The 288358-nt window shown below is 40.4% G+C and overlaps 2 protein-coding genes across 8 annotated transcripts; one reads left to right on the top strand and one right to left on the bottom strand.

The window, feature by feature from the left end:
- Window positions 1-142773: 142773 nt before the first annotated feature.
- Window positions 142774-259629, bottom strand: PCED1B (PC-esterase domain containing 1B). 7 transcript variants are annotated; one of them, XM_082636762.1, is made up of 8 exons: window positions 259549-259629; window positions 168543-168711; window positions 159763-159966; window positions 158882-158953; window positions 156134-156335; window positions 151708-152035; window positions 149944-150161; window positions 142774-144444 (listed from the first exon to the last, which is right to left on the bottom strand). In XM_082636762.1, exon 8 carries the CDS (start codon window positions 144386-144388, stop codon window positions 143069-143071), a length of 1320 nt encoding a protein of 439 aa, XP_082492888.1. In that variant the 5' UTR covers window positions 144389-144444; window positions 149944-150161; window positions 151708-152035; window positions 156134-156335; window positions 158882-158953; window positions 159763-159966; window positions 168543-168711; window positions 259549-259629; the 3' UTR covers window positions 142774-143068. The 7 variants fall into 7 exon arrangements, with proteins under 7 accessions (XP_082492888.1, XP_082492887.1, XP_082492891.1 ...); XM_082636761.1 differs by lacking the exon at window positions 151708-152035; XM_082636763.1 differs by lacking the exon at window positions 149944-150161 and having other exon boundaries at window positions 142775-144444.
- Window positions 259630-283080: 23451 nt separating this feature from the next.
- Window positions 283081-286123, top strand: AMIGO2 (adhesion molecule with Ig like domain 2). The gene is made up of 2 exons (XM_082635897.1): window positions 283081-283201; window positions 283574-286123. The coding sequence occupies exon 2, from the start codon at window positions 283637-283639 to the stop codon at window positions 285200-285202; it is 1566 nt and encodes a 521-aa protein (XP_082492023.1). The 5' UTR covers window positions 283081-283201; window positions 283574-283636; the 3' UTR covers window positions 285203-286123.
- Window positions 286124-288358: the final 2235 nt, after the last annotated feature.

The raw sequence follows: 288358 nt of genomic DNA, 5'->3' as shown, positions 1-288358 counted from the left end.
TCACCATTACGTCTACAATACTCTATTGGTCACATAAACTGACTCTTTTACAAGTGGCAAGAGACTACACAAGGACATGAATACCAGGAGGCAGGGACCACTGGGGCCAGTCTTGGAGGCTGGATACCACAGATATGAACAGGTAATTCATAAAAGTAGAAGTCAGTGGCCAGCCAGTGTAAAAGGGACCTGCTTGGTGGGGTAGCCCACAGCACTTGTGTTGCTGAGTCTGGGCCTCTCCCAAGTAGTAGGCTCTGAGGCCCAGAGCTGACAGGCTATTCTTGTGGGTCAGGAATTGGGGGCATTAGGAGGGAAATTAGAATCAGACTGGGGTGTCCTCTGAAACCTGACATGGCACCCCATTCTCTTAAGCAAAGGCAGAAGAACAACACCCAGGAGGTGTCTTTGGGTTAATGGTTTTAGGCCATAGGCCAAAATGTGGTAGACCGTAGGTCATGGCCAAGAGGCTTCCAGTCTAAATAGTCAGCCAGGCAGGCGTTGAGGTCTCTGTGCTGCCACGAAAGAGCAGAATGATAAACAGCACACGGAAGCCCCTTTGAGCCCAGCCTTAAAGGCCAACTCCTTGTCAGTTGGTTCCCTTTGAAGACATTTCCCAGTAAAGAATTGTGTTGGAAAAAGTAAGCATTGAATCCAAATAGCAAATTCTGCCTTTAGGACATATGTCAAGGTCCAAGTGATCAAGAAAATCACAGCTTTGACCCAGCAATGGATGCTTAAACCTAATTGAAATGATGTCATTCTGATGCTGGATCTGGTCATGAATATCTTGTTGTTGGTGACATTTCATATTTCTCTTCTGGCCTTGTACAAAGGGAACAAAGAAAGACCAAGATCTTAAGTTTTAAACAAAATAATAAAAATATGGTAGTATTGCATTTTCATGAAACCAGTAAACAAAATGCACCCAAAAAATTCTGTTTTGTCTCATACATAGATAAGAAAACAAATCTTTTATCTTGGCATTCTAATTTCTTCACTGTAGACTCTAACCTCATTTTTCCTCTTAACTCCAAGTTTTTACTGTCTTCCATCCTTCTCTTCAGCCATGTCAGTCTATTCCACATTTCTTACTCGTGTCAACATTTCTGATCATGCTTATCCTGTTGCCGCCTCATCTGTCTTGTCTTTGCTTCTTTCATCCTCCCACATAATTCTTAGACTATCTTTTAAGGCTCGTTCAAATACCTTCTCTTCTATAAAAATTTTACAGACTACTCCAGCTTTTTCCATTCTCTGAACTCCAAAGGCATCTTTGGTCTAATTTCTCATGTCACTTAGGCATTCACTAAGCTCTATTTATTTTTGGCATGATTACTTATCATTTGACATGTATACACACTGCTTTTTCAAATAGATTGTGAACATTTTGAGAACAGGGTCTATGTTCTATCCTTCTTTGTCTTCCTTGCCTCATTCTACCCCCTGGTGGCTACCACCTTGTAAGTGGTATAGCACCTTGTAACAAGTAACTAATCAATAAGTACCTGATAGATTGATACATTGATTAAAGTAACATTGCAGGAGATCAGATTATAGTCTGACCCTCTTGCAGCAATGCTTTACCATAAGTGAAGGAGGGCTGTGTCCAAGCCATTGTAAACCTGGTGATGGGGTGGTGGTTCATTTATGCTTTGCACTAGATATGAAATCAGTAGGAGTTATACCAGCCCAAGAAATTCTGAAAGAACAGAGATGATATATATGTGACCACATGAGATGCTCAGAGTGATCCATTTCTAGTGACATCTCTACACAGTTGGGCAATTTTTCACTATTTCAGGCTTTAAAGGCCTATTCTTAAGATTAAATGTGATTTATTAAACATATTTAATGAGTGCCAATCAAGGGTAAAAGCATCTAGGACTGATACTGGTACAGAGTAGGTGCTCGAAAAATCTTTCCTTCTTCCCTAGTTTTGGGTGGCAAACATTCTGGTTGTTTCCCAAGATGGCCCCTTCTTCCTCACTTCCCCATTCCTGCCGCAGTGCTTTCACGGGGTGAGGTTTTGATTGTTGATGAGAGTTCCTTATATTTATATAGTGCTTTATGGTATATAAAGCCACTTCAGGCACATAATTTAATTTGGGTGTCATGTGACTCTAGCCAGATATATATTATTAATCCCTAATTTTCAAGTGGAAAAATTGAGCCTCAGAGAACTTAAGTTCCTTGCTTTTGGTGAATGACTTGACCCTGGATTTTCTGATTAATAAAGGAGAAGGAATGAAAAGATGGAGAGGAAGTACTTTGTTTTTGTTTTGCTTTGTTTGAACAGTATTACCCTGAGAATACCACTCTGGCAGAGACTGCTGTTTGTCTCCCGAACAGAGGTAGATTTACCATGAGGTGAACGAGTTGAGTGTGTTTGGAAATAAAAGGAGCCAAGAGAGACCAGCTTTTGGTGAGCATGGACAACTGGGCTGCATCCTGCTGGGCCTCTGAGCCTTGTTACATGTGCACATCTTCACCTTTGGAATAATGGAAAACCATGAAATGTCTGAGGATGAGGTGAGATATAATCAGATAGGCCTTTAAAAAAGGAAAAAAAATTCTTATTTCTAGTTAGTGTTCCATGGTATAGAGGTATCATTGTTTATTTAACCATTTACTTACAGAAGGACTTTTTGGTTGTTTCCAGTTTTTAGCTATTATAAATAAAACTGCTAGAAGCAAGTATAGGTTTCTGGATGGATACAGGTTTTCATTTCTTTGAGATTAATGCCCAGGAGTGCAATTGCTGGGTCATATGCATGTTTAGATTTTTTAAGAACCTGCCGAATTATTTTACAGATTAACTGTAACATTTTACAATCCCACCAGCAATGTATGAGAGATACAGTTTTCCTCCATTCTCACCAGCATTTGATTTTGTCACTACATTTGATATTACCTGTTCCAATATCTCATCATGTTCTTAATTTGCATTTCCCTAATGGCTAGTGGTGTTGAACATCTTTTCATGTACTTATTTGCCATCTGCATATGCTGTACAGTGAAATGTCTCTTCATGTCTTTTGCCCATTTTCTAATTGGATTGTTTGGTTTTTTAATGATGAGTTTTGAGAGTTCTTTATATGTTCTAGATGTGAGTGTTTTCTTAGGTATGTGGTTTGCAAATTTTTTTCTCTGACTCTGTAGCTTGTCTTTTCATCAAGGTCTTTTGCAGTACAAAAGTTGTAAATTTTGATGAAGTCCAATGCATTAATATTTTCTTTTATGGTGTCATGTCAAAGAACTCTTTACTGACCCCTAAGTCCCCCAATTCTCTCCTGTATTATGTTCTAAAATTTTTATAGTTTTACATTTACACTTATACCTATGATACATTTTGAGTTAATTTTTTTATATGATATGAGGTTCAGGTTAACATTCTTTTTTATTTTTATTTATTTATTTATTTTTTGCCTATGGTTACCAAATTGCTTTAGCACATTTCTTGATACATCTTTGTTAAAAATCAGGTAGCCATACCTATATGGAGTGATTTCTTGGTTCTCTCTTTATTCCATTGATCAATGTGTCTATCCTTTTGCTAATATCACACAGTCTTGATTACCATAGTTATATAGAAAGCCTTAAAATCAGGTAGACTAATTCTTCTCAATTTATTCTTCTTTTTCAGAATCATTTTAGCTTTTCAAGTTCCTTTCCCTCTCCATGTAAACTTTAGAATAATCTTGCTAAATCTACAAAAAATCTTGCCTGGGTTTTGATAGGAATAGTGTTAAACTGCATATCAACTTGGAAAATTGGTTGGACATCTTTGCTATGCTGAGTTTTCCAATCAAGAAACATAGAATATGTCACTATTTATTTTTATCTTCTTTCTTTCATCAGTGTTGTGTAGTTTTTGGCACACAAGTCCTGTAGGTATATTGTTAGATTTACACCTAAGTATTTCACTTTTTTTGAGCAATTGTAAATGGTTCTGTTATTTTTAATTTAAGTTTCCAGATGTTCATTACTGGTATATAGAAATGCAATTGATTTTTGCATGTTGCTCTTGTACATGTGATCTTGCTGAATTTATAAGTTCTTGGAGATTTTTGTAAATTCCTTGGGATTTTCTATGTAGAATATCATGTCATCTACAAATTGGGGCAGTTTTTTTTTTTTTTTTTTTCGGTACGCAGGCCTCTCACTGTTGTGGCCTCTCCTGCTGCGTAGCACAGGCTCCGGCCATGGCTCACGGGCCATGGCTCACAGGCCTAGCCGCTCCGCAGCATGTGGGATCTTCCCGGACCGGGATTACAAACCCGTGTCCCCTGCATCAGCAGGCGGACTCTAAACCACTGCGCCACCAGGGAAGCCCTAAATTGGGGCAGTTTTATTTCTTCCTTTCTAATCTGTATGTACTTCATTTCCTTTTCTTGCCTTATTGCTCTGGCCAGAACTTTCAACACTATGTTGAATAGTGGTGGTAAGAATGGACATTTCTTGCCTTATTCTTTTTTTTTTTTTTTTTTTTTTTTTTTGCGGTACGCGGGCCTCTCACTGTTGTGGCCTCCCCCGTTGCGGAGCACAGGCTCCGGACGCGCAGGCCCAGCGGCCATGGCTCACGGGCCCAGCCGCTCCGCGGCATATGGGATCCTCCCAGACTGGGGCACGAACCCGTATCCCCTGCATCAGCAGGCGGACTCTCAACCACTGCGCCACCAGGGAGGCCCCTTGCCTTATTCTTGATTGTAGAAAGAAAGCATTCATTCTTTTATCATTAAGTATGATGTTAGTTATAGATTTTTTTGGTAAATGTTCTTTATTAAGTTTAGAAAGTTCCCCTCTTTTCCTAGTTTTCTGAAAGTTTTTAACATGAAAGGCTATTGAAAATTTTCAGTGATTGATTTCTGAATATTTAACTAGTGCTGCATCTCTGAAATAAACCCCACTTGGGCATGGTATAAATTCTTTTCATATATTGCTGAATTCAACTTGCTAATATTTTGTTAAGAAGTTTTGCATTTATATTCCTGAGGGATATAGGTCTGTGGTTTTCTCTCTCTTTTTTTATACTGTCTTTGCTGGTTTTGGTATCAGGTTAATATTAGCTTCATAAAGTGAATTGAGAGGTATTCCAGTCTCTTTCATTTTCTACCAAAGATTGTATAGAATTCACATTAATTCTTCTTTAAATACGTCATAGAATTCTCCAATGAAGCCTTCTTAGCCCAGAGCTTTCTTTTATAGGAAGTTTTAAAATTACTGATTCAATTTCCTTAGTAGTTATAGGGCTATTCAAATTATCTGCTTCATACAGTGTGAGTTGTGGTAGTTGGCATTTTTGAGGAATTGATCCACTCACCTAAGTTTTTAGATTTATGCATGTAGATTTATTCACAGTATTCTTGTATTATCCTTTTGATGTTTGCAGGGTCTACAGCAGTATCCTGTTTCAATTCTGATATTGGTACTTTGTATCTTTTCCCTTTTTTTTTTCCTGTCAGTCTTGCTAGAGGTTTGCCAATTTTATTGATCTTTTCAAAGAGCCAGCTTTTTGTTTCACTGACTCTACTGCTTTTTGTTTTCAACTTCAGTGATTTCTGCTCTTATCTTTATTATTTCATTGCTTCTTCTTTCTTTGGGTTTATTTTGTTCTTGATGGTGTGACATCACTCTAAGTCAGCCTCTCAAAGGACAGGGACCATCTGACTTGTGACTGGGTAACTAGAAGACCAGGAAAACTGAAAAATACAGAAATTGAGGAGAACAGAGCCCTTTAGGTAAGAAGAAAAAAATGTGTCCTTCTAAGCAATAAACTCAAAGCATCAACAAATCTCTATGGAAAGGGAGTTGCCTTTGAGTCATGTGTTTTGGCCCTGAGCCCATGTTTTATTTTCTCAGATCCCCAAAGAGCACAATATGAAAACAGAGAATGAAGGAAAGAAACCAATACAGTTCCATGTAATAATGTGACATACTCATTCCATGTGACATACTTACTGTGAGAGGCACTTTGCAAGCTGTGAGTATATTCTCTTTGAGTGTCAGAAGGATGGTACAGGCAGAGGAAGGGGAGCTTCAACTCAATCAACCAACTATCCTGAGTCCATAATTATGTACAGGACACTGAGATAATGCCTGTGCAGGATACAAAATAATTCTAAAGGTTGTGGAGAGGTGCTTACCCTTAGTGAGCTTTTGGTCTTAAGGCATAACAATCTGGGCTCTAAAATGGTGAGTGCAGCTCCCAAAACCACAGCTCCAAGCTCTCTAATCCACCGCTGTGTAAAATACCCAAATCTTGGTGGATAAATGAAGCAGTTAGAACATATCAGCACTCCTGGATCCTACAGGGAGTGGACTAGTGGAACACCTTATCAGGACTGGGAGAAACTGTTAGTGAATACCTGTCACTTTCTTGGGAAACGGCTGGGGATGAAGTGTGGCTGTCATTGCATTTCCCTTACTGTTATTGTTCAGACTGCTCTGACAGAGCTAGCAAGGGGGAGGAGTGGCATCACATCACTGCAAGAGCTATTAGCACTTGGAGAGCCAGACACGGCTCTCCAGGGGACTTTCCAGGGCTTCGCCACGCTCTTCTCCCACACTATGACCCGGCTGCTTCCTGCAGCCCCTCCTCTCCTTGAAATATCACCTCTGATGTGTCTGGGTCTCCAGCCAGCTTACAAGCCCTTGCAACACCCAGGGGACAAATTTTGTGGCATTGCCCTTGGAAATGTTACACTAGAGATCGGCCCTTCATTTCACATTTAATGCTGTCCTTACCACACAAAATAGAGACCTGACAATGTCAACAATTGAATACAGAATGAGGATTTTAAAAGTAGATTCCAAAATTGACAATGGTAAATTTAAGTTCAATATTAAGGAAGAGCCAGTGTTTTGTATTCATTAGCAATTAGATCTTTCAGATTCTTTATTTCAAAATACATTATCCTGTGAGGAGTGTAAGAAAGATACCCTTTGTCTGAACCAGGAGCATGAAGATGTACACCTGTAGGGAATTTGCAGAAACATTGCGGAAGATGTTTGCCTAGAGTCAGTGGGAAAGATAAGGTTTTGTATACTTCAGTAATATCCTAGAGCAAACTAACAACTACCACTCTGTACTTGCCATGTGTCAGGCACTGACACATATAATATCCCAGGGAAATAGGTATTATCATCCCCATTCTCAAGATTATGAAGTTGAGTGCTAGAAGGCTTAGGTGACCTGTCCACAGTCAAGCAGTGAGTACATGTTTAAGCCTGAATGAAACCCAAATATATTGGACTCCCAAGTCTATAATCAGCCACTACCCCTTCTTGCTAGTGTTTTATAGCTAAATGAATAAGAGCAAGGAATCCAATTACCGATCTATTCTGTAAATTATTACTTGTAGTCCTATATTGGTGCCACAGCCTTACCTGAGAACATTAACTAAATGTGGACTGCTCTTTCAGGCCAATAGTGGTACAAATCTACAATAAAGTTGATTTCTAAATACTCTACCTAATACATTGAAATTTTTCCAAAGCACAAAAACATGATTGAAAATATTCCTCAAATTAAGCTGGTTTTCTCTTCCTAATGTCAACTGAAAAAAAAATAATGCACAACCGAAAATTTGAGAATTATGCTTATTTGGTGGACAAAACTGAGGATGTAAGCCGGGATGCAGCCTCTCAGATAGCTCTGAGGGACTGCTCCAAAGAGGTAAGCAAGGAGCCAGGGTATATAGGAGTTTTTGCAACAAAGACCAGGTAGTTGGAACATCAAAAGATTACTGTTAATTAAAGAAAACTAGACAACTCAAGTTAATGAATTTAGCACTTTTCTATGTACAGGAAGATGCAAAAGTCTGGGCTCATTGAAATCATTCCTTTGATATGCACCTCAGCTCTCTGAGCACAGAGTATCCTGTGCTTTCTCATCCTGAGCCTCCTCAGGGTACATCGTTGGGGGGGTGGCTAGAGTGGCTGATGGCATGATGGCAGGCATCCTGTTTCTATCCTGAGTTCCCTTAGGGCTCACCATGGGGCAGCTGTAATGTGATGGCTTGATGGCTGCAACATCCTTTGTTTACTGATATGACAGGCAACATTTTTTCATTGACACGAAAGATCATCTACTAAGAACTGAAATATTCATGTCTATTGGGGAGTACAACCTCAGTTCTCAACTGAATGAGATCCAAAGAGACACTGGAACCCAGTAGAATGTTCTGTGTTTTTCTAGATGAGTGAGCTGCCAGCCTCCCAGGTCCACGTGTCATAGGGTGATATTCTCCCCCTGCCTCATGAGCTTGTTTTACTTCATCCACGAGGATCTTAGGGACTCTACTTGCACCGGCCAAGGTTCTTCCATCACTGGCACGAATATTGACAGAAAAATGTGTAAATAGAACAAGACATACTCTGATTTAGAAGGTAGAACAGAGTGAAACAAAATGAGTGTAAAGATCCCTACAATAATTAGTATCATAGTCTTTGAAATGGATTGGGGGCATCTCTGGGGAGAGTGAATTAATAAAAATTCCTCTTTATGGTGGTGCATAATAAGGATAATTAAGAAAATGTGCTGCACAGAGTTCTTTTTTGCCAGTGGACACACAACATTGGGTGATTCATTGGCTGCTGGAATAGGATTCTGTACTCTGGATCAATCGTGTGCCTTCCTGATGACACTTTAATAGAACAAGTGAGCACAGAGTGACAGCTGATGATGGGAGGCTCAGATACAAAGTAGAACTACCATTGCCTGGAGCTAAACAAAAATTATACCTTTGAAAAACTCAGAGTCCAAGAGCTAATATGTTGTCCACAAAAGGCAGAAAGTTTCCAATAAAATGGGTAAGTTATAAATGTGAGGAGCTCATAAAATGTGTATTTCCGATTGAGGCTAAAAGAGCCAATATATAGAGAGAAACAGACAGAGGACAGATAACTTCATAAAAATCTCAAATGCTGTGCCATGGAGGCAAATGTGGCCAGGGGACTCATACCTGTGGACCCAGAGGCCTTTCAGGAACTGACTTTGTCTCTCCAGATCCTAGCCTCCTTGCTTCAAAAATGACTTTCATATCCATGTGGCTGATAAAGAGGCTCCTTGGAGAAGCTTCTCTCTACAAAATCAACTGCACAAAGGTGAACATTCTTGGGAAAAATGGGACTGACTTACATGGTTAATTCTATCAAATGGCTTTAAAATTAATCCATAGAAGGATGGAAAGGGGCAATGCCACAGTGGCAATAACAGGTCTTCATGATGTTCTTTTCCTCATAATTTACGTTAAGGGAAGGTAGAAACCAGGACACAGAACTTATGTCACAGATGGAAGGAGAAAAAGAGATGTTAGTCATTTTGCTCTAATTCATGTGCAAAAAAAAAGATGAAATATTCTTCCTCATGGTTTCCATAGCTACTCCACTCCATTGGTTTTTATTTGCAGCCAGTCTATGGGAGAGGTCAGGGACTTGTGGCATTGCAGCCTTCTCACTGCCCCATGGAATCACACACCCTGCATGCCATTAATCAGTACCCCCAGATGTCACCCAGGAGGGCAAAGCAAATCCAAACAGAATCCTCCAAACTAAACAATTCCCCTTTCCCTTTCCCTTTGAAATTCTTATCGTAAGTTAGCTCAAGAATGTCCTTCAAGTTAAATACAAATTAGAGCATTCAGGTAAATGTGATTATGTAATAAATTAAAAACATAGATTTTAAATATTTCCAACAAATATGTTTCATATCACCAGTTTGAGGCACAAAATAAGATCATATTTATTTTAATGTTGAAACATAACCATGAAAAAATACTCCCAGATTGACAAGACCTTTCTCCTAGGGTCCTCCTCCCCAGGTGATTTTTAGGATATAATGTCCCTCGACTCCACCCATGAATACATTTTCTGGTATTCTCCTAGTTTTCTCACACCTTCTCTGAAATTGCCCTTCAAGTCTGTTTTCTGACCCATAATCATTATTCCAAGTGTCAATACAGTCCCCTCTTTTTTTTGTTGTTTTCTTTTTTTTAGCTGTGTTGGGTCTTCATTGCTGCACGTGGGGTCTCTACTTGTGGCAAGCAGGGGCTACTCTTCATTACAGTGCACGGGCTTCTCATTGTGGTGGCTTCTCTTGTTGCAGAACACGGGCTCTAGGCTTGCAGGCTTCAGTAGTTGCGACCCATGGGCTCAGTAGTTGTGGCTTGCGGGCTCTAGAGCACAGGCTCAGTAGTTGTAGTGCACGGGCTTAGTTGCTCTGTGGCATGTGGGATCTTCCCAGACCAGGGATGGAACCTGTGTCCCCTGCATTGGCAGGTGGATTCTTAACCACTGCGCCACCAGGGAAGTCCCAGTCCCCTCTCTTAAGGTCCCCAAGTTGAAATAGGTCTAGTCAATGATATTAACAACCCTTTACTGAATGTTGGAGAAGTTCATTCTTGGGCTGTCTGGCCGTGAGTAAAACCTCAGGGTCTGTGCCTCGATCCTGACAGGCTCCACCTGGCTCATCCTCCAACAGTGAGAAATCTCTGGAATCAGGGCCCCCCACCCGTTTGCTCCTTGCCTCCAGTCCAAGGTGAACATCCACTTTAGCATGCTAATAGTTCCTTAAGGAGAAACTCCTCCTCTGACCCCTCCCCTTGAAACACACAGGAGCAGATGATCGTCCATGACCCCCACAAATCTAAATGCATAGTTGGAGGTCTTCTGATTAAAGATGAAAAACATATGGTGGATTGAATACATGTGCTTATTTCCCCTCTGAGACTCCACTGAAGAGAGATAAAGAAGACAACACATCTCCAGCAACAAAGAGAATGAGTGGCAGCCTCAGTAGAAGAGCTATTTGAACAAAATTCTGAAAGATGTAAATGGAGGATGTGAAATGGATTGAGGAAGCCATCATGTGGCTTGTTTGTAAAGAGGCATCTAGACAATGTGCTCTACAGAACCTCAGAGGATGGTTGGATGCGAGTTGCTGGATGTAGTAGAGGGCAGGAATGAAGCTTGGGGCCAAAAACAGGGGATCAGTTGACAGTCTGGATAGAGAAGGGTCAAACCTTGCTTTCTCCCCACCTCACTCCTGACATTTACACAACCAGTGTTGGCAGCTAGGGATCTCACCCTGGCTGGAGAATGGAGTTTCTTCTGGGGGAAATTGAATGGGTCTTGGGGGAAGACTTACACATTCTAGCACTGCAGAGAAGATGATTTCTCACTTGATAACTAAAGCAGGCTTCAGCAATTTGTAAGCCCATTTCCACATATACACAGCTCCAAACCAGCTTTTCATTGCATCACTCTAAAATATGGACAGCCAAACAAGGACCCACCACACATTTAAAGGAGCCCTCCAATGGGGATGAGGTGGGGTGTGTGAGCCCAAAGGAAAGAGTGAAGATGCAGGGAGAAGAAGAGAAGTTTTAAAAAAGAAACTACAGTTAATACCCCTGGTCTAGGAAGGTAAACTGGAAGAGGTTTGGAGCAGGTGTTGAGTGAACCAGTCTGAGGTCTCTCCCCTTTACAGGCACTCAGAATAACTCAATGTGACATGTAGCCAATTAACAAGAATTGGTTGCCTATCATTTATGTATCCAGCTCATCCTAGGTATCAATAGTAGCCAATTTAATTTTTAATGGCATATGATCAATTTTATTCATCATAGTAATCAATTTCACCTGCCCATTGCCTCTTTTACTGAGTACAGTCTGCACAATGGAAAATAAGAATTATGGGAATAGAAAATCTCCTTCTCTCACAGACACTGGAAATGGTTGCCAGAGATGAAATTATGGAAAACAGTAGAAATAAATTCCACCTGGCATACTCCAGTGCTTTATAGCCTGCAAAGCACTTATCTATCTCACATTATCCTATAACCCTATAAAGTAGAACATTTTTCCAGCTGTCCTTTCACTCCAAGCCAACACTGAACCTACTAGGAAATGTAAAGACGTAATGAGATAACACATGCAAAGATCTTCCCAAGCCTGCTATATTAGTGCTCAGTAAGAGATAGCTGCTACAGTGAAGATTAAGACCCAGAAGAGGGCTTCCCTGGTGGTGCAGTGGTTGAGAATCTGCCTGCCGATGCAGCGGACACGGGTTCGAGCCCTGGTCTGGGAGGATCCCACATGGCACAGAGCAACTGGGCCCATGAGCCACAGCTACTGAGCCTGCGCATCTGGAGCCTGTGCTCCGCAACAAGAGAGGCCACGACAGTGAGAGGCCTGCGCACCGCGATGAAGAGTGGCCCCCGCTCGCCACAACTAGAGAAAGCCCTCGCACAGAAACGAAGATGCAACACAGCAAAAATAAATAAATTAATTAATAAACTCCTACCCACAACATCTTCTTAAAAAAAAAAAAAAAAGAGCCAGAAGAAAGTGAAAAGTGGGGCAAAGTTTGCCTTTTGTTGTCATAACTCCTCCTTTTCATGCCTGCCTGCCTTTCTCCATCCTCTGCACCCCGATGCATCTAAATATCAAGCCCCTCTGTGCCTAGAGTCCCCTAGGTACTGCCCCACCAACTTTCAAGCTCTGCGCCCACTTCCGCTATCAAAACACATCAAGCCCATGGCCTTTCCTTAGGTCTTTAATATAATGTGACAGTGGTTGATACTGGAGCCCCGAAGGATTATTTCAGAATCACATAAGAGTCTTCAAAATGGGAAATTTCTGTCTTTTGGCAAGCTGAATGGTATAAATGTAAATTACAGTTATTAAAGTCTTCAGAGAAGGTTGGGGCCTCTCTTGGCATTTCTGATTGTATACATAGGCTGGTGGTTGTCTGCACTTTTGCCTCAGGATCAGGTAAATGGAAACAGAATCATACTCTCCCAAGTTGCAAAAAGATGTGTTGAGGGTCAGGGGAAGAAAAGGGCTTTCCCTAGAGATGTAACCACTGACCTGTGGAATAACCCTTAACTTCCTTAAATAGAGGAAACAGCTTTTAACACTGTCCACAGAAAACTCCACCTCTTAGTCTGCCACCACAGCAAATTTCCTAGGATGAACAGATAAGTTTTAGAGCTAGGCGGTAGATCCCTTGGTGAACGTTTGCATAATATAAACCTGATTCCCATACAGAGACCACACGGTGTGTAGTGTCGGGTGAGTGATGCTGCAGTGGTGATGGTAATGGTGGTACGTGTGCGTGTGTGTGTCTATGTGCACACGCACCAGAGACAGCGGGCAGAGTGAGCTGGTGGAATATTTACCTCTAAAACTTGGCTCTAAAATTTTTTTAAAATCCTCTATTTTCTTGGATATTATTAAAACCATTTTTAGCCAAACAGTGCTTGTTTCACTTTAATTTTACAGGAAATAAACTCAGCATCCTGTACAGCTGGGTGATTGTGGAGTGCTATGTGTTAAGAATTAACCATCTGCTGAATATCGAAGCAAGAATTGCTACTGCCCAGATTCTAAGATAGAACTTCCTGTGGAGTCAGATGGTTTCAGAAGAATTTCTGTGGTGAGAATTAACTCTACATGGCCCATCTGCTGTTTGCTCCCTGGCAAATTAGGGCTGCCTCAGCCATAGTGATCATATACTTGGGAGTAGAAGGGATCTGAGTAAGGTCTCAGCACCCACTGGACGGACGTGTGATCTGAGTACTGCATAGTTTGCATTTTTATTCTGCATGAGATGCGGTTTGTCAGTGGTTAATGAAAGGGAAAATGTACATTGTGTGCAGATAATCTAATTTTATGCTGAGAAAATCTAAAAGAATTAATTAAAAGATTAGAATAAAGTGGCTAAGTACACTAAAATCAACATGTAAAACTGTGATGAGGAAAATGGTGCAGACCTGTCTTAGTCATGATGCAGGTCTAATGTCAGCCATTGCCCGGGGACAGCCTGACCTGTGAGCTCCCTGATAAACTCTCAAGGTCTGGGGGGAGAATCCATAAGCAGTTCAATTCTTTCCTTTGATAACCCCTCATCCACCTACTGAAGAACAGACTGTCCAGACCGACTTTTTTGTTAGAAACAGGCTAATCAGTTTACTTAGAAAATGTGCAAACAAAATTCACTCTCCCAGACAGCCTTCAGTTCTTCTCTTCCCTTTCTCCTAAAAATTCCCTTTTTTTACCTTCTTCCTTTGACAGTAGCCTACTGAGTCTTCTTCCTCATGTGAATAAATTTGCATGCATGCAACAAACTGAACATTATTCCATAACAATAATCGCTTGGAAAACACGATTTTGAAAAAGAGATCACATTGGGAAAAAGAATCAATCAAAATTAAAACCTGCAACCTGGTATCAATTTTAACAAAAGAGGATATCTTTTTTAAAAAATGTACATGTTTATGTTTCTATTGCTATGTAACAAACCACCCCAAAACTTGGTGACTTAACCATCATTTTATTTGGTCATGATTTTGTGGGTTGGTTGGGACCTGAGGGTGGTCCTTCTGCTGTCTCCCTTGGGGTCCCTCATGCTGTTGCAGTCAGCTGTGGATGGGGCCAGAACCATTTAAAATGGCTACACTCACAGGTCTGGAAAGTTAGTGAGGACAGTTGGAAAGCTGGAAATTCTCTCAGTCGCTCTCTTTATGTGTCTTTCTCTGTATGACTAGCTTGGGCTTTTTTTCATGACAAAAAAGCCTTCACGGGCAAGCATTTTCCAATCCCCAGCTAGCAGCATGCTTGCTGCTCTCTGACTGGACAAAACCAGTGTGGGCAGGGCCTGTGCAACGGTGCGAATAAGAGGCGCATGAATTTGGAGGAGACAGCACAAAAGTAAAAGTCTACCACAGTGACTCTCTCTGCTCATTCTTCAGCAGCGTCTATTCTGTAATCGCTAATTTTTTTTACCAAACTGTAAATGCCTTGGGTTACAGTCTCGTTTAAGTATTCTCAGAGCTTGGCATAGCGCCTGGTTAATGCATAAATATACATTGGATAGACCAGTGATGGGGTGAACGGGTCGAGTGACGTACTCCAATCCTTGCTGGAAGAGCTAAAGATGAAGTCATGAGATATAAACTCCTACCCTGATTTCCCCAATTCCTACACTGCATCCTTCCCATGCCAGCTGTGAGGTGTGGAAGAATCACAGGAAGAAGTGCTTTCCGCTAAGCTCTGTCTGCTTTTGTCACAGCTTCACAAGTCTCTGGGTCATACCTCTCCTCGCTGGTTTTAGGGAACAAGAGAATCCTGCAAACTATTTGGTCCAGAGTGGTTCTGTATAGCAGTGTTTAATGAGACCAGTTAAGAAAAGAATTCTAAGGTTAGCCCCGAATTCATGGATATATGTGAGTGGTTAGAAAAGGAAAGCACAGGGAAGGTGGTACAGGCTAGGCTGAGGCTGGCTGAGAGAACCAAGCATGCTGTAGAGGATGCAACATGATCACTGGCAGATGGAATGTTTCTTACAAGATGTGATTGTGCTTAGAGGAAGCCTGGTGAGCCCAGCCAAGGGAACTTAAAGCGTTAAGTATGTTATTCAATCCTTTTGAAAGGCTGCTATGGTTTAGTTGAAAGGCATCAGGATACCAGGTTTGAGTGTCAGTTCTGAAATTTCCTTATTTGCCCTTGTGATGTGGGCTGGCATTTTCCTTCATGGCCAATGAAATATGCGGGTCTGGCTGTGTCAGTAGATTTCACCCTGTGCTCTTGTGCTTAGGTACCAGGGAGATGTCTGGAGGGAATGGGGGTAGGTGGCTGCCCTGACTGCAACCAGACCACCTCTGCTTTTATCTCTTTTATGTGTACTTACATGTTCTGCATAATACCTTGTTTGAACAAAAGGTTCTGTTACTGAAAAACATTACTTAAAAAAAATTCCTTTATCTCTGAAATTCTGTGATTCTTCTCAAAATCTACAGACTACTTCAAATGATCAGTTCATAGTTTTATGGTACTTTTCTTTCTGGGAGTAGAAAAAAATATGTAAAGAAATCATGTTAGAAAAGCAATCACATGTTTATTTTGATATCTATACCAATAGTTAGCTGGGTGCTAACCCAGCTTCTGGTCTCAAAAATGAAAAATCAGTTTGCAAACATCCCTTTGTAAACCTGTGATAGTTTCTTTCCAAATTGTCCCTAATTTCAGAGCCAGTGGAGTCTGAAGACTAAACATACTATTTGGTATTTTGTATTCTCACATATTCTCCATTTCCCAACATTCTGGTTTCCTGGACTTACTAAATAGAAGATTTGTGGTGTTTGGAGGGCAATCTTCAGAAGCATATCTCATTTGCTAACTGTCAGGGTTCTCTCTTGGCTTTTGTTGTGGACGTGCTTTCATTCATTAAATCAACATTGAGCGAGAACCTACTATGTACATTCTAGGCACTGGGGGTACAGTGGTGCAGGAGACAGAGTCCCTGCCCTCACATGAGCAGGAGAGGGAGACAATAAACAGGTAAGTGAATAACTCAGGTACTTTCAGATAATGGTAAGTGCTATAAAGAAAACCCAACAAAACAAAAGCAAGGAGATTTAGAATCGTATGGTTGTAGAGTCATCAGGGATGGCTCTCTGAAGAGGCATTATTTTTTCAGCAGAAAGATGAGAATGAGAAATTAAAGAGCTGGGGACATGGAAAGGGCCTGCTGGTGGGGATGAGGTGGGAGGAGAGTGTTCCAGAAAATGGAAGCAACATGTGCAAAGCCTGGAGAGAGAACAGAGCTTTATATTTTTGAAGGACAGAAAGAAGGCCAGGATGACTGGAGATGATTGAAGGAGGGACAGAATGGTGGGAGAGGAAGTCAGAGGGAGGCCAGTTCATGTAGGGCCTTGAAGGACATGGAAGGAAATCTAGATTTTATTCCAAGTACAATGAAACGGACAGGATTGAAGCCAGGGTGTGAAAGGACCTGATATCCATTTTTAAAAGCTTGCTTTGGCTGCTGAGTGATGAATGATTCTCTTTATATCATTGACCTATTTCATCTTTTTAATAGCACCCATCATGATCTGAAATTTGTCCATTTATGTATATACTTGTTTATTATCTGTCTTCTCCTCCCACACACCAATAAATGTAAACTCTTAATGTGATGATTTTGCCCATTTAGTTCACTGCTGTTCACCCAAGGGTCTAAAATAGTGCCTGGCATGTAGTAAGTGCTAAAAATTGTTTGTTGAATGAATAAGTGAATGTAGTTGTTCATTTAGATGATTAAGCCTGAGAGAGTACTTGTGGTACATGAGTGAGTGAGTGGCAAAGTAGAAAAAAATAAAATAACATTTGGTGGCCTTTTCTAGTTGTTCCTGGGGGCAATGATTCCCTGCACACCCCTTGCCACTCCCACAGTATATGCAGGTGCAAGCGATCACAGTGAACTTGAAGTTTATTCCTGGAGTGCAGGAACATATGTGATGTGTGTGTGTGTTCCCGTACCACTTGAAGTATGGTGAAGCAGGGGGAGGGCAGGCATTTGAAGCTGGATAGGTCTGGGTCCAAATTCCTCTTCTGGCTCTTGAAAACTGTGAGGTTTTGAGTAAATTGTTTTAAAACCACCATCACCTTGATCTCACGACTTTTTCATGAGTGTTTTCTATGAGGCAGTTACCCTGTTCTGTGCTTAGTAAATAAATGAATCAGAAACTCAGATAAACGCTGCTTCCTTTCCCAGAGTGAGAGGGAAAGGGCTTGCGGTGGGGACCAGGAAGTTACAAGTCAATTACAGATATGGCGGAAGCTGTGAGATGGTGCACCAGCTAATATTCCCAGCTCCATGCTCCCTGCTGCACCTTGAGCCACTGCACAACATCCACCAGGGCACCTAGAAAGGGTGACCCAGAGCCACAGAACCAAGAAGTTCTGCTTCCTCAAAAACCAAAACCAGGGATCATCATGATGACAAACACTTATTGAGAGCTTACTGTGTGCCAGGCACTGTACTGAGCATTACTGCTTTCAATTAATTCAGTCATTCCTTGTAAGAATCCTACTTACTGTACAGGTGAGGCAACTGAGTTACAGGGGTCGAATAACTCTCCCATGGCACATGGGTAGTGAATGGCCAAGCTGGGATTTGAACCTGAGCAGTTTGGCTCCCAAGCCTGACTTGTCACCACTGTGCCCTCCTCCCTCCCCAGGGCATGAGAGGTGGCCTGTAAAGCCGGGAACATGAAAAGTCTGTAACCCATGTCTGTGGTCTCAAACAGCGAAGTAGCACCCCCATATCCCCACCGAACCCACTGCCGGGCCAAGCTTCTAGTCAAGCACACCGGAGAAGCTTCTTTCTAGATTATTCTCTGTGTCCTGTGGCCCAGTGGCTGCAGAATGGCCGCAATATGTGACACACTGCTTCTACATTCCGCTTCTAAGTAACAGGAAGAGCACCCGGTTTTTATGACTGGTATCCAGGTCTTCTTTCCTCCTCTGCCTGCGACTTCTTTCACTACAGTGCGGGCAGCGTCCTCTGAACACCTGTGCTGCAGTCATAAACTGGCTTCTGGTTAGTTACTGTCTATTTCACCTCCCCTCTGACCTGTATTCCCCTCTGATCTGTATTCCCGCGGCACACACAGAGTGCCTGGCACACAGTAAGTGTTCAATGCCTGCTCAATGACTAGGAAATAAAAGAAGATAATTTCAGACAATGACGAAAAGCCGTTATAGAAATGGAGCCCCTGCCTTCTGCAAGCCCGGGAGCTGCGCCAGGCAAAGCGCTGACATTGCGCCATTGGCACAAACAGAGAGCCGTTTTAAAGTGCAACGGCAAATTTAAACATTAAAGCATGAGGAATATTTTTATGACTGCACCTTGCCAAATGGAACTGAAGCAGATTTTGATATAAAAATTGACAGGAAGCAAAAGTGGAATGAATAAAAATAGAAAAGAAATTACCAAGCTCTGAAAGGAAGTACACAAGATGAAAATGGAATGAAATCTACCTTGACTGGAGGAGATTATATAAAAATGAATAAATTGACAGTAAATTAACATGTAGCATGTCTACAATCTGTCTTTAGGGGATGACAAAAGATATTTTTATTATCTCAATGCAGAATTTTGGTTGATTTTTTTTCCATTGGCTCCTGAAATGAGAGGTTTAGATTTATATAGAAATAAGTGTTATGCTTTGCCCAACTGCTTGGGGCCCACAGGAGTCTGGAGTCTGCTAAGTGTTTCTTTCTAAATCTTCCTGGATGCAACTATTTTCTTGGATGGAGTTTTCTGTGAAGTTGAGGGTAATTACCTAGGGATTTTGTGTGTGTGTGTGTGTGTGTTTTGTTTGGGGTTGTGAGAAATGGAACATTCCAGAGTTGAAATCCTCAGAAGTCTGATATGGCAAATGCAGAACCCAGTTAGGAAACTGAAGACCCAACCCTTTCCCTGAAGCTTGTAGTAGCTTCTCTTGGGCAAATCACACAATCTCTGGGTCCCAGTTTCACTAATTATAAAGTGGATATGCTAATTCCTACTTTTCCTATCTCGTTTATAAGGATCAAATGAAATAATGGACATGAAAGTACTTTGAAAAGTCCAAATATGATGCTAATCCAAGGAATTATTGTTATAAGTTTTCTAAGTAATAAAATTATTGTGTGTGTGTAATTTTAAGATTCAAAAGGCTTATTTTGAAGAGTAGAACAATTGCAGTACACAGTAATTCCTTCTCTTTATGTAGTATCTTGTAATTTTAAAAGTCCATAATGTACATTCACTTACCGGATTCACCAATAATACATCAAGATGAGCAGCTCTTTGGACAGATGGAGAAAGGCCGAATTAATTGCACAAGGTCTCTCAGCTCACGAATGTGGAACCAGCACAAGAGCCCACATAATCCCACAGCTGGTCCAAACAGCCTCCATGCTGAGGTTGCTGCCGTTCTTCACAGCTCTGCGTGTATGTGTGTGTAAATAACATTTTCCACTTAATAAAGACTTAATAAAGTGGAATTCTTGTTCCATGCTTTCCTCCTCAACTCTGCATCTTATGGACATAATATGTCCTTATTTTGACACTTGGCGGCATTTAGTCAATAACTATTTACTATACTAGACCCCATGCTGGATGCTGGGGAGACCTGGCAAAGAGATCATTGCTTTGGTCTTCAGGAGACTTCTGGTTCAGAGAGGAAGACAGACACATAAACAGGCAAGTCCATCATGTGATAAATGTTATGACTGAGGTAAGGTGACTTCTGTGGGAGCACCCGTGAGGCAAGAGGAGACCTCCAGAAAGAAGTGATATCTCAGGTGAGACCTGAGGAACCAGGAGTTAGCCAGGTCAAAGAGAAAGAAGCTCAGGCAGAGGCAGTGGCAGTTTCCAAATCCTGGAAGAAAAAGCAGAATATTTGGGAGACAAAGTATTTCATAAAGGCTGAAGCACAGAGTGTGAAATTAAGGAGTGGGGAGTAGGAAAGGGGGAACTGCTGGTGAGGAATGAAGCTGAGACAGGAGTTTTTGTGTTGGTATCTTGATCAGTTTCATCAGGAGAGTGACAGGTTATTCTGAAAGTGTGTGGTGAATGGTATAGACAAGATTCAGTGAGCAAACAAGGAGACCAGCCGTCCAGGCAAGAAAAGATGATGGCCTGGACCAGGATCTAGGCCACCTGCAGAGTGCTTCAAGGAGCAAAGTTAGTTTACAAGGATGTGGAAGGTTCTGGTCCTATAACTAGAGGACCATGGGGACAGATGGCTCGTCCTAACACGGACAACTGTCAGTGGATATGTGTGAAATGCAGGCGGGCAGGCAGGGGGACGGGCTGTGGATCTCAAGGTGCCTCATTCTGGACTGGACTCAGGAGAGTTTTTTAGACTTTGGGGACAGGTATTGATGAGGACAAGGCATGGCCCTGGCCCCAGGTTTCCTTTAAATAGGGAACCAGAACAGGAGCAAAAGAAGAGGGACCAAGGCAGAAACCCAGCTGTTGAGAATTAGAGCATCAGCAGCAGGGCGGGGGGGGGGGCGGGGGGGGCGGGGACTAGACTCAGATGGGTGATCAGAACAGGTGTTCAGAGCCAGGGCATTTGAAGATCCTCATCAGTCACGGAGCCTGTGGGGTGTGGTCTGGGCACAGGAAGACAGTAGGCACCCATGACCAGAACTGGGATATGCAAGGGCTGAGTAGGACATCGGTGACCCTGCTGAGCCTAGACTGAGGCTGGAGCCTCAGGTCTGGGACGGATTAGGAATTCTAAATGCTCACCTCTTCCACACCTACATGTAATTCAAAATACAACAATACTAAGCCTTATAATAAGTGTTCGAAGGTCTGACAAAATTCTTATTTTTCCCATGATGACTATATCAGAGCTTAAAAAAAATATATCAGCAAGGTTGCTTCTGATCACTCTAAAGATTCTAGCACCCCACCCCGCTTTCCTTATCTTCTTTCTCATCACACTTCATCACTTTCTAATAATACTATCTAATGCGTTTATTTATTTTGATTATTGTCTGTCTCACATCATTCGAATCTAATGCTATAAATTCACTGCTATGTTCCCAGTGCCTAGAACAGTGCCTGGCAAATAATCCTCCATAAATATTTACTGAGTGAATAAGTCAAACATAAAACTATCTCCCCATATTTTTCTAAGCTTTGCTGAGGCTCTAAGGATTGTTTGGGTTACAAGCTGGGTAACTCAGCATGACCTCAGGTCCCAGTGAGTCTTGAGAACTGGTGGCGGGGCCCATCTGAGCCAGGAGGAAGAGGTCTAAAGGTGCTGGCTTGGGGGGATTGATGGGTGCTGCAGAGACAAGGGTCATGGCCGGGTCTGACAAACAGGAAGTAGTACTAATTGTGGGATCTCAGTACCTGAGCAGGCTGGTGGGGGGCTACTTATGTGGAGACCCTCCTGCCCTTTGCAAATTCCACCACGAAGGCAGCTGTTTGGAGTACCTTCTGGCATTGGAACCAGAAAGCCCGGTCTCGTTTTGTCCTTGGCAGCCCAGCTAGCCTTTGGCAGACCAGCCTGGCGACATCAGTAGGAGCTGTCCATGGCTATTAGGGTATCTCTCTGGTTCTACGCTTCCCATTTCAGACAATCAGAAAACAAGAGGACATACGGTGAGACACAGTGGCTCTGCTCGGGTCTTTTAGGAAAGAAGAACGCCTGATTCGGTGGAAGTCTCAGGATAATTTTGACAGGCTTAGCTGAGGGCTGGCTTCTCTTACATGAGTTGTGACATCTACCCCAGACAGTCTCTATCCAATGGTTGGTAACATTCCTCATATTTCAGATGTTCTTACAATTCTCCAAAGTGTAGCAGTGATTGATTCCTATTTTGCTTTTTGTTGAATTAAAAACGTGAGTGATTTTGTACTATGGGAGGAAAGATTCATTCACTGTTGAAAGAGGATGCATTTTGCATCTCGCTGGACACCAAGGATTCAATCACATACTTTCAACATACAGACACTTTCATGTTTCTAATGATTTACAAACATCCCCAGTCCAGGAGTAATTGCTTAGTCTTTTCCAAATGTCTAGATAACACTTCTATTTAAACTTTTTATTGAATTACAGCATGCCTTCAGAAATGAGCACCAATGCTAAGCATACAGCTTGATGAATTTTCATGAAGTGAACGCATTTGTGTTCGGATCAAGAAACAAAATGAGCAGCTCAACAGAAACCCCCTGGAAATCTCTTCCAGTCACTGCCTGGCCCCCAACACCCATCACCACCGTGATGGTAGCAGTTTTGTCTATTTTTGAACTTCACATGAAAGGAGGCATATAGTATGTACACTTCGGTGTTTGGATTCTTTTGCTCAACAACGTATTTGTGAAGATAAAAACGTGGACCTGACAGCAGGAGGTGGAGAAGAAGGAGGGGTAGCATTCCGTTCTGAAGGCTGGTAGACCAGGGGGCCAGGCAGCCAGTGGTCACCACGGCAGAAAGAAATTCTAGAAGGAGAACTCCCATATTTGCATCTATGTGAAGTTCCACATTCTGCTCCTCCTGAAGTAGATTTCCCACCCCACCCAACTCCCCAAGTCCCATTTTTATTATATTTGGAGGTACACCCGACAGGACTTCTTGAAGGAGTGGTTGCAGGTGTGGAGAGAAAGAGAGAGGAATCAAGGCTGACCCGTTAGGTCTTTGCTTGCAAACTGGGTTGCTGCTATTTCCTGAGTTGGAGAAAAATGGGGAGAAACAAGCATTGGGGGAGCGCGAATCAACGGTTTGTTTTGGAAAAGTCTTGAGATGTGTCTTTCTTTCTTTATTTTTTTTTGCAGTACGCGGGCCTCTCACTGTTGTGGCCTCTCCCGTTGCGGAGCCCAGGCTCTGGATGCGCAGGCTCAGCAGCCATGGCTCACGGGCCCAGCCGCTCCACGGCATGTGGGACCTTCCCGGACCAGGGCACGAACCCATGTCCTTTGCATCGGCAGGCGGACTCCCAACCACTGAGCCACCAGGGAAGCCCTTGAGATGTTGCTTAAACAAAACCCAAGTGGGTTTGGAGCTCTGGGAAGCAGTCAGAGCTTGAGTTACAGATTTTGGGATCTTTAGTGTGTGGATGATTTAGCTCTGTCGGGGGACAGGGTGAGATACTGAAGGTGAAGTGAACGGCCAAGTGGCGGCTCAGATAAAATCCCCTTTCTGTTCTTCCCCATCCACCTCCTCTGCAACCTGCGCTTGCCTTGTGCTGTGCATCCACGCAGCTCTGGGCCCTGATCTTCCCCTTTTCTCTTCAGTGCCCCTTCTTCCCACCCCTCCCCTTGTTTGGTATCACAAAAACCCAAATAATTGGGGAAGAGGACATTTCCCTGGGAAAGGGGGGAGGTGGAGAGTAGGGAGGAGGGCAGCAGGGCTGGTTGTTAGAAAGAAAGACTTAGTGACATACCAGTTAGCACTGGTACTGGTGCACGTCCTGATACTTTTTGGCCCATCACACGTTTATTTTGGTTACTCACATAAATGAGTTGCCCCTGGAATTTTCTTGAAAACAGGAAATTCCCCTCTGTGTTCCAAGAGAGGTTCACTATAGTGTAAACCAAATGCTTTAACAAAGTATACTTATCGGGGCTTCCCTGGTGGTGCAGTGGTTGAGAGTCCGCCTGCCGATGCAGGGGACACGGGTTCGTGCCCTGGTCCGGGAAGATCCCACATGCCGCGGAGAGGCTGGGCCCGTGAGCCATGGCCGCTGAGCCTGCGCGTCCGGAGCCTGTGCTCCACAACGGGAGAGGCCACAACAGTGAGAGCCCTGTGTACCGCAAAAAAAAAAAAAAAAAAAAAAGTATACTTATTGGACAAATTTCCTCCTCACCTAAATTGCTTATCTATATATTTATTCCAATAGCTAACAATTCAGCTGTGGTAGGGCAAACGTTTTCTGTGCCTCTGTGTGTGTGTGTGTGTGTGTGTAACTTAAGGAGTCAGAAGTAGGCTCCTACATTGTGTGAGCGATGGTATTTGAGAGTAGAAGAAGAATCATTTCAGATTAAACTCCCTCTTCATTGTTCAAGTGTTGGCACCCTGGCTGGTGAGTACTTGTTTTTCAACCAGGGCTAGGATGCTGGAATGAGGCCCTGGCAATTCCTGGTGACTAAAGTGAAGAACAAACATTTGCCTTCCCCCTCAGATATTTTGGCAATTAATTCACTTATATCCAACCTCTAACAGATGTAGAACTTGGGGAAAAAAATAACTCTTCCTTCATGCTTAGATTCCTCCTCTTCTCCTACTTAAACCATAAAGAAAATAAAGGATGAAATGAAATATGCATCATTGCCTTAAGAAGAAACAGAAATGCAAATGAAATGGTACAGTCTGCGGATTGACAGACTCCCTGGGGGCCCGCATCTTGGCCGGCTTCCAAATTATTGGTCGGCTCCCTTCCTCACCCCTTCCTCCCTTCTTTTTCAATCTCTTTGTGTTCCCCTGACTTGAGTCCCTCAGCTCTTTCCATCTCTACTCGGTTGGCTATTTCTCGTTCTCTTGTACAATTAGGATTTTCACATTTCCTCGGGACAGTAGTGCGAAATAAGGTCACGTTAAAAGAAAGAAACTGCATATTCTGCTAGCAGAATAACTGGTTGACAAGTTGAAGAGGGCCTAAGCAAGTTGATTCCTGAAAGATAAGACAGGGACAATAGAGCTGCCTTTCTTTTAGAAATCACACACACGTTTCTAACCTCTGGGACTCTATAGAGACCCAAAGACATAGGATAGATTGAAAGAGGATAGGTTTTACCCATTGATGGGACCCAAGTGCTGCTCCATAGAATGACTGATCTAATGTGCCCTAAAATATGTCTCCCATTTGCTCTGTCACCGTGACTAATGTTTCTACTTGAGGACGATGTTAGTAATGCCTTGTATTTTATTGGTGTGGTGGATCTTACTGTTGTAAATATATTATTCAGCTACATTTGCCTGGCTCATTGCTGTCTATGAAGTACCTGTCTTATGTGCCAGGGTCTGAGCTACAGCAATGTGTACACTGTCTCTCCTGGTTCTTGTGACAACTCTGTGAGTGGACATTGTTATGCCCATTTAACAGATGAGGCCACTGAGGCTCAGAGGGGAGTTAAGCCAGACCTCTTATACATGGTGGGACTAAGAGTTCTAACTCCACATTCAGACCCTCCTCCCATTCCAACCTAGTCAGGGGCTGACTGCTTTAGCGATGTTGACAGCACCTGCTAAAACACAGATATGTGATTGCTAGGAGACCCCTGGCTTTTTCATCAGACTAGCTTTATTAGAGAACCAGATCCTAAGAATTTATAGCATCTTATGGTGGGAATTTTCTGGCATATTTTCCACAATCATCACATATATAAGATTTCTTTTCCAAATTTTGATATTCTTTTCCAAATCCCACTTTTCCCAATTATGATATTTCTAATAGTTGGAGATTCACATTTAAAAGTCTTATAGTTGTATAGCCATGCTCAGAGCAGCATTGTTCACAATAACCAAATGTCCACTGATGGATGAATGGATAAGCAAAATATGACATATACATACAATGGACTATTATTCAGCCTTAAAAAGGAAGGAAATTCTGACATATGCTACAACATGCATGAACCTTGAAAACACTATGCTAAGTGAAATAAGTCAGACACAAAAGGACAAGTACTATAAGATTCCATTATATGAGGTGCCTAGAATAGTACAATTCATTCAGACAGAAAGTAGAATGGTGGTTGCTAGGAGCTGGGTGGGGGGAGGGGAATTATTGTTTAATGGGCACAGAGTTTCAGTTTGAAAAATTGAAAAACCTCTGGCGATGGATGGTGGTGATGGTTGCACAACAACGTGAAAGTACTTAATGCCACTGAACTGTACACTTAAAGATGGTTAAAATGGTAAATTTTGGGCCTTCCCTGGTGACGCAGTGGTTGAGAGTCTGCCTGCCGATGCAGGGGACACGGGTTCGTGCCCTGGTCTGGGAAGATCCCACATGCCGTGGAGTGCCTGGGCCCATGAGCCATAGCCTCTGGGCCTGCGCGTCCGGAGCCTGTGCTCCGCAATGGGAGAGGCGACAACAGTGAGAGGCCTGCGTACCGCAAAAAAAAAAAAAAAAAAAAAAAGGTAAATTTTGTTATACGTATTTTGCCAGAATTAAAAAAAACACATTAAAAAATTTAGAGTCCTTCTTTAGGAATGCTGGCAATTTCCTCCAATTTCTTGTTTTATTCACTCTTTCTCTGGTGGTATTTTCTTTGCTTGGTCTCCACTTTGCTGGATGCAATGCTGGGGAAGGGGCTTTTCCCTCTCTTTCCCCTCTGTTGTCTTTGTAAGTAACTCCTCTCTTCAGGGGACCCTGGGGAGGTCTGGTACACAGCTGCTGCAGCATAGACACACATTCTGAAGCAGATGGCTCCTTCCTGGTCTCTGTGTTGTCATCTGACACAGTAGACAGAAAATGCTAATGACCTCACAGATCCCTTGGTTAGTATCAGGAACTCTCTCTTCTTAGCCCTTTGGGAAAGCAGGAGCCAGGGATCTTGCAACTAAGAAATCACAGCTTCTTTGCAAGTTGGAAATGCCAGTGATACCCAGGTTTTTCCGTTCTCCAGCATCTCATCTACAGGGCAGGATTCAGACACAATTTCTCCTCTCACATTCTAACTTGAAGGAATCCCCAAACAAGTCATGCCCAGTGCACAGGGACCAGTTCCCAGACAAAGAACCTGCTGGGAGGACTGCTGCCGTTTTGGGAATCCCAAACTTGCCCAGGAGCCTGGGAGGATCAGATGCAGCAATTCACCTGAGTCCTGAAGTAAGGCCGGGGGCCTTGGGCCTGGAGTGAGGCAGGTGCTCTGGAATGCTTCTCTCCAGGGCATTTGCAATTTAAGAAGGGATCAAGTTCTTCTTTTTTTTTTTTACATCTTTATTGAAGTATAATTGCTTTACAATGGTGTGTTAGTTTCTGCTTTATAGCAAAGTGAATCAGTTATACATATACATATGTTCCTATATCTCTTCCCTCTTCCGTCTCCCTCCCTCCCACCTTCCCTATCCCACCTGTCTAGGTGGTCACAAAGCACCGAGCTGATCTCCCTGTGCTATGCGGCTGCTTCCCACTAGCTATCTATTTTACGTTTGGTAGTGTATATATGTCCATGCCGCTCTCTTGCTTTGTCACAGGATCAAGTTCTTACCAGGGCTTTTTTTTTTTTCAGACTAGAACCAGCAGGTGGGGTTGTATTGCTTCTGGTAGCAGTGCCGCTGAACTTGCCTATTCCACCGGTGTGCTCCCGTGCTCAGGTACAGGTGCAAAGTTGAAGCTAGTTACGGGACCCTAGTGAGTTTGAACCCTTGGCCTGTCTCTGTCAGTGAGGCTTTGGGGATGTCAGTTAATCTCACAGATCTTCTGGGGCTAGACAAAGTGTGCCTGCCTCATGGGATTGCAGGGAAGGTAACAGGAACTATTATAGGAAAAGAGGGGAAATCTGTAGAGCTAAATTTCACAAGGGTGTGTGTGCAAATTGGGTGCTTTTTGTAATGCTAACCATATTCTATCTGAATCATTTAGCACCATTATCTGGTGCATATTCTGGCTGATGAGATTTATGGGAAAATGTAGCTAGGCATGGCTGGAGATGGAAAATAGGATGGAGAGGCTAGTGTACAGTGGCTCTTAATTGAGATAATTTTGTAGTATATTTTGGTGACTTCGTAAGACAACATTAACACAACCTAAGAGGCTCTGTACAAGTGTCTGTCTCATGGGTTCCAGGTGGATATACAGGAGCTGGGAAAAGGACTGGGAGGGGGGAGGAGGGGAATGGTCTCACAAAAGTCCAGGCAGGCTTTTCTGGTCTTCTCCCTTGAGAAGATGAACATCATCCTGGGTGGTCCACAGGCTGCCTGTAAAAATCTGGGCATCAATGGGACCAAGGACCCTGTGAGGGGGGAGTCAGTAATACCCTGTATTAGTTTCCTATTGCTGCTCTAAAAAATACAACAAATTTAGTGGCTTAAAGCAACACACACTTATTCTCTTACAATTCTGGAGGTCAGAAGTCCTAGGATGGTTTCACTGGGGTAAAGTCAAGGTCTCAACAGGACTGGTTCCTTCTAGAGGCTCTGAGGGGAGATTCTATTTCCTAGCCTTTTCTAGCTTTTAGTAGCTGCCTTTATTCCTTACCTTGTGGCTCCTTTCTCCATCTTCAGAGGGCATCCCTCCAATCTGTGCTCATTACAGATGAGCTTCTCCTTTGACTCCAACTCTCTTGCCTTCATTACATCAGCTTCTCCTTTGACTCCAACTCTACTGCCTTCCTCTTATAAAGATCTTTGTGATGACATTGCCCATTCACTAATCTGGGATAATCTTCCCTTCTCAAGGTCCTTAATTAAATCCTCTCTGTAAAGTTCTTTTGGCCATGTTAGGAAACATTCAGAGGTTCTGGAGAATAGGACTTGGACACATTTGGAATTATGTTTCACTATTCAGCCTACCACATACATACCATTTAATGGCTACCAGAAGAACAAGTGAAAGAGCTGAATGTGGATTAAGAACAGAATGGGGTATCTGAGACATTTTACACTAAATTGGCTTGAGATCAATTCACTACATTTTAGTTTCCTAATGACCAATTTATCTAACTTTAAACTTGTACTGATAATTAAAAAGTTGTCTCTTTTAATGGTTTGAATGTCAATTGTCTATTTTTCAGTGCTTACTATTTTCTGCCAATTCTTCAAATGGTATGTCAACTTTAATTTTGAACTTCAGCAATTAAAACTTGATCATATTACATTAAGTCAAATTAGATTAAAATTTTAAAGGCTTAAGATAAAGGGATGAAGTTTTAACCAGTGATTTTTAGGAAGAAACAGACGAGGTTGTACTTATTTATTTATTGAAAATTTGAATTTTATTTAATTTATTTTTTTATGCAGCAGGTTCTTATTAGTTATCCATTTTATACATAATAGTGTACATATGTCACTAAGGAGGTTGTATTTAAATTAAAAATTTAAATTTAAAAGCATCTGAGAAAAAATTGATAGTAGTCCAAATTATCCCATAAGAAATGATGACATTTTAAATTTCAAACAACAGCCAACTGAGATGAAACAAACCAAGGCAGCAGAAAGAAAGTGAGGATGTCCAGAAGATTGGGTTATGATTTCTGTGACTAATGCCTCAACTTTGATACTCACTGACTGTAAAAACAAAATTGTTGTGGAAGCATTTTGTTTTTAATGGCTTTTTAAGAAAAATCCTGAAATGCTAAAGAGATTGGTAAAGTGAGAAATGAAGTGGAAGCCACAGGAAAAAACATATCACACAGTAACCTCAAGTTATTAAATTGTTAGAAAAGTTGGCTTGGATAGGGCAGACAGCAGAAGCAAGAAGAACTACAATCCTGCAGCCTGTGGAACAAAAACTACATTCACAGAAAGATAGACAAGATGAAAAGGCAGAGGGCTATGTACCAGATGAAGGAATAAGATAAAACCCCAGAAAAACAACTAAATGAAGTGGAGAGAGACAACCTTCTAGAAAAAGAATTCAGAATAATGATAATGAAGATGATCCAAGACCTCAGAAAAAGAATGGAGGCAAATATCGAGAAGATGCAAGAAATGTTTAACAAAGACCTAGAAGAATTAAAGAACAAACAAACAGAGATGAACAATATAATAACTGAAATGAAAAATACACTAGAAGGAATCAATAGCAGAAGAACTGAGGCAGAAGAACGGATAAGTGACCTGGAAGACAGAATAGTGGAATTCACTGCTGAGGAACAGAATAAAGAAAAAAGAATCAAAAGAAATGAAGACAGCCTAAGAGACTTCTGGGACAACATTAAACGCAACAACATTCGAATTATAGGGGTCCCAGAAGGAGACGAGATAGAGAAAGGACCCAAGATAATACTTGAAGAGATTATAGTCAAAAACTTCCCTAACATGGGAAAGGAAATAGCCACCCAAGTCCAGGAAGTTCAGAGTCCCATGCAGGATAAACCCAAGGAGAAACTCACCGAGACACATAGTAATCAAATTGGCAAAAATTAAAGCCAAAGAAAAATTATTGAAAGCAGCAAGGAAAAAATGACAAATAACATACAAATAGCATAAGGTTAACAGCTGACTTCTCAGCAGAAACTCTACAAGCCAGAAGGGAGTGGCATGACATATTTAAAGTGATGAAAGGGAAGAACCTACAACAAAGATTACTCTACCTGGCAAGGATCTCATTCAGATTCGATGGAGAAATCAAAAGCTTTACAAACAAGCAAAAGCTAAGAGAATTCAGCATCACCAAACCAGCTCTACAACAAATGCTAAAGGAACTTCTCTAAGTGGGAAACATGAAAGAAGAAAAGGACCTACAAAACCAAACCCAAAACAATTAAGAAAATGGTCATAAGAACATACATATAGATAATTACCTTAAACGTGAATGGATTAAATGCTCCAAACAAAAGACACAAGCTGGGCTTCCCTGGTGGCGCAGTGGTTGAGAGTCCGCCTGCCGATGCAGGGGACACGGGTTCGTGCCCCAGTCTGGGAAGATCCCGCATGCCACGGAGCGGCTGGGCCCGTGAGCCATGGTCGCTGAGCCTGTGCGTCTGGAGCCTGTGATCCGCAATGGGAGAGGCCACAACAGTGAGAGGCCCGCGTACCACACACACACACAAAAAGACACAAGCTTCTTGAATGGATACAAAACCAAGACCCATATATATACTGTCTACAAGAGACCCACTTCAGACCTAGGGGCACATAGAGAATGAAAGTGAGGGGATGGAAAAATATATTGCATGCAAATGGAAATCAAAAGAAAGCTCTAGTAGTAATACTCATATCATGTAAAATAGACTTTAAACTAAAGAATGTTACAAGAGACAAGGAAGGACACTACATAATGATCAAGGGATCAATCCAAGAAGAAGATATAACAATTATAAATATATATACACCCAACATAGGAGCACCTCAATACATAAGGCAACTGCTAACAGCTATAAAATAGGAAATCAACAGTAACACAATAATAGTGGGGAACTTTAACACCTTACTTACACCAATGGACAGATCATCCAAACAGAAAATTAATAAGGACACAAGCTTTAAATGACACAATAGACCAGATAGATTTAACTGATATTTATAGGACATTCCAACCAAAAACAGCAGATTACATTTTCTTCTCAAGTGCGCATGGATCATTCTCCAGGAGAGATCACATCTTGGGTCACAAATCAAGCCTCAGTAAAGTTAAGAAAAATGAAATCATATCAAGCATCTTTTCTGACCACAACACTATGAGATTAAAAATCAATTACAGGGAAAAAATGTAAAAAACAAACACATGGAGGCTAAACAGTATGTTAGTAAATAACCAAGAGATCACTGAAGAAATCGAAGAGGAAATAAAAAAATACCTAGAGACAATTGACAATGAAAATGTGATGATCCAAAAACTATGGGCTGCAGCTAAAGCAGTTCCAAGAGGGAAGTTTATAGCAATACATTCCTACCTCAAGAAAATGAAAAATCTCAAATAAACAGTCTAACCTTACACCTAAAGTAACTAGAGAAAGAAGAACAAAAAAAACCCAAAGTTAGCAGAAGGAAAGAAATCATAAAAATCAGAGCAGAAATAAATGAAATAGAAACAAAGAAAACAATAGCAAAGATCAATAAAACTAAAAGCTGTTTCTTTGAGAAGATAAACAAAATTGATAAACCATTAGACAGACTCATCAAGGAAAAGAAGGAGAGGACTCAAATCAATAAAATTAGAAATGAAAAAGGAGAGGTTACAACAGACACTGGAGAAATACAAAGCATCCTAAGAGACTACTACAAGCAACTCTATGCTAATAAAATGGACAACCTGGAAGAAATGGGCAAATTCTTAGAAAGGTATAACCTTCCACGACTGAACCAGGAAGAAATAGAAAATATGAACAAACAGATCACAAGCACTGAAATTGAAACTGTGATTAAAAATCTTCCTACAGACAAAAGTCCATAACCAGATGGTTTCACAGGTGAATTCTATCAAACATTTAGAGAAGAGCTAACACCCATCCTTCTCAAACTCTTCCAAAAATTGCAGAGGAAGGAATACTCCCAAACTCATTCTATGAGACCACCATCACCCCGACACCAAAATGAGACAAAGATACTACAAAAAAAAGAAAATTACAGACCAATATCACTGACAAGTATAGATGCAAAAATCCTCAACAAAATACTAGCAAACAGAATCCAACAACACATTAAAAAGATCATACACCATGATCAAGTGGGATTTATCCCAGGGATGCAAGGATTCTTCAATATATGCAAATCAATCAATGTGATAAACCATATTAACAAACTGAAGGAGAAAAAACATATGATCATCTCAATAGTTGCAGAAAAAGCTTTTGACAAAATTCAACACCCATTTATGATAAAAAATCTCCAGAAAGTGGGCATAGAGGGAACCTACCTCAACATAATAAAGGCCTTATATGACAAACCTGCAGCAAACATCATTCTCAATGGTGAAAAACTGAAAGCATTTCCTCTAACATCAGGAACAAGACAAAGATGTCCACTCTCACCACTATTACTCAACATAGTTTTGGAAGTCCTAGCCACGGCAATCAGAGAAGAAAATGAAATACAAATTGGAAAAGAAGAAGTAAAACTGTCACTGATTTGCAGATTACATGATACTATACATAGAGAATCCTAAAGACGCCACCAGAAAACTACTAGAGCTAATCAAGGAATTTGGTAAAGTTGTAGGATACAAAATTAATGCACAGAAATCTCGTTCATTCCTATACACTAATGATGAAAAATCTGAGAGAGAAATTAAGGAAACACTCCCATTTACCATTGCAGCAAAAAGAAGAAAATACCTACAAATAAACCTACCTATGGAGACAAAACACCTGTATGCAGATAACGATAAGACACTGATGAAAGAAATTAAAGATGATACAAATAGATGGAGAGATATACCAGGTTCTTGGATTGGAAGAATCAATATTGTGAAAATGACTATACTACCCAAAGCAATCTACAGATTCAATGCAATCTCTATCAAATTAGCAATGGCATTTTTTACAGAACTAGAACAAAAAATCTTAAACTTTGTATGGAGACACAAAAGAATCTGAATAGCCAAAGCAGTCTTGAGGGAAAAAAACAGAGCTGAAGGTATCAAGTTCCCTGACTTCAGACTATACTACAGAGCTACAGTAATCAAGACAATATGGTACTGGCAAAAAACCAGAAATATAGATCAATGGAACATGCTAGAAAGCCCAGAGATAAACCCACGCACCTATGGTCAACTAATCTATGACAAAGGAGGCAAGGATGTACAATGGAGAGAAGACAATCTCTTCAATATGTGGTGCTGGGGAAAGTGAACAGCTACATATAAAAGAGTGAAATTAGAACACTCCCTAACACCATACAAAAAAATAAACTCAAAATTGATTAGCGACCTAGATGTTTGACTGGACACTGTAAAAGTCTTAGAGGAAAACATAGGAAGAATACTCTATGACATACATCACAGTAAGATCTTTTTTGACCCAACTCCTAGAGTAGTGAAAATAAAAACAAAAATAAACAAATGACACCTAATGAAACTTCAAAGCTTTTGCACAGCAAAGGAAAGTATAAAGAAGACATAAAGACAACCCTCAGAATGGGAGAAAATATTTGCAAACGAACAACAGACAAAGGATTAACCTCCAAAATTAACCTCATGAAGCTCAATATTAAAAAAACAAACAAACAAATCCAAAAATGGGCAGAAGACCTAAATAGACATTTCTCTAAAGAAGACATACAGATGGCCAAGAAGCACATGAAAAGCTGTTCAACATCACTAATTATTAGAGAAATGCAAATCAAAACTACAATGAGTTATCACCTCACACCAGTTAGAATGGGCATCGTCAGAAAATCTACAAACAACAAATGCTGGAGAGAGTGTGGAGAAAAGGGAACCCTCTTGCACTGTTGATGGGAATGTAAATTGATACAGCCACTATGGAAAAGAATATAGAGGTTCCTTAAAAAACTAAAAATAGAATTACCATATGACCCAGCAATCCCACTACTGGGCATATACCCAGAGAAAACCATAATTCAAAAAGACACATGCACCCCAATGTTCATTGCAGCACTATTTACAATAGCCAGGTTATGGAAGCAGCCTAAATGCCCATTGACAGACGAATGGGTAAAGAAGATGTGGTACATATATACAATGGAATATTACTCAGCCATAAAAGCAATGAAATTGGGTCATTTGTAGAGATGTGGATGAACCTAGAGACTGTCATACAGAGTGAAGTAAGTCAGAAAGAGAAAAACAAATATCGTATATGAACGCATATATGTGGAACCTAGAAAAATGGTACAGATGAACTGGTTTGCAGGGCAGAAGTTGAGACACAGATGTAGAGAACAAACATATGGACACCAATGGGGAAAGCATGGTGTGATGAATTGGGAGATTGGGATTGACATATATACACTAATATGTATAAAATGGATAACTAATAAGAACCTGCTGTATAAAAAAATAAATAAAATAAAATTAAAAAAAAAAAGAAAATTTGTCTTGACAAAGTACTTGAAAAATTGGCAGAATGATCACAAACATGCTGAAATGTTGGCAAAACCAAAACAGGATGAAAGGAATCAGTATAAACTAAACAATTCTTGGGGGAGGCAAGCACTGGCATGCTGGTTATGGAATGATTTCTGAATTTTTATACAGTCTAAGAACATTTAAGGGTTTCTTTAAATGCTGCTATGAAGACAAAGTGAAATCTTGTTCATGAAACTATCGAAATCCTCCCAAACTACTAAAAGTGGTTCCATTGGAGACAAATGACTATAAGTTTATAAATAATTAAGAGAAGAAAGTTTTTTTGTAAAATGGTAAATTTGGTGAATTGATGATCTGACAAATTGTTTTTTGGCAAACTGAGCTTTTAGTTATTTAAGCTTCCATAAGCTGCCCTGCTTCCCTTGGTGACAGGGGTTTCTACTGGGGGTACCAAGTCGCTCAGTGGAACTGTAGGGAAGACCAGGACTGCCCTGGTTTCTCCGCACTTCCTGGGTCCTGCTGCCCATGAATGTGAGTGTTCCGGCAGCTTTCTCACTGTGGAGGTTTGGTCCTGTCCTACTAGGAAACCTCTCCCTCTGGTACCCAGCCCATCCAAACAATGCTTCTAGCGCATTCCTAACCCTTCATTGCACTTGTGATTTACATGTTTATGTCCTTAAACTAAACCTTAAAGCTCTCGGACAACGGTGATGCCTTAGCCAACGTTTTCTCTCCAGCCCCAAACCTGGTGTCTGGCACATTGTAAGTGCTTAAAGAGTGATTATTGAATGAATGGATAGATGTGGGAAAGATTTTTTATTTTAATAAATGTGTTATTTCTCCAACGCCTTTCTGCTAGATTCCACGTCCCTGTGCTTTCCTCTATTGTGGCAAGTATCACAGAGGTGTCTGTGCCCCTGTCCACCACCTCCTCACAGAAGCAGGGAAGCTTTCTCCTCATCTGTGCATTCCCAGGCCCAGCAGTAGTGGGCCCTTAACACATATTAGTCTAACTAATTATTTAATGATACCAAGTGAGCCCCCAAGTCTAGAAGGAAATTCCCTGGGTAAGGTGTTTCCAGCGTGACATTCCAGACTCCTTCGCAATGTCAAGATCTTCAAGTGAGTTCATTCTATTCATCTTAGCTTATTATTCATTATCTTTTGGCTGAGAAACAACCAATTTATTCAACAGCTTCTTCAGAACCTACTTCGTGCCGTAATTCTAAGCAATGGGCTACAGTTGTGAACAAAGGAGAAAAACTATTTCATAAGTGTTATAGTTCAGTAATTCCTTTTCTGTTTTCCTTCTAAGAGTAACATTATTGGAAACAACTGTTCCTATATTTTTCACTCCTACCATCTTTGTAACATGAGTGGGATTTCCCAGACTATCTTTCATATTTATCACTGCAATAAACACATTTAAAAAAATTCTAATTGCTTAGATCATCCATGAATATCTAGAATAATTCATCATCATTTCACATGTTTTCTCATTTCTCTTTTCACAGAAACAAATTATTCATATTAAAAACGTTGTTCTTCTCACTCTTCCCTTTTGCATTTTTCATTTAATATTTGAATATCCTGTATTGGTTCTTATAGTGATAAAGGGGACATGATTTTGTCATAATACAATCTAAAAAAAAAGCTGTTGATGTAAAACCCAAATTACATTTGGATAAATCAAGATGATGACTTCAGGTTTCTATAAATATTTCCTGAGTATTTTCCCAAAGGTCTTTTCTATAAATCCTTCTTCATGTTCCTGTAGAGGGTTATGTATAGTTTGATTATGGCACTTCATGCACAGCTGTTATTATTTACTTGTTTTCCTTCCTCACTAGACTGCAAGGATCTTACCTACATTTACACCCCTCGTGTGTAGTGCACTGAAAGTGCTCACTCAATGTTACTGCTGTGAAGGGATGAGTTCAAGGCTGCATTTTCACCTTCTTTAAAAATAATAATACCAGAAGCTAATGTTTACTGGCTGCATTCTGTGAGCCAAACATTAAGCTAGCTTCACTTCATGCATTATTTCATTGAATCCTCACTGCAGCTCTCTCTATAGTGCAGATATTATTATCCCCCACCCCATTCTACCAGAGAGGAAGCTATCAGAGACTCAGAGAGGTTAATTAACTTTCCCAAGGTTACAGAGCAATAAGGACAGAGTGGGATATGAGCCCATGTCTGATGAACCCAGAAGCTCATATTTCCACTTCTGCTACACCTCTAAGGTGGGTCAGTTCACCATAAGTTGAAACTGTTTAAAAAGACTCCCTCTACTAGTACTCTTTGTACGTAGGACACAGATGGCTACATCCATGGGCATAATATCTGGCAAGTGGCCTCAAAAACAAAAGCCAGTCCAAGGGGAGGAATGTGTATAGGAAACCAGAGATAGAGGAAAGTGGATGGCAAAATAAAGAGTCTGTCTATTTTGGTGCTAGATGGGGCATGAAAGTGAATTTTTAATCTAATCATTGTGATGTTTCTGGGTATTCATCCCTAAATGCCTAGTGATAATATCCTGATGATAAATGAGAATTTCCATCCTTTTTCTGTGTGAATGCTGTTCCAAAGATTCAGCCAAAACAAGGACAGAAAGATGAAAAGAAAGCAGAGACGTAAAGCAACCATTTAGACTAGGGTGTCTCAACCTTAGCATTAATGACATTTTGGGCTGTGTCATGGGTTGAGTTGTGTCCCCCCAAATTCATATGTTAAAGTCCTAACTCTTAGGACCTCAGAATGTGACCTTATGTGGAGATAAGGTCTTTACAGAGGTAGTCAAGTTAAATGAAGTCATTAGGGTGCCTTAATCCAATAAGACTGGTGACTCCAAAATTGGGGAAATTTGGACATGGAGACACACATGGAGGGAAGATGATTGAAGAGAAAGAAAGATGGCCATCTGCAAGCTGAAGACAGATGCTTCCCTCAGCCTCAGACAGAAGGAATATTGCCGTGTTTTCAGACTTCTAACCTACAGAACTGAGAGACAATAAGTGTCTGTTATTTAAGGCACCCAATCTGTGTTACTTTTTTAAAATTTAATTTTTATTTTATATTGGAGTATAGTTGATTTACAATATTTTGTTAGTTTCAGGTGTACAGCAAGGTGATTCAGTTATATATATAAATATATCCATGCTTTTCCAGATTCTTTTCCCATAAAGGTTATTACAGAATACTGAGTAGAGTTCCCTGTGTTATATAGTAAGTCCTTGTTGACTATCTACTTCATTTATAGTAGCATGTATATATTAACCCCAAACTTCTAATTTATCCCTTCCCCCTCCATCTTTTCCCTTTGGTAGCCATTGTATGTGGAATCTTGAGGAAACTTGCACAAGCTTTTAGATAGCTTCATCCACCAGAGGGCAGACAGCAGAAGCAAGAAGAACTGCAATCCTGCAGCCTGTGGAATGAAAACCACAATCACAGAAAGTTAGACAAAATGAAAAGGCAGAGGACTATGTTGCAGCTGAAGGAACAAGATAAAACCCCAGAAAAACAACTAAATGAAGCACCTTCCAGAAAAAGAATTCAGAATAATGACAATGAAGATGATCCAGGGTCTTGGAAAAAGAATGGAGGCAAAGATTGAGAAGATGCAAGAAATGTTTAACAAGGACCTAGAAGAACTAAAGAACAAACAGAGATGAACAATACAATAACTGAAATGAAAAATACACTAGAAGGAATCAATAGCAGAATAACTGAGAGAGAAGAACGGATAAGTGACCTGGAAGACAGAATGGTGGAAATCACTGCTGCGGAACAGAATAAAGAAAAAAGAATGAAAAGAAATGAAGACAGCCTAAGAGACCACTGGGACAACATTACATGCACCAACATTCACATTATAGGGGTCCCAGAAGGAGAAGAGAGAGAGAAAGGACCCGAGAAAATATTTGAAGGAATAATAGCTGAAAACTTCCCTAACATGGGAAAGGAAATAGTCACCCAAGTCCAGGAAGCACAGAGAGTCCCAGGCAGGATAAACCCAAGGAGGAACTTGCCAAGACACATAATAATCAAACTGACAAAAATTAAAGACAAAGAAAAAAATATTAAAAGCAACAAGGGGAAAATGACAAATAACATACAAGGGAACTCCCATACAGTTATCAGCTGATTTCTCAGCAGAAACTCTGCAAGGCAGAAAGGTGTGGCACAATATATTTAAAGTGATGAAAGGGAAGAACCTACAACCAAGAATACTCTACCCAGCAAGGCTCTTATTAAGATTTGATGGAGAAATCAAAAGCTTTACAGACAAGCAAAAACTAAGAGAATTTAGCACCAACAGACCAGCTTTGCAGCAAATGCTAAAGGAGTTCCTTTAGGTAGGAAAGAGGTTAGTAACTTAAAAAACAACAAAACAAAACAAAACAAAAAAAAACCTTTTACATATATAGACTACTATATCAAAGCCTCAGACCCCAAAACTACAATAGATACACACACACACACAAAAAGCAATCAAAACACAACACTAAAGATGGTCATCAAACCACAAGAGAAGAGAACAAAAGAGGAAGGCAAGAAAAAAGACATAAAAACAAACCCAAAACAATTTAAAAAATGGCAATAGGAATACACATATCAATAATTACCTTAAATGTAAATGGATTAAATGCACCAAGAAAAAGACATAGACTGGCTTAGTGGTTATAAAAACAAGACACATATATAAGCTGTCTACAAGAGACCCACCTCAGACCTAGGGACAACATACAGACTGAAAGTGAGGGGATGGAAGAAGGTATTCCACACAAATGCAAATCAAAAGAAAGCTGGAGTAGCAATTCTCGTATCAGACAAAATAGACTTTAAAATAAAGACTCTTATAAGAGACAAAGAAGGACACTACATAATGATCAAGTGATCAATCCAAGAAGAAAATATAACAATTGTAAATATATATGCACACAACATAGGAGCACCTCAATATATAAGGCAAATACTAACAGCCATAAAGAGAGAAATCAACAGTAACACAATGATAGTGGGGGACTTTAACACCCCACTTTCATCAAGGGATAGATCATCCAGACAGAAAATCAATAAGGAAACACAGGCCTGAAATGACACATTAGACCAGATGGAGTCAATTGATATTTATGGAGCATTCCATCCAAAAACAGCAGAATACACATTCTTCTCAAGTGCACATGGAACGTTCTCCAGGACTGACCACATGCTGGGCCACAAGGTGAACCTCGGTAAATTGAAGAAAATTTAAATTTAAATCATATCAAGCGTGATCTTTTCTGATCACGATGCTATGAGATTAGAAATAAACTACAAGAAAAAACTATAAAAAACACAAATATGTGGAAGCTAAACAATATGCTACTAAACAACCAATGGGTCACTGAAGAAATCAAAGAGGAAATAAAAAAATACCTAGAGACAAATGAAAATGAAAGCACAATGATCCAAAACCTACGGCATGCAAAAAAGCAGTTCTAAGAGGGAAGTTTATAAGAATACAATCTTACCTTAAGAAACAAGAAAAATCTCAAATAAACAACCTCACCTTACACCTAAAGCAACTAGAGAAAGAAGAACAAACAAAACCTAAAGTTACTAGAAGGAAAGAAATCATACAGATCAGAGCAGAAATAAATGAAATAGAGACAAAGAAAACAATAGCCAAAATCAACAAAATTAAAAGCTGGTTCTTTGGAAAGATAAACAAAATTGATAAACCTTTAGCCAGACTCATCAAGAAAAAAAGGGAGAGGACTCAAATCAATAAAATTAGAAATGAAAAAGAAGTTACAACAGACACCACAGAAATACAAAAGATCATAAGAGACTACTCCAAGTAACTGTATGCCAATAAAATGGACAACCTAGGAGAAATGAACAAATTCTTAGAAAAGTACCACTTTCCAAGACTAAACCAGAAATAGAAAATATGAACAGACCAATCACAAGCACTGAAATTGAAACTGTGATTTAAAAACTCCCAAAAAACAGAAGTCCAGGAACTGATGGCTTCACAGGTTATTTCTGTCAAACATTTAGAGAAGAGCTAACACCTATCCTGAAACAGTTCCAAAAAATTACAGAGGAAGGAAAACTCCCAAACTCATTCTGAGGCCACCATCACCCTGATATCAAAACCAGACAAAGATACCACAAAAGAAGAAAATTACAGGCCAATATCACTGATGAACATAGACACAAAAATCCTCAACAAAATACTAGCAAACAGAATCCAACAATACATTAAAAAGATCATACACCATGATCAAGTGGGATTTATCCCAGGGATGCAAGGGTGTTTCAATATCCACAAATCAATCAGTGTGATACACCACATCAAGAAACTGAAGAGTAAAAACCATAGGATCATCTCAATAGTTGCAGAAAAAGCTTTTGACAAAATTCAGCACCCATTTATGATAAAAACTCTCCAGAAAGTGGGTATAAAGGGAACATAACTCAACATAATAAAGTCCATATATGACAAACCTGCAGCTAACATCATACTCAATGGTGAAAAGCTGAAAGCATTTCCTTTAAGATCAGGAACAAGACAAGGATGTCCGCACCCACCACTCATATTCAACATAGGTTTGGAAGTCCTAGCTACAGCAATTACAGAAGAAAAAGAAATAAAAGGAATCCAAACTGGAAAAGAAGAAGTTAAACTATTACTCTTTGCAGATGACATGATACTATACATAGAAAATGCTAAGGATGCTACCAGAAAACTACTAGAGCTCATCAATAAATTTGGTAAAGTTGCAGGTTACAAAATTAATCCACAGAAATCTGTTACATTCCTATACATTAACAACAAAAGATCCAAAAGAGAAATTCAAGAAACAATCGCATTTACCATCGTATCAAAAAGAATAAAATACCTAGGAATAAACCTACCTAAGGAGACAAAAGATCTGTACTCTGAAAACTATAAGATGCAGATGAAATAAATCAAAGATACACAAACAGATGGAAAGATATACCGTGTTCTTGGACTGGAAGAATCAATATTGTCAAAATGACTATACTACCCAAGGCAATCTACAGATTCAATGCAATCCCTATCAAATTCCCAGTGGCGTTTTTTCACAGAACTAGAACAAAAAAATCTTAAAATTTGTATGGAGACACAAAAGACCCCAAATAGCCAAAGCAATCTTGAAAAAGAAAAACAGAGCCGGAGGAATCAGGTTCCGTGACTTCAGACTATACTACAAAGCTATAGTCATCAAAACTGTATGGTACTGGCACAAAAATAGAAATATATAGATCAATGGAACAGGATAGAAAGCCCAGAAACAAACCCATGCACCTATGGTCTATTAATCTATGACAAAGGAGGGAAGACTACACAACAATGGAAAGACAGTCTCTTCAACAAATGGTGCTGGGAAAACTGGACAGCTACATGTAAAAAAAAATGAAATTAGATCATTCTTTGACACCATACACAAAAATAAACTCAAAATGGATTAAAGACCTAAAGGTGAGACCGGACATTATCGAACTCCTAGAGGAAAACATTGGCAGAACACTCTCTGACATAAATCACAGCAAGATCTTTTACAATCTGTCTCCCAGAATAATGGAAATAAAAACAAAAATAAACAAATGAGATCTAATTAAAATCAAAAGCTTTTTCACAGCAAAGGAAACCATAAACAAAACAAAAAGACAACCCACAGATTGGGCGAAAATATTTGCAACTGATGTGACCAACAAGAGATTAGTCTCCAAAATTTGCAAACAATTCATGAAGCTTAATATCATCAAAACAAACAACCCAATCAAAAAGTGGCCAAAAGACCTAAATAGACATTTCTCCAAAGAAGACATACAGATGGCCAAGACACACAGGAAAAGATGCTCAACATCGCTAATTATTAGAGAAATGCAAATCAAAGCTACAACGAGATATCACCTCACACCAGTCAAAATGGCTATCATCAAAAAATCCACAAACAATAAATGCTGGAGAGGGTGTGGGGAGAAGGGAACCCTCCTACACTGGTGGTGGAAATGTAAATTGGTACAGCCACTATGGAAAACAGAATGGCGGTTTCTTAAAAAACTAAAAATAGAGCTACCATATGATCCTGCAATCCCACTCCTGGGCATATATCTGGAAAAAAAACGTGGTCTGAAAGGATACATGCACTCTAGTGTTCATTGCAGCACTGTTTACAATAACCAAGACATGGAAGCAACTTTTTTTTTTTTCGGTACACGGGCCTCTCACTGTTGTGGCCTCTCCTGTTGCGGAGCACAGGCTCTGGACGCACAGGCTCAGTGGCCATGGCTCATGGGCCCAGCTGCTCCGCGGCATGTGGGACCTTCCTGGACCGGGGCACGAATCCATGTCCCCTGCATCGGCAGGTGGACTCTCAACCACTGCACCACCAGGGATGCCCATGGAAACACCTTAATGTCCATTGACAGAGGAATGGCTAAAGACATGGTACATATATACAATAGAATATTACTAAGCCACTAAAAAGAATGAAATAATGTCATTTGCAGCAACATGGATGGACCTAGAGACTGTTATACTGAGTGAAGTAAGTTAGAGAGAGAGCAATATCATATGATATCCCTTATATGTAGAATTTTAAAAGAAATGATTGTATCATTTAAATAAATAAAACTACCCAAGGTAGTTTAAATAAATAAAACAACCCATTCAAATAAATACACTTATTTACAAAACAGAAACTGACTCACAGACTTAGAGAACGAACTTATGGTCAGCAGGGGGGGACATGTGGCTAATTTTTAACTAAAATTAATTAAAGCTCGAAACATACAAAAATAAATAAATAAGCACAATATATGGAATCTTAAAAAATGAACTTATTTACAAACCAGAAACAGACTCACCAACTTCAAAAACAATCTGTGGTACTTTGTTACTGCAGCCCTAGCAAACCAACAGGTTTCATAACTCTTTGTTGTGAGGGGCTGGCCTGTGTATTGCAGAATGTTTGGCAACACCCCAGGCCTCTACCCACTAGATGCCACTAGTACCTCCTTCCCTCAGTTGTGACAACCCACAAAATCTCCCACCACGGCCAAATATCTCCTTGGGGCAAACAGACTAGACTCTCTGTGGCCTTGAGGCAGTTGTTGGTCTCACACATCAAAGGCACATCCACTGCCAATTTCCCAGCTCTCTGCAGGCCCTGGTGATTTCCCAAACAGAGCAAAATACTTCATTTAGAACATTTAACTTCATCTGAATAGGGACCACTCACAAAGTATGCTATATAATGGGGAAAAAATTCTAATTAGTTGGAGATCTAGAAAAGATTCTTTAAATCCCTCAATCATCCTCAAGGAAAACATGGGATTTCCTTTTTCTTAAATGTGGACAGTGCTTCCTCTGAAGACAAGGAATTTGTCGATGTCCCCCTTTTGTACAAGTGCAAGCCTTACCATTCTACAGGAGCAATCAAAGAAGGAAAATGATGCTTCTGTGCTATTAAAGGGCAAACACGTCCCTGCCTCAGTATGAAAGGTGTAGGAGAGGGGTGTAAAGAGGTAGTGGAGGGCTATGTAAGTATTTTAATAACCTAGCACAACTGCTTAGATTATGTCACTATTTATTCACATGTGAGTAGTTAGTTGTAATGAATGGAGCAGGACAGAAACAAACAGCAGTAGGCATATGGGTGATGTGGCTAAATCCTTTTTACATCCTTTAATTCTGGAGGGATTCTAAAAGGGCACATCTTCAGAGCTGCTGTAATTATATTTTTCTCACTGCATGAACTCTTCCTGATGGCAATGCTGCCAGTTATATTCAGGTGATGAATTTTTTCCAGCAGGTCAATACATCATATTAAACAACAGAAAACTCTTTCTCTTTTGCTAATAGTTCAAGCATTTTGACAAGGTCTCGATGATAAACCTGTAAGAGATCGTTTCAAGTAGGGCCACCTACAAATTTAATTAATTGCAATCTTTACTTGACAGTACTAGTTCATAATTGATCAGGCATTATTTGGTTTTCCTTTTTTCTCATATTTTAAATGTCTTTGCTTCTTTCTGTCCTTGTGCACACATATGTATACACTATATTTCTCTTCTTCTGTGTCATTGTTTTATCATGACTTAAAACTGGAAGTAAATACTTCTTTACCTCTGAAACAGATGCACTGATCCCTGTCTGCCCATCTCATAGGATTGTGAGAATCAGGATAAAATATGCAAAAATGGTTTATAAACCATCAAGTGCTTCAGCATGGAAGATACTATTGTCATTGCTACATCCCAGTGAATAGAGGGGTCAAAGACCTATGAAAGTTTAGAGTTGGGGGGATTAGTGACCCAAGTCTCTTAGGAGTCAATTAAGTTCTGGAAGGAAACTTAGAGACATGTGTCTTCAGCCCACCAGGATTGGATTTAGCCTCCTCAAGTAGAAGTGTATAAGCCTATACTTCTGAAAGAGTTGTTTTCCAAAGATTTGTAATTTACAGCATAGGAATTGTTAAACACTGACATAATCTGATTTTTCTTACTCAGGCTTTACCTTACAGTGTGAAACAAAACATATGAGGTCTTATATAGGGGCTTTGTAGGCAGGACACTTGCTTTTTAGGGGGTCTTGAAGAGTGATAGACATTTTCCAGGCAGAGGAAGGGAAAAAGAGCTTTTACAAAGAAACCAGGGCACCAAACCAAAGACAAGGAGGAAAGCTACAACAGTAGGAGGGCCAGGCTGGGGGACTGGGTGGTGATGGGTGGGGATGGGCGCTCATGCAGGAACAGCACAGGCCTCTGTCTTTCTCATCTTCCTAGGCCTTGTCAATCCTACCCAACATCTCCAATGAGGGCTGGTTCCCCCTATCCAATCCCCACTGCTGCTCTGGTGGCAACATTACTGCCGTTGGCCATTCACTGCTTCTCTAGCACTCTCTTTGTAAGGTGTTCAAGGCAAGTATGCTTCTTTTCCCCATTGTACAAAAAAAGAAAACTCAAAAGATTAAAACATGGATAACAGGGTCTCAAAGAGATATTTGTCCACTCATATTCAGAGCAGCATTATTCATAATAGCTAAAAGGTGGAAGCAACCCAAGTGCCCATTGACAGATGAATGGACAAACAAAATGTGCTCTAAACATACAATGGAATATTATTTGGCCATAAAAAAGGAAGGAAGCTCTGACACATGCTGCAACATGGATGAACCTTGAAGACATAGGCTAAGTGAAATAAACCAGTCACAAAAGCACAGATGCTCTGTGATTCCACTTATATGAGGTGTCTAGAGTAGTCAAATTCATAAAACAGAAAGTAGATGGTGGTTGCCAAGGACTGGGAGGAGGGGGATATGGGGAGTTGCATTTAATGGGCATTGAGTTTCAGTTCTCCAATATGGAGAACAGAATGGCAGTTTCTTAAAAAACTAAAAATAGAGCTACCATATGATCCTTCAATCCCACTCCTGGACATATATCCAGAGAAAACCATAATTCGAAAAGATACATGCACCCCAATGTTCATTGCAGCACTTTTTACAATAGCCAGGACATGGAAGCAACCTAAATGTCCATCGACATAGAGATGGATAAAGAAGATGTGGCACATATATACAATGGAATATTACTCAGCCATAAAAAGAAACGAAATTGAGTTATTTGTAGTGAGGTGGATGGACCTAGAGTCTGTCATACAGAGTGAAGTAAGTCAGAAAGAGAAAAACAAATACCGTATGCCAACACATATACATGGAATAAAAAAAAAAGTCATGAAGAACCTAGGGAAAAGATGGGAATAAAGACACAGACCTACTAGAGAATGGACTTGAGGACATGGGGAGGGGGAAGGGTAAGCTGGGAAAAAGTGAGAGAGTGGTAGTGTATATATGGACATATATACACTACCAAATGTAAAATAGATAGCTAGTGGGAAGCAGTTGCATAGCACAGGGAGATCAGCTCGGTGCTTTGTGACCAGCTAGAAGGGTGAGATAGGGAGGGTGGGAGGGAGGGAGATGCAAGAGAGAAGAGATATGGAGATATATGTATATGTACAACTGATTCACTTTGTTATAAAGCAGAAACTAACACAATATTGTAAAGCAATTATACTCCAATGAAAACGTTCAAAAAAAAAAACTGAATTACTGTGATGTAAAGCAGAAATTAACACAACCTTGTAAATCAACTATACTTCAATTAAAAAAAAAGTCCTGCTCAAAATCTCTGGCCTGTTCCTTGACCCTTGTGCAACTCAACCTTACTCATACTGTGTTGCTGCTATTGACAAAAATTCAATTAACGATCAAGTTGAGAAGAAAAAAAGGGAGTATTATTCAAGCCAAACTGAGGATTATAACCTGGGAGACAGAAAGCTCTGAAATTGTTTTGCCTGTTAGAAGTCCAGGAAGTCCAATACAGTCATGTACATTTTTGAGACAAAGGATCGTACATCAAAATGAGATCCTGATGTTTTACATAAAGTTCACTAAGAATACATAGTCTAGGTAAGCATGTACAAAGCCAGCAGCAAGTCACCATGACCCCCTACAGAGCTGGGGAAAAGAACCCTATTCTTTTTTTTTTTTTTTTAATGAATTTGATGAGAGAGCACAATCACTACCTTGATCTTTTTTTCTAAAAATTAATTAATTTATTTATTTTTGGCTGCGTTGGGTGTTTGTTGCTGCTCACGGGCTTTCTCTAGTTGCATCGAGTGGGGGCTACTCTTTGTTGCAGTGCGCGGGCTTCTCATTGCAGTGGCTTATCTTGCTGTGGAGCACGGGCTGTAGGCCCGTGGGCTCAGTAGCTGTGGCTCGCATGCTCTAGAGGGCAGGCTCAGTAGTTGTGGCCCTCAGGCTTAGTTGCTCCACGGCATGTGGGATCTCCCCGGACCAGGGCTTGAAACTGTGTCCTCTGCATTGGCAGGTGGATTCTTAACCACTGTGCCATCAGGGAAGTCCAAGAATGCTATTCTTTTAAGAAGTTACATTGCTAACTTCAGAAGAATGGGGGGAAAATATCTTTAAGGGGAGAAAAAAAGATCTTTAAGGGGAAAATAAAAAGATCTTTATGGTTAAACAGACACTCCTGTCTTTGAGGAGCTCAGGTTAATGAATAATGCAGATGCACACTGTACATTAAGGAGGGAGGGTGGAGCCCCAAACAGACACAGAGAGAGAATTTTATGTTTAATTTTTCTTGTCCTGCCTTAAAATATAAATATTATTTCATCACTGCTAAGAGGACTCCTGGGTCGTTGGAGTGAGCAGCTGCAGTGTTGGTTTTGCCCGTTTTACTGGTACCCGTCTCCAAGCATCATCTTAGCCAAGCTTTCCTGCGACTCACCCACTTTCCCAGTGCTGTGCCTTGTCCGGATTCCTTCCTGCTCTGCAGCAGGCCTTGCCCCTTTCTCTCTCCCCAGTTCGGAGCATGTCCGTCCCCCATCTGGATGCCCTGATGTCAGGGGTGGAGAGGGCCCCCCTGGGGGGAGCATGCTGGGGATCAGAGCCTGCACTGCTCTTGCATCAAAAAACCTGGGTTTGACTCCTACCCTCTCTGTTTCCTGTTCTGCTGAGTCCTACCTTGTAAGATTGTTCTGAGAACAAGATGAGATGATATAAGTAAAGTGCTTAGTGCCATAGCAGATCAAGTCCCTCTTGTCATCAGTGTCACTGTGATTTTGAACAAGCCACTTAACCTTTCAACATCCTCATCTAAAAAAAGGAACGGGTGGGGTTTGGCTAACTTTGAAGGTTTTCTTCAGGGTCAGCTTTCAAGGACTATTTGGTTTTAATAAGTACAAAATGGAATAGTAACAACTCCTTACAAGGTCGCGGTGCAAATGATGTATTTTGGGAAATGCTTGCAAACTATAAATCACGTCCACCTGTGGTGGGTTTGGCCATTTGGTTAGAAGGATGGGAGCAGGTCGGGTGGGGAGCAGCCACAGACAGGCTGTGGGTGCTGCTGTGTCTGATGGCTCACACTAGGGCTGCTCAGGCCACCTGTGAATGAGACCCCTGTCTTCAGTTTTCTCTGTAGGGAAATATATAGGGTAGCAGCCTCCTGGAACCCTCTATGTCAGTGGGGTATCAAGATCAACTACCAGAACGGAAAGAACTGAGGAAGCATGCCATTCCTCCACAAACAGACTAGTTTTTCCTTCTCATTGGGCTTAGGGGGCTAAATTGGAGGAGATAACTGTTGGAGGTGATAAAGAGGTTGCTCTGTATCACCTCCTTAGAGTTTGGGTTGCTCCCCAAACTCTGAGAGGCCAAATTCTCAGCGTGCGAATTAAAAGATGAATCCTTAGAGAGTGCCGTTCTGATTCATCATCATCTGGCTCTAATGCCCATCAACCAAGGTGGCACACAGCAAGCTCTTTACCTTCTATGAAAATAGTGGTAGTGAGATTACTTTTTTTTTTTTTTTTTTTTTGCGGTACGCGGGCCTCTCACTGTTGTGGCCTCTCCCATTGCGGAGCACAGGCTCCGGACGCGCAGGCCCAGCGGCCACGGCTCACGGGCCCAGCCGCTCCGCGGCATGTGGGATCTTCCCGGACTGGGGCGCGAACCCGCGTCCCCCGCATCCGCAGGCGGACTCTCAACCACTGCGCCACCAGGGAAGCCCCGAGATTACTTTTAACAGCATTACTAGTGAGGATGATGATGATGATGGCAAACGATAGACTCTACTAGCTACCGTTTTAAGGGCTTTACATACATTACCATTGAAACCCTAAAAGAGTATTCAGATATTTAGGTGTTATCACTCTCAATTCCTAGGACATAGTGCCAAAGCCTAAAGCGGTTAAACAAAGGGCCTCAATTTTCCAGGAAAGCTGATCTTGAAGTCTTAAGTGGGAGTCAGACAAGAAAGTTTGTTGCCATCTCCCAAATGACACTGACCTTGTATGGGAGTTGTCAGCTCTGCTGGGAAGGCCTTCCTCCCCATCCAGTGTCCTTTTTGGACTTCTGCTTCTATCATTTAAAACTGCACATATTTACATTGCTAAAATATAGTAACATACTTCTCTATTCTGGTAGAGGTAGTACATTTAGATTTGATCAGTCTATTTTCATTAAATTTTTAGTAATTTAGAGGAATGCAAAAACGATTTGAAGCAGGCATCAGGAACCCATACATCTGAACAGGTTCTATTTCTTTTCTTTCTTTTTTTAGAAAGTATTTATTGGAGTATAGTTGATTTACAATGTTGTGTTACTTTCTGCTGTGCAGAAAAGTGAATTAGCCATACATATACATATATCAACTCTTTTTTAGATTCTTTTCCCATATAGGTCATTACAAAGCATTGAGAACAGTTCCCTGTGCTATATACAGTAAGTAGGCCCTTATTAGTTATCTATTTTATATATAGTAGTGTGTATATGTCGATCCCAATCTCCCAATTTATCTTTCCCTCCACTTCCCCCGTGGTGTCCATAAATTTGTTTTCTACATCTGTGAGTCTATTTCTGTTTTGAAAATAGTGTTCATTTGTACCATTTTTTTAGATTCCACATATAATTAATATCATATGTTTGTCTTTGTCTGACTTACTTCACTCAGTATGACAATCTCTAGGTCCATCCATGTTGTTGCAAATGACATTATTTTGTTCTTTTTTATGGTTGAGTAATAGTTCATCGTATATATGTATCACATCTTCTTTATCCACCTCTATGTCGATGGACATTTAGGTTGCTTCCATGTCCTAGCTATTGTAAAAAGTGCTGCAATGAACATTGGGGTGCATGTATCTTTTCAAATTATGGTTTTCTCTGGATATATGTCCAGGAGTGGGATTGAAGGATCATATGGTAGCTTTATTTTTAGTTTTTTAAGAAACTGCCATTCTGTTCTCCATATTGGTTGTTCTAATTTACATTCTCACCAACAGTGTAGGAAGGTTCCCTTTTCTCCACACCCTCTCCAGCATTTATTGTTTGTAGATTTTTTGATGATGGCTATTCTGACTGGTGTGAGGTGATACCTCACTGTAGCTTTGATTTGCATTTCTCTAATAATTAGTGATGTTGAGCATCTTTTCATGTGCTTTTTTGGCCATCTGTATGTCTTCTTTGAAGAAATGTCTATTTAAATCTTCTGCCCATTTTTTGATTGGGTTGTTTGCTTTTTTGATATTGATCTTCATGAGCTGTTTGTATGTTTTGGAGATTAATTCCTTGTTGTTTGCTTCATTTGCAAATATTTTCTCCCATTCTGTGGGTTGTCTTTTTGTCTTGTTTATGGTTTCCTTCACTGTGCAAAAGCTTTGAAGTTTAATTAGATCCCATTTGTTTATTTTTGTTTTTACTTTCATTACTCTAGAAGGTGGATCAAAAAAGATCTTGCTGTGATTTATGTTAAAGAGTGTTCTACCTATGTTTTCTTCTAAGAGTTTTATAGTGTCCAGCCTTACATTTAGGTCTTTAATCCATTTTGAGTTTATTTTTGTGTATGGTATTAGGGAGTGTTCTGATTTCATTCTTTTATGTGTAGCTGTCCAGTTTTCCCAGCACCACTTATTGAAGAGACTGACTTTTCTCCGTTGTATATTCTTGCCTCCTTTGTCATAGATAGGGGACCATAGGTGGGTGGGTTTATCTCTGGACTTTCTATCCTAAACAGGCTCTATTTCTTACTAGTTTTGTCATCTGAGGCCAAACTGTTCCCTTCTCTCCACCTTGATTTCCTCATCTGTAAGTGGAAATAAATTATTTCTTCATAGGGTGATGATGAAGCACCATTGAAACAATGGGCCTAAAAGTTCTTTGTAAAGAGTAAATTCTCATAAAAAGACATGTTATTCTTAGTTCTTGGAGGAAAAACTTTTATTCTTATTTTCTTATCACCAAATCAATACTAGTTCACATCATTATTATTCACATCCATGATAATAAGAAAAAAAAGCTGTAATCTTTTCATGCAGAAATAGCAGTTAACACTTTAATATAGATCCTTTGAGACCTTTTATTAAAATGAAAGGTGCTCTTGTTATTGTGATTATAATTTTGTAAAAACAGATGCTGAAGAGGTGGGGAAAGGGGAGAATTTGAGGGCAGTAGGTTGACCATGTGGGAGAGGGTGCTGAGAGTGGACAGTGGACACATCCTTTCAGAAGCCTCCACTCTGGCAGTGAGTTGAATAATCAGATAAAGCAGTTAGTTAAAACAGGGAAACAGTGAAAATGGAAATCATTTTGAATATTTTACTAAAGTAAAACACATTTTTTAAAAAAAGTAAAATGTAAAATATAACTTCATTTGACAATACTTTGAAGGGACGAGACCTCTTCTTTTTTTTTTTTTTTTTTTTTTGCTGTACATGGGCCTCTCACTGTTGTGGCCTCTCCCGCTGCGGAGCACAGGCTCCGGACACGCAGGCTCAGCAGCCATGGCTCACGGGCCCAGCCGCTCCGCAGCATGTGGGATCTTCCCAGACCGGGGCACGAACCTGTGTCCCCTGCATCGGCAGGCGGACTCTCAACCACTGCACCACCAGGGAAGCCCGAGACCTCTTCTTTAAGTATGTGACAGCTGATGGGAGTCCTGTGTGGATTTTTTAAAAGGTAAAAGTTGACACAAGGTCACTGTTTTCTAGTTCCAACATCTTTAAAGTAGGGAGAGAACTCAGAAAGAGTTGGGAATCAATCTGAGTTCAGAATTCTTCTAGATTAAACAAAATTTCCCAAATTTTTACATTTGTCTGGCCTGTGTCAAACTCTCAGATTTTGCTTTTGATTTGTTTTTTAAGGTATTGATACTTTCTTGTTACTGTTTATTAGAAGAATTCAGTTTGGATTTTACACAATAACAATTCTTTTCCTCAGTCATATTTCCTTGCTTTACATAGTTACAAAAACAAGTACAACTGGCCAAACCAGTTTGTGGGCAACAATATCTGACTCTTGGTGAACCTAAATCGTGGCGGCAGAAGTGGCCCAGGGACCCTGAGTCCTGCCCGTGGACACAAGCATTCGCTCTGCCATCAGACAGAATGTTTAACTGAGAGCAAGGCACACATCGGTCAACCCAGCTTTGAAGGTTTCTGATATACTGTAAATACAGAAAAATGATTGTGTCCAGGAGGATGCTTTTGCTACAAGTAACATAAACCTGGACTCAAGCTGTTTTTTTAAAAATAAGGAGATTAATTTTCTCAAATAACAGGCAGGTTAGAAGTAAGATGGTTTTCCATGCTGATGGATTCAGGGATTTCACAGTGACATGGAGGTCCCACATTATTTCCACCTCCCCACACCACTATTCACAACATCAGCTTCATCTTGAAACTGTGGCCAGCAGCTGGGGCCTCAGGTTTCCTCTCTTTTATTAAGTGGGAGTGAGGAACAACAGGTATCCACCCAGGAATCAGGTCATTCCACTCCACCTGACTGGCCCAACTTGGGCCCCATGACCACCCCGGACTTCCTTTTTTTTTTTTTTTTTTTTTTTTGTGCGGTACACGGGCCTCTCACTGTTGTGGCCTCTCTCGTTGAGGAGCACAGACTCTGGATGCGCAGGCTCAGTGGCCATGGCTCATGGGCCCAGCCGCTCCGCGGCATGTGGGATCTTCCCGGACCGGGGCACGAACCCGTGTCCCCTGCATCGGCAGGAAGACTCAACCACTGCGCCACCAGGGAAGCCCCCGGACTTCTTAATAACCATCTTCAGAGGAGTGGCATGTGCTGGTTGGTTTGAACGTCAGCATCCATTCCTGGAGCTGCAGATAAATTCAGTTTCCCATTTCCGTGAATCCCAGGAGCTGTGTGAACACCTGAACAAAACTGGATTCTATTCAATGTCATATGTGTAGATTTACCTTTTTTCATTTAATAGTTGCACAATATTCTATTGTATGAACAGTTTATTTAATCATAGTATATTTCAACAACAGTGCCTGAAACATAAAAAGCTCTCCACAAGTACTTGTTATTATTATTTATAAACATACAAATATTTCCATATTTCCTAATTTATACTTTCTGTTTCCTAAAACTGTTTGTGTTTTCTCTTCTTATTTTAATGTAAAAATTTCTAGAACTATGTGTATTTGAAAGAATAAACTTTAGCTTTCACTTATCAAGTCAAACCCCCCCAAAACCCCCCCAAAAACCCCTGGATTCTACTACAGAAGAGGAAAGAGAAAAGGACGCTGGCAGAGATGTAGTCACTCCTACAGGAAGCTTTCCTACGTCACAGTGTGGCCTCAGGCCAGCTCTGTTCCCTCAGACACCAGGAATGTACATCCCTAAAGCATCTGTGCTCCTGGTCAAAGTCCTCCCATGGTATCATCCACCATTAGCTATTCCGATCAGCTAAAAGTGATAAGAAGAAAGCGTAGAAACTGGTCTCACTGTAACTCATGACCACAAATCAGGATGGCTCTCCCAGTGCTGGCCACCTGCCTTCATGCCCCTTGGTGGTTCACCATCCCCTTGACAGGAAGCTGTTCACAGCTTCTCCCCGCTTAAACCCCAACACCTGCCTCCTGTTCTCCTCATACCCTTCTGACACCAGTTTCTCAGACTTCACTGTGCAAATAGCAGCTGCTAGACTGTTCCTGTGATCAACTGTCCCATCCGGCCTCTGGCCGGTGCTCTGCCTGCCCTGTGGTCACAGTAGGAGACCCGGCCCCTCTCCCTCCATCTGTGCTCCAGTCCCCTCCCCATCCCCCCTTCTCCGGCCATCAGCCCCTCTCTCCAGCTCTCCGAGCTCACAAAGGTGACAGAAGCTCGCCTGTTAAAAACAAAGCCCAAAACCTCTTGCTCGACCTTCTCCTTCCTGCTCACTCCTTGCTTCTTTTTCCCACAAAGAAACCTCTTTAAAGTGTTGTCTAGAATCGCTCTCTGTGCCCTCTCAGTCCTCATCCCCTCAACTCGCCGACCTTGAGCTTTTCACCCCATCATCAGGCCCCTGAAATGGCTCTAATCCAAGTAATCAAAGGCCTCCCTTTTGCCAAATCCAGGCGCCTGCTGCTTTTGTCTGACTTGACCCCTCAGCACTTTCTTCAACCCCTCATGTTCTTCTCTTGGCTTCTAGAGCACACTCTCTCCCGGGTGGAGTTTCGGGTGGATTTCCCTGCTATATCACTCGTGTCTCCCACTCTCCTCTCTGGGCACGTCTGAGCTTGATTTGGACTCTTCTTTTCTCCTTCCTTCCTCTCCTCTCCTCTTCCTTTCCTTCCTCCCCCTCTATCTCCTTCCATGTGCATGGGCCCCAGCGTACCTTTCTACCCCCTGTTTAAACATTTGTTGGCCGGTGAGGTGATGGTCAGGCCTGGAGCTCTGGCCTGGTGGCGCCCACTGGCTGCTTGCGTCCTTTACTTGGACGTCTCATGGTATCTCCAACTCAACACGCACCAAACAGAACGTTTGTTTCCTCCCCATCCTCTATCCCTCAGACCTGTTTCTCCTCTAATGATCACCCCCTTAGTGAGTGACACGACCACCTACACGGCTGTTACGGTCTAACTTAGGTGTCCTTCTTGGTTCCTCTTCTCCCACGCGAGGCCCTTCACATACTCCCTCAGGAATTCCTGTCATCTCTGCCCCAAGACAGCCTCAGTCCATCTGCTTTTCCCCAGCTCCAACTCCAATCATCTCATTGAACTACAGTGATCATCTGATGCTGCTTCTATTCTTGCTCTCTGCACAGAGGCCAGAGTAATCTTCTAAAAATATTAAATCAGATCATCTCACTGCCGTGTATAAAACCCTTCAGTGGCTTCCAGTTGTGGACAGAACAAAATCTAGATACCTTATCATGGCCTGGGAGGCCTTACCCAATCCTGTTTTGACCTCTCTCTGTCTGATCTCATCTGGTGAAACTCAGCTCTAGGCACCCAGACCCTTTTCTTGCCCATGAAAATGCAGACTCGCTCCCACCCAGGGCCTTTCAACTTGCTCTGCTTCCTGACTTTTGCATGATTGGCTCTTTCCTGTCACTCAGGTCTCAGCTTAAAGGTCCTCTTCACAGAGGCCTTCCCTGATCAGGCAGTCTAAATTAGCCCTTTGTCCCCCATCACTCTCTACCCTTCACCTTGTTCTGTTTTTGTTCTTGAATGCATTGCTATTGAAATTATCTGTTCACTTATTTGTTTGGTTTTCTGTGTCTTTCCCATTCATACTAGACTATCACCACCAGAAAGCAGGACACTTTGTCTTATTTATTATGGTGGCCTCCACACCTAGAACAATAGTAGGAGCAAATAATAATAGGAATTTAATGAATGAATAACTCTGTTTGCCTGACTTACATCCTACTTTCCAAAAGGAATAACCTCCTGGGAATGGTCAACAGAGGTCACAGGACAAGTAGCCCATTCTTCTTTCAGTTACCTTAATTGATTTAGCAAGTAGTTATTGCCAGGTTGTGTGCCAAGCACTGGAGGAAAGCAGATAAAGAAAAACTAAAACCTAACTTCAGGAGCTCACAGGTTAGGGGGTGGGGGCAGAAGGTTGCAGTTTGACAAATACAATGAGAGAAGGAAGCAAAGGTTGGTATTGGAACTCAAGGGGAGCACCTAACCCAGAAAATTGAGGTCAAGGAAGGCTTCCTGGAAGAGGTGATATCTCAGGTGAGTCTTAAGGACAGAGTCAGCCAGTTGAAGAAGGGATGGAAGGTGGGAACGAACACTCTAGCAGAGGGGGTAATAGAGAAACAGAAACCTTGGGAGGCCATGGGGGAAGGGCAAGGAGTTTAGAAGGAATGGAAAATGAGTTCAAGGAGGGTAGGAGGAGGGCCTGCAAAGGTACCAGATTGGACAGGTAAAGAGTCCATATCATAAGAGACCTTGCCACAACAACCACAATGGTGGACATTTATTGAGAGCTTGCTCTGTGTTAGGCAATGAGTGAAGTACATCACATGTGTTATCTCATCTAATCCCCATGACAACCCTGTGAGGTAGGTGCTATCACTCTCCTCATTTTACTGATGGGGAATGTTAAGTCACTTTCCTGAGGACACAGAGAGTAAGTGGACTCAACATGGAAGCCCGTGGAACCGTATTACAAATGCTTTCAAACACAAGCCCTGGATCTCTTGTGATATCTCTTAATTTCTCTCTGGTTCTTAGTTTCCTCATCGGTAGAATGGAGCTGATGGCAGTGCCCCACCGTACAGAGTCTATGAGGATTCAGTGAGATAATTCATGTACCGAATCCAACTTAGTCTCTGCTCAGTAAATATGAGCTACTACAATTATTTTTGATTTTCTTTTTGGAAAGACTACAATTTAAACCTGGGGATATTTTCCTGGCAGTGGAAGAGGACTTGACTGTCCCTGAACATTGTGGCTCTCTTCTTTCTGTATGATTGGTGACTAGTTTACTCATTTGTAACATATTTTGATTATCTAACTTTATTCCTTTTTCTTTTTTTTGGCATTTGCTAATATCTTTTTAGATCCAGATTGACAGGTGAAAATATAGAATTGATATTTGTATGAAAGAAATAATGGTTTAAATTTTTGTTTTTTTATAATAAAGTAATGAATGTACAAGTTAAAAAAGTTGTAACAATACAGTGGGGTATAACATGAAATGTAAAAGCTCACCTCTATACCTACACCCTCACATGTAATATAATTATAGCTATTATTTCTCTTTCCCCAGAAATTTGTATGTATATATGTACATGTATGTAAATATATGTGTAAAAATATAATCCTTGGAATTTTCATTTATAATACTGTATTCTACCTTATTTTTTCACTTAAAATAACTTAGTTTTGATGTTTTTTATTATCAATTCAGATAAGTGTACTGATTCTTCTGAACAGCTATGTAGTATTCCATTTTATGGGGCTACTGTAGTTTATTTAATCTTCTCTTGATGGGCATTTAAATTTCATCTAGTTTTTTACTATTACAAGCAATGTTATTATGCTGTCTCTGTACTGTATATATTTGCTTCCTTGTGCAAGTGTTTCTGTGGGAAAAATTCCTAGAAGGGAAATTGCTAAGTTAAAGAGAATGTACTTTAAAAATTTTAATAGTTATTGCCAAATTGCTTTCCAAAGAAGTTGTAGCGATTTACATTCCATTAACAATTGTGAGAGTTCATGTTTCCCATACTTTTGAGTATGAGCAAAGTTTTATTTTTGCCAACTGAGTAAGTGGAAAATGGTATCTTATTTCAACTTACATTTCTTTGATTATTTAAAAAGCTGGAAAAACTTTTTAATATGTTTACTGTCTATTTGTTTTCTCTGCTGCACACTGTCTACGTTTAGACTATTTTTCCATTGAATTGTTCATTTTTTTCTTGCTAATTCTTAGATTACTTTGTATATTAAAGAAATTAACCCCCTTCCTGTTATAGACATTGAAACATTTTTTTTCTATCCTGTGGTTTATCACTTGACTTTGTGTATGGTATTGTTTGTCTTGCAGAAGTTTTAACTTCCGTGTAAATTTGTCAATCTTTTCTTATATGACTCTTGACCTTCCCCAGTTCAAAGTTATGAAAAAAAAATTACCAATGATTTTTCTAGTGTTGATATTATTTGTTTTACATCAAGTGATTGATCTACCGAGATATTATTTGGGTGTAAGAAGTGAGGTACTTCCGTACTTTTTTCCTAATGTCTTGTTTGTCACAACAACATTTCTGAATTATTCATATTCTCCCACTGACCTAAAATACCAGCATATTTATATTATAAATCCTCAAGTGTATTTGAGTCTATCTGTGGGATCTCTCTTCTCCACTAACATCTTTGTTATTTCCTGTACTTTCTCTGTAATGTCTTTCTCAATTTCCCATAATTTCTCTACCTATAAAATGTCTTAATGTTGGGTAAAATTAGTTCTCTCTCATTTTTCTGTTTACAGTTTTACTGGCTATTCTCACTCCTTCATTATTCCACATTAGCTTTGTATCATTTTGTCAGATTCTCCAAAAAATCCTACTAATATTTGGATAGGAATTACAGTTGCTTCAGGGAAAGTAAGCTATGTTGTTTCATTTACTCCATCTTCTTTTATGTTCCTGTATTAATCAGGATAGGATTGACCATGCCACAAGAATAGTGGAATCTCTAAATCTCAGTGGATTAATTCTACAAAATTTTGTTTCTCACTCATACAAACCACAATGCACTGCTCTCCAGGATAGGATCCTCCACTGTCTGTCCAAGCTATTTTGATCTTATAGCTTTGCTCTCTCAACACGAGGCCTCCGTGGACTGTGGAAGAGATTTAATGCTCAAAAATTAACCACGTTCTGGGCTTCCCTGGTGGCGCAGTGTTTGAGAGTCCGCCTGCCAATGCAGGGGACACGGGTTCGTGCCCGGGTCTGGGAAGATTCCCACATGCCACAGAGCGGATAGGCCCGTGAGCCATGGCCGTTGAGCCTGCACGTCCGGAGCCCGTGCTCCACAATGGGAAAGGCCACAACAGTGAGAGGCCCACATACTGAAAAAAAAAATTATCCATGTTCTCCCTCGAATTTCCAGCCCTCTTGTAGTCAGGTGGGGCTATAAGAGTGCTTCTGGCCAATGGGAAAAGCTGATGTGAATTTTCTGTGTGACCTCTTCCCTTGACGGTCAATTGCTGAGGCCGGTCAATTGCTGAGGCCATGAATTGAGGTGACAGAGCCCAAGACAGACACCTTCTCAATAACTGAGTCACTTCATGGGAGGCAGCTGCTCTGGAGACTCACCTGGCTCACATCAGACCTGGTGTGCATATGAAATAACCTTTATTGTATTAAGGTCACTGAGACTCTTGGGGTAAATTGCTACTGCAATCAAACAAACAAACAAAACACCCCTACCCTGACCAATACAAAAATTGGTACCAAAAGTGATATGCTGCTGAAAAAAGAAACCTTAAAATATTGGCTTAGCAAACAGTGGTAATAATGAGGAAACAATGGGAAGAAGGCAAAACATTTGGTAAAGGTGTTACTTGTGATTACCTTGAAGGCAGATCATTTACCTATTGAACTTGTAATTCAGGGGGAAGATGTCAGAAAACAGAACCTTAGTTCTATATGTGGTTGCTACTGGTTGTGTTTGGCAAAGTATTGAAAGAGAAAAAGAGACAGGCAAAGAGACAGAGAGAGACAGAAAGAGTTGGGATAGGTTAGCGACAAAAAAGTAAAGGCATAAAGCTCATATCAAAGTCCCTCAAAGAGAATACTGAATATGGTTCCTTGCTCATGGAAATGTCTGGAAGCAGATGGACTGGGTCTACTGTATGTTTGAGAGAGTTGTGAAGTAGTGACAAAGAAGCCATGAGCCTGGTCTAAAAAGCCTGAGGCCCCAACCTCCATTCTGGGGCAGGAAGTAGGCTATGAAAGCTCTACAGCTCTGTGGCAAGGCAACACCCACAATACCCACTTCAGGTGTGACTGAGAATGTAATAGAACAGAAGGACTTCTCAGAGGAAGTCAAGTTGCCAAGAAGCTCTGGGACTTCCCCGCACCCTGGAAATGGGCCCCAGAAGTCAAGTCTGTACCCATGGCCCTGTCACCTGTCAGAGTTGCTTGAAGCAGTGTAAGGCAGTTGTCTTAAATTTGACTCATCAGGTTCAATTGGATGTTTGAGGCTGGGACTGCCCTGTGCCTATTAGTCTGAGATGTTTTCTTGTTCTGTGGTAATAAGAACTAAGGGTATTATGGGGGTGGTCACCTCTCATGCATCAAGTTGCCGAGAATTCTGTAGAGATATTTTTTTTAAAGAAAAGAAAAAAAATGCTTCTTGTGCAGAAGCAGAGATAAGAAACCATATTTGTAGGGGGAGAAGGGAAAGAGAGAGAGAGAGAAATATGCTTCTGCTTGAGTCCCTGGGAGCTTTCTAGTCCCCCTGGCTACCCCTGGTTCAAGTCCCTTTGAGGACCAGCTGCATTCCTGAGGGTTCCAGAAGACACCCCTGTATCATAGCTCATCTCCTTTTCTCCTCTAAGTTTGATTGAATTGGTTTTTATTTCTTAAAATCAAAACAAACTTGCCTGAGGAAGTTCCCAAACCTTATCACAGTGAAACATCTCCAGGAAGGGACCTCCTCTTCCTTCCTGCTGTATAGGTTATGGTTGTGGTCACAGCCATGGCAATGAGATTTCTCAGCATGGTCAGACTTCAAAGTCATTATGAGGGAAGAAGAGTAGCTGGGAAATTGGCTCATGCTTCCATCTGCATCAACACTGGCCAGTTTTCAGGATTACCTCTTTAGTAACGACATTGAAGAACAATAATATTAAAATGAAATATAATGACTCGTTTTTCTTGGAAGAAGCTACTCTTTATTTCTGTTATCAATTTACTCTCCTGCTCTCTGGAAATGTTCTTTCCTACCATCTGCTTTCTTCTCACACCAACAACATCCCCTCTCCTTTCTCACTCTCAGTTGATGACCTCACTTCCTTTTCCACTGAGACAAAAAATAGCCAGAAGACAATGGTCTTATTCAGCCAGCACCAAATCTGCCAAATAACCAGCAACTGTATGCATTTACTCTGTACCCTCTGCCCCACTCCAGTACTATCCTATAGAGATTTCTGCGATGACAGAAATGTCCTGTCTCTGTCTCTGTTCAGTGCAGTAGCCACTAGCCACATGTGGCTATTAAGCACTTGAAATGCAGCATGCAACAAGGAACTGAATTTTACATTTTATTGAATTTTAATTGATTTAAGTTTAAATAGCAAGATGTGGCTAGTGACTGCTGTGTAAGACAGTGCAGGTATGGAGAACTCCTTAGAAGTGTTTTGCTATAAAGGGAAAAAAAGAAGTGGGATGGATAGTCACGAGGGATGGGGGTCAAAGTAGCATTTTTAAAAAAGGTAGATAAGTGATATTTTGGCATGGCTGGTGGGGATGATCCAGAAGAGACAGAAAAAAGGATGAAGCAGGAGAAGGAAGGGTCAACGAAATAAAGTTGTTCCTAGTTAGGAGCAGGCCATTGTGTATGGCTGCAGTGTCTCATATGGCAGCCACTAGGCATAATTAATTAGAACTTAATAAAATGTAAAATTTAGCTCTCAGTCACACTAGTCACATTTCAAGTAACTTCCATATTGATGTACTTTCCATCACTGAAGAAAGTTCTATTCGACAGTGCTATTCTATACTTCATCTTCACTTCATACTATCATTCTTTTTAATTAAAAATTTTAATATCAAATTTATACGTGTGCATAGTTTAGAGAGCCCAAAGGCTCTGCAACTGCTTTTTCATTCCTATCCACATTTTCTACTCTCCAAGCAATCATGTTCAGTTCTTTCAGTTTTTTAAAGAATATATGTGTCACTTGTGAGAGTACCAGAATCACAACTAACTGCTGAACAGTCATCGACAGGAAGACACTGAAACTCACCAAAAAGATACCCTACATCCAAAGACAAAAGAGAACCCACAATGAGATGGTAGGAGGGGTGCAATCACAATAAAATCACACCCCGTAACCACTGGGTGGGTGACTCAAACTAGAGAACAATTATGTCACAGAAGTCCACCCTCTGGAGTGAAGGTTCTGAGCCCCATGTCAGGCTTCCCAACCTGGGGGTCCAGTAACGGGAGGGGGAATTCCTAGAGAATCAGACTTTGAAGTCTAGATGGATTTGATTGGAGGACTTTGACAGGACTGGGGGAAACAGAGACTCCACTGTTGGAGGGCACACACAAAGTAGTGTAGTGTGCACATCAGGGCCCAGGGGGAAGGAGCAGTGACCCCATAGGAGACTGAACCAGACATACCTGCTAGTGTTGGAGGTTCTCCTGCAGAGGTGGGGGGTGGCTGTGGCTCACCACGGGGACAAGGACACTGGCAGCAGAAGTTCTGGGAAGTACTCCTTGGTGTGAGCTCTCCTGGAGTCTGCCATTAGCCCCACCAAAGAGCCTTTAGCCTCCAGTGATGGGTCACCTCAGGACAACCAACAGGGAGGGAACGGAGCCCCATCCATCAGCAGACAAGTGCGTTACAGTTTTACTGAGCTCTGCCCACCAGAGCAACACCCGGCTCTACCCACCACCAGGCCCTTCCATCAGGAAGCTTCCACTAGCCTCTTAGATAGCCTCACCCACCAGAGGGAAGACAGCAGAAGCAAGAAGAACTACAATTCTGCAGCCTGTGGAATGAAAACCACATTCACAGAAAGACAGAAAAAATGAAAAGGCAGAGGACTATGTCCCACATGAAGGAACAGAAAAACAACTAAATGAAGTGCAGAGAGGCAACCTTCCAGAAAAAGAATTCAGAATAATGATAATGATAGTGAAGATGATGTAAGACCTCAGAAAAAGAATAGAGGCAGGTCTGCCCTGGTGGCACAGTGGTTGAGAGTCCACCTGCCGATGCAGGGGACACAGGTTCGTGCCCCGGTCCGGGAAGATCCCACATGCTGCGGAGCGGCTGGGCCCATGAACCATGGCTGCTGAGCCTGCACATCCAGAGCCTGTGCTCCGCAATGGGAGAGGCCAGAACAGTGAGAGGCCCGCGTACCGAAAAAAAAAAACAACAACAAAGAATGGAGGCAAAGATCAAGAAGATGCAAGAAATGTTTAACAAAGACCTAGAAGAATTAAAGAACAAAAAAACAGAGATGAACAGTACAATAACTGAAATGAAAGCTACACTAGAGGGAATCAAAAGGAGAATAACTGAGGCAGAAGAATGGGTAAGTGACCTGGAAGACAGAACAGTGGAAATCACTGTTGCAGAACAGAATAAAGAAAAAAGAATGAAAAGAAATAAAGACAGAGTAAGAGACCACTGGGACAACATTAAATGCACCAACATTCGCATTATAAGGGTCCCAGAAGGAGAAGAGAGAAAGGACCCAAGAAAATATTTGAAGAGATTATAGTAGAAAACTTTCCTAACATGGGAAAGGAAATAGCCACCTGAGTTCAGGAAGTGCAGAGTCCCAGGCAGGAAAAACCCAAGAAGAAACACACTGAGACACATAGTAATCAAACTGGCAAAAATTAAAGACAAAGAAAAATTATTAAAAGCAACAAGGGAAAAATGACAAATAACATACAAGGGAACTCCCATAAGGTTAACAGCTGATTTCTCAGCAGAAACTCTACATGTCAGAAGGGAGTGGCATGATATATTTAAAGTGATGGAAGAACTTACAACCAATATTACTCTACCTGGCAATGATCTTATTTAGATTTGATGGAAAAGTCAAAAGCTTTACAGACAAGCAAAAGCTAAGAGAATTCAGCACGACCAAACCAGCTCTACAACAAATGCTAAAGGAACTTCTCTAAGTGGGAAACACAAGAGAAGAAAAGGACCTACAAAAACAAACACAAAACAATTAAGAAAATGGTAATAGGAACATACATATTGATAATTACCTTAAATGTGAATGGATTAAATGCTCCAACCAAAAGACACAGGTTCGCTGATTGGATACAAAAACAAGACCCATATATATGCTATCTATAAGAGACCCACATCAGACCTAGGGACACAAAAAGACTGAAAGTGAGGGGATGGAGAAAGATATTCCATGCAAATGGAAATCAAAAGAAAGCTGGAGTAACAATATTCATATCAGATAAAATAGACTTTGAAATAAAGACTGTTACAAGAGATAAGGAAGGACACTACATAATGATCAAGGGATCAATCCAAGAAGAAGATATAACAATTATAAATATATATGTACCCAACATAGGAGCACCTCAAAACATAAGGCAAATGCTAACAGCTATAAAAGAGGAAATCAACGGTAACACAATAATAGTGGGGCACTTTAACACCTCACTTACACCAATGAACAGATCATCCAGACAGAAAATTAATAAGGAAACACAAGCTTTAAATGACACAATAGACCAGATAGATTTAATTGATATTTATAGAATATTCCATCCCAAAACAGCAGATTACACTTTCTTCTCAAATACACATGGAACATTCTCCAGGGTAGATCACATCTTGGGTCACAATTCAAGTCTCAGTAAATTTAAGAAAATTGAAGTCATATCAAGCATCTTTTCTGACCACAACTATATGAGATTAGAAATCAATTACAGGGAAAACAATGTAAAAAACACAAACACATGGAGGCTAAACAATACATTACTAAATAACCAAGAGATCGCTGAAGAAATCAAAGAGGAAATCAAAAATTACCTAGAAACAAGTGACAATGAAAACACAATGATCCAAAGCCTATGGGACACAGCAAAAGCAGTTCTTAGAGGGAAGTTCATAGGAATTCAAGCTCACCTCAAGAAACAAGAAAAAATCTCAAATAAACAATCTAACCTTACACCTAAAGCAACTAGAAAAAGAAGAATAAAGAAAACCTAGGGGCTTCCCTGGTGGCGCAGTGGTTTAGAGTCCACCTGCCGATGCAGGGGACACGGGTTCGTGCTCCAGTCCGGGAGGATCCCACATGCCGCGGAGCAGCTGGGCCCGTGAGCCATGGCCCCTGAGCCTGCACGTCTGGAGCCTGTGCTCCGCAACGGGAGAGGCCACAACAGTGAGAGGCCCACGTACCGCAGAAAAAAAAAAAAAAGAAAAGAAAAGAAAACCCAAAGTTAGTAGAAGAAAGAAATCATAAAGATCAAAGCAGAAATAAATGAAATAGAAACAAAGAAAACAATAGCAAAGATAAATAAATCTAAAAGCTGGTTCTTTGAGAAAATAAACAATATTGATAAACTTTTAGCCAGATTCATCAAGAAAAAAGGAAGAGGACACAAATCAATAAAATTAGAAATAAAAAAGGAGAGATTACAACTGACACCACAGAAATACAAAAGATCATAAGGAACTACTACAAGCAATTATATGCCAATAAAATGGAAAACGTAGAAGAAATGGACCAATTCTTGGAAAAGTACAACCTTCCAAGATTGAACTAGGAAGATTAGAAAATATAAACAGACCAATCACAGGTAATGAAAATTGAAACTGTAATTAAAAATCTTCCAACGAACAAAAGTCCAGGACCAGATGGCTTCACAGGCGAATTCTATGAAACATTTAGAGAAGAGCTAACAACCATCCTTCTCAAAGTATTCCAAAAAAACTCAGAGGAAGAAACACTCCCAAACTCGTTCTATAAGGCCACCATCACCCTGATACCAAAACCAAACAAAGATATCACAAAAAAAGAAAATTTTAGACCAATATCACTGATGAACATGGATGCAAAAATCCTCAACAAAATACTAGCAAGTGGAATTCAACACACATTAAAAGGATCATACACCATGATCAAGTGGGATTTATCCCAGGGATGCAAGGATTCTTAAATATATGCAAATCAATCGATGTGATACACCTTATTAACAAATTGAAGAATAAAAACTACATGATCATCTCAATAGATGCAGAAAAAGATTTTGACAAAATGCAACACCCATTAATGATAAAAACTCCCCAGAAAGTGGGCATAAAGGGAACTTACCTCAACATAATAAAGGCCATATACGACAAACCAACAGCAAACATTATTCTCAATGATGAAAAACTGAAAGCATTTCCTCTAAGAACAGGAACAAGACAAGGATGTCCACTCTTGCCACTCTTATTCAACATAATTTTGGAAGTCCTAGCCACAGCAGTCAGAGAAGAAAAAGAAATAAAATGAATACAAATTGGAAAAGAATTAAAACTGTCACTGTTTGCAGATGACATGGTACTATATATAGAGAATCCTAAAGATGCCACAGAAAACTACTAGAGCTAATCAATGAATTTGGTAAAGTTACAGGATACAAAATTAATGCACAGAAATCTCTTGCATTCCTATACACTGACAACAAGAGATCAGAAAGAGAAATTAAGGAAACAATCTCATTCACCATTGCAACTAAAAGAATAAAATACCGAGGAATAAACCTACCTAAGGAGGTAAAAGACCTGTACTCAGAAAACTATAAGACACTGATGAAAGAAATCAAAGATGACACAAACAGATGGAGAGATGTACCATGTTCTTGGGTTGGAAGAATCAAAATTGTGAAAATGACTATACTACCCAAAGCAATCTACAGATTCAATGCAATCCCTATCAAATTATCAATGGCATTTTTTACAGAACTAGAACAAAAAATCTTAAAATTTGTATGGAGACACAAAAGACCCCAAATAGCCAAAGCAATCTTGAGGGAAAAAAACAGAGATGGAGGAATCAGACTCCCTGACTTCAGACTATACTACAAAGCTACAGTAATCAAGACACTATGGTACTGGCACAAAAACAGAAATGAAGATCAGTGGAACAGGATAGAAAGCCCAGAGACAAATCCATGTACCTATGGTCAATTAATCTATGACACAGGAGACAAGGGTATACAATGGAGAAAAGTCAGTCTCTTCAATAAGTGGTGCTGGGAAAACTGGACAGCTACATGTAAAAGAATGAAATTAGAACACTCCCTAACAGCATACACAAAAATAAACTCAAAGTGGATTAGAAACCTAAATGTAAGACTGGACCTTATAAAACTCTTAGAGGAAAACTTCAGAACACTCTGACATAAATCACAGCAAGATCTTTCTTTGATCCACCTCCTAGAGTAATGGAAATAAAAACAAAAATAAACAAATGGGACCTAATGAAACTTAAAAGCTTTTGTAAAGCAAAGGAAACTATAAACAAGACAAAAAGACAACACTCAGAATGGGAGAAAATATTTTCAAACTAATGAACTGACAAAGGATTAATCTACAAAATATATAAATAGCTCATGCAGCTCAAAATTAAAAAAACAAACAACCCAATCAAAAAATGGGCAGAAGACCTAAATAGACATTTCTCCAAAGAAGACATACAGGTGGCCAAGAGGCACATGAAAGGATGCTCAACATCAGAAATTATTAGATTAATGCAAATCAAAGCTACAATGAGGTATCACCTCACATCAGTCAGAATGGCCATCATCGGATAATCTACAAACAACAAATGCTCGAGAGGGTGTGGAGAAAAGGACACTCTTTTGCACTGTTGATGAGAATGTAAATTGATACAGCCCCTATGGAGAACAATATGGAGGTTCTTTAGAAAACTAAAAATAGAATTACCATATGACTCAGCAATCCCACTCCTGGGTGTATACCCAGAGAAAACCATAATTCAAAAAGATACATGCCCCCCATGTTCATTGCAGCACTATTTATAATAACCAGGTCATGAAAGCAACCTAAATGCCCATCAACAGACGAATGGATAAAGAAGATGTGGTACATACATACAATGGAATATTACTCAACCATGAAAAGGGACAAAATTGGGTCATTTGTAAAGACATGGATAGACCTATAGACTTTCACACAGAGTGAAGTAAGTCAGAAAGAGAAAAACAAATATCGTATATTAACACATATACTTGGAATCTAGAAAAATAGTACAGATGAACCAGTGTGCAAGGCGGAAATAAAGATACAGATGTAGAGAATGAAAGTATGAGCACCAAGCAGGGAAAGTGGGATCTGGTGGGGTGGAGGTGGGGGTGGGATGAATTGGGAGTTTGGGATTGACATACATACACTAATATGTATAAAATAGATAACTAATAAGAACCTGCTGTATTAAGAATTAAAAGAAAAGAAAGAATATATGTGTCTGTAATTCTAAATTTTCTCATACGGTTTCTTCTTGAGCCTTTTCCAAGGTTTGGGCATTATCATGATTCCTTTATGGAATATATGGATTTAGCATTTCCCATACTCCTCCTCCATCACGTTGCACACATGTGTACACTTCCTGTTTCCCTGTCTCCCAAAAGAATAAATTATTTTATGGTTAGATCAGTATTCAGTGTTTTCATTATTAAGAAATGCCACTATTCACAAGTGGTCCATGTGACATATCATAATTACTTTTTCTTTCAGATCTTTTTGCTTTCCCTAGAGTTAATAGTCTTTTTCTAAAATTTGCTTAGTTATGTCCACATTTATCATGAGTTTGACCCCAGTCTCTTTCCCAGAAATGTAAATGTTCTTTCCATATGGTCAGACACATCAATTTCCACTTCTTGGAGTCCCTTCTCCCCAAGTCTTCTGTCCTACACCATCTGTTCAGGTTACTCTCTGAGCCTGCTGCTCAGTCAGCATCCTGGGTCTCCCATCACCATCCTGGGGATTCCCTTCTCCTCTTTCTTGACTTGGCTCCCCTGTTTCCTGGATATGCTGTCCCCTTTCTTCACATACTCCCTCATTTTGCTATTGTTCCAGCAGTAACCATGAAAAGGAAATGTTTGAGGACTTGTGTGTCTGAAAATGTCCTTAGCTTACCTTCACACTTAAGAGTTTTACTGTGTATGGAATTCTAGTCAGAAATAATTTTCTCTCAGGGACTTCCCTGGTGGCGCAGTGGTTAAGAATCCAGCTGCCAATGCAGGGGACACGGGTTCGAGCCCTGGTCCAGGAAGATCCCACATACCGTGGAGCACATAAGCCCATGAGCCACAACTAGAGAAACCACAACTAGAGAAGCCACAACTAGAGAAGCCACAACTACTGAAGCCCACACGCCTAGAGCCCATGCTCCGCAGGAAGAGAATCCACCACAATGAGAAGCCCACACACCGTAACAAAGAGTAGCCCCCACTCGCCGCAACTAGAGAAAGACTGTGCGTAGCAACAAAGGCCCAACGCAGCTAAAAATTAATTAATTAATTTTAAAAAGAGAAATAATTTTCTCTCAAATTATGAAAACATTGTTTCATTAACTTCCAATTTCCACAGTTGTTGAAAAGTCCAAAGCTATTCTTACTCTTATTCTTTTGTATACAACCTGTTTTCCCATCTCTTTGTGACTGGTATAAAATTTCTTCATGAGATGCTTTACTTTGGGTCTATTTTCATCCATTATGCTGGACTTTCAGTGGGCCTTTTTAATACAGAAATTCATGTAGTTCAGCTTTGGGCAATTTTCTTCAGTTGTTCCTTTGATGTCTTCACTTCTATTTTTTCTGTTCCCTCGTTCCGGAGCTCCTGAGGCTCCTAACATTCGGATGTTAGACCTCTTGGACTGATCCTCTGATTTTTCTGTTTTTTTGTTTTTTCTTGCCTATTTTCCCTCTCTTTAATTTTTTGCTCTGCTTTCCTCAATTCATCTTCCAATCCTTGTATACAGCTATCATATTTTTAATTTCCAAGAACTCCTTTCGTTTAATTAATGTTTTCCTCCCTTTTTTCACACCATCTTGCTTTTGTTTTGTAGATCCAATATCACCTCTTATCAATGATGGTTTGTCTTCAAGTTGTTTTTTTTTTCTTTCTGTATAATCTGAAACTTCAAATAACTTCTGTTTGATGATTTTATTTCTATCTTTCATGTTAGAAGCTTTCTTCAAATGTTTAGTAGTCCTTGGCTATCTACTCACATTTAAGAATAGGGCACTAAAATGATGGCTGGAATCTTGGTGTGTGTACCAGGCCAGAGCATGGGAGGAGCTTGTTGACTGAGGTCATAATTTACTTTTACATCTTTTCTCTTGGCCTGATCAGAGCCACCTGAGAACATCATCCCCTCTCAAGCCTGATTTTCAGCATTCTGGGGAGAAATGTTGGTGATAGAAAAAGAAGCAGCAGGTATCTCACTATTCAGTGTGTTGATGTCATGTAATCCCAGCATCTCCAGTATCTTTCCTCTCACTATAAATCCAGTGGATATCTGGTTCATCCTCCTGCAATTTCATGCCTGGTTGGGGAGGTCAGTTTCCCAGCTGTGAGAGATGGTGGGGGGATCTGGGTGTGGAAGTCCTTTTTTTTAAGTATTTATTTATTTGGTTGCGCCGGGTCTTTGTTGTGACTTGAGGACTCCTTAGTCACAGCTCACGGCTCCTTAGTTGCTGCATGTGAACTCTTAGTTGTGGCATGCATGTGGGATCTAGTTCCCTGACCAGGGATCAAACCCGGGCCCCCTGTATTGGGAGCGTGGAGTCTTAACCACTGCACCACCAGGGAAGTCCCTGGAACTCCTTTTTATTTTTATTTTTATTTTTTTTTGCTGTACGCGGGCCTCTCACTGTCGTGGCCTCTCCCGTTGCGGAGCGCAGGCTCCGGACGCACAGGCCCAGCGGCCATGGCTCACGGGCCCAGCCGCTCCGCGGCATATGGGATCCTCCCAGACCGGGGCACGAACCCGTATCCCCTGCATCGGCAGGCGGACTCTCAACCACTGCGCCACCAGGGAGGCCCTGGAACTCCTTTTTAAACAACTCTCAGGCCCACCTTTAGTCCTCACTCCCAGTTGAACCTGTGTCACAAATTTCTGAGACTTTTAGGTGTTCTATGACACCATTCAGATTGCTCCTTGGTTTTCCCCAGAGCTAGCTAGGCATTCAGCTTTCACAGACCTTCTCACTTAGTTACATGTGTCTCCATGTTTTCCAGCTTCTAAATTGTATTTGGGGAGGGGTAAGTGATTAAAAATTTCCCTTACTGTCATTTAGTGAGATTTTGGAGGAAGCAGAGGTAAATGCATATATTAAGTCAGCTATCTGTAACCAGAAGAGTCCTTATTCCATGCCCCAAAGAGAATTCATCAACCCCCATAACCTAAACTTACCATTCCTCTTACCATGCTTTCTTTTGTGAATGGCTTCACCATCTACCCAGTTGCCCAAACCAGAAACCTAAAATCATGGTCCTCTCGTTCCTCTCTCTTACCCTCCACATCCAATCCTGTCGATTCTATCCCTTTGACTGTGTAGCTCCACTGACACCATATCATCCACAGATTTATCCTTTCTTTCCTGAATTATTGCCTGACTACTTGCCCTACCACCAATCTTGTCTCCCATGAATTCATGTTCCACCCACCACCAGTGAAATCTTTCTACAATCATACTTAATATTCTCCAGTGGATCCTCTTTGTTGTAGGATAACACTCAAGCTTTTAGGCATGGCGTACAAAGCCATTTAAAATTAAGTCCATATCTAATTCCTAAAAATTACTTCTTGCCATTTCTCTTTCTTTCATCTCCATCTTGCTCTGATGCCACCATTCACACTAGCAACATCACACTTGCACAAAGATGTGCAAGACGTATTTTGAATAAATATCTCTGAGTCACATTCTCAAAGAAGTATATTTTTCTTGGTTATGCAGGGTCCTCATGTTTCTGGGTAAAGGGAGGGTCCTTAGAGATAGAATATCTGATGGTGACCTCGCTTCTGGCTGAGACCTCTTCTGGAAGGCGTAGAGCTGTGCCTTTGAAGGAACTTGTACAGACGTTTAACGAAAACCTGTTTTGTTTTCAAGCTCATTGTTTCCAGAGAAGAGGTAAGCCTTCAGTTTGTAGTCATAGGATACTCCTGACACTGAGAACTTGCCCAGGTCACTGGGCCTGCCTCTGAGATGCTGAAAGTGTTTCCATAAAGACACATCGTGTCTATTTTTACATTGGTTAAAAGAGCTTTTAAGGGCTTCCCTGGTGGCGCAGTGGTTGAGAGTCCGCCTGCCGATGCAGGGGACATGGGTTCGTGCCACGGTCCAGGAAGACCCCACATGTTGCAGAGCGCTGGGCCCGTGAGCCATGGCCACTGAGCCTGCGTGTCCAGAGCCTGTGCTCCGCAACGGGAGAGGCCACAACAGTGAGAGGCCTGCGTACCGCAAAAAAAAAAAAAAAAAAAAAAAAAAAAAGAGCTTTTAAGTAGAATAGGGAATCTAGTTATTCTTTATAAACCTCAGTGGAATAACTAGCACCCATGAGTAGAAGCTACTGTCATGCCTGCTCTTAGGCTCAATAAAAGGCACACATTTCTGGAAATCCAAGCTCTCCAGGAAATGAATGGGTTGCCTGGAAAGGTAATGACTTACCCATCATTGAGGGTATTCAAATATAGCGTAAATATCCACTCTATGGTTATTAGATATTTCAAAGGAATCATACATTGGACCAGGTGTTAAATCAAATGAGCACAGATGTTCCTTCCCTACTCTGATATTCTTATTTGTCTCTGAGTCAAAGGATAATTACACAATCTTCCATTTTGCTTTGGTTGTGCAGACCTAGACTTTGGGTAACAGATGGGAAAGCAGATTTTGAAACTAAAAGCCCAGGAATTATAGTGCCTATTTTTATCAGGTAGTTCTGTATAATCCTAAGATTAAAAAAAAAAAAAGACTCTAAAGAAAGTTGTTTGTAGAACAAATTTCATCACAATGAGTATTGTCATGGTAAAATATTTTCATAACCAGTACATTGTCAAACAACAGATGATGAGCCTCTATTATGAACATTTTTCAATACTTTAACTAATTTAGATCCTTTCTTGAAGTTTATTGGAGTTTTATAAGAACACTTTTCTCCCCCTTACATTCTGTTGGTTTGATGCTATGAAATGAGCAGCGGGTTGCCTCCAGATTTTTAAAGCTCCAGTTTTCAAAATAAAGATGATAGAGCAACTTTAAATTAGTGTAAGGATTCAAGCTCCGAAAATTTGTATATAGTATTAGTTAGGGTTCATTTAGGAAAAGAGAAATCATTTAGATATTTCAAATAGAGGAAACTTAACACAAAAATTGGTTACGAGGATATTGGTAAGGCTGGAGGAGCAAGAAAAAAGAATTCGTTTACTGAAAGATTAGTAACCACAGGAAATCAGTTTCTCTCTGAACCAATGCCACTGTGACTGGGGCGCCAGGAGCAGAAATTCCAGAGCTGGCCTGCTGAGCCGTGCAAGGCCACTGCCACAGCTGAGGTCACCACCCCATCACCCATGCTGTTGACACTGCTGCTGTAGCTGCTGCCACTTGGCATCCCAAAGTGACACCCAAGAAGGGAAGAGAGTCACTTCTCCCTTCTTCTTACCTGCCAGGTTCCCCTCACTGCCCCCCTTTGCTTGAATCCAATGGGAAGCCAGAGAACAAGGGGGCCTGGAAAGCACAGTTGGCAGGACGCAAGCCCTTTACAATCCAGAGCAGTACACAGCTGAGAGCACATAAGCAAATGACCCAAATGACCAGAGATTGGTCAATATTGTCCTAGTTTTCAAAGAGGGGATAAAAGTGATTTCTGTAAAGAGCAAACCAATTAGACTGACACCAACGTCTAACAAGGTTCTAGAATGGGTGACTGAGTGACTGTTTATGAGTCTTTACATAGGGAGGAGATGGCCAGTGCAAGCCAGCTGGGGACTACTAATTTATTGTGTTTACTATGTCTGAAAACGAGATAATTGCAAGGGCCCAATTTTAGCTTCTCAGAAAATAGCAAATGTGGGATTCCTTAGGCTATAAATGTCTGAGAAACTTGTCCCAAATCAGAGGGAGCAAGTATTTTAGGTTAGCACAGTCAGTCACCTGTTCCAGTAAAGTCCATGCATATGGGACTTCCCTGGTGGCTCAGTGGTTAAGAATCTGACTGCCAATGCAGGGGACACGGGTTCGAGCCCTGGTCCAGGAAGATTCCACGTGCTGCAAAGCAACTAAGCCTGTGGGTCACAACTACTGAGCCTGTGCTCAAGGGCCAGCGAGCCACGACTACCGAGCCCACACGCCACAACTGCTGAAGACCGCACGTCTAGAGCCCATGCTCTGCAACAAGAGAAGCCACCGCAATGAGAAGCCTGCACACCACAACGAAGAGTAGCCCCCGCTCGCTGCAACTAGAGAAAGCCCGTGCGCAACAACGAGGACCCAAAGCAGCCAAAAATAAATAAATAAATTTATTAAAAAAAGAAAAAAGTCCATGCATATGCTACATTTCACTGATGGAGAAGACTTTATCGCTCTGAAAGGACCACAGAGATCTCCTTTACCTCGGTAAAGGTGGCTGGGATTCAGAACCACTGAGTGCCTTGTCTGAAGTCACACAGTTGCTAAATTGCAGAAATGGATCTGCAGTTCAGACCTCTGAGCTTGTGACCTGTGCTTTACTGGCACCACTCCCCACAAAGGACTGAATGCAGTACACAGCTGTGTATCATATTTGCAAGGATGGCTATTGTCTTTCCTGTTGGGATGGAAGATTTGCAAGGAATCATCCAAATGCTCATTCCCTGGATGCTAAGTTTCCAATGGCAAGCATCTGTGAAGCACTGCAGAAATGAGGAAGAGGGCCGAGGAACATCCTTGACACCAGGGTTGTGCCTGGGCACCCTCGAAACCAAAGGGTTCCCTTATCGGCATATCTTCTTTCTAGTTTAAGCTAGAAGCTGTGTTTTGAAACTACTGTTTACAGTAAAGGTATAGCTTCCTAGATTTGTTAAAGTTTACCTGAATAAATATAAGTGTCACTGCTTTTAAGCATCTCATTCACCTCTAGGAAAATCTAATTAAGTCAAAAAGAAATTTGAAAAGAAAAATGACTATGTCCACTGTATTAGTTCATTTGAGATGCTATAACAAAATACCACAGACTGGGTGGCTTATAAACAACAGAATTTTACTTCTCACAGTTCTGGAGGCTGGAAGTCTGAGATCAAGTGCCAGCACGGTTGGGTGAGGCCTCTTCCAGATCGCAGTCTTCTCCCTGACGTGGGCGAAGGGGCCACAGACCTCTGAGGCGTCTCTTTTATAAGTACATTAGCTCCATTCATGAGCGCTGCCCCTTCATGACCAAAGCACTTCCCAGTACAGTCACATAGGACGTTAGGATTTCAACATATGAATTTGGAGGGTGAGGGGACACAAACATTCAGACCATAGCACCCACTTAACTCCCATTCACCAAATTATCACTTGTAAACCTGCTGTGTGCCTGGCTCTGACTGTGCATTTTACATGCATTATTTAAAATCCTTACTACAATCCTATGTATGTATGATGTAGGGATTATCTCTACACTAAGGATAGGAAACTGAGGTTTGGAGGGTTGTCACACACTAGTAGGAGGAGGAAAGCCTGATAGTTGAACTCAGTCCCTCTGACCCCAAAGGACATGCTCTTCCCACTCTGATACTTACGCTTTGTTTATGCAACATTCACCTAGCTAATGTGTGTCAAGTTTTTTTCTGGAAAAATCATAGAAATTGTACTTCAAGTACTTGTAAAGACACTGGTTAAGGAAATAGAAATCTATTTTAAAACACAGGCCAGTGCCATGTTCTAGTACAATAAAATAGGCTTATAGGTGCGTTAAGTGAAGTACTACTTCTGAAATAACTGTGTGGCTCCCAGACAGAAGTTATTTCTTTAGTCATTGATGAGGTTCTGGGATTTCCTTAACCTTAATAAAATTAGGTCTGGCTCTTTAAATGAAGCAAGAATAATGCAAAACTGAGGACAACCTCTGGCCCGGAGTAAGATGTTGCCCATGGCTGGTGGAGGTGTCACTCTGATGGCGTTAAGTATTTGGAAGAGCTAGTGAATGGCCTGAGGTTAAGGGGAAACCAACTGTAAGGCTAATTGATGGTTACTGTAGTAGGAAACTATGTTATGGAAGACAAATGATCTCTCTGGGCAGATATTTTAAGGATGGAGATTACATTTTTTTCTTGCTACATTTTTCTCCAAAGTCTCCCAACTAACTGTCTGCAGCAGAGATGGGCAACCTTTCTATAAAGGACTAAAGAGTAACTATGTTGGGTGTTGCAGGTCTCATGGTCTCTGTTGCAGCCATTGTAGCCTGAAAGCAGCCTTAGACAATAGGTAAGAGAATGAGCATGGTTGTGTTGCAATAAAACTTTATTTGTGAAACAGGGTAGAGGGCTATAGTTTGCTCAGCCTTGGGCTACAGGGTCAAAGGCACCAGATGATAAATGTTGCTTCTACTTATATGCCCAAGAGACTTTCAAACCAAAGAAGCCAAGTGACATTTATTAATTTTTTACATCACTATTAATATTAGATCATTCAAAGCCAACATTGAATGTGACATTTCTGTAATGTGAATGTTTACCATACTTGTTTTAAATGATTTGGATGAAATCTTTGGTGTTTGCTTATCTGTTGTACTTCTTAGTAGCTCTGCATTCAAATAGAGAAGAATCTGGATGCGGATGATGGAAAGATTCCGGGATGAGCCTCCGGGTATCCAGAGTCTCACAACCGATGGCAGTGCTAGGGTGGTATTTGACAAATAGATGACTAATATCTTTCCAGCTTATATACTCTGCCATCTCTGGGACTCTAATATTGTGCAGACTAGTAGCAGGGTAATTTCACTTGAATAAGTTACTGGAATTTTCTATGGTCTAAGTACATGCTATGTCTTCTCAAGTATTATTTAAGATTAAGCAATTTTTTGTGAAGGTTCTTGATATTTTTGTTTGTTTTGGGGTGTGTGTGTGTGTGTGTGTGTGTGTGTGTGTTTAACCACTGAATGGAAGTATCCTTTTTTTTAGATAGCCAATAATAACATATTCAATAAAGTTTATGAAGCTAATAAATTAACTCAATTACAGCTCTTTTCCCTAGAGATTTTTTTCAGGGTTATGTTCCTTATTAAAGAAAACACTCATTTTACATATTTTTCTTAGTTACAATGATACTATGAAATTTTATCTCTAATGATAGAGATAGTACCTCCACGATAATATGAAACATCCATTAATATATCATGCCTTACAGTCTTGGTTATCGATCACAGTACCATGTCATAGCACATTAGCTGTTGGAGACCATCTTCCCTTTAGAGAAGGGGTAGCATTGACAACTTAACACTTATTTTGAAATCAGTCATCTTCTCACGTTAGTGATGACAGTAGTATCGTAGTAACTGCTACAATGGTAACAGCTAACACTTACTGAGCTCTAACTCATACAAGACACCATGCTACACACTACAGCTATATTGTCTCACTTAATCCCTCGAATAGTCTAATGATGAAGGTATGATTTTACAGATGAGGAAACTGTGCCAAAAGAGGTTGTATAACTTACTCAAGTTAAAGGACTCGGGAATTCCCTGGCAGTCCAGTTGTTAGGGCTCTGTGCTTTCACTGCCCAGGGCTGGGGTTCTATCCCTGGTCAGGGAACTAAGATCCCACAAGCCACGCTGTGCAGCCAAAAAAAAAAAAAAAGTTAAAGGACTCAAATCCAGGTCGGTGTGATAACAAAGTCACTGTTTTTAACTACTCTGCCAGGGATTCTCAAAGTGTGGTCCCTAGACCAGCAGCACCAGCATTACCTGGGAATTTGTTAGAAATGCAAATTCTCAGCCTTCACTCCCCGCCTGTTCAATCAGAAACTCTGGGAGTGGGTCCAGTTGTCTGTGTCTTAACACATCCTCTCCTGGTGATACAAGTGTCCACTGACATTTGAGACCCACTGCATTTAAAAGAAACACCAAACAGTGGATAAACATTAGTTGCTCAATTGATTAAATGCAATAACAGGAGAGAATCACCCAGCAGAGCAGGGGGCTCACAGTAAACATTAGTTTAGAAGAGTTTATTTCTATTATATAAATACCAGTCCTGTCTGTATATTGTGAGGTTAAGTGTTAGAAACTGTGCCTGAACTGCCATAAGAGTTGGAAATCTCTTTTCTAAATGGGGGAAGCCCCAGCACAGTCTATTTAGAAAGGAAAACAAAGGCAAATATGAGTAAAGGCTAGTTACTGGTCAACCAAGGCCTTCAAAGATTGTCTTAAGCTGAAAACGAATACTTTGTTCTGTATTTACCAGCATGCCCATTGCTTTATCCGATTTCAGGGTAACCAGAAATTTGCATATTGACAACATTCTTTTGAGTGAAACTAAGAAGTACTGGTGGTTGTAGTCTAAGCAGTGAAGGTGATGGTGACAGAGAGACAACCAACTAGTGACCAATGAGATTTAATAACAAATCATGGATCCTATCAGTGATATTTTTGAAGGGATATTTTAATGGATACTACCAATGATATAATTTAGTGAGATATTTTTAGTGATTTTTAAAAATTTATATTTTCGTGATGCATAAAATGTCTCTCCCCCCCTCACTCTCTAGCCTCTACCTCTCAGTTTTTGCAGAATCCAGCACGTGTATGTGGCTCAAAATGCCAGGTATAATGGGAAGTGCCCACACAAGGAAAAAAAGAAAAACTCATTGCTGTTTAACACTTATTAACATGGAAAAAAAAAGGAACGCCTTTTTTTTTTTTGGTAGGTTGTCCTGTGAACTAGTTCACAATAATTGTTCTTTTCAAAGAACTAAACAAGGTGAGATTTGATATTTATCTCAGAGGAAGTGCTCAGTGCTGTGAGCCCCCGAATAGAAAAAAGGGGACCAGCACTTTGTGCCAAAACAGGTCCAGATCACAAGGTCCTGCAGATGCTCAGTGTCCATGTCTGGCCGCCCAGCACACTGACCATCCCCCTCGTCACACAGGCTGCTGGTCTTGGGATTGACAGAAGCACAGAAAGGTTCATCTTCAGGAAGACCTGTAGACCTGGGGAAGTAGGCTGCTGCCCTGGGCCCATCTCAGGAGTGCAGTGCTTTCCTTAATTTTTAAAAGGTTTCTTGGGGTGCCTGGGACCCACCAGGGCTGGCAGTGCCACCTGGGTGGGACACCCCCAACCTGGACAAAGCCCTGTGAGTCTTGGTTCCTATTTCCATCCTCCGAGGCACTCTTTGACCCTTGACCCTGCAGGTGAAGTCTCTACTACTCCCAAGAAGCTCCAGGACTAATGCTCTTGGGGTCATAGTCCCGGCCTGTGACCTGGACTGCTTCCAGGAGGGCGGGCTTGTGAACTGTACAGCACAGTATTTTTTTCTGTAAAAATTTCTACTGGCCAGTATTTTTTAAATGAGATTGTGACCCCCAAAAGGGTCTGACACTCTGATTTGAGGTGACTCACTCACACTGGACACAGCTACTCAGAATTCTGGGATGACAGGACAGAACACCCCCCATCCCCAGCTTTGGACTTGAGCTCATGCAGCATCAGCACTTGCCTGTCCCCATTCTGTGGCGTCCTCTGATCAACACCCAAGGACAGTGGAAGGCTGCGGGCATCCCTTACCCTGTAAACCCTTCACTGCTGGCACCCAGGGGTTACCCCACGCCTCTGTAAGTTCCTTGCCCAGTTGGGCAGTCCGCAGAGGTGGTCAAGCCTATCTCCTCCAAGGGCTTTCAGACCATTGCTTTAGAACGCTGATGGGCACTTCTGATCCAGATTCTCCTTTGCCCCCAGTGAATATGATGACTTCATGCTCCCCTCGTGTAATGGAAAAATATTTCTTGCAGAATGTGATGGTTTTACTAATTCTGTCCACAGACTCCTCTCCTACAGTCCTGGCTGGTGGGGATGGGTGGAAGTAGGGGTGTGGTCAGCAAGGAAAGAGATCACGTTCTGGGAATGCGGTGAAAGAGAAGACAGAGTTGGAGGACGAGTTGCTCTACCTCTATCCTATAAAATTCCAAACTCTACTGCACAATTCAACATTAGTTAAAAAAAAAAGTCCAAACTGTAAACTTTATATGACCCCCAGACGGATTATTGTTCACATTCTCTGGCATCCTCTGGGTGAGACTTGCGTTTGGGGTTATCATCAATGAAGCACAGTCATTACCTTTGAGAGAGTCCTTGGAAACTGATACTCACAGGCCACACGATGGATGATCTAGTGTCATACACAAATGATACAACCAGCATTAAATAAATGCAGAGATGAGGAGATCTGCAAGGCTTCAATATAAACTTGTTTCACAGAGTCATGACATTGTGAGTAATAATAGCACGCTACTCCTTTGTGGGGGGTGGAAAATATGAAATTATCCAAGAATGGCACATTCAATGATAAAGAACATGAAGAGATGAATCCTGGACCTAAACAGAAAAAGATGGCCCTTGGACATTTGCCACGACTGGACAGTTAATACATATCAAAGTATCGCTTCCACCTCTTTCTACCCACCATTCTGAATCTTCATCAATAAATCACTATACTTTCCAGGGGCCCACACATTTTATAAAATATTTTTTAATCACAGTATTTAGTTAGGGTCTTGTGAAAAAAAAAGCCTGGGACCCCCAAATATCGACATAGGGGCAGCTCTGCTTGTCTGTGACCTTTTCTTTCAAAGTTAGTGAGTATTAATTGACTCACTACAGAGTACCATGTTCTATGTCAAATGCCGAGAGTCATACCACAAAACCTCTGTGATGCAACCACTGCCCTCAAGAATCACAGTCTTGCTGGTTACACAAAACTCAGACATATGAAAAGCATCAGGAAAAATATAAGACTAGATAGTATGTGGTGCTTAATTAGACACATCCCAAAACATGTGGCAGAAATAGTTACTGCTCAGGGTTTCGGAAGGAGAAAGCTCAGTCTTGGGTGGTGTCTCCAGAAAGGCTTGGTGTTTCCTGATACAAGCACAGAGGTTCCAGCTGAACTTGGACAGGCTCAGAAGTATAAAGACAGAGGGCTGGGCAGGGGTGACTGTGAGAATCCTTAAGGAGGGAGACCTGAGGACACTGAACTGAAGAAGGCACAGCCTCCATTTTCTTGGAATTAGACTCTCCCTGAAGAGTGTTTGACTGCCCTGGAGTGGGAGTGGTGAGCTATTAGGGAACACTGCCCTTCCCTGCCCTGCCAACAGGTGATGTTGATGGAATACTCTCTGGGGTCGAAGTCTCTCACTGGAAATTGTCTTGGTGGTTTCTTCAACACCAGTTTCTTGACATAGACTTAGCCCAACAACCATAGTCTTTCCTGTCCCTCTCGCCATCCTGTTCCCATCCTCCTGCCACCTTCCAGCTCTGGTGTGGTTTCTGTACTTGCCTGCCTGTCCTGGTGTCCGAGCACAAATGCTGGTCTTCCCCTTACACTCCTAACCCAGCCTCGACTCAGTGCTGACATGATGGCAGGAGCCTTGGACTTGGTGTCAGAAGACTTGGGGCTGAGGCTGGCTCTGTGACCTTGGGCAGGTCACTGCATGCCTCAGAACTTCTGTTTCTTTATTTATAAATGGAGATAACGATGCTTTGCTACTTATGTCATGAGGTGTTTTGAGGAGAAAAATGAAGTACTTTAGCTTAAAAGCGTAATATCTAATACTTAAATAGAGCTTATTTTGTGCCGGGTAATTGTCGAAGTGTTTTAGATATAGTAACTATTTTAATTCTCACAGTAACCCTGTGAAGAAGAAGCTGTTATTATTGGCATTTACAGTGGGGAAGTTTAGGCACAGAGAGATTAAGTAATTTCCCAAAGTGTAACACATGTATTAAGTGTAAGAGCTGGGATTTAAACCCTGGCAGTCTGGTTCCAGAATCTGTTCCTTGAACATCCACGTTATAGTGTTTATCTAATAACAATAAGAGTAACACTTATATAAGGCTTAATATGTTCCAGAGACTGTTCTAAATGTCCAGTTAACTCATTTAATCCTTACAGCAGCCCTTAGAGGGATCTATGGGGCAGGTGTGGTTGTCATCTGTATTTAAATGATCTGTAAAGACTTCCACAAGTGGGAAGGTGGAATAGGTAGGTGTACCTTTCCCTGTTCCTCCAGCTGAGTATAACTGAAAACCCTGTACAGTATATAAACCAAACACAGAAAGGCCCTGAGAGGTGGAGAGAGGAAGGCAGACTGACCAGGGACCTTGGAATCCAAGGAACAGTATGGTGGTGATTTGCCTGCATTTTGCTTTTTGCCTCACGTATCCCAGACTTGCAGCTGAAGAAGCTGGTAACTTGGAAATGCCAGTGAATGTGGACAAAAGAAGCCCCAGCAGATGCCTGCTCTCTCCAGTCAGAGGAGCAGCCTAGCAAGACAGAAACCTCTTCGACAGTAACTGCTCTTCTCCAGCCAAACACTACAGCAGATCTGTGGTCCCACTTCCACCCCTGACAGTGGGGAGCCTAGATTTCCACCCTTGTGAGGCTTTCACCAGAAGCCCCAGTCTCTCTGCCGGGATGGTGTCAGAAAAGGCAAAACAGAGAGCCAGGACGTTCATCTCTTCATCCCGGAGAGGTGGTCAGCCCTCCTCCTGTGCTATCAGCGGAGATCAGCAGAGAGCCATCTGGCAAGGATGGGGCACCCCTCCCCATGCCCCCTGGGAGAGTGTCAAAGGAGGCCTAATGGGGTGTCAGGATTTTCCCCACGGCCCGGCAGTAGTGAGGTCCTCTCACATCTCCACCATCAAGTCAGTGAGGCTGTGAGAGGAGCAATAATGAAGACCCCTGTTCTGCCCACCCAGAGAGGAACCATCACTACTGGCCTAGCACAGAGCCAAACTCCCACCCACACCCAACAGTAAAAAGGAGCCCCACCTTGGGCGTCAACAAAGGCCAAATGGGAAACCAGCGCTTCTACCCCGACCTGGCAGTGATGAGGTGGTCCCTGCTTCTTCCCCTGCCAAAGTAGTGTCAGAGGAAGCCAGAGACAACGAAGTTTTAATAAGATCAGAGCCTCCTAACAGAATGCCCCAAATGTCCTGGATTCAATTATTTTTTCTTTTTCTTTTTCGGTATGCGGGCCTCTCACTGTTGTGGCCTCTCCCGTTGCGGAGCACAGGCTCTGGACACGCAGGCTCAGCGGCCATGTCTCACGGGACCAGCCGCTCTGTGGCATGTGGGATCTTCCTGGACCGGGGCACGAACCCGTGTCCCCTGAATCGGCAGGCGGACTCTCAACCACTGTGCCACCAGGGAAGCCCCTGGGTTCAATTTTAAAAACCGCTCATCACACCAAGAACAAGGAAGAGCTCAAACTAAATGAAAAAAGGACACAATATATACCAACACCAAGCTAACGGAGATGTTGAATTGTCTGAGAAAGATTTAAAGCAGTCACCACAAAAATACTTCTGTGGCTTATTTCACTTAACAAAATGCCCTCCAGGGAGGCCTTTCTTAGGAAGGAGAGTGAAAAGAAGAAAATTAGGTCCACGTGTGCTCAGTTTTTCTTATTTTTCCCTCTAATATCTTAAAGAACTGTTCTTACTTTGACAGCTTTCTGAAATACTGCCTCCAAAGTGATCCCTAATGTAATGATTAGAATTTCTCTAAATCTGTTAATTAATTCTCTTAACAACTTAGAATGTGCATTATAGAGACAGTGGTTGAAAGATATTACACTGTTTCTCATATACTGGCTTTTATTTTATCAACAACTCATTTCACACAATTTTCCTTGCTTATTTCCCCAAATCTCTTTTTCTGATTTTTTTTTAAGCCAAAGTCAGAATTTAACTACAATGTTGTATCCCTGAGATTTCTGATCAAAGTGTCAACAAGTTTTCATCCCTTGGTTTTTTGTTTGTTTGTTTTGTGTGTTACCTCTACTTATGTAGATGAATTACTATCTTTTATCTTTTAAGAATCTTGGTTATCACTAACAATCACCTGTTTTCCTTTCTGGTTTTGTATCTCTGCCCCCCCAACCCCCCACCCTCCCACTCCGCATCTTTCTCAAACAGTAATCTTGCTTTGTCTTCTCTTTTCTTCTTTATTTCCACCATGGGATTTTACCGATACTTTCATTCTATCACCATACTGGAAACCTATTATTATTTATTATTATTTTTGTTTCTTGCCCTTGAGAATCAAAAAAGACAAATAGATTTCAACACCACAGTCAACTTTTTTCTTTTTCTGAATTGCCTCAGAACTAGAGGTTTCACGTTAAGTGCCTTATAGAACAGAGATCTCAAAATCAAATATTATTATTATTTTTTTTTTGCTGAAATGAAGGATGCCAGAGCGATTATACAAAATCTTCTTTCCTATTCTCAAGTACTTAGAGAGAGGATCCTTCTGAACAGGAAAAAAATTCAGAAATATTTGGGACTAAGATGAGGTCTCTACAGAGTTGTGTATCATGGAGTTGGGTGTGTCCTGAGACTCTTGTAATAGATGATTTCAATTCCCCAACTGGTGCCCATCATCAGCACTGAAGCATGCTGAAGCATATTGGGCAATTCTGGTTCCAGCGAAAGTGTTCTTGTCCTTCATTTTCCTGATGAGGCAGCCTCAGCCATGAGGCGTCGTGGGTAATCACCGTATCTAGGCTGTGAGGGCTCTGAGGTTTTTATTCATGAGATCTGAATTTATTCCCCCAAACTCCAGTCAAATCAGCCTATGTATAAAGAACTCATTTTAAGATCCAGAGAGCTTCTGGAATTCTAGAGAAGGATTAGGTTTCCTCTGGGATCTAGGGTTTCTCACTCACCTGTGGCAGGGGCCGTGAGCAAGACAAGATTAGCTGAAAAAAGATGGAGCAATTCTTTAAAATACTAGCATACTCTCTAAGGATATTTGTTTATTTGCTTATTATATCCTGGCAACACTTTTCAATAAAGCTTTGGAGGGAAAAGTTGCTCCCTCACAATTCAGCCTAGGCCAGATGGGGACCCTTTATTGCCCCTGGCAATAGAGTCTGTGCAAGCTGTTATGAAATTGTGAGAATTGTGGTATTTGGGGAGTTGGGGTACTTGAAAGAACAATGGGTTGATAGGTGGGCGTCCAACATGATCCTAACTCACTCTGTGACATTGGGCAAATCAAAGCATTTTCTGGGCATCTTGTTTTTGTTTTCCTTTTCATTTGTAAATGGTGTAAATCAGTGGTTTTCAGATTTTTACAGTATGAAAACTCTTCTTAATTTCAAAAAGTTATGGATAGCACATGACGATAGTGTCAATTTTGTTGCTCAGTGAAAGAAAAAAAAAACCTGTAAGTGTATATTGGTTCCAAGACTTGCAGTAACTCCAGTCTCTGTGAGTTCAAATGCCACAGGCTGGAACCAATGATCTAGTTGACTTTGAGGTCCCTTCTGGCTCTGATATTCTGGGATTCAAGTCAGAAGAATTTGGACTCCTTAGAAAACATTCATTTATTCAAGAGGAAAGCTGACATTAAATATTACCAGACTCAAGAGCAGCGCTAGAAGTTTTTGAGAGAGATGAATTAAGGCAGATTTCAGGGTCTAAGAATCTGAGCTGAGGGAGAAGCTGGATGGAAGGACCAATACTAAGAGCAGTGGGAGGAACTGGGAGACAGGATGGGGAGCAGGGCTGCAAAACGTGGCTCTGTTTTGTGCCCATCTCAGCCTACCAAAAACCAGTGTTGTTGTTGGACCAGGCTTGTGGTTCTTATTCTGATTGCAAGATGCCCTTCAGCAATAATTATCAGGAAACTTTGAAAGAATAAAGGTTTATTACTTCCAAGACCTGGAAATTACCCAGCACACCTGGGGTCATACGGTGAGGTTGTGGGTAGGGAGAGAACGCATGCGGGCCTGGGGTTCTGCTTTAATTGGGGTTGAGGATGTGGGCCTAGGGTTTTGCAAACTCACTCTTTATTGGTGAATTTAAAACATTAAGTGCGGGATTTAAAGCACAGGAAGAGAAAACAAGTAGCCTAAAAGGTCACTTATTGAAATCAACCAAGATCTCTAAAACAAAGGAACCTCCGAGTGGGAGGCTGCCTGGCTCTTTATCTAGCCAGTGGCTGGCGATGTGTTTATTTGAGATAGCCGGCTTTGAAGTGATGCCTTTCACAAAACTTTAATTCAGGCACTTGCATTACAAAAAAAGGAAAAAAAAAAACCAACAACTGTCAGGGCTTACACTATAGGCTCATACCAGGAAGAGGGTCAGATGCCAGGATCGCTAAAAAATGGAAGCTGAGGAGAGGGCAATCTTAACTCCCAGGCAAGGTGGACCAACTCTGCTGGCCTTAAACAAATATATTTTGTAATAATATTTAAAATATAAAATAATATAATAATATAATATAAATAATTGTATGTGATAACATATGTTCTATTAAACAGTATTTGCATACAGAGGCATCAGGACAATACATAATGTATAGTAGGCTAGTTTCCCCTTTCCTCCTTAATCACGATAGCAGTTGATGTGTTACTTAAATCCTTCTAGTTAAACTTCTCTAAAGATTAGTACCGATTGAGTTGACATCAAGAAGTTACTGGTGGGACTTCCCTGGTGGTCCAGTGGTTGAGAATCCACCTTCCAATGCAGGGGACGCGGGTTCTATCCCTGGTTCAGGAACTAAGATCCCACATGCCACAGGGCAACTAAACCTGCACACTGCAGCTAGAGAGAAGCCTGCAACGAAAAGCCAGCACTCCACAACAGAGACCCAGTGCAGCCAAAATATATACATTAAAAAACAAAAAGATACCAGCAATGTTTGGGGATAATTTCTGCCATGTATGTACAACAGGTATGCTCACAGAAAAATACATCCTTGTAGCTTGTCCCAACACTGTCCCCTTTTTTATGTTTTCAATATTTTGTATGCTTCATATAAAAAAAGAGATTGATTCTCAAAGACATTCTGCCTTACAGCACTCCTCCTGAAGTTTTAAGGACATCTGAACTTGACAGTTTATATTTCCTAGAGTTAAACACAGATTTGGGTATTATCAGGTCACATTTCTACCCAAATAATCATCTAACTGCAATGAGCAACATGACAGGCAAATAGGGAAAATTGTCAATAATTGTTCTAAGGTTATTAATTCTCAAGATTTTTAAAGGTTATTAATATTTTAATTCCCATTTTCTAGCAAACATACCCTTAGAAGAATAGAAACTCCCTCTATTCCTCCAGCAAACTCAAGTAGAAGCTCTAAGAAAAACATAAAGCTTAGAAGAAAATGTTAGTCCATATATGAATCAAATTAAATATGGTAGTGTTTTGAGCAGGTCATGCAACATAAGAAAAATAGACCCTTTACATTCTCCTTGAAGTTGCAGAAGTGTACTGACAGAGGAATTTTATTTCCTTTTATTTTTTTTAATGAATCAAATCACACTACTTGATTCTTCAGTGAATAATGATCATATACTCATGTATTGTGAGTGATGTGTTCTGTTTTCAGTTTTCAGAACCAACCCATAGACAAAATATGTTTAGAAAACAAAGTGTAAATGTTTTGATCTAAACCTTGAAAACTGTAAATTGATGATATTGCTGATAGAAATTGAATGTGAATGTAGGAGGAAGAGGAAATGGGAGTTCCAAAGAGAGAAAAGAGAAAATAGTGGGGAGAAATCTATCAAAGAAACAATAGAAGAAAAATTTCCAAACTAAAGCACGTGTCTCCAGATTGAAAAGTTGATCTGATTGCTCAGCTCAATGAATGAAAAATATGTCCACCATGAAGCCACAACATTGTGAAATTTCAAAAGCCCAGGGTTAGAGAGAATATCCCGAAAGCTTCCAGTAAAGAGAAAACCACTTTACATACAAAGGACTGGTTTTAAGAATGGCATTATTTGTAGCCTTGTAAATCTTGCCACTCACAGAGATTTTTTTTCTTCCACTGGAGGCAATATTGTGGTCAAACCCTTTCTTCTGAAGGCCTATCTTCTGAGTATAGAATGTGGATTTCCTTACCCCAGGCCAGCTGGCCTCAGTTACCGGGTGTCTGCAGAGACTGGCTCTAATCTGCTCTTGTCACACCAAAATGTTGACAACCCCGTTTGTTCTCCTGCTTGGAGCCGAGTCAATCTATAAACACCATCACTAGAATTCTCTCTGCTGATTCCCAAACCATAGACCGATCCACACAGCATTTCTATCAAGTGGAGAAGGCGAGGAAGCAAGAATCTGCTTAAACTGACAGCAAACACATGGGTGGGTAGGCACTGTGCCTGAGGAGTACTTAAGGATGCATGCTTGAATTTACATATTTGTACAAGATCAAAACCCCTTCCTTACTTTGTTCTGTCTCTGCTCTCCCCATTTCCCCTGTATTTCCCTCATGACAGTTGTACAATACTACCTACCCCAGCGTCCTACTGGGCTCCCACTTCTCCTTCCTTCCATTACCACTTCATTATTCCATGGGTTTTTAGGTGTTCCTGTGTCCTTATAGCCTGCAGATGTTAGACATTATTACTTCTTGTACCATGTAGCTTTAGCTGCATAAAAAGTTACCGCAAAATGTAGTTACTTAAAATAACAACTGTTTTTTAGCTCATGACTCTGCAGTTTGGCAATTTAGACTGGGTTTATCTAGGTAGTTCTGGTCAGGTTAGCTGGGATTTGGCTGGTTGGGGGTCCTCAGTTGAGATGGCCCTTCTCTACTGTACGTGGGTTCTCATCTTCCAGCATGTTCTCGCAGGTATGGTCATCTGGTGACTGCATGGTTCCAAGAGAAAAATATAGGAAGCTGCAAGGCATCTTTCCCTCCCCTGCCCCAATTTTATTGAGAAATAACTGGCATATGTCACTGTGTAAGTTTAAGATGTACAGCATGAGGGATTGATTTACATATATTGTAAAATGATTGTCACAATAGGTTTAATTAACATCTATCATTTCATATAGGTACAATAAAAAGCAAAGCAAAAAAATTTCTCCTTGTGATGAGAGTTCTTAGGGTCTACTGTCAACAATTTTCCTATATACCATACAGCAGTGTTAACCATAGCCATCATGTTGTACATTACATCCCTAGGACTTATTTAAATTATAATTGGAAGTTTGTACCTTTTGACCAGTTTCCTCCAACTCCCCACCCCTGACCTCTGACTCTGGTAACCACAAATCTGTTTTCTTTTTCTAAGTTTGGCTTTTATTTAAAAATTAGATTCCACATATATCATACAGTATTTGTCTTTCTCTCACTTATTTCACGTACCATAATGCCTTCAAGGTCCATCCATGTCGCTGCAAATGGTAGAATTTCCTTGTTTTTTTAATGGCTGAGTAATGTTCCATTATATATATGGGGATATAGGAAATACACACACGCACACACACATAAATATCTATATCTATATCTATATCTATATCTATATATATATATCTCCCAACTTCTTTTTCCATTTATGCATGATGGACACTTAGATTGTTTCCATGTCTTGGCTATTGTAAATAATGCTGCTATGAACACACATATATCTTTTCAAGTTAGTGTTCTCATTCCCTTTGGATATATTCCCAGAAGTGGAATTGCTGGATCATATAGTATTTCTATTTTTAATTTTTAAAGGAACTTCCACACTGTTTTCCATAGTGGCTGTACCAATTTACAATTCCACCAACAGTCTTCCCTTTTCTCCACATCCACACCAGGATCTGTTATCTCTTATCTTTTTGATAACTGCCATTCTAACAGACACGAGGTGATATCTCATGTGGTTTTAATTGTATTTCCCTAATGACTGATGACGTTACGTATCTTTTCATGTACTTGTTGGTCTTTTGTATTTCTTCTTTGGAAAAATGTCTATTTGGTTTCTTTGTCAATTTTTTAAAATTAATTAATTCATTTAATTTATTTATTTGGCTGCGTTGGGTCTTCGTTGCTGCGTGCGGGCTTTCTCTAGTTGCAGCGAGCAGGGGCTACTCTTGGTTGTGGTGCATGGGCTTCTCATTGCAGTGGCTTCTCTTGTTGCAGAGCATGGGCTCTAGACACACAGGCTTCAGTAGTTGTGGCTTGCAGGCTCTAGAGCACAGGCTCAGTAGTTGTGGTGCACAGGCTTAGTTGCACCTCAGCATGTGGGATCTTCCCAGACCAGGGCTCAAACCCGTATACCCTGCATTGGTAGATGGATTCTTAACCACTGTGCCACCAGGGAAGTCCTCTTTGTCAATTTTTAAATTGGATTTTGTTTTTTGCTATTGAGTTGTATAAATTCTTTATATATTTTGGATATTAATCCCTTATCAGACATGTAATTTGCAAATAATTTTTCCCATTCTGTAGGTTGTCTTTTCACTTTGTTGTTGGTTTCTTTTGCTGTGCAGAAATTTTTTAGGTGTATGTAGTCCCACTTGTTTATTTTCTATTTTGTTGCTTGTGCTTTAGGTGTGATTTCCAATAAATCATTACCGAGACCAACATCAAGGAGTTTTTTTCCTATGTTTTCCTCATGTTTCAGGCCTTGCATTTAAAGCTTCAATCCATTCCTAGTTAATTTTTGTGAGTTGTGTAAGAAAGGGGTCAAGTTTCATTTTTTTACATGTGAATATCCAGTTTTCCCAGCACTGTTTATTGAAGAGACTGTCTTTTTCTCCATTGAGTATTCTTTGCTCCTTTGTCAAATATTAGTTGACTGTGTGTACTGGGCTCTCAATTCTGTTTCACTGATCCATTTGTCTGTTTTTATGCTGGTACCATACTGTTTTAATTACTATAGCTTTATAGTATAGCTTGAAATCAGAAACGTGATGCCTCCTGATTTGTTCTCCTTTCTTAGGATTTCTTTGGCTATTCACGGTCTTTAGTGGTTCCACATAAATGTTAGGAGTGTTTTTTTCTATTTCTGTAAAAAATGTCATTGGAATCTTGATAGAGATTATGTTGAACCTATAGATGGCTTTTGGTAGTATTGACATTTTAACAATATTAATTCTTCCAATACATGAACATTAACATTTCCTTTTATTTGTGTCTTTTTTGATTTCTTTCATCAGTGTCTTGTAGTTTTCAGAGTAGAAAGCTCCAAATCCTCTTGAAGCCTAGGTTTGGAACTCATACATTGCCGCTTCCACAATGTTCTATTAAAGTAAGTTTCAAGGCCATCCCACATTGAAAGGAATCCTATCTCTTGGCAGGAGGAACTGCATAGTATTATAGTCATTTTTACAAAGTACTATATTTCAGTGGAAAAAAACTGGGAGTAGGGGAAGAGAAGGATGGACAACTTTTACTTTTCATTTATACCATTCTGTTTTGTTTGAATTTTTAAAATCATGTACACATACACATTATTTCTATAATAATAACAATCATGATAATAATTCTAAAATATAACTTCAAATATTTCTTGTATTACTTAAGTTACATCCCAGGATAATAATCCACTGACACTTAGAAGGACCCATGATTTTGAGTCACAACACCTAATTCAGGGTATGTCTTCAGCTTTCCTCTAACTGTAAGGCCATGTAAGGATTTCATGAAATCCCCAGCATGGAACTCAGCACATGATAAATGCTTAATAAATGTTTGCTGAGTCTGAATCTGAATGAGAGGATGGGAGCAAAAAAGATGTATGTATCAGGGAGAAATAGCTTTAAAATCTGTCCTATTAATTCATTGTTTATATCAGTTTTTATCATGGCAACTTGGAATTTAATGGGTAAGAAAAGAGATTTCATTTAACTTCCATACACTTGCAAGCATGGGCTGTTGGATGAAATAGCAGTGTGTCCATTGCTATAAGTAGCAGTAGTTGGGAATTATAACCTAGGGCAGAATCAAGGGGTCCCTTAAACTCTAGTCCTATAAGTCACCAGTCTAATTAAAGAAATCATGTACCTTTACAAATGCCAAGGATACTCTCAACTATTTCAAGAGGGACTTTGGAGAAGCACCCAGAAGAGCTATTTTTTAAAAATCTTTCTTTAGCAGTTACACGACACATTAGTAAGAAGCAGAAAGTGACCTCTTAATTTTGTTAATAGACTCCATATTCAGTTTGGTCTGATGCTCTTACCAGTCCTTCTTTCTCCAAATTAAAAATTGATAAATAATAAGAATACATTTGAGAAATTCTTGCAGATTCCTTCTTGGCTGATTTTCAGTGTAGAGTGTATTTCCCTAAATCCTATGTTTTAAGCAATTGCAAGAGTAGGCTGGTTATACATTTAATGACCTTTTTTTTTAACTTTTTTTTTATTAGATCTCTATTGGAGTATAATTGCTTCACAATACTGTGTTAGTTTCTGTTGCACAACAAAGCGAATCAGCCATATGTCTACACATGTCCCCATATCCCCTCCCTCTCAAGCCTCCCTCCCATCCTCCCTATCCCACCCTTCTTAATGACCACTTTGAAATCATCCTTACCTTTCCTAGGAAGGTCAAAGAGTAGTCTGTTATTTGGATGCCTAATATAACTGGACAAAGGAAATTGCTTTCATCATTTTTACTTTTTCCTTCCTAATTAGATCAAATGTCAGCTTTCCATGCGATATTCCCCGGCACGCACTCGTGTTTCTAACACAACCAGATTAGATCAATATGCATCTGTCTCCATGTACCCTGGGACTGCATACACTTTGGCTACATATTTATTTTGTGGATTTCATTTCCATGTTAATTACAATGTAGGTTCATGGAATTTCCATTCTGAGTATGATAATCTTCTTACAGTCAGCATGATGGAAACAGTTGCATGCTGTTTACTTTGTGAAAGATGGTGTTCCTTGCTCAGATGATGACTGGATATTTACTTTCTAGACCAAAGATTGTGCTTCCATTTCTTCCTACAGATTTATCAGAATATGTTAATCTATTGAGAACTTTCAAACTCAATTTTATTAGGCCATTGTGTTTTTCAGAAGGCATAACGAACTAAAATTATTGGGAAATCAAATTTACTAATATGCATCTCATTCCTTTTTCTTCTACTGTAAACTCTGCTCTTTCTCCAAGCAGATGGTTTTTTTAAGATTACTATTTTTCTAATTACAAATGTTATACATGTCAAGTGAAGAAAATCTGGAAGATAGACAATCTCACTACTATTAAAATTTGATGGCTTTCTTTTCACATATATATAGTAGATTTTTGTAAGATATTATTACTCTGTGTAGATAAATATTATCAGTCCCAAAATGCTTTTTTTCCCAGCCATCCTTTTGACTGAATCAAGAATTTATTAGATAATAAAATAAAGCAAATTATTCAATCCAACATTAAACATGTACTAAAGATTTACTATGTGCTGCTCACTTTCCTCTCTCTGGGATGGGCGGGAAAAAGCTTATAAACTATAGGGATTAAAAGCACAGTAAAAATAATTATAAGGTAGACTGTGATAATAATATTAACCATTACTGAGCACTAATTATGTACCTGGTACCTTTTATTCTTCATACAGCTCTATGATGTGGGGACTCTTACTCTCCCCATTTTATAGATGAGGACACTCAGGCTGAGAGATGTTAAATATTGTGCCCCAAATCACACAGCTAGTTAGTGGTAGAACTGGGATTTGAATCCAGCAATATGGTTTCAGCCAGGTTCTTCATCACTGTACTCTACCATAGGAGAGGACTTCAGTTATAACATTTCTTCAATTTATAGAAATATATAAAGCTCTCTCAGAGTTTTCTTGACATGAGCTACAGTATTCCACAAGGTTTGTCCAGTGTTCCTCATTCTAACCTTAAGTGAAAGGACCAACAGTGGAAAATTCATTTTTGAGCTTGTAGGTCTATGAAAGCGGTCCTATTGTTACAGCAATGGAAAGGATAAGAAAGTCAAATAGTTTGATATTTTGCCACACTCATGGTCTGGGGTAATTTTCTCTGAGATTACTGAGAGTGAGTGCAGCTCACGAGGTAACTCCTTTGGCATCTGAAGACTTGACAAAATCCAAAAAGTAGTGGGTGCTTTTCAGTTAGGGGTTAAATTTGGCTGTATATAAGAGAAAAACAGACAATAGTGGCTTTTAAAATATGAATGCTTATTTATTTATTTTTGTTAAATAACAAGGAGATTAAGGTTGGCCTCCAGGGATGGTCTGATGGCTCTATGATATTATCAGGGTCCTTGCTTCTTCTATCCTTTCTCCTAGTCATGATGTGCTTGTGGTCACAGGTGAGCTGCTGGAGCTCCAGCCATCACATTCACATTCCAGGCAGAAAGAAGGAGAAGGGCAAAGGAGAACAAAGGGCCTATGACAAGTGATTCAGTTCCCTTTAAAGGTCTTTTCCAGAAGCCTTAAGTTTAGAATATCGATGTTTATTTGCATGAATGAATGAATGTTCTAGTGCTAGTCCCTTATTTTAAGAAGGTTAAAGTGAGGTACCAAGGACATTCCTTGTGGAGTACTTGGATCTGCAATAGGAGCAGACTCTTTCTTTTTCAAATGAATGAGTATATTCATACTGCTCTTCCTAGAACTAAGAACTCTGGAGACTTTGGAAAAGAATGGTACTAAATAGTGAGAGTTCTATTTATAAGGAACACAGTTCCAAATGTTCTATGAGGTCAAGACAGGTATTTCCTTGCAAAGAAAATCCAAAGTTGGCACAAGAGATCTTTTTGTTTTCTTTTGGATGTTTTAATAATAATACACAATGCCTCCTGCAGAAAGGAGCCCTGGCTAATGGCAGCCATGACGTATGTAAGCATGAAAGGCACATAAATTTATGCTGAAGGCTTTGATTTAAAAAAAATAAGGCTATTATTAAGTTTTAGAGAACACAATTCATATACTATGAAAGTATTAAAATGCTTTGGAGATGTCCATTGATATAGGGGCTTTGGGAGCCCTGTGAGTAATGAACGACTCCATAATTTGTGGGTCTATAGTCAACTTGAATACACAGTAATATTTGGCAAAGCCACCAAGTTCTTGCTGCAGCCTCATCCTACCCAACCCCTTCTCCCTGACACACATATAAAGTTGATAGAATTCCGGCAAGTTCTGCACTACCACTAATATATACCTCTGATTTTCTCTCATTTGACCAAGGTCACAGAACATCTCTCTTTCAGGTCTCATAAAATTTAAGTCCTTCTCTCTTGCCATAGTCAGATCCCTAACCCGTGAGGCCAACCAGAGTTTTGTGGGATAGTTATTTATCTATTTATTTATTTAGTCTGGGATTATGGTCAAAGCAGCATCATTCTCTAAGGACAGCAGTCCTTTGCTCTAAACTCTGTTTTCCTGCAGAGTTTTCTATCTTTGTATCTGAAGGAGTCATACACCACTAAGATTATCACTCCTGGTCAGCCTCTGGGGTTGTTCTTTAACCCTATTTTTACCCAAAAGAAATGTGCAGAAAGTCAACTTCACTTTCTCTCCCTGAGAGGTGTAAGATTCTTGCCACAAAGGACAAAGTTCAGAAAGTAGAACAGTTAGAAGATGGACCCATTACAAGGAACTGTCATTTGGTATTACTGAAACAAAGAATCTTGGGCCATTGTCCAAAACCTTATTTTTTATCCAGCTATTTTAGTATCACATTGATGAGGTACAGGGCTTAGAAATACAAACAAATTATTTAGAAATGAGGAGGTAGAAGAAAGGGGCAAGGACTGAAAGTCTTGATGAGTTGCTTTGGGGAGAAGGTGGGGCGCAGGGAAGACTGCTCTTCTTCATCTGAGCCTTATGCTGTTACTCTTTTTTCTAAGCCAGGTACATATCAATGACAGCAGTGAAAATTAATTGAAAAATCTGAGACTGAAAAACTCTTGAGAAAATTATTAACTATTTTCATCGAAATTAATGCTTCTGAACATTACACATATTTCAGATTTCATTACATCAAATCTGTATTGAGTGCCTACTATGTACCAGCCAGTGCTCTAGATGCTGAATGGTAAACAAAACAGAAAAAATTCTGTTCTCAAGAAGGTTATAAATGGGAGTGGACAATGAACAAATAAATATATAATATATGAAATACAAATAACATAACATAATATTATATAAAATATATACTTAAATATAAAATTTGTTATTACATATTAATAAAATATATAAATAATATTAAATGTTGTATAAAACAATGAAAATATGCAATAAATCAAGTAAATGCTATGAAGAAAATCAAGTAGGGTACAGGGTACTGGTGTACCTAGTGCGCTTGACATCCTGAGCACATCATTTTTTAATATACTCCTTCTTTATATGGCAAAATTATTATGGGAAAAGTTATATTTAATAATCATGAAATGAAACATGTGGCAGACACACTCTAAGAGGACATGCCTGCTGCCCACCTTCTGGTGTTCATCGCTGTGTTCTCCTCTCTCCTTGAGTTGGGTGGGTCTTGTGACATGCTGCTAACCAATAGAATAAGGCAAAGGTGATGAGATGGGATTACAGATTACATAAAATGGTAACCCATCCTGCTCCAAGTCTCCCTCACTTGTTGGCTTTGAGGAAGTAAGGGTTAGGTTGGGAGGGCCCACGTGGCAAGGAGTTGAAAGCAGCCTCTGGCCTGGCCAACATCCAGCAAGAGACTGAGGCCCTCTGTCCAACATCTCATGAGGAACTGAACCTTGCCAACAACCACGTGAGCATGGGTCCTTCCCCAGCCTAACCTCAGCTGACACCTAGATTGCAGCCATGGGGGACCCTGAATTGAAGAGCCTGGCCTAGCTATGCCCTCATTCCTGACCCACAGACATGATGAGATAATAAATGTGTGTTCTTAAAGGCTGCTAATTTTGTGGTAATATTGTTATATGGCAATAGATAACTAATACAAAACACATGTTAATAATGGCCAGAAAACAAGGGCAGACAGTGAAATTTTTGTTTTATCAAACTTCACATTTATCATCATGCCAGTAAAAAGGAAAAATTAATAAAAAGTAAAATAAAGATAAGTAACTAAAAGATAAAAAGAGAAAATGGATTAAAAATTATTAAATTATTAATTATTTTTTTTGAAAAATAGGGAATATTGGCCTGTCACAGGAGTGAATAAACAAATTTATGGTTTTTGTTTTTTAAGCCTTGACATCTGCAAATTTGTCAATGACCTCCTCAAAATAGATCTCTTTTGCATATTCATGTTCAACAGAGTATAGCTAGATTTGTTAATTTATCATTGCCCATAGTTGATCCTTACATAGGAATTTGTCTATACCACACAGCAGTTGGGATGGCCAGCTGCACCCAAAGCAAGCTCAGTGACTCTGAACTATTACAAATTTACTTACAAACAACATGTATCATCCTGTCTACTTGTGTCAGGGGCCGACTGTATAGCTCAGAGTTCTCTGAAGTAACTTTCAAGTAGAATACCACCTCCAAGCACTTTCAAGTAGAACACATTGTTTCTGGAAACAACCTAAATGTCCATTGACAGATGAGTGGGTAAAGAAGATGTGGTACATATATACAATGGAATACTACTCAACCATTAAAAAAAATGAAATAATGCCATTTGCAATAACATGGATGGGCATAGAGATTATCATACTAAGTCAAGTAAGTCAGAAAGAGAAAGACAAATACCGTATGATATCACTTATATGTGGAATCTAAAATATGACACAAATGAACTTATCTACAAAATAGAAACAGACTCACATACGTAGAGAACAGACTTGTGGTTGCCAAGGGGGAGGGGGGTAGGGGAGGGATGGAGTGAGAGTTTGGGATTAGCGGATGCAAACTAGTATATGTAGAATGGATAAACAATAAGTTCCTACTGTAGAGCACAGGGAACTATATTCAATATCTTGTGATAAACCACAATGGAAAAGAATATGAAAAAGAATGTATATATATGTATAACTGAGTCACTTTCCTGTACAGCAGAAATTAACACACTGTAAATCAACTATACTTCAATTTTTAAAAAAGTAGAACACCATGTTTGTTAAAGAATAAGTGATTAAAATGTGCTAATTTCAAGTGTGCATTATAGATTTTTATAAAAGTAATTGCAGCAATTGTCTAGAACTTCGACCAAGGAAAGTTTTGCTTTTTATTTTCTCAAGAGTATTCCATCACTGATGTTGTTTGTAATTCCTGGTGCATGGTGATAATAAAAAGCAGACTGGGGACTTCGCTGGTGGCGCAGTGGTTAAGAATCCACCTGCCAATGCAGGGGACACGGGTTCGAGCCCTGGTCTGGGAAGATCCCACATGCCGTGGAGCAACTAAGCCAGTGTGCCACAACTACTGAGCCCATGTGCTACAACCACTGAAGCCCGTGTGCCTAGAGCCCATGCTCTGCAACAAGTGGAGCCACTGCAGTGAGAAGCCCATGCACCGCAACAAAGAGTAGACCCGGCTCACCGCAACTAGAGAAAGCCAGCGCGCAGCAACGAAGACCCAGTGCAACCAAAAATTTAAAAAAAAAAAAAAAAAAAAAAAAAAAGCAGACTGAGTTTGAATCAGCTGTATTATTGCTGGTCCGTGCCTGGGGCACACTCCGCCCCAACCTCCAGTCACTGTGGTAAAGGAGACAGAGAGTAATGAGGGTGCTATTATGTGTAGGGTTTCCAGGGAGGGGCTCTCTGATGAGGTAATATTTAAGCAGAGATCCAGGGAAGTGAAGGAATGAGCTATGCTACTATCTGCAGGAGGATTCCTGCAAGAACGAAAGTTCTGAGGCCAGAATGCAGCTGGTGCGTTCAAGGAACCAGGGGACTGAAGCTAGAGTGAGGGGGTTGTAAGAGCTGAAGAAGTTAGAGAAGCAGCCTGTCAGGGGAAGGGAAGGAGGGCAGGACTGCCTGGGGCCAGTAGTACCTGTTTCCATCACAATCCTTCACGCAGGGTGGCGTTTGCTTGGGTCTGGATTTCCAGTTGCAAAACCCCATTTGAATCAAATATTTTCCACTTAATAGAACAGTTTCCCAGTGTAGAAAATGAGGATAATAAAACCTATCTTGCAGGGCTACTGTGCTTATTAAATGAATTAAGATGATAATTGGTGCAAGTGCTTTGTAATCTGTAAAGCACCATGATAAGGACCACTCTTTGGTGTTTAAACGCTCGGGAGCCAGGGATGTGGAGACATTCCAAGCTGAGTGCTCTGGACCCTGCTTTCCTCTTCCTTAATGGCCCCATCCATGGATTTCCAGCACCTTTTCCACACCGTCTTCCCCTTCAAGCAGGAGGCCTTGGTGAACATAGCCAGGGAGGCACGCTTCTCATCAGCATGACAGGAGGCCTATAACCACCCACGGTGATAATGTTTAAACCAAGCTAAACAGTAATAAGATAACCTTCATTTGCAAGTCTGACAAGCAAAATTACAGGGTTCGGCTCTAACAGAGGGGAAATGAAGCTCGAGATCATCATTTCCACATCTAAGATTAGCAGCTGGAAAGTACAGTGCATCTGTAAAATGACAGTATAAAAGATACCTCAGTTTGCATGACACCAGCCCCACATACAAGAGGAATCACTTCAGAGATTAGAAATGGAGACATTGTTCTCCCAGAGGTCATGTCAGATGGACATATCTGAGTGCTTGCCACATACCAGGCCAGGCTACCATGACATCATTTGTTGAAACTACTGATAAAGGGCTTTGAAAAATAACTGCTTACCCAAAGGAAAACATGAGCTGTCTTTCCATTCTTTTTCTCCTTCATAGGTCAGAAGAAAGTGTTCTTTGCCTGAAGAAAAACTCCCTTGTATAAATCAAGTAGGGAAGATGGGGATGGAAGGACTAAATGTAAGAGTAAGAAGTTGTCCCAGGAGAAATTGAACATCTCTCTTACATGTCCATGGGTTATTTATTTCTGCATCATAGTCAGTAATTTACTAAGGTTCTTGGCTTCCAACAGACCTGGGTTTGAAACCTTGTATTCCATTGATTTGTGGGCCTTGGGGCAAGCTACTAAACAGTTCTAAGTTTCCTTTTTCTTGTTCAGTAAGAGGAGATAAGACAGCATAGTAGGTAGGTCTGTGATGAGGATTAAATGAGAAAATGTATGTAAAGCACAGCACAATGTTCAATGCATTCTAGCTATTTGTATTGGTAATGGGGGGAAATTACATAAAAAGTTTATCAGAGAGAAAAAGCATAGGAATAGTCAACTTTAAGAATAGTCAATTTTAAGAATCATTCTTAGTTTTCAAGGATTTGTCTAACATCCATTCATTGTAATGCTTATATGTGAACTTTTTTTTTAAGGAGTTTTTTCAATATACAGCATTTCAGAATGCAGCTGGTTTAAATGTCTTAACATATTAAGATTTAACATAATGTGAATTACTATTTAATAATTTTAGATCATGAAATTTAAATGATAGTATTAATACTTTTAAAGAAAACACTTTTTAAAATATTACCAGTAGAAATACTTATTTTCAGTACAGTAAAATCTTCTTTATCTGGAACCACGAGTAAATGAAGCATTCATGCCACGTAAGTAAAATTTCCAAATTACTAAAACCAAACCCTTAAATATCAAAACTCTAAAAATATTTCCTAAATGTATTTTATGTAATTATATCTATTATTTATTAAATGTATGTGTACACATGCATATAAATAACATTTTAGATGGCCATATTGAACGATTTTTCTTATTCTTGGTATTTTCTTATTGACTTTGCTTCATTGATCTGAACATCATTACTGCACAATCCTGAAATACGAATTGCCCTCCGGAGGTAGTAAAGCTCATAAAATAGAAACTCACAAATATAAATGGCTTTACACCAAAGAATTTTTCAAAAATTACAATTAGAGTTCCTTTTTAATATTTTAGAGAAAGAAAAACTTTCCCTTGACTCTCTTAGGGTCCCTGGCTGGGCCTGAAAATTAAACTGCCAAAGGCAGATTTATAGGAGAAAAGTGTACAAATTTATTTAATGTAAGTTTTAAGTGACATAGGAGCCTTCATAAAGAAATGAAGACCTGGAGGCAAGGTTAAGCTTGAGCACTTTTTAAAAAAATATTTATTTATTTGTTTGGTTGGTTGCACCAGGTCTTAGTTGTGGCATGTGAACTCTTAGCTGTGGCATGTGGGATCTAGTTCCCTGAGCAGGGGTCGAAATTGGGCCCTCTGCATTGGGAGCATGGAGTCTTAAGCATTGCACCACCAGGAAAGTCCCAAGCCAGAGCATTTTTATAACAGGTTTAATGAAGAGTAGAAAGTCATGGGAAAACATGATAGGACAAAAGGTATAAGCTAGAGTGGTAAACTGGGGGAAACTTATCATGGTCTGTTTGTTGGGATTCCATCTGTCTCTGGAGATGAGGATGCTTCTTTTTACTGGGTGTAGGGAGGGTATCTCTCACAAGAGGGTCCTACACCCTGCTTCAGGGGAGAATGGGGGAGATCAGAGTGACTTTCCCGTACCTGCTGCTTCTCTATATTCTTTCAGCTTGAAATATTCAACATGCCAAGGTGCCATATATTGCAGGAGCGTGTTCTGAAACCCATCAACATCCTTATCCTCTGGCCAAAAGGGAAGAAAGATAGACTTTTTTGAAAGACAAATGGGAAAATGAGCTGCACACCTGCCCCCTCTGTCTTCCTCAAGGACAGTCACATCTCCACCCCAGCTTCTCTGATTCAGAACTAGAGGATGGTACGTGACTTCCAGAGCATCCTCAATTCTCATTTCTGAGTTTCCTCCAACCCAGCTATTTAGAGAGGTCTTTTTCTGCACAGAAGACTCACTCACAGGGAATGCAGCTGGAGGCAAGGGAGGGGTCTGACTTTCTTTCCAAGCCTTTGCCTATTAGAATCCTGCCAATGTAAAAATCTGAACTGATAATTATAGGCCAGCACATCATTGTTTCCATGACCATAGACCACTATTACCATCAATAAAGTGTCTCTGGCTTTTTAATGACATCAACATAGCAGTACTCAATGTGTCTTAGTTGAATGAGTTAAAGGGTGATCTTTTTTTTTTTTAATAAAAAGGGAACACACATAATAGCATGCCCACTTATATAGAACTTATTATGTGTTAAGCAGTATTCTGAATGCTTTACAGATATTAACGAAAGTAACCCTCACAATCTGTGATGTAGACAGGTAACGTCATTCCTACTTTACAAATATTTATTTATGATTATCTTATAATGAGAGATTTTGTAGTTTGCTCAAGATCACACAAGTTATAAATGGTAGAGAAGAAATTCAAACTGGGCAGCATTCATGCTTTTACCACTAATCTATGCCAATTACATTTTTATGTATTAAAACTAATATATTTGCATAGAAAATATCTGAAAAGTTGTATATGCGAAACATACACAATAGTTCTATTAGAATGGTGAATTTCTAATACTTTTTCTTACTTATTTTTTGATTAAGTTAATTTTCTAGTTTTATACTTTTTCAATTAAAATGTTTCATTGTAGTTCTGGGTAAGGTGAAATAAGCATATTCCATCCTGTGCCTCCACTAAATGTAGCTACGGAACCTGGACAGAATGCATGGTACAGCTAGTTGGTGATTCTCAAAAGTAAATAGTGGTAGGAGGATCAGGAAAGAAGACCAGGATTCAAAGTACCATTGAATAGGCTGTCAGTTTGCTATTTTAACCCTGGTATCTCCTTGGACTCAAGTAAGCCTGAACTTGGAAGGACGTAAAGAGACAGAGCTCTAGAAGCCTTCTAGCTCAGCTCAAAGAGCAAGTAAGGGGGTTTCTCATGCTCAGAAAGAGTAGGGGAACTCATGGTGTTTTGTTTGTTTGTTTGTTTTTAGGTTTTTTTTTCTCTTTTCTTCATTTTCTTTCTCCCCAGTTCCCCAGCAATCCTGCAGCAGTGACAGGCCCAGGGACCTAAACTCTGAGGAAGAGAAAACTTTCTCTCCAAGTGAAGGAACTGAGGTCTCAAGAAAGGGAAAACAAGCCCCTGTTGTTTTCTTCATTCTTTCTCTCCTTCCACTCCCATCCCATCTGTGCCAAATGTGGTACAGTCATGGCAAGTGCACGGTAGAACAGAATAACTAAAGCCCCAGGTTTCTGGCCTAAAGACTGTAAGGGGGAAGCCCAATGAACTTAAAAGTATCAGGGAGATTGCAAAGAGAGGAATTTTGGAACATAAGTCTATAAAAGTTCTTTACGAAATCCTAGGCTTACCTCTGAAAGTGGATCCAATCGTAAACACCACCAAAGACTGAGAACTGAACTAAAGAGTAAACCTCTATCCAGATCCTGGACTGGCTGCTACATGGTGCATCCATAGGACATATCTGAACAGCACAGCGAAGGCTTTGAAAGGAAAACTGATTGTGAAACCACAACCAAAATAACTTTCCATCATAACAATTGTTTGCTGAAATAAAAATAACATAATCCACAGGATTTGGAAAAGACCCAGAGTCTCATAGCACAACATTTAAAGCATCCAGTGTATAATCCAAAATTACTGAGCATATGAAGAATCAGGAAAATCTCAACTCAGATGGGAAAATAATGATGAGTAGACATCAAAGCCAAGAAGGCCCAGATGTGGAAATTATCTGACAGACTTTAAAATGCTCCAAGCAATAAAGGCAAGTACTCATGAAATAGAAGATATAAAAAGAAAATTAAATGGAAATTTTAGAACTGAAAAATAGAATAACCATACAAGAAAATCTCACTGGATAGACTTAATAATGTAACAGGGGCAACGGAATAATGAGTCAAAATGTTAGTGGAATTGAAGATATATCGATAGAAATTATCTATCTGTACAACAGAGGAAAAAGAAAAAGAACAGAGCCTCAGGGACTTGACTGTCCTGAGAGACAATACCAAAAGTTCTAACATTTATGTCATCAGAGTCCCAGAAGGAGAGGAGAGGGTATGGTGCAGAAAAATTGTTTGAAAAAATCACGGCTGAACACTTTCCAAATTTAGCAAATGACATAAACCTATAGATTCAAGAAGCTCATAATTACAAGTAGGATAAATTCAATGAAGTCTATTCTCAGACATCATAATCAAACTACTGAAAACTAAAGGCAATGAAAAAAAAGTTGAAAGCAGACAGAGAGAAAAGATGCCTTACTTATGGAGGAACAGTAATTTGAACGACTGTGGATTTCTCATCAGAAATCATGAAGGCTAAAAGGAAGTATCACATTTTTTAAATGCTGAAACTAAAGAACCTAGAATTCTATATGTAGGTAAAATATCCTCCAGAAATGAAGGTGAAATAAAGACATTCTCAGATGAAGGAAAATTAAGAGAATTTATTGTTGGCAAACTGACTCCGATACCTGAAAGAAATTCGGAACATCAGTACTTTAAAAAGAGCAAAATAGAGCTTCTCTGGTGGCGCTGTGGTTAAGAATCCGCCTGCCAATGCAGGAGACACGGGTTCGAGCCCTAGTCCAGGAAGATCCCACATGCCATGGAGCAACTAAGCCCGTGTGCCACAACTACTGAGCCTGTGCTCCAGAGCCGACAAGCCACAATTCCTGAAGCCCGCACGCCTAGAGCCCGTGCTCCGCAACAAGAGAAGCCACCGCAACGAGAAGCCCGCGCACCGCAACGAAGAGTAGCCCCCGCTTGCCGCAACTAGAGAAAGCCCGCGCACAGCAACGAAGACCCAACGCAGCCAAAAATAAATAAATAAAATAAATATATGAAAAAAAAGAGCAACATAACTGAAAATTAACTGGGTATACATAATAGACTGAGTTCTTTAAAAAGTGTTTGAAGTTTGAAAGCAAAAATTATGAAATTGTCTGATTAGTGTGAATGTATGTTGACATAATATGTAATAAAGTGCCAATGTAAAAGAGGGGGAGACAAAGGGACCTAAAAGATGGTAAGATTTCTACGTTCCATAAGAAGTGGTAAAATAATAATTCTAAGTAGACTGTCAAAAGTTAAGTATGTATATTGTAAGCCCTAAAGCAACACTTAAAAGCTATACAAAGAAATATAGAAAAAATCAGAGTAGAAAAATTAAAATGGAATACTATAAAATATTCAAATAGCTCAAGAGAATGCAGAAAAAGAGAAAGAGAAAAACAACAACAACAACAAAAAACAGAAGGAATAAACAGAAAATAAATATTAAACATATGTCTTAGGGGTGCATGTTTAGGTGGTGAAACTCTAAAGCAAAGTAAGGAATTGATTATTATTCAAGCCAGGATAGTGCTTACTCTGGGAAAGGAGGAAGCTAGGCGGTTGCAGTTGAGAAGGGGCACACAGGGGTCTTCTGGATACTGGAAATTGTCTGTTTTTTGACCTAGTGGTGATTTCATGGGTGTTTACATCACAACAATTTGTTAAGTTGTATATTTGTCTTAGGCACTTTCTTGTATTTGCATATTTCTCAGTAAAATGTCATAGAAAAAGTGAATATTAGATAATTTAAAATGCTACTTTCTTTAGAGAGAATTCTTTCTTTAGAAAGAATACTTTAATACCTTACTCCTCATAACTTCTTATATTTTTAATATTAACACTAACAATTAATAAATAGGTGAAGTAAAGAATTGCCCTCTGGAGTTTTATTGTAATCAAACCAAAATCATGGTTTTAGCTACTCAGCATGGAACTTACTTAACTCCTGAGTTTGGTTTTCTCATCTGCACAGTGAGAGGTGGGCTAGAAAGTCTCTTCTGGCTGTAGATGGGGCCCTAGCACAGGGAATAACACAGGGCATCAGCCAGCAATCTCCTTAGTCTGTTCTCAGCTTCAATCCAAACCCTTTCTGATTAAAAAAGTGTCAAAAATTGGCCTTAATTACCTAAAAGCTTTTTATATAAGTTCATTAGAAGATTATTTATAGTAAAGCCATTTAATATCATTAAGATAATTCCATGTGTGTTTTTTTTAAACTTATTTTAATTGCAGTGTCTTTTTTTTAACATCTTTATTGGAGTATAATTGCTTCACAATGGTGTGTTAGTTTCTGCTTTATAACAGAGTGAATCAGCTATACATATATGTATATCCCCATATCTCTTCTCTCTTTCATCTCCCTCCCATCCTCGCTATCCCACCCCTCTAGGTAGTCACAAAGCACCGAGCTGATCTCCCTGTGCTATGCGGCTGCTTCCCACTAGCTATCTATTTGACATTTGGTAGTATATGTAAGTCCATGCCACTCTCTCACTTCGTCTCAGCTTACCCTTCCCCCTCCCCATGTCCTCAAGTTCATTCTTTACATCTGCATCTTTATTCTTGTTCTGCCCGTAGGGTCTCAAAATGTCTTTCCTACATTTTTAGGTTTCATCTGCTTAAAATAGTGTTTAAAATAAAAATTTAAATCAAAGGGCCAATAGGAATTTGGATAAACAAGCATGGATAGAAAATTAAAAGTGTGTAAATGTCCCATAACTAAATCCTAATTTATATCAGTACTGCAGAGAAAACATAAAGCTATGTAGACAGCCTTCAGCAAAAGTGAATATAATCACCTCAACTCTTTTTTTCTAGAATTGGAAAAAATGACTTAAAGTTTGAATTTTTATTATAAGTACTCATGTATTCTAAAATTTTAAAAGGTCTTACTTTGGGAGAGATGTGAGGTTTTTCTAAAATATATAGTATAGTAGCCTTTCTTTGTGTTCTATTATACATGATAAAGTTTTAAATTTGTATGTAGTACAATGTTGAATTCCCTACACTGTGATTCCTTTTAATCTTTTCTGTGCTTAGAAAGTAGTTCCTTATTCATTTCTCATTCACCTAATTATTCTCTTTCATTTATTTAATAAATGTTGAGCATCTAATATGTGAGACAGTGTTCTAAGTATACATCAGAAAACAAAACAGACAATATTTCCTGCCCTGATGGATCTTACTTGTAGGGGTAGTAGACAGAAAACATAATTAATAAATATATTATATGATGTATTAGAGGGTAATAAGGGCCATGCGGTAAAAACCAGAGTGGGGTTATGGAAACCAATAGTGTCGGGACAAGGACTGGGAGGTGGGAGCTTGTAATTATAAACAAGGTGATCAGAGTAGAACTCATTAGAAGAGGTGACATTTGAAGAAGACGCTTAAAGGAGGCCATGAATAAGCCATGTAGATATCTGGGGGAAGAATATTCTAGGTGAAGGGAACAGCATGTGCAAAGGCTCTGAGGTCAGAGGGTGCCTGGAGTGTTCAAGGAACAGCATGGAGTCCACCATGGCTGGAGGAGAGTGAGAATGTGGGAGATTAACCAGAGATGTGGTCAGAGAAGTAGGGGGTCTCTTATGTGACATTGTAAGGACTCTGACATTTACTCTGAATAAAATGGGAGCCAATGGAAGGTTCATGATCTAAGTTGGGTTTTGACAAGGTCACTCTAGCTGTTCTTCTGGAAATAGACTGTAGGGAGACAAGATTAGAGGCAGACTGACCTGTTAAGAGGCTATTACAATAATCCTTGCAAGATGTGTTGTTGGCCCGGACCACAGTTAACAGTGGAAATGGTAACAAGTGGACAGATTTTGGATATATGGTCAAGGTAGGATTCCAATAGAAGAATGGATTTTTTTTTTTTAATCAACTGAGATGAAGAAGAGTATGGGTGGAGGAGGGATGGATAAGATTAGTTCAGTTTTTGACATCTTAAATTAGATGCCCATTTGATATTAAATGACAATGCTGAGTAGTATACTGGGCTGAATAGCAAAATCATGTCCACTCAGAACCTCAGAATATGGCCTAATTTGGAAATAGGACCTTTACAGGTTTAATTATTTAGATTAAATTAATCATACTGGTTTAGGATGAGTTCTAAGTCCAATGACCGTTGCCCTTATAAGAAGGCCATGTGAACACACAGGGACACACAAGGGAGGATGCAATGTGAGGACAGAAGCAGAGATTGGAGTGATGTGTCTATAAACTAAGATATGACAAGGATTTTCTGCAACTACCAGATGCCTTGGGAGAGACATGGAACAGCTTCTCCCTCAACGCCTCCAGAAAGAACCAACCCTGCTGACACCTTGATTTCAGATGTCTGGCCTCTGAACTGTGAGAGAACAAATTTCAGTTTTATGCCACCCAGTTTGTGGTAATTTGCTAGGGTAGCCCTAAGAAACTAATAGAAGCAGGCAGGTGAAAACATGAGTGAAGTTTAGGGGACAATACTTGGACTGGAGATATACATTTGTGTGTAGAGACCATATGGATAATATTTAGAGCCACAAAATTCAATTTCAAGTAAAATGATATAAATAGGCTGGAGAAGAGGACCAAATACTGAGCCCTGGGACACTCAATATTCAGTTTGAGAAGATGAAGATGAACCAGGTAAGGAAAGTGACCAACGCAGTAGGAAGAAAAGCATGAGTGTGGTATCCTCAAGTTAAATAGTCTTTTTAGATGGAGTGCCGTCAGCTAAATCAAGCAAGACAAAAAACTGGAAATTAGCATTGAACTGGTTAATACAGTGGTCATTTGGAAAATTTAATGAAGAGAGTTTTGTTGGAGTTTTGGCAGATAAAGCTTGATTTGGAGTGGATTTAGGGGAGAATGTGGGAAAGAAATTGTAAACAATGATTGTAAACAAGACAAGTAGCAAAACAATGTCATTTTGCTTTAAAAAAGAGCAGTCAAAATAGGGTTTATGGAAAAATAAGTGGGGTCATGAGAGGGCTATTTTAAAATGGGAAAACTAACAGCATATTTATATGAAAAAGGGAGTGATCCAGGTGAGAGATGAAAACCGATCCGTGTAGGAGATTCAGGGTATGAGTGATGTCCTTGGATAGGGAAGAAGGGATGAGATCTGGGGCTACACTGTCTTCTGAGCACAGGTGGCTTCTGAGCACTTGAAATGCGGCGAGTCCAAAGCACAAAATATACACCAGATTTCACAGACTTAGTATGAGCAAATGAATGTAAAATATCAGAGGCATTGTGACATCAACATGTGACAATATGCACAGAGTATTGTCAACCAGGGAAGCTCAGGTGTTTGGTTTTTACTGAGGTCCATTACATAGACGTGATTGATCAATTGCCCACATGGTCGATCTCAGTGTTCAGGCCCCTGATCCCGGGAGACCCAAAGCCTCGGCCCTGAGCTCTGTGGTTGGTCTTTCTGGCGTGGCCTGCCCTACCCTAAATCACATTGTCAGACTATCTACTGCCCCAGGAGAAGAAAGACAACAGAGATCACCTCCCAGCAGCTGGGGACAAAGGTCAGACCTCTTGTGATGGAGGTTAATTCTTCACTACACAGGGCTGCTGACATCTCTTTGCTTCCTGTGCAGTGAAGAAGAGAACTCAAGAGTTTCAGCTCAGGGGATCAGACATTTTGCAGAGAGAGTTCACTTTGGCGGGGCCTGAAAGGCTCTGCTCTTCCGTTCTCCAAGGGGAAATGAACTCACCCCACACTGGAAAAGCCCTTAACCAATCAGTAGCACAAACAGCATACTCCAGGAGGCCTCAGTTCAACCTGAATCGCACTGAGGAAATTGCTCTTAATGTGTCATCCAAATTTTATGTAGACCCAAGTGTTTCACTTAAATGTAAAACAAAAATAACAGAGTGTATCTGAGTAAAATGTGCCTCTCTTCCAATCATGCTGTTCTTTCCCTAGCACTCAAAATTCAAACCCTGCTGAGAAGTTACCCTACATCACCTTCCCAGCCAGCAAAACTCCCATTAGAGAAAGCCAACTATTTTTGAATCATTTCTCCAGTACATTACAGATACAAAGACAATAAGTCAACGACCAAGAACTAACTTTGTGATAGGCACTAGACTAGCACTCTTGCAGGAAGGGGGACCCCTTCCAGGGCCCGAGAGTGGGCTCTTGTCTAACATTCGGAAATGAATTGTCTGAGGAGACACACATGCTGACAAAGCAAGAGACTTTATTGGGAAGGAGCACCCCGGTGGAGAGCAGGAGGGTAAGGGAACCCAGGAGGACTGCTCTGCCATGTGGTGGCTCACAGTCTCAGGTTTTATGGTGATGGGGTTAGTTTCCGGGTTGTCTCTGGCCAATCCCTCTGACTCAGGGTCCTTCCTGATGGCATGCACATCACTCAGCCAAGCTGGATTCCAGCGAGAAGCATTCTGGGAGGTGGGTAGGACATATGGACTGGGGTCTCCTCTCTCCTTTTGACCTTTCCTGAATTCTGCTGGTTGGTGGTAGCTTGTTAATTCTGCATTCCTTACTAGTACCTCCTGTTTAAGATAACTCATGCAACTGGTTTCTATAAGGCCTGGCCAGGGTGGGCAGTTTGATTTAGTGATTCCCCTAACAGCACCATGAAGAACACAGGGGCAAATCAGTGAGGCATCCTGCCCTCTGGGATCTGACAGTCTAGAAAGGCAGGAAACACACATAAAAATAACCTGAGGGTAGAGGGAGAGGTGGTGCCACACAGACCTACAGGGAAGGGAAATGAGAATTTCTCCCTCAGAGCCTGGAACACAGGCCCATGCTTTGTCCTTTCCAAGGTGGAGAAGCCTTTCTCTCTGTGACCTAGTCCTAGAACATCTATTTTCCTTTTAAATTGAAAACAAGCCCAGGATGCTGCAGGGCCCTCCTGGGTACAAAAGCACCTAGGGGCCCTCCATTTCTGTTTGTATAAAAAGACTTTAGTCTCCTAGGTCTTTCCTGAGTTCTAAAGAGCAGACTTAAGCAGTTACTAACTAGGGACATGAGGGGATGCAGAAACAAAGGAAAAACAGGCAAGAACTAATAGTTTAGTGATAAAACAGAGTCCTAGTTCCTCCTCAAGGTGAAACCACACAGATTAGGACTTGAACCCACGGACTGGGACTCGAACCCAGACAGAACCCAGACTGGGACTTGAACCCACTGTCTTTTAATTGAGATCATACACCTAGTATCTGGACTTAATGAAGCCCAGATTCTTTATGTCTCATCGCAGAAAGAATTCAGTGAGAGACAAAGTGATAGGTAAGAAGTGGATTTATTTAGAGAGATACACATTCCATTGACAGAATGCATTCCATCTCAAAAGATGAGAATGGCCTTGGGAGAGATATACTCCACAGACAGAATATGGGCCATCTCAGAAGGCGAGAGGCCCTGAAATATGGGGTGGTTAGTTTTTATGAGCTGGGTAATTTCATACACTGATGAGTAGAAGGATTATTCCAACTATTTTGGAGAAGGGGTGGGGATTTCCAGGATTTGGGCCACTGCCCACTTTTTGGCCTTTTATGGTCAGCCTTGGAACTGTCTTGGGGCCTGTGAGTGTGTCATGTAGCATATGCTAATGTATTACAACGAGCATATAATGAGGCTCAAGGTCTACTGGTAGTTGAATCTTCCACCATCTTGGACCTAGTTGATTCTAACCAGTTTATGTTGTATCCACAAGGGCTATGTCATTCTTTTAAAGGTTGTGCCCTGCCCCCTTCCCTCCTGTTTCAAAGGGATATACATAACACTCTGATACATATCTGAGTTGAGTTCCTGCGGAACTCAAAGATATATTATTATGCCTATCCCTTGAGGAGGAAATAGGACTCTGCTTTATCGCTACACTATTGTTTGACTGCCTTTTTTTCCTGTTCTTGCATTCCTTTGTTCCCTTAAGATCATTAATTACTGAGACTTTTCAAGGGCAAGCATTGCAGCCAGGCTTAGGTAACAAAAAGCCTTAGGCCAAAATGCCTTCTCTTATGTCAAGAAAGCCATTCCTGGTTCTCTTTCTCCAGGGACCCGCTAACCTATCTGCTTACGGTTCTACTGTCCACCTTGCTTCTCTCCACCTTCAGCGGAAGCATTCTCACCTCTGTCAAACCCTGCCAGCGAGCACCACCAGCAACATCCTGCACAACTCAAGTGTGTTACTATTACTTTGAGCAGGTGAAACCGTGCAACTCAGATTGGGACTTGAACCTGCATGCCGCGACTGAGATCACACACCAGACCAGATACAGACACACTGAGACCGGTGATGGCATTCAGGACATGGACCTCAAAATATGGCTCCTTCTTATATTGAATCTTTTTTTTTTTTTTTTTTTTTTTTGCGGTACGCGGGCCTCTCACTGTTATGGCCTCTCCCGTTGCGGAGCACAGGCTCCGGACGCGCAGGCTCAGCGGCCACGGCTCACGGGCCCAGCTGCTCCACAGCATGTGGGATCTTCCCGCATCGGGGCACGAACCCGTGTCGCCTGCATCGGCAGGCAGACTCTCAACCACTGTGCCACCAGGGAAGCCCGTATACTGAATATTTTAAGGTGAAAGAGTTTGAGAAAATGGCAGAAACAGGAACGTTATTCTGAGCTCAGAGTAACATTCACCTCACCCTGCTTCCCTGAAACAGGTCATAAACCTCTCATGTGAAACATCCTCTCCCTGTACCTGGAGGAAAGGAACATCCTTATCTCTAAAACAAGACAAAAGGATGCCAAGAAGAATCCTAACAGATTGGTCTTGCTAAGTTGCCCCATTTACTACACTTACCTCATACTCCTTGCCCTATCGTACCCCCCATGACTGTCCACTCTTCTCAAACCCAGCATTAAAATACTCAAGTCTAGGGCCTCCCTGGTGGCGCAGTGGTTGAGAGTCCGCCTGCCGATGCAGGGGATACGGGTTCGTGCCCCGGTCTGGGAGGATCCCATATGCCGCGGAGCGGCTGGGCCCATGAGCCATGGCCGCTGGGCCTGTGCGTCCGGAGCCTGTGCTCCGCAACGGGAGAGGCCACAACAGTGAGAGGCCCGCGTACTGCAAAAAAAAAAAAAAAAAAAAAAAAAAAAAAAAAAAAAAAAATACTCAAGTCTAACTCTTTCTTCGGGTCTTCATTTCCTTACAAAGACCTCCGTGTCCCATAAAACTTATATTAAATACATTTGCATACTTTTCTCCTGTTAATCTGTCTTTGTCAGTTTAATTTTCAGACCCAGCCAAGGACCCTAATAGGGTCCAGGAAAACTTTTCCTCTTCTACACCAGAGTCACTTGCTCCTATCTGACTGTGGATGCTCCATGGTCATCATGGTCATCACCCCATAGTGTAGCCCCTAATTATTTGCTAATTGCTTCACGTGGATATGGTTAGTTTCTCCAATTGCACTGTGTAGGTCTTAGCCTGACTAGTTCTTTCTCATCATTCATGTCTCCGCTTCAATGGGACCCTGAGGAAGGACTTCCCAGCCCACCCTAACTAAAATACACCCACCCCCAGGCATTCTCTCCCTTTAGCTTGTGACATTTTCTTCATTCATTGATCACTATCTGAAATGATTTTTATTTATTCATTTACATGTTATTTTCTGTCTTCACCAGCCACCCCAATGTTGGTTGTTTATAAAAAGCAACTATTTTGTCTGTCTTATTCATCCCTGTATCTCCAGGATCTCATCATGTTTTCAACAGTCCATATGCATACATTTCAAGTTCATGTATGAGATATAGTCAGTGCCCTGTGTGTATATGTTGGAGGAAAGGGAGGGGTGTTGGAATACAACAATGGGGTCCTCGCCTCCATATGGTTTACTGCCCAAGTTTAACCCATACTTGAATGATTTTGGATTAAGCAAATAGGTGTTACAGATTAAAAGTACATGTTCCTATACACACTACCATATATAAAATAGATAACCAACAAGGACTTACTGTACAGCACAGGGAACTCTACTCAACATCTTGTAATAACCTATAAGGGAAAAGAATCTGGAAAGAATATATATATGTAAAAGAAAGCACATGTTCATATGTAAATAGTATTAAATGATGCCTTGATTGTTGATCATTTTAAAAGTCTCACAACCTTAATTAGAATACTTATAATTAGTAATTAAACTGCACTTTATTTATTTGTTTTTTTAAATTTTTTTAAAGAAATTGAGTATTTTTATATTATTCTTGGAAAGACATAGATAGTATGTAAAGTATTTTTTTAAATTTATTTTTTGGTTGTGCTGGGTCTTCGTTGCTGTGTGAGGGGTTTCTCTAGTTGCAGCGAGTGGCGGCTACTCTTCGTTGCGGTGCGCAGGCTTCTTATTGCAGTGGCTTCTCTTGTTGTGGGGCGCGGGCTCTAGGCGCGTGGGCTTCAGTAGTTGTGGCACACGGGCTCAGTAGTTGTGGCTCGTGGGCTCTAGAGTGCAGGCTCAGTAGTTGTGGCACACGGGCTTAGTTGCTCCACGGCATGTAGGATCTTCCCAGACCAGGGCTCGAGCCCATGTCTCCTGCATTGGCAGGTGGATTTTTAACCACTGTGCCACCAGGGAAGTCCCTATGTTTTTTTTTTAGCAACATTTTTTTTTATTGGAGTAAAATTGCTTTACAATGTTGTGTTAGTTTCTGCTGTACAGTGAAGTGAATCAGCTATATGTATACATGTATCCCCTCCCTCTTGGACCTCCCTCCCACCCCCCACCACTCCATAAACTGCACTTTAGAAGAGAGAATTTTTATTTTTTAATTTTTATTTATTTTTTTAATTTTTGAACTTTATTTTTTTATACAGCAAGTCCTTATTAGTCATCAGTTTTATACACATCAATGTATACATGTCGATCCCAATCACCCAATTGATCACACCACCACCACCACCTCCCCCTTGCTGTCCATACGTTTGTTCTAGAAGAGAGAATTTTTCAATTCTGGATTTTCTTTTCTAATTTTTCCAAATTCGTGAAGTTTTAAATCATAAATTGGTGAGAATTCTATGTAGGGTTAAATTCCTGATTCAACTCTCCTTTGAAGAATTTTATCTGATGAGGCTGGAATGGAAAAAACAACAATTGTGGGGAGAGGGAGGGCTGTCAAATAAAGTTTTCATTTGTTTATTTAGGTCTTCCCTTTCCTATTATCGTCTAGTGTGACTTTTTATAGTTGTTTGTGTCCAGGAAGTTCCGTTTTCATCAGCTGACCCTGACCTCTATACTGGTTCAATTCAGCTGCTATTTATCAGGCAAATGTTTACAGAGTTCACAGCAGGAAACCAGGCAGGAGCCAAGCCATGGACAGAGAGTCTCTGCTCCTGAGATAAGGGGTCATATCATCCGTGTGCCTTTTTACACTTTGACTAAATGATTCTTTTGGCCTTTGAATTATCTGCTTAATTGTTTAGCTTTTGCTGGCATTCAATATTTGTGAGTGGGGAATGGTTGCAGATATTTCTGAGATGTGAAAAATCTCACCTACCTACTTCAGTTTAAATGGGTCTAGATTGCACAGTACTAAATATGGCTGTTCATTCATACAAAACAATAAAATGGAACTCTCTATTCACATAGAAACAGGTCTGGAAGGGTACCCAGAATGCTCTCTGGGGAAGAAGCAAGATTTGAAAAGGAGAGCGAAGGCTTTACCTTTGAAGTTTGAATTTTTCATAACTTTTGTATGTTATTTATATAATAATTTTAAATAATTTAAAAATAATATTTAAAAATTTTTTAAATAATTTTAAAATATATATTTTAAAATAATTTTAAAAAATAATTTTAAAAAATAAAATAATTTTAAAAATAAATTTGAGAGAGAAAAATACAAGATAAATGTCATATTCTCAGATTCTATACCAAGGTTGGAAATAAGAGAAAATCTCAACTCTCAATGAGATTGTACACATTTTCATGAAACTCAACAACCAGTAGAAAGGGGAGAAGTGATCCTGGCCGTCTTTAATGATTCCTTTGTAAGAAGCTGTCTGTTCCCAGCAGATGTTTTATTGATGACTCACAGTCTGCAGCTCATTCCCCAAGCACTCTCAATTCCCTACCGAGAGTCTTTCCATCTCTGCCTGACGCTGCCTGCCCCCTACTCTACGAAGCTAGCATCTTGTGCCACTGAAAATTTGTGATTTTTCCTACGGCTGCTGAACCGATATTGATGGGAGATAAATTTTCATTCTTGCCAGTCGCCCTGCCAGCCAAGCCCCTAGCCCCTCCTAAAGGAACTAGGTGTACTCACAACTCTTCTGGGGTGACTGGACCAGGCTGAATCCCTAACTCAAGGGCAGGCAAAACATATAGGCTGGTTCACTGTCCATGATATTCTGACATGAAAAGCCTTTCCAAACAAGGATCAGTTGGCTTCAGCCATCTAACTTTCAGGAGTTAGAATTAAGAAACACTGAGAAAAGGGGGCAGTTTGCAGTGAGAGTTGTTCAGATTATGTAAAAGAAAGAGGCCTTGAAGTAGAGCAGAGGCCATGAGGAGTCATAAGCAAGCTGAACTTGAGAGGAAGCAGAATCAATGTGCACATGGGTGCTTTAAGAAAATATTGTGAGTAAAATGTGGGAAAGGCCGTTGAGAGTGAAAGAGAATCAGAGATGCCTAGAGGAGCAAACCTGCTGAGAGTAAGCAGGGCATGTTCCAGAAGACCCAGAAACTCCACCACCTGAGCTCCCAGAAGATTCTCAGCATCTCAACAGGTTTCTCATTGCAGTCCCCTTGAGCCTGGCTCTGACACCATTCTAACCTTCCTGAAACCTGGGTGTTCTGCTTTTCTGGGGTTCTCTGAGACTTGACCATGAGGCTGAGATCACTGTTTCCTCATTTCTATAAGACTAGATATAGCACATTCTTCATTACTTGAGGTGACCTGAGTCTTTTTTTTTTTTTGGCTGTGCCGCACGGCATGTGGGATCTTAGTTCCCCAGCCTGGGATCAAACCCGCGTCCCCTGCATTGGAAGCATGGAATCTTAACCACTGGACAGCCAGGGAAGTCCCTGAGTCTTATTCTTAAAATTTAGAGAGCCTAACTCAAATGGTCCCCTCAGCACAGAAGGTGGAATGGACACAGCTGAGCATCATGGAAAAGGCATGGTCTTCCAAGCACACAAGTCTGAGCTGCAGGCCAGGATCTGCCACGTGTGTGTTGTGAAGCTTTGGGCAAGTTACTTACCTACTTACCTACTTCTGAGACTTGTCCTTCCTACCAGGAAATGCCTATTGTTCAGGACTGCTGTGAGGCCCAAGAATGGTTTGTGTCAACAGCTGGAGTAGTGCCCCCCGCAGCACTCAGTACAAGTTCATGCCCTTCCTTCTCTCTGGATGCTTCCTGTCTTGTGCAATAAAGCCTGACCTGCCCATCGCCCTTCAGGGACAAGAGCTATGGTTAAAATTGTCTGCTTCCTGTCTCCCTGGGCTCTGCTGTTTAACTCCTTTGTGCTCACACACTTAAAGGGTGAAAGTCAATCTGGTCTAAGCCATAAACATGGATTTGTGGTCAGAGTTTGGGCCCATTTCATTTGATAGCTACCAAGAGTTCATTAGAAGAATATGGTCAGGAGCCCACTATAATGCAATCAATTGCACAGGGCATAGGGGACCGGGAGTTACCTTTCTCATACCTACCTTCAGTCAGGCTGCCATCAAGAAATATTTCTGTGCAAGGTACTGCCAAGATCGGAGGACCACAGCATTGCATGTGATGAGTTGTGGCACAGTGATTGAGTCACAGTAAGTTTATTTCAAATTTCACTTATTTAGGATTTGCAAATGTATGCTGGTTATTTGAACAGTGTAATTAAACATTGTAAAAATGGCACTTAACTCTCTTAGCCAGATCTTAACTAGGACTAACTAAGATTTAATCTAAAAATGTCTCCTGCATGGGCCCATAGTGTCCTGCTCCTAGACAGGGCTCATTAAGGATTTATGGACAAGTGACTCAGTAGCTGCTCTGGCTGCTGCAGGAATCAGCAAACATCTGTAAAGCTTGCTGAGCTAAACAGGAGTATTACTATGTAGAAAAATATATGGTGGTATTGTGATTATGGTGGGACCAAATTGCCCTAAAATCATAACATTTAAGAGGCACACAAACATATATTGTTCCTGAGAAACTAATCTGCTTATTTTCCCCGCTTGGACCTCTTTTTTCTGCAAGCCTTTAGACTATAATTTTTTTTAAGGGACATGTGTAAATCTCCCTGTATAAATCTCAGAGAAGTAGCTTTCTGTGCCCTGCTGACCTCTTTCTCTCAAAAACAAAACAAGCAAAAGAAAACACAGATCAGAAAACTGAGCATCCTCAATAATCTAACCAGGCAACATGAAATATGAACATTCCACAAACATCATCAATTATTTCTTAGGCATAAAAGACAAGTGCAAATGTAATTATTCCACCAACTTAAAGATCTGCCTTAAAAAAAACAAACCACAGCATCAATAATTCTCTAACAACAATGTAATGAGGAAATCTTTTATGAAAAACCAACGAGCAAACTTGATAGCTCATTCACCCTTGCACCCATGCACAGGTGTTGCTCCCAAATACATGTTAAGTAAGTCAGTATAAATCCCAATTTGAATAAAGAACAACATATCTTCTGCAGGAAGATCACTATGACTTTCTGTTCAGTAATGGAAAGTTAGATAAGATAGAGATAAATCTAGAACCTAAAATAATATTTACATCCTCTGGGAGCCCTTGTCATCTGTAATGTAATATACACATATGTTCTGTGCCTTTGTCTAGAGAGCTGTGCAGAACCTGTTTAAATCAGTAAAAGTGTTGTTAATTTAAAAAATAAAAGGATGGACTGACTTTTCAAATTGAAACCCTTCATATGAGAAGTACCATATCAAGGAACAATCCATAAGAGCTTGCTTAGGTGGCATCCAAACGCCAGTACTCAAGGGGAGAAAAATGCACCATCAAGAAAAGGTCAAGTTAGGGCTTCCCTGGTGGCGCAGTGGTTGAGAGTCCGCCTGCCGATGCAGGGGACACTGGTTCGTGCCCCGGTCTGGGAAGATCCCACATGCCGCGGAGCTGCTGGGCCCGTGAGCCATGGCCGCTGAGCCTGCGCGTCTGGAGCCTGTGCTCCGCAACGGGAGAGGCCACAACAGTGAGAGGCCCGCGTACTGCAAAAAAAAAGAAAAGGTCAAGTTAAACTTGAAGAATAGGAAGAAGAAGATATGGCATATAAATACCATCTCCCAACCTGATATTTAGTTGTTAGGTAAGTACCATCAGAGAAGATAATAGGGGGAAAGGAACACCTTAAAGGGGAAGAATCAATATTACTAAAATTGTTCAAGAAAGAGAATGACTAGGAAACTGCCCTTAGAATCCATACCATGAATTTGGTGTCATTATAATGTTATGTTAAATAAAATCCAGTTATTTCTCATGATTAAATGACTTGGGATGGGGAACAAGATGCACCATTTTCTCAGATTTCCATTTTTAAGACATTTTTCTTCCATCACCATCGTCATCACCATCATTATCCAACACTGAAGACATAACTGTGTGTTTCATAAGAGGAGGGGCCAGGAGGGCTACCTGCTAGCACAGTAAGGCTCTTTCCCTGCTGCTTCAGCTCATAGTGTTCTTCCTTTTCTTTGAGAAAAGACCCATTCTGTTCCCTTTGGCAATCTGTCCCGTCCTGTCCTAGTTTTGGCGTGCTTCATGGGACTGTCATGCCTAAAGCAATTCCCAGCCTTACACATACTTTCTACTTATCTCAATTCCTCCAGGACAGCACTGAGCAGGTCTCAGACATTGATGGAAGTGAAATCAATCAAACATCCCAGTCACTCATGTTCTCCTTTCATGATAAGGATGTTTTCTGTCCAGAATCTCACTCTTCCCTTTCTGTGTCTCAGGCAATGGTAATGGCATCTTTCCCATCAAGAATCATTACAATGAACATTACAGATTTTTTTTCAGACAAATCATCCTGAGTTTTTCTCTGAAGTCCCTTTGTTTTCTTAGAATTCTTTTGGTTTCCTTCAAGTAGACTTAAATAACTGGTGGTGTGTGTGCCTGTTTATTGTGCTGTCTCTATGGCAACCATCTTGATGCTTCTTGGAGCTCCTTCTGAGCTGAACAGTGTCTCTATACAGAAAGAGTCATTGTGTGTGGACAGACACCCTGCCTAGCATGATGAAGAGCTCCTGGAAAAGGCAGCCTTTATTTTTACTCAGAGATTAATCTGATTAATTATAATGCCATCATTTTCAAACAGCATCTCAAGGAGACAAGCAGAATGAAATAAGTACCGCTTTATGGAATTTTAGAGCTGCACAACATATTCATGGTACTAATTATAATCTCCAGAAAACTAAAGTTCAGAAAGCAGTCCTTTGCCTCCAAATTGCTGGATTTCCCCTCCATCAGACCATGTAGAACTTGCCCATTCCTCCCAAGTGTTCTTGGCAAATCTTGTTCATTCGTCTCTGCCTAGCTGTGGTTAGTAATTAACAAATTAGTTCCATGATTTGTTCATTTATTCATTCAATACTATACCTCCTCCCAAATCCCACTGCTCATTCCAAAAAGGATTTAAGGTAGATTGCCATCCTTCTTGTGGAAAAATAAGGGGGGTGTCTTGTTCCTCAGCATTTTTTCACAAAGCCCTTTGTCTCCAAGCTGGACTTCTGCTCCTTAACTCTCTCAGCCAAGAACCAAAGCCCGTTCTTTGGAGATGGGTCCCACTTTTGTCTTCTAGGACAGGTTTGAAGTATCTGGTTGGAACAATGGCTGGGTTATGCCCCCCTCTCCATCTAGTACTTCACTCTGAAGAGAAATGGTTTGTAAGTGTCTCCTCTGAGCTTAAAACCCACATATACAAAACATCTGATTAAAAAAAAAAAAGGAAGAAATTTCAAGCCGCTTCCCTTGCCTAGAAACAGATTAATTGTCCATGCATTTAAAATGAATCCAAATCATGACAGGAAGTATCATGAGCTGGGCCCATGAGAGCTTGTTCACAGAAAGTGATAAATAAAAATGTATCCATACATTTTCCACTTATGCTTGTTCATTTCACGTGTGGTGCTTCTAGAATGACTGATCTTACAGAAATAGGTGGCATTTTTTTACTTCACCCCTTTCAATTGCCATAGTGCGTTTTAAATTCCTCCCATCTGTGATCCAGCCATACCATACAACTTTTTCTCATGTCCTCCTGTCTGCTTTAGGAAAATGCCTCTAGTTTTCCTGGGGATGTTTTTCCTATAGGAAGAATTCAAAGAAAGAAAATAACTCAGTTGATAAACGTGACCATCTTCCACTTCAAAATGGACATACTCTTTGCCATATGGTGGGAATTATGGAGAGATTCTTTATCATCCCATTATACTCAGCTGTTGTTTACTTTTTGTGAATTGAATGTTGACAATTATAGTTTGAGGGATTTTTTTAAACAGCATATGCTGAACAAGATAAAATATTTAGAACAACTTACTTTGGACTTAGTAATTACGCTACATTCTTCCAGCCTATTTATGACTAAATTAGAACATTTAGTAATGTTTGGAGACAACTCCCACACTTTGTAAGCACTAAGGGAAAAAAATATAATTTATTTAATTGGTTTTCATTTGAAAGGGAAATAACCCCATTTCAAGCGTCTTAGTGTTAGAAAAGGCACTGTGTATTCCCCATGAAAATACACAGATGCTCATACATTTGGGACATTAACATACATCTTCCACAAGGAAACGTATGAAGGCTATTTCATTACATTACAACCATTCCTTTCACGCACATGTTTTTGCAGAATCACTACCAGTCACCTCATCTTCCCCTCATATACTCTTTACAGAAGCCCTAAACTTCAGACCAGAGATGAGGCTATTAAATTATCATTGGTCTACAGTGTCACCATAGACAGGCATCATTCATTCGATATGCACTTAAGGAATGCCTCGCCTATTATGCCAAGCCTGTGCTGGGCACTGGGATTCTGAGATGAACTAAATATGGTCCCTTCTTCAAAGACCTCATGACTTAAAGGCAGAGTCAAGGAAGAAAATGCACAATTACAACTCTGTAGTGGAGAGGGGGTAGAGAGGGGCACCTAAATCAGCCAGAATGGGAAGGAGTGGCAGCAGGGCAGCTGAGAAATATTACCAAGAGCAGGCAACGTCTGAGTGAGTGAGGGGGAGAGAGGAGCTTCATGCAGGGATGACCCCCGACTCAAAGGCTCAGAGACAGGAGAGAGTGCCCTTGAGTCAGTGATAGCTATGATTAGTCCATTGGCGAGCTGGGGGGAGAGGGGAATCGGACTGAAAAGTTAGGTGCAGAGCAAATGGTGCTGGGCTTTGCACTTGAACTTGACCCTGAAGGCAGTGGGGAGCCCATGAAGGATTCTGCATTTTCTCGGGTGTACCATCTGGGAGGGTGGAGGGGAGCTGGACAGAGGGCAGTCTATGCTGTATGAACCTGAACTAGGACTGTGGCAAACGGGTGCAGACTTGAGTGAGCTCTCAGGGTGGATTGAATGTGTTTGAAGTGTGGGAAATCTTGTTTGCAGGAAAGCCTAGTCAGAAAAACTGGAGGAAAGAAAAAAATGCTTTGTCCCCTTTCCATGCTGCTATGGCTAGGCTCCAGGACTACAGTGGAAGGACACATTTTGCACTAATAACAGGTAATTATCCAGCACTTACTGTGACCAGACCTCGTGCTAAGCACTTTACACTGAAGGGAACCAGAAAATGCCACTTTGGCATAAGGATTACTTTGAGCTGAAAGCAAATGAGAAGCAGCAGATATGGAAAGGGTTCTCTGCTCTCCCTTGTCTGCCTAAAAGCAGGGCATCAATTTCCCTTTATGAAGGTGTCCTCCCCCACCCCTCCCCCATCAGGAAGGGAAGAGTGACTCTGATCTCTGGAGCTGGAGAGTCAAAACCGAGATGAGTCTGCATAAACAGACCTTACTAAAATAACCCTTTCTCTTCCATTAGTTCCCCCATATATTTCCTAGTCACTTCCTCACAATTTATCGTCACTTGAAGCCCAAACCTCCTTTCCTTTCTTAAAATGGTATATAAGCCCCTGAGTCTAACCAATTCTTTGAGTTTCACTCCTTTTCTGTGAACTCATATACATGTAAATATTAATAAAAATTGTCTGTTTTTTCTCCTTTTAAACTGCCTTCCTTTAATTGAACTTGCAGGGCCCCAAAGAGTAAACCTAAGAGAGTAGAAGAAAAGTTTTTCCTCTCTGACAATATACATCATCATCTCATTGAACCCTCATCCCTCTCAGTAAAGCAAGTCCTACTCTTATCCCACTATATCGATGCAGAAACTAAACTAAGAGATGTTAAGGAGCTGATTCAAGGTCAAGTAGCTGATAGGTAGCAGGTCTGGGATTAGGGCTCATGCCTATATGACTGCACTGCCTGATCATCAAACAATTATGCTGTAATCCCAGCATAATGGGAAGCCAGTCTAACAGAGCCAGCAGACACGGAATAGTGTTCCAGGAAATCTGTAACCTGCAACTATCAACAGTAAAGTTAACTGTGTAAATATTTGTGTTGTTGTCTGTAGTTCAGATGTTAATGTCGTGGCGTGAGATACAGTGTGACTTTGGATTATGTGCTGAATTTTGTTCCCCCCAAATTCATATGTTGAGGTCTTAACCCTGAGTACCTTAGGATGTCACCTTATTTGGAGATAAGCTCTTTAAAGAGGTAATTGAATTGAAAGAAGGTAATTGGGTGGGTCCTAATCTAATCTGACTGGTGTCCCTAGAAGAAGAGGAAATCAGGACACAGATTTACACAGAGGGAAGACCGTGTGAAGACACAGGGAGAGGACAACCATCTGCACACCAAAAGGAGAGGCCTCAGAACAAACTACCCCTGTGATACCTTGATCTCAGACTTCTAGCCTCCAGAATTGCGGGAAATAAGTTCCTGTTATTTAAACCACTTTGTTAAGACAGCCTTAGTAAATGAATACAATCATATAATCTATCTGTGTCTTATCAACACACAGTTTTAAAATTCCTATTATGGGGCTTCCCTGGTGGCGCAGTGGTCGAGAGTCCGCCTGCTGATGCAGGGGACACGGGTTCATGCCCCGGTCTGGGAAGATCCCACATGCCGCGGAGCGGCTGGGCCCGTGAGCCATGGCCGCTGAGCCTGCGCGTCCGGAGCCTGTGCTCCGCAACGGGAGAGGCCACAACAGTGAGAGGCCCGCGTACCGCAAAAAAATAAATAAATAAACCGTAACCACAATATAACTATCACACTAAAAAGAAAAAAAAATTATTTTAATGCCATAAGATATCTAGTCAATGTTTGTCTCTCCAAATTTTATTTTTAGAGGTATTTGATCAAATCAGGATCCAAATATGATGCATTACATTGCAATCAGTTTATACGAATCTTTTAATCTATAGGTTCCATCTCTCTTTTTCTTTCTCTCTCTCTCTTCTTTCTCTTAACTTACATGTGAAAGAAATGGTCTTGTTTTTTAATTTCCCCAGTCTGGATTTTGCTGATTGTGACCCCAAGGTGTCATGTGACATGTTTTTCAGATCTCCTGTTTTTTATCTCAAAGTGGTATTTGATTCAAGAATCCTGAAGAGATTTGATTCTTCTAGCAAAGAACACTTCATAAGAAGTAATAATGTGTACTTCTTTTAGGAAGAGTCTGGACATCCCTTTTTGAGAAGTTTCATCCTTTGATAATCATGGATTAGATTATTTCCTTGAGGGTGTCAAAATGAGAATATTCTAATTCTATCCCTCATTCATTTATTAGTTGAAATTCTCCTAAAATGAGAGATTTCCCCTCATAGTTATCCTGAGGTACAGTTTATACATATAAAGGCAGGATAAATGCTTGATTCTTTCTCTTTATTTGCCATTTAAAAAAAATAGATGCATGATTCTCTAGGATCGCGTCCAGAGGTTACCAGTGAAGGTGTTCATTGTGATTGTTATATTTGTTTGATTTTTGTTTTCTGAGAGCAGACTCTGAAGCCCAGTTTTGCCGCATGACTCTGAGCTAAGCATTTACCCTCACCTTCCTCGTTTGTCAATTGTAAACGTAATGGTGTCTTCATAACAGGGTTGTTCTGAGGATTAAATGAGAATATATACAGCACTTGGAAAAATGCTTGGCATACCCAAGTATAAGTGTTCCTGATCATTAATGTTATCGTTGTTGTATTTAAATAGGCTGGAGTGGATTCTAGGCAATGGTATTTTGTTTGTGTGTGTGTTTGTTTGCTTTATTCTATGAACACAGAGACTGGTCCTTGGTATAAAAAAATGTATCATGGGGGCTTCCCTGGTGGCGCAGTGGTCGAGAGTCCGCCTGCCGATGCAGGGGACACGGGTTCGTGCCCCATTCCGGGAAGATCCCACATGCCGCAGAGCGGCTGGGTCCGTGAGCCATGGCCACTGAGCCTGCGCATCCGGAACCTGTGCTCCGCAACGGGAGAGGCCACAACAGTGAGAGGCCCGCGTACCGCAAAAAAACAAACAAAAAAAAGTAACATGGCTCAGAGTATCGAGCGGCATGTCAATTTTTAAAAAAATTTTATTTTATATTGGAGTATAGTTGATTTACAATGCTGTGTTAGTTTCCGGTGTACAGCAAAGTGATTCAGTTATACATATACATATATTCATTCTTTTGCAGATTCTTTTCTCATATAGGTTATCACAGAATTTTTTTACAATTTTATTGGAGTATAATTGCTTCACAATAGTGTATTAGTTTCTGCTTTATAACAAAGTGAATCAGTTATACATACACATCTGTTCCCATATCCCTTCCCTCTTGCATCTCCCTCCCTCCCACCTTCCCTACCCACCCCTCCAGTCGGTCACTAAGCATCGAGCTGATCTCCCTGTGCTATGCGGCTGCTTCCCACTAGCTATCTACCTTACATTTGGTAGTGTATATATGTCCATGCCTCTCTCTCGCTTTGTCACAGCTTACCCTTCCCCCTCCCCATATCCTCAAGTCCATTCTCAAGTAGGTCTGTGACTTTATTCCTGTTTTACCCCTAGGTTATTCATGACATTTTTTTTTCTTAGATTCCATATATATGTGTTAGCATATGGTATTTGTCTTTCTCTTTCTGACTTACTTCACTCTGTATGACAGACTCTAGGTCTATCCACCTCATTACAAAGAGCTCAATTTCATTTCTTTTTATGGCTGAGTAATATTCCATTGTATATATGTGCCACATCTTCTTTATCCATTCATCTGTCAATAAACAGTTAGGTTGTTTCCATGTCCTGGCTATTGTAAATAGAGTTGCAATGAACGTTTTGGCACATGACTCTTTTTGAATTATGGTTTTCTCAGGGTATATGCCCAGTAGTGGGATTGCTGGGTCATATGGTAGTTCTATTTGTAGTTTTTAAAGAAACCTCCATACTGTTCTCCATAGTGGCTGTACCAATTCACATTCCCACCAGCAGTGCAAGAGTGTTCCCTTTTTTCCACAGCCTCTCCAGCATTTATTGTTTCTAGATTTTTTGATGATGGCCATTCTGACTGGTGTGAGATGATATCTCATTGTAGTTTTGATTTGCATTTCTCTAATGATTAATGATGTTGAGCATGCTTTCATGTATTTGTTGGCAGTCTGTATATCTTCTGTGGAGAAATGTCTATTTAGGTCTTCTGCCCATTTTTGGATTGGGTTGTTTGTTTTTTTTGCTATTGAGCTGCATGAGCTGCTTATAAATTTTGGAGATTAATCCTTTGTCAGTTGCTTCATTTGCACGTATTTTCTGCCGTTCTGAGGGTTGTTTTTGGTCTTGTTTATGGTTTCCTTTGCTGTGCAAAAGCTTTGAAGTTTCATTAGGTCCCATTTGTTTATTTTTGTTTTTATTTCCATTTCTCTAAGAGGTGGGTCAAAAAGGATCTTGCTGTGATTTATGTCGTAGAGTGTTCTGCCTATGTTTTCCTCTAAGAGTTTGATAGTTTCTGGCCTTACATTTAGGTCTTTAATCCATTTTGAGCTTATTTTTGTGTATGGTGTTAGGGAGTGATCTAATCTCATACTTTTACATGTACCTGTCCAGTTTTCCCAGCACCACTTATTGAAGAGGCTGTCCTTTCTCCACTGTACATTCCTGCCTCCTTTATCAAAGATAAGGTGACCATATGTGCGTGGGTTTATCTCTGGGCTTTCTATCCTGTTCCATTGATCTATCTTTCTGTTTTTGTGCCAGTACCATACTGTCTTGATTACTGTAGCTTTGTAGCATAGTCTGAAGTCAGGGAGCCTGATTTCTCCAGCTGTTTTTCTTTCTCAAGATTGCTTTGGCTATTCGGGGTCTTTTGTGTTTCCACACAAATTGTGAAATTTTTTGTTCTAGTTCTGTGAAAAATGCCATTGGTAGTTTGATAGGGATCGCATTGAATCTGTAGATTGCTTTGGGTAGTAGAGTCATTTTCACAATGTTGATTCTTCCAATCAAGGAACATGGTATATCTCTCCATCTATTTGTATCATCTTTAATTTCTTTCATCAGTGCCTTATAATTTTCTGCATACAGGTCTTTTGTCTCCTTAGGTAGGTTTATTCCTAGATATTTTATTCTTTTTGTTGCAATGGTAAATGGGAGTGTTTTCTTGATTTCACTTTCAGATTTTTCATCATTATTTTACAGGAATACCAGAGATTTCTGTGTATTAATTTTGTATCCTGCTACTTTACCAAATTCATTGATTAGCTCTAGTAGTTTTCTGGTAGCATCTTTAGGATTCTCTATGTATAGTATCATGTCATCTGCAAACAGTGACAGCTTTACTTCTTCTTTTCCGATTTGGATTCCTTTTATTTCCTTTTCTTCTCTGATTGCTGTGGCTAAAACTTCCAAAACTAGGTTGAATAATAGTGGTGAGAGTGGGCAACCTTGTCTTGTTCCTGATCTTAGTGGAAATGGTTTCAGTTTTTCACCATTGAGGACGATGTTGGCTGTGGGTTTGTCATATATGGCCTTTATTATGTTGAGGAAAGTTCCCTCTATGCCTACTTTCTGCAGGGTTTTTATCATAAATGGGTGTTGAATTTTGTCGAAAGCTTTCTCTGCATCTATTGAGATGACCATATGGTTTTTCTCCTTCAATTTGTTAATATGGTGTATCACGTTGATTGATTTGTGTATATTGAAGAATCCTTGCATTCCTGGAATAAACCCCACTTGACCATGGTGTATGATCCTTTTAATGTGCTGTTGGATTCTGTTCGCTAGTATTTTGTTGAGGATTTTTGCATCTATGTTCATCAGTGATATTGGCCTGTAGTTTTCTTTCTTTGTGATATCCTTTTCTCGTTTTGGTATCAAGGTGATGGTGGCCTTGTAGACTGAGTTTGGGAGTGTTCCTCCCTCTTCTATATTTTGGAAGAGTTTGAGAAGGATAGGTGTTAGCTCTTTTCTAAATGTTTGATAGGATTCGTCTGTGAAGCCATCTGGTCCTGGGCTTCTGTTTGTTGGAAGATTTTTTTTTTTTTTTTTTTTTTTTTTGCGGTATGCGGGCCTCTCACTGTTGTGGCCTCCCCCGTTGCGGAGCACAGGCTCCGGACGCGCAGGCCCAGCGGCCATGGCTCACGGGCCCAGCCGCTCCGCGGCATATGGGATCCTCCCAGACCGGGGCACGAACCCGTATCCCCTGCATCGGCAGGCGGACTCTCAACCACTGCGCCACCAGGGAGGCCCTGTTGGAAGATTTTTAATCACAGTTTCAATTTCAGTGCTTCTGATTGGTCTGTTCATATTTTCTATTTCTTCCTGATTCAGTCTTGGCAGGTTGTATCACAGAATATTGAGTAGAGTTCCCTGTGCTATACAGTAGGTCTTTGTTGATTATCTATTTTATATAGTAGTGTGATATGTTAATCCCAATCTCCTAATTTATCCCTCCCCCCAGCAATGTTATTTTGTAACAGGTCCCCAAGTGAAGCCAAGGTAGGGAACCACAACACAGTGAAGTTTAAAGAAATAATGTTTACAAAGCAGGGTAGTGAAACAACTGCGTTTACATATGTATATATATTTTTCACGTTAGGCTTAAGGTTCTAAATTTGTATTTTTAAAAGACAGCCTGGGGTTGATACCCTGCTCCTTCACTCACCGACAGTGTGAGGTCTGACAAGCAAATTCATGTCTCCAAGCCTCAGTGTCTTCATCAGAAATAAGATTAATGGTAGTGCAGGGCTCATGGAGTGGCCATGAAGATCAGTAATCGTGCACAATGCCAGGTGCATAGGAAGTATTAGCTGTGATGAGTCAAAAAACTGCACCACAAACCACTGTCTGTGCCCAACTGACACTCCTCTCCCTGCCTAGATGTGTCTCTCCATAGAACTAGTTTGTTCTGCCTTCTCATCATTTCTTTATTCAAATCAAAAAGACAAGCACTAAAATTCTGAGAAGAATATATTCCACACAAACAGCTATACTAGAAAGGTGTTAATGTTCAGGGCAATGAACAGCTATATAAACGTATACTCCAGTAGTTCATAGTAGAACTTTTTTTTTCTTTAACATCTTTATTGGAGTATAATTGCTTCACAATGGGGTGTTAGCTTCTGTTTTATAACAAAGTGAATCAGTTATACATATACATATATCCCCATATCTCCTCCCTTCCCGCGTCTCCCTCCCACCCTCCCTATCCCACCCCTCTAGGTGGTCACAAAGCACCGAGCTGATCTCCCTGTGCTATGTGGCTGCTTCCCACTAGCTATCTATTTTACATTTGGTAGTGTATATATGTCCATGCCACTCTCTCACTTCGTCCCAGCTTACCCTTCCCACTTCCTGTGTCCTCAAGTCCATTCTCTACATCTGCGTCTTTATTCCTGTCCTGCCCCTACCCCTAGGTTCATAGTAGAACATTTTAATTTTTTTTTTTTTTTTTTTTTTTTTTTGCGGTACACAGGCCTCTCACTGTTGTGGCCTCTCCCGTTGCAGAGCACAGGCTCCGGACGCTTAGGCTCAGCAGCCATGGCTCATGGGCCCAGCCATTCTGCGGCATGTGGGATCCTCCTGGACCGGGGCACAAACCCATGTCCCCTCCATCGGCAAGTGGACTCCCAACCACTGCGCCACCAGGGAAGCCCAGAACATTTTAATTTAAATGATATTTTAAAAGAGAGAATCTTCAGATTGGCTAAACACATAAATAAAGGCCCTTTGAACTGTTCAGTGCCCATGTCCAGATGGATCTTCTGTTATCTTATTTGTACTTCCTGCCTTATCAGATCTTTCTTCCCTCTGCCTGTTGCACAGTTTTAAGTCATTTGTTTTTGTAATTTACACACTATAAATTTCGGGCATTTCATTTGAGACGTTGTATACTTTAAAAAAAAGACCTTTTGTTTCTCCAATATCCTAATTTTTCATCCATAAAGACAACAGACAAGATAGTCTTTTAGAGACAGACGTTAAGGGATGAATTATTGATCAAGCCATAAACAAGTTGGAAGATGAAATGCATTTGCTAAATCAGTTTTATTTTAATCTTTTCCAAACTTTTCATCCTCCAACCCTAGAGATGTGTCAATAATAGAGAAAAATGCCATATACACAGCAGAACCAACTGGAATAATCAGAGGCCATATTTTTTAAAGCAGTGGTTTCCAATACTGAGATCCTCTTTTATGACTTCCCATCCCCACGGGCCCTGTGTTTTGAAAAATCGAACACACCAAACTGCATTTACCAATATTTAATTTATCTTCCCATTTTTTTATTAATCAAAGTCATCTATAACTGCCAACCAGAACATCCAATCGGTATGAGACAACCTGGGTTACTACACAGAATTGCTATAATTCCAGTTAAAAGCAAGAAAATATCTGAAAGGAAAACATCTTTAATCTGAAAACAGACATTGTGTTTTCTCCTTCAGCAGGAAGAATGGAGATGAGAATCTTACACTCAGGACCCTTTAGTCTTTGGTTCCAACCGTTGATGGGCAGAAAGCCTCCGCTCCCATCCCCACCAAATGTCCACGTACTATTCCCTGGAACTTGTGAATATGTTCGGTTTCATGGCAAAGGAAAATTAAGGTTGCAGATGGAATTATGGTTGCTAGTCAGTTGATTTGGAGATGGGCAGATTATCCTGAATTATCCAAGTGGGCCCAGTATAATCACAAGGCTCCTTAAATGTGGAAGAGAGAGGCAGAAGAGTCAGTGTCAGACTGATGTGATGTGATATGGTGTGAGAAAGACTCAATTGGCCATTGCTGGTTTTGAAGACGTATGGGGCCAGGAGCCAAAAAATGTGAGCAGCTTCTTGCTGGAAAAGGCAAGAAACTAGATTCTCCTCTAGAGCCTCCAGAGAGGAATGCAGCCTTGCCGACACCTTAATTTTTCCCCGTGAGAACAATTTCAGGCTTCTTGCCTCCAGAATTGTAAGATAACACATTTATGTTATCTGGACCCAACAGTTTGTGGCAATTTGTTACAGCAGCCAAGAAAACTACTACACATCTCTTTCCTCAAGTCATTGACCTCTACTCTCCTTATGAGTCCTGTGTTCTGGGTAAAGTGACGTTGTCCGTGGTGCCTGGCATGCTCTTCCAAATCCTCTGGACCCTTGTTTATCCTCTTCCTCATGAGGGCGTCATGCCATCTCGTTTCAGCGGAGTCAAATCCTGTCCCTCTTTCAGGATGCAGCTCAGATGCCTCCTTTGCCTCAACCTCCATTGTTACTGCAACTGCCAGTTGCCTGCAATCTCTCCCTCCTTTGAACTCCTGCAGTGCTGTGTCTGTCTCTCCCTGTCCTGGCATTTACTGCATTTTCTGCTGAAAGAGTTATTCATTCACGTATTATATCTTCTTTACAAGATTTTAAGTTCCTTGATGACAGGTCTAGTGTTTGACTCATCTCTAAATCTTCTATAATGTTTAGCCCAATAGGTTTATGTCCTATGAACTTAACATATAATCACAGTCCTTTATATGTGTGTACATGTACATATATGCACGTGTGTATATGCATGTATGTGTGTACGTACATATGTGCGTATATGTAAATGACATTATAGTATGTCATATAGAACCATATGCCCTCATAAGAATAAAGGGAAAAAGAAAACTAAGGTTTTTCACTAGCTGCCACACAAATGTCAAGCATCCCAGACACATCTTTAAGACTAGACTGAGCACTCCTCCCTTCACAAGATGGCTATCGAAGCATGGAAGACTATGGTAAGTTTATCCCTTGGTGGAGGAGATGTGCAGTAAAAGTGGAGAGCTGTGCCTGAGACACCCGTGCATTCAGGCACAGGATATGAACAAATAGAGGAAGGTGAGGTCCATGAGCAGCAGTAAGGTCTTGGGCCAACAGCTTAATTTTTTATTTTATTTTGGATCCAGCTACCCACCAGAAAAGAATGCAAAACGCTTTTTTTTAATGCAGATGTTGATCAATATCTTTCTCGAAAGAAAGAAACTAAGAATGAAACTAAACAAGCCACAACATCAAAGAGCTGATGGCACACTTGGCTTGTGCGTCTGTGAGACAGGGCCATTCTTTTTTTTTTTTTTTGACTTACGTGCAAAAGATTTATGAACATTACATCGTTTGACATATACATTATACCATTATGCAGTGAACAGTCTTTTACTTTTTTCCAGGAACTGAATCAGAGTCCCAATAAAATGGGGAAAGAGGGCCATTCTTTAAAAAAAAAAAAATTAATGTTTTGTCTCTAAGATAAGCAGGTAGCTTTGTGGCACCATAATTTCCAGTTCTGTGAAAATAGAAAATTGTTGTTGTTCATATTTTGCATATTAAAGCAATTACTTTAGCTATTTTTTAGCTTTTGTCCTTCTAAAAGAAACATTAGACCCAAGAATACACATCCCTCCAAAGACTATTCTAATCCTGGTATATTTTTAGTTCTTTCCTCTTAGAGTCAGGAAATGATAGATCACAAATGCAGTTTTAATTGTCTGTATTTATTATTACTATATGCCAGACATTATGCTAAGTGTTTATAGATATTCTGCCATTTAAAACTAACAGTCCTCCCCAATGTTCCTAGCAGCATTTTTTTCAATTGCCAAGATATGGAAGCAACCTAACAGTCCATCAACAGATGGATGGATAAAGAAGATGTGCTATATATACACAATGGAATACTACTCAGTCATAAAAAAGAACAAAATTTTGCCATTTGCAGCAACATGGAGGGACTTGGAGAGCATTATGCTAAGTGAAATAAGTCAGACAGAGAAAGAAAAATACTGTATGATATCACTTATATGTGGAATCTAAAAAGTACAACAGACTAATGAATATAACAAAAAAAGAAGCAGACTCACAGACATAGAGAACAAACTAGTGGTTACCAGTGGGGAAGGGGGAGTGGGAGGTACAAACAATTGGCTGTAAGAGAGGCTACAAGGATGTATTATACAATATGGGGAATATAGCCAATATTTTGTAATAACTGGAAATGGAGTGTAACCTTTAAAAATTAAATAAAAAATAAAATTTTTTAAAATTAAAAAAAACAAAACTAACAATCCTGTGAGGTAGATATTATTATTTTTATTTTAAAGTTTAGGTAGCTGAGCCATAAAGAGTTTAGGTTCTTATACAAGCTCTCATCACCAGTAAGGGGCATAAGACGCCATTTACCCCAAGGTGTTTGCTTCCTTAATCCCATGTTCTTGACCTCAGTGCCATCCAGAACTTCCCTGTGGGCTACTTATCAGGCAGAGGAAGGAGCTACATCCCTCCTGTACACAGATGTCAGCTTCTAACCTTAGATATTAGAATTTAAAGAAACTCCAGGGCAGGACTTTCCAACTTTTTTGACAATAACCCATAATAAGAATCACGTTTAACATCTAATCATAGAACACACACACACACACACACACACACCCCATAATATCATTTCTACTCTACGTGTGCTCTGATATATTTTATTCTACTCTATTTCATTTTTTAAAATTCTGGTCAGGAACCACTAGATTGTTATCAGAATTCACTTATAGGTTATTATCTTTATTTTGAAAATCATGACACCAATACATAGCTAGTCTATCTTACACAATTACTTTTGGAAGAGAGGTCTACCATCTTAAGTTATTTCTGAGTCTCCAGTTTCCTCATCTGCAAAATGAGGAGGCTGGACCAGATTTGTGATTCTTAATCTTGGCTGCAAATTAGAAATATTTAAGAGCTTTTAAATACACTTTTGTCCAGGTTTTTGCCCCCAGAATCTCTGATTTAATTGTCTTCAGGTAGGGCCTGTGCCCTGGCTTTTGTTGTTGTCTTATTTTTTTGTTTTTGTTTTTGTTTTTTCACTCCCCAGATTACACTAACAAGCCACCAGGGATAGGAATTACTGGATTAAATGATTGCTAAATTTTCTTCCAGCGAAAAATTCTAGGCTATTTTGACTGGTGAGTGGGTTGTATTTTTAAAAATTATTTTAAAATTTTATTTTTGTAAGAAGAAAAGGTCATTAACCCTGAGCAATATCCCTTACAAGAGTGCTTTTCACATTCTAGTTACAGAGGGATTGGGTTTGTTTAAAATCCTGATCCCTGGGCCCAGCCCCAGCAGTTCTGACCATGTACATCAGGGTGGTGCCACAAACATTGTGCATTTTTCACAAACACCTTAGTGATTCTGATGGAAGTGATCTCAGAAACACTGCTCTGCATCATTGTCTCACCAACTGCTTATAGTTTCCTCAGTCCAGTACTTAGCACCGGGCCTGTGGCCAGTGCTCTGAAATGTTTGCTAAGTGCCTGACCCACTAACCTGGCTGGCTGCTCCACTGCCCTCCACCAGCTGCATGGCTCCATGCCCATTTTCCTCTGTTCTTTGATCCCTTTTCTCTCTTAGCCCAAATAAATAACCACCTTCTCCTATTTATCCTACTCCAACCATACATATGTCTTTCAATATTAAAAACACACTCAGGGGCTTACCTGGTGGCATAGTGGTTGAGAGTCCGCCTGCTGATGCAGGGGACATGGGTTCGTGCCCCGGTCCAGGAAGATCCCACATGCCACAGAGCGGCTGGGCCTGTGAGCCATGGCCGCTGAGCCTGCACGTCCGGAGCCTGTGCTCCTCAACGGGAGAGGTCACAACAGTGAGAGGCCCGTGTACCGCAAAAAAACCCAAAAAAACAAAAAAGTAAAAAAAAAAACCCACACCATGAACTATACTCAATATTTTGTAATAACCTATTAGGGAAAAGAATCTGAAAAAAAGTCTATATATATATATATATATATATATATATATATATATATATATATATATATATGTAACTGAATCACTTTGCTGTACACCAGAAACTAACACAACATTGTAAATCAACTATACTTCAGTTAAAAATAAATAACTAAATAAGTAAAAAGAAAAATATACCGAACTAGGTTACTCATACCCTGAAGGTGATTATACAGTGGTAGCTAGAACAGTAGGATGAACTTGGAACAAATCTTTAATTTTATCTAACAAATATTTTCATAGTGCTAAGTATGTGCCAGTCACAGCTGTAAGGCTTTATAAACATTAACTTGGTTGATGTCCATCCATAATCATCGTATGAGGTAGGTGCTACCATCCTAATTTTACAAATTAGGACCCTAAATTCCACTGTATTTTTGTAGCACTGATACTACCCAGTTTTGAAGAGCATTATTTTTTAAATTAAACTGTACAGAGTTGAACATATAATTTCAATTAATATTTAATTTTTTAATTTTTATTGAAGTATAGTTGATTTACAATGTTATGTTAGTTTCAGGTGTACAGCAAAGTGATTCAGTTATATATATATATATTGATATTAACCCTGAGCAATATAATATATATTAACCCTGAGAATATATATATATATGTGTGTGTGTGTGTATACATATATATATATTTTAATTTTCATACAAGGGTAACTTTATTAAATCAAAGAACTGAACATAATTTTAATGGACATTTTTCAAAGGACTCCACTTGCATCATATCTTCTCCTAACTTTTATCTTCATTGAGAAATTGTGCAAGGTTAAGTTTACTTTTTTCTAGTGCTGCTGTTTGGCTTACTTTGGTAATCTCATCTGCATTTCTGGTCTGGCTCTGGAACTTCATGATAACTTTCAGAGTCAACTTCGGCCTCAATGCTTTGACATCTCCTGTTCGTTCTAACTGATATATATATTCTTCTTCAGATTCTTTTCCATGATAGGTTATTACAAGATACTGAATATAGTTCCCTGTGCTATACAGTAGGTCCTTGTTGTTTTTTCTATTTTATTTATAGAGGTGTGAATCTGTTAATCCCAAACTCCTAATTTATCTACCCACCCTCTTTCCCCTTTGGTAACCATGTTTGTTTTCTATGTCTGTGAGTCTATTTCTGTTTTGTAAATAAGTTCATTTGTATCATTTTTTTTAGATTCCATCCATTAATATTTTAATATGAGGCATGAAATAAATTTAATTTGGGGGGTAGGCTGCTGCAGGGAGACCTCCTGTAGATAAAGTTTCAGCCTCCTCCACCATTAGAGGTATTCCAGTGGAAAAGTGAGAACATGGTGTTAAGGAATTACTTAGTCAAGCATTCTTAAGTTAATTCACCCAGTAGTAATTTCCTTGAATAACCTTATATAATATGATTTCTTATCTAAATTTTATCTCTAGCCATGAAAATTTAATGTATTGCCTAATAAATATTTTTATTGAGTTAACAAATATGTATTTGTCAATAAACTAATTAGAGACTAGCATATCATTTGCAAATTGACATAGACACATAAATACTCTCACTCTGATGTGTAATCATTTATTTATTGGTCAATTAAGGAAGATATAATACCAAAACGAAGATCACTTGACATGCAAAGGAGTTTTTCCACTTTATTGTCCCTTTATTAACTAACCCATTGGGTAGATTTTATAGAGTCTAAGCTAATCCCCAGACTTTGATTCTTTCCCATCTGCAAAATCAGGACAATTTGTCCACTGTTTGCAGGTTCATCTCCATCTGGTCTATATCTTTGGTATTGTTCTAGCTCCGAGCTTATTTCCCAGTGTTAATATTGGGTCTCTTTATGCTCTTTATGGGGTTGTTTCAAAAACCTGGCTTCTGTCTAGAATCACATTTCAGATGATCAGTGTTATGCCTTTCTCCCTGTGTCTGGGTCTGTGTCAGTAGAGCCCTAGATGATTGATGGGGGGCAGAGTGGATGGGGGGTCTGAGAATAGAGTCCACCTGTATCCATTACCATATCTCATGGTGACCAGGCTTTTCTGTAGGAAGTGTATCTCAGAGTAAGCAAACAACTCCCGTAAATGAAGAAAATCTCTTCTTTACAAAAGAATGCCAAGCTAAGAAATGTGCAAGCAGTGGTAAAATCAGAAAATCACCATTTTTCCACCCCAGTGAAATCTCTGTTTCAAGCAAGAATCATCAATGTGTGTTAAAACCATTAAGTGAAAGATTGATGAGGAACGGGAATATTGACTTGGTACCGATGTACCACCCACAAGACACTTGCTGGTTACAAGTAGGAAAACATAACTTTGAAGTTGAGGAGTTCGACTGTCACCCTTTACTTGGTGATCAATCTTGTCATAGAATACTGGGAACCAGCTTATATGCCCTCTCCTGTGGTACAGTTGAAGCTCACTGCCTTGTCTCTGACGTGTTCTATCGAAAACATTTAACTTGCCTCTAAACCAAACCTTTGGATCTATCATTCACTTTATAGGAAACACAGGGGATAAAGTAAAAGTTAAATGACATTATGAAGAAATCATTAGACAAGCTCAGAAAGTGGAACATTCTGCAGGACAAATGTTTTCAAAGAGTCAATGCCATGAAAAAAAGAAGGGAGTGCTTTGGGTTCTCTTCTAGATTAAAAGAAATCCAGAGACATAATAAGCAATGCAATGTGTGATTCTTTAGTGGATCCCAATCTGAACAGGTGTCAAAAATATTTTGGGGACTGAATATCTGTCTTATTTCGGCTTCTGTATCAAGTCCAGTAGTTCACCCCTGTCTGCAGGTCATGTGTTCCAAGACCTCCAGTGGATACCCAAAACTTTGATTATTACTGAACCCTATATATACTATGTTTTTCCCTGCACATACATACCTATGATGGAGTTTAATTTATAAATTAGGCACAGTAAGAGAATATCCAAATTGCCAGCACAGTTACTTTTGTGCTTTGGGTCTTTATTAAGTAAAATAAGAGATACTTAAACACAAGCACTATGACAGAGTGACAGTTGATCTGATAATCCAGACCTGTACTTAGTGACCAATGGGTGGGATCCACTGGACAAATGGACGATTCACATCCTGGGTCGGGTGGAGTGGGGGTAGGTGGGTGAGAGACTTCATTACATTACTCAGAGTGGTGCACAATTTAAAATTTATGACTTGTTTATTTCTGGAATTTTCCATTTAATATTTTTGGGCCACAATTGGCCATAGGTAACTGAAATCATGGAATGTGAAACTGTGGATAAGGGAGTCTACTGTACTATAGACTGAGTGGCTTCTAAACAATAGAAATTTATTTCTCACAGTGCTGGATCCTGGATGTCTGAGATCAGGGTGTCAGCATGGCTGGATTCTGGCGAGGCCCCTCTTTTTCCAACTTCTTGTTGTGTCCTCACACGGCGAGGAGCAGAGAGAGGAAGCAAGCTCTCTTGTGAACCTTACAAGTGTACTAATCCCACTCATGAGGGATCCATCCTCATGCCCTCATCAAATCCTAATTATCTCCCCAAAGCCTCACCTCCTAATACCATGATATGGTGGGATAGGGTTTCAACATATGATTTGGGGTGGTGGGGGACACAAACATTCAGTCCATAACAGAAGCAGATGATTTCAACAAGCTGTCAGAGCAGCTTCTGCTGGTGCTCTTGTTCTTCACAGACAGACCTTTTCCTAGAGATTTAGTCTTGCTCTTAACCACGGTGTTGGCAGAGGGTGCTGTGTTGAATGACTATCTCTGCTCAGTTTCAGAATATTGTTTATTCTCCACTTCCCATTACCATGCTCCACTGGGATGTGTCTTAGGATGTTCTGTGACCCTGTGCTGGGCATCAAATACCTGGGGTGTGATACCTCCACTCCACGCCATACTCTGCAGGCTGGAGTAGACCCGCCCCCATGCTTGTTATCAAGGAAGGCTGTCCTGATGCCTCCCCCATCTTGGGGGAAGAAGAGGGCAACCATTCCTTGTACATTTCATCCCACTTTGATTAACTAGCTAATCTCGGACTTGTTCCAGGTTTACCTGATAAATTTTAGCTCATATTTGGGCACAGATTATTATAATGCTCCATTAAAAAAGGGCTTCATATATAAAGTGTCACCAACAAACCTTCTCTCTTCACTTAGCCCAATTATTTTATCTGGCCTTCTCTAGCATAATATTTCCCCAAACATGCTTTTAAAAGATGCTACATATGAAAGTGGTCTGTGGTTAAATAAATCTTGGAAATACTAGGTTAAATACATTTAATAAAGTTTATTTCATACAGAACTTCTCAGAGCCTCTAATCCGTTAAAAGCTATTGTGAGTTTCCACGTGGGGTGACTGTAGAGTGAATCCTTTTGTAAGCATCCTTACCCACAGAATGCATGAGGAGTAAAGATTATGGCTTAAAGGGACATGTTTTAGAACATGTTTCTTTAAAGATTAATGGGTAAAGTCTCATGAAAAATTATATCTATAAATTAAGCATGCAGTGATAAAGGCTTTTCTTAAACTTGTGACAATGAGAATACTGTCTCTAGTTTATAGCAACAAACATACAGTAGCTGAAAACAATGGTAAGCCCTTTCTCTGACATGATCTAAGTTTTCAAAACAACTTACCTTTGCGGAATTCGTGAACTGAAAGCTCCAGAGATGGAGCTGCTGCTACATACAACTCCAGAATTTAAAATGAAAATTGTCCCTGGCTGTTATGCAATGCAGATGCGGGGGAGGGGTTGGGAGTGGGAAGTTGGAGGGGGGCGCATGCAAACAAACAAGAGCTCTGTGGCTGACCAGGGATGGGGCTGATCCTGATCCTGTGGGAGGATGTAAGTTTCCATTTGTTTCCAAACGTTGGGCCTTGCTTTGCTTGTACTAAGGGGAAAAAAAAAAAAAGTTACAGCTTTAAAGTTTTGGCTTTTGGTATAACATAGTATACCTTATTATAGAATCTTGTGAGAAATATGCTGCACGAATGTTAATTTAATCATTAATTTTCGTCTTTTTTTTTTTTTCCCCAGAAAACTGCAGACAAGAGTTAAATATAAAAAAGCTGTCATTTCTTGAGGCTGGAGAGAATAGGCCAAATGAACCCTGAATTCTAAGTCTTAACAATAGAGCAATAATTTCTCTCATAAAGGTTGAATAATTTTGGCTCTTTTTACCAGACAATAGCTTGATTGCATTGCTAGGTTTCTTGACTTCAGGAGCAAGAAGACAATAGCAAAAAAATTGGGCACAGAAGAAAGCTCTAGGCTGGAAGATAAGGCCAGGATATGTAGGAAATTAACAGGAAGGCCACTGAAGGTGCCCTCAAGCTCTAACTCCCAGTGGGGGTGGGGAGGTCCAGGGGGTGTTAGCTTCCCTGAATGACTGAGGTAAAGTTATAGGAGAGTTCTGTAGACAGTTTGGAAAGAAAAGTAAACAAATACAGCTCAATTCAGATATAAATTGCATTCTTACTTAAGGATAGAATGTGAAGTAATTGTACTCTTGAACATTTAACTAAAGTAAACATGCTTGAACACCTTCTTTGCCAGGCACCATGCTAGTAGGCATTGGGAATTCAACAGAGAGCAAAACTGGAGAAGCTAACAAACAAGCAGCCGTTGACGCCGCTGAGTGGGGAGCAACACAAAGGAAATAAAGAGCATGTTATGATGATCCTAACAGCACTCTTAGATGGTCATGGAAGGCCACTTAGGAGATGACTTGGAAGGTGTGAGGGGAAGGATGAAGAGTTAGATATCCAAAGAACTAGGGAGTAGAGAATGTTGAACATTCCAGGCAAAGGGAATAGCAAGTGCATAGACCCAAGTTCTACAACAGTTTGACATCTTGTAAAAATAGAAAGAAGTCCTGTGGGGTTGAAAGTGTAAAGAACAACGAAGAGAGTTCCAAAAGGTAACACTGCAGGGACAAGCAGAAGCCTGATCATGTAGGACAGCATAAGACATAGGAAGGATTTTACTCTGCGCTAATGGATTTGGACTTTTGAGCTCCAGAACTGTAAGAGAATAAATACGTGTTGTTTTAAGCCACCATGTTTGTAGTATTTGGTACAGCAGCCATAGGAAATTAATACACGTGGGAAGAAGATTATCTGAGTTTACCCGTACTCCTAAACAGCTAAGAGAAACAGGACTGTTAAGTGATCGCTGCCACTTAATCCATACCATAGTGGATTCATCATCTAGTCAGTGTCTGGTGCTCAGCACTGTATGTCTAAGAACTCATTCTCCTTGGTTCATTAGGCATGAACAGATTAAGGTGGATGAATACATACTAACTTAACTCACAAGAGAGAGATATACACCACAACACAATTAATTGGCTTATTCATGGAAGTAGAAATACTAAATGGGTCAACTTACTTAGATCAACAGCTAAATGTTGCTTGATCTTGCTTGGGAATTGTAAAGCCAGATTGATGGCAACGGGCTCATCTTGATGTCTAATCATAGCCTGCTACACTCATCCCCATGGGATGAGAACATTTACACTGGTCAGATGGGTCCCTTCCCTCCTGATTATGTTGGGACCTTCTGGCAAATTTTGACTTGTAGGCACTACGTTTCTAGAGTCCTCAAAGATCATCATGACCCTATTTTGGCAAGATTCCCTCCAAGATACCGCAAAGATTAAATGTCAGTTTACCTCATCTTCTGTTGTCTCACCAGGAACACATACTCCACCTCATCATTCACTCACTGATTCATTCAAGAAATATTATTCAGTACTTACTAAGTTCCAGACATTGTGCTAGGGTTTCAGACACAAAGATAAGTAAGATAAAGGCCCCATTTTCTTATGATGTTTTAGTGGATTAAAAGTTTCCGCGTATTTCTTCTGTAAATAGCTGATCTCATCCATGTCTTGTGATTTCATGGACTCCATTTTTGCGGAATAACACTTCCTTGCCCTCATTGCCAAATTTAGAGATGGTCCAATTGAGGACCTGTAAAACAGTCAAATCAATTCCATGAAAAATCCTGTTATCTGGACAATTTTAGTCATGTCCTATTTTGACTGTTTTATCTAGGCATTAACATTTCACTAGTCTAGTGTGACAAAGGGCCTAACATTTAAACAATCTCAATGATGTTAACATTCCTACGAAACAGAGAAGAGATGGTGGTGTCCACCTGTCCAATTTGCAAGGAAAGGATTTGTGCACTGTGTGGTCCCTTCTAACTCATAGTTTTACTCTATGATGATTCATATTGTCATTGAGTGCAACTTAATTTTCTCAAGCCCCAAACTCAAGACTATTAAAGAAATCATAAAGTCATAAGCATGCCATTCACTCTAGTTTACATAACCAATAAACCTCTGGTTATGGAGCTATAAGGGTTTTTCATCATCAGTTCCATAGAAAGACCATGTTTGGTAAACTTCCCTTCTTGGTTTGTTGCAGTATAAATCAAGTTTGAAAGTTAATATAAACTGGATACTAGTATAAACTGTGAAAGACTAGTGGAGGAGTGATTTTTCTGTGTGATCTAGAACAAGTCACTCACCTCTTGACCTCAGATTCCCTGTTTGTAAATGTTAGTTAAATTTTATGTTTTTAGTTTTCTCAGTTCTAAAATTCCATGATTCTTCGAGAATCTCTGGAAAATATCACCACAAAAAGTTAAAGTTCTTTTGTTTATTTGTAAGGAATCAGATCCATTTTATGGAAACCCTTTAGAGAAATTCCATTTTGAGTAGTTTGTCAAGAGGCCGTAACTCTACAGCAGATACTGTCCCTGCTCTTATGAAGCTAAGTGTTCAATGGAAGGGAGAGGCACCATTAAATACAGACTCACAAAACTCACAATGACTTTTATGAAACAACTTGTTAATTTCAATTTTATATTTACAAAAAGACAGAGAGAATAGGCAGTGGGGAGGCAGGAATGATGCCTGGTCCCCCCTCGCAGAGTGCAGTGAGAGGCCACAGCCAGCGAGAATAGGTCAGACTGCCCTTCCCTGCCATTATTGATAACAGCAATGGACCAAAGGCTTCAGTTAACAAGGTCAGTCTGTCTGGGGAGAGTCAGATGATCTGTCCAGTCCATGTGCATGAGGAGGAAGGCACCCAAGTCAGTCTATTGAGGGCTTGGCTCTCTATAGGCTGGGGCCCTTCTCTTGGAAGTTCTGGGCCGCCCTCTCCAGGGCATGTAGGGGCCACGGGGACAATACCGGGGAAAACCCCTATGGACCACAGGGTCCTGCTGCTGATAACAGGGCTGGGGGAAGGGGGGCCCAGGCGGCTGGGGACTAAACATAAAGTCACCATCGAAGGCAAATTCTGTCTGGGTAGATGGGGGAATATCTGAATGGAAATGATTCAAGGAGAACTGATCCGATTGGAAAGGATGGTCTGAAGAAAAATAGGCATCTTGGGGACAGACTAGGAACGGGGGTGTCACCTGCTGAAGGGGGACGGGACGGGGTTTTGGGGGCAGGAGTGGGAACTGGGGTGGGCGGGGAGATGGCGTGGGGAGCAGGGGGCAGCACCCAGGCAGAGGCAGGGGTCGGGGCAGAGGAGGGAAGGCCGGTTGATCTCTGCAGGCCGGGAGCTGCCTCTCAAGTCTCCTGCCAGGTCCTTCCCTTGCGGGGCCATCCTTGATGCACTTGCCCACTGGGTCGCGCTGGGGCAGCTCCACCCCCCAGGCGTCGGCCACGTGGGCCAGCAGAAGCTGGGAGAGATGCCGGTGAGCTCGCTCGTTCCAGTGCACTCCGTCGGGCTGCAGGTACTTCCCTGTGTGGCGGCGGAAGTGGAAGTGCAAGTCCAGCACATCGAAGCCGTGCTTTTGGGCCTCGTTAGAGCTGTAGAAGTTGGCCTCAATCACGTTGGTTTTCAGTATGGAGGCCGCGGGTTGGAGCTCGGGCGGGAGGAAGCCGCTAGTGATGTTGTTGCCCACGGGCATGGCCGTGTTCCAAACCAGGAGGCACGACTCGGGCAGCACCTGGCGCAGGCGCCCAAACAGGCTCTCCAGGTTCTGCAGGTAGCTCGGCCAGGGGTCCTCCCGGTACCTGGTGAGGTCCCAGAGGCAGGAGTTCATGATGACCAGGTCCGGGTCGTGCTCACCCGAATGCAGCTCCTCCAGGATGGCTTCCAGGTAGTCGGAGTACACGCGCGTCAGGAAGTAGAAGCGCACCAGGTGCTGGCCAGAGCAGAACTGGCGCACCTCGCGGTAGTGGATGCCATTATGCATGCGGCCCTGCTTGCCCCCCTGCAGCAGCTCGTCCTGCTCGAAGCTGTACTCTCCCTTGGCCTTGAGCTGGCTGAGTGTGAGCAGGCAGTCCTTCTGCAGCAGGAGCACCAGGTCCTTGTACACGGCCCTCTGGACCGAGTCCCCCAGGATGACCACGAACTTGTTGTGGAGTAGCTGCCGTACTTCGGAGGCGAGCAGGTGGACCATGACGCCCGGGACGCGCTGTCTAGCTCCTTCCTTTCACTCGGTGTGTCTGCGGAAGGCTAGGACAGAAGGAGAGAGCATATGGGAAGGACCCACCTCGGGCAGGACGGTTTGGGAGGGCCTGGGGACGGGGATGGAACGTCAGCCCGGAAAGAAGGGAGCCTGGATCCAGAAGCCCTGGTTGGCCTGGACACAGTTTCTGCCTGAGACATAACTCTGAACACCCAGGAAACCCAGGTTCTACCTGGCCAGAGTGGTGCGGGGGGGGCCCTGCCCTCCCGGGCTGGAGGTACAACCACCACAAGATACCCCACCACTGGCCTGGAGGCAGCCCAGAAGTCTGACAACTGCAGAATGGTTAGGCAAATTTTGCAGCTGTTAAATACTGAGGATTATGATCAAGCAAGAACATGGAGAGTGTGATATATACTGTTAAGTTGAGGAAGTTACCATATGTGTGCCCCATTTCCCTGAAATGGTATAAAATAGATATGCATAGATATCACACTGAAAGAAAATAGGCAAAAAACAGTTTTTAATAGGACAGCAGGATTATGGGTGACTTGCCTCCCCCTCCCCTTTTTGTAAATATACTTTATATAGTCTTAAATCAATTTTAATAACTTAAAAGGAATTTAATGAAATGCAACAGGCCGCAGAAAGGAAGAGCACATATGCAAGGTCAGAAAACATTATAAAAACAGATTTCTTTTACAAGCGAGCAACTGTTTCTTATTAATGGGACTTGTAAGAAATAAATAAAATTGGAAATAATTCACATGTGTTTCAGCTGTAATATTCTTTGTGTTTCATTTGAAGGAGATCAGAATATGCCACCCCAAACATGCTTTGGCATAAGAAATATTTTAGCTAAAGGCCACTGAGAATCAATAGGTACAGAAAGAGTTCTCTGCCCTCCCACTATGAACCTAAAAGCAGGGCATGCATTTCCTTTTGAGGAAGGTGCCCCTTCCCCCAGCAAGGAGAGAAGAGCCAAGGAAGGAGACAGTGAATTGTCAACCCCGAGATGAGTCTGCATAAACAAACCTTACTAAAAGAGCCCTTATTTTCCATTAGTACCCCCAGAAATCCCTTCCCCACAATTTATCATCCCTTGAAACTCATACCCTTTGTTCTTTGTTAAAATGGTATATAAGCCCGGGCTATTCTGGTGGCACAGTGGTTGAGAGTCCGCCTGCCGATGCAGGGGACACGCATTCGTGCCCCGGTCCGGGAAGATCCCACATGTCGCGGAGCGGCTGGGTCTGTGAGCCATGGCCACTGAGCCTGCGCATCCGGAGCCTGTGCTCCGCAATGGGAGAGGCCACAACAGTGAGAAGCCCGCATACAGCAAAAAAAAAAAAAAAAAAAAGGTATATAAGCCCAAGTCTCACCACTTCTTTGAGTTTCATTCCTTTTCTGTGAACTTTTATGCACATAAATATTAACAAAACTTGTGTGCCTTTTCTCCTGTTAATCGATCTTTTGTTAGTTTTATTCACAGGGCCCCAGACACTGAACCTAAAAGTGTAGAGGAAAAGTTTTTTCTTCCCCAGTACACTGAATAAAACGTTGGAAGTTGTGAAACTTGTCTTCAGAACTTCAGATCGAGTTTATTTCAAGCTGCCATTTACAGCCATATCCACTAATGAATAAAAGGTGGAAACACACTAAAATACTACTGGCAAATCTCACATGGGGAGGAACATGGCATCCACTTCACACACTTACACAGAAGCTGTTAAAATCTGCTGTGGCTTGATATTCGTAGGCTTTCATGCGTTAATAAACATTTTAATAGGTGTGGTGGATAGCTATTATTAAATTACACATCTGGTTTTTAAAAGCTATACTATTTGTGGTTTTAAATGGGTATGAGTACAAAAATAAAAACATGAAGATGGATGGAGTACAAAAGTGCTCCACTAAGAGAACAGTTTAAAATACTGGCTTATATGAATCTTCATTTAAATGTTTTTACTATCAGATAAAAAGCTTAAAACTAGGATTTTGCTCATTGTGTTACAACAAAATAAAACATAATTAAGCCAACTCCAGATCCCCTTGGGGCTCAGGCATGTTCACTTCTTTATATTCATTTATTCATCCAACTCACACTTACTAAGCACTGACTAAATGCTCCACATGGAGCATATAAAAATGAGTAAAACCTGGTCTCGCCCTTCAGGAGCAGATCAGATATATTCACTGATAACTGTAATAAAAAGTTGAAAGTGCTAAGTGACATGAAAATAGAATGAGCAGGTGCAGTGGACTTTCAGGGGTCTTTGTGAACAGAATTACTCTACCCCAGACCCAAGTCTCCAAAGTGCAAAGTGAAGGGGAAAACCTTTCCCAGTGTTTTCAGGGCTCCCATGCCACCCCAGCTATATGTGCCCTCTCTGGGCTGGACTCTTGTCATATTCTGTTCTAGTCCCCTAGAGCAGCGGTCCCCAACCTTTTTTGGCACCAGGGACTGGTTTCATGGAAGACAATTTTTCCATGGACGGGGCGGGGGTGGGGAGATGGCATAGGCGGTAATGCGAGCAATGGGAAGCAACAGGGGAGCAGCAGATGAAGCTTCGCTCACTCGCCCGTCACTCACCTCCTGCTGTGTGGTCCAGTTCCTAACAGGCCTCGGACCCGTACCAGTCCACAGCCTGGGGGTTGGGGACCCCTGCCCTAGAGTAGAGGACATCATCCCCTTCCACTGGAGTTCCCTCCCCTAGGCTGGCAGATGTGATAACTCAGCGCTCTCTCCTTCAGTGGTACTGTGTTTACACGGCCCAATGCATTCCTTCTCTGAGTATGAAGTCCCTAGATCTCAACTCACAATGTGAGTCAAATCCGCTACTTAAAAGCTGTGGAAAACGGAGGCTCTTAAATATACTGGTGAAGAGCATTGCTTTTAGAGCCACACTATCTGGGTTTGAATCTCAGCTCTTCTATTTGCTAGTTCTTTATCCCTGGGCAACTTATTCGGCCTTTCTCTGCCTTAATTTTCCTGATCTGTAAAATGGGACTTTTAGCACCCACTTCAGAGATTTGATCTGAAGATTAAATATAAAGTGGTTAGAACAATGCCCTGACAAATAGAATGAATGACTATTTCTAATAGTCATAATTATAATTATATATATAATATATAATATATATAATATATATATTATACTATTATATTATATAGTATATATAATATATAATATATAAAAATATTATTATATTATATTATATTATTATATACACAATATATACAATATATAATATATATTATATATATAATTATAATTATTATAATCAATAATAATTCAAATCATCTGTAAAAGGGGATTACAATATTTGTGCCATTTGTCTAGTAGGGTTCTGTGAAGATAAAATGAGAAGAAGCAAGTGAAAATTTTTGAATAAAGCAAAATTAACATTTATTGAACAGCTACCAGATGCCAAGTGCTTTGTAAATGTTATCCGATTTGTGAGAAGGTTCTTATTCTTTCCATGTTACAGGGAAGGATCTTGATGTGATGGAGCTAAGATTTAAAACTACTGATGGCAAAGGCTGTCCCTGTAGGAGACATCCCTTAGAGCAGAACCCCTGCAGGTGAGTCTGAATCCAAAAGCTTGGCTCATGTCAGGGAAATATTTGGGGGCAAGATGGGAGAAGAGTGTTTCAGTGTGCCTTTAAGCATAGGCAGGTAATCCTTTACTCTGCCTGCTTGGGAGAGGGGTCCATGTGTACTTAGGGGGTTGGGGGTCAAGTGAGGATATAGATATATCTCATCCCATACCTTGATCTCAAGCAAGAGACATGCAAAAATTAAAAGACCTGGATTTTAGAATAACCAAAACAAACTTCTACAGATTTCAGAGTCTCACAGTGTTTGAGAAATTCTGGCTGCCCTATATCCTGACCAGTGAACCTAATCCACCCAGATGCTGTTCCAAGGGCTTGGAGCCAAAACCGGGCAAAAATGTCCACCTAAGATTTCTTATTGTTCTTCTGCAATGGAACAGGCAGATTGGACTGTAGGAAGAAGGGAGGGGGAAACGACTGGAAAGAAGCATTCCAGTTAGAAGCTGAAACTGAAATGCATGAAATTCTTGATAAACTTCCTGTCACAACAGAATTAACAAATCAGACATCCTCAGGACTATCACTGTGGGGGAAAAAATCATTTAAAGACTAAGATGCCAAGCATTAAAAACAAAACCTAATAAAAACAAAGTGATTTTTTTCAGAGGTGTGAGTGAAGAATAATTTGGAGAGCTGAATCTTCTCTGGTCTGGAAAAAAAAAAGTTGGTAAGTTCCGTTTTCAAAGCTTTTATTTATAAAAATGAAATAAAAAAGGGATTTGAAAACAGATCAGTGATCTTTTTGGCTTAAGAGTTTTTCTTTGCTTCAAATTTGCAAAACTTATTAGTTTTGGTAGCTATTTTATAGATCAATTGACGCATTCATTCATTCATTAAGGAATTCATTGAGAACTAGATATTGTGCTAGGTGCAAGGAGTAGGTATAAAAAGGCAGTCTCTTCTCTCAAGAGGAGGGGTAAGAAAATGGACATATACAAATATCAAAGGAGCTAACAGCTAGAAGTGATGTATGTAAATGAAATATCAAAGCCAGTAGGAAGAGTCAAAGGGGAGGGAGGAGATAGACAGATGATCCAATGCAATCTGTGATTCCAGCCTCAAATTAAAATCGATTTTTAAAAGAGTTTTATGATGATTCCTTAAATCATAATTACAAGTAGTTCCATGTTTTTCTGTTTTCAAAGTAAAATTTGGGCTTTGGCTAAAGCTCTGACAGAAATATACATTAATAATGGCTACTACTATAATAAATTACTTTTAGGCATCTTGCTTAGATTTCCATTTGGCGATAATTGCTTTTTTTTTTTTGCGGTACACGGGTCTCTCACTGTTGTGGCCTCTCCCGTTGCGGAGCACAGGCTTCAGACGCGCAGGCTCAGCGGCCATGGCTCACGGGCCCAACCGCTCCGCGGCATGTGGGATCTTCCCGAACCGGGGCACGAACCCGTGTCCCCTGCATCGGCAGGCGGACTCTCAACCACTGCGCCACCAGGGAAGCCCGATAATTGCTTTTTTAATAGCTTCATAAACCGTCACTTGTAAATCACTGACTATTGCTTTATAACTATCACAAACCAAACACACAGCATTGTTTTTTATTAATCAATGTGTTGTAGAAATTAGGTTAGTTTTTTTCTTTTCCTATTATCTTTAGTTAAAGGAAGAGTGGCAAAGATATAGAGGCCAGTTACTGCGGAGACCCTGCAAAGAAGTCTTAAATCACAGAGGTAATCACTAACAATTAAGACGTTGTTTTGATTAGTTGTAGGAAGTACTTCTAACTAGTTTAGAGGTTTCTTGCATATGACTAACCGTCTTAATGCAACACTGTACTAGGAACATAAATAGTTCATTTCCTTCTAACTGCATTTTTGGTGATCAGATCTATGTTTGAACTATCCAAGATCCCCTTAAATGTTAATGGAATAGATGTTACAAATAAGAAAATGATTTTTCGTGAACTCACCTATACAGCTTACCAGTTCTCGGTATTTGTTTAGTTTTCTATGTGGAATTTAAACTGGTCAAAAATTAAATTGCGTATCATGTAAAGTTTCCAAAGGAAAGAGAAAAGCAAAAGATTCCAACTTCTCTTTAGGAAAGCAAACTTCTCTCTTCTGCAGATGGGGATTCTCAAGAGATTGACCTTTTGATTTGGGGCAAGTCAGTTAACATTCTACTCCTCTGTAAACACAAAAATGGGAAAATAATGCAGGCCTATTATTTTAAAAAGTGGTTTTAGGAGAAATTGTTAAAGATACATGAAAGTACTGTGAGATACCGTGATAAATAAAGCAATAGAAAGATGATTTCCAAATATTAGCCATTGGAAAGACCGATTTTAATCCCACACCCCTCACCTCTAATATACGCCTCAGCTCTGCAGCCCATTAATTAATTCAGTAAAAATTTAGAAGACACCGTGTATACCTGGGGCTGTGACAGGTGTCATTCTGCAAGTTTGGCTCACATCCCCCCACAACTCTCATGGTTTCTCTACCCCATCCCAACACATATGTCATATGGCCTATATTTCTCACTTGGTTATTCAGTTAGTTCTTATACACCACAGCTAAAATCTCAGAAACATGTAGCATAAATGGAAAATTGAATTTAGATTAATGATCTTCGAACATTTAGAGTAATGTAACCGCAAGTTTTCCTCGTGGAGGCAGGAATCACTGTGGACATAATTCCGTTTGTATCCGTACCATCCTCACCAGGCCACAATCTTAATTTGTGATTCTTTTGTAATAAAGTAGCAACAGAAGAATTTCACACATTTGAAGAATTTGAAAATTACCAAGTTTAAAAATCCTAAGGCAGCGTATTTTCCCCATAGTAATAGTCCAATATAAAAATTTCTTATGGATTATACAAAGAAACGCAGGGGACATCCTTTATGAATGACGTGCAGGTTCATAATACCTGATATGCAGGTAACTTCTATAAAAACAAAGATAAACTATGGAGCCTTTATCCGAAGAGCCCCATTAAAAAAAAACCAACCAACCAACCAAACAAACAAACAAACAAAAACCTCGTATTTTACAAAAGGACCTCCTAAAGTAAAAAAATCAAAGCAATTCATATAAACAAAATATGATTTCAATCATGTACAGCCTATGATGAACTTCCACATTCTGGTCTCGAACCATTATTTAAACTACACTTGTGGGAATTCCCTGGCGGTCCAGTGGTTAGGACTCCAAGCTCTCACTGCCAAGGGCAGGGTTCGGTCCCTGCTCGGGAACTATAAAATCCCACAAGCCACGTGGTGAGGCCAAACACAACAACAACAAAAAAAACTACATTTGCTAACTCCCTACCTGTTACTCCTCTAACAGGAATGAAAGATACTGGAAGGCAGTGACCTGGCTTTCACTTCCAGGAGACGACATAGTCAGATGTGGACTCTGGCCTTGAACAGCCGTGTGCTCTTGGGCTGCCTGCCCACTGCCCTGAGCCACGGTTTTTTTTCTGGTGTCAAACAGGGTAATATCCCCCATGTCAGTCAATAATAGTGAAGATGAAAAGAGATCAAGGTCAGCGTCCATCAGAGGCCTAGGCCAGTGCCTAAGTGCATTAGGCACCTTTAAACCCCCCGCACAGCAACCCCTCCCTGTGGGGAGAATGCTGAGCCAGCAGAAGGCAGCTCGCTCTGGTTGCCTCCCTCAAACTTCAAACCCACAGCTCCCCGTTCTTCCCTCCCAAAGGGGCAGAGCTGTACCTCCTCAGGTGTAAAGGTGATCCCTCAGCTCAGGTGGCTGGTCCTCCTACATCCTCAGGCACTTTGCTCCAGGAGGTCCCCCGGAGAGGGGAGAATTATGCTTTCTACGTTTCCTTCAATCTCCTGGGGCTGGCTCCTTTCTTTAAACCTTAAACACATTCTAGTTTCTTGCTTTAAAAAAGAAAGGAAACGTCTTTGACTCCACCTCCAAGACAGTCCTATCTTGTGCTTCCCCTTCAAGGCCACTTTTTGCAAAGTTGTTTGAACTGGCTGTGTCTGGGTCCTCACCTCCCACTCACTCCTCCTTTTACTTGATTCTGGATTCCAACTGCACCAAAGCAAAGAAACGTTTGTCAGTAAATCCCCAGCGATTTCCTTGTTGCTCCTTTCAGCGACTACTTCTCGGTCGTTATCACATATGTAGCATTCCTAGCTCCCTGGGGCTGGGGCACGATGGTGATTCCCTTCCATAACTCTGCCGGAGAGTCTGACACCCTGGTCTCCTGTCTCACCTCTCCCGGTATCCTGTGTGAGTTTCTCTTTCTCTGGCTATCCCCAAACGTCAGTCTTTCTCAAGGCCCACTCATTGGCTCCTTCCTTCTTTTCTTCAACATTCTTTCCTTCGGTGGATTCATCCACGCTCTTGGTGTCCATCCGTAAGGTGAACATACACTATTTGCCCCAACTTTTCTGGTTTACCTCTGCTTTCCCAGCATAATCGTTAATAGCGACGCTCCCCCTAAATGTCCCATTCGGGAAGGAAACAAATGATACAGTCCCCATATCAATTACTATTTGTATGCAGATGACTCCGAATTGAGGCCATAGAGCACAGAGGCTGAGGGGATGGGCCCTCGAGTCAGCCCCCTGGGTTTATATCCTGCTCCACCACTTACTAGCCTCTGAGACCCTGGGTAGAGTAACACTTCAGAATTTTTACCTATAAAACAGGAATACTACTATAGATTTCTTAAGAAGTGAGGGTTAAATGAACACATGTAAAGTCCTTAACATGAGGTCTATCATATTTTTAAGTGCTCAGTAAATTTAGCTAGCCCAAACTTGTCTCCTGAGTGCCTGACATATTCTGGTGAGTAGAATAAGGTGAGTTCAGGTGAGTTCCAAGCCGTGGGGGGGGGGGGGCAAGGAGTGACTTAGTCTGCGTGGGCCTCTTATCACTTCTAAATTCTCTAGATGCCATTATCCTTCCATCAAACTGTGGCTGAATTCCTAACATAATTCTCTTGTGACCTTTGAACAATCTTCCTAAAGGTAAATATCGATCATCCGTGGGAATGATGGCATATTTTGATGTGCATTTTCAGAGAACTGCTATATAATTTATGCTTGCAACACTGGCTGGGGATAACTAGGTGGAAACAAACTCTGCTTCTAAAACGCTTGGGTCAAGTCATTTTATTTTTCATGACTGTGGCCATTTCCACTGTTCGTAAAACATCAAAATCCTTCAGTGACAGCCTGGATATAGATCAGTTCAACTATTTCTTGGCAACAAAAAAATAAGATGTAATTTTTGAAAATACACTTTAGGGAGGAGAATGTTGCAATATATTTTAGGAGGCTGAGCACAGAAATCAATTTCACCTCTGTTTTAGATTTTATGGTTAAATTTTCTACTTCCCATACATTTCTCTTAATCCTTAAGGAAGTGCGTCTTATTTTGATTGAAATACTTTCTAAAATGGGAGAGTTTTTATTTTATACGTGTTTTCTCATATTTCTCAATTTCATATCTTCACTGTCAACTGATACGCTAGCGTAACTACAACATTTTGCATTTTTAAACTTTGTTTTTTAACCTAGGGTATGATCATTCCTTCTGTGCATCTCTCCAAAGCCTGTGGATGAATTATAGAACTTGCGTATACCCAGAGGGCTTTTTCTTACTTCTTCATGTTTGCTCCGTGACTCAGCATTGAGCATTCCCTAACCCTTTGTCCTACTGAAATTCTGTTCCTTCTTTAAGACCCAGTTTAGAGTACAATTCTGTCTGAGAGCCTTTCCTAGTTTCCCAGACAGAAAAATCTCCCCTTCCTCTGACAGATGCCTCTATTTAGCACTTGGTTCTGTTTTATTCTATAATTACCTGTCCATGTGTATTTCTACCCCAGTACATCCCAGTCCTGGGTGGCAGAAATGGGTCTCACCCATCCTTGTACCCCTCATGGACCAATGGTTATTATCCATTGAGCGTTTACCCTGTGCAAGGCCTATTCTATTCTCATGACCTAGTGAAGTAGAAACTATTATTATCTCCATTTTATGGGTGAGTAAAGTGAGGCTTGGAGAAGTTATGTCAATCATCCAAAGTTGTACAGCTAGTAAGAAGAGGCAGCACTGGTCCCTTATGGACAGTGAATCTACTGATTGATTAGATAAGCTTAAGATTTTGTTTTGCTTCTTTAGGACATATGGCTCCAGAGCCCAGGCTTTTAACCTCAGCTATACAGACTTATTGAAATCAAGAGGAAAAAATAATCTTACCTAGGAAAAAATTTTGCATATAATTTTCCTTTTTATACTCTGTCGAAAAACAAAACAAAGTAATGCTGTGTGCACAGCTTTCAATTTTTCCATGTGAAAACAAGGCAGTTATGAAATCAACCTAGTTGTTTCCGTCACTGATAGTTAGCTCTTCTTCTAAGTGGGTCAGTGGGAAAGTCACTGCTGCACTAAAGCTACAATAATGTTTCAAAATTTTCTATTCTTACCTTGCCTACTCTAGATTCTAACTACTCTAGGTTCAATGGCTGAGTAAAAGTTTCCATGACTGAAAAGAGTGTGGGTTGGTGGTGCTAATAATGACTAAACTGCTTTCAACTGATTAACAGGTTGGATCCTGAAAATTCTGTCTTCAGGAATGGCCACAAAAGCCCATTTAACCAGCGATGCGAACCCTAGGCTGAGCCAGCAGGCTGAGGGTTTCTGCTACCGCCAGTGCTCACTTCATCTCTGTGTGTTCAACCTTGAAATGGAAGGAATGGCCCCTATATTCCTCTAGGGAGATTGCCAAGAAGAGCTTTTTAAATGAATATTATTTTATTATTGCTGTGGGTATTATTATTAACAATATTACATAGTATTGAGATACTAGGTGCGGTAGTGTTTCAAATGGGGAACAAAGCTCTTGAATGGAAGAATAGGATCCTCAGAGCCAGTCTCTGTCTGCCCTGCTGCCTACCGCCTCTCTTTGGTAGAGGGATCTGGAAGCCCTGGGTTCTCACTGCTTTCCGTGTAGATTTCCCCAGTTTCTTTATTTTTATTTTTATGTTTTTCTGGGTCATGAAAGGTTTTGTTCTTACTTTCAGAAAGCATTTTTTTTTAAATTTTGTTTTTTATTGGGGTAGGTATAGTTGTTTTACAATGTTGTGTTAGTTTCTACTGTATAGCAAAGTGGAGTTCCCTGTACTATACAGCAAGTTCTTATTAGTTATCTATTTTATACGTATTAGTGTATATATGTCAAAGATTTCCCCAGTTTCAAGCCCAAGGCTGGGAACTGGAGGAGGGATGAGGTGCAGGAGGGGAGGGGGCTGAGGAAGTGAGAATCTAGGCTGGAGAACTGAAGGCACCGGCTCACTTCTGACACCAGGCCTTTCCCAAGTCCTGCTTTCCTCCCTTGAGACCTGAGTTTGACCCGAAGAGTTTCTTCCTACCACACGCTCAGGAGAGCTCTCAGCTTCTCCCTTATCCCTCAGTAACAAAACTAAGCTAACAGCACTGCCTACCTCAGGGTGAATTGTGGAAATGAAAGGAAATGCTCTGAAAACTCCACGATGTTAATTGTTGTTATTCTGAGTCAGCTCAGCATATTTGGGGGATGGGATTTAGCAGTTAAGGGAGCCTTCCAATGAAATCTAGTCTTTAGCTTATTATTTACTAAGTTAACTTGTTATTTAGTCACGTTATTTAGTACCCACTCCGACAGTATGTTCAGTAGTTATTCCTCTTAAGACCCGTATGAAATTCGTACTTTATTCTCTCCATTTTACACGTTCGAAAATTAAAAGATTGAGTCATCTGCCCAAGGTCATCCATTTTATAAAAGGTGGAGCTGGGAGTCATAACTGATGCCAAGCCGTTGTGGTCAACCACAACATACAAGATTATACAGACAATAGACGTGTCACCTCCTTTCTCCAGTTCACAGCTGGCTGTTCCCTTGCACTGTACGCTTTTAGAGGTTTAGTAGCTTATCAGTCACAAATCCTTACTACAAAATAATATTACAATAATAATAGTTGTCTCTTTAGGGCTCTTCAGTTAAGTGGGGGTAGGGTGGAGTGGGCTAGGATGGTGATTTCTTCCTATACAAAGTGCCCAAGAAATGAGGATCCCGAGAAAGGCTGGTCAGAAATGCGAAATTAATGCTTAAAATAAAATGGAAAAACTGGAAAGTACTTACTCATTAAAGTAACTGGTGATTAAAAAATGTGCCTCTCAGTTGATTCTAGTTCTTTTCCTAGACAGACTCCTTTCTCAGCTGGAGGTTGACGTGTCAGGTTGGACAGCCCAGAGCCTGGGCTGCAAGGCAGATAAGTTCACCTCTGGGTGTTGCTCCGTTTGTGAGCCAGCGTCTGGGGAGAAGAGGCCATTTCTGGTGGCATCTAGGGCAAATGACACGAGTCAGCATTTACTTTCTTGCATTACAAAGTGGAAGACTAGTGACCGAAGCTTAAGAACTGGGCAAATACGAAAACACAAAGTGGTAAGTAAATCAAAATACAGCATCTTCCTGGAATTTGGCTCTGAGCTAGTTTTCATTTCACATTTCTCAGTAATTTGGGTGTAATGACTCTTGCCTGGTTTCGTTCTAACAATTCAGACCCTGGGCTCTTGTCACCCTTACTTGTGTGGTTTGTTCGCAGCTGGGAAAGCTATTAGAGGGGGAGAAGGAAGGAGAGACAGCGAGGGGCCAGGAGGCAGAAGTGAGGAGACACAGGAAATGATGAGAGGATGATTGCTCCCTTTTCTAATTAGTTTTTTAAAGTCATAATCTTGCACTTTTGTGTGGGGCATTACAGTTTACAAGCCACTTTCAGATCGCTTCCTTTGCTCCTCCCACACACTGTGGGCGGAAGAATAGACCATTCCACAGCTGCAGAAAGCAAGGGGCCTCAGCCACAGGCCTCAGGTAAACACAGAAAATGGCAGAGCCAGGAAGCCTTCTCTCCCCCTCCATTTGAAACCAGCAGGTGACGAGGGGAAAAAGGGAAGTGGTCCTCTGATTGATTAGATAAGCTCAGAGCTTTGTTTTGTTTTGGAAGGACCTGATTTGGAAGAGGAGGAAAATCATATCACATCCCCTACAGATACCCAGACAAAAGAGACGGAGGAAATAAATCATAAAAAAAGAGAAAATGAAGCTTTAAAAGTTCTCCCCAAATGGCAAACCCTCTAGAGGTGTGTCAAACACTTTAGGATAGAATGTGTCTCCACTACATTAAGTGGTATAAAATACCTAATGAACAAGAGTAACAGATTCCAAAATGGTCCTGAAATACTTGCCCTTCACGCCTACATTGTTTTTGTTTTTAATGCTATGTTTTAGGTAAACTGGCCGATAAAGCAACGCAGTTGTCTTTTCTTGAAAAATACCACTTTACTTCACTGACTGCTCAATGTATGGCTTAAAAATTAATCCTACACATTACCCATTGTTTTGATCCTCTTATCTATAGCCACAGATCAAATTACTTCACAGTTTTTCCATGAGTTTTAATACAATCATTATTGTGTCTCAAGACAGGGCTGCATCTAGAACCCAGCTGATAACTTTAGTATTTTAAAACTCAGAGTAGTCTGTGACATCACTTTGAAAATGTGCCATTTATTTGATTCTAGCAATTCTATAAATGAGTTGCAAATCTAACTTTAGTATTTTAAAATTCAGAGTAATCTATGACATAATTTGAAAACTTGCCATTATTTGATTCTTGCAATTCTATAAATGAGTTGCAGATCTTTCCAGTTCTCTAAATTCCAGCTAGTGTGTACTTTGTGAGAATAAAAGAACAATTTAGAGGATGACTAAAATTCACATAATTATCCTAAGAGCAGAGAATAGAGGAGCTGTAATAATGCAAATGATAATCTTGCTTGTACTCTTTAAATTTAAAATGAATTTTTTTGAGACCAAGCAACAGATTTTCCACTGATTTTCTTACTTCCAAGAACTTATTATGATATATGGAGACAGTTATGATTGCTATTCTGGCCCCATTTCATGTTCCGTAGCTCAGTGAGCTGCCTTTCTCATCCACCAAACCTGGCTTTTTCCTAAAAAATAATGAGAACTATGCATGTATAATGTTTTGCACTTAGAATGTGCTATCTCACAACAGATCCCAGTACATAAAGTAAGGCAAGTTCTAATTATTATCTTCACTTTGTAGATGGTGAAACTGAGGCCCTGGGAGGGCTTAAGTGACTTAAATCCCCTTGGTGGATCAGCGCAGGATGGAGTGCTTCTGTCTGCAGGGAGTCATCGTCACTGCCCTCTGGGGGCCTGGGGAGTTGGGGGGCGGAGAAGGCCAAACAGGGCACACTGCCCTCATTGTGATTCTTACATTTTGCTTATTTCTAGAAGCGATTTAATGCACATGGCACAAAACTTCAGAAGGTACAACTGGTATATGAGTGAGAAGTAAGTCCCCCTCCCTTTCTTCTTCCCTAATCCCTCATTTTTCTTTCTAGAAACAATACTGTCATCAGCTTCTTGTCTATTCTACCAGAAATATTCTATACAGATATTCTATATGTCTCTGAAATATTTTATTTTCTTTCTTCTTTCTGAAAGAGTCAACTTCCCTTTTCATTGAAGGCAGTTGTTTGGAAAGAATATGAACATCACTTAGAACCAATGTTAAACTGCAGAAACTGATCTTTGGTAAACCGATCATCCAGAATGTTCCAAACACTCAAATGTTTTCAAAAAACTCAAGACTCATAACAGCCTGTAAAAGGAGGTGGGCTGCTCTCCCTGTGGTGTGGTGTCCCATCTGGGGACTACTCAGAAACCCTGATCTTGATTTGTGATTTGGTGACTGCCTGTCTGTTGATGGTGAGGATTGGAGCCAGAGCTATGATGCTGTGAAATAAAGTGAACTGTCAGATCACTGGCTTTGGGGCCAAACAGACTTGGGTTTGAAACCTGATTCTGTCACTTGTAGCTGCATGTCTTTGGTAGTCACTTAACTCCTCTGTGACTCTGTGATTTTCTCATCTGAGAAACAGGGATAGAAATAAGCACTACAGAGATGCAAGGATTAAACGAGAAAAACAGACAAGAACCAGGTACACCGTGGTGTATAATAAAATATATCTATATCATTAACCATGGCTCATTTATTCATTCTCTCTTTCACTCATTCATTCAAAATAATCGTGGTAGGCAGTATTAGAGGTGCTAGGGATATCGCTGTGAATAACACGGAAAAAAAAAACCACCTTGTCCTTATAGAGTTGACATTTGGGCTGAGGGGAAGCAATTAAAAAGTAAGTAGAATAATATGTTAGATAAAAGAAAAGAGGGGGCTTCCCTGGTGGCACAGTGGTTGAGAGTCCGCCTGCTGATGCAGGGGACATGGGTTCGTGCCCCGGTCCGGGAAGATCCCACATGCCGCGGAGCGGCTGGGCCCATGAGCCATGGCTGCTGAGCCTGCGCGTCCGGAGCCTGTGCTCCTCAACAGGAGAGGCCACAACAGTGAGGAACATGATTGCTGCATGGGGAGGACGTGGGGACTGTGGGTTGGAATTTTAAATGGTGTGGCCACAGGGTTCATAACACTGTACCCTAGAATACAGCACCTGGACATACTGAATATTTTAAGCTGAAAGAATGTGAGAAACAGCAGGTACTAGAAGGACTCTCTGATGACCCCTGAAGCAGGTCCTAAGACCCTGTGTGGGAGGGGCCCTCTCTATACTCATAAGAAAGGAGCATCCTTATCTCTGAAGACAAAGGGACTCTGAGAGGAATTCCAACAAACAGGCCTTGTTAAGTTCCCTCTGTTCACCGCCCTTAGCTCTTACCCTTTGTCCTATCAATCTTCATCAAACCCAGTGTGAAAACACTCAGGCTGAACCTTCCTTTAGGTCTTCATTTCCTTTGGAAGGCTACTTTGTAGTTTTTCTCCTGTTAATCTGTCTTTTGTTACAGAGACCCAGCTGACAACCAGAAGACAGAAGGGACCAACAGTATCCAGAGGGAGGTAATGGAGCAAACCATGTGGAAATCTGTGGGGAGAAAGCAGAGAGAACAAGAAGGAGGTGAGGGTGACTAGACTGAGTGAACAAGGGAGGGGGACACGGGAGACACACTCAGGGAAGAAGGGAGACAGATCAAGGTCATTGAAAGGACTTGGGCTTTTATTTTGGGAGCCGTTGTGTAGGGTTTGAGCTGAAAATCAACACCACTTTAGTCTAGACTGTCTGGGTTAAGAGGGGAAGGAGGGGGACCAATTAGGAGGTTACTGAGTAAGGCAGGAGTTGAGCCTTAAGCCAGAATGACATTAGCCGAGGAATGAGAAAGGGTCAGATTCTGGAGATATATATATATATATATATATATATATATATTTTTTTTTTTTTTTTTCCCAGTACGCGGGCCTCTCACTGCTGTGGCGTCTCCCGTTGTGGAGCACAGGCTCCGGACGCGCAGGCTCAGTGGCCATGGCTCACGGGCCCAGCTGCTCCGCGGCATGTGGGATCTTCCCGGACCGGGGCACGATCCCATGTTCCCTGCATCGGCAGGCAGACTCTCAACCACTGCGCCACCAGGGAAGCCCCTGGATATATTTTGAAAGTAGAGGTGGTAGGATTTGCTTGTGGAGATGAGATGGGGTGTGAGAAAAGGAGGGAAGACAAAGGCTAGCTCCATGGCTCTTGGCCTGAGCAACAGGAGGGATGAAGTTACTGGATAAAGTTACTGAGATGGAGAAACTTTGGGAGAAACAGGTTTGGGGGTGGAGGGCTTGTTCTGGTCGAGATTCCTTTTATGCATCCATAGTCATTTGTGGAATGGGGATCTGGAGCTGAGTGGAGAGGACCAGGCTGGAGATAGCAGTTTGGTTTGGGTTTAGATGCTGTTGCCAATGGAGACGATGAAGCTAGAGAAGAAAAGCTGTCTGAGAATTGAGCCCTGGGGCGCTCCACACCTGGGAGGTCAGGAAGAGGAGAAGGAACCTGGAAAGGGACTGAGAAGGAAGAGTCGGTGAAGCAGGAAGAAGAATGTGTGAGGTCCCAGGAGCCAAGAGAAAAACATGTGTCAAGGGAGGACTCCAAGGAGGGACGGTCTGAGTCAGAGACAGCTGATAAGTCAAGTGGGGTGTTTGGCCATCGGCAGGACATTGGGAACCTAGACAGAGTGGTGGGGAAGACTGCGGGTTAGAGTGGTTAAGAGACAATGGGAGGAGAATTGGAGGCAGTGCCCCCCTCGAGAGGAGTTTTACTCTAAAGGGAAGCCAAGAGAGAGAAGTCAGCTGGAGGGAAAGTGGTGGTAAGAGAGTTTTTGTTTCTTTTAAGATGGGGAACAATGGTAGCATGTTTGGATGCTTAGAGGAATGATTCAGTAAACAGGGAAAAACAGATGCTGCAGGAGGAATGGGGAGAATTCTGGAGCCATGCCCTTGAGTTGGCGAAAGGGATGGGCTCTAGTGCCCAGGTGGAGGGCGTGGCCTTGGGTAGGAGCATGGACAGTTCAACCAGAGAAATGCCAGGGAAGACGCGTTATGTGGAGGTGACAGCTGGTTGGGGTTTTCCCGATTGCTCTTTTCTTAGTGAAATAGGCAGCAAGGTCCAGGTCACCAGTTGAGAGTGAACCTGGGGAAGGTGGGATTAGAGGTTTGAGGATGGAGAAGAGGTATGAAATAGTCGTCTGGGGGATGAGGAGGCTGCCATTACTCAACAGTATGGAGGCCCACTTAAAGCTGGGAGCCCTTATTTCGACTGAGGATGCCCAGCAGGGGTGGTTGGTTTTCTCTACTCTGTTTTCAGCCATGTGGGTGCAGGTGCAGAGTAGGCAAGAATGGTATTTAGTCGGATTGGGGTTTTGCCTTTCAGTTTCTATTTATGTTAATGTGCCATTAGAAATTTATAATTTATTTTAAACCATGATTTATTTAAAAGCAAACTCACAAAAGTCAAATATAATTTAGTGAAAAAGTATTCTGAATATAAGGGCAGAAATGATGGTTCCTTTAATATTAACAACTTTTTAATAGTTCCAGCCACAGATTAATTTAGACTTATCTTTCTATGAGCCATTATCATTAGAGCCACATTTTCTATTTTAAGGAAAACTTATTTTTCTTATCTTCTTGGAACTGAGTGTTTCAAGCAGGCCAGAAATCAGCCCACTAAATATTTACTTATAAATGCACTTATTTCAGCCAGCTGGTGTGTGTTTGTGTTCAAATCAATGCCTGGTTACCTTAAAAAGAGGACCAAATTTGGCAAATCACAAAAAATATGTGTTTTCTTTGCTTGTATGACTTGAAACAGTACGTATTTTCGATCATTTCTCTTCAAAGCATTTGCATTTAGCACTTTCAAGCACATATGAATAATTTGTTTCTTTGGGGGCACAAAGTCTTCTCTGAGAGTATATTAAGAATTTTGAGGGCTTCCCTGGTGGCGCAATGGTTAAGAATCCACCTGCCAATGCAGGGGACACGGGTTCAAGCCCTGGTCTGGGAAGATCCCACATGCCGCAGAGCAGCTAAGCCCGTGCGCCACAACTACTGAGCCCGTGCTCCACAACTACTGAAACCTGTGCGCCTAGAGGCTGTGCTCTGCAACAAGAGAGGCCACCGCAATGAGAAGCCTGCACACCGCAACGAAGAGTAGCCCCTGCTCACCGCAGCTAGAGAAAGCCCGTGCACAGCAACGAAGACCCAATGCAGCCCAAAATAAATAAAAAATACATAAATAAAAAGAAAAAAATTTAAAAAAAAGAACTTTGAGACTGGATCAAGACTTCTCATGAACTGAATTTAGTAACTGGACTCAATTCTGCACTAATTCGGTATATGCAAACTTCTGTGTTGTAGAGGAGCAAGGCTAGAGTTGCTAGAGTTTGGGAGGTTACAGGCTGGCAAAAGCCCAGGTCATGGTTTCACCAGGATGGATGGAATGAGAGGAACAGCATTTATTTATTTGTTTGTTTATTTATTAAATTTTTTAAACATCTTTATTGGAGTATAATTGCTTTACAATGGTTTGTTAGTCTGCTGTATAACAAAGTGAATCAGCTATACGTATACATATATCCCCATATCTCCTCCCTCTTGCATCTCCCTCCCACCCTCCCTATCCCACCCCTCTAGGTGGTCACAAAGCACCGAGCTGATCTCACTGTGCTATGCAGCTGCTTCCCACTAGCTATCTATTTGACATTTGGTAGTGTATATATGTCCACGTCACTCTCTCACTTCGTCCCAGCTTACCCTTCCCCCTCCCTGTGTCCTCAAGTCCATTCTCTACGTCTGCGTCTTTATTCCTGTCCTGCCCCTAGTTTCTTCAGAACCACTTTTTTTTTCTTCTTTTTTTTTAGATTCCATATATATGTGTTAGCGTACGGTATTTGTTTTTCTCTTTCTGACTTACTGCACTCTGTATGACTGACTCTAGGTCCATCCACTTCACTACAAATGACTCAATTTTGGAGGAACGGAATTTATAGAGACCTCATTCTGTCAGGATTGCTTTAACTTTTCTGCAAACTTTCTTAGAATTTTTATGTTTCATGTGACTTCTCTATTCTGCTCCAGTGTAGCTTCATGGTTCTGAACACTTCATGGTTCTTCTGCCTGCAAAGGCAGAAGAAATGAGTTCAGAGTCTGAAGTTTGTAACCTGCGAGCTGAGTGACTTTGGGAAAGTTACTTAAGCTCTCTGGTCCAATTCCACTTGTGGAGATTGAACAGGCCAAGTGCTATCAGAGTGCTTGGTACTTGGTCAATGTTCAATTTATTCTAGGAGTTAGTATACATACATCCATGCTTTAATAATATAAATAATTACTAAATTATCTTAGTAATTTAGCAGTATAAAAATAGACTTTCAGTGGCTAACTACTGAGCTTGAACCAAGGACCAGGCCTCCTGAATCTTGGTCCCATAGTCCCAGAGCCACGGTTCATGAATTTCAGGAAAATCAGGAAAAATAAAAGCTTGTGAACCTTTTTCACAAAGAATAATTTAATACCCTAGGAGAATTGGGCCCTGAATTATTTAGCAATGTCCCTCACCTCTAAATAATATTACATTTTATTAGAAGACTCCAGACTACTGGCTTAGTTTTCTGATTCCAGTCTCTCTCTCTCTCTCTCTCTCTCTCTCTCTCATTACCATCTTAACCATTTGCAAGTGTGCAGTTCAGCACTGTTAAGTATATTCACACTGCTGTGAAACAGACCATTTCATCTTACAAATCTGAAAGACTCTATCCATCAAACAATAACTCCCCTTTTGCTGCTCTCCACACCCCCTGGGAACCACCATTCTACTTTTCTGTTCCTGTGAATTTGGCTGCTATAGACACCTCACAAAAGTGGAATCACAAGTATTTGTCTTTTTGTGTCTGGCTCATTTCACTTAATATATTGTCCCCAAGGTTCATCCATGTTGATGTAGGTGACAGGATTTCCTTCTTTTTTCAGGCCGAATAACACTGAACATCCAGCTCTAAAATTCACCTGCTCACCATATCTGTAAGAACACAGCTTAGTCCAACCCCAGGCCAGTGCTCAAAGACACTCTTTTTGAGATGTTTTATGTTAAGGGTCAGTTGACTTAGTTATTTATTAGTGACAACACATTTCCTATACACAATCCATGTTGGCATAAACTATGCAAACAAAGAAGCTCCATCCTAGACCTGCAAAACGCTAGGAGAATCATTTTTCTCTCACCAAGAAAAGCTGGCAGAGAATCTCCCTTTACCTTTTACATTCATGATCTGTGTTTGAAAAATTTCTCTTTAAAATGCCTTTTACTTTTCAACTTGTCATATTGGAGGGGGCTATTCACAACCCTGTCAGTTTTTTAAAATATGGGTATTTTGGGAATGTAAGCTGATGCAGCCACTACGGAAACCAGTATGGAGGTTCCTTAAAAAACTAAAAATAGAGCTACCATATGATCCAGCAATCCCACTTCTGGGCATATATCTGGCCAAAACTATAATTCAAAAAGATACAAGCACCCCAATGTTCATAGCAGCACTATTCACAATAGCCAAGACATGGAAACAACCTAAATGTCCATCGACAGATGAATGGATAAAGAAGATGTCTTACATGTGTACAATGGAATACTACTCAGCCATAAAAAGAACGAAATAATGCCATTTGCAGCAACATGGATGGACCTAGAGATTATCATACTAAGTGAAATAAGTCAAAGACAAATATCATATATCATTTATATGTGGAATCTAAAATAATACACAAATGAACCTATATTAAATAGAAACAGATTCACAGACATAGAGAGCAGACTTGTGGTTGCAGGGGGGAGGGAGGGAGGGGGAGGAATGGAGTGGGAGTTTGAGGTTAGCAGATGCAAACTATTATATATAAAATGGAAAAACAGGGCTTCCCTGGTAGCGCAGTGGTTGAGAGTCTGCCTGCTTATGCAGGGGACGCGAGTTTGTGCCCCGGTCTGGGAAGATCCCACATGCCGCGGAGCGGCTGGGCCCGTGAGCCATGGCCGCTGAGCCTGCGCGTCCGGAGCCTGTGCTCCACAACAGTGAGAGGCCCGCGTACAGCAAAAAAAAAAAAAAAAAAAAAAAAAAAAGAGTTCCCAGTCAGTCAGGGAGAAACACAGAAGCAGATGATTGTAATTCAGTGTTGGAAATGCAGTTACAGCCTTATGTTAGGGCATCACTTCTATCACTGAAAAAGGATTTGAAAAATCTTACTGAAGATATGAATATGATTGAAAATAGCATTGTGAAAAGTGGCTTCTGGTCAGACCCTCTTCAGAAGGACATTTGCTTTATAAAGATAGATTGCCCCAAATGGCATCATTTGTTTTATAAATCAAATGTGTATCACTATTCCATTCTACCAGTAAAATAGTAGGCTTTTAAATATTTTTCCAAATTATTATTTACAAAAATAATGTTACTGGCTATTTCTTATTGCCTTCCTTTCTTTCTCCTTTAGGACATTCCTTTCCTTAACACATTTTATTGTTGAATCTCTGAAATACATTAAAAAAAATGAAGATGGAGAACTACAAATTACTTCCACTTCTCTGAATCTAGTGTACACCAGTTTAATTAACCTATGACTATAAATCTTTGAAACATATGTTGATATTCTATTTTCTTAGACATGATTTCTAAGTGTTGCATAATTGTTGACTCAGTCACCTGATATACTGGTATCAGAACAAAAAACTTTGATTGTGTTTATGTTCCATATATGCATTTATTCTTGGAGGTGCAAGAATTTTGCATCTAACTAGAATTTTGCATCTAACTAGAATTTTGCATTTAACTAGCAAATCACGGAGTAGTTTTAAAATACATGACAAAAATTCCTAAGAAGAAAGAAATGTCTCTTTGTTGCTGGTTGAATAAACTCTGCAACTATGCAAAGATCCAACTTAAAATCAGTTCTAAACTAATGAGCCTATTCCGCAAGCTTGTTCTTCTTCTCAGTAAGTGAAGCCAACATTTACTTAATTGCCACACGACAGAAATTACAAGGTCATCTGTGATTCCTCCCTTGCCTTCATCCACCTGGAGTAGAGTAGATTCTACCTGCTGAACCACTCTTGGATAAGCCCCTTTCTCTCCCTACAGCCTTGACCTCAGCTCAGATCTGCAGTCCTGCTGTGGCTTCTTAATTTATCTTCCCATGTATATGGTTTTCTTCCTCCACCCCATCTCTGACCTGCAGTCTTTGTTCCTCCTAAGACACAGATCATACAATTTCACTTCCCTTTCATAGGCTAAATTTAACCTGCTAAATCGTGTCAAAAATTTTCTGAAAATATCAATCCTTCTGCCTTTTCTTAATCAGGCATGTTAGCCAAATACATAGCATTACCTCAGTGAGGCCTGCAGATCCCAAAGTGACAAAGCATCTGGGTTCCTTTAGATCACAAGAATAAATAATAACAAACACTTATCGAGTATACTATTCTGAGCACTTTAAGTGTTTTAACTCTTTTTACAAAGTCAACAATAATAATTATTGCCACCATTTATTGGGAGTCTAATTTCCATCCAGACATTAGGTGTCCATTAGTTGTTACCTTTTAAACCACCGTGCCGGGTTAGTGTTCCTGTCTCCAGGAGGAAGATGAAATGAGGGAAGGGATTTCTTAGGTCAGGGGTTGCCCCAGGCCAGTCAGCTAGGAAGTAGCAAGGTCCAGAGCCAGCCAACTCCCCCTGCCCCTGCTCTCTGCCCACCCTCAGTACTGGGCACCTCACCACTTACAGGCCTATAGTGGTGCCACATCAAGAAAGGTGATGGAAATCCACAAACAATAAATGTTGGAGAGGGTGTGGAGAAAAGGGAACCCTCTTGCACTGTTGATGGGAATGTAAATTGATACAACCACTATGGAGAACAGTATGGAGCTTCCTTAAAAAACTTAGAGCTATCATATAATCCTGCAATCCCATTCCTGGGCATGTATCCAGAGAAAAACATGGTCTGAAAGGATACATGCACCCTAGTGTTCATTGCAGCACTGTTTACAATAGCCAGGACACGGAAGCAACCTAAATGTACATCGACAGAGGAATGGATAAAGAAGATGTGGCACATATATGCAATGGAGTACTACTCAGCCATTAAAAAGAACGAAATAATGCCATTTGCGGCAAGATGGATGGACCTAGAGATTGTCATACTGAATGAAGTAAGTCAGAGAGAGAAAGAGAAATATTATGTGATATTGCTTATTTTCAGAATCTAAAAAGAAATGATATAAATGAACTTATTTACAAAACAGAAAGAGACTCACAGACTTAATGAACTTATGGTTATGGGGGGGAAGGGTTGGGGGGAAGGGAAAGTTAGGGAGTTTGGGATTGACAGGTATACGCTGCTATATTTAAAATGGATCACCAACAAGGACCTTCTGTACAGCACAGGGAACTCTGCTCAATATTATGTAACAAGCCTAAATGAGAAAAGAATTTGAAAAAGAATAGATGCATGTATACGTATAACTGAATCACTTTGCTGTACACCTAGAACTATCACAATATTGTTAATCAACTATACTCCAATATAAAATAAAAAAGTTAAAAAAAAAAGAAAGGTGATGGAAACGGAAATGAAAATATTGTGGCCAAGTCAGGCAGACTGTTTTGACTTATGACTTCTGGGGAACAAAGCCTGGCGCTAAGCTGACTTCCCCAAGTCCATCACCTAAAGTGTTACTGTTTGGGTTTCGGGGTTGTGTCTGGTGACAGCAGGCTCAGCAGCCCTGGATATAAGGTGGAGTCACAGAATGTTAGCCCCCAGGCTGAAGGAGAAACTGTCTCTTGCAGAGCGTGATTAACCACAGACAAATTTTAGGAAGAAGTAGCCTAAGAAAAATCTGCAAACTTTGCCTGTCGTCTGCTGAGGCTGTCAAACAAAACTAGATGAGGAGTTTCTTATTTCTTTAAGTGGGAAAGCCCTAAATAGAAAAAGCCCCCAAATGTTTTGTCTGAATAAGTTCTCTCGGTGGATGTCCTAAGAACAGGCGATGTATCGCTGATGGCCAGGGGCCAGGACCCAGCTCACCAGCCTGAGGCAAGTTCCTTACCTTGTGGCCGAGTCTGCTGATGAGGAAGGGATACTCACAGGGTCATGCAAGGATGATTTCCTTATTGTCCTGTCCCATCAGGGCTTAGTCCAGAGGAGGAAGGAAGAGAGGTCGGGGGCATGCCACACTGTCACCCGTGCTCAGAGGAGAAGAAGGCCGTTGGGAGTTCCTCTTGGCCACCTGCTGATCTGCTGGGTCACTCTCGTCCTATCAGAAGAGAGATGGTACTTCCTGTCAGAGGGCTTGGGTGGGAGCAGCAGCCTCAGCCAGCTGGAGGGCATGGCCCTGTGGCCTCAGGCTGCTCCAGGAGATGGCTCAGGGCTTCCTCTTTCCTGGAGCTAATTACAGAGTCTCAACTCTTATCTGTGCTCCCAGATGAGCCCAGCTGCCGGCTGGCTCTCCTTACTTCATCTCAACCAATCCCACACACTTTTTCAAGCCAACACTGAGATTTCCTAATCATTTCTTTTACATGTGGGGACAAAGATTTAAACTAATTTAGTCCTCAGTCTGTCACTTTTGGGCTAAAGTCCCTTTTCTTGGTGGTTGTACCACAGATGCCTCTCAGGACCTGAAAAGATTTTGTGCCCTGAAGGTCCTCAGCCAGAGACCACCAGGGTCACCTTGGGCTAAACCTTCTCCTAATGAGCTTTTGGAGAAAAGATTTGTCAGCTTTGCTGACATCCCATTCAATGCCCCTGCCAATCTGAGCAGTGAGACATTTTATCTGGATGCCAATGAAGCTGGCTCCAGTTCTTCTGGATGAGTCTATCAAAGTCCCTGTCCATTCAGACAGCCATCTATTTATGGAGGGGGACACTGGCTAAGCAGTCTATTCCCCAGAGGTGTGCTGAGATTTGGGGGTGCAAAGTGGAAGGCGGATGATTACACGCAGATCTTTTTCTTCATTTTCCTTTCCAACATAACAGGTCCTATAAAAACCTAGGATTTTAAAAATAATTAATTAATATAAAGAGAGAGTGCAGAAAATGGAAATACAGTTTTGCCTTGTCTCCAGTAGGCTGAAGGAATTACCAAGGAGAGGGGACTCAGAGTAAAACACACCAGTCCTGATACCAACTACTGATTATATTATGGTTCACATTTACTGAGCCCTGTTTGTGTTCCTCTTCCTGTCTCTGCTCCCTCCTCCCCTCCCTCCCTTTCCTTCATTTTCATAAAGAAAACTATGGGCTAAATGAATTGCTGGTTATTACAATCTACACATAACCTCAATTATAAGGAGACGAAATGATTAGGGAGGTAACTGAACTAGGGTGTTCAGATTCTTCTACACTAAGAACCACTGAATATATAGCATTAATGCTAAACTAGCAGGAAATATTATGGCTCAACTGTGGAAATCAGCTTATTTGTGGACAATGAGGCATGTAAATGAGGAGGAGAATCAGAGCCACCAGAACCTTTACTTTTAGATGTCTGACCTGTCTGTCCTGGTCTGTAGGCAGTGGGGGATTAAGGAAACTAGCAAGGACTGAGACTAATCCAGAACCTAAGACACACTCCAGGAACACCCAGATGCCTGAGAACAAGACCAGGAGTTGCAAGCTCCCGTGGCTGTAGGGATTAGACGTGAGATGGAAGAGGGTACAGGAACAGGGTCTGTTTGTTGTATGGACAATCATTTTGCATATTAAACATGTAGGAATAGTCTTTGTTAACTCTAAGACTTGTATAGCTGGCCCTCCATTTCCATAGGTTCCATCTGCATCCACGGATTCAACCAACTGGGAACTGAAAATATTAAAAAAAAAAAAAAATTCCTGAAAGTCCCCAAAATTAAAACTTGAATTTGCCATGTGTTGGCAACTATTTACATTGCATTTGCATTGTTTTAGGTATTGTAAATAATCTAGAGTATTTAAAGTATACAAGAGGATGTGCATAGGTTATATGCAAATATATACCATTTTATATGAGGGACCTTGGTATCCATGGACCTTGGTATCTTCTGGGGGTCCTGGAACCAATCGCCTGTGCATACCAAGGGATGACTATACTATAATTTAAAAAAAAAATTCTTAAATCTTTCATATCTCGTGTTTTGCCACTTCTGATAAATATTATATATGGGAACAGAGAAATACCTCTCTACCATAAGGATAAAACAGAAGTGAAAGTATAGTGGTAAATAAAAACTTAATACTCAGCCTCAGAGTTGGAGACATTAGGGAATAGTGGGGATTGTGGCAAACTGGAGAACACATGTACCATTTAAGTGGGCAGGAGCCACTCTGCTCTAGCAGATTGCTTCATTAGGGAATATGGCTCCAGTATCCAGTTTTTTTTTTACTTCTATCTAGACAGTGAGGGAGTCAAGTTAGAGCAAACATCTGGGAATGGGGAACCACATAGAATCCTATCAAATGGGAGCAGTGAGTAGAAGACAGGGAAGCAGTGAGGATTGCAGGAGCTACAGAAGGGCCAGAGAGAGACAGAATTCTGAAAACATACTTGCCTTGGGAACACTTTCCCTTCTAGTTGTAGTAGAAACCAGTGACAGTTTCCCAGGCAACATCCAGGCTGGCATAGCCTGAAAACTCATGTACTTCTGCAGTGCAGCATAATTTCTTGATAGGCAAATTTTGGCACCACTTCTCAGAGTATAACCAACCCAAGAATGGAAGGTGAGATGCTGCTATTGGGTAGCGACTCCCTGTCATGGCAAATTTTAACCCTTCTGTGAAGTACAGAGTGCTTAATGAATTCTCATTTCTTTGTCTTTGTCGTTCATTGAAGTCAAGTTCTCAAAGCCTGACTGCCACATAAGAATCTTCTAGGCATTGTTTTTATTTTATCTGTGGTGCTTAAAACAAATATAGATAATTGGATATTTGTAACACCAATATGCTGATATTGTAGTTGATCTAAATGGATTTTAATATTTCTTCACAGTTGGGCACAGCTCAGTTAGAGGCTCAGTTTTACTCAAAGATGAACTTAAAAATATCTGCTTTTTGGGGGCTTCCCTGGTGGCGCAGTGGTTGGGAGTCTGCCTGCCAATGCAGGGGACACGGGTTCGTGCCCCAGTCCAGGAAGATCCCACATGCCACGGAGCATCTGGGCCCGTGAGCCATGGCCGCTGAGCCTGCGCATCCGGAGCCTGTGCGCTGCAACAGGAGAGGCCACAACAGTGAGAGGCCCATGTACCACAAAAAAAAAAAAAAAAAAAAAATCTGCTTTTTTTGTTAAGGAATAATAATGGTAATAAAATACTGTTTGGGCAGTATGAATAACCATACTGTCTAGAACTTCAAAAAGCCTTCCAAATAACTTCAAACAAATCTCTACTTTGTTTTTAAGAACACTGGGGAAATAGAATTTAAATGAACAACTGTGCCTTTTAATCCACATCTCATGGGCCCTTTACTGTTTAACTGTCCTTATTATTTTTTCCACATACTCTCTAATAAGCCAAATTGAGATGGATTAGAGTTAGTGGTCTGACACAGCAGGGGAAAGCTATAGTCATATTGTATCCAGATATCAGCAAGGCATTTGGCAATGCCTATCATTATAACATTAGAAATAAGATGGAGAAGTGTGTATGAGCTAGATGACAGCACATTTTAGTGCATTCATAGTTAGTCATCTACATTCAACATATCATTCAACATTGATTTAGCAAATATTTACTGGAAATCTACTATGGACTAGGTACTGCTCTAGATTCTACAAGGATAGGAGTGAATATGAATTTTTTTTTTTTGTAGAGAACACTGAGAAAAAAAGGTTTTAAAAAAGGTATACACACACACACCTACACTATATGTATAAATACATATGTAATTTAAAAAATGGATAACTCAGGCCTTGAGTGGAAAATAGATTTCATCCTCATTAACAGTGGATATTGCAATACAAAAACGATTTTGAAATGTCATGGGTGAAACATGTTATATCATTATATAAAATGATATATAAAATATATATTAATAGACTATTAAATATGGAGCTCTCATACATATTCCTCCCACCCCCAAAGATTCCCCTATTATTAAATTTTGCATTAGTGTGGTACATTTGCTATAACTGATGAACCAATATTGATATATTATTTTAACTAAAGTCCTTACTTTACATTAGGGTTCACTCTGTGTTGTATATTCTATGAGTTTGGACAAGTGTTTATTTGCATCCATTATGTTTCATGGTGTCATGTATTATCATGTTTCACCATATCATGTATCCACCATTACAGTATCATACAGAATAGTTTCACTGTCCTATAAATTCTCTGTACTGTACCTACTCATCTTCCCCTCCCCCAGAAGCCTTAGCAACCACTACTGTTTTTATTATTTCTATAATTTGCCTTTTCCAGAATGCCATATAGCTGTAATCATTCAGTATATAGTCTTTTCTAGTTGGCTTCTTCCATTTAGCAATATGCATTTAAGGTTCATCCATGTCTTTTCATGGCTTGATGACTCATTTTATCACTGAATACTATTCCATTTTATAAATGTACCACAGTTTGTTTATCCATTCACCTACTAAAGGACATCTTGGTTGTTTCCAAGTTCAGGAAAGTGTGATAGAGCTGTTATAAACATTGAAATGCAGGGTTTCCTGTGGCCATAATTTTCAACTCATTTGGGTAAATACCAGGGAGTACAATTAATGGATTGTACAATAAGTCTAAGTTTAGCTTTGTAAGAAACTGTCTTCTGAAATGGCTGGACCATTTTGCATTCCCACCAGCAGTGAATGAAAGTTCCTGTAGCTCCACATCCTCTTCAGCATTTGGTATTGTCATTGTTTTGGATTTTGGCCATTCTAATAGGTGTCTCATTTTTGTTTTAGTTTGTCATTCCCTAATGACATATGGTGTTGAGCATCTTTTCATATACTTATTTGCCATCTATAGCTTCTTTGTTAAGGTGTTAGATCTTTTGCCCATTTTTAAAGTTAGGTTGTTTGTTTTCTTATTGTTGAGTTTTGAGAATTCTTTGTACATTTTAGATATAAGTTCTTAATCAGATACGTGTTTTGTAAATATTTTCTCCTAGTCTATGGCTTGTCTTTTCATTCATTTAACAGTGTCTTTTGTAGAGCAGAAGTTTTTAATTTTAATGAAGTTCCACTTAATTTTTCTTTCATGGATTGCACTTTTGATATTGAATCTAAAAACTCATTGCCAAACACAAGATTACCTAGACTTTCTCCTTTTATATTTTCTTAGAATTTTAGTTTTGCATTTTACATTTAGGTCTGTGATCCATTTTGAGTTAATTTTTGTGAAAGGTGTAAGGTCTGTGTCAATTCCTTCTTTCCTTTTCTTTTTGCCTGTGGATATCCAGTTTTTCCAGCACCATTTGTTGAAAAGATTATCCTTTCTCCACTGAATTGCCTTTGCTCCTTTGTCAAAGATGAGTTGATTAGATTTGTGTAGGTCTATTTCTGAGCTATTTATTTTGTGCCATTGATATATTTGTCTATTCTTTTGCTAATTCCACATCACTATACCTTTAGAGTAAGAATTAAAGTCAGATAGTGGCAGTCCTCCATACTTATTCTTCTTCTTCAATATTGTGTTGGCTATTCTGGGTCTTTTGCTTCTCCATAAAAATTTCTTTTTTAAAAAATTTATTTTACTTAATTTTGGCTGTGTTGGGTCTTTATGGCTGCGTGCGGGCTTCCTCTAGTTTTGGTGAGTGAGGGCTACTCTTTGTTGTGGTGCGTGGGCTTCTCACTGCGGTGGCTTCTCTTGTTATGGAGCACAGGGTCTAGGTGCATGGGCTTCAGTGGTTGTGGTGCATGGGCTCAGTAGTTGTGACTCGCAGGCTTTAGAGAGCAGGCTCAGTGTTTGTTATGCACCGACTTAGTTGCTCGTGGCATGTGGGATCTTCCCAGACCAGGGATCAAACCCATGTCCCCTGCATTGGCAGGTGGAGTCTTAACCACTGTGCCACCAGGAAGGCCTTCCATGTAAACTTTAGAATCAATTTGTCAATAGCCACAAAATAACTTGCTGGTATTTTTATTAGAATTGAGTTAAATCTATAGATCCAATTGGAAAGAACTGATATCTTGACAATATTGACTCTTGTTCTCCATGGAATACATCTCTATTTATTTAGATCTTCTTTTGTTTCTTTCATCGGAATTTTGTAATTTTCATCAGCTAGATCTTGTATATATTTTTGGAGATTTTTCCTTAAGTATTTCTTTTTCTTTCTTTTGTAAATGGTGTTAATGTAGATGGTGTTGTGTTTTAAATTTCAAATTCCAATTGTTTGTTGCTGGTATATAAGAAAGCAATTATTTTGGTATCATTCATCTGTATCTTACAACCTGTCTACAATCATGTATCCATTTCAGCAGGTTTTTTTGCTCTCCCTTTGGGATTTTCTACACAAACAGTCATGTTATTTGTGAGCAAAGACAGCTTTATTTCTTTCTTCCCAAACTGTATACATTTTACTTCTTCTTTTAATCTTATTTCATTAGTTAGGATTTCCAGTGCAGTGTTGGAAAGGAGAGGTGAGAGTGGGCATCATTGCTTTGTTCCTAATCTTAGGCAGAAAGCATCTAGTTTCTATTAAGGATGAAGTTAGATGTAGGTATTTTGTAGACATTCTTTATCAGGTTGAGGAAGTTACCCTCTGTTCCTAGTCTGCTAAGGTTTCTTTTGTTTGTTTGAATTATGAATGGGTATTGGATTTTTTCAAATGCTTTTTCTACATTTATGGATATAATCATATGGTCACCTTCAGCCTGTTGATGTGATGAATTACATTAATTGATTCTCAAATGTTGAATCAGCCTCATGTACCTGGAATAAATTCTACTTCATCATGGTGTATAATTCTTTTTATACATTGTTGGATTTGATTTGCTAATATTTTGTTGAGAATTTTCACATCCATGTTTATGAGAGACATTGGCTTGTTTTCCTTTCTTTAATGTTTTTGTTTGGTTTTGCTGTTAGGGTAATGCTGGACTCATAGAATGAGTTAGGAAGTATTCCCTCAGCTTCTATTTCTGGAAGAGATTGTAGAGAACTGGTATCATTTCTTCCTTAAATGTATGGTAGAATTCACCAGTGAATCCATCTGGGCCTGGTACTTTCTGTTTTGGAATATTATTAATTACTAATTCTATTTCCATAATAGATATAGGCTTTCCAGATTGCCTATTTCTCCTAGGTATGAGTTTTTGTAGATTGTGTCTTTCAAAGAAATGGTCCATTTCATCCAAGTTATCATATTTGTGGGCATAGAGTTGTTGATAACACTCCTTTATTATTCTTTTAATATCTGTGGGATCAGTAGTAACAACCCTTCTTTCATTTCTGATATTAGCAATTTGTCTTCTCTCTATTTTTGTATACATTATATTTTAATGTGCGATTTTTATTATAAGTGAAATAAGATATGTTTTCATATAGCCCTTTTTTTTTTCTGCACCATACAGCATGAGGGATCTTAGAGTCCAGACCAGGGATTGAACCCATGTCCCCTGCAGTGGAAGCACAGAGTCTTCACTGCTGGATCACTGGGAAGTCCCCATATAGTCCCCAGTTTTATTTTTTTTAATAAACCACAGAATTTATGTACCTTGCCTGTTTTTCTATTTTATCTAAGGCTTATGATATGTGAAATGTTTACCTTTTGCTCTGTCACACATGCTGCAAAGGTTTTTATTCCAGCTTATTACTTTCCTCTTAATTTTGTGTTCATATTTTTCATACGTAAGCTTTAGATAAAGTCTTTCAATATTTTAAATATTGTTTCTTCCTTTGCTATTGTGCTAAATAATACCTAACATTCACTAAGTGTTTACTGTGCATCGGGCATTATATAAAGTATATAATACTTTATATACTTTATAGATAGAGTATAGATATATAATCATATATAATATATATAACATAGTTATCTATAGTATATAGATAACTGTATATTATCTAGGTTAAACCTCCAAGAACCCTTGTGGTAAGTACTATTTTTCCATCTTAAGGATGAGGAAACTGAGGCACAAGACGGTGAGTCTCTAGTTGCAGGTGAGCACAGAGCCAGGATTTGAAGCTAGGCACTCTAATACCAGACACTCAGCCCCTAAGCTTTACTGCCTCCCAGAGAAGTGCTGCCACTTGAAGATGGTATGATTTATCAATATTTTTTAATAGTCTACATAGTTTTTAAAAAGGACACTCATAAACAATCTACTTTTAAAATGTCAAGATTTTCAAATTTTATAACATAGAGCTATATGCCATAGCCCTTGCAATTTTAAAAGAATTCATTTATTTTGGAATTGGAATTGATGCATTATGTACTTTGATCTTATGGAAAAGTGGACTGACAGAATATTGGAAGATGTGGGAGAAATTATGAGACAAGGAAAACTAAGCAATTTTAAAGAAAAGGCAATTATTAACTATAGGGAAAAAGCAAATGGTAAAGAGAAACCTCATGATTGCAGGGTACACAACATTAAGTTGTAAATGCTATTTGCATGGACATAATAAAGTGAAAAATGAATGTTTAACTACACAAAACTAGTGAAAGAAAGGTGAGGAAGTGGAAAATGGAGAAAGTGGAACAGACAACTCTAGTTTTGGGGAGTTGCTATTTCTAAATGAATGTAGAACAATCAGAGGAAGAAGAAGGATTGGTAGAGCAAAAAAGGAATAGCCTTACAAGCATCAATTATTAGATGGAGTTGACGGTAAACATAATAAATATGGAGAGAGATTGTTTCATTTTCTCATGATCTCCATTTTCTCCCTTGAGACATAGCTCCAACTTTTAGAAATATTCCTAAGACTATTAAAAAAAGATTAAAACAAGTTTGTTTTCCTCTCATTCAAGAACAAGTCTTCACTTAACAAGTTAAATACATAATGCTAACAAATAATTCACAGTACTCCAATGAAGACAATAACTTTAAATGAAATTACAAAACAGAATAAATGGACAGTGTTATTTTTCAAGAGAACAATTTCGTTTACTATCAAATTTTGCTACATTGTACCTTTCTCTGCTTCATTAAAACCCTGGCCATGTAGCGGCTTTCCCATCCAAGGGACATCTGATCTTTAAATAGCATGTGGAACTCCTACCAGAGTGACCTTTCTTTTTGGCAGGTCATCTGACAATATTAGCTAGAGTACTTTGTTCCCAGAAGAGCAGGAGACCTTAATATTCGGAGAAGCTTTATTGTTGAAACAGTCTGAGCCCACTGCCAAAAATGACTGACTTCCTTTGCTCTGAAGAAGTTTCTCTTGTGTTTGCAATAAGTAGATATCAAAGGGACATTTATGGGTCTAAACTAGTTCCGGTGCTTGTAAAGAGGGCCACCCCGAGATGAGGCAGGCAGTTGGGAGACAGATCTGTTTCAGGGGCATGAGAGGAAGTTTTCTGAAGGATGCTGGCAGCAAAGGGCGGGCAGCCAGTACTGCAGGGAGGTTTTAACACAACATGACCAAGTGTCCCTACAGGTGACAGAGTATAGCAATAGCATATCAGGAGCATATGATATTCAATGCCAAGGTAGGAAGGCAGGAAACCAGAAATGCGGCTTGGTGAAGGTAAGAGCAAGGCAAGGCCCCAGCCCCAGAGAGAAAGAGCAATGAAATGGGTTAAAAACAACGCAGGAAAACAAGTTTAATTATCACAATGTGGTCCCAAATGGCAGACTCTGAAATAAACTCGTAAATGCAATCAGCAAATGAGGTTAGAACCTTGGAAACTATCCAGTTGCTTCATATGATTTATAGGATTGGAGAAGTGTGTTAATCCTCATACCGAAATTTATGTCACAAGGTGTAAACACAATTCTAACTTCCCAGTGAACCATGATTTAAGCTACACAAGGCTGAGTGTGCGGAAGTATGCCTTTGTCTCTAAGGGAGATAATAAGAAATGCTTGCAATTTATGAAAGTCACCAATAATTTTTAATCTTTTTGTTTTCGAGGTCAGCCAAAATTCCAAATCTTTTACACTAACCATTGCAGTAATCCAGGTGAGTGAAGGCGGTGGTGATGGAGAGGATGGGGACAAGGTGATAGACTGAACAGTGACTGGAGGGGAGTGGGGGATGGGAGAGAATTACGAGCCGAGAAGTATTGTACAGAATGCTTCCTTGGTGTTAGAAGATAAACTGAGGCAGATTAAAACTTTTTAGTTTCTTTGAGCAAAAATCAATTGGAATGGAGCAGCGCCAGATCAGAAGTTGTTAGGAGCCCTCCACCAACAGGAACTCTGGGAGAGACTTTATAGAAAGAAGGTGGAAGCAAAGCAAGGAATTATTGGTTGGCTACAGCTTAAAGCCTCGTTGGCTGTTTGTGACTGGTTGTCCTTAGGTTTGCATTTCGATTTGAGTTTGCTTACATAGGCTGCCACGGCATTAGTGCCACCTTTTTTTTAAAAAAAATAAATTTATTTATTTATTTATTATTTTTGGCTGTGTTGGGTCTTCGATGTTGTGCATGGGCTTTCTCTAGTTGTGGTGAGCAGGGCTACTCTTTGTTGCGGTGCACGGGCTTCTCATTGCAGTGGCTTCTCTTGTTGTGGAGCATGGGCTCTAGGCGTGTGGGCTTCAGTAGTTGTAGCACGCAGGCTCAGTAGTTGTGGCTCATGGGCTTAGCTGCTCTGTGGCATGTGGGATCTTCCCAGACCAGGGCTCGATCTGTGTCCCCTGCGTTGGCGGGCGGATTCTTAACCACTGCACCACCAGGGAAGCCCGGTGCCACCCATCTTAATGGTCTCCTTGTTGAGTTAACTTAACACTGGTTTCTGGATTGGCTCGGACACCTGAGTGTACAGGGATGCCGGCACAGAGTAGGCATAGTCTGATGTCTGGAGTCAAAACCTGACTCCAGTTTTTATGCTCTGTGTGAACTTGAGCCAATTACTTAACCTCTCTCAGCTTTATCTGTAAAAACAAGAAAAATTCTACTTACAAAGTTGTTGTGAGAGCTAAATGAGAGTTCATACCACTAACTTGACACATATACTGATAGTCTATTAATTGCCAAACCCTGAATTCAAAGTCCTGTATGCTGGGAGAGACATGCAAAAACAATCAACACACTACAAAGGGGCAAGTGATAAGCACAAAAATATCAGCCTCCCTAAAGTGTTCGAGGAGCCCAGAATCAGGTGCTCTGCTTACAGATGTGGGGAGAGGGGAATGGATATTTGAGCCAGGCTTGAATGAATACGTTTCCACTAAAATGCATCTCCCCTGTGACCTTGGACAAATTAATCTCCGAGAGCCTCTGTTTCCTCAGTTAGGGATAATAATAACAATCAACCCCAGGGGTGATTGTGAGGGTGCCGGAGTCCAGCTCCAGCGAGTCCAGGGATACCCAAGGGATGGATAGCATCAGTGAAGGAAATAAATCTATTATACTTCTTAAAATATCAGTATCGCATGTCTCTCTTTTATTGTTTACAATCACAGGTTTATATATTGTAGTTGATTACATTACCAGGTACTTGACCAAACAATCTTAGCACAATCTGACCTCAAAATGTTCTATAAAGATTTTTTAAGAATATCCCCTAGTTTCTAGATGTCCCATTAAGATATTTGCCCAAGTTCCCATTAAGCACAGGTTATTTCTTAGTAATCAAGCCAAGCAGTTATATAATTATTTTAATTGCAGAAGTTGGATCTATTTGTTCTTATTTCTCTTCTTGTATGGGCAACCTTTTACAATGGTTCCACGAAAATATTTACAATATACCCTGCATGCCCTTTCTTGTTGTTTCCTCCAACTGAGACAGTGTTTTCTCCCTATCCTAACATCCAATTCTGCTCTAGGCATTTGCTTTTCTATAATTAATCTTCCTTTATAATAGAACCGTAAATTTCCTACGTCATCAGGAACTCTGGTCCATGGCCATAACTCCATACTAGAGGGTGTTTTCCATAAAAACATCCCCTTATTTCCAGGCTCTTAATTCTTTACCCATTTCCCCGGGGCTTTAGTGGGTACTTCCCATTCTGTGGTAGTTTCAGGAGGGGAGTCCTTAGAGGAATTTTTCTCTCATGTGGAGCAAAATCCCCCTAAAAATTGCCCCTATATGTAAATTTATTATCATAAAACATAACAACAGAGCTGTAGTCCACCCTCCTGGCATGGCGCTGCCTTGCAGTTTCGCCTTCTGTTGCTTCATGACTTTGTCATGGTGCAATGGCTCCAGGGTGGCTTCCGACATGATGGTTGAGTGAAATGATCCCTGAAAAATGCCCAGTACAGTGCCTGGTACATAGCAAGTACTCCATCAACGTTGGCTATTTTTTTTTTTTTTTTTTTTTTTTTGCGGTACGCGGGCCTCTCACTGTTGTGGCCTCTCCCATTGCAGAGCACAGGCTCCAGACGCGCAGGCTCAGTGGCCATGGCTCACGGGTCCAGCCGCTCCGCGGCATGTGGGATCTTCCCAGACCGGGGCACGAACCCGTGTCCTCTCCATCGGCAGGCGGACTCTCAACCACTGCGCCACCAGGGAAGCCCAACGTTGGCTATTTTTATTAACATTATTACTATGGTGATCTCTGGGACTAAAGAGCTCTGATGAACTCAATGACATATCAAGGTCACAGCTAGTTAATAGCAGAGACTAGACTAGGATCCAGGCCACAATTTTATGCTCAAAATAAAAGTAGAGCTCTGGACTCATCCATCCTCCTGGAGATTCTAAAGAGAGTTGGATCTTTTTGTGTAACATGGAAACTTAGCAACTTTTCCCAAATGAAGTTCTGAATGAAATCATTTAACATTTGAATGAGCTCATATGTAAAAGGATTAACCACTTTGACAGGTACTAAGTCTGCAGTACATATAAATTTACTTTGTCTCACTGGACGTCTTGGTTTTGCTTTTTTTTTTTCTCCAGGTTACATATTTCTCTAATTTCAACCCTCTAACCCCGTTCTCTGAAGCCTATTTGATTTTCATATCAAAGGAAAATGAAAGCAAATTGGATAGGTTCTACTTGTAATCAACATCCGTTTACTGTCTATTGTGGTTCAGAAGCTCTTTGCTAGCACTGTGGAAGGAGACAAAGAATAGAAAAGATAGCCTCCATCTTTGAGACAGTTGCCGTTTTGTTTAAATAAACCAGATCTACATGCAAAGAGAAAACAATAATTCTGCGATAATGTATAGATATTCCGTAGTCATATGGGGTAGGTTGGATATGTTCACACAGAGGAGACAAAGTCAGTTGGTGTATTGGGCGGGGGCTAATGAGGACGTATGGAGAGAAAAGAATCATCTCTTTGACCAGTGCTATGCTGGGTGTTCTGTATAGTATCTGGATAATTCTGAGCTCTAAAAATGGTAAAGACTTGCAAAGAGAAAGGCAGGCAGTGATTTTCATTAAGATCACCTGGTACTAAACAAACCAAGGAACCTGCACCCAGCCCCCACCCTCAGAGATTCTGTTTCCGTTTCCGGGGCAGGGAGCCTGGGTCTCCACGCTTTATGAAAGCTCCCAGGTGATTCTAAAGTGCAACAAAGGCTGAGAACCTCCACGTTGGAGCAAAGACCAGATGACAAATATTGGCAAGTCTGTGTAGAGAACTAATGCATATGAAAGGGTTTTCTAAATAACACACTACTGTGTGAATAAAGACTTACCATTGTTTTTCTGTGTGGAGTTTGTACCTAGAGATCCCCTCAAATGACGTAGTGCACTTCAAGTGCGGTGCTTATGCACTTCAAGCAGGATTCTGAGCACATTGTATTGAAGCGGGCATGTGGGTCTGTGGGGAGGAGGTTGAGGGTGACCAAGAGAAACGCCAGGCAGGGCTGGAGGAACTGACCCATGAGTTCTCTTCTGTGGATTCCAGGTCTGAAACAGCAGAAAGTTACGCCCAGCGCTTGCCAAACAGCTCAGGAGCCTTCTGTTCGGAGATTTCAAGGATGCCTATTTTGTCGTAGGGCTAGTTGAAGTGAAAATGCCAAGCTGGAGAGGAACAAACGATGGGATTCAAGAGTTTGACTCATAGTCCATGCTCTTAATTGTTTGCTGAAATGAAGACAAATTGTGGGATGATGATGTAGCAGTAAAAAGAAGAGATGGCCTAGCAAATTAGATCATGGCGGTTGGATTTGATGCTACTGGCATCAGAAAGCCATGATATGACCTTGAGTAGTGTTTAAGGACCTGTAAACTACTGAAAATTGAAGAAATAAATGTGTGTCCAAGGTTATTCATCCCTTAAGAGGATTTTAAAGAAGAGTATTTTCATCATGAGAATAATAGTCGCTATAATGGTTTATTTAAGCAAGATTATGGACTCTTCTTTTCTGAACAGGGTTGCATCTTCCGGTAGGGCTGGTTGTTCATGTCACACGAGTGAACAATAGAGTTGGTCCTGAAATCAGTCTGTCCTGTGCTCACTAAGCCGTGCACCCGAGTGGGCTGCATCAGCCCAGATGAAGGGATGCCTTTTCCCACCTCACACAAAGGCACCCCATGGAGTAATGGCAGCCCACCTCTGAAAGTCTGAAGACACGGTGCATGCTCTTCTGCTTAGGTAGCCTCTTAAGGTCACTTCCAGACTTGGGTAGGAAACCAATGATGTGAGCAATAAAGTGGAAGAAAGAAGATAAGATAAAAATGATCAAATATAAGAAGAAATGTAAAAGAACAGCAGAGTGAGGTCCCACGATAAGTGGAGTCTCCTCCCATGTCTTTCTGATATTGTGAGTAAACACGGAGAGAAAGTTCAGTGACCTAATAAATGGCAGAAATGAAAACAAGGCAAAATGCAACACAGAGATATTTTGCAATAAGAAGCAACATGAATCTGGCATCTAAATCCAGCAATTGTATAACCGGGGCTAGAAAAAGTCTCTTCTTTGAAGTTTTTACTGTGTTCATCCATTCTTCTCCTGAAAATGGTGAGCATCTTTATGATCATTACCCTTAATATATTGGGTAGATTTCTTGTCTCCATTTCACCTAGTTCTTTTTCTGAGGTTTTGTCTTATTCCTTTGTTTGAAACGTATTCCTCTGTCTCCCCATTTTTCCTAGTCTCTTATTTTATTTCTGTGTATTAGGTAGGTCCGTTTCATCCCTTGATCTTGAAGAAGGGGACTTATGTATGAGAGGTCCTATTGGGCCCAGCAGCACACTCCCCTTGTCCAATGGAGCTAGATGCTCCATGGGTATCCCCTTTGTGGGCTGCGTGTGCCCTTCTGTTGTGGTGGCACTGATTGCTGGCCTGCCTGGCTGTGTGGCCTGACTACACACAGCTACTGTGGGTTTGCTAGCGGATGGGCTCATTCCCTAGGTGGCTTACTGTGTGGCTTGACAGTGCTGCTGCAGGCCTGCTGGTGAGCAGGGCAAGTCCTTAGTGCTAGTACGCTAGAGGGAGGATTCCAAAATGGTCCTTGCCAGCACTGGTGTCAGCACAGAAGAACAAGAGGTCAAAAATGGCTGCTACCAGAGTTTCAGTCTCCAGGAGGAGTCCCAGCTGCCGCCTGCCTCTCCAAGATGCTCGCCAAGATCAGCAAGGTCTGATCCAGGTGCCTTTCAAACTACTCCCTCTGTGCTGGGACTCAGAGCATGTAAGATTTTGCATACACTAAGAGTGAAGTTTCCTATAGCCCTGTAGTTCTTCCAAAGTAAGCTCAGTTTGTTTTCAAAGCCTGACTTTCTGGGGGGCTTATCTTCCAAGTGCCAGATTCCTGGGCTGAGATGCCCAATGTGGCACTTGGGTCTCTTGGTCCTTGGGGAGAACTTCTACAGTCATGATTTTCCTCCTAATTGTGGGTAAATGACCTGGGGGCATGGGTCCTGACTAGATCATGTCTCTGCCCCTCCTACTCATCTTGTTGTGGCTCCCTCTTTATAGGTTTAGCTGTGGAAAATCTTTTCTGCTAGTCTTCCAGTTGTTCTCAGAGACAGTTGCTCTGTAAGAGGTTGTAATTTTGGTTTGCTCTTGGGAGGATGTGAGCTCAGGGTCTTCCTACTCCACCATCTTGACTCCCCCCTCCTTTACCTAAATTTCTGAGGGCTTCTGTAGAATGTGAATGTGCCCCAGTAATTAGGGTAGCACTGCTAACATGCCAGCTGCAGAGCAACGACGCAGTCCATCTTCATATTTGCTGCCCATTGCCTCCCCTAGGCCATTTCCCCTTCTTCCAGTGTGTTTAGATGGTGGGTAGAGATCCCTTGGTCACAGGGAGAATTGTCCCTACCCCAGGCCCAAGGGTGAATTAGGTCCAAACCAGTCATGGAAATCCCCTTCTCCTTGGCCACTGATTGTTCTAAGTTTAGACATCTGACCCACATCTGGCCAATGGAATATAAAAGGAAATTTGGAGACCACCTAAAATAAGGTTTTGTGATGATGTTTGTGACAAGTTTCCTAGAGCTATTATAACAAAATGCCACAACCTGGGCAGCTTAAAACAACATATACATATCCCCGCACAGTTCTGGAAGTTATCAGTCTGAAATCAAGGCTCTAAGGAAGAATTCTTCCTTGTCTTTTTCTCATCTCTGATGGTTGCCATTCCTTGGTTTGTAGCTTCCTCTGCCTCCATCTTCAAGTGAGCATCTTCTTTCCATGTATTCTTTGCATTTCCTCTCTGAGTCTGTCTCTGTTTTCTCTTCTTACAAGGTCACCAGTTATTGGATTGGGACCACCCTAATTCAGTATGACCTCTCAATTAATTACATCTTCAAAGACCCTATTTCCAAATGTGGTCATATCCACAGGGTTAGGACTTCATCACACTTTTTGGTGGACACAATTCAAACCACAAGGCCTTTTGCCCTTTTCACTTTACCTTCTTGGAAGTACAGTAGCCATCTGATGACTATAAGGTTATAGGCATGAAAAGAGTGTACAATTTGAAGATGGTGGAAAGGAAAGCTAAGGAAAGAGTAGGTGCCTAATAGCATCACAGCACAGTTGAATTACTGCCAGCAGCCATTTACTTCTAGACCTCTTGATTTGTCAGAAAGTGACCCTGAGCTATTAAGTCACTGCCAGGTTTTCTGTCACTTGTAGTTAAAAAATCCTAATGGATACACCAAAATCTCCCTAGTTCATAACAAAGTTAGAAAAATAAGTAAGGTAGTAAAATTTTCATAGAGTAAGATTCATTAAATTTAAAGGCTATTTTAAAATTCTGAAGTTATGTCATTCTCACTTTTTTGTTATTAAAATATGCTTTCTTTTTTTTTTTTTTTTGCGGTATGCGGGCCTCTCACTGTTGTGGCCTCTCCCGTTGCGGAGCACAGGCTCCGGATGCGCAGGCCCAGCGGCCATGGCTCACGGGCCCAGCCGCTCCGCGGCATATGGGATCCTCCCAGACCGGGGCACGAACCCGTATCCCCTGCATCGGCAGGCGGACTCTCAACCACTGCGCCACCAGGGAGGCCCTAAAATATGCTTTCTTTTATGAAATGATGGTGATTGTAGAAGGTCATTTGTTTTTTAGCATCCTTACTTGGAGAAGGAAGGGAGGAAGGAAGGAAAAAATGAATGAGTGAATGAATGAAGGACAGAGGAAAAATTTTGGAAAGTCAGTTTTTCTCTAATTTTCAAAAATTTTTTCTTTTAGCTTGTGAAATCCAAAAGTCTATGATGATAAAAATGCTGCTGAATTTGCCTTGAAACCTAGAATTAGTGATATGCTGCAGCTTCGGGCACCAGCTCATGAGAGTAGGTGGTTAAATTTCCAGGAAGTGGCTTGACATCACCTTGGTAACTTGAAATCTGACATGGTGGGAGTATTTACATCATGGAAATCTGCAGATGCTATAAATCCAATCCCTTCTCCCCCAGCTGGTTGTTTTCCAGCACAACACTGCCCCATACCTGCCTCTTGCAGGTGTCCAGGGGGTAAGCATGCAAGGGACAACTCATACCGACTAAAACATACATGAGATTGAGACGGACCTGATTTAGTAATTTAAAATTTTACAATGTAAAGTATTCTCTCTCATTGCTTGTTGAGTTATCTGACAGTCCATTTCCCTCATGAAAATATTAGCTCTGCCTCAGCAGGAACCACATCTGTTCTATTCACACAATATCCTCACTGCCTGCCACAGCTTGTAGTGGGCTCTGGGGTCCTCATTTTCCTAGGAGTCATTATCAGAGATTCCACAGTCATCAGGATGCTTAGGGAAGCAAAAGTTATTGTAACATAAGAATATTTACCAGTGAGGGATCTGTAGACAAACGAATCCCTGTCCTCACGGGGTATACATTCTAAGACGGCTAGGTGGAAAATGCAAGTAACAAAAGTACCATGTAATTTCAAGTAGTGAAAATCACAAGAGTGTGAGTTTAAACAATCTACTGTAGTATGTTCAGTTAAACACTGGTTCAATGGGAGGTTTATAGCCGTTGAAAAAAATTTAAATGGTTCTGTAGGCAATACATTTGGGGAATGTTGGTTAAACCAAGTTAAATTGGTGTCTTTATTGCTAAACTGCTCAGAGCCTTTAATATGATACTGTGAACCTTTAATTTGTGCTGGTGAATCTTTACTTTGACCGTGGAATCCATTTTTCAATGCATCACCTATAATTAGTGTTCCACAGAGCATATTTTAGGAAACACGAGCACATTGTCATCTTAGATTTCTTGAAAGGCTTCTGTCGATTTCCTTGAGGGGCTTTTCTATGAGGCATTAAAGCAAAATATATTTAGGAATTCCACCCCCAGACAAACCAGAGAAGTTTTTATAGGTATATTCTGCCCACCTTTTTACAGATACGGAATCACCAAGACATGAACACTTACCTATTATAATTTTAGAATACAGCGGTTACAGGTATTCCACATTTCCTTAATTGGGAAAATGTTCACTCTTCTCTTTAATTGGATAATTAACACTCCCAATATATCAGATATGTTAGTTAATCAAAATGTTAATTTTCTTTATGTCAACTGTTTTTCAAATGGTATAATGAGTAAAAACCATCTTTTCAATCATGATGAGAAAGAAAGAGACCTCAAAGCCATTTTAACTTAGCATTTGGTTTTCAGGCAGACCTGAACGCCCTCCATCCCAATAAGACATTCCATTTCCATTTACAATCTCTGGAGTGGTAAGTATCAAAATCTCATTTGTTTATATGGCCTCGTTTTTTTCACATCCTTTCAGACAACTGAATGTTTCTGCTTGTAAGGCAGTGTGGTGTACTGATGAAGAGCTGAGGCTCTGGAGGCAGCTTGCGTTCAAGTTCCAGCTCTTCCATTACTAGCTGTAATGGCTGTGTGCAAGTTACTTAAGCCTCGGCTTTCCTCAACTGTGCAATGGAAATAATAGCAATAACATCTGCCTCCTGAGTGACTGAAAGGCTTAAAAAAGATAACATGTATAAAGCACTCAAGGTAGTATTACTGTAGCTATAGCTCTCTTAACAAGCGCTTAGATCTATTGTTATAGTGACTCACTACCATGCACCTTTGAATTCCAAGCCCTCTCTTTCTTACTCAGCTAAGTCAAAGAAATAAATTCATTTCCTCTAACAGGTTCCTCACTAGGAGGCTCTCCCAAGCTTTCAGTCATTTCAGCTGCTCTTTTCTGAACGAGCTTCAAGTTTCACTGGCTCTCTTTAGTTTTAGGATTTCTAACTGAGCTCAGTGCTCTGAAAAATGCCTGCATAGAGAAACAGAACCATTTGTGACTTCAAAATTACATCAAACTGTTCTCTGAAAAGGTTTGTGAAGCCTTCAGCCTTTCTGTTGTCAGTGGGAGTGGACTATTATTAGCATCCAGTTCTTCATGGATCTTCTTGGATTCAGTTCTGATTTTGAAGGGGGGAAATTACAGGATGTTTCTTGTGATAGGTCTAAGATCGCAGAAGAGTTGGAATGATTGGTAATGATGGTCTGTCTTCTGTTTAGCACTGACAAAAAGTTGAGTTGTTTTACTTTTTTTTTTTTCTTCAGGAGAGGGGACAAATTAAGCTGAAGAGGTTAAAAAAGTTCTAGGTTTAAAAGAATTTAGAGATTCAACATTCTTTCTACTATATATGGTTTTTCTATGTCATTGTACTCAATCAAGAGAATACAGTGGAAAATACCTTCACTAGCCAGAACTCAGCTCCTTGAAACCATGATTTAAATAGATTAGAGGGGTTTCCCTGGTGGCGCAGTGGTTGAGAGTCCGCCTGCCGATGCAGGGGACGCGGGTTCGTGCCCCCGTCCAGGAGGATCCCACATGCCGTGGAGCGGCTGGGCCCGTGAGCCATGGCTGCTGAACCTGCGTGTCCGGAGCCTGTGCTCTGCAGCGGGAGAGGTCACAAGGGTGAGAGGCCCGCGTACCGCAAAAAAAAAAAAAGATTAGAAATATAAACTTCCTGAGAAAACATCAAATAACATAAAGCTAGCTGACCTCAGTGATTAATCAAAAATCAACTACAAGGGTATGTCCATGTATAAGTTAAGTCAACCCAACCTCCTATTCCTTATACATATAACATTGTATTAAAATTTAATCTCCATGGAAGAAGAGATTTTTGTCTGTTTTGTTCTCTGTTATGCCCGCAGCCTCTAGAAGAACACTTGGCACATAGTAGGCATTCAGTTGATATTTATCAAATGGATTGGTGAATGAATGAAAACAGTATGTTTGGTACTGGAAGGATGGGAAGTGCTAGTTCAGAATTATGAAGCAGAGGCATTGCAAGGTCTGTAATAGTCAACATAATATCAGTAATGCTGGAATGGAATTGGCCCTCTTCAAGCAGAGCAGTTGACTTGTAAAGTATTAGGAAAGATACTGATGAAGTACTGACTTTTTAAAAGAAATGATTGATTAACCAGAAATATTATTTCATCTGAACGGTCTACCGATTCCAATTAATTGAGGCTTCAAGTTGAAGAATAAAGGTGCAGACCTTGCACTTAGTAATAAAACTTTATGAAAATCCATCCTTCATTTTTTTTTTTTTTTTTACACAATTTTTTTTTTATTAGTTTCTGCTTTATAACAAAGTGAATCAGTCATACACATACATCTGTTCCCACATCCCTTCCCTCATGCATCTCCTTCAGCTAAGCATTCCCAGATGTTCTGATGAGTTTGATGGTCTCTTATTTTATCTTTGAGAAGCGTCCACCCCAATTTAAACTCCTTATTAATTTTCTGTCACTTAATTGTGACTAGTTAACATTGGCACAGAAGGTCCTGTCTGAGCCTTTCAGAGATGCAGAAGATGAGAAGCAGGGAAGGGAAGATGGAGATTAGGTGTTAGGATCTAAACTGTGGTTGCAACCTCATGGTAGCTGACTGGGCTCTTCATAAAGCAAATTATGGCAATGCTTCCATTTGCAATTTGTATTGTCTGGGTACAACTTTGTATCATTAATCCTTCTTTACTTTTCAAAACCAAAAATGATAGGCAATTGCCTCGGGGGCTTTTGTAAACAATGGTATTTGCATTTTTATGTCATTCAGCATGAAGAGAGTTAATCTTACATTAACTTCATGAGTACATTTGAGGTGCCTTCCCTCTCTTCTATTTTTTTCCTTTAGTTTTTGAAATGGTGGCAGAGCTATATGGGATATTTGACTGCTGTTCCATTATTTGAAAGTAAAGCTGATCTAATCTGGCCTCACCAGTCCGTGGAAGTTCCTGTGGCAGTACTCCATCTTCTCAAACAGTAACTTAGCATCCCCTCTCTCAAATTGTCCCTATTTATTTTGGAGACCCTCCCCGAAGATGTGCTTCACATTTGCCTACAGACCCGTCTGTCAGACACAGTTACCACATGGCGTCCACCACGACCTTCTGTTGTCTGCACTCATTCATGTCTTTGCCTTGCTGCCATTTGATTTGCCTACCACTGCCAGGAACCACTGTCTGAGGTGAGGATGTCAGTGTTCATGCCCAAAGTGCTATATTCTTGGGGTGTGGGTGTGGTTTATGCAGAGGAGGGGAGAAAGGCCCTTTCTCTAATTCCCTGTAACACTTGGTCACTGGGCCCTTAAGCTGACCTGATTACATCCAGAGTCCTTTCTACGCTTCCAGCTTCTGACTTCTACCCTCACTCAGAATCTTACAAATTCTGTCAACACAATAATTCTGTCAGTACCTGGCACTCATTCCTTGGCCAAAATTGTTTTGGAAACATTCTCTAAGTTTCTAGTTACCACTCCTCCCCCAACCCCACCCCCAGGCTGGGCTAAGGCATCAGCTGGGGCAAAGATGCCACAATCGTCATCTCTCCCCTCTCCTCTGGTGCTCTCTCTCCAGCTGAAGTCAGTCACAAGCAGAAGCTCCACGGACATCCCTGGTACAGAGAGGTTTTGTGTGTGACAGGAGCACAGCGAGGGGATGGAATGAATGTGCGCTTTAGCAGTGGGTTAAATGCTCTCTTACAGAAGGAATCCTTTTTCTCTTATTTCTGAAGTGATGAAACAAAACCTAACCACCTTGGGCTCCACACACCATTTCCTTCAGGGCACCGCTCAGGTGTGCTGCCCACCAGCCCTTCCAGGGCCTGGGGCTTAGTCATCCCTTTGTTGAATATAAAGGGTCTTTGTGGAAATTTTTCTTAGGGACAAGGAGTTCTTCACATGCTCCCAGGCTAGAATTTGTGTTTGTTGGGCGCCTTGGAACTGGTAGCATTCCTTTTCCTCTCCTCCAGGGCCGTGAAACAGGCAGCCTAAGCTGCTCACTACGTTCTGAGTCTTCTCAGAGTTCACAGCTGACACTGAATCCCAGATTGCACCAAAGGAACAGTCTTTCATCTTTTTATTTGTTTTCTCCCCTCTGCCTGTTTCTTTACTTAGCTTCAATTCCATCTTCTTGCTGTCCTCACTGGGGGACAATTTTGACTTCTCTTCCTCATGTTTTCCTGATTTTAGCTGGTCTGAAATCCAGACACTTTTTAAGAAGGAAAAGTACTGAGCAATAATATTATTTAAAGACCATTGGCTAGGACACACCAATATTAAAAGGAACAGATAGGTTTCTGAATTCCCAAATGGAATTTCTATACATTAGAAATGTCTGTGACCCAACATTTAAAAACCATCATATTCTAGATAATGCCCAAATAAAATTAATTATGAGGTTTGGTTCCTTTGGAAAAAAGCCTTGAACTAATTCAATTCATGTCTATGAGGATACTGTGCAAGTTAATATCGAATTACTAACTCAAATAATACAAAGGTCCAGGAGTGAATAAATTTTCATTGAACTTGGTTTTGTTGCCCAGATATTATGGGCAGTTGGCCCACTTTGCTTCTAGGATAATGTAATGTAAAAAAAAAAAAATCAAATTTAATTTCTAAGATCAGATTCCTAAGCTAAAGCCAGTACCATATGTTAACTGTAAATATTCCACTTGACTAGCAATTTAATTTTTCTACAATTTGTTATTCAATCTCCTAATAAACATCAAAAATCAGAACTGGAGAAATTTGAGGAGGAATGTTAAAGGGGTATTTTTAAATAATTCTAAGTGTTATAGTACCTAGACATATAAAATTATATGGTATACAGTTATAAGTGCTATAAGCAACAATAATAAATTTCATTTTTGAGGCTTACTATATACCAGATAACTTGTGAGACCTTTACCTACATTATCTCATTTAATCTATGCAGTAGATAGGTTTTTAAAAATTTTTTTATCGGAGTATAGTTGATTTACGAAGTTGTATTAGTTTCTACTGTACAGCAAAGAGAATCAGTTATGCATATACATATATCCACTCTTTTTTAGATTCTTTTCCCATATAGGCCATTACAGAGTGTTGAGAAGAGTTCCCTGTGCTATACAGCAGGTCCTTATTAGTTATCTATTTTTTATATAGTAGTGTGTATATGTCAATCCCAATCTCCCAATTTATCCCTCCCCCTTACCCCGTTTTCCCCCAGTAACCATAAGTTTGTTTTTATGCAGTAGATGGTTTTAATTCCAATTTTACAGATTAAGACACTAATGCTCAGTGATATTAAGAACTTCCCCAAGTTAGTATAGTCTGTTAGAGGCAGGCCCAGGATTCGAACCTACACATGTCTGACCCCAGAGATTATGCATTTAACTCTTGGGCTATGAGCCAGGAAGGAGGAAGCCACTTTAAAAAAAGATTAAATCTCGGTGTGAAAAGTATATAGAAGTTATTTTTCTATCCCCTCATAAAATTGTCACATTCATTCAAATTGGCTAAGGATCTGAGAAAGTAAATGCTGGAAAAGATGAGAAGCCAAGAGCAAGAGGGTTGGATGTTTGCCAAAACCAGTGGGTAACGTAAGCCAAAGGGCAACCAACAGAGAGCACAGAGGAAGCAGAAGTCTGAGGGAGCCAGGAATCAGCACACGAGGGTGAGCGGGGTAGAAAGACACTGCTGCTGGACATCACACAGAAGATTGGGGCTGGGGGACAGGGATGAGAGGGCAACAGGAGTACCCAGAGCAGAAGCATGTACCAAGGCAGCTTGATTGTGGCTGTTCATATCACTGTTTCTACATTTTCTAATTCTCCATGTCAATAGCCAGTCCCAACAGAATCTATCTAGGCTTATGGCACTGGAGTGGGATCAGGCAGTTGGAGGCGCTAAGCTGAGGCAGAAGGAGAATCCACAGCACCTGTGCAGGAGAAAAGAGTGCCTAAAGGCTGTATTTAGTTAAATTTAATTTAATTTATTTAGGCTGCGCTGTGCATACAGCATGCGGGATCTTAGTCCCCTGACCAGGGATCGAACTTGTGCCCCCTGCATTGGGAGCACAGAGTCTTTACCACTGGACCTCCGGGGAAATCCCTAAAGGCTGCGTTTTAAAGACCCCAGGTAGTTAAGTACCAGGACGTATGACCTTCAGTGGTCTTTGCTTCTTCAACCCCATGATCCTCACTGCTTCTAAGAGAGTTCTACTAGATTATGCCCACATGTCTCCCAAGAGCAAAAATCAGCTCTTAGAGACAGCTCAGTCTGAGCCCACAAAGAAAAATTTTCTCAGGTACATTGCAAATGACAGGGCACCTCTCACTCATTAAATTCAGTGAGTTATAAATTATTCAGAGCCATGTACATATCATGGGTTAACCCTCATCTGTTTCCATCTTACAGGACATGTTCTAATTGCCAATTTTCCCCTTAGATAGTAGTACTGGAAATTGCATGTTTCATTCTATATGTGGCTTGACCAGTAGGAAGAACAATGGATGTACTACTTCCTTAAAGGCACCCTAAGCTTTTATTACTTGTCATTTAAATTGCATTATCATTGTAAGCTGCCACATCACACTGGTATTGAGTACATGGCCACTGAAAACTGCTGGATCTTTTTCACTTAAACAGCCACTACCAAGCCAGATATCCATCTTATATGTATGAAAACCCAGTTGAAAATAACTTTTACTTGGGTCTTTGCCTGTACTCCTGTTAATTTCTTTGTGGTTTTAGTGGCCCAACATTCCAAATTGCTGAAGGCAGGTTGAATTCCAGCCTGTTTGTGTCATCGAAATCAACAGCGTCAATACTTCAGGCTCTGCGGTATCTGCAGATATGATAAAATGCCTTCTATGTCTTCAGTGAATTAAGTAATTTTCAATCGAAGTCAACAAATATTTTATTGAGCACATGTTATGAATTAGCCACTTTTCTAAATGCGAGGATGAATGAGGTGTATTGATGATGTCTGGGTGAACTAGACAGAACTAGTGCCCAAGAGGCTCACGGTACCTGGAGGAACAGGCATGAATATGGCTAAGTACAATATGATATGAGTAGGAGTTCCCTGGTGACACGAGAGATAAGAATCCGCTTGCCAATGCAGGGGGTACAGGTTCGATCCTTGGTCCGGGAAGATCCCACATGCTGCAGAGCAACTAAGCCCACGCTCCACAACTACTGAGCCTGTGCTCTAGAGCCTGCGAGCCACAACTACTGAGCCCGCGCACCTAGACCCCATGCTCTGCAACAAGAGAAGCCACCGTGATGAGAAGCCCGTGCACCTCAATGAAGAGTAGCCCCCGCTCGCCACAACTAGAGAAAGCCTGTGCACAGTAACGAAGACCCAACGCAGCCAAAAATAAAAAATTAAATCTTTTTTAAAAAATGGTATGAGTAAAGTCCTATGAAAACATTTAAAATTAGCAATTTACTGAATTGCTTTAGCCATTATTTCAGTTTCTTTTTTTTTCAATTAACAAATCTTTATTGAACATGTATGATAAACAGGGCAACTTAATGGGTTCTTGGGATTAAAATAGAAAAAAATATTGTGGTCACTGCCTTACAGAGAATATCTCAGAGGCATATATGCAAAAGTAATTACATCATAGTGATATCAGTTTCTCATATACAGTCGTCCATTGGTATTCATGGGGGACTAGTTCCAGGACCCCCACGAATACCAAAATTTGTGGATGCTCAAGTTTCTTATATAAAATGTTACAGTCAGGTCCTCTGTATTTGCAGGTTCTGCATCCGCAGATACGGGAGAGCCGACTGAAGGTCATCTTCACTGAACCTGTCGGTTTTCAAATTTCCAAGTGGTGGGTGTGGTACTAATTCAACCTGAAGTTGGGTCTGCATAAAGCAGCTAGATCAAGTGATTGAGGACATTGTTGCACCTGAGCTGAGCACAGTAGAATGTGTGAATTCGATTATATTAAGAATGCTGATGCACGTGACCAATACATTAGAAACATACAAATATCTCATCATACCAGCACTTTCTGTGATTTTAACTTTAAGACAACAACAATGTGAAAGATAGTGCACAAGACAGATTCATCTCACATATTGCTGCCTCTTCTAGAACGCAAAGATAGCAAGAAAGCAACAGAAAACAGACCCTCTCCTGCAACAATGAATGTAATCCTGGCCGGGGCTCACTAACCACTTTACAGGCCCAATAACAGTTCAGATGTGCCACATCCCTGCATCTTGTAGCCAGCCACCAAGCATGACCACACAATATTTGGTAGCTGAAGCTAAAAGAATTATTTGGGTGGTTGACTAATTGTTCCTTTACCTTGCCTTCCAGATAGAAGGAGGAAGAGGAGGAGGAGGAAACCTTTCTGTCCATAGTTTTTACTAGGCTGCCAAATCTACATTGGCCCTGTTCACATTTACTAATCTGAGTCTCAGCAGGAACAAGAGATTACCTATTCAGATGTGAGGGCTATTGGCATTTTACATGAAAAACAATAACTCAAACCTGAATATAATTGAAAGAAGGGTGATTGGTTCCATAGCATCTAGTCTCCATTCAGAGCTTTCTTTTCTCCCTTGACACCATCTGCCCTAAGAGAGACTTATGCAGCCCTACTCGGGCTGTCCTGGCCCCTGGTCCTGAGGCAGGCACCTAACTATGCCTTCCCCAGCAGGGACCCCAGGCTCAGACCTTTCCTTAAACCTGGACTGTGTGTGAGGCTGGTGCTCCCTCAGCCAGGAAGCAGGCCAGGGCCAGCAGCCCAAGGATTTTCAATTGACTTTCTGTTTGTTTTGCTTTTTATTTCCTTCCGTCCCTCCTTTGCTTCCTTCCTAAGTCATTTGAGTATTTTATTACTAAATTTCAAAACTCAGTTCTTGGCCAATGCAAGTATGAAATACAATTTTTGAAAGATTTAATAAAGATGAAATAAACTGTTCATAGAAAGCCAGTGGAGCAAATCGAGTCAGGGAGTTGAAAAATGGTGCTGGAACAGTTGGACATTCATATGTGGGGGAAAAAAAAAAAAAAGAACATTGTTCCTTGAACAACATGTAAAAATAAACTGTAAATATACCATAGACCTGAATGTTTGGTGTAAAACTGTAAAAGTTCTAAAATAAAACCTAGGAAAAAAAATCTTTGTGACCTTGGATTAGTCAAAGGTTTCTTAGATATGACACAAAAGCACTAACCAGAAAGCAAACAATGATAAATTGGACTTTATCACAATTAAAACCTTCCTCTCTTTGAAAGACACTTAAGAAAATAAAAAGAATAGCTACAGAGTGAGAGAAAATATTTGCAGAACACATATCTAATCAAGGACTTGTAGACAGAGTATATAACTAACTTTCTAAAACTCAGCAATAAGGAAACAAACAACCCAGTTTAAAAAAAAGGGGGGGGTTTAAAGATTTGAAAATCTTTCACCAAAGATGACATACAGATGGAAAATAATCACATAAAAAGATTCACATAAAAAGATGCTCAACATTGTCAGTGATTAGAGAAATACAAACTAAAACCACAATAGAGATACCACCTATTAGAATAGCTAAAATAAAATGAAACCAAAAATACCAAGTGCTAAGAGGTTGCAAAGCAACTGAATTCATGCACTATTGTGGAAATGTAAAATGGTATAGCACTTTGAAAAACAATTTGACAGTTCCTTACAGTATTAAACATATACTGACCTTATAATTCAGTAATCCTCTTCCTAGGGATTTACTCTGGATGAATGAAAATCATACTCACACAAAAACTTGCACCCTACTTTTATATCAGCTCTATCCAAAATTGCCAGAAACAACCCAGGTATCTTTAGGGGTAAATGGATAAACAAGCTGTAGTATATCCATACAATGGAATACTATGCAGCAATGGAAAGGAATGGACTGTGGATACAGGCAATGACTTGGATCAATCTTAAGTGCATTGTGCTAAGTGAAAGAAGCCAGACTCCAAAGAGTACATATCGTATGAGTCTATTTAGATGACCTTTTGAAAAAGGCAAAATGATAGCAACTGAGAACAGGTTAGTGATTGTCAAGGTCTGGGGGATGGGGAAGGAAACTGACTACAAAGGGGCACTGGGGAATTTTCTGGGTGGCAGAAATGTTTATATCTTTATTGGGGGTGATAGTTACATGGGTGTATACATACATAAAAATTCATTAAGCTGTACATTAAGATTTGTGTATTTTACTGAAGTAAAATTGTATCTCAATTAAAGCATTTAAGAAATGAAGATGAAACAAAAACATCTTCAGGTAAAGGGAAACAAAGAATTTATTGCCAAAAGACCTGCATTAAAAGATGCTACTAGATGGGAACTTGGATCTTCAGGAAGAGAACAAGCTCGTTAGAAATGGTGAATATGAAGATAAATATAATATAAATACATTTCCTCAGGTTTCCCTTTATTTATCTTTAGTTGGGGGCAGATAGAATACAAAACACTTACATTATGTAGGGAGATGGTGGGGGTAGGATTTTTTAGGAAACAAAGAGAAAGCCACCTAATCAATTAGGGATTCCTAGCTCCTGAAAATTTGGTTCTAGCTTAATGCCATGGTGCAGAGTAGATTCAAGCTAGGTCTTCATGATGCCAAACAACCTGGTGAATACAACAAATTTGAGTCAACTATTCCCAAACATTACAAGTCGGGCATTTGGTGTCCATGACTTGCTGTTAGCAGATATTAAAAAATGTTTGTTAGGTAATTATAACATAACTTCTAATTCGAATATTTTAAGAATCATTCTACAAAAGACAGAATTAGTAAGTTGAGGCCCACTATGGGTAGGAAATGCCAAAGTCATGGACCGAGATTTAAACTGAGGTAAGTTTGACTCCAAATTCTACTTCACTATCAACACTGCACTGATTTTAATCCTGTGTTTCCTATATGTAAAATGAAGATAGTGATAAAACCTATCTCACAGTGTTGTTATGGGGATTAAATGAGAAAATGTCTGCAAAGTGCCTGGGATATAATAAGAACTCAATAAATGGGAATGTGTCCACAAAAATATATGACCTATAGTTGTTTTTTTTTAAATAAATCTTTATTGGAGTATAATTGCTTCACAATACATATGTCCCCATATCTCCTCCCTCTTGAGCCTCCCTCCCATCTTTCCTATCCCACCCCTCTAGGTCATCTCAAAGCACCAAGCTGATCTCCCTGTGCTATACAGCTGCTTCCCACTAGCTAACTATTTTACATTAGGTAGTTTATATGTCAGTGCTACTCTCATTTTGCCCCAGTTTCCCCCTCCCACCTTGTGTCCTCAAGTCCATTCTCTATGTCTACATCTTTATTCCTGCCCTGCAACTAGGTTCATCAGTACCATTTTTTTTTACATTCCATATACATGTGTTAGCATACGGTATTTGTCTTTCTCTTTCTGACTTACTTCACTCTGAATAACAGTCTCTAGGTACATCCACCTCACTACAAATAACTCAATTTCCTTTCTTTTTATGGCTGAGTAATATTCCACTGTATATGTGTGCCACATCTTCTTTATCCATTCATCTGTCGATGGACACTTAGATTGCTTCCATGTGCTGGCTATTGTAAATAGTGCTGCAGTGAACACTGTGGTACATGACTCTTTTTGAATTATGGTTTTCTCAGGGTATATGCCCAGTAGTGGGATTGCTGGGTCATATGGTAGTTCTATTTTTAGTTTTTTAAGGAACATCCATACTGTTCTCCATAGTGGTTTTTCAATTTATATTCCCAATTTATACCAACAGTGCAGGAGGGTTCCCTTTTCACCACACCCTCTCTAGCATTTATTGTTTCTAGATATCTTGATAATGGCCATTCTGACTGGCATGAGGTGATACCTCATTGCAGTTTTTTTTTTTTTTTTTTTTTTTTTTTTTTTTTTTGTGGTACGTGGGCCTCTCACTGTTGTGGCCTCTCCCATTGCGGAGCACAGGCTCCGGACATGCAGGCTCAGCGGCCATGGCTCACGGGCCATGGCCCGTGGCATGTGGGATCTTCCCGGACCGGGGCATGAACCCACGTCCCCTGCATCGGCAGGCAGACTCTCAACCACTGAGCCACCAGGGAAGCCCCTCGTTGTAGTTCTGATTTGCATTTCTCTAATAATTAGTGATGTTGAGCATCTTTTCATGTGCTTCTTGGCCATCTGTATGTCTTCCTTGGTGAAATTGGTCTATTTAGGTCTTCTATCCAGTTTTTAATTGGGTTGTTTGTTTTTTTGATATTGAGCTCCATGAGCTGTTTGTATATTTTGGAGATTAATCCTTTGTTGGTTGTTTCATTTGCAAATATTTTCCCCCATTCTGAGGGTTGTCTTTTTGTCTTGTTTATGGTTTCCTTTTTTTTTTTTTTTTTTTTGCAGTACACGGGCCTCTCACTGTTGTGGCCTCTCCCATTGCGGAGCACAGGCTCTGGACGCGCAGGCCCAGTGGCCATGGTTCATGGGTCTAGCCGCTCCACGGCACGTGGGATCTTCCCGGACTAGGGCACGAACCCGTGTCCCCTGCATCAGCAGGCGGACTCTCAACCACTGTGCCACCAGTGAAGCCCTTTTTAATTTAATTTAATTTATTTTTTATACAGCAGGTTCTTATTAGTCAACCATTTTATACACATCAGTGTATACATGTCAATCCCAATCTCCCAATTCATCACACTACCACCCTCACCAGCCACTGCTTTCCCCCCTTGGTGTCCATACGTTTGTTCTCTACATCTGTGTCTCAATTTCTGCCCTGCAAACTGGTTCATATGTACCATTTTTCTAGGTTCCACATATATGCGTTAATATGCGATATTTGTTTTGCTCTGCAAAAGCTTTTAAGTTTAATTAAGTCCCATTTGTTTATTTTTGTTTTTATTTCCATTACTCTAGGCGGTGGATCAAAAAAGACCTTGCTATGGTTTATGTCAAAGAGTGTTTTTCCTATGTTTTCCTCTAAGAGTTTTACAGTGTCTGGTCTTACATTTAAGTCTTTAATCCATTTGGAGTTTATTTTTTGTGTATTGTGTTAGGTAGTGTTCTAATTTCATTCTTTTACATGTAGCTGTCCTGTTTTCCCAGAACCACTTATTGAAGAGGCTGTCTTTTCTCCATTGTATGTTCTTGCCTCCTTTGTTGTAAATTAGGTGCCCATATGTGCGTGGATTTATCTCTGGGCATTCTATCCTGTACCATTGATCTATATTTCTGTTTTTGTGCCAGTACCATACTGTCTTGATTACTGTAGCTTTGTGGTATAGTTTGAAGTCAGGAGCCTGATTCCTCCAACTCTGTTTTTCTTTCTCAAGATTGCTTTGGCTCTTCGGGGTCTTTTGTGTTTCCATACAACTTGTAAAATTTTTTGTTCTAATTCTGTGAAGAATGCCATTGGGAGTTTGATAGGGATTGCATTGAATCTGTAGATTGCTTTGGGTAGTATAGTCATTTTCACAAGATTAATTCTTCCAATCCAAGAACATGGATTTTCTTGTTTCTCCATCTGTTTATGTCATTTTTGATTTCTTTCATCAGTGTTTTATAGTTTTCTGAGTACAAATCTTTCATCTCCCGGGGCAGGTTTATTGCTAGGTATTTTATTCTTTTTGTTGCAGTGGTATATGGGACTGTTTCCTAATCTCTCTTTCTGATTTTTCATTGTTAGTGTATAGGAATGCCAGAGATTTCTGTGTATTAATTTTTTATCCTGCAACATACCAAATTCATTGATAAGCTCTAGTAGTTTTCTGGTGGCATCTTTAGGATTTTCTATGTATAGTATCATGTCATCTGCAAACAGTGACAGTTTTACTTCTTTTCCAATTTGTATTCCTTTTATTTCTTTTTCTTCTCTGGTTGCTGTGGCTAGGACTTCCAAAACTATGTTGAATAAGAGTGGTGAGAGTGGACATCCTTGTCTTGTTCCTGATCTTAGTGGAAATGCTTTCAGTTTTTCACCATTGAGTATGATGCTTGCTGTAGGTTTGTCATATATGGCCTTTATTATGTTGAGGTAGGTTCCCTCTATGCGCACTTTCTGGAGAGTTTTTATTCATAAATGGGTGTTGAATTTTGTCAAAAGCTTTTTCTGCATCTACTGAGATGATCACATGTTTTTTATTCCTTACTTTGTTAATGCGGTATATCACATTGATTGATTTGCATATATTGAAGAATCCTTGCATCCCTGGGATAAATCCTACTTGATCATGTGTATGATACCTTTAATATGTTGTTGGATTCTGTTTGCTAGTATTTTGTTCAGGATTTTTGCATTTATGTTCATCAGTAATATTGGTCTATAATTTTCTTTTTTTGTGATATCTTTTTCTAGTTTTGGTATCAGGGTGATGGTGGCTTCACGAACGAATTTGGGAGTGTTTCTCCCTCTGCAATTTTTTGAAAGGGTTTGAGAAGGATGGATGTTAGCTCTTCTCTAAATGTTTGATAGAATTCACCTCTGAAGCCATCTGGTACTGGACTTTCGTTTGTTGGAAGATTTTTAATTACGGTTTCAATTTCATTACTTGTGATTGGTCTGTTTGTATTTTCTAATTCTTCCTTGTTCTGTCTTGAAAAATTGTACCTTTCCAAGAATTTGTCCGTTTTTTCATGGCTGTGCAGTTTATTGGCATATAGTTGTTTGTAGTAGTCTCTTATAATCCTTTGTATTTCTGTGGTGTCAGTTGTGATTTCTCCTTTTTCATTTCTAATTTTATTGATTTGCATCCTCTCCCTTTATTTCTTGATGAGTCTGGCTAAGGGTTTATCAATTTTGTTTAGCATCTCAAAGAACAAGCTTTTAGTTTTATTGATCTTTGCTATTGTTTTCTTTGTTTCTATTTCATTTGTTTCTGCTCTGATCTTTATGATTTCTTTCCTTCTACCAACTTTGGGTTTTCTTTGTTCTTCTTTCTCTAGTTGTTTTTAAGTGTAGGGTTAGATTGTTTATTTGAGATTTTTCTTGTTTCTTGAGGTGAGAATGAATTGCTATAAACTTCCTTCTTAGAACTGCTTTTGCTGTGTCCTATAGGTTTTGGGTTTTCGTGTTTTCATTGTCATTTGTTTCTATGTATTTTTAAATTTCTTCTTTGATTTCTTCAGTGATCTCTTGGTTATTTAGAAATGCACTGTTTAGCCTCCATGTATTTGAGTTTTTTAGTTTTTTTCTTGTAATTGATTTCCAATCTCATAGCATTGTGGTCAGAAAAGATGGTTGATACAACTTCAGTTTTCTTAAACTTTCCAAAGCTTGATTTGTGACCCAAGATGTGATCTATCCTGGAGAATGTTCCATGTGCACTTGAGAAGAAAGTGTATTCTGCCACTTTTGGGTGGAATGTTCTATAAATATCAATTAAATCTATATGGTCTATTGTGTCATTTAAAGCCTGTGTTTCCTTATTTATCTTCTGTTTGGATGATCTGTCCATTAGTTTAAGTGGGATGTTAAAATCCCCTACTATTGTGTTATTGTCAATTTCTCATTTCATGGTTGTTAGCATTTGCCTTATGTATTGAGGTCCTCCTATGTTGGGTGCATAAAGATTTATAATTGTTATATCTTCTTCTTGGATTGATCCTTTGATCATTATGTACTATCCCTCTTTATTTTAAAGTCTATTTTATCTGATATGTGTATTGCTATTCCAGCTTTCTTTTGATTTCCATTTGCATGGAATATCTTTTTCCATCCCTTCACTTTCAGTCTATATGTGTCCCTAAGTCTGAAGTGGGTCTTTTGTAGACAGGATATATATGGATGTTGTTTTTGTATCCATTCAGCCAGTCTGTGTCTTTTGGTAGGGGCATTTAATCCATTTACATTCAAGGTTATTATTGATATGTATACTCCTATTACCATTTTCTTAACTGTTTTGGGTTTGTGTTTGTAGGTCCTTTTCTTCTCTTGTGCTTCCTTCCTGGAGAAGTTTCTTTAGCATGTGTTGTAAAGCTCGTTTGGCGGTGCTGAATTCTCTTAGCTTTCACTTGTCTGAAAAGCTTTTGATTTCTCCATCGAATCTGAATGAGATCCTTGCTGGGTAGAGTAATCTTGGTTGTAGGTTTTTGTCTTTCATCATTTTAAGTACATCCTGGCACTCCCTTCTGGCCTGCAGAGTTTCTGCTTGAAAATCAGCTGATAACCTTATGGGGATTCCTTTGTATGTTATTTTTTGTTTTTCCCTTGCTGCTTTTAATATGTTTTCTTTCAATTTAATTTTTGTTACTTTGATTAATATGTGTCTTGGTGTGTTTTTCTAGGATTTATCCTGTATAGGAGTCTTTGTGCTTCCGGACTTGGGTGACTATTTCCTTTTTCATGTTAGGGAAGTTTTTGACTGTAATCTCCTCAAATATTTTCTCAGACCCTTTCTTTTTCTCTTCTTCTGGGACCCCTGTAATTTGAATGTTGGTGTGTTTAGTGTTGTCCCAGAGGTCTCTGAAATTGTCTTCAATTCTTTTATTCTTTTTTCTTTATTCTGCTCCTTGTCAGTTATTTCCACCATTTTGTCTTCCAGCTCAATTATTCATTCTTCTGCCTCAGTTATTCTGTTATTGATTCCTTCTAGTGTATTTTTCATTTCAGTTATTGTGTTGTTCATCTCTGTTTGTTTGTTCTTTAGTTCTTCTAGAACTTTGTTTAACATTTCTTGTATTTTCTCAGTCCGTGCCTCCATTCTATATCTGAGTTTCTGGATCATCTTTACTATCATTACTCTGAATTCTTTTCCAGGTAGATTGTCTATTTCCTCTTCATTTATTTGGTCTTGTAGGTTTTTACCTTACTCCTTCATCTGTGACGTATTTTTCTGCCCTCTCTTTTTTTTTTTTTTATGAGTCAGATTGTGTTCCTGTCTTACTGGTTGTTTGGCCTGAGGCTTCCAACACTGCAGTTTGTAAGCTGCTGGGTAGAGCTGTATCTTGGTGCTGAGATGTGGACCTCCATGAGACCTCAGTCTGATGAATATTTCCTAGGGTCTGAGGTTCTCTGTTAGTCCAGTGGTTTGGACTCAGAGCTCCAACCGTAGGGGCTTCGGCCTGACCCCCAGCTCATGAACAAAGATCCCGCAAGCTGCGTGGGGTGGTGGTTCACTTGGGGGTTCTCCCATCTCCTTGGGCATCAGAGTCCCCACCAGTGGCTGGCAGGCACCCTAGTTGTGGGGAGACTCTAACTCAGCATCTCCCCACACTGCCATCTTGACTCTGTTCTTAAATATGATTCTTGACCTCTAGTTAATACATCTTATAGCTGACGAAGACTTCAGTGAGGGGGAGGGTGTGGAACACCCTCTTTTTTGGACTGATCACTGAACCGTCCTATGACCAGAAACACCCTCTTAATCCTGAGAGCCTTCTAATCATACATTCAGGTAATCATAGGCTTTTTAAAGGAGCAACAGAAATGTTCTCCCTGTAACCCATGACACTATATATTGGAAAGTGGAGTGAATTTCAAAGAATCCTCGGGTTGTCTCTGGGTGCTTTGAATTAGCAATGATTACCCCTGAGGCCTACCCCAGCCACATTTTTGGACAGAAACCTACTCTGAAGCAAAGGGTTGTCTGATACTACTTTGGATTAAATACGGACTAAAGGATTTCATTGGATTCCCCTAATATTTGTTGAGCTTCTCTTGTTTGCTGGACCCCATCCTAGACACTTTCTCATATATATTTATTTAGATTTATTTCAAGAAGAATACTCTTTAACGCGGTTGCTGCATGTCCTGCAGATGGTTTCCTCAGTGTTTCAAAATATATGAAAAACTCGAGAAGTATCTGTGAGGCTCTTACGATCAATATTTAAACAATTGATGAAAATTGTGTCTCTTATTTGGGTATTACATTTTTCTTCTAGTATCTCAGAGATTAATCCTATTCATCCTAAAATAGTGATTGTGAATCTTCTTTGGAAGGATGGCTCAAATTCCATGATAAATACAGACATTCTGTTTTCCCCCCACCATGTTCAAGGGGGGGGAAATTTATGTGTTTGTTTACAAAGCTAAAGAAATAATAAATAATTCTGAACTTCCCAAAGGGTATTGTAAATTATATATTAGCTTTGGGGGGAATCTATTTACAACTCTTCCGACGGTTGGCTTCATCCTTGTATGACTTGCCATAGTTTAAATCATCCATTTTAATGCCTGATGGGTCATTCTGAGCCCCGCTCTGTTTTCCACATGGCTCACCCTGAGTCAGAACTTCAAAGGAAATTTTTAGTGTTCTCTTACTTCACTCCCTTAGTTGCTTTTCCTCTCTTCACTGTCGTTTCTTCCCCACTGCCTCTTTTAACTTATTTCTCCCAAAATTGCCCCCTACAGACACACAAATACAATTCAGTACCTTCTCAGCCTTGTCTGTTTCAAACTGATTTCCTATTGCTACCTCCTCAGTCCCTTTCCCACAGTGACACATCTGTGTCCTCTGGGGTCTCAGGAGAAAATTCCTCCCTTCCTCAATATCACCAAGAAAGGGAGGAGAGAAGCTCACCATGTGCCAGTCCTTACCTTTCCCAGACATGATCTCCTAGCAAGAGTTCTGCAAGAAGGCATCGTCGTCTCCATTTTACAGGATGAGGGTCAGAAAGTGTAAGCAATTTGCCCAAGTTTACAAAGCCAACAAATGTAGAACTGAGACTTACATCCAGGTCTTTCTCACCACAAAGGTCACACTATTTCACCATGTTATCCTATTTTCTATGACATACAGGATCACACTCAAAATTGATCAGTCTAGCACTCAGAGATTTCCTTGATCAGGTTCCAGTTTTGTATAACCAGTTTCATATTAGCCCCAAACTCCATCCAGGCTCTCCTGATATATGTCTTAAGGTAAGAGGTATTGATACCCACTAGCCTGGAATACCCTTCTATTCTGTCCCAAGTCTACCCATTCCTCAAGATTCACCACATTCGTTTTCCATAGGACCTTTCTGACACCTTGCCCCCAGTTATATTTGGGGGGATCTCTTTAAAATATAGATTCAAACTCAGACAAACTGGAGTGTGGCCGAGTCTCTGCATTTCTAACAAGGTGATGTCAATGCACCACTGGGTACACTTGCATCCTTGTCCATGTACAGGATGCAAAGACAACTGGCTCTTTCCTAGGACAACTCCGGCAAACCAAACCTCACAGCTCAGGAGCCCAATCACAGGTAAGGGGCAGAGCTGGCTGGTTTGGATGAATCACCTGAAGAGAAACTGTTAGAGAGCCAGCCACAATGTCCACTTCAGTTCCCCAGTAGGGCAGTGAGAAAATCCAGCACAAACCCCCCAGGAATGCCTGAGAGACATAAAAGTAATAACCAGCAGAAAAATCAACCGTTTTGATAGGGGAGATGATTTTATTTTTGACTACAGCTCATCTCGATTAGTTACTTGTTTGCAAAAAGACTTCCCTCTTGGATCCTTTCATTTTATGGAAGAATAATTGAGATGAGCAGAGCATTATTTCAAATTCTCTTACTAGAATGGATTGTGAGTCACCCTCTGTCATGACTGTGGCCAGTGGCCATTCGACCATACTTAATTCAGAGACTATTGCCATGACATGTTTCTGAGGTCAGCTAAAAGTTTCTAGGCATCCATATTTTAATTGGTTTCCTTCCAGTTTTGGGCTGTATGCGCTAAAGAAAAACAATGCTGGACATTAGTTAAAGGTACTAAAAACAGACTTTCTTCAGTAACTACTGCAGTAGGGGAAAAGGACTTCAGTACAAAACCAAACTCAACTCTGATCCATGTAGAGGTGCAGAGATGGAATCAGGGCTTGAGCAAAGTCAGGAAAGTGGAAAATTACAAAAAGCAAGTGGGGGTGGTGGTGGTGTCAATGTGATTAGGCCACCTGGGATTATTAACTGGCCCTTATGGAAGTGAGGCTTTTACCCTCCCACAGAGACTGGGAAAAAGGGGCCCTGTTTTCAGGTGTTGGTTGGAACAAACAGTAAATTCTTTAGTCAGCCTTGACTCTTCCCAGATAGGAACTTAAGAGGGGCTGGGTCATCCCAGGGACACAGCCTTGAGCTGTTAGAAGCCATGTTAGTGTTTGTTCAAAGTCTTAGTGTTGGGGGTAGACAAATCATTCGTGATGAGACAAACTCAACAGTTCTCAGATGTAACCTAAAGAAATCATGCTAATAATAATCTTAATATATACAGCTGTTACCATGATTCCTCTTTGTCACTAAATTTATAATTTCATTTACTAATATAAAGTCAAATGAATACTACATATGAACTTTTTAATTGAGTAGAAGACTAATTGCACATTATGCCCCAGTAATCCCTGAAAATGTTCCTAAGTAAGAGCATAATATGTATAGAACCAGCTCTAAAGGATAGCCATCTGGAACCATCTTTTTAAATGGAGGAGCAAGGTTTGGTGGATGCATAACTCAAATAGACAACTTTTGCCCACCAATTTTAAGTGGTGATAGGAAATCAAGGAGTTAGTCATAAAAGCCTATAAATAGGCACTTGAACAAGTGAATATAGGATGGAACTTTTTATCATTCCTTTCACTGTAGAAATATTATTGAAACAACTGAAATAAATGATCTCTGTTCTCTCTGGAGCTGTTAAAAGAATATGTGCCCAGTTAGTTATCAGAATGTTTTTCCAGTATACATATACTCTATGGAAATATATATATGTATATATTTCTATATAGAAATATATATATATCTACACACATATATACGAAAATGTGAAAACGTCCATAAAGCTGACAAAAATGAAAAGCAATTCTAGAAAAATTGCCCATCATTGATTCATTACTGGTTGTAAAATGGTCTTATGTTTGCAATAACAAGAAGCACTAGGTGGGAGAATATGTCATAGAAAAATAGAATAAATGTTTCACTAAATTCGATATTCCCTTGGTGAAATTGGTTCTGCACTGTATGCTGAAGGTTCAACAGGAAAAACAAAAGCCTCGTCTTACTACAGATTGCATTTGGGCCTAGATGATGGCAGCAGATCTGGGTGAAAATTGAACAAAGCAATTTTAGGTAGGAATTTGCAAACGTATAATTGAATACCTAGTGCCTGGCACACAGTAGGCATTTTGGAGATATATGTTAAGCGGAGTTTTCAAAATGTGCATTTTGGTCACACGTAAATAAAGTATTTGAGATACTGAGTAATATTTATATTTCAAACTGTTGAATCAGCCCTAAATAAGCATCTTTTTCAAAGAAATGATAAAGGGAAAGAAGCTCAGATTGTTCAGTTACAAAGAAGCCATATTATCAATGTCATCCTTTCTCACTGTTACACAGAAGCATTGAATTTAATTGGATACTCCTGGCACCAAATCTTCCCTCTAAGAAGCATAGCTGAGATGGAAGAAAGAAGCCAGAATGGCCTCTGAAGAGCCAGCCAAAGCTCCTGGAGTGAGAGCCAGCAGGTTTAAAGCCCTTATCACAGAAGAAGCACCCTGAGCCCCAACCAAAGCTTATTTAATCTCATTTAGCACAGGATTTAAATAATTTTGTTTATCTGGTTTCTACACCACAACTTAGAAGGGTTTTACATAATGTTAATTTCCTGGGCTGGAATTATAGAGCATCATGCTTTAAGAAATACCAGGTCCCACTTTGGAACCTGTCTGTTTTTATCCCGAGTCCTAGTTCAGGACATCTGCCTCTCTCCCCAGTTGACTCCTTTGTATAATTGTTTACATCTCTAGCTCTTCTCCGATTAATGTTTGTATTCTTCTTTCCTTTAAAACCTTTCCCCAAACCTTGACGCTGCGGGTATACAATAAATGCTCGTTAAACACTATGAATCTAAAATAGAGCATGAGAAGATTTGATGTCCTGCTGGAAGCAGCAAGAAGTCATGTATGGCTGGTGACAGTGTAAGAAGAAACTAAAATCAAAGGGCTGATGCACGAGGAAGCCCAGTTATATGGGACTGACCCTTCAGTGTAGGGAGAAAGAGCTCTGCCCACGTGTACCTCAGGAGCCCTGGGGTACTGCGTGGAGATTCAGAGGAATACGGTACCTGGTGCTTAGAACCACCACACTGTCCTCTGAAGGTTTAAATGAGGAGCTATGTGCTGGGTTTACAGAAGCATGGGAAAAATGAGAGGCCATTTTTCTATCAAATTGGCAAAGATGTTTTCTTAAGATCAAACCCAGTGCCGCTAAGGGCACAGTAAAATAGGTATGCTTATAAACTGTTGGGTGGTGCAAACAGTTTTAAGTTTTAAAAAGTTGTATACTGTTTAAAAACAGTTTTTAAAAGTTTTAAGCACAATGCAAGATGCTTGCAAAAATGTATGACAGGATGTTTACTGCAGTATTAACACTTACTATGAAAAACTGCCCATCAATAGAGAAATATTGACCAACAAAGATTCGTAAAAATTAAATTAAAATATTTCAATATAATATAAATGTACACACGTGCATTAAAAGGATGCACGTGCATGTGAAAAGATATAGATTAAGGTATAGATTAAGATATAGATTAGTGGTTGGTAGGGTCACAGATAGCTTTTATTTCCTTCTTTATAATTCCGTGTTTTCCAAATTTTCACCAATAGATATGAATTAATTTACTAATTAGAAACAAGAAGGAATTTTCTGTGTGTGTGTTCAGGGGTAAGCTTTAGCTATATGGAAGATTCATTTATGTAGAGAAACCAATTCCTTGACCATACTATTATAGGCCCTTAGGAACTGCCTACTATGTGCCTGATATCTGTTAGGTCCTGAATATTCAAAGATAAAATACATGGTCCCTGCCCTCATGGAGCTTAGACTCTATGAGGAGACAAGTTTTCACTCTAACGTTTACTGAACATTCACTGGTGCTAGGCATTTTATTTAGTTTATCTCATTTAACCCCCATGATAATTCTTTGAAGTAAATATTATTTTTCTCTTCATAGCGAGAAGCTGAGGCTTAGAGAGGTCAAGTGACTTGCCCAAGATCACAGCCAGTAAGTAATAAAGGAGAGCTTCAAGCCCAGGCAGACCAGTTCTAGACGCTCTTCTTCAACAAGACTGTCTCAAACAACTGTAATTAAGGAGATATATGCTAGGATGGAGGTAAATACAGAGTGTTCCTGGAGCACTTAGGACATGTTTCTAACCCATAGTTAGTGGAGAAAAGGATGGGGAAGGCTTCCTGGAGGAGGTGTTATTTTCACAGAATAGAATGTTTATAGGAGTTGGGGTTAGGATAGGAGCAAAAGGGGGTTCCAGGCAGAAGCCACATGCACCCGTGATCAGAGGCTGGAGAGAAGGGGGCACACTCTCCAGCCACATACATGGTTCCCTTCTGTCTGGAGCAAGGGTGCGAGGGGGCGTGAGGATCAGACAGCAAGACTGGGATCTCAGAGCAAAGGGACACACTTGCCTCATCCTACGCTATTGTGCAAAATGAAAATCTCTCTTAGTTTCCACTAGTGGGTAAGGAAAAGGGTTAAGCAGGCTTTAAAAATCCCATCCTTGTTTGACTGATTACTGCCATGGAAACCCAGCAGCAGCCAACACTTGTCAAGCCCTCTTCTCTGGATACAGTAATAAACAGTGATAAAACATTACCTCAAGGCTTTATATTTTTGCCATCAGTTAAAATTCTGTTCTTGGCTATGGTGAAGGCTTCTTCAAATCACAGCCCAAAAAAAAAAAAAAAAAAAGAGAGAGAGAGAGAGAGGAAAGAAAAGAAAGCAAGGGAGAGAAAGGTATATTTTTAAATAATGTACTGAAAATACTTTATGCATATGCTTTAAGAATTCAAAGCCCTTAACATCTTAGGCCCTTGAAAAGGCCAAAAACCTTAACAAGGTAGAGAGTTCTGAAAGGGCTTTCCCCTTCCTAAGAATAAAGACTTGACAGAAGATAAACAATGACTCTGCGTTTTGTAGCTCCACGAAGCATTAGCTCCATTATGTCTGTAATGATTTCTGTGGAGGAGAACAGCCACTCCCTCACCCCTCCTTTCCCTGGTAACTCTCGCTGAAAGAAAGGAGCCCAGGCTCCCCATTATAGCTGTGTGACATCTGTGCGATGGGTGGGAACTTGTTTCTAAAACAGCCCACAAATATTTAGATTTGGTACCATTCTGAAAGCTACTCTCAGCTCAGGCAGCTACTCTTCCAAGAGGCAATTCCTTAGGGTAACTGAAGGCTCTTCAGCTTTGAGAGGAATCTCAGCTGGGTCCAAGTCATGGCTCCCACTCCTTCTAGCATCTTCCCTTTCAAACCTTACCTAACCTCCAGGAGCTCAGTTTTCTGCTTTGTAAAACGGGCTTTATACCTCTTCTTTGCAGTAGAGCTGAAACGACTGGGGCTAAGGAATGTAAATGCAGTGGGCGCACATATACTGTATCTTCTACAATCAGTAGCTATTATTATGTATTTAGAGTCACAAACTCAAATGATAAGTTAGATAATAAAACACTGTGAAATAGCCTAGGCAAAAAGTTTTCAACCCCCCAGTTTATGTATCATAGTTCATACATTCTTAGTCACGCTGTTTTTCATGTCTTAACGTTTCTGAAATTGGAATGTATCTTACAATTGGCAATGATTTTCCTTACTTAGTGGATCATAAAATAGTGGAGCATCTTACTGTGGAGGAAGTCTCAGATTAGATGAAATAGGGTAATCCCTTTCAGCATATGGAGCATTCGACTTTGGTTCCAGGCCACCAGATAAAAGAAGAAGCCAACCCCTACTCTTATTCAATAAATCTCTGACAGAGAAGATAAGATTCATGGCAAGGACCCATCTCATCTTTCTGAGCTGTTGCAACCTGGCAACACATCTGTTCCTAAGAGAAGACACATCAGAATCATCCATCTACTCAGTCTCCTATGTAATCCATACCATCTGGTGGCACCTTTCAGTATCTCCTCAACTGTCCTTCTCCCCACCACACGTGCTGCTGCTAAAACTAAACAAAACAGAAAAAGGCTTTAGTTTGAGATTTTCAAAGCTGTTTCTAAAGTGAAACCAGGCAAGAATGTGATGAATGTAATTTTCCAGCCTTGTAGAAACACGTTGATAACAGCAGCAAGGCCTACTGTTGGGGGAGGAAAGAGGAAGATGCTCGTGCAAACACACACACACACACACACACACACATCCCTCTGTCCCATATTATGGAGCTCTGCCTTGAGGCTTCAGGAACCCCCAAAACCAGAGCTCTAAGGGAATGTAGGTGGGTGGGACTCTAGAATAGCTGGTGTCACCTGCTTGGGAACAGGAGATGCACACACACACGCATGCGTGCATGAGCGCACACACACACACACACTTTTATAGGTAACAGAACAAGACTGTGAAATGGGTTAGTAGATATTTGCCTGGGAAACCAACCTGCAAGGGCGCTAAAATATCATTGGCATAAATCAAAACTAGGAGACCTGCTAACTCAGGTGTTTGAGAGCACCTCTACATGGTGGCTGAAATGCAAGTTGGTTCCGTGCCCACTAAAGGAGATACTGACTTCTAGGAGAAATAGTTCAAAAGCAAAAACTCCCTACAGGTGCTAAACCTGTTTGAAATGAGTATTTGTGTGGTGCTCATGGGCAAGTCACATAGTGCAGTCATGGCATCGGCCACCAATCCTAACATCCTGGCCGCTGAAAGTAGGGCTTGGGGTCAGTAAGTTCAAACAACTGTCAAGAGTGGCCCTCCTTGTGAACGAATGAGTTAGCCTGCTACCGTTTCATGGTTTCTAGTTGATGATACCAGCCTACGTGTGTCAGATGGTTTGGATCAAAGAGCAGTCAGTGCCTTGCTCACAAGAGGTATAGAAATGGGAGAGACCTTGGAGAACTGTCTCCCAGAAACAACATAGTAACATGGCATAGTGGAATACAGTAGAGTACCTTCCACCCCGCTAAACAAACATAGTGAACTACATATGAGAGCAAACATATACTGAAAGAATATCCGTATGAAGAGGCATAGATTATAGCCTGCCTAGGAAGTCCACGTGGTCCAGCTGTGGTCTGGAGCAGTGCAGGGTTAGTCTTTCCACGGGAATGAACTTGAATGAAAAGGTCAATTCACAGAGAAGGGAATAGGACAAAGGAAACAATGAATAGTTCTTTTCCCTTTTTATTCAGAGACATATCTATTATATATTTCATAATTCAGCGGGGAGAATAAATCTGGATGCTTAAAAGTAGTTGGAAGAGGGCTTCCCTGGTGGTGCAGTGGTTGAGAGTCCACCTGCCGATGCAGGGGACACGGGTTCATGCCCCGGTCTGGGAAGATCCCACAGGCTGCGGAGCGGCTGGGCCCGTGAGCCATGGCCGCTGAGCTTGCGCGTCCGGAGCCTGTGCTCCGCAACGGGAGAGGCCACAACAGTGAGAGGCCCGCGTACCACAAAAATAAATAAATAAAGTAGTTGGAAGAATCTTAGCCTAAAGGCAATGCAAGGGTTCACCATTCAGCTATGGAGAGCAAACTGTTTCTTCTTTCAGCACAGATGGCTTTTCCTTTCTTTTGGCTATATCTAGCAGTTCCTGGTCCTTGTACTTCAAGGACTTGAATTGGTAGATAAAGCCAGTTATCAGATTTGAGATGACTGGAACTCCAATCATTTTGAATTTATATATCAAATTATCTATAAGACGCACATGGAGAGAACATTTTCTGCCATTTTAAAGTGTATAATTCAGCTATAACTTCAATTTCTAAATTCTAAGCATTTTCTCCTTTTCCTAGAATAAGTACATTTGATTTCAGTCCCCTATGTAATAATAATTTTCTTTATAACTTTTACTAATGGACAGTCTAATGCTATTTGAGAAGGTAATGTTGATATAATAGTCCTCCCTCAGTATCTGTGGGGGACTGGTGCCAGGATCCACCTGGGAGACCAAAATCTGTACATGCTCAAGTCACTTATGTAAAATGGCATAGTATTTGCATATAACCTAAGCACATTCTCCTTATACCTAATACAATGTAACTGCTATGTAAGTAGTTGCTAATGCATGGCAAATTTTAGTTTTCCTTTTTGGAATTTTCTGGAATTTTTTTCCAAAACATTTTAATGCACAGTTGATTAAATCCACCTGTAGATATGGAGAGTCAATTGTACAGTTAACTAATCTTCAGACCTTATTCCAATACTGTATCTCCAGTTGTTCTCTCTCAGGTCCAAAATTCAATTCAGGATCTCACACTGCAAGCAGTTTTCATGTTTCTTTAGTCCTCTCCAATCTGAAACAATTCTTCAGTTAAAAAAAAATTACCATGACCTTGATATATTGATATCAATATATCAAGAGTCCTTGATATATTGATATATATAGATATAGATATAGATATATTGAAGGGTCCTTCAGTTTGAGTTGGTTTAATGTTTTTTCATGATTATACAGAGATTACTCATTTTTGTCAAGAAGACTACAGAAGTGGTATTACGTCTTCTTAGTGCAGCATATGAGGACGGATATGATGTCAGTATGCCTCATAATTGGTGATGTTGACTTTGATCCTTTGGTTAAGGTTTCTCCACCATAAAGTTATGATTTTTCCCATGTAACTAATAAGTATCTTGCAGGGAGATACTTTGAGACTATGCAGATATCCTATTTCTCATCATGGTTTTGCCCACTAATTTCAGCATCTGTCAACATTGCTAGCCTGCAACACTTACTACTGTTTACTTTGGTGTTTACTAAAGAGTGATTTTCTATTTCCATTATTCTTTCAGCATTTATTAATTGGAATTCTACTGTAAAGAACAATTGAATAATTTATTTATATTAGTGCATACTCATGGATATTTATTTTATTTTATTACTCAATTTGTTCCATATTTGGCCCTTGGTAGCTCCTTTAAATTGGCTCCTATATTCTTTTGAGACCACAAATAGCCCAGGCTCATCTTTTACTTCTCCCCTCCAGCCCTGGAATTGGCCATTTTTCCAAGGAGCCCTGGCTTCTTTTATTAGAGAATGATGATTAGAAACCAAAATCTTGTGGGTGTCAGGTGTGCTCATCATTACTGGGTGTCATCGCTTACAGACTGTTTCAGCAAACAGAACTAGGATATATATGTATGTGTACACACACACACATGTCTATCTATCATCTATCTATCTATCTATCACCATGATTCTCATTGGTATCTCTGACTCTAGTACAACATGACAAGTTTCATTATAGTCTCCCCCCTTTCCTTATTTGTATCTTCTTTCTCCTCAGTTAAGATACCTGACTCTCATTATCCACAATCTAGTTATTTATTTGCACAATCCTATAATGCACATAAAGTAATTTCAGAGTTGCCTAACCCATACCTCTGTGAAAAACAAATTTATCAATTCAAATAAAATATTTCTGTATAGTTCTTTTTGCTTTTAGCTTTATGGTGCATGATGGCTAATTTCATGTGTCAACTTGATTGGGCCATGCATGGGGTACCAAGATATGATTATATGTTATTTCTAGGTGTGTCCGTGAGGCTATTTCTGAAGGAGATTAACATTTGAATCAGTAGACTGAGCAAAGCAGATTGCCCTCCCCAGTGTGGGAGCCAGATGCAATCTATTGAAGGCCCAAATAGAATAAAGAGCTGAGAGAAAGAATTCTTTCTCCTTGCCTATCTTCGAGCTGGGACATCGGTTTTCTCTTGCCTTTGGACTGAGACTCAGACTAGAACTTACTGCATCAGCTCTCCTGGTTCATAGGCCTTTGCACTCAGACTGGAAGTCTACCATCGGCTCTCCCAGGTCTCCAACTTGTGGACTACAGGTCCTGGACTTCTCAGCCTTTATAATCATGTGAGGCAAATCCTTATAATAAATCATAGATGGATAGATAGATAGATAGAGAGACCTCATGGTATATATTCCTACCTTTATATCTATCTATATCTTCTCCTATTGGTTCTGTTTCTCTGGAGAACCCAGATTACTAATCTTCCGTATATAGTCAAGATACTCTTTTCCAAAATCACTTAGGTTAATGCCTTCTTCTGTACTCCCTTCATTGTGGTTCTATTGTTCATCTGTAATTGTACATTTCTTACACCTTACATTCCTTTTAAAAAGTAAGTGAGATCATATCTGCACAAAACCCTCCAGGACTTCTCCTCTCACTCTAAGTCAAATTAGAAGATATTCCCTAATGTAAGCCGTGCATGACCTGGCCTCCTTATGCCTCTCTGACCTCATCTCCTTAGCCCACAACCCTTTGCTCACTGCCGTCCAGTCACACTGGCCTCCTTGCTGTTCCGTCAGCATCCCCCACCTCAGGGCCTTTGCACGTGCTCTCCGGCAGACATCAATATGGCTGAGGCCTCGCTTCCTTCAGGCTTCCTGAGGCCCCTTATTTACCGATTTCTCTGTCTGTCTTAGTTATAAGAATGTGAGTTCCACGAGGGCTTTGTTCTGTTCATTGCCATACTTCCTGACCTAGGACAGTACCTGGAACTTAGTAGGAACTTATATGTATATATATGTATATTTGTGTTGAATGTTTGTTGAATTAACCTGCTTCATATTTCTTTAAGAAAATATCTTTGATGCTTTCGATGTCAATGACGAGTGTCAGCTGATGATACATTGCCAGCATAAGGACAGACAATCTGTATTTCTGCCTCACATGCATGTTCCAGTAACTGTGCCAGTGCAGTATGTGATTCAATCTTATTCATTAGAATGTTTGCTTTCAATATACTCCTCCACATCTCTTCTAATAGCTGCCTGTCCTTATACAAAGGAAATATGGGTTTTTCCTCCTAAATTCTCTGCAATATACTATTTTAAAATCCAAAAAAAGCACAAAAGCTATTAAAACAAGAAGCTCATATGTTAAAGTGTAACTCCTTGTCATAGAACTACTGTGATGCCTTCCTCCGTCCTCATCCTCCTGAGGAATCTTTCAGGCTGACAGGCTCCAGTATCAACTTTTTTTCTTTTTCTTTTTCTTTTTTTTTGCTGTACGCGGGCCTCTCACTGTTGTGGCCTCTCCCGTTGCGGAGCACAGGCTCCGGACGCGCAGGATCAGCGGCCATGGCTCACGGGCCCAGCCGCTCCGCGGCATGTGGGATCTTCCCAGACCGGGGCACGAACCTGTGTCCCCTGCATCAGCAGGCGGACTCTCAACTACTGCGCCACCAGGGAAGCCCACCCAGGATCAACTTTTAAAGCATCTGTCTGAGAAAATGATCATGAAGCATATTTGCTCCTACAGATAGGCCATCTACTATTGTGCAAGCCAGCCTATAAAAAGACAGTTATCCCCAGTCATTCATCAGGGAGCAGCAGAATAAGGAAATAATAACAGGTAGAGAAAGTGTGAGGCTACTATTATGCCAGTTTTCAGGGAACCTGACAAAGGGAGAGAGAAGTGTGAAGAAAAAGGAATTGAGCTCTAATAGCAGGTGAGGATGTCAATGTCTCTTCCTGCGTTGAAACACAATGACTTTGGGTGGTATCGCTCTGGAGGGGAAGCACTTAAGAAAAGTGAAATGTATTGTCAGTTCTAGGTTTAGGGTGTTTGGAAGCCAGATACAAAATACCAAATTATGAAAGCAATTGAGTAATGTCTAAACTGAGAAATAATAGCTGGAAAATTGTTTCCACCATTTGAGAGCACAGATTTATTTCTGTAAATTGAAAAGACCAGGAATAGCCAAAGGGATTGTTAGATTCATGGAATCTTCTGCTGAGTTCCATGGGGGGAGATTCTCAGCAATCCCATTTCTGATGGAATGTTACCAAACCTGAAGGTATGTCGACAATGGAAAAATGAAATGGGGAAGGGGAAGACGAAAGGGGGACAGAAAGCCCTGATTTTGTAAATCTCACTGGATAAAGGAAAGACTCTTAAGGGGGACAAATGTTGAACACCGCTGTGGTCTGTCTGGTAACAGAGATATGTCTGAGACTTAAGGAACTCCAGTCAGCAGCACGAGAATCTGGCCAATGGGGTAGGCATATCTGAATTAATGATGAAGAAATATGTGAAAGAGAGGGCATGTTTCCTTCCTAAAGTAGAGGGCTTTCCTTTAGGGAGAACACCTGAACAAAAAGTGGGAAAATAGACCTTATATGAGCATCAAACATGGCTCTTCAAGACTTTTTTTTTTTCACCTAGGAATCCATTAACTCCAGGAAACTGAGGCAACACAAATGACCTCTGGGGTCCCCCATGAGGACTAGAGATTTCAGAAGCTGCAGAGAATTGCCTCTGCTGTGCTTTTCTACCTGGGAATTTGCTGCAGCCGACAGCTTTGGTTGCCTACCCAATAGCAATTCCCTACTCAGTATTTTCTGACAGACCCTGAATTTGTTCTAGTGTCTATACTTTTCCAAGAATCCATAGGCTTTAGGGAACGCTGGTCCCATTCCCAGTCCTGTGTTTGATTATACAAACCCAGTGGGAAAAAATTTTTCATTGTTTGCTAGTGATTGGCTTTGGAAGAGGCAGTTTTGGCCAGCAGGACATAAAGGGAAACTGATAAGGGAGGCTTCTGGGAAAAGTTTTGTAACTCTTTAAAAGAGACACAAGGAAACATCCCATTTTTGTGTCTGTGTAATGGATTGTGAAGATGTGATGCCTGAATCTGCTATAGCCATTTTTTCTTTAAATTTTTTTAAAAATTTTGATACAATTTTTAAAGGTTGCTTTCCATTTACAGTTATTACAAAATATTGGCTATATTCCCCATGTTGTACAATACATCCTTGAGCCTATCTTACACCCAATAGTTTGTACCTCCCAGTGCCCCACCCCTATATTGCCCCTCTCCCCTCCCCACTGGTAACCACTAGTTTGTTCTTACTATAGCCATTTTTAAACCATGAGGAAATCTAACCAACATGCCCAGGATGGAAAAGCTGAAGAAAGAACCTGGGTTTTTGGTGTTGTTGTCAAGGAGCTGAATCGAACAACCCTGGGGCTGTGCTCCCTTGGGGCTTCTTGTTATGTGAGATGATAAATCCATTAGCTGTTTCAGCCATGCTGAGTTGAGTTTTCTGTTGCCTGAGTCCTACCTCTTTCGTCTTCTTACTCTAACAATGAAATTTTGAACATGCTAGCAAGAAAAGCCTTACTTCAGAGTAGATTGTTGAGTAATATTAAGTCCTCTCTTCCTTTCACTCCATGGGAGGTCTCCCAGAGTGGGGACAGAGTTGGGGGTGCTCAAACCTTGCACATTTTAAAGAATGGACTGGCCTTAACTGGCTCCAGGGAGATAACCTCTGAGCCCTTGGAATATCCTTCCTGATAAGAGTGCCTTTGTATAACTGAGACCTTGAGCCACACCAGATAATTTGTGTTAACAAGGTTATTTATGGAGAACGCCTGCTTTGTTGACCTGTGGCCTTGAACCATGAGGTACCAGTGTGACCTGTGGAGACCTGAACACTGAGTAATTCAGGTCAGTCATTCAGGTGCTCCATGCCTATGTGACTGAACCCCAATAAAAACCTTGGACACCAAAACTTAACATTTCTTTTGGAATCTCTTATATTCTTTCCAGAGTCACAGATCAACTCAATATTATACTGGGTTAATTGGTTTACTGGAAAGAGCACTGGGACACAGCAGACTTGGATTCACATCCTGGTTCCATGACATGGTGGTGGGGGGCCTTGGGGCAGGCACAGATCTTCTCTAGTCTGCCCTCTTTTGCCAAATGGGACAATATCTGCTCCACTACAATGGGTTGTTGTGTGAAGCACATCAGATAATGCATGTGACAACACTTTGAAAATTGTAGGGACTTTTAATCGTTAGGTGGTCTATATACTTTTAATACTTGACACAAAAGTGGAATCTTAATAGCTAACACTGAGGGCTGAATTTGTGCCAGGCATTTTCATATAGTGGCTCATTTAATCCCCACTCGGGCATCTGCCTCATGTTATATGTGTAGGAAACTTTGTGAGGAGGAAATTAAACAACCTTCCCAAGGCTCTATAACTGGTAAAGAGCAAACAGGAACTCAAAACACAGTCTTCTGATTGCAGAGCTCAAGTGATCCACCATTTTATAGTGTAATTCCATCCTTTCAAGTACGTCCAGCAAATTCAGTTTCTTAAATATGAAACCCCTTAGACATGTGCAGTCTGTCATCTGAAAGTACCGAGAATGTCTTAGAAACCGCCCCTAAATCAAGGACACTTTATGAAATACACCACTCTTACCTAAGAACTTTCTGTTTTGTTTTGTTTTGGGTAAGGATATTTAGCAAGTAAACATATCTTGGCTCATATCTTAGGGACACACCAGCCAACAACACTACAGGAGAAGGGGAACTCGCTGTCTTTGCTCCCTTTTCCTGTTTATCCAGGTATTTTGGACAAATTTTCCTCTTTGCATACAACTGCCACCATCATGAGTGGAAAAATCTGTTATATCATCTGTCAAATATCATCTGAAAAATCTGTTATATCATCTGTCAAATATGTGAAGCATTTTCTACTGTTTTCTGACGTAACTAAAAATCTCGATTGTGAAACACACCTTCAGTATCTCAGTCTTGGTTGTTTTTTCTATGTGGGTCAAGATGGAGACCGGATATCACTGCATTTCACTGACTAAATGAGGAGAGAGGTTTTGGGTACAGATATTAATGCGTAAAACAGAGTTGAAAGTGACAACATATTTTGTTGTCCCTGACACTTTGCTACACATTTCTTGGCAGCCCAAGATGCCAGGGGCATAAGAGACTAGGTAATATAGGTCAAGAATCCTTGGGCTTTCAAACCCACATGTTAACCAGAATTACAAACAAATAGGTCTTAAAACTCTCTACTTATTTAAAATGTATTATGGATTTGTTTTGGAATCTGTGTTTGCTGCATTATTTGTTGACAGTGTTGTCAGGCATTAAATTTAAATGATGATGATGATGTAGCAGAAACAAAAGAGTGTTCTTTTTCAGAAAACATCAATGCACTATTGAAAATCTGGATTGTTCAATAAGTAAAATTCCTTGTTAGTATGCAGTAACATAGGCAAGGCAGTCTTTTAATCCTGTGAGTTTGTTCAGAGTCAGAAAAGGAATGTTTCTTTCCTTTTCAAGCTATGGTTTTCAAACACCCTGGCAGGATGAATTTTGACCAGCTTTTGTTGTAACAAGAATAGTAAATTCAATACACGCATGTACCACCATGCATACGCAGGACCCCCATGTATACTCCCCTCTCATACCAAACACACCTGCATACACGATACACACACCACACCACACACATACATACACAACATATATACACACATCACACAAACACAAGACATTTCTATACATGCACCAAACGCACCATACCACACACACATTCCCTCTCACACCAAGCACACACCCCGCCGCACTTACCCCACACAAATGCGATCTAGCCACTGGCTACCTCCTGACCTACTTTCCAACCCTCTCTCTATTGTTTTCTGTACTTCAGCTACACCCTCCCCCTTGCCACTTCTTGAACAAGCCAAACACACTCCTGTCTTTGCGTCTGCAGTTTCCTCTGCTGAGTTTCTCTTTCCCAGACATGCACATGGCTTACTCAGCTTTCCTAAGAAAGCCCTTCCCTGACCTCGTAATCAGGGTAGCACACAGATCTCTGTGTTGTCTGCCTTTCCCCATCGATCTCCAGATTGGCCTTAACTTATCTACACTCTTAATCCCAACCACAAGATGTGAATGAGCCTTAGAAATAATTGAATCTAGTATAACACTCTCATTTTCCAGACAACAAGATGGAAATCTCAAAAAGGAGAAGTAACTTGTCCAAAGTTACACAAATCATTCATTCATCCATTCAGCAAATATTTAGTAAGCTCCTATGTGCCTACTCTGTTCTAAGTACTGGTTATCAGAAGGGTACAAAAAGGGCAAGGAAACTTACATTCTATTCAGGGAGATAGGTAATAAACAAATAAACACATTGGGTAATGTTAGGTAGTGATTAATGGTTAAAAAAAAAAAAATCCAGGAGGGAGGAAAAAGGAGCCAGAAGTAAGAAAGAGCCAGGAATAGTTGAGAAACATTATCCCAAAGGCACATGGAGATACAGTCTGTTGGAAATTCTACAGATGTTAAAACATCTGCTCATTCAAGATGGTAGCCAGGTGGCAGGCTAACTCATGAATACAGAAAGTTTAGCAAGGGGTTCCTGCACATTTGAAAAGGAGGCATAGTTTCTGAATCTAGGCTCAAGGCAAGAATCCTGTAAAAGACCCTTAGATGGTCTAATGACTTTCACTGTAGCAATAATTGCAGTTAAGATAATGGTGGAATCTGGAGTGAATCCACTCAAAACACTGTGCAGAATGCACCATCATAGAGTTAGATACTCTTGTTAATGTCAATTACCCATAGTGGCTAGAGCTGACTTGAAATCCAGCAACACAGATTCTTCTGAGAAAATAATCAACAGTCTAAAAGTGGGAGCCAAGTTACTGAAAGGCGGGACCTTTCATGCCTTGGTCATGCACAAGGCAAGACCAGAATCACACTACTCATCTAGGAATGCCCTAACATATACTCATTCTGGAAGGTAAAAGTCCACTGATGCCATCGTAAGATGTGGCCAAATGATATAAAGGCTAAAAATGGCAGACCAGATCTGAAAAAAGAAGAGACCAAAAAGCAACAGAAAATAATTTCTTTCTCTTCTCATTCTTGAGGTTCTATACAGGAGGCAGGCACTGAATAGAAACATCTGAGCGTGTGAGTACATGTGAGGGCATGCATGTATATTTGTGTGCGTGTGTGTGTGTGTGTGTGTGTGTAAAAGAGAGGACAGAACAGACATATTTTGGAGGAGCCCCTACATGTTTAATGATATGTCCTGTCTGCCATGTCTGGCACACTTCACCCAACTCATTATCTTTCAAAGGAAAGAATTCTCTTAGGAATGGTAGCCTGGGCTTTTATGCTACATGAACCTCCAGAATGAGGACTGCTTCTCAGATCATCAGAACTGTTCACTGGCAATTTCAACAAAATAGGCCATTTGCACTTAAATTACAGGGCTCTCTTCAGTGACAAGGTTTGAGGTTTCCTGAATGAAGTTTCAAATCTCTAAAGTGGCTCAAACCTCTCAGCTTCAGTATAAACATCTCTGGGTACAATATAGATTTTTGGAACTATATAATCCTTGTAATTTTAAGCATTAAAAAGATTCCTTTCTTGAAAGACAAAAAAATTTTCCCTAAATGTTTAGAAATTAGAATAGGAACATTTTAGAAATACTTTTTATATAGAAATCTATCTAATAGCATTATTGTAGAGCTTACTTTATATACATTAAATATTTTATTTCCTATAACAGATAAATCATTTTTGCAAAGGACTGCTTTGGATCTGTTGATGATTCCAATTTTGATCATTTCTATATTTGAAGATATACATTAATATGATAACATAAGGAGCTAAAATGTGCACATTTAATCAAAATATGTCATTGTTTAAATATGAAGGAAATAAAGTGAAATTAAGGTAATGTTGATACCCAGTTCATGAAAAAAATTTGTATTAGGTTTTGTAATCAATACCACGATCTTTCACAAGCTGGAGAATAAACAGGAAGCCAATGAGACATTTCAGAATGTAATCTACAGATATGTTACTTTCCAACAGTTAAAGTAATTCAGAGGGTCATATGGATTACAAAATGTTTTACCATGAGTTCTTTTAATTCACAAAATAACCTATTTGATAGGTAGAAAGTTATTATATTCATTTTATAGATGAGAAAACTGAAACAGAGAACCTGAGGGAGTTACTCAAGGTTCCATGGCAAGAAAGTGACAGAAACAGGTGCAGAATCCAAGTTTACTGACCCTAATCATGATGGCCATTCTTCAACCTGCCTGTCTTGCTGTACTATGCTCTACCTTCCAATATAAGTTGATACCATTTTAACTGAAGGAGTTGCTTAATACTATTTCACAATGATACTGAGATGCTCAAAACAGAACTTAAAAATTGTCAGAAACATCACTTAGAATTTGGAAGATTCAGGATTCTGAAAGATATTGAAGAGCTACATGAAAGACACTCTTTGAAGTTCTGGTGTGCAAGTTTTTGTTTTTTTTTAAAAATTTATTTATTTATTTATTTACTGGCTGTGTTGGGTCTTCCTTGCTGTGCGTGGGCTTTCTCTAGTTGCGGTGAGTGGTGTGCAAGTTTTATGCAGATTATAAAGGCATGAATATTTGGTTGCTTTCCCAACTCTGATGGATCAAATTTCCCTTGGGTACATCATGCTGCCTTCTTACTGTTTACTTATCCTTTAAAGTAAGTGATAGTCTGGCTTTTGTCATCTCCCATATCTCATTTTTAAGTGGAATCAGGCTGAAATTCTTTTTTTAAAAGGGCTTAATAATTCCATCTGCTAAGAGGACGGAAGAGAATAATTTATTTTTACCATTCAATCTTTTGACAGATGGACAGCCTAATTTTCTTGATTTATAAAGAGCTCATTCAGATAAATTAAAAGATGAGCAAACCAATAGAAAAATGGGCAAAGGATACGATCATGAATCTTATAGTACAAAAACACAAATGGCCAATAAATATATGAAAGATGCTTATAATGAAAGAAGTAAATAGCAAAACAATGAGGTACTTATCAACTTAGGAAAAAAATATTGGATAGTACTCACTCCTGGTGAAGGTATGAGGGAAAAAAAGACTTTTTTGTCCTATTGGTGAAAGTGTAAATTTGAATGCCCTTCTGGTGAGCAATTTGGCATTGTCTATAAAAATTTTAATTGCATATATATATCTTTTAAAAGAACAATCTCTTTTTTTTAAACATCTTTATTGGAGTATAATTGCTTTACAATGTTGTGTTAGTTTCTGCTGTATAACAAATTGAATCAGTTATACATATACGTATATCCCCATATCTCCTCCTTCTTGCATCTCCCTCCCACCCTCCCTACCCCACACCTCTAGGTGGTCACAAAGCACTGAGCTGATCTCCCTGTGCTATGCGGCTGCTTCCCACTAGCTATCTATTTTACACTTGGTAGTGTATATATGTCCATGCCACTCTCTAGCTTCGTCCCAGCTTACCCTTCCCCCTCTCCATGTCCTCAAGTCCATTAATCCCATTGTATGAATCTTACTATAAGGATATATTGATGGAGTGCACCTAGATCTATGTATATCAAACTTTATTAATTACAGCATTATTTGTAATGGCTAAAAACTCTAAACAACCAATTCCTATCAGTAGGGAATTGGTGAAATAAAAAACAGACAAATCCATAGAAGCAAATACTGATGACTAAAAAATAATGTAAATCTGTATATGGAATGATTTTCAATATTTGGTAATAAGTTGAAAAACATGTAAAGAGGTGTGTATAGTATGACCCCCTATTCTATAGATTAAAAAAAGAAAAATAAACAGAAAAATAGACATAAACGCGTGTACATGTGTATACGCATATGTGTATCCTTTTGTGTCATGGATGAATCACAAGACATTATTCCATAGCAATTACTTTTAGGTCAAAGATTGGGTGGGATGGAGTCAGTTTGGTGCGGGGAGGAGTTGCTTGTTTTTTTCATTTTGTACAGTTTTTGCCCTGTTTGAATTTCCTATTTTCTAACCAGACATTTGTATTATTTTCTGTTTGGTGTATTATTTAAGTGTTAATAAGAGATATCTTCTCTACATTTCACTCAACTGAAAAAAAAAAAGAAGAAGGAAGAAAAAGAGAAAGGAAGGAAGGCGTTCCATGTTGATAAGGAAACAAACACACAAAGCCCTGTCCACAAAGTAAATTCACATTACCTCCTGTCCTAATCTAATGAAGACCTTGCATTCTAAATCTCCTCTTTATTTTCCCATGTGGCACAAAATGCCCATCATGTTATGGAATACTTCCTTGAGCATCTGAAGATGCTCTCACTTCTGGATTGACCATTCACGTCATGAAGCAGTCAGGGATCTCGGTCACTGGAGATTGTGTCTTGAAAGTCACTATTAGGATTTTCTTTCTTTCCCTTGCCCTGGCAAGTAAGATACCTGATGTGAGGCGTCTTATGCTAGAACTGTGATACTGGTCTTCAGAGAACAGTGATGTACTTTATATGCAAAATGATTTTATTAGTGGAAACTCTGAGCTGTGACAAAGACGATCTCCTTGACCAACCTGTGCTCAGGCTCCTCTGAGCCTTCTTCTCGAACAGACTGCAACCTTGGCCTATAAAACTTGCAGGCTCTCAGAACAAGTGATTTTGTCCACTCCTGCCCTGTTCCCTCCACCACCAAGAGACTTACAGTAGCAGAGTTTCCAACAGCTCAAATCTGCGCTCCTTTTCAAAGTATCTGCCTGAAAAAGCCTAGTGCGTCCAGGAGAATTTACTGTTTGTTCCTGGCCAAAACCTGGTAATTGGTAGACAGGCTCTTGCGCCCTCTCTTTGAGCAGACACTTTAGAAAGCTTGCAATTATAAATCCTTTCTCTGCCCTTTGAGATGTAATTCTACTACCCAAGACGGTTTCTTCAAGGGTCTGAGAGTCTTTGAAATGCAAACATCTGTGGAGATGACTCTCCCACAGGCCAGTGGGAGGATGAGGGCCAAAGTTGGTGGGGCCTTACTTTTACTTGCTTCACTTCTCCTGCCATTAAGATAGGAGACATCTGTTTCTCTTCCAGATAAGCACCAATAAACAAAGCCAGAAGATCCAGTCACAGGGACCAACCCCCCTAACACTCCCCAGTTCCTTGCCCTTGGCCCACCCCTGATTTTTTTTAAAATTTATTTATTTTTGGCTGCATTGGGTCTTTGTTGCTGCACGTGGGCTTTCTCTAGTTGCGGTGAGGGGGGGCTGCTCTTTGTTCCGGTGCGCAGGCTTCTCATTGCGGTGGCGTCTCTTGTTGTGGAGCATGGGCTCTAGGCACGCGGGCTTCAGTAGTTGCAGCACGCGGGCTCAGTAGTTGTGGCTCACGGGCTCTAGAGTGCAGGCTCGGTAGGTGCGGTGCACAGGCTCATTGCTCCGCGGCATGTGGGATCTTCCAGGACCAGGGCTTGAACCCCTGTCCCCTGCATTGGCAGGCGGATTCTTAACCACTGCATCACCATGGAAGCCCCCCACCCCTGCCTTTAAAAAGCCTCCTGCCTTTTGTTTTGGCAAAGTTGAGTTCAGTTCATGCTGGACCCCCTTCCCTATTGCAATAGTTTATTTCTGAGTAGAACCTATCTTCACTGTTTTAACTAGTGTCCAGCTTTATCTTTAACAACAGATCTCAGTGAATATCAGGTCTGAACCCAGAATGCCACTGGCATGATGTGTCCCCAGTTCCCACCAGTCCACTCCCATAATTATACCTGTCTTTATTAGTGAACCAAGAATTATACAATTGCTTTTGGTCCAACCATCTAGCCATATTGTCTCTGATGTTTCAGGGCCCCATATAAGGGGTGCCCCAGCAGGGCATCCATCAAAGCAAACTGTTTTAAGACAGGGGTAGACTTGTCTTTCTTCTCTTAGTACAATCCCTACTACAGAAATCATGGCCCTTGAGGTACCTGGAAAGCATGCTTGCTGATGTCATGTTACCTTACTCAGTTTAGCTTATCAAGGATGAATTCCAAACTTGTGCAGATCTATAAATAGGTGAAAATAGTCGGAAAATAATATTTGTGTCTTAGTAATTTAAATTAACTTGGTACTATTTTATGGAACTACACATAAAGAAAATATCCTCTAAAGGTTCCTTTATAAGAAAGATGGGAGAATTACTTTTAAACTGTATTTTTAAGCTTTAAATATGAAAAATTTTAAACACATATAAAAGTAGAATAGTATATTGAACCACTGTCTATTCATCAGTGTTATGGGATTACAATATTGTCATATTTCTTTCATTTTTCCCCCTAAATGTACTATATTTCTAATGATAATTTTTAACAAAAGAACTTCTAACTTAAATTCCACAGATGTTGATTGTGCCCCAGCTGGGTGTGGTTCTCCTTTGGTAGTGATGCTGTTATTCAACTTCAAGAGGATATTACTTGCCATCCTGAAGTCATGGTTTGGGTTTTATTCCAGTAATAGCAATCAATACGTTTAGGCTGAGTCACATGCAGTGTCCCCTCCAGTCTCCCTTTTAACTGACAGCACAGTTTCTGACGTAGTTGGGTAGCGTGAAGCGTGTAGTTAGGGCCATCTAGAAATTGACTTACAACACACTACAATGACTGAACTGACTTCACTGTGAGATGAAGCCTGCCCCTTAGCCTGCATGAGAATATTGTTTTCCTGATAATATAATGATGGCATTCAAGCTCTGAACTATGAATCCAAGTGTAAGCCATTTAATTCTTCCTTTGCACTGGGACTTTTTTTTTTTTTTTTTTTTGCGGTACGCAGGCCTCTCACTGTTGTGGCCTCTCCCGTTGCGGAGCACAGGCTCCGGATGCGCAGGCTCAACGGCCATGGCTCATGGGCCCAGCCGCTCTGCGGCATGTGGGATCCTCCCGCACCCGGGGCATGAACCCGTGTCCCCCGCATCGGCAGGTGGACTCTCAACCACTGCGCCACCAGGGATGCCCTGCACTGGGACATTTTTACAGGGGCATTTATGTCAGAGGAAAAAGTCTTACTACAACTATATTAGGGTCATTTTTAGTTTGGGTAAACTGGGTCCAAGCTCCAGACTGCAGGCTTAAGTACACATAGGAATCAAAATTAGTTGGTGCAATATGTTTATGACATGGTTATTTTTCCCATAAGAGTGTTTATGCAGATCCACTTCAATAAATCAAGGCTCCATCTCAACTGATTTTTTAGAAGTTCATATGCAAATAAGAGTTCACAAAAAAAGGAAGGGGTGATTAATTATTTATTAATATGAAGACTGGCAGCCAGTTATTGATTTAATTAAAAAGAAAACACATTGGAAAAATCTCAAGGTTTCCACTGTTGTTAGTTGTCCTTGATGCCAATGCCTTTCCATGTAAAGTCCATTACTGCCCAGGACATTTACTTTCACCCCAGCCTCCTCATTATTCATGTAAAGAGGAAGCAAAACATGACAACAGGTTCGGCACATTCAGGAAGTTGAAGAAAACTGAAAATGAGCCATGGAGGAAAAAAAATGACCCACGCCCAGGTTGCTCGCTCCAACCTTCCTTCCCTTTTGCTCGTAGTGGTTTCTGAAGTGAGAATTTTCTGGTGTAATCCCAGCCAGGACAGATGATGCACAGAACAGAGAACCCATCTGGGTGTTTTTACACATTCACTCTAACAAGTTTCTAGGAAATGAGAGTAGTTGAATAGTTTTCTGCTTAAACCAGAGATGCACTAAGATTCTGAGAGGAAGTAAAGGAAGGCTGTTGTCTTGCATTGGTTAAAGACGGCATTTGGGGGGCATTCGGAAGAATCTGGGGGTGCATTTGCTCAGCCTAAGGGGTGGAATGCTTAGAAGAGAGTTTCAGATAGTTTTGTCATTTCAACAAGTCACGGTGACCTGAAATCTTTATTGGATGAGTCAGTCTTCTTTTAAATAAGTATTGGCATGTCCCAAGTCATAGAATAAGGATATGGTTCCTCATTTATAAGAGTAATTCATATTTATAAATACCAGCAAGATACCTTCAGTTAAAAACAAATGTTCTTGGAGATAACCATTCTATGATAAGACTGAACATAGCAAATATGATTGTTATAATAAAATAAAATGTACACATTGATCTAACATATAAGTAATGTGTGATTGCTGTGATGCATCCCGTATGGCTGTTAGCATAACTGACTCCATCTTGGGCCCTTACAGTTTTTCCTGTCCTTCCACTGACCCTACCCAGGACTGTACTCTGCAGTAAATCACTTCTCCAAAGTCAAGGGCTTTGTAGTTAATAGATGTTTTTCAATAATGATTAGGACCAGGTAGCCTCTATGCCCTGTTGGTCCCCAAACAATGATGAAAACCTTTGCTAATGTATTACTGGTGCCCACAAGACTAGTGACCCATTCATGAATCTTGACTTAGGAATGCACATCCTGTTTCCAAGTTCCTACCCCCATACCCTAGGTTAACTACAAAACTTTTCTAATGGCCCCTTGGCTGTGTGGAACGCATTTGCAAATGCTTCCAGATCTTTGTCTGTCGGATCCTGCTCCCACCTTGTAAGTTACCCTATAAAAAAAACAATCCATTGATTATATAGAGCTGCCTGCCTCGTTTTTTTTTTTGGTTTCAAGATGCCTTCTCAGTTCAGTGGGCACTTTTATCATTCTCTCCGTCCTCCAATGCAGGGGTCCCCAACCCCCGGGCCTCGGACAGCTGTCAGTCCTCGGCCTGTTAGGAACTGGGCGGCACAGCAGGAGGTGAGCAGTGGCCGCTGAGCGAGGAGGGAAGCTTCATCTGCTGCTCCCCGTAGCTCCCCATCGCCTGCATTACCGCCTGAACCATCTCCCCCTACCGGCTCCCACTCCCACCCCATCCGTGGAAAATTGTCTTCAAAACGGTTGGGGACTGCTGCTCGAATGCGTCCCAGTTCACCATGAGTAGTTAACTATCAATGTAACTAGCAATTAATAGGGACTTTACAGTCCTGTATGTGTAAACTAAAGCAACAAAGACAGCTTTAATAATATGTTATTTTTAATCGTTTGAATTTGTAATCTGCTTGTTGGTATCAAAATTTTTATCCTACTCATCAAATAAATATTTACAGTGTAATTAAACACTTTCCCATGATAAGATGACATAAAAACAATTGTGATGAAGAAAGTAATGTTAAATAAACTTATTCTATTTTCCTGTTTACCCTTCTCAGAAGCATTTTATAGAAAACTGGGTAAAATGCATTCAGTGACATTTTATATTTCATTGTATACCTTTTTTTTCTTTTTTCAGTAATATGCTTGCTTATTTATTTATTTATTTATTTTTGGTTGCTTTGGGTCTGTTGCTGCGCACGGGCTTTCTCTAGTTACTGTTCGTTGCAGTGCACAGGCTTCTCATCACGGTGGCTTCTCTCGTTGTGGAGCATGGACCTTAGGTGCCCAGGCTTCAGTAGTTGTGGCGCGTGGGCTCTAGAGCACAGTCTCAGTAGTTGTGGCGCATGGGCTTAGTTGCTCCGCACCATGTGGGATCTTCTCAGACCAGGGCTCGAACTCGTGACCCCTGCATTGGCAGGTGGATTCTTAACCACTGTGTCACCAGGGAAGTCCCATTGTATATCTTAATAACACTTACTCTTTAAAACCAAAAGCTTCACTACTTAAAAAAAATTATCCAAATGAAAGTTTTTCTACTACTCTAGCTCAGTGGCTCTCAGTTCACTATTTGTTAATAGAGGAATGTTAATTTCAAGTAAAATTTTACTTGAAAATCCAATATGTAAAAATGAATAATATGAAACTGCAGTGGTTGAAAAAGGGCATAGGGAGCTCAGGGTCCTACCTACTAAGTTTCTCCTTTGGGCAGAACTCAAGACTCCTGCCAAGCACAATTGGAAAACCAATGCTTTAGCCCATCATAAGGAAATTTATTCTTTCTGTGACAGCAAGCAAGTCCAGTTGGTGTTCACCATGCTGTGGGACATGGTTATGATGGACAGGCCACGTCTCATGCCTGCCAGGTAAAGCGCCTCCTGCTGGGATCCTTCAGAGTTCCTGACAGACACATGGCCCCTTCTCCATCCTTTGTATCTTGTGATTTAGCCACTTTAACCATGAGTGATTGGACTAGGAATGGACACCAGATCAAAGGACAGCTATCTACAGGCGGCCCAGCGCCATGTAAGTAACCTGGCATGAGAATTCTGCCCAAGGGGACACTCCATTCTGGAGAGTCATTCGTTGACCTATCATTCTCTGTGGGGAATTTGAACTTGAAATGTACAGTGAGGAATGTGGCAAGGAGATATACAGAAAGAAGGCGGAGAGCAGAAGCCTTGAGGTAAAGAGAATTAGAGTTAGTTTGTTATGGCTGGAGCAGTGAAAGGAAAGGAGAGAGCAGCTAAGTCATCATGCTGCCAGAGCACTAAAGAAGGGGACAGCGGGCCCCTGGTTCAGAGTTCCCTTGACAGACCACTGGGACTTCTGACATGCTGTGAAGGAAATTCTGAGAGGCTGTCCTGTGCTTCCTCACCATCCCATGTAGCCTTACACAAATCTTTATCCTGCAAGGTTACTTAAGCATTCTTTGTCGATTTCAATTTGGAAAAGCCTGACAAATGTCACTGTATAGTTTTCCTAATTTGCCAAAACATATTATTCAGCTAGGAGATGTCATGTGAAACCAGGTTTGAACAGTAGATTTGTCAATATCTCAAGTCTAAGAATATCCAATGTGTGGCATGTGCTTTTCCAGTTCCCACACGTGTGCCCTGGCAGACATCAATAATTGAACATGACCCCTTAAGTTACTAATGAGACAGTAATCAATTTCAGACATTTTTTCAGACAGTTCACTAGGCAGGTTACCAATCCCTATTGTTGATGTGAGAGTTGAAATCCATTTACAATATCACTTCAGTAAATGTTTTGAATGGGATCATCTGTTTTTTTTTTTTTTTTGGTTAGCGGAGTATTTGGGTATGTCTACTGTTTTCAATACTCTCCATGGTGTCTGAAGTCTTCTGCTGAGGTACCAGAGGGGGTGCCTCTGGGGGAAGGAGAGTGAGGCCCACAGTGAGGCTGAACAACTGGAGTCCAGATAAAAGAGAAGCTATTTCACTTTTCTATCTGTATTGAATTTCTGGTAAAATTTTATGTGAGGGAAGCTTTTTTACAACTGAGAAAAAAATTTTGAAATCACTAAATTATACCCCATCATTTGGATCATAGTGTTCATACCACTGAATCATTTCATAGATCAATCTGACTTGAGGCTGTCAACTGCCATAATCAGCCAACTATTTAAACTTCTCATTTCAAGATCTAAATCTGTAGAACAACATTTTAAAGTACTTTATTAAAAAATGATAAATACTAAATAAATGATACCAAGATTTTCCGTATGGCATTCACAATACTGTTCTCTTATTAGGTATTAATGAAACATAAAAAAGTATCAAGATGCGAAAAAATGTACATGCACTCTCTCAGTAATTGATAGATCAAATAGACAAAAAAATTAGTAAGTATATAGAAGACTTGACCACTCTATCAACCAATTTGATCTAATAGTAATTTATAGAACACTTCACCCAAGAAACAGCAGAATACACATTCTCTTCCAATATACATAGAAAATTTACCAAAATAGACAATATTCCGAGCCATAAGACATGTTTAAATAAATTTAAAAGGATTTAGTCATGCAAAGTATATTCTCTCAGCACAGTGGAATTTAATTAGAAGTCAATAACAGAAAGATAATTAGAAAGTCCCCAAATATTTGGGAAAATAACACATTTCTAAATAATCCCTGGGTGATAAAACAAATCAAAGGGAAATTAGAAAGCATTTTGCACTAAATGCCAATGCAATCAAAACATACCAAAATTTGTGGAATGCAGTGGAATTCAGTTGACACAGTTCTTAAAGGATAGTTCCTAAAACTAAAATGCCTGTATTCAAAAGGAAGGTTCTGAAATCACTGACTTCAGCTTCCACCTTAAGTATTAGAAAATAAACAGCAAAAGAAACCAAAAAGAGAGCAGAAGAAATGAAATAATAAAGATCAGAGTGAAAATCAGTGAAAGAGAAAATATAAATAACTGAAAAAGGAATGAAACCAAAAACTGGTTCTTTGAGAAAAATCATTAAAATTGATAAAAACTCTAGCCAGTCCAATCAAGAGGGGGAAAAAAGAGAGAATAAACAAGATACTAACATCAGAGATGAGAGATGACTCAATGGACAGTAACAAGGATAATGAGGGAATATTATGAAAAACCTTATGCAAATAAATTTTTTTTTTTTTTTTTTTTTTTTTTTTTTTCTGTACGCGGGCCTCTCCCTGTTGTGGCCTCTCCCGTTGTGGAGCACAGGCTCCGGACGCGCAGGCTCAGCGGCCATGGCTCACGGGCCTAGCCGCTCCGCAGCATGTGGGATCTTCCCAGACCGGGGCACGAACCCGTGTCCCCTGCATCGGCAGGCAGACTCTCAACCACTGCGCCACCAGGGAAGCCCGCAAATAAATTTGATAACATAGATGGAATGGATGAATTCTTTGAAAGACACAAACTATGAAAGTCCATTCATTCTACAAGAAATAAATAACTTAAGTAATCCTATATCTATTAAAGAAATTGAATTTGAAATTAAAAATTTCCCACAAAGAAAACTCCAGGTTCACATGATTTCTCTGGTGAATCTCAACAAACATTTAAGGAAGAAATAATACTAATTCTACAGAAAATTCTCCAAGGGAATTGAAGAGGTGTGTTACTTCCCAACACATTCTAGAAGGCCAGTATTATACTGAGACTGAAACCAAAGACACCATAACAAAAGAAATCTACACACCAATATCCTTCATGAAACTTAGTGCCAAGATTCTTAATAAAAGTTTAGCAAATTGAATTCAACATTACATAAATAGCATAATACATCTTGACAAGTGGGGTTTATCTCAGGAATGCACAGTTATTTTAACATTAGAAAACCAATCAATATAATTCACCGTATTAATAGACTAAAATGAAAAACATGTGATCATCTCAGCAGATACAGAGAAACCATTTGGCAAAACCCAACATACATTCCTTATAAAAACTCACAGTAAACTATAAATAGAAGGGAAAATTCTCAACCTCAGGGGAAAAAAAAAGGTTTTTTACAAAAAAACTTACAGCTAACATCATAGCTAATGATGAAAGATTGACTGAAATGTTTTCCCTATAAGAGTGAAAACAAGGCAAGGATGTTTACTCTCATTGCTTCCATTTAGCATTGTACTAGAGGTTTGATCAATGCAGTAAGAAAATAAAAAGAAATAGGAGGCATTTTTGGAAAAGATTGGAAAGGAAAAAATAAAACTGCTTTTATCTGCAGATGACATGATTGTGTAGGTAGAAAATCAAAGGAAATCTATAAAAAAGCTACTAGAACTTATAAGTGAGTTCAGTGAAATTGTGAGATACAAGCCCAAAGTGCTAAAGTCAATTTTTTTCCTACATACTAGCCATAAGCAATAAGAAATTGAAATAAAAATGAAATTCCATTTATAATATTATCAAAGAATGTGAACTACTTAGGGGTAAATCTTATAAAAGATGTGTAAGACCTGTACATTGAAAACTATAAAACACTGCTGAGAAAAATTAAAGACTTAAATAGATGGAGAGATATACTATGGTTATGAATCAGAAGACTCAATATTAGTAAGATTTCAATTATTGTCAAATCCATCTGTACATACTACACAATCTCAATCAAAATCTAAGCAGGATTTTTTGTCAATTGACAAGTTGATTCTAAATTTAATATGGAAATATGAAGGACCTAGAACAGCCAAAACAATTCAAAAAAGAACAAAAATGGAGGGTTAACACAATCTGATATTAAGACATTATAAAGCTACTGTAATCAAAGCTGCATGTCATTGCCCATCAGGATAGACAAATAGATCAATGGAACAGAATAGCAAGTCCAGAAAGTCCAGACCCACATATATATGAACAATTAATTTTTTTCAAAGATACAAAGGCAATTTACTAGAGAAAGGATAGTCTTTTCAACAAATAGTAGTGGAAAAATTTTCAATCCATATACCAAGAAAAAGAATAAGAACAACAACAACAACAAAATGCATTCCACACCTTTTACAGTGTACAAAACTTAACCAAAAAAAAAAAAAAGATCATTGACCTAAATGTAAAACGCAACATTTTAAAACTTCTGAAAGATAACATAAGTGAAACCCTTTGTGACGTTGAGCTAGGCAAGTATTTCTCAAGTATGACACCAAAAAGACAATCTATACAATAAAACCTGATGAATTGGACTTCACCATATTCAAGAATATCTGCTATTTAAAAGACACTGCTTTATTTGGTTTGGTTTGGTTTGGTTGAAAAACCAAGCCAAAGACAGGGAGAAAATACTTGGAAATCATCTATCGGATAAAGGATCTGTATCCAGAATATATAAAGAACTCCCCAAACTCAATAATATGAAAACAAACAATGCAATTAGAAAATGGGAAACAAATTTGTACAGGCACATCACCAAAGATGATATAGAGATGGCAAATAAGGGCATAAAAAGTTGCTCAGCATCATTAGCCATTAGTTAATGCAAATTTAAATTACAATATAGTAACACCATACCTTATTAAAATATCTTAAAAAGACTGAATATAACAATTATCAGTAAGCATCAGTAAGTGGAACAATTGGAACTCTCATGCACTGCTGTCAGACTTGTTAAAAAGATAAATATACACCTACCACATACCCAGCCATTTCACTCCCAGTTATCTACCCAAGAGAAACAAAAGCATATGTCTACACAAAGATTTGTTCATGAATGTTTATAGAAGCGTTGAATTTTTTGTAACAGCCTGAAATTGGAAACAACCCAAATGTTCATCAACAGGTGGATGAATAAACACATTATGGTATATCCATACAGTGGAACAGTGTTCAGCAATAAAAAGGAATAAACTCTTAATACTAAAACAACATGCATCAATCTCAAAATAATTATAATGTTGAGTGAAAAAAGCCAGACAAAAAGAGTATATACCATATGATTACATTAATATATAATTCTAGAAAATACAAACTAATCTATAGTGGCATAAAATAAATAAATCATTTCCTGGGGATGTGGATTAAGGAGGGGTTTAAGGAGCATGAGAGAACTGTTGGGGGTGATGTTCATTATCTTGATTATAGTGATAGCTTTATAGGGTGTATACATGTGAAAACATCAATTTATACACTTTATATTATGTATTGTATGTCAATTATATATCAGTAACTGTTCAAAATGTATGTATAAAGATGTTCATTGCACTGTTATTTATAGTAGCCCAAAATGGAAACAACAAAATGTCTAACAGTAGGGAAATGGCTAAATAAATAATAATGTATTCATAAAATATAATTATCATGCAAGCACTAAAATATTTTCAGAAGAAAATAACATGATTAAAGGGTCATGTTACAAGGCAAATGTTAATAAAAAAGAGAATTCAAAATTATAGATAAGAATGATTGTGATACTCCGGATTTTGTAAGTTAAAATATAATAGAAACAAAATGGGAAGAAAAATCTTGTTTGTTTAATACCTGTGATTCATTGGGTCTATGGCATCTTACCACCTATATTCAACTTTTGTTCTTGTCTTCTTATATTCACCTAGTTTTCACTTGAATATAAAATATATTAAGGAAGGGGAAACAGAAATGTTAATTTTTTTTGATATCCTGGTGGACTTATCATAGAATTTTGCTGCATTGTTTTATTGATTCTAATGAAAGTATATATATATCTTAACCATAGATTAAATAAGCTCTTTAAAGGGCAATGCTTTTGCAATCTCTGTTCTCCAAAGATAATTGATGTCATAAAAATTAAGCATCTCTATATGACCTCTGCTTGGATAAAATCCAACTATGCATGGACAGATATATATGGATATACTGTTTGAGGCTGTGCTCACACACTGTTTAGAAGGAGCCATGCTAGAGCTCAGATAATGTCATCATACCTTCTAAAATAACTTTTAGTGTTCAGAAAGAGGAAAGTGTTATTACCTAACAAAAGTTGTAGGAAATCTCTTTGACCGCTAATTGTAACTGAATATGGATTTCTTTAGTGTGACTGCTCTCAAAGGTAGCACCTTGTTTTGTGGAAAACTATTTGGTCAAATAATCTAGGCTACGACATAACTGTATAGTTATACTAGAAAGTAAGATTTCTCAGTCAACAAAGTTAAATTCTTCATTCTAATCTAATAACCTGATTTTCTATATTCTGCTTCCCATACTATGGTATGCTTCCCATGAAACTCAAATGTCCCCCACTAATGAGAAAATAGGGAAATAAAATGGGCATATGGCATTTGTTTTTGATTTAGGGGGTTATAATCTCCAGGAGGTCAGTGACTAATTCTTTTACAACTTCTCAAAAATGGACAGGACATTTCAGAGCTCTTAATAAATTTGTAAACATAGAACAGATTTTTGATAAGACTTGGCTCTGTAGGCCAAGCTCTTACAAAGGGACAAGATAAACTTGTAAATCACTGATCCAAGCACCAAGGATTGCAAGCATCTCCAGGTTCTCATTTTCCAGATCTGAGGGACTTAACTATAGGCTACAGAGAAGCTCCTTAATGCCTTGAGGACAATGTTCATTTTCTAAAAAAGAAGGGCAGATATTGAGAGCAGAGGTTGCCAGGAGAGAGGAACCATCAATCTAGTTTTCTATACTATATACCTTAACTAAAAGATTAAGGGGCTGCAAGATGTTTAATGACTTTCTATTACTGAGGACATAAGGAAAGCATTTGTTTTTCATACTTAACAAAATATGGTTTGAGCAACTATGATGTAAGTCACAGCCTGACAAAGTGAAATACCAACTTCTGGAACCAAGTACGCGTGGTTGGCTTTCTGCCCATCTTCAGGGAAACATCATCTTGGCTCCAATTACAAATGAAGCACATTTTCTGTGGTGTAAACACTTAAGTCAGTGGCAAATCGGCCATGGTGCTTTAAAAAAAAAAAGAGGGCCAGTGTGAATCACTAGATTATACGTCTCCCTCCAACAGAATGCTTATTAGGCCAAGTGATGAATGCCTAATTAAAAATAATAATGATGAGAAACATTTAAAGTGATTATTATATGCAAGGTGTACTCATTTTATTATTCCAATTAATTATAACATCAGTGAAGACTGAACTGTAATCATACCCGTTTTACAGATCAAGAAAGGGAAGTTGAGAGCATCTTTTCATAGCTTGTTTTGACAGAGCCAAGACAGATGCCTAAGGCCACAGTGCTCTTAACCACTTCTCTACTGCCCCCAATCAAAAGGAACTTCCTGAGGCAGCCTAGCCAACTTATCTAAAGTATTCTCTTTGGACATTTAATTAGACTAAATTATTGTATTAGAAATTGTATTAGAACATGTTAAACATGCATTTTTGTACTTGCAGGTTAAGTAAAAATTACAAAGGAAGGTTTCTTAAAAAAATCTCCAATATTCTGCAGTAATTAAAAAACTCAAATTACTATATGGGCTTCAGTTTTTTATATATATATATATACTTTTTCAGATTCTCTTCCATTGTAGGTTATTATAAGATATTGAGTATAGTTCCCTGTGCTATACAGCAGGCCCCTGTTGTTTACGTATTTTATATTGAATATATAGCAGCGTGCATATGTTAATCCCAAACTCCTAAATTGCCCCCAACCCCTGGCCATTTGATGGTGTCCTTTGATGCACAACAGGTTTTGGTTTTGATGAGGTCTGAGTTCGCTGTGGTTTATTTTGTGGCTTGTGCTTTTGGTGCTATATCTAAGGATCCACTGCCAGATATGAGGTCGTAAAAATTTAACCCTATGCTTTCTTCTAAGAGTTTTATAGTTTTACCTTTTTAGTTTAGGTCTTTGATCAATTTTGAATTAATTTCTGTACATGGTGAGAGGTGAGGGTCCAACTTCATTCTTTTTCATGTGGCTATGCAGGTGTTCCAGTACCACTGGCTGAAAAGATTATTCTTTCTTCTTGAATGGTTTTGGCACGCTTGTCAAAAATAAGTTGATGATAGATGCATTGGTTTATTTCTCAACTCTCAATTCTATTCCATTGACCTATATGTCTGTCCTTATGCCAGTGCCGGTACTGTTGTTTTTCAAAGAATGAGGTTTTACAAACATTCATTGTTGACACAGTCCGGGACCTCGCAACTCCAATATTTTTAATAAATGATTACCTAGCCCTGAGATTGGCAAATAATTTGGCTCAAATAATCCAATTATCTATTAAAACTTATACTGTATCAGTAGTGAACTGTTATAAAGTCACCTGCTATCTACTGTGTTTAGGATAAAATTTATATGACAAAAATAAGTCACATTTTCTTATCTGACTGTGCTTTTTGAATATCAAACTCTCAAAATAAAGTACATTATACAATTTTGGAATTGAAAAAACTTAGACATCAGCTAGGCCAATCTATTTGTTTTTGTTTTACAGATTAAAAAATAAACCTTGGCTCTTTTCATAATAAAGATGTCACCTCTCCCAAACTGTGACCTAAAAAGCATCTCCTCCATTAAATTCATTTGCAGACTAGAAATAATTCGGGTGTTTTGACAGATGTGTATTTCTCTAAAGGGAACAAACAATTATTGGTGTGCACAGAACTTATCAACATCTCTTCTGTAGTCAAGGCCCATCATACAGAGGTTGTGTCAGTAAATATTTAGATGATAGAATTCTGTATTTGCCTTTTGGATACTTGGCACCATCTAGACCCAAGAAAAAAAATCTTATTAGTAAAGATTATTTTAACACAGAAACACACTGAGAAAATAATGTCATATTTTGAAACAAAATGCTAAAGAAATAAACTAATAAATCGTGGAGTGATTGATTCAGAAACATTTTTTGTGTTCTATATATCTTATATATTTAAATTTTTGTTAATCTAATTAATATAGATTTATAGTGTTACTTTACAGGAATATGGCTTTACTGATGTTTAACAAAAGCTCAAGCGCTCTGTTATGGACTGAATTGTGTCTCCCCAAAATTCACATGTTGAAGCCCTAACCCCCAATGTGATTATATTTGATGATACAGCCTGTGAGGAGGCGATAAAGGTTAAATGAGGTGGAGCCCTAATCCAGTAAGGCTGGAGTCCTTATAAGAAAAAGGACAGACGCCAAAGCTCTCTCTTTCCACCACATGAGGACACAGCAAGAGGGCAGCCATCAGCAAGCCAGGAAGAGAGTCCTCACCAGAAAATAAATCAGCCAGCAACAAGATATGTACTTCTCTGCCTCCAGATTTGGAGAAATACATTTCTGTTGTTTAAGCCGTTCCGTCTATTGCACTTTTCTATGGCAGTCCAAGCTGACTAACACATGCTTTTACGTGCTGAAAACCAATCTATACCATTTCTTAGGATCAGAACCTAGCACAGCATTCACACTGTGTATACAATTGTTTTTCATTGTAGTTGCACATAAAAGGATTATATAAAGATGTAAGAGGTATCAATCTGAAAGGGGTCCTCCAATCTGCTGTAGATAATCATCACATCACTTAGACAATAAATGCTTGCACATTAGATGAATACCAAACTTGATCTCTAAGATGAATAAGGAGATTCAATCCATACCACATTTTTAACAGCAAAGAAACAGACTATTCCCTAATTGAAATCTTTCTGGAAGAAGGAGAGGAATAAAAATATGACAGAAAAAGAAGAAGAAGAAAAATAAGAATAGGAAGAAGAAGAGGAGGAGGAGGAAGGTGAGGAGACCAAGAAGAGAAAGGAGAGAAAACAAATAAGGCAAATAACTTTTTTTCTTATTTGTCTGTTTGTAAGCATCAGATGGCTACACCTTGGAAAAAGTTAAAAAGTACATTATAATATTTAAGTAGAAATACAGAAAAGCTGATTCAATAATACAAATGCTATGTATACACTTTGGCTGAGAACTTAAATGTTTCACATGAGCTCAAGCACGGTTGAAATAAAAGAGCTCCAAGATTGAATATTTTTAAAGAAGTTTAATCAAGACTAAGAAAAAGAATTTTAATCCTAAAAAAGGATGCTATTTCTGGAACTACAACAATGTACTTGAATTAATGCAAACCAAGGAAGAATCTTAATAACCAAAAGGCTGGGAGATAAAAGCCATTTAAAAATTCTTTAAAATATTAAAGATTTAAAATTCCCAGCCAAGTTGTCAAAGGGGTGTAAGACTATGCAGGCCAGATGAATAAAGCCATCCTTTATACCTTCCTTAAATGCTTAATTCATTCACCTGTTAATCCATTCATTTGCCAATTGTTCTGGAAGACTTCAGTTAAATTCCCTGTTATAGACCTGACTCCCCTAATACCCAATAAGTGATTATCTTTCCTCTTACGAGAAACAACCAGGATTAACAAATGGGACCTTGTAATTGCATCAAAGTTTCATTAACACACTTCCAGAGGACATTAAAACTTTACTGCTTGTGATAGAATTTGTGGTGCCTTTAAAATTCCCATGAAAACTCTTTTAGTGTCCAAGAGAGGGGCTTGCTCACTGAGCTCATCTCCAATGAGGTAAGAGAATTCTGACTGGTTGACTTAGAGCTCATCATTCTGCCCAAGAGGAGGGAATCAGTGTTGACAATACCTTTTTTTTTCGAAGCAGTTTCTAGTTGTTCCTCATGAGCACAACTATGGCTTTAAGACAAACCCTTCTGTTCGCTCCCTGAAAATTACAAAACGGAAGGTACAAAAAGTCACAGACATTGAAGGAGGGGGGGTGGCACAGGGTGGTGGAAGAAACCACACCAGCAGAGGCCAGAATCCAGAGCAGATATCACTGGAAGGTGGTTTAATACTGGTTTTGGCAGAGAATAAAGGAGCACTAAATGGTGATTTTAACTGCTCTCTGATTCTTGTGTCTGAAATTTCCTCCATCATTGTTATACAGATTCCAAACTGGGCCTAATCCAGAGAAGTTTGCCCCCGTTGGTTTGCACAAGGTCCTAAAACCACCATCCATTTGTTCATTTATACAAACACATATTGATAACCTATGTGCCAGGCTTTACTATATACCCCTTCAGATACTTACATAAACTGGTAACATCACATTATATTCAGATCACAGGGACTGAGACTTGAATTGACTTATTTTGCAATATTTCTTCTTTATTATTTTTAAAGAAGATATCAACTTTGGAGTAATTTAAAGTTAGTTAGTTTTTTTTTTTTCTTAAAGAATCAATTTTATTTATTTATTTATGTTTCAGTGTGTTGGGTCTTCGTTGCTGTGCCTGGGCTTTTCCAGTTATGTTGAGTGGGGGCTACTCTTCGTTGTGGTGCGCGGGCTTCTCATCATGGCGGCTTCTCTTGTTGCGGAGCACAGGTTCTAGGCATGTGAGCTTCAGTAGTTGCAGCATGTGGGCTCAGTAGTTGTGGCTCATGGGCTTAGTTGTTCTGCAGCATGTGGGATCTTCCCAGACCAGGGATCGAACCCATGGTCCCTGCATTGGCAGGGGGATTCTTGACCACTGTGCCACCAGGGAAGTCCCCAAAGTTACAGTTTTCACTTGCACATAGTCTAACTTCCCAAACCTTCTTCCCACCTGTATCTCCAGACTAGGCTGTTAAACTTTGCTTAATGAACTTTAGGAAACATGAAAGAAGATTCTCTTAGAAACTTGCTTGTCTTGGAGTAAGATGCTCAAAATGGAAAGCCAGATGCTGGCATGATCGAGCTCTTAAAGGCTTACCCTCAGGCCTGTCACTTGGTGGCAGTCCCTGGTAACAGGAGCTTCCATTCCTGCTCTAGCTGGAGGGCTTGGTGGCAGCAACCTTAAGCCTTCTGAGATAGGGACATTTGATTTTTCTTGGGAAAGTTCTACAGGTCAAGTGATAGCAGGAGTTGCAGAGAGGCAGCCATTGCTAACCTAGGGCAATGTAATTTTGAGCTCGAATCGAGGTGTGTGCATATATCTTATGAGTCTGACACAGATCTGTTCCTGGGGCAATATTCTCTGTCTCTAGACAAACCAGAGTCTGGAGAAAGCTGCATTTCCAGCTTTGATGGCCACATTGTAATTAGCTGAAAAGCTTCTGCCTAGATCTCTGCTTCTAAATCAGAGGCTGCATGTAGAGACAGAGGGCCCGAGTGTGAATCTAAGTTCATCACTTACTATTTATGTGGGCCTCAGTTCTGTCACGTGTCTACTGGAGGAGATTAGCATCCACCTCCCGGATTTGCTATGAAGAAAAATGGTAGAAGACAAGCCTCAACTGTAATGGTGCATGGTGGGCGCTCAGGGAGGTGTTCTGAATCTGAATTTTGATAGCTGCTCTCTCTACAGAAGTGTGCCCCTCTCTTTATTATGGCTTTGTGACTCTTCCTACACCCAACAAATCTTCAGTAAATTACCAAAGACCCAAACTTAGTTTTTTCCCTTGTAATTGGAATCACAGGAGAACAGAGAATTATGCAAACATACAAAGGGTTTTCTCAGTGTGTTTCTCAATGGTCTCTTCAATAAGTAGTGCTGGGAAAACTGGACAGCTACATGTAAAAGAATGAAGTTAGAACACTCCCTGACACCATACACAAAAATAAATTCCAAATGGATTAAAGACCTAAATGTAAGGTCGGACACTGTAAAACTCTTAGAGGAAAACAGGCAGAACACCCTTTGACATAAATTGCAGCAAGATCTTTTATGACTCACCTCCTAGAGTAATGAAAATAAAAACAAAAATAAACAAATGGGATTTAACTAAACTTAAAAGCTTTTGTGCAGCAAAGGAAACCGGAAACAAAACAAAAAGACAACCCTCAGAATGGGAGAAAATATCTGCAAACGAAGAAACCGACAAGGGATTAATCTCCAAAATATATGAACAGCTCATGCAGTTCAGTATCAAAAAAACAAATAACCCAATCAAAAAATGGGCAGAAGATCTAAACCGACATTTCTCCAAAGAAGACATGCATGTGGCCAAAAAGCACATGAAAAGATGCTCAACACCACTAATTTTTGAGAAATGCAAATCAAAACTACAATGAGGTATCACCTCCCACCAGTCAGAATAGCCATCATCAAAAAATCTATAAACAATAAATGCTGGAGAAGGTGTGGAGAAAAGGGAACCTTCCTACACTGTTGGTGGGAATGTAAATTAGTACAACCATTATGGAGAATAGAATGGCGGTTTCTTAAAAAATTAAAAATAGAGCTACCATATAATCCTTTGGTCCCACTCCTGGGCATATATCCAGAGAAAGCCATAATTCGAAAAGATACATGCACCCCAATGTTCATGCAGCACTATTTACAACAGCCAGGACATAGAAGCAACTTAAATGTCCATTGACAGAGGAATGGATAAAGAAGATGTGGTACATATATACAATGGAATATTACTAGGTCATAAAAAGAACAAAATGATGCCATTTGCCGCAACATGGATGGACCTAGAGATTGTCATAATGAGTGAAGTAAGTCAGACACAGAAAGACAAATATCATATGATATTGCTTATATGTGGAATCTAAAAAAAGTGGTACAAATGAACTTATTTACAGTCACAGATGTAGAAAACAAACTTACAGTTACCAGGGGATAAGATTGGGGGAGGGATAAATTGGGGCATTGGGATTGACATATACACACTACTATATATAAAATAGATAACTAATAAGAACCAGGTGTATAGCACAGGGAACTCTACTCAGTACTCTGTATTGGCCTATATGGAAAAGAATCTTAAAAAAAAAAGAGCGGATATATGATCATGTATAACTGATTCACTTTGCTGTACACCTGAAACTAACACAACATTGTAAGTCAACTATACTCCAATAAAAATTTAGATAAATAAATAAATAAATAAAGCCTTCCTCTATAGACTTATTTTGTTTTTTTTTTTTCGGTACGCGGGCCTCTCACTGTTGTGGCCTCTCCCGTTGCGGAGCACAGGCTCCGGACGCGCAGGCTCAGCGGCCATGGCTCACGGGCCCAGCCGCTCCGCGGCATATGGGATCCTCCCAGACCGGGGCACGAACCCGTATCCCCTGCATCGGCAGGCGGACTCTCAACCACTGCGCCACCAGGGAGGCCCTAGACTTATTTTTTTAAAACACACTTTAAATAAAGGAAACAAACAGTACTGTAAAAATAAAATAAAGTAATACTTCTTTTCTTAAAAAAAAATTTGACTCTCAAAACCACATTCTTAAAAAAAAAAATTCCATTTTTGGCTATCCTTTGAGCACATGCATTCCTCTACCTATATGTCCCACATATGTCTGATGCCAACGAGAAGGCAATTCAAATCTGGTAAAAGTTGACTGTCTGAAGCCTTCCAATATTTCTTCTTCTTTTTTGGGGGTGGGATCAGGGTCAGGGCAGGACATGAAGCAGGAAGTGTCACCAGCATGGATTAGTGTGATGAAAAGGATAAAAGCTGAGCAAACAATCATACTTGGACAAGTCTTGGTGTTCTCACTTCTAACCTGGGGGTAAAAATGCCTAATCATACAAGGGGTGTGAGGATTGAACTAGATAATTTATGGAAGCCGCCTAACACAGTGCCTGCTACATAGTATGTGTTCAAGTCGGTTATTTTCACTTCTCATCTGTGGATCCTAAATTCAGAGATATTCCCGTCTTATGACTTCCCACAGCCTTCTCTCTTCCACATATTATGTCCTGACTTGCATTATAATAATGGAATAGACATCCTCTCTCCACTCCTTCAGGACAAGGACTCTGTCTGATTCCTCTTAGTACATTCCAGAGACCTAAACTGGTCATAAAAACATTCACTTATGGAATGAATAAGACATCCCATATAATTAGGAGGGGACTGTGTGTGGTTTTAAAGAAAGCTAGTTTTATTTGCCAGTTTTCAGTAAAAGACTGTAAAGACAAACGTACCAAGAGTGGGGGAATATTAGTTAAGAGAAAGAGGAAGGAATTTCCACCTGGTTTTGTACCCAGCAGGGCAGGAGGATGTGCCAGGGGTAGATCAATGACTATCTCTTGCCCAAGAAGCTCACTGAAGATTGAGGTTCTCTACTGTAGAAATGAAACTTAAGTCTCCCAGTTGAAGGGAGCAAGCACTTGAATATTCCAGTACTCCCTGGAGCCCAGAGAATGGGGAATCTTTTAAAGGAATCTTTTAAAGGGCATAAGAGAAAAGCAAGCATTATGTCTGTTCTAAATGTTTGCAAATAATGGGACGGTACAAACTTTTGGCTAAAGGATTACAACATTGGAAGGTATTCTGGTAAAGTAATGTACCCCGGAAGCAGCTTTCCTATGAAGAAAACACAAATTTCTATCTGCTAAAGTCTAATACATAGATTGTGATCAAAATCACAAATAAACCTTCAGCCAAAATTAACTGTTTTGTGAAATAGAAACCACAAGGGATATAGTGGGTAGAAACAGTTGCTTCATTTTCTGCACTAACACCATGGAATATGGAGGGATTCATTTTCCTGCGAGACAGAAAGCTAATGAACTATAGTGAAATGTGCCTCGAGACTCTTACTGAAATAGCACTTAAAAAAATTCTCTTTGGAATTTAAACAATCAAGACTGTATTCGAAAGGCGTTAGGAAATGAGGTTACTATTCAGTGGACTGGAGAAATTGATCCCCTGTAGCAGAAGTGCCCCTTGTATAACAGACAGAGACTATCGAATAATCCCAGGTTTATGCTGGGCTTGGTGCAGTGTTGGCCACATAACAAGTGTTAAACAAAATAATAGCAACATGTGACATGGGAGCCTGATTCTCTCATTCTTAATGCTAAACCTACATACCAGATGGTTATAACACACCCGTAATCAAGCTCAGAGCCGTGTGGGCTGGGGTCTGGCTGTGGCAGCTCTGAGTCAGGAGGCTGGCTGCCTTCCCCACCCCGTCTTGTGGAAGAGCTTCACGACCTCCGCAAACAGTTATTAGGGGCAGTGCTGGGGCTTTTGACAGCTCACAGAGCCTTGGATGGGTTCAGACAATTCCTGAGTGATGCCAGTTTCCTTCAACTACGCATGGAATGACACCTTATCAGTTCCCTTTACTGCTGAGAGACGCAGCTTTCTAATAAGATCTGTAGATACACTGGGGCACCTCAGCTAGAACAAGTACAGTTGAGTGTTTGTGAGACTTGAAAGTATTAGCTCTCGAAAAAAAACTCGACCTTGAGGACACTACACTGAGTGAAATAAATCAGTCATGAAAGGACAAATACTGAATGATTCCACTAATATGAGGTTCCCGGAGGAGTCAGATTCATAGAGACAGAAAGTAGGATGGTGGTTGCCAGAAGCTGAGGAAGAGGGAGTGGGGAGTTATTGCTGAATGGATGCAGAGTTTCAGTTTTGCACAATGAAAAGAGTTATGTGGATGGATGGTGGTGGTGGCTGCACAGCAATATGAATGTCCTTCATACCACTAAACTGTACACTTAAAAATGGTTAGAATGATAAATTTTATGTGTATCTTACAGTTTAAAAATTTATAAATAGGCATATTAATAAAAACAGAAATAGACTCACTGACATAGAAAACAAACTTACAGTTACCAAAAGGGAAAGGGTAGAAGGGAGGGAAAATTAGGAATTTGGGATTAACAGATACACACTACTATGTATAAAGTGGATAAGCAACGAGGACCTACTGTATAGCACAGGGAAGTATATTCAATGTCTTGTAATAACCAATAATGAAAAAGAGTCTGAAAAATAATATATATATATGTATAATTGAACCACTTTGCTGTATAACTGAAATATTGTAAATCAACTATACTTAAATTTTAAAAATTTGAAAAAATATATTAATAGACACATAAATAAAAATCTAATAAACACTTATTTCTTCTGAGGGTCAGTGAAAACCATAGTGATGGTCCTCCTGTCATAAAAAGAGAGCAGACATGTGTTGAAGCATTTAAGAGGCGGTCCTCCACAACGCTCTTTCTTGTGGGAGTTGGTTCTCCCTAGAGCATGAGCCCTTCCAGGGCAGTGTGATACCATCTTCATCTTTGTGTCCTTGTGGCTCAAAATATGGGGTTCACAGTGTCCCTGGGTTTATATTACTAAGATAACCCAAATGGTAATTGGACTCTTCAGTTTTACCAAAATTTAATTATAAAAAACCCCAAAAAACTCAGACTACTTCTAAAGCAACTGAATTCAGTGGGAAGAAAAATGTATTTCTCTTTGAATTTGAAGTTATATAAGTCAAACTTCAAAGAACACCAGCACATTCTTTCATGCTGCGTATGTGTTTTTGAGCTGAAGAGCTCAAACCTTTGGTGCTCTGATCCTGTGTTTCCCTGAAACTGTAGCCTGGGAAATCAAACTTCACATTGGACCAAACTCTGCTATGTGTTGGTTATTGACTTGGCAGAGAACAACCTGATCAATAATTACCTGAAAGAAAATGCTCGTTTGATCTAAAAATGAAGCTCATGTTTTCATGATCAAAGCAGCTTCTCAAGGAGAATCATACCCTTGCATTGATTATGCTCCCACATCCTGATGCAGAGGCCTCCTGAAACCTTTCTCACTTGACTTTCAACGTGAGGCTCCTTCTCTTACGTTTATATTCTCTACCAGGCAATAATTGTGTGATGGAATATCTTTGTGTCTTAAGGGTCTTGTCTCCCTAGTCACACTCAAAGTTCCTTGTGTAGAGAGATACCATATTTTGTTAGTAAAGTTGGGTCAGATCCTATGCCGGACACGTTGTCCTTGTCAACTACAAAGTGTTACCCAATACTTCCTGGGTGAAATGTGCTTGCAATTCATAATTAAGTGATTGGTTGAATGTCTATTGACTGAATGAAAAATTGTTTATTGAAGTCAGTCTCATCGCAACCACTGGACTTCCCTCTTCACTGACAACCATGCCTGCAAAACTTGCATTACACACTCTAAACTCAACCAAGTGGTGACAGAAGTGATTGTTGGCTGTCCTCTGAATCAGTAATTTACATGACAGATTGTTCATTCTTTTCTCTCTTTGTTCATCTACTAAAAAAATGGTTTTTATTGTGGTAAAATACACATGTACATAACATTTACCATCTTAATCATTTTAAGTGTGCAGTTGAGAGGCGTTAAATACATCCATCATGTTGTGCAACCAACAGTACCATCCACCCACAGAACTCTTTTCATCTTGCAAAACTGAAACTCTGTACCCATTAAACAGTAAGTCCTCCCGCCCCCAACACCACTAGCCCCTGGCAACCACGATGTTACTTTCTGCCTCTATGATCGTAATTATTCTATGTACCTCATATCAGTGGAATCATATAGTACTTTTCTTTTCATGACTGATATTTCATACGGTGTATGTCCTCAAGATTCATCCATACTGTAACATATGTCAGAATTTCCTTCCTTTGGGTCTTCCCTGGTGGCACAGTGGTTGAGAGTCTGCCTGCCAATGCAGGGGACATGGGTTCGAGCCCTGGTCCAGGAGGATCCCACATGCCGCGGAGCGACTGGGCCCGTGAGCCACAACTACTGAGCCTGCGCGTATGGAGACTGTGCCCCACAACAGGAGAGGCTGCGACAGTGAGGGGCCTGCGCACCGCGATGAAGAGTGGCCCCTGCTTGCCGCAACTAGAGAAAGCCCTCAGAGAGAAACAAGGACCCAACACAGCCATAAATAAATAAATAAATAAATAAATAAATAAATAAATAAATTTAAAAAATAGGACAGGAAAGGAGGATAGATGGGAAATATTTAAAAAAAAGAATTTCCTTCCTTTATAAGGCTGAATAATATTCCATTATATGTATATACCACTTTTTGCTTATCCATTCATCTCTTGATGGACATTTGGGTTGCTTCCATGTTTTAGCCATCGTGAATAACATTGCTATGAACATGACTGCATGTTTACCTACTTTTTAGCTCAACAAAAGTCCAGAGTAATAATTCATTTAGAGACATGAACACCATAAGAGGACTGGGAAAAGCAAGAGGATTCATGAACAATTTCAGCCACTAGCAAATATCCTTCAAGCCATCTGTCTAAGCCAGTTCTAAACTCCATTGCATTATGTGTAAAAATAAAGTCGAATCTCCATTTTACTAGGTTAAAAGTCACTCAAGGGTTCCATACACTGATCAAATCTCAGTATGTTTTAGGATCAGAGAAATGTTTGCTAGAAGGGATATGCGAGACCATCAAGTTTAGTGATTCCCATTCTTGGCTGCACATCAAAATCGCCTGGGGCTCTTAATAAAAATACTGATGCATAGATCCCATTCCCAGAGATTCTGATTTAACTGGCCTGGGGGTAGGCATCAGTATTGTTCGAAGTTTTTCAGGTAACTAATGTATAGCTGGAGTTGAGCATCACTGATATAGCTCAACCCCTTCCTTGCCCCCATTTAGAGAGAGAAACGGAAATGATATGCTGAAAGTAACACAGAAATTGGTAGAATGATGCAAACAGGAATTTTAAAATCCCAAATCTAGTACTCTAAACCTTTTGAAACTTCTTTTTACAGTACTCTGCCTCCAATTCTCTTCTGTAGAAAGTGCAAAAATATAAAGTACTATCAAGTAGGTGATTTTTATTCAACCTAGAATAATTTAAATTGACATTAAAGGCAAACTGGAAAGTTTATTTTAGTTTTCATTTCAATGTCTGAATGGAAATGAATCCAAAAAATGAAAGAATTCCACCTATTATCAGAAATCTGCCAAAGGAAGAAAAAGTCTGTGTGTGCCTTGAAATATTATACACTACTAAAATTAAATAGATTAACCGGAGGCACAAAGTTTAAAGAAGAGAAGAAAACAGAGATGAAATAACAGGACTGATTCTAAAGATGATTCCATTCTGTTGTAAAAGTCAAGTAATGGAAACCTAAGAGGAAATACAAATGACCAATAAACGTATGAAAAGAGCCTCAGTCTCACCAGTGGTCAGGAAAATGGAAATTAAACTACAGCTTGATTTATCAGATTAGGAAAAAGTAAAAAATTGATAACATCCAGGCCTGGTGAAGACATGGGGAAAAGGGGAATCCAAGGCACATTGGGAACATGTGTTGCTTCCAAACAGTCTCTGAACAGGAACGAACAGAGTACCAAAGATCTTGGGAGAGGGAGTCCTTGGGAAAGATCTGTTGTTCTTCATTAACCCCGTTATTTTGCCTTCCACTCAGATTCTTGACAAAGAGAATCCCAAAGTGGGAGATCCTAGCTTTGGACCAGTCTTCTGTGGCTTTTTCAATGGTTCAGATACAGGAGACTTTAAATTCCTACTTTCAGCTTGAGTGAGTTTGAGTCCATTTTGCCACTTGCTATTGATGAGTCCACATTAATACAGAAAGTAGGCACTTCATGCAAAAGTTTCTTAGGGTGGCCTGGCTGCCGGGGCATATGTTCCAATGAACCCACTGAAGTTCTTCCTTAATCTCCTTGAAGCAAAATTTCTGTACACAAAGGACCCTAATTCTTTGTCTTAGGTCCTTGTGTAGTGTGTATGGATCAGCTCCTGAGAAGCTCAGCAGTGTTTGGGCTACTCTCCCTGTCATGGGCCCTTGCTCCCATCCAGAGCCCACTCCAGCAGTGGATCTCAGTGTTCTCAACTGGAGAAAGCAATGCTCACCCACTCCTCCATCCTGGATTCCTCATCACCGTGCAAGTCCATGAGTTCTATACTCCTGGGTGGTAACCTTCTCAATAGCTCAGTTGCTGGCTGTGTATCTCCCACCATTTCCTGAGTGCTTGCTGGTATCAGGACAGCACTTCATTCTGCCATATTCTCATTTTGTCCTCCAACAATCCTATAAGGTAGTTATTATTTTTATTTCTATTTACATATGAGAAGGCTGAGGTTTAGAGAGTTTAAATGGTAGTGATTATTTGTATTTCTATTTATATATGAGAAAGCTGAAGATTAGAGAGTTTAAATGCCTTTCATGAGGATACCTAGCTTGTAATTGGTCCTCTTTTTCTGATTCAGGAGTGTCACCTGCATGTAAAATAGTTTTGAGGAGTGAAAATATACTCTTCCACCAATTTCCTCTTTTAGGCGACACTGTATCTGAACACATCCCTGAGGAACCAGTTAATGTGTGGGATGCTAACCCCAGGCTGGTGATTCCAATGACTAATCCCTGAGCCACCTCCACTGAAGGAAGAAGCCTCTGCTGCCATTGCTGCCACCTGCTGGAAACTGGTCTCTCTGCCCAAGCTGATGTCAGGGCCATGCCACGGCCCTCCCTGGTGCTTTAACTTCCATCCATTGCACCCTCTCCTTCTTCTGGGACAATGGTAAAAACCTCAACAAGTTTTCCCCCATATATCTTCTTAAATTGGGGTCCCAAGGGCTGCCACCTATCTGTTCCCACCTTTTCCTATTGGGAGAAGAGAGAACAGCCTCCTTCCTCCTAGAGCAGAGCATTTGCTATCCTGTCTCATAGAGCTGGCCGGGAAAAGCAGGACAGTGCTCTGTGGAGATGGGTGAGACTCTGATCCCAGCGACATCCCCAGCCTCTTCATGTGATGCAATATGGTAACTCCTTTGACTTATGACACTTGGCACAGAGTTCTCCAATCAGAACTTCAGCAATCTCTCATGAATATGAATCAACAATGAAGACTTGATTATCAAAACTGATGTCACCCCCTTCCTCCCACTGACTTCAAACAAAGAATTTGGGTACTTTGTGTACAGAAAATTTGCGTCAAGGAGATTAAGGAAGAAAATCAGAACTTCAGTGGATTCATTGGAAGATGTGCCCTGGCAGCCCAACCACCCTAAGAAACTTTTACAACATGAAGTGCTTGCTTTCTGTATTAATGTGGACTCGTCATTAGCAAGTGGCAAAAATGGACTCAAGTTCACTTAAGCTGGAAATAGGAGTTTTTATGTCTCCTGTATACTAACCATGGAAAAAGCCACAGAAGATTGGTCCAAAGCCAGGAACCCCTCTCTGGGATTCTTCTCTTTGTCTCTAATCTCTGCCTCTCTCCGCAGGCTGGCTTCACTCTGTCTGAGTTCAGAGGTGCTAGTGAAGAGTTTGAAGGGAGAAGAGGATGGGCATGGAGAACAGCATCCCAAGCTCACATCCCCTCCCCTCCACAACCAAGGGGAAAACCTTCCCAGTGGCTCCACTTAGAAAAATCCTGGAGAAGGATTCAAATAGTCCTCTTTTGGATCATGTGACCATCTCTGAGAACTGGAATGGTGTTTGTTACCATAAGAAAGAGGAAGGAGTACTGGGCAGAAAATGAAAAATGGCCATTACCGTTCTACATAATGAATAAGTGTTTATAAGATTTACATTTATTTTGTTTAATTTTCATCATCAATTTTGTTTTAAAAAAACCACACATTTTAAATAGATTTCCATGGAGAGAATCCCAAAGGATAAAATTAAAACCACTGGAAATTAGGTCTTAACTTATTATCCATATTTTTCCTTTATCCCGTTTGTCACTATTTTTTTTTTTTCTTTTTTTTTTTTTGCTGTATGCGGGCCTCTCACTGTTGTGGCCTCTCCCGTTGCGGAGCACAGGCTCCGGACGCGCAGGCCCAGCGGCCATGGCTCACGGGCCCAGCCGCTCCGCGGCATATGGGATCCTCCCAGACTGGGGCACGAACCCGTATCCCCTGCATCGGCAGGCGGACTCTCAACCGCTGCGCCACCAGGGAGGCCCCGTTTGTCACTATTTTAATTATATGCTTATTGTATGATCATTTGATAATTGCTTGCCTGCTCGACTGGAATGTAAACTCCATGAGGGCAGGGATATCTTTATTCACCATGATTTCCTCAGCACCTAGAACATTCCTGGCATACAGTTGGCATCCGACACATCCTGTGAATGACTGAATGAAGAATCAACTCAACCTTTGCTAGACAACGTAAGGCAGCACCAGGTGACTCCAAAGTTAGAGAATCATAAGAAACAGCAACAGAAAGAAAGAGGAAATGAGATGAATGCCTGGAATTAGAAGATCCAACTAGGATTTCCCTGGTGGCGCAATGGTTAAGAATCCACCTGCCAATGCAGGGGACACAGGTTTGATCCCTGTCTGGGAAGATCCCACATGCTGCGGAGCAACTAAGCCCATGCGACACAACTACTGAACCTGCACTCTAGGGCCCGCGAGCCACAACTACTGAAGCCCATGTGCCTAGATCCCATGCTCCACAACCAAGAGTAGCCCCCGCTCCATACAACTTGAGAAAGCCCGCGCGCAGCAACAAAGACCCAGCGTGGCCAAAACTAAATAAATAAATAAATTTAGAAGGAAAAAAAAGAAGACCCAACTAGCCTCACCATTCATGGCCAGGAAATCCACAGAACAGAAATGGTAATACCAAAGAATAAAGGTCTAATGATCTAAACGTCAAAAATTTAAGATGGTCGTAAAAGAAAAAGGTTCAAAGTTCTAGCTAATTCTGAAAATTTTAACATTTACAGAAAAAGTTGACATTTATATTATGTGAAAAACAGAATTTGTTTAAAAAACCTACCACCTATCACTATATTTCTATTTGACCCAATTTTCAGATGGAAATATCATCAAGCCAGACATCCAGAGAGATCTCCTCATTGGCCTGTGTTTAATGGAACTACACACTCATGAAAACACACTGCTTGGGTACTTCTCTGGGTTGTGCTAAAAATTATGGCCTTTCAAAGACTCTCGATTGCACATGCTCTTGCCCTATGCACACTTTTTAATAAAACACGACTCTTTGAGCTTCTGTTAATTAAGCTCGCAGCTTCCGGTGACCTGGGCTTCCTGTGCCTGAGGCCAGGCCATGACACTGGCTCCCTAGCGTGGTTCTTAACACACAGAGAGAAGCAGATCTGGGGGAGAGGGTGCCACGCAGAGGAGGCTGTGGGCCCAGAAGTGCATTTGCCACGGTGGGGAAATGCCGTTCCACCTGGATGAGGGTCAGGGCCCAAGACACAAAGAAAAAGGTTGGAGGAAAAAGAAAAAAAGCATGCTCTGACAGGAGGAATTTACTTTTTCTTTAAATTTTTTCTAAGAAAGGTGGACAATGAGAAATTTTGAGGCTGATGGGTGCCCTGTAGGAAACCAAGACTTCTGTGAGATCAGGGGAGGGGCCCTGTCATATTGCGATTTATAGTAAGAAAGATATGTTTGATCCCATCCCTGACACGGGGATCCTCAAACCCTTGTAAATTCTTAAGTGACATGAGCACTAGGAGTATCTTTATTTCTAATGTGGTGACTCTGGGTGGGCTCCTGGATGGCTCCTGGATGGGGGCTGGTCACCAGAAAGACCAAGCCATGAGCAGAAGCTTGGAATTTTTAGCCTGGCCCCCAGTTCTCTAGAGAGGGGAGAGAGGCTAGAAGTGGAGTTAATAATTGATCATGCTACATGAGGAAGCCTCCATAACATAAAAGCCTACTCATATAAAAATAGTAGTCAGGGGCTTCCCTGGTGGCGCAGTGGTTGAGAGTCGGCCTGCCGATTCAGGGGACACGGGTTCATGCCCTGGTCTGGGAAGATCCCACATGCCGTGGAGCGGCTGGGCCCGTGAGCCATGGCCGCTGAGTCTGCGCGTCCGGAGCCTGTGCTCCGCGACAGGAGAGGCCACAACAGTGAGAGGCCCGCGTACCCCAAAAAAAAAAAAAATAGTAGTCAGGGGCTTCCCTGGTGACACAGTGGTTGAGAATCTGCCTGCCAATGCAGGGGACATGGGTTCGAGCCCTGGTCTGGGAAGATCCCACATGCCGCGGAGCACCTGGGCCCGTGAGCCACAACTACTGAGCCTGCGCGTCTGCAGCCCGTGCTCCGCAACAAGAGAGGCCGCGACAGTGAGAGGCCTGCGCACAGCGATGAAGAGTGGCCCCCGCTTGCCACAACTAGAGAAAGCCCTCGCACAGAAATGAAGACCCAACACAGCCATAAATAAATAAATAAATAAATAAATAAATAAATAAATAAATAAAAATAGTAGTCAGGGGGTGGTGGGGGAAGAGATGCCAGGTGGGTAAACATGTGGTGATTAGGGGAGAGTGGCAGCCTCGGGGAGGGCATGGAAAGTCTGCGCTCTTTCCCCACACCTTGCCCTATGCATCTCTTCCAGATGGCTGCTCGTGAGTTATATCCTTTTATAATAATCTGGTAATCTAGTAAGTAAAATATTTCTCTGAGTTCCATAAGCCACTTTAGCAAATTAATCGAACCCAAGGAGGGGGTAGTTGGAATCTCCAATCTACAGCCGGTGTGTCAGAAGCCCAGCTGACAACCTGGACCTGTGACTGGTGTCTGAAGAAGAGGAGGCAGTGGCGCGGGGAAGTCTTGTAGGATTGAGCCCTTAGACTGTGGGATCTGATGCTATCTCCAGGCAAATAGGGTCAGAAGTCAGAACTGAGATGAGTTGTAGGACACCTAGATGGTGGTTGAGAATTGCTTGGTGGTGTGGGAAACCCCACCCCACGTTGGAATTGGTACTAGAATCATCTTACCCCCCCTACCCCGCACGGAGAATGGTAATGAGACTCACACAGAGGGGAGGGGGCAGCGAGTGACCCCTATGACCGCCCCCAGCAGGAGGTTTCATGCCTCCCCTCAAGGAACTGGGATGACAGTCAGCATGGGCACAGGTGAGTACAGAGCCAGCGGTTTGCTGATGCTTTGTGACTTTGCCCTTCCTCAAACACCGGTCGAGTGGGCTGGCCAGAGCAGTTTCCCATACGAACCCACTTTCCTTCCCACTCTGCAACTCTCCCCCATAAGTTAAGGTATTTTCAACACAAGGAGTACCTAGCAGTTAGACTTCATTCCAAAAACAGGAAAAAATTGTGCAGTAAGGAGAAATGTGAGGAATTTATGCAATGAAACAGTTCTTGACTTTAGAAAGAGAAAAGGGAAAGCACCAACTCTTCTACATCGGCAATAAAATGGTCTTTGGGGATTCACGCAGCAAAGCAGAAAGAGCTCAGACCAGGCTTCAAAGCAATGGGTCTGGCACACGCAGCTGGGTGGCCTTCTGTGGTGGGTTATCCCCTGGTCCTGTTTCCCCTTCTGTAAAAGGATACCTAAGTTCTCTTCCAGATTTAATTTTCTAACTTTCATAGAAGTTTTTCAATTAAAAATGATAAAACTTGCTAACTGCATCATTGTTAGGATATTTTTCTACTTTTTACGGGAAGATATAGGGAGTATGTTCCAACACTGACGAGGGCATGAAATGGCTACGAGATTGTACTTGTCACATTAAAGCATCAACTCAGGGCAAGTTCTTTCAAAAGACACCAGTACTTTGTCACTCTTTCAATCACCCATGCTCCACTCACTTTCCCCTCGTGACCTTTATTCTTCCAGAAGCAGTTTTAAAGCTGCTTCTTACTCGAACCTTTTTTAAAGGACCAAAATATTTTTCCTACAAAAATCCGAACAGGATTTACTGAATGACAATTCTGGGTAAAGCACTGACAAAATAAATTTTTAAATTCAGTGTTGAGCAATGGTTTCCACCCACTTTGCAAACAATCATATAAGCAGTCCAGGGCATCTATCTTACTTTCCTTTTTCATTCCCAGGTCTCCCTTACCTCAGGCCCTAGGCTCCTCCCACTGAGTCGGGCCCCACCCATTGCACATGCGCAGCACGACACACTTTGCTTCCACCCTCCCATGTCTGTACTGACTGCAGGATAAAGTCTAAAGCCTTGACTCAACCCTGGGACACTTCCTCACTGGTTCACGTCTATCTGAGCAGCCCAGCTATTGTTACTCCCTTACTGATAGTCCGTGGTCCTGTCTCTGGGAAGATTCCCAGTTCTAGGCACATCCCAGACCCTTCCCACTTTGCTTATGCTCCTTACTGACTTGGAACACCTTCCCTCCTTTTCTCTGGCATTTGAATCCTACCCGTTTTTCAAAACCCAGCGGAGACCCCCCTTCCTCTGTGGAGCTTTCCGAGAACTCTGCATCTTGAAGGGCACTATCTTTACCTTGTAGAGTCCACTGCCTGATGAGCAAAAATGACTGCATTAGACTCGGAAGTATTCCCTCATGGGGCCGCGATTGCCTTCGCAGGGCTGAGTCCGCTTTTAGTCAGCACTTAAAAGCTTAAGGGCCCCCTAAAACACGCTCAGGTGAGACAGGAGTCAAAGTACAAAGGTGGCCTCCTGACTAGTCTCAACAGAAGGGGACTGGGAGGTGCAGGGTGAGCCAGCTTCCAGGGAGATGGAGAACCGCGGAAAGGGCCGGAGGCACCTTCTCTTACCATGTGTGGTCTTCTGAGTCCCGTCTACTTTTTACCACCTTCTCCCTCCCTCCCTCTCCCAATCTTTTTAGAGTAATTAGAAGGGGATGAGTAAAAGTTGAATTCCTTAAGACCTGGGTTTTTTCTCCAGAGCCTAACACAATTTAACCTTAATCCTTGCCCCAGTGGGTCCAAGTGAACTTTTGACCCAGGTATGAGCAAGGTCTCTGCAAGGAGATGTTTGGCTGAGGCCTGATAACCGAAACATTCAGAAGATGACTTGCCCAGGGTGATAATGAAAGTGATAACATAATTCATTTACACTGACTGAGCTCTTACCATGTGGCAGGCCCTCTTGTTTGTACCTTTCATTCATGCATTTAATGCTCACAGCAGTTCTCTAAGTTGGGTATTATTCTCTCCACTTTACAATGAGAAAATCTTTCATTTCCAAAGGTGAGTTGCCTTTCCCCAAGTTATACAGCTAGTGAGTGGCAAAGCTGTTTTTGTTTAGGGGAAGAACCTTAGCTGAACCTGCTTTACCATGAAACCAGAGGAGAGAAACTCACACACTTGCAGGAAGTAGAGTCCTCAACACGTTCCAGACTTCTCATATGGTACCTCTGGGATCTTAGGGCATCTCATTACCTGAAATATGAAAATGGCATAAGTTTAATTATTCATTTTCCATCACCCTTAATGAGGGAATTAACTGCCATGTGAAACAAAAGGAAGTAGTCTGACCTTCAGGCTGTCAGGAAGTGATAATTAACTAAAATCTCCACTCAGTGGAAATGGACAAATGAAATTGTTTCACTGCTCTTGATGCAAATGAGTTGACAGGGTCACTGACGGAAGTTACATAATGGAGCAGTGACAATGAAAAGATAAACATATGCCCAAAATAGACATTTTCTAAATTAGTTTGTTTACAGGTGCTCTTCAGGAGTTTCCAAAGGTCCCCCGACTCACTGCTGTCTTAGGGTTTTGAGTGTGTGTGTGGGGTTTTGAGTGTGTGTGTGGGGGGGGTTGAGTGTGTGTGGGGGTACAGGTTTCAGCGCCCTGGCTTGCTAGGAGGACAGGGGAGGGGAGGCTGTGTGCATGGGGGTGGGAATTGTCAACAAAAATAATCAATACATAATCAATGATAAGAACAGAAAAGAGTTTTATTTGAGCCAAACTGAGGACTAGCCCGGAAGCCCACTTCCCAGATTACTCTGAGAAACTGCTCTGAAGAAGGAGGGTTTTCAGCACAGGTTTATATCTTGTCAGAAAAAAGAACATTAAACAAGTCAGGGTTACATTTCTACAGTGTTTCAAAAATAAATAAATAAATAACAGGACATACACAGTGAGTCAGTATGGCCTTGGCACCTGGGAAAGGAGTCTTATCATCGAAGGAGTACCAGCATTGCATCCCAGGAAGAGGGGCGTTTAATCTTAAGTTTTAGCACGGACATTCTTTACTTCTGGTCAGTGTGCCGTTTTCTTTGGTAATTAAAGCAGATGTGCAATGTATGTTTGATAGGCCACAAACAGGCTGTTTTGGTTTAAAGTTTAAATTAAATCATGAATAAGCCAGAATGACTTCCCCATACCTCAATATGTGGTCATTTCTTTTATCAGGGTCCATTCAGTCTCAGATTTGAGGAGCATCAGGCAAGTGGAGACCTGTTCATCTCAGCCCCAGGACCAACTGATTGGTTTTTCATTACTTGGTTGATTGGTTTGACCAAAAATTACTGTGGGAATGATTCATGGAAGCATTCTGCTGCACGGCATGTAAACACAGCCTTCTAATCTAGACCTTCGCTATTAAAATGGTCACAGATAGCTGCGAATTACTACTGTTGTGAAACTCATGACTTCATCACAGCTTCTGGCCTAGCAGATGGAGCCGCGTTCCAGGCAGTGCTGCAGCGCCCGGCTTGTCCCCAGGCTTTAATGAGCACAGCTTGGTAGATGCGACACAGATGACAACATGGCATCCTCCTTGCCCCACTCCGTTCCAGAGTAACACATTTTTCAAAAGACCATCAAGCCTTGAAAGCCTCACACACGCTGCATGATATATAAATATATAACTGCCCCGAATATAGCACAATGAGTCGCTATTAATAACTCAAAGAGTCATGGAGATTCAGGCAGTCCAGTTCCTCTGCCAAAAGTTAAGAATGTTTGCTCAGTGCTTTGATTTTTTCTTTTTTTAAACTCTGTTCTCCATTTGCTACAGTACATTTCCTATTTAGATACTCCACTGAGTATATGTCAGACTTTATCTGTGACCTTACTAGGACATACCAGAGAATGCAGGATGGGAATGAAAAGCCTTTTAAAGCTACTGGGGCTTTCAAAATCGTGCCTAACAAACAGTTTCCATTTATCTCTACCATAGCAACCGTCACCTTTGCCTTATATGCAGAAATTGCTAAGGGGCAAGTGAAAAAACTCCCTAAGTTACTTATTTGATTATAATATTGTACTATTAACTGTTTCTTGAACGTTTACTATCTCCAGACACAGTGTCTCTATACACTGCTAAGCTTTGCATCAACCCTACAAAGTAGGTGTTATTCCTACTTTACAAACCAAGGCTCAGAAATTAATTAACTGCCCTGAGCTGACATGCAAGTGAGTCTCAGGGCTGGAATTCAAATTCAAGGCTCCTTGGCTTGAGCCATATGAAACTGCCAGTTGTCAATCATTTCTGACCAACAATGGTGATTTTATGGTTCAACCTACTACTGCAGGTTGTTGGCCCTGAAAGGAAACCTAGAATCTCCTTCTGACATCACCATTCATTTTATCAGAAAATTTTCCAATGCAGTACTGGGGGGAGGAGGAGGGGAATTGGTCAAATGATCTGTTTTTTTTTTTCCACCAACTATTATTACCATCACAAATAGAGACATAATATAAAACTGCACCAAAAAATGGCAAAGCCTGTCAAAAACTCTCTATTCTACTCACATTCCCTGATACATTCTATCTGAAAATCTCCACATGTAATCATGCTCATCAGACTTTTCCAAGCACTGAAATGATTTCTAGTATTTAAAAGCTAATGATGTTAAGATATAATTTTGATAGACCACACGTTTTAGTGGGCAGGTAGGCTATGACTCTATAACACATATACATCAAAAAGCTAATTTGGCAAGAGCAATTTAGTTTCTTGGGAATTACCTGAAAATCAATAGCATAGTGGCTTAGATAGGAGCTATTGTCTATGACAAATTATGTCTCTGCATTCTCTTAAAAATGGTACAAAATAAACCCAACTCTTCTTTTTAATTCACAGTTTTCTCCATTGATATAGTTAGAATGGGAAATATTAAGGTGGCTAATAGTAATTATTGCATTTAATATGTGATGGCTATGTTAAATGCATAATTGGGACGGTTTAGTGTCACAAGTTTGGCTCAAAAGGTAAATAATAAGAAAAGGGTCAATGAGTCTTAGACTGAGATTTCAGTCAGGAGATGAATCTCATTTTACTGAAGGGGAGACTGAGACAGAAGAAAGCCAAATAAATGACAGAGCCATTCAACTCATTGGTGATACCTCAATGACTAGCATTCAGTTCTCTTGACTTCTGAGTTAATGTTTTCCCTCCCTAAAATTATAGTCTGGCTCCACGTAATATTTCATTTCTCCTTATCTACATTTCTTTTCCTTGAAGACATCTGGAATGAATAATAACAGGTGTGCCTAACAAATTAATACATTAAAATGAACTCAATATCCTGGGTGATTATATTTTAAGATGGGATAAACTAGATTCTTTAGATTTGTTGAAACAAGATGATCAAATAACTTTAAAAGTAAATTCCTACGGATCTATTACCAGAATCCAAAGTCTGATTGTCCTTTCTCAGGGTCAGAAAAGATTTCCTTTCTATCTGACCCTTTCCGGACTCTCTGTTTACCTCTTGTATGGGAGGCATCCGATTTGAGATACTGGAGGATTTCACATGACTGAAGTTTCTGACTCAATATTATGAGTAGAAATCTGAACCATTACAAAGTTTACGATAGCTTTACCATATTACTTGTGAACCAAATGACACAACCAAAGGGGAGAAGTACCCTAAATAAGAGAATACCTACTATCCTTTTAGTATAATGATAAACATACAGAGAAAGAAAAGGAAAATAAGTATATTCATAGACGGATGGATGATTCAGCTGGTTTCTACATTAACAATGACTCATTCTGTAAAAATTGGCATGTTTATAAAATAAATCATATTATTGTACCAGAAAAGACAAGCACATAATATGCTAGAGAACCAAACATGCTCACAAAATAGTTTTCTTTCATTTCCATATATGACTTTCTTGAATGTTCTGAATATTACTCTGGCCTTTAATGACGTAGAAAAGGGGAATAAAATGTTAATGATTGTTAGAAAAAGCAGCCTTTTATGCATGCAAATAATTTTTCTAAAAGAGTATTTATGGATAGTACTGGATTCAAGGGTTTCTATTAATAATCCTTCATTGGCCTTAGGTCAACTCTGTGAGAATGGCTCCTTTTCCAAGGAAGGAGTGGACATTGCACAGTGTAGCCCTTCCTTTGGAGCCACTGGGTTTATGCACTGACACCTGCATTGATGAGAATGTGCTGAATGTCCTCATTGGAAAGTCAGCTTTATGACTGGCAGGTAATGGATGTGGGCTTGTGGATTTACAGGCCGAGGTTGGGAGTGCTCAGATGGAACAGGAGGTTGTGCTGGCTCAGAAAATCCCTTTCAAATGCCTAAATTGGCTCCTTTGATCACGACCTTGTGACTATGACTGGGTCACCTCTAAGTCTTCTTTTCGTGGGCTAAGTAAAGGCTAATACTGCTTTCGTGTCTTTCTCATGCTCTTCAAAGCTTTCTAGTAGGGCTCACAGAAGTCTAAGGACATGTGGAAGTCCAGATGGAGTAGCAGAAGGGAAAAGCAAAGTTTCTGAAAAGGTAATATCTGGATATTAGTTCCAACATTCTAAAAACATTCAAGAGAGATGGAGAAAGAATATTCGTTCAATTTATGGATATGACATGTATCCATCCAAATGAACGCTATAGGTGTCAGCCAGTGTCCTTAGGTGATATGGTGGGGACGTAATCCCTTTTTTTTTTTTTTTTTTTTTTTTTTTTTTGCGGTACGTGGGCCTCTCACTGTTGTGGCCTCTGCTGTTGCGGAGCACAGGCTCCGGACGCGCAGGCTCAGCGGCCATGGCTCACGGGCCCAGCCGCTCCGTGGCACGTGGGATCTTCCCTGAGCAGGGCACGAACCCGTGTTTTCTGCATCGGCAGGCGGACTCTCAACCACTGCGCCACCAGGGAAGCCCAGGCACTTACAATTTGATAGAAGAGTTTTACGTGTGTGGGCGCGCGGCGCAGAGTGTGGGAGGATAGGGAAAGGTTTCTGTGTAATGATAAGTAGCCCTTTTAGGCAGACAGAATGGTTGGCTACTGAGATAATAGAAGGTGCTCTGGGAAGATTCCTAAAATATATTCCAACCAATGCCCAAAATGATATCGGGAATTGTTATTCCTTAGTGCCTACTGTTGCCTTCTCACTGCACTGCTTTTCTAAAATATTACTGGAAAAGTCAGACAATTTGATAGTGGGAAAGTTTTTCAGATCATGTTCTTTCCTCACAGGAGAGAGAGGGGCCACACCAAAGCAGGGTGCCTGGGGAGAAGGGATCCGTCAAGAGATTGCTGGTTGCTAGGAGTCCAATCTCACTCGAATTAACTCAAATTAAAAAGAGGAGTTAACTGTAAAGATAAAACCGGCAACCTCACAGACATCCAGAGGCAGGTAACAAAGTCCAGCTGGACTTCATAGCGACCTAAGCTGGGAACTAGAATTTCACTGGGTCTCTATTCTCTGATTCTCTGTCTCTCTCTTTTTTTTTTTTTAAACTCTTTCTCTTTTGACTCTTCTCCTTGATTTTTAAGCATATCTAATGTCTTCCCTCTAAAGACTTGGCTTCCTCTGATTATTCATAATTTGGTTTTCAAGCAACTTTGGTTGTACTTGACTTTGGCGTGCACTGGTGCCAACCTCAGCCCAGACTGGACGTGAGCTCTGAGAGGGAGTCCACAACCATCGATTGTCGTTTCTGTCATTTGGCTCAAATTCTTGAGAGAGTCTGATCGTGCTTGTCCATGAGTCTGCTCCTGGTCTATTCAGATTGGGGCAAGGTGGACATGGGGTGGGGTCAGGGCCACTTAGGCTTGTCCTTTACAGCACAGGCTGTGAACAGCAGGAATCCTCAGGGACGGGAACTGGGGAGGAGACACAAGTGTCCCAAAGCATGTCAACCACTACTCCAGACCAAACCTTTTCCCCTCACAGTGTGGCAGTGGGCAAGCCTCACTTGCAGAGGGGCAGGACCTTGTCTGCTATGGCACAAAACCGAGTAGAACTGTGTTTGGAGCATGGATGAAAATGTGGTTTCTGAGTCTCCATCCATTTTCTCCCTCTACTACAAATTTAACAGAAAGTAAACTGCTGCTTCAACGGTGGCACTGCCATCCCTGTGAATGGGGCCAAGAGAATCTTTGGGTAAACAGAGGAGACAGAGCTAGATACTGAGGTTCTTCTCATCCCTTCTTTCATTCAGTTAGTTAACCTTAGTAATCACCTGTTCTGTTCTGCCTTCTGCTAGAAGAGTAGGAGACCCTTATATACTCCAAAAGTTTATTTTATTAATGGCTCTTTGGGGTACGTGTTTGTTGACTTTCCACTGAATACAATCTAGATATCACCAGTGAGAAGTTCCCAAAATACTCTTGGAATCTATTGTACCTAAAAATTTCTAAAAGCAGAGTATTAATAAATATAGCTACATAAACAAGGCTTATTTCTGGTTCTGAAAACTGAGTTCAGTCCAGTGCCTGGAAAGAAAAACTAAGCAGAAAGACTAAAATAAACATAATATAATCCACCTCACTCCTGCATGGCTTTAATGTGAGCTTCCAGCTGGGAGGAAACTTACCATGTTTGCTACAGGCAGATATTTATGTCTGTTTTGAGTTTTAAAAATCTAGATTAAGAGCTATAAAAAAGAAGGAAGAGGGTGATCATTTAAGAAGTTGTAATTAAATTGTGTATTTTGAGGGATGTATATTCCATACCCACACTTATCTTTATAGACAGATGAGTTATTTTAGGTATTTCTAGTTGATACAGATAGTTAAAGACCTGAACTAGCCATCAGGGGACTTGGGTTCAGTGTAAGGTGTGTAAATGTGGGCAAGTCTCTTTCCTCCCATGATCCCCGCTTCTTTGTCTTTTTGGCTTATCCATCAAGTTATTAACAGTATCAACTGAGAGCTGAACGTTAATGCTCTTTGAAAACTGGAGAATACCATTCAGTTAGTGTTTGAATTTGACTGAGTAAATTCAGGACTTTATTGAAAAATCAGTATTACTGCTTGACCTCGATACTAAAGTTGTCTTACCCAAACTTACAGTCTATTTTTGGTGATTATTTAATCAAAATTCTATCTCGAATATATTTAAACCAGCATACTTAACTCACATAGTGGCTGCGTTGCAAGTTTATTTTTGAAAAAATATGCAGGAAGGAATAAAAAACACTGAAAAGGGTAAGTATATGGGTATTTATAAATTACTATTGACTGTACAAAACAATAAATGTCATTTTTTTTGTAGAGTAAAATCTATGTAGAACTAAAATGCAAAACAGGAAGAACAGAAAAGTCAGGAAGGGTAAACAGTTTAAAAGTTTTAAGGGTCTGATAATATCAGAGGAGTGGTAAAATAATAATTTGCATAATTCTGTAATCAATCAAGGATATGTGTTGTATCCTCTAGGATAACTACTCTCAGAACAAGAAACTAATGTATTATTTGTAAGTTATTAGAATAAAAACATTAAATAATTAAAAATTTTTGAATAATCTAAAAGAGCCCCAAAAATGGGGAAAAGGAACATAAAACAAAAAGAAAAAAGGAATATAAAAGGGAAGAGCCTAATAAAAAATGAAAAATAAAATTTTATCTAGAAAGCTAGTTATGTCAGAGATTATACTGAATGTAAATGAACTAAATTTGAAGTAAAAGACTATGATTGTCACACTAGATTAAAAAAACCCATATGCTTTAAATATAATAATAATGTTTAATGTAAAATAAAAGCCAAATAACACCAAGCAAAAACTAACAACAACAGAAAAAGCTTGTGTAACTCTACCAATATCAGGCAATGTGAACTTTAAGATAAGAAACATTATTAGAGATAAAGACAGACAGTTTATAATTGTAAATGGGGCTATCCAATAGGAAGATATTACACCTTCTCTATGCACTCAGTAGCATTGCTTCAAAATAAATCAAACCAAAATGGACAGAACAAAAAGTGAAAATGTTCAAATGAACATCACAGTGGGAGGCATTAACATATCTCTCTCAATATCAGGTAGGACAAGCCAAAAATAAAAAATCAGTAAGGATATAGAAGATATTAACAGTGCAATTAGCAAGCCTGATCTAGTTGCCATGCATATAACATTGCACCTATTAATGACCAATTCATATTCGTTTCAATTGTACATGGAACATTTATTAAAATCAATGTACTGTAATATAAAGTCTTAACAATTTCAACATGTTGACATATTTAAGAATATCTTCAGTGACCATCATGGAATTGAACTAGAGATCAATAATGAAAATAGAAAAAAACCAACTGCTAAAAATTAAACAATACACTCTAAATAATCCATGGGATGAAGAAGAAAATAGAAAATATTTTAAACTGAATAATTAAAAATACAATTCAAAGCTTATGGGAAGAATTAAAATGATGCTTAGAAGGAAATATATAGCCTTAAAAGCATATAGTAGAAAAGATAAAAGTCTTAAAATCAATGATTTAAGTATTAATCTCAAGAAACTAGAAAAAGAGCAGCAATCAAACCTAAGGAAAAAAATGATAGAGACAAAAACTGAAATCAAGGAAATAATAATCCAACATATAATAGAAAAAAATCAACAAATGCAAAAACTGGCTTTAAAAAGATTAACAAAATTAATAAAACCAAAACTGATAAAGAAAAGTAGAAAACCCACAAATCAGCAACAATAGCAATAAAAGGGAGGATATCATTATTGATTGCACAATAAAAGTATTCCAAAAACAACTTTATGCAGATAAACTTGACAATTTGCATGAAATAGACAAATTTGTTGAAAAATACATCTTACCAAAGCTGATAGAAGAAGAAATAGAAAATATGAATAGTTCTGTGTATGTTTTAAAAATTTGAACCCATTATTTAAAATCCATTCCCCAAAGAAAAGTCTAGGCCCAGAGAGCTTATCAATGAATTTTCCAAAAATTTAAGGAAAAATAGCACATGTAATTCTTCATGAAGACAGAAACAGAAGCAGAACTTCCAAACTTTTAAAAAATGAAAACAGCATGAACTTGATTTTAAAACTCTGACAGGCATCCTGAGAAAATTGCAAACCCATCTTTCTCATAAACATTATTTAAAAATTCTTAACAGAATGCTAGGAAATCAAATCCAGTGATATAGTAAACTGAGGACAGTTTAGTCTAGGTGGGCAAGCAGGTTTAACATTCAAATATCATAAACTCAGTTAACCACATTCATAAAAAGGAGCAAAATCACACGATCATATCAAATGCAGAAAAAGTATTTGATAAATTCAACATTTACTTGTGATGAAAAGTTTTAGCCAAGTAAGAATAGAACTGCCTTAATGTGGTAAAGAATATTTACAAATTACCCACAGCAAACATCATTTTCACTGAAAATTAAACTTTCACTGAAACCTTCTCGCTAATATTGGGACTGGGTCAAGAATGGCCACATTGTAACTGGAGGTCTAACCAGGGCAAAAGGCAAGAGGAAGAAATAAAAGTCATAGAGATTGAAAAGGAAGAAATAAAACTGTCATTTCCAGACAGTATGATCATGCACATAGAAAATTTCTAAAAAAATCTACAGACAAATTCTTAGAATTAATAAGAGAATGTAAGAAGGACACTGGATATAAAGTCAATATACAAAAATTAGTTGCTATAGACTGAATGTTTGTGTTCCCTCCAAAATTCATATTTTGAAATCCTAACCCCAAAGGTGAGGGTATTAGGAGATGGGGCCTATGGGCTCTGCCCTCATGAATGGGATTAGCACTCTTACAACAGAGTCTCCAGAGGGATCCCTAACCCCTTCCACAATGTGAGAACACAGGGAAAAGCCATTGTATATGTATGAAGAAGATGGCCCTCACTAGACACCAAGTCTGCTGGCAGCTTGATTTTGGACTTTCCAGCTTCCAGAATTGTGAGATATAAATTTATGTTGTCTATAAGCCACCGAGTTTATGATATTTTGTTATAGCAGCCTGAGCTGATTATGACATGAGTCACAGTTGTATATACTGGCAATAAACAAATAGAAAATAAAACATTTATAATAGCATCCCAAAACTCAAACACTTAGAAATAAATCTCATTAAAGATGTACAGGACCTCTAAACTAAAAATTACAAAATATTATTGAGAAAAAATAAAGGAGAGACAAATAAATGGACTTGTTATGGATTGGATGACTCAATATTGTAAAGATATAAGTTCTCTCCAAATTATTACATACTTCTATGTACTTTCAACCAAAATCCAAACCGTGGGATATTTTTCCCAGAAATGTACAAATCAATTCTAAAATACATACGGAAATGCAAAAGGCCAAAAACAGCCAAGGTATTCTTGAAGAAGAACAAATGTGAAGGACGTATACTATATCAGGAACTATTAATATAAAGCTAAACTGTGTGATACTAGTACATGACCAGATAACTGTCCAATGGAACAGGCCCACACATATATGATCACATGATTTATGACAAAATGACCATGCAATGAAGTAAAGGAAAAAGGTGGTCTTTTCAAAAAATTGTGCTGGGTCAGTTGGATATCCATATGGGGAAAAAATGTCTATTGACTTCTACCTCACTTTACACACAAGAATCAATTCCAGATGTGTCAGTCCATTCGGGCTGCTATAACAAAAATACCATAAACTTTGGTGTCTGGTGAGGGTCTGCTTCCTCATTCATGGATGGTGTCTTGTTGCTATGACCTCACATGGCAAAGAGGATAGGGATCTCTCTGGAGCCTAAGCATCTCCCAATGCCCCACCTCTTAATACCATTACCTTGGGGGTTAAGATTTCAACATATGAGTTTGGGGCAGAACACAGATAATCAGACCATAGCAAGATGGATTGGAGAAATAAACTGAAAGATAAAACAATAAAGCTTTTAGAGGGAAGCATCTTCATGACCTTGGACTAGGCAATGCTTTTTAAAATAAGAAATAAAAAAAGAAGGAAAATAAAAGAAAAAAATTGTGATAACCTTGACCATATTAAACTAAGAACTTAGGTTCACCGAAAGTGAGTAAAACAGCAACCTACAGGGTGGGAAAAAATGTTAAACATATATATTTATAGACACTTAGGTAATATATATGATAAAAAAACACAGATCCAGAATTCTTAGAAAGCTCCTACAAACTGATAAGAAAAAAATGGACAGTTCAACAGCAAAATGGGCAAAAGACTTATAAAAGAGGATATGTAAATGGCCAATATACATATGAAAAATTGACCCCGAGTTTATTAGTCATCAGGGAAATGCAAATTAAAGGCACAATGAAATATTAAGACTACCCACCAAAATGGTTAAGGCGAAAAAGATGGAGAATAGTAAGTGTTGATAAAGATGTGGAGGAATAGAGGGCTTCCCTGGTGGCGCAGTGGTTGAGAGTCCGCCTGCCGATGCAGGGGACATGGGTTCGTGCCCTGGTCCGGGAGGATACCACATGCCGCGGAGCGGCTGGGCCCGTGAGCCATGGCCGCTGAGCCTGCGTGTCTGGAGCCTGTGCTCCGCAACGGGAGAGGCCACAACAGTGAGAGGCCCGTGTACCACAAAAAGAAAAAAAATAATGTGGAGGAATAGGAATTCTCATAAACCGCTTGTGGGAGAATACTTTGGTACAACCACTATGGAAAACTGGCAGTTACTGCTAAAGTTGCATATGTGCATAACCTGTGATCCAGTGAATACATTTCCAGGTTATACCCAATAGAATTTTGTGCAGATGTTTATCCAAAGACATGTATTAGAATGTTCATGGCAACAGTACTCATAATAGGCAAAAACTGGAAACTACCCAAAAATCCATCAAAAATAAAATGGTTAAATAGTGATATAGTCACACAGTGGAATACTACATAGCTGTGAGAATAATCTACTACTACATGCAAAAATATGGATGAAACTCTCAAGCATAGAACTGAGCAACAAAAGCCAGACAAGAAGAGTATATATTCCATGTATACAATGTATCTGAACAGGCAGAACTAATCCAGCAGTCATGAGAGAGGTTATCGTTGGGCATTTAGAGACTGGAAGGGAACATGGGACCTAGTGGGTGCTGGTAAATGTTCTGTTCCTCGATTTGGGGGACTTTGCCCTTGTTTTGTTAATCCTCTTCTGTATGTGCTACATGATTCTTATCTCATGACTGTGTTTGCCGGAACTTTTCTTTTTCCTTCAAAATGGTTGGACAGAACTCAATTTCTGCTTATGTAATTATTCAGTTTACTTCCAATATGCATATTTACCATTATGTTTTATGGAGGTTCTGCAAAATGCCTGCTTCTCAGGATTATTTCTGGATACTGACTTTTTTTCTCCAGGTAGCTCCGCAGCTTTCTGAGAACTCTTTCTGATGAGTTCTGTGTTCTTTGTCCATCTGCCTCTCTTCTGATCACCATTCTGCCTTATTTATTGTTGTTCTGCCTTTGCTACTCTGTTACTGTACTGATGAAGAAAGAGGGAGAGATTATCTTTAATAGGAAGAGTAATTTTCTGATTGGAGCAGAGTCATGACGTCATTGTATTTCTTGTAATAACTTCTTGTGTAATTTAAGATTTCACTGATTAACTGCTTGGCATATTCTGCCCAGGTATGACAGTGCTGTGTCCAGCCAACCTGAATATGTGGACTTGTTGGCAGACATACCTCTCCTGTGGCCATGGATTTGTCATGATTGATACCACTAAACATTAAACTCATCAAACTAACTACTCTTCTCTTCTATTTCACACTCAGTCAATTTGTTTGTGATTATAAACTTGGCTTCCCAAAGCTTCTTATAGGCAGAAACTATGATTGGGACCATATCAACTTCTGATCCACTTGATTTTTGCTTTAAATTCACAGGTAGGTATTCTTTTGGTTTTTATTATAAATCTTTCTCCACAAAACAAATTAACTCTGGGACATCAAAATATCAAGCTTGGACCTGCCAACCTGGGCTATGTTGATGCTTTCAAGGTAGTCCATCTGGAGAGCCCACCATCCAGCTTTCCTCCCCAGATACACCCTACAAACAAGCAAACAAACACATCTGATACTCATTGTGTCAATGTTATTCTGCTTATGAAAATAGAACTAAGGTGCTCATGCCTTCCCAGCAGAGGAGATTTAGGAAAGAGGAGTTCAGATGTCCAACAGTTCTCATAAATATAATTGAGTAAATAAAAAATTCCACTTTGAGAGAAATGTGGACAGCTGCCACAATAGCATGTTTTTCCATCATCCTGCTGTTTCTATAAAGTAGGAAATGTCAGTGAGCAGACTCATCCTCCAGCAACTTGTTCAGATTTGCACCTGACCTCTTCTACATAACAGCTTCCAAGGAAAGCTTCCTCAGTTTCCTACCATGCATTTCTATCACAATGCAAGAGGCAAGCAGCAGCATGTCAAAACTGCTCTCCAGAGAGAGTGATTATTATTATTATTTATTTTGTTTTTCCCTGTAGTTCAAAACCCCTTTGGGTACCCTCCAGTGTGTATTGACATTGCCAGTCATCTCTGCTAACTAAAGGTCTTCACCCAGGATGTTCTCCACAGCCTGCCAGCTTCAATTCCCCTGGGGCTTTGGGCAGCCCAGGCATGCAGACTGGCGGCTCATTCCCATCTGCAGCAGCTAAGAGTACCATGGAGAGTAAGGCAGGGCTGAGCGAACAACAGGTTCTCCAAACGAGGACCAAATGAAGACCTGTTGTGCTCTGGTACAGCCCAGCTCAGGGGAGCCATATAATTAGTACAAACATCACTGTGGTGAGACACCTCTCCAGATCTGTTTATTTTGTACACAAACCTAGCTTCGGTTCCATTAGGTTCAACAAATATTTGTTAAACATCTGTGCTGTGTTAGGTCACATCCAAGCCACAAGAGCAATAAGGATGAACAACACATGAACAGGACTCACTGTAATACTCTTCTACAGCTTTATAGTTCCCAAAGCACTTTTCACATGTCTCATCTCCATCGGCCTCGTGAACTCAAATAGAGCCTACACGGGTACTGCATTTCCATTTCACAATTGGGAGACTTCAGAGTCTGAAAGACCAGGTCAACTTCCCTAAGGTCCCACAGTTAGTAAATGTAAGTTCTGGCACCAGAACCCAGAGATATGATTCTTTATTCAATGCTCAATTTTACCACATTGCCCTTTTTTTTTTTATACATTGCCATTTGGCATACAATTAGAGGATGTTTCAGACCCTTTGCACATGTCAGGAGAGAGATGCTACTTTCCTTGCTTGTTATTCTCCATTGTGAATGCCGTGGATAAAATGAGCCAGAAGGATTCATATTATTGTTGCTTAATTCTGAGAGTTCATTTTCATCTCCGACTATTCAAATAGTTTCTCCTGAATTATGTTTTTATTTGCATCCAATTCATTCTGTTGAATCAGCTACTTGGTCAACCAAGAAATGGTTGACCTAAAACTAGAAAAAGTAAGACCTAAAATTCTGCTTGTATTGGAATTTTCAGTGCCCAAAGTACATATTTTCTGTTGCAAATATTTTAGCTCTTGGTAATATCCAATTTGAAATTGAATTATATACTGTCTTATATCCTGTAATTATTCTAATAACACTACAAATTCCTAGAGGAGAGCAACCATATCATGGGTCTGGGAGTGTGGCCAGAACTAACAATATTTACTGAATGGAATTTAAATTATGGCTGACCCTTCTACTCTCTAATGGGAAGCATTAGAGTTAATGGTTGAGCAGAGATCAGAGAGAGGCAGACTTGGGTGACAGATATGGTTCTACCACTAATCTTGGGCAAGTTATATAAATCAACTAAACCCCACTGCCCTCATTAAGATGGGGATGTTAATGGCCATCTCTTAGGACCCTTGTAAAAATTAAATGAGAAGCCTGGTAGATGGTGAGAATGAATGTTGAGTCTTATTATCAAGCCCACTTCCTTGGATGTTTCCAGAGGTCCTTCTGCCTTTCCCCATTTGAATACAATGTTTCTTTCCACGAGCACAGACTGAAAGGTCAGAGTTCCAGAGCCAATTACTCACGGAGCATTCACCAGAGAGGGCCTTGGATTTGCTGAAAATAATTGAATTAGTATTTGCAACAGTGCTGGTTATATAATAAAGTGTTTATTATTTTCTCTCTCAATTTTATGTTACTCTATTTTGTGTAAATGTTGACTAGCAAATAATGATTGCTTCCAATCAGATAGTTCCATGAATAATCAAGTATCACCTTAACAAAGGTATGATAAATTAATTACTGCTACAGGAAATCATATTTTTTAAAGGACATAAAACTGGAGTCTGAATGCTTCATCTAGTTCTCTAAGCTGGGTTTGTTAAAAATTATCCATATTTTTCAGAGAAAGAAAATTGGCCCCAGTTTTGAGAGATATAACAGCATTTAAGAATTCAAATAGACGATCCCTTCAGGCTAATAATAAGCAAAGTGAAACTTAGAGCACCTACCATTTATGACCAGTCATAAAAGGAACCACAATGCTAGATGCATGGCTTTAAGACTGAATTTTATAAAGCAAATTTTCATCTGCTTATTTCATTCCTATGGCTGAGAATTCAGAGTACTTAAAAAATAAAAAAAGAAAGAAAAGAAAGGTCTGCTTGTTTCTCTTGTTACATAATTATGACAAAGAGAAAACCATCCTTTTGCAACATTCTCGGGCTCCTCACAACAACGGATTTATTCTTTCAGCAAAAATAAATTTACCAGTAAGATTATAAATGGCATTCTCTGATTCTTTACAGTTTTTCTGTATATTCCACTTTTCCTACAAGGAATGCATAGTACTTTTAGGATTAGGAAAAAAGGTTTTTAGTTGTTACTTTTTTGTTGCTTCTCATTGAAAAACCAATGGTGGTATGGGGCAGGGGACCATGCTCCTTACAAAGGCTGGTCTAAAAATGTTTTGTGAGAGGGAAGGATTCACAACTGCTGGGAACTGATCGCAACCGAGGATGTTGAGTTGCAAACCTGGGAATATGGACAGCTGGCCAACAAGAAATATGTGAGTGACTATATGTGCCTCATTCTAGTAAGACTTGTGAGCTACAGTAGCACTTGTGTATTGCTAAAATTCTCAGGCTAAAGAATAGTGCCCGGAACATAGCAGATGCTCAGGAAACATTTGCCAAATAAATGACAGTTGTGCTAAGAGGGGACAGCAATTATTATCTCAAACCAGGGGAAATCAGAGTCACTTCCTGCCTGAGAAGCCAGAAGAGGGTTTGTTCTCTAAAACTAGAGTTGCTGAATATTAAGTAGTAATCACAATAAAGAAGAAACATTGAGGCACATGACTTAGTCATCAGTAACTTTAAACAATGATAAGTTGTCTCTGTGATTTTTCTTATCACAAAAGCATTGCAGAAAAATAGAAAATGCAGATAAGAGAAGAAAAATTTTAAAACCACTGTTATGATAGGTATATATTCTTTCAGATTATCTTTGATGCATACATATAATTAATATACATGTGTATTTTCTTTTACAAAAATTGGAAGAGCACTTTTTTGGTAATTTTTTATTTTTATTTTTTGTGGTACACGGGCCGTTCACTGTTGTGGCCTCTCCCGTTGCGGAGCACAGGCTCCGGAGGCGCAGGCTCAGCGGCCATGGCTCACGGGCCCAGCCGCTCCGCGGCATGTGGGATCTTCCTGGACCGGGGCACAAACCTGCGTCCCATGCATCGGCAGGTGGACTCTCTCAACCACTGCGCCACCAGGGAAGCCCTTTGGTAATTTTTTGTTATGTCACCAGATACTTCTCTGCCACATTATTTTTAATGACAATATAGCACAATGACGGATGCATGCACTGTCATTTATTCACCCACATGCCTGTTGCACATTAAGGATACACTTTTTTTTTTCCTCTGAGAAATGATGCTGCCCCTTCATGATCGAATACTTAGTAAATTAAAGTGACGTCTCAACTGTAGACAACTTGCCCTCAGTTGCTTTTCCTGAAGCAGCCATGAGACTGACATCATTGGGGAGAAAGGAGGAGTCTGTGTCTGCCCGGTGCAGCGATAACTGACCCAGAGGAAGGAACTAAACCCAGATTGGCTCTAACTGGTTAGTACCTGTGTTCGTATCGTCTGTCTTCCTGGGGCCTGGGCAACAGGAGACAGGTTGTGATCAGAAAATCAGATTCATTTTTTGAAGTTAAAAGGAATTTAAGAAACCATTGTCATATCCTTAATTGATTCTTGGGTTTTATGGAGAGATGAAAGCAGTTTTGCCCAAGACTAGAACTTAGATATCTTTAGCTCAGGAGACTGCTAGGTTTCTATAATCACACAGGGGCTTGATACTTTCATAATTGAAGACTCTGGACAAATGGGACTTCCGGCCTCAAGGCTGACAACGGCAGGGGCAGATGCCCCATGTCTAAGCTCAAGTGCAACTAACCCAACTATTTCAAGACTTTCAAAGGGATGATCCCAACTGGTTCTACAACCTTTAGCCAAAAAAACCCATGCAAACCTTGAAAACATTATGCTAAGTGAAAGAAGCCAGGCACAAAAGGCCACATCTTGTATGATTCTATTTATATGAAATGTTCAGAATAAGCAAATCCATAGGGACAGAAGGTAAATTAGTGGTTGCCAGGGGCTGGGAGGAGGGGAACTGGGAGTGACCGCTTAATGGGTCCAGGGCTTCCTTCGGGAAGTCATGAAATTATTCCGGAGTTAGATCGTGGTGATGGTTGCACGACATTAACCACTGAATAGTACACTTTCAAATGGTCAAAACAGTGAATTTTGTCTATGTGAATTTTATTTCAGCTAAATTAAAAAGAACAACAAAGATTCTATCCAGTCTACGTCCATGAAGACAGGAGATAGAAAGAGCAGGTGGGTGAATGGTGATTGCTTGAAGAGTTGCCCCACTGTGGGCTGTCCCTGGGGAGGGTATGTGGGTACTTCTTTCATGTTCCATCTCCACTCCCTGCCCCATTTCTAGCCTATGGAGCTTCCAAAGAATCCAGCCACAAGGTGACACATGCCACCTGGAGTTGAGAGCACAGGGGCTGGAGCTCAAGTCTCCATACAGCCAGAGACATAGTACTGGGTTCGAGATCTGGTTCTACCTTAAATCTTGGGCAATTTACAAAAACCAGCTGGAACAGGTCAAAAGGCTGTTGCAGGAGTGGAGTGCACTTCCAGAGCTGGTGAGCAACGTTATGTTTCCTGCGGGCCTAGGCTGCAGTCACATTGCAAAAACCCTACCAAAAGTACTGCCCCCAGAGTGGGCTCTCAGCAGAAAGCTTCTGCGTGCAACAGTCAGGCTCCTGCAGAGCTAGATACTCCTGTGAGCTGTCCCTGAAGAACACCCGATGTGTTCCAAGGTTAAAAAAAGAGGCAACTTACATGAAAAGATGCTCAACATCACTATTAGAGAAATGAAAGTCAAAACTACAGGGAGGTACCACCTCACACTGGTCAGAATGGCCATCATCAAAAAGACTGCAAATAATAAATGCTGAAGATGGTGTGGAGAAAAGGAAACCCTTCTACACTGTTGGTTGAAATGTAAATTGGTGCACCCACTATGGAAAATAGTATGAAGATTCCGTAGAAAACTAAAAATAGAGTTGCCATATGATCCAGCAATTTCACTCTTGGGCATATATCTGGAGAAAAATATAATTCAAAAAGATACATGCAGGCTTCCCTGGTGGTGCAGTGGTTAATAATCCGCCTGGCAATGCAGGGGTCACGGGTTCGAGCCCTGGTCCTGGAAGATCCCACATGCCGCAGAGCAATTAAGCCCGTGTGCCACAACTACTGAGCCTGTGCTCTAGAGCCCACATGCCACAACTACTGAGCCCGCATGCCACAACTATTGAAGCCTGCACGCCTAGAGTCCATGCTCCACAACAAGAGAAGCTACCACAATGAGAAGCCCGCGCACCACAACGAAGAGTAGCCCCCACTCACCGCAAGTAGAGAAAGCCCACACGCGGCAACAAAGACCCGACACAGCCAAAGATAAATAAATAAAATTATTTTAAAAAAAAGATACATGCACCCCAGCGTTCGTAGGAGCACTATTTACAATAGCCAAGATATGTAAGCAACCCAAGTCCCCATCAACAGATGATTGGCTTTAGAAGATATGGCATACACACACACACACACACACACACACAATGGAATATTACTCAGCCATAAAAAAGAATTAAATAATGCTATTTGCAGCAACATCGATGGACCTAGATATTATCATACTAAGTGAAGAGAAAGCCAAACACCATATTATATCACTTATATGTGGAATCTAAAATATGACACAAATGAACTTATCTATGAAACAGAAACAGACTCACAGACATAGAGAACAGATTTATGGTTGCTAAAGGGGAGGGAGGTGGGGAGGGATGGACTGAGAGTTTGGAGTTAGCAGATGCAAACTATCAATATTATATATAGAATGGATACACAACAAGGTCCTACTGTATAGCACAGGGAACTATATACAATATCCTGTGATAGACCATAATGGAATAGAATGAAAAAGAATATATATATGTATAACTGAATCACTTTGCTGTACAGAAGAAATTAACACAACATTGTAAATCAACTATACTTGAATAAAACAAATTTTTTAAAAAAGAGGCAACTTTAGATTGGTGTCCCAACTATACCTGATTACAGGAGGCGTGCTAGAATCAAATGAGACACAGAATGTGAAAGCCCCTCATAGCATATAAAGTGCTATTAAAGTGTTCATTATTAGTAAAAATGACTCCAAATCATCAGACTAGTGCTGTAACAATTTCTTGTCTCATATACCTAATTCCTTACATCTTTGATTACAAACTGAGAAATTCTGGAAATCATAGGGCTAGAAAATGCCCTGGGATTTCATCTACTCAAATCCCTGACCCAGTCAGGAGTTACTTCCAATCCCAGCCAGACACTCAAAGGACCACACATGCCTGAGCACACTAGATTCAGAATCACATCAAGTGTCAATTCACTTTCTCCTATCCGTTGGAGTCATTATTGAATGGTCAAAAAAACCAATAGATTACGCCATGTGGAAAAGACCAGAGAAATATCTATGTGTCCTATTTTAAACTCCTGAGAAGGCAACTCAGCCATCTGTCTTGGCAACCCATTGCAGGCTGGAACTACCCTGTCAAAAACGTCTCTCTTCTGTTTAATCTAAATCCTTCAAGTGGAGCTTCAAGCTAATTTTGTCCCATTCCATTTTCAGATAATTTGGAACACAGTTGTTTACCATCTGCGTTATAGGATTATACAATGTCACAGGGTTTTGGTGAGCCGTAAACAAAATAATGCATGTAAAACACAGAGCTCAGATCTGGCACATAATAGCCCAATACATATTTATTTATTATTACCATCATTATATATATTAGGACTCTTTCAGTCACAAGTGACATCAACACAACTCAAAATAATTTAAGCAAAGGAGGAGGAGGAGGGGGGGAGAAGAAGAAGAAAAAGAAAAAGGATGCGGGGTGGAGAATGTAATTAGAAAGGAAGTAAAATTGTGCAGTGGCCTTCAGGCACTGCGGGATCCAGGACTTAAATAATGTTCACAGGGCTCGTCTTTTCCTCTCTTCTGTTTTTCAGAAAAGCTTTTTGAAGTATAAAGAGCAGGAGGGCAATGAGTAGATTCAGGTCAGGTAAGCCTAGAGTAGGTTCTCCATTCAGCAGTTGATTCATCAAAAATTCGTTCAATGACAATCAAGTGTCAAGCAGGGTTCCAGAAGCTAAGAAAAGAGCAGTGTCCAAGACATAACATTTCACCCTTGTGGAATATACCTTCGAGTGGGAAGAGTGGATCTGGTAGAAGAAGGGGAAGGGATGCCAGAAATATATAAAGTTATCCTCCACAAAGTAAGGTCTCACCTTATACCCTTATTACAGTCAACTCTTAGCTTTCTCTTCACCAAGCCAAGTAAACCCATCCCTTTCAAAAGTCTTTTCCCCTTGGCAAATGTGCAGAATCCCAAAAATCAGGTCTCTAAATAGATAAATAAACTTGCCTGTGGATCTGAGTGCATGTAGTTTATTTAGGCTGTGTAATCTTTGCATAATATTTCTAAGATGTGCCTTCAGCCCTAATAACATTACCATTCTGTTTCCTTTTTTGAAAGTCACTTTTTAAAAATAATTAATTAATTCATTTTATTTTTGGCTGTGTTGGGTCCTCGATGCTGTGCGAGGGCTTTCTTTTAGTTGTGGCGAGCGGGGGCTACTCTCTGTTGCGGTGCATGGGCTTCTCATTCCAGTGACTTTTCTTGTTGCGGAACACGGGCTCTAGGTGCGCGGGCTTCAGTAGTTGTGGCGCACAGGCTTAGTTGCTCCGCCGCACGTGGGATCTTCCCAGACCAGGGGTCAAACCCGTGACCGCTGCATTGACAGGCGGATTCTTAACCATTGCACCACCAGGGAAGCCCCTGAAGTCACTTTTCTTTTTAGACTATTTTCCTTTTAAATATAGGTCTTTCTCCCACTTTCATGTTTTCCTTTGAATAGGATGTTAGTTATTTAGTAAAATACTGCGAACACCTGGTCATTTATTAGTAATTTAAAAAGTATACCTCTGAGTAATTTTAACCTATATCTCTGTGTTAATCATTCTAACTGTAAAAATGAAGGCATGGAGACCAAGTTTTTTTGAGAACCCAAGGAAGTGTGGCGTAAACTTTAGAAAATCTCAACCTCTTCCTCTCCCCTGGGAGCTCGCAGTAAGGAATGCGTTCCTGAAGCATTTCAGGCTGTAGTCTTATGATAAACTTCAACTTTTCATAAAACTGAAACTAATCTGAATCAAGCTGCTCTCACCTGAAAAATCTTAATTTACCAGTGCTATTTCAGATTCAGCCCACAAAAAGCCTAACTAAATTAATGATGCACACAATTCTATTTAAATTTGGCGCTGGCCTAGCAGATCTGTGCTACCACATGAATCCATTCATGGACAATGTAGAGAACAACTCTCACTAAATTCACCGTACCGCAAGTGGATGTGCGTGGGAGGGGGGGCAGTTGATTGTCTACGTCATCGCTTCTATTTTTAAAGTAATATTACAAGTTATGTGCCCTGCCCCCAACTGTTGTTCTCAATTTGGTCCTTTTTTCAATGTCCCCCTCCCTTCTGCTTTGGTTAATATCTCGTCAGCGCAGTAATTTATTTCTTGTTAATCCGGATATAACGGCTAAATGGGTCAGTCGGCTCAGTCAAATCCCATCGTTAAAACTGATCTCGGAATCAACCAAAAATGGAGTTTTAATCGAAAAGCTCATCAGCTCCACTCCCCTTCCTCCACCTCATTTTGCCTGGTCTTGTCACCTGGCCTTGTCCACCCTGCTTACAACTTTCCTAGCCTGCCTCTCGCGAAGGGATGAAGAACCTCCGCGCAAGACACCCCTTCTGTCTGGGATCAGTCCTTGTCCGGCGCGAACACATTTTGGAAAAAAAAAAAAAAAAAAAGTCTGGCCCTGGGATTTTTTTTTTTTTTTCCTTTTTCTTTTAAGCTGAATACTCTTATCTTTGACTTCCAGGCGGAAGGTCGGCTCCAACCCTTCTTTCCTGAGCTTCTCCTTCGCGAACGGGGGAACCATCCCTGATGCTTCCTCCTGATTTAGGAAAGGGATAGAACTTTCCCAGGGAGGTGTGGAGTCCCCGCTGCGCTTTCCCGGTTCCTTTCCCCTAGAAGAGATCCTGTTGCACCGGAGGGAACGTGCCCCATTTCTCTGCGCCACCCCCCCCCCCGCCCACCAAATGACGGCGGAGACGGAAGGCATCTTCTGTGTTTGTTTTGTAAACCTTTAAGACCTACTGCACTTAGCGCTTTGCAAGCCCCCTTAGCCTTCGCCCAAAGCAAGCCGTAAAGTGGTCGGGGAGCTCAGCGGACTGGGTGGGAGAGGGAGGCGACCTGCGCTGCCGCGACGAAGTGGGTCTTGAAGGGTGCGACCTCTCCCTCCGGGGCTGGGCGTGTCCCTTAACCTCTCCCAACCCTATCACCCTGCTGACCCCGGCTGTGCTCGCGGACGCGACTGACAAGAGTGCGCGAGCGCGTCCTCACCCAGGGGGACGCCGGCCCCGGCCTCAGGTGTCGACCCCCGCCCCGCCCGCGCGGCCGCTCTCCCGGGACCCGGGAGTGGGGGGAGGGTGGTGGAGGCGGCAGCGGGGCTGCCGGGTGGGAGCGAAGGGGGCGCCGGCCGCTGCCCCGATTGGCTGCGCCGCCGCCCCCTCCCCGCGCCGCGCGCCCCCGGCCCGCAGCCCGGGAGCTGGTTCCCGCTGGAGGGAGGACGTGCTGGGGCGGGACCGGTCTCCCCGCCCCGCACCCGACCCCGGGCGCGCGGGGATAAAACCCGGCCGGCGCCGCCCGGGAACCCGGCTCCTGCAGCCTCCCGTGCGCGGAGAGGCGGGGCCGGGTCCAACCCGCTCCCCGCGCCTCCGCCCCTCGGACCAGGCTCCGGGAGCAAGGCGCCCCGCGCGCGGGCACGCGACGGCCAGAGCGCCCAGGCGGTACCTTCAGCAGAGCAATGAAGAGAGCCGGGGAGAAGCAACCGCAGCCGGCCGAGACGTTTCTTGCGCCCGGGATTGCTGCCGCCGCTGCGGCTGCCTGAAACTCCCCAAAGTTGCGAGCCAGCGAGAGGCTGCCGCCCGCCGGGAGCTAAAGGGAAAGGAACTCGTAAGATGCCGGAGTGACAGACAGACAGACGCACAGACCTGCAGAAGACACCACCATCGGCGGCCTTTCCCCGGAACCTGTGAGGCTTCCCAGCTCCGTGAGTTGCTTTCTGGACGGGTGGCTTGCTAAGTATTTCCGTGTAATTGTTTATACGATGCGTTTGTATATTTTTGTGACTCTTGGAGAGAGTTAAAAAAAACAACGCAGGATGCACCTTAAAAAACAATTGAGTTTCTGATATTGAGACGGTTGTGTTGATAGAATGGGACTGTAAATGTCTGTAAGCAGGAGTAACCCAGGAAAAATTGCATCCAACAGTAAAAAAGACACATAGGCTCCCCAGTGTGAAAATTAAAAAACCTCCATTTCAAAAGTTATTGGAAAGAAAGCCAGATATTACTCTTAAGGGCTAACTAGTGCTAGTTAACTTTGCTTTTTTACCCCTCTTTAAATATTGATTGTTTACCAGGTTCACTGGTGACAGGCTGAGCTGGTGGAAAAGGCGCCTGGAAGAGCCTTAGAGGCGACCATAATGTCTTTACGTTTACACGCACTGCCCACCCTGCCTGGAGTTGTCAGACCGGGCTGCAGGGAACTGCTGTGTTTGTTGGTGATCACGGTGACTGCGAGCCGTGGGGCCTCCGGGGTGTGCCCCACCGCTTGCATCTGTGCCACTGACATCGTCAGCTGCACCAACAAAAACCTGTCCAAGGTGCCTGGGAACCTTTTCAGACTGATCAAGAGACTGGATCTGAGTTATAACAGAATTGGGCTTCTGGATTCTGAGTGGATTCCGGTATCGTTTGTAAAGCTGAACACCCTCATTATTCGGCATAACAACATCACGAGCATTTCTATGGACAGTTTTGCCACCACTCCAAATCTGCAGTGTCTTGACTTATCATCCAACAAGCTGAAGACTGTGAAAAGTGCAGTGTTCCAGGAGTTGAAGGTTCTGGAAGTGCTCCTGCTTTACAACAATCACATTTCCTATCTCGACCCTTCAGCGTTTGGAGGGCTCTCCCAACTGCAAAAACTCTACTTAAGTGGAAACTTTCTCACGCAGTTTCCCATGGATTTGTACGTTGGAAGGTTCAAGCTGGCAGAACTGATGTTTCTAGATGTTTCTTATAACCGGATCCCCTCCCTGCCGATGCATCATATAAATTTAGTGCCAGGAAAGCAGCTGAGAGGCATCTACCTTCATGGAAACCCATTTGTCTGTGACTGTTCCCTTTACTCGTTGCTGATCTTTTGGTATCGTAGGCACTTCAGCTCAGTGATGGATTTTAAGAATGATTATACCTGTCGCTTGTGGTCTGACGCTAGGCACTTCCATCAGGTGCTTCTGCTCCAGGATAGCTTTATGAACTGCTCTGACAGTATCATCAATGGTTCCTTCCGTGCCCTTGGCTTTATTCATGAGGCTCAAGTGGGGGAAAGGCTGATTGTCCACTGTGATAGCAAGACTGGTAACGTGAATACCGATTTCATGTGGGTCGGTCCAGATAACAGAGTGCTGGAGCCCGATAAAGAGATAGAAAACTTTCACATATTTCCCAATGGAAGTCTGGTTATAGAAAGTCCTCGTTTTGAGGATGCTGGAGTGTATTCCTGTGTTGCAATGAATCGGCAACGTCTGTTAAATGAAACTGTGGATATCACAATAAACGTGAGCAATTTCACCGTAAACAGATCCCATGCTCACGAGGCATTTAACACAGCTTTTACCACTCTTGCAGCCTGTGTGGCCAGCATTGTTTTGGTACTTCTGTACCTCTATCTGACACCGTGTCCCTGCAAATGTAAACCCAAGAGACGAAGAAATATGCTAAACCAAAGCAATGCCCATGCATCTATTCTCACTCCTGGCCCTGAAAGCGATGCCCCCGCCGATGAACGGAAGGCAGGGGCCGGGAAAAGAGTGGTGTTTTTGGAACCCCTGAAGGATACTGCAACAGGGCAGAATGGGAAAGTCAGGCTCTTTCCCAGTGAAACGGTCATAGCTGAGGGCATCTTAAAGTCCACGAGGGTGAAATCTGACTCAGATTCAGTCAATTCAGTGTTTTCAGACACACCCTTTGTGGCGTCCACTTAATTTTGTGCCTGTATTTTTATGATGTAGTGATTGAATCTCTTCATATTCAGCTTTGTGTGTGGTCTGCAGAAATAAACAGCAGGACAGAAATGGGGTGGTTTTGTTTCTCTGAAATACAACCAAAGGGTCTCTTTCCCTGGTTAATAGGAAATGTGCTAAAGCACTTAGGTTCGTGCCAGAGAAAGATGAGGTTGTTTTTCAGTTTAAGTTCTAGATAATATCTTAGTCTTTAGCACCACTGATAATTTCAAAGCTGGCCTGGAGGTGATATAACTGACACTGTCCTTTCACTCAGGATTCTTGAAAGAAAAAATAAGTTCCAAGTATTAGTATTCTTAAAAAAAGAGATTTTACTAACTTATTGGGACCAAAGTTGAGTTATGTTAAAGAAAAGTGTTGTGTTCATTTTTAAAAGATGTAGAAGGAAGAACCAAGCAGCAATTATTTATAAAGCACAAAGTAAAGTTAGATTTGGGAATAATTCGGTTCATGTCATCATTGTAGACCAGAGTAAACAGACTATCCTGATCAAATTTACTGAGCAGTGCCGCATCCCATATGGTATTAGATAAATAGTACTGTAAAAGTACATTTGTTTGACTGTCTTCTTCCCATTCTGTACATTTCCTATCTTTGTGCAAAAGATCTTACTGAAAATTTAAAGCCATCATTATTTGTTGCCATAAATATGTAGGTGTCAGTGCCAAAACGTCTGAGTAACTTCTTCAACCTTTGGTCTAGGAGACTAGTATTTGTTCATATGCTTGTGTGAATGTATGTCTTAAATTATATGAACTGTTAAAGAGATACCACTGTATTGTGCTTTGGACATTTGAATTATTGTAAATATATGTGTTCTGCGACTTGATGTTCTATTTTATTTGCTTATTTAAAAATATACATCTAAGATGTTTTATGTGATCTGATTTTGCTACTTTTGTGTTAACCCTCTATAGCAAATACCTCTCCAAATTTCTTAGAGTTACAGTACAGAGTTTATTTTTTTTTAAGAGGGAAAAAGGCTCTAAAGTGTCCTACCCAGTTTATACCTTCTATATCACATTTTACTCTGATACCATTATACATTTCAACCAGGTTTGGAAGATATTTAAGCTCTGATTTTGGAACATGTGAGAGCCCCGGAGACCTCCTCCTCATTCCCATCCCTGCTGTGAGGTAATCGAGTACCCACTCTTGACCTAGGTTTCCTCAGCTATGAAATGAAGATTTCAGACTAGGTGATGTCTAAGGTTTCTTCTACCCTGGAACTGATGACTTCCTGGTGGTCTTAGCTCCATTACAGCCTTGGACTGGCTTTCTGAAAATGTACCATATGCTGATGGAGGACAGGAATGGGATTAGGACAGACTAGCGTAGCACTGCCTAGCTCCGAGGGACTATGATTTTGGATCATCAAGTCCAGCTCCTTTCCTTTCTCAGGGATAAATGAAACCCAGAGAGGGTTGTGGGTTGTCCGAGACCACACAGTGAGTTAGTGACAGGGTTTCGAGGAGAGCTCAGTTTTGGGATTCTTCCTGGCAAAGATAAGAGGGTCAGAAAGTGGTTATTTTTAACGATGGGGACGGAGAAGGAGCCAAAGAATGAGACAAAAGAGAGGTCAGAAAATGGCATAGGAGAATGAATCAGGGATGTGTTGTCCCTGGGGCCAAGAGAAGAGAATTTTTAAAAGATGGAAGTAGGCGACAGTAACATATTTGGAGAACTGGAGAACCAGATGAGGAGGGAAGACTGACTTTGGCAATGGAGGTTTTGGGGGAACTGGGTACTTGGTGACAGCTTGATAAGTGCCAAGCCAGGTTCCCAGTGGCAGACGCTGGTCAGCTGGGGGTTAAGGAGTGGGTGATGTGTGAGGAGGGAATAGGATGTTAGCCACTGCTCAGTCGCGTTGACAATTCTTTATTGCCCGTTGTTATTTTTTTTTTTTTTGAGGTGGACCATTTTTAAAGTCTTTATTGAACTTGGTATAATACTGCTTCTGTTTTATGTTTTGGTTTTTGGCCCCGAGGCATGTGGGATCTTAGCTCCCTGACCAAGGATCGAACCCACACCCCTTGCATTGGAAGGCGAAATCTTAACCACTGGACCGCCAGGGAAGTCCCTGCTTCTGCCTTTTAAACACAGACCTCACCGGTTAGATAAGATCCATCAGTCCCACAGATATTACAGGAAAACTTTTTTTTTTAATTTAATTTTTTTTTTTTTTTTTTTTGCCACACTGTGCGGTTTGCGAGATCTTATTAGTTCCCTGACCAGGGATCAAACCCGTGCCCCATGCATTGGGAGCCTGGGGTCTTCACCACTGCACCACCAGGGAAGTCCCTATAGGAAAACATTTTATTCCAGTTCCTGCCACTTAAGTAATTAGGAAGAATTCTGTGATCTGTGTGACCTTTGAAATCATCACTCCTTTCATCGTTCATATTTGGAGAATCTCAGACTCAGAGATGCTGTGATTTGTTCAAGGTCACGAGAGAGTCTGGACACAGGGGAACCACTGACACTCTCCAGCAAGGGGAGGGGCTGCCTCCAGGGGCCGTGATGACCCCAATGCTGAGTGTGAAAGAGCCTGGCTGGCAGGGAGTTTGCAGAGGATCTCTGAATTCAACCTTTTCTCTAGGGTCCTTCAGCCCTCAAACCCTTGCTTCCAGGAAACGCATGCTGCCTTTGGCAAGGGGACATGGACAGTGCTAGAGTGGGGAGTTTGGAGAGCCTGATCTTGGCTGGTCCTAATCCAGATGCTTGGTTAAAGGATGGGCTGAGCTGAGATCAAAACTAACGTACTTACAACCAAAACAAAACATATATATATAAAAAACGGAATCACTTTGCTGTACATGTGAAACGTAACACAACATTGTAAATCAACTATATTTCAATAAAAATAAAAATAATAAAAAAGAAAACACAAAAATCCTGAATGCTGCAAAGCAAAGCTTTGTTTTGGACAGGAATAGGAAGGCGCGGTGATGTAAAGCATAGAACTGACTGTTACGATGTAGAATTTTAGGTTCTTACGTGTACCTATTTTTTTTTTTTTTTGGTAGTTGCCTGATCACATGTATTTTAAATATAGAAACAGAACTAATTTGTACTTTATAAATTTGTTCCACTCAAAACTTTTATATAATTTTCCTT

Source organism: Mesoplodon mirus (genome assembly GCF_964341445.2).
Source record: "Mesoplodon mirus genome assembly, chromosome: 11".
In the NCBI taxonomy this organism is placed as follows: Eukaryota; Metazoa; Chordata; class Mammalia; order Artiodactyla; family Ziphiidae; genus Mesoplodon; species Mesoplodon mirus.
Note: the sequence above shows the minus strand (reverse complement) of the source record. Positions and strands in the feature narration are given on the sequence as shown.

What these genes read in the sequence shown, in the direction of transcription:
- PCED1B (XM_082636762.1), bottom strand. Translation starts at nt 144,388, where the DNA reads ATGGTCCACCTGCTCGCCTCCGAAGTACGGCAGCTACTCCACAACAAG.
- AMIGO2 (XM_082635897.1), top strand. Translation starts at nt 283,637, where the DNA reads ATGTCTTTACGTTTACACGCACTGCCCACCCTGCCTGGAGTTGTCAGA.